Genomic DNA, 288358 nt, shown 5'->3' with positions numbered 1-288358 from the left:
TGGTGATGCAATCTGAGGCCATCCAGGATAACATTATTTTCTGCAGCTGTAAATGTGGGGTGCCTCCTGCGAGACATCATTCCTGAAAGACAACAAGAGGGGAATAAATTGCAGGACCAGATACATGGACATCCACTATGTACAGACCCTGCACAACAAAAATGAGCTGAACTGGATACTGCACTATCCACTGCTCCTTCACATGTCATACCCTGAAGTCTATTAACACAATATATGTGTGGCTATCACCAAGATAGTAACAATAATAGTTATGTCCTGTGTGCTGTGACAGCGTCTGCTGTATGTCTCTACACCCATCAATGCAGTCTACTGTGGTGTGTCCCCTATGGGCAAAGTCCTGATACTATGTCATACATCCACTGTCAGACAAATAGCTGTGTGCTATTACATCAACTATATGGGGTCAGTCCAGCAGCACCAGTGTGCCGCAATGATAGACAGCAATGTAAACCTGCTGTAGTATATCTTCCCTGTAGGCATCATACCTCTTCACTACACAGATGTTTGCAGAACGTGATCATGTGCCTCATAGATGTGGTCTTTTTGGCAGAAATATGTGGATGTCTCACAAACTGTTGGCCAATCATTGATGGTTGTAGTCAGAATACAAACAATGTTGCTGTCACATGCAAGACCCCTCAGAAAACACTTACGCTACAATAATCTCCATTAGACTATTCATAGTTTTACTTTGTATAGCCAATATGTACACTCTGTCACTGAGTTTGGGCCTGTGTCCCCCCACTAATAATGGCGATGACCTGAATTCCTGCTGTAAGGGTTTGACAGGTATGTTAGTCATAGCTCTCAAGCAATGAGGTACAAATGTCAACAAAACAGTGACCTAGCCAGAGTACATCAGGGACAGTCACGGATACCTTTACAATGTCTGAATTATTCCTGTGTGTCATTGACTAAGAGGAGGTGAATTACAGTACATCATGTGATATTACAGCTGTGTACATCCTTACTTACTGTCAATATGTCTAACTCATAATCCACTATCTTTCCTACAGGAGCCAACTATTGTTGGAGGGAGTAACAGGGTCAGAGCTGTGATTTGATTCAAAGCAGGGACAGCTGAGAGGCATGCCTGTAACTGTTGGACAGCAGGGTATCAACAACATGTCAATGCCATAGATGTACTACAGACCTACTGTTGTACTCCCTTTTCCCCATATCTCAATCTTCCCATCTGCATCCCATTATATGGGCACATGTATTACAAACCTGGTAGAGTGAAGAAATCATTTTTTAACCAGATCCTTTGCAAACAGGTTGCTAAACCATCATGTGTTTGAGTAAAGCAACATACAGACCTGTTCCTCATAGGAAGTTGATAGCCTTTTGTAGGGAATGCTCATTAACAGGTTATTGCCTGTGCACCAATCTGTGGCTCAGACTTGCTAATTGCATCCAAAACAGCTGGGTTGCACAGTTTTTCATGATATGTTTGGCCATTGCCCCATGTAAATGTGATTATCTAGTAGTTCCGTGGTAGACATTGTGGGGTGAGGTCAATAAGGAGAGAGAAACGTGAATGTCAGATGCAATATCCATCAAAATGTGCATGCTGATGCAGTAGCTGCTATGCTATTCTATCAGCTCACCATCTTTGTAGGGGCAAACTGTGAAACTGTGAAACATGTCCTTGTCACTGGACCTTTGCCCCCCCACCCTTTATGTATGGTTTTGTCTGGATCCCTTATTCCTAGGACACATAGTGGGGAGTGTGAACTCTTTGGAGGACAGCAAGGTGTACGTGTAACTGAAATAGCAGTGTCAGCTGTGTCATCACAGCAGAGCCAGGGAAAGGGTACCCTTTACAGTCCAGTCGAAGCATGTGCGTAAAGTTCATCCGTTATGTAACAGTGCCAATCACAGAGTAGTAGGTGGCATATAGGTTCATAGGTGTGTATTAGGCTAATGGCCCTGGAGCCTTTACAAGCCTAGCCCATAGGATTACTCTGGCATCATGCCACCCGACCTTAGTTCCCAGTGCTTCTGTCGAGTAAAGCCACTGTAGTGATCCCTGGGGTGAATTTTCTATTTCCCATCCACTCATCAAGATTTCTCTTGAAGAGGGCCAGTGAGGTGCTCTGCTTGACATGTACATTGGCAGTCTCTGGGTTATGAACCTGTCCCTCCAGCATGTTCTGTTGATTGTGGTAATGAGGATGAGGTCTCTGGAGCATGTGGTGCAGATGGATTGGGATTTCTTTAGATGTAGCATTTCTAATAGAGCTGGGTCATTCATGGCTTTGTAAGTCAAGCAGAGATCACATCTAAGTAGGCGATATGAGACAGAGAATAGTTGGAGTTTTTTGAGTCTGTCCATATAGGACAAATGTTTAATGCCTAGGATCCTCTTTGTGAGGTACTTTTGTGGCCTTTCCAGTTGCTGCAGGTGTTTTGTGAGTTACATGCCAAATGGGGCATTATACTCAATGATTGCTCTAATGAGTGAAGAGTAGAGGGAGACAATCACCTCTTTCTTCCTGGATGCAAAACCCTTAGTAATGAGATGTGCCGCATAGAAGAACTTTCTCACCACAATGGCAATGTGGTGGTCAAAAGAGAGGTTGCTGTCAACCTGTGTTCCCAGATTTCTTATACCACCTTCTGTGTTTAGTGAACTACCATCGATGTGGTAATTTATGGGAACTTGTTTTTTCCCAAAGGGGATGATGACACATTTTTTGGCATTGAGCTTAAGGCCATGGTTCTGACACCAGTCTTTGGTCTCAGTGAGGCCTTTCTGTAGGATGTCAACATCACTTGGGGAGTTAATAATAGCTCCCAAATTGCAATCGTCTGCAAATGTTGTCAGCCAGAGTCCCTTCATGTTGGCCTGGACTTCAGAGAAGTAGTTACAAAACAAGGGAGGACCCAGGACTGAACCCTGTGGGACTCCACTCATGACTGGTTGGCAAACTGACTTGGAGTCAGCTACTTTCACACTGTGGGTTCTACCTGTGAGACAGTTTGCAATCTACCTAGTGATATAGGGGTTGATGCCTAGCTTAGTGAGTTTTTCTATGATTCTTGAGTGGGGAATGGTATCAAAGGCCTTGGCCAGATCAAGGTAGGCTGTATTAATCACCTTGCCTTCATTCACAGCTCTGGTGACTGACTCAAAGAAGTTGACCAAGTTGAGCAGGCATAATCTACCCTTCACAAAACCAAACTGTGTGGGATCCAGAGTTTGTAGATTCCCTATATCCTTGTTTATTAGGTCAATGATGATGCGTTCCATAGCTTTGCATATCAGACTCGTCAGGCTAATGGGGCAATAGTTCCCAGGGTCTGTAGTTGTTCCTCCTTTGTGGAGATGGATGACTGTAGCAGTGTGCCATTTGGTAGGAACAAAACCTGAGGTGAGGCTGTGATTGAACAGGGCACACAGGTGAGGTGCCAGTTCACTCTCTAGTTCATGTAGAACACAGCCAGGGATATTGTCAAGTCCCATAGAAGCTATATTCTTGGCCTTGGACAGTGCTGTTTTAACCTGTGCAGCAGTAATTCAAGTACCTGACAATCTACTTGTATTGTGACTGGTCCTTTGGGAGGGAGAGGGGTAAAGTTGGCACTGAATCTGTCAGCCAGTATATTGGCAATATCTGTTGGCTCAGTATAGGAAGTACCATTGTGCAGTAGCTCAGAGCAAATCTGGGTATTGCCATGGAGATTCTTTACATAACTATAGAAGGCCTTGTGTTTTTCTTTACTATCCACTGCTATTCTGTTTTCATAGCTAGCTTTAGAGGATTTGATGAGGGATCTCAACATTTTGTTGAGGCTGATAAGGGAGTTTTTCCAGTCTTGGAACTTCACCTTATTCTGCATCAGTTTCCTCCTTCTGTTGTAGAGTTTGTTTATGGGAGGGGACCACCAGATTAGCTTCCTTTTTTTGGAGGAGAGCATTTTGGTTCTTTTAGGTATGGTACGATCCATGCTTTTGTGTACATGTTCGTACAGTGCATTGGAGTATTATTTGGCAGTCATGCAACTACTCTCCATTTGCATGGGTGCCGTGAAGCTAGCCATCTCTGTTTTTAGGAACCCAAAGTTAGCTTTGGAGAAGTTTTTCATGGTGGTTACCTTTGCGGTGGTGGGTGTGGGGTGTGGGAGGGATGTGGATTTCCAAGGTGATTAGTTTGTGGTCGGATCTAACCAGGGAGGAGTTGACTTTTGGTGTAGAGCAATGGTAGCCCATGTTAGTAATAACCAGGTCAAGGGTGTTGTTACCTCTACTGGTGGTAAGAATGAGCTGGTCCAGAGCATTGGAATTAATGAATTCTAAGAAAGGTTGGGCAAGTGTTTTTGTACATGAGTAGTTTTCCCAGTCAGTGGAGGGGTAGTTGAAGTCACCCAGTATGAGAGTGTTAGGTTGGACCCTAATATTCTCCAGGGTGCTTAGGAACATGGAGTGTGAGTCTTGGGACATAGTTGGGGATCTATAGCAGGCTACAACCTGAATCATTGTCTTACCCAATATTAGCTGCACCTGAAGTATCTCAGATGCGTTATGTTGTGTCACCAGTCTGGAGGTGCACATCCTTTATGAATATGGAAACACCACCACCTTTGGAGCTTTGGTCCATATTCTGGAGCGGAAAGATGTGGAATGAGTTATAGCCTGATAGTACAGGGGTGCTTTCTGCTGCCTTGAACCAGGTCTGTGTTATAGCACAAATGTCAGTGCCCTCCATTTTAAGGAGTGCTTTGAGTGAGTGCATTTTGAGATTTACACTTCTAGGGTTGAGCAGCATGACCCTCAGATTGCATTTGTTTGCAGCTGTTATGGTGGTAATTTTATCTTTAGAACACCACCTAAAAAGGCACTATAGGGGTGGCAAGAGCCGTGGCCAGTATCTGAAAGCCCAGAGGTGACAGATGCAGGCCATTTATGGCAATGCATTGAGGTCTGTCAATCATGTCATCCCAGGCAGACAGATACTGGATCCCCTTAGAATGACACCAGAAGCTTAGACAATTGTTGAAATAAATCATTTTCCACTTATACTGTGGTATCATTCTGGGTGATGGTAGGATGCTGCTCAGGGCTAGGGTCATACCCACCTGGGCTACATAATCCAAGAGCTCCGTCATGTCTCTTTTTATGTAGTCCAGGGAGGTATGTCTCAGGTCATTTACACCCACATGTACAATGACAGAGTCATATTTGTTCCTGTTGTTGAAGGGCCTGAGTGTGTGTGTCATGTGGTGAATCTGGTGCCTGACAGGCAACTAACTGTTACTTTCTCCTTATTCAACCTAGTGAGTGGGACATTAGTGTGCTGGGCATGCTGTTTTGCCTTAGGGGCTTTGGTTGAGTGGCACACTGTTTAGGAGAGTTATGTGTCTCATGATTAGTGTTGTGTTGTGGTGGTTGAGTGCGTTTTTGCCTTGGAGGTCTCTGCTGTTTGGGTAGATTTTTATTGAGAACCTCTGTGAAGGTGGGTGTGTGGTTTGTGTTTTATGTGAAGGCAGTGCTGGTGTGTGTGTTCTGGAGGGCTATGTGTTCCCTGTGGTGTGGTGCAAGTGCTGACCTTCTCCTCTTGACCAGCTATTCCGGTCTTGACTGGAGAGTGCATGGCTTCAAATTTGGATATATAAATGCATCTTTTGCAAGTCTGAGTGTTGGGAGGTAAGAGGAGAGGATTGTCAGTGTACATGAGGCAGTTGATACATTGCCTCAGGATGCCCAAGTTCACCAGGTTAATAGGAGAAAGCAAAGGGAACTGACCTTTAGACATGCCTGGAGGAGTGGGCATTAATAATAAGTACTGGAGCTGTTTCCTTGTAGAAAGTTTAGTGCTGGTAGCACTTTTGTGTGCTAAAATAATTGCTACAAGAAGTCTGGTAAAGTGCTAGACTAATAAGCTCGTAAAAGTGCATGAAAGGAGAGAATTAGCAGGTCTAAGGGAAAATTTGAAAAGACGGTATAGTTTGGCAATACAGATATGTGCAGTGTGTCCCTACCTACAGGCCTTTGACTTGTAAACATGGGTAGCAATTAATGCAGTAGCAGCAACCTGTGTGGGTTAAAACTGCATGACTCAGTCATTACTTGCTATGTTCACAAGAATGTAATTGATGTACAACACACTGGATTCGAACCCAGGACTGTGGGTGGAAAGAATTATACTACATGCAAAGCATTTAACAGACTGAACTACTGAGGCAATGCTGTAGCAAATGTATTTGCAAGATATATGTGCATACATGCAGTCTGTGACACATTGTCTGCATTCATCAATATGTGCATGACTTTCAAAAGCAGTTGTGCAGCAGGGTCCCAGCTGTACAGTTGTAGAGATGTACTTTGCCATTGCTGCCTTAGCAGGTGTGTTTAAATATGTTGCTGATACAAGGGAACAAGTACCTGTTATCATACCTCTCAATCTCTTAGAGCAAGAAATCTGGACAAAGCCATAAATAAAAGTGGGGCAAAGACCAAAAAACAGGGACAATCTTTAAATATTGCTCTTACAAACTTAGAATGTTGATATAATAACACTTTTTGCATTAGCATGTGTTTTCTGAAGGCTATGAAGTGTAAAACTCAAATTTTTGTTGTGATTTTGTAACCTCAATCTTTAATGACTCGCCGCTATTTTGCCAGAAAAATAAGATTTTATGAAAACTGGGCCAAAATAGGGGGCAAAACTCTGGACATTATGCAACAATTTGTACAGTTGACAGGTAGGCCTGCTATCCCAGGCCTCATACACATCCATTATTATTTATTTGGCTGTGTACTGGTGTAGTGTTTGCATCACAGTCCCAGGTACACTCCCATTATTTCTCATTATATGTACTTGCAGTCTGTCAGTGGCAATCAGTATATTTTGCTTGCAATACCTGTTTTAATTCAGAGCTGAGTGGCCTAGTGGGCTAATGCACTATGCTGTAGTTCACAGGGGCCTAAGTTTGTTGTAGGGGTGGTTATGTTGCAGATGTGCCTAACACTGTGAGAAACACATAAGATCATTAAAGCATTTTTAAGCACATTTAATCGGGTATACTCAGTGTGCAGCTTAGCTCCATGCAAACCCATGCTAAAAATTAAAAAAGAAAAGAAAAATGGGGTGATAAGACAGTGGTGAAATGGGGGACAGCAGTGGGAAAAATCATACTAAAAGGCAGGTAGGGTTGTGCAGGAAGGGTGTAGGGAAGGATCATAGCATTCCATTTCTTGTACAGCAACAGCTATGCAGTTTTTATAGACTTTGTACATTAATTTGGACCCTCAAACCCTAGAGAGAGGGGTGAGGCCAACATAAATGTATTAATTAATTAATTTAATAATTAGTTGTTCCCAGTGGATGCATGTGTGAAATGGAGAGCAATGTATGGGGTGATATTTATTTTTTTTTTGTGGGACAAGCGCCCATTTGTTTTTTTATAAAGAGAGAGTGGAATGTTGTGGGCAGGGCTGTAAGTAGATGTGAGGAGGTACGTTGGGTAGGAGAGGCTGCATTTGCAGACAGACAAGACAGCAGACAGGGGCGGTGTGTGACACATGAGGGGGTACATATCTTGGAGGGGGAGGGTGTTGTGGAATCTGAGGTACATGTACCTCAAGATGGCAGCAGTGTGACTGAGATCCCCACCCATGGGCAGTTGGCACTGCTCCTTCACTGCTCCAAAGGTGGCTGTGCTGGAGGTTGGGTGCTGGGGTCAGTAGTCCCCACAACATTGTCCAGTCTTCCCTCAATCCAGCGCAGGTGAAGTTCATAGCTTCTATGAACAATCCTGAACACCATGGCCAGTAGTTGATCCTGGGTGACAACCCCCACCTACACCCCCCCTGCCTTCAGGGGGTACAAGCCCCATTCCCTGAGGCAGTTTCACCTGAAGGTTGTGCAGGGCCAGTGGAGGGAGCACCACTGGCTTGGATCCTAGATGAGCTGGTACCCGGTGCCACAGCCAGCTGATGTAGGGTAGGTGGATCAGCAAGAACTGGTCTACCCAGATGTGCTGTGGGTATGGAGGTAAGCCAATACATATAGGTGAGTTATGAATAAAACCATTGTTAGTAATAACAGCATGCCAGAACATTGTAAATAATCCCATTATATTTCAATGCATATTATGTGAAACACACCAATAAATAACAGAATGATCAATATATTAACAGCATGCCATTAACAGTTACGGCATAAGGCCAACAGAATAGGTAATTCAACAAGATATTTTAATATGCAACCATAGTAATACATAACATTAATAAAACATATGCCCCAAAATAAAGTTTATGGAACAACATATGTTAATAGCAAACCATAACCAATATATAACAATAATAAATATATGCAGATAAAGGGTGGGAAAGTGAGAAATACAGTACATTAATAGCATCATGGTCTATATAGTTGACAACATTAATGCTATCTACTATATAGGTCTGTCCTTTCTTTACATGTAAATGTGCGCTATAGCTGCTGTAGCATGTACATACCTCTCAAACTATTCACATGTGACACTATGGGCCAAGCAGTAACACCTGGAGGTACACAACTACAAAGAATGCTTGCACATCAGGTGGACCTATATAATTACAATGATGTACTGTGGGCTGATGTACTATTACTTTGATATTAACATATAATCATGTTGATGATACATCTGTGACAGAGGGATTATGCAACAGTAATTACATTCAGTGACAGCATGACACTTAAGAGACATGCATGTGTACAGTACAGAGAGTGCACAGCTATCATGCCTTGCTTGGCAGGCATGGGGATAGAACCCAATAGCAGTGACTGCAGGGAATATTTGCTTAATATTTATTAATTGACTGCAGCAACATTTACACGACATTCCAGGCATACAGCCATACCATAAGTACGCATTTTGTTTCTTTTATTTTATTATATGTTATCATTATTGAAAATATTTCCTTTATTTTATGCATTAATAGCACATTCATGGTAATGATTTTAACTGTCTGTGACATATGAACAAACAATTATTTACACATAATATGGGCTACCTCATCCATTTACCAGTAGCCCCTGTGGAGAGAATATCTGTCATCATAACATATCTGACTCAGTAATATTTTTTAGTACATAGCACAGGATTTGAACCCTCATCTATGTGTAGCAAAATGTACTTCATACAAAGCATTTAACAAACTCAGCTACTGCTGATATCTGACTGACTGATATTTACCTAGAGCTCTCCTGGAAACAAATTATAACCTGGTACTACTACTACTACAGTGTTATAGTACACTGCACCGACAGTTGAACACACATGCATGAAAGGCAATCATGACAGAGGTACTTGGTAACTTATACATTACAAAATAAAATGCAGGTGTACACAATATATTGTTACTGGGTTGAAATATCAGCTCTTATTCTACAAGTATTGCACAACAGTTTATTACAGATATCTTCGTACATTTACTGGAATAGTTTTGAGTTATTTTTGCATAACAGTTGGCATTATGGAGCTGTAATTCCACAGTTATTGCACTACAAATGTTTTGCAGATAAATGGTAATGCTCTACTCTTTCTGTCTTATTTGACTATAGATAGCATAATACAGCTGTACCCACCACATTCACAGTGCAACCTGGCTAGGCATCCTGCATGTGCCTCAACATTGTGAGTTCTCACCTCTGCAGCTATTGGGAGAGAAACACACCATTTTGCATACCAGTTTAGCAGATACTCAAGATTAAATATTGGTGAAACACAGGTAAACATACTTATACACATGTGGAACATTGCCTGCCCAGAATTCTTGGACCCACGTGCCCAATAGAGCCCCCTTCCATCTTTTCAGGTCATCATGGTGGTGATGATACTGCTCACCTGTGCAGGAGATACCAGTTGCACTGGTGAGGTCCCTTGCCAGCTGGTCCCAGGCCTCTGCTTTGTACTCCAACCTCTAGTAACCTGCTTGCATGAGCCGGTCTTCATGGTTTTTCACAAGGACTCCAACCATGACCCTGGAATCCTCAATGCCCCACCACTGTGCCTGAAAGCACAAACCGTCTCCAATACCTGCCATTGTATCCTTCAGAGACAGAACTCTAAAGGATTATGGTGCATTCCCACCTATTGGGCTTAATATAGTCCTTTTTACCACCATTACACACCTTTGACAATTTTTAAAAATGTGGCATGTCACTTAGCACCACACAAACCAGTGCAGTTGTGCTGAGCAGTCCTTAAACTGGCAATGCTTAGCAATGCACAAACCAGCTAAGCACAGCCAAATGGTGCCAAGCAATGAAAATCAGTGTCTAAACAGAGGTTGTTTAAGCAGTGCTTATCATGGCTTAGCAAGGCTTAGCAGATGTTAACTGAGCATAGCAGATCATGATTTAAAAATAATTGCCATAATTTATATTTTGAAAATAATTGCTTAATTTACCTTTCATATATTCATACCTCGCACCTACTGTCCATAAGGTCATAACTCTATCCACTTGGCTATCTGGATACGTCGAATGCTGCTATACTTTTACGTATATCTCTGAGCCACATTTAAGCACTGCTAAACACTGCATCACACCACGCAAACCTGCTATGCAATGCTTAAACTTGACCTTTGCATCAAAAATGAAATGTATTCAGTTTCTATTTTTAGATGTCTGGCATGTGTCAATTGCTGTGCACCACACCGCACAAACTTTAAAAATAAATAAATAAATAAATAAATTGACATCATGCACTTGGACAGTGAAGGGGGTGTGTTACTAATCTGCAGACACACTTAGTGACACACTCCCTACACTGATTCAATAACTATGTTCCACAGCTCTCCCTCAGCAATGAGCCATCATTAATATGCATGGCACTATATCGAGGAGAACCACGTACATGGATACAGTAACTTCCATGTAGGCTCTACACTATGCCTACATGGAATTTATTAAATCTGGGGGGTTGTGTTTTACTTTCTTATTTATATATTTTTATTACTATATTATTTTTTTATATATTTTTGATGTAATATACTTCGTCTGCCTAATGTTTCAAAATTGCTGTAATATATGTAATTGGTGTTAGAGGAAGCATTTTATATCCAAAATATATCATTTTTAAAATATATCTAGATATTTGCTTTATTTTTGGTCCCTTACTGTTAAAATATGTGGTTTCTTGACCGTCATTGGGGATTTAAATAATGACATACATTTGACATTCAGACTTTATTTCCTTCAGAAAATTCATGTTAACACAAATCCAGTTATTTAACTTACTTTGTAATTTTTATAAGTACGGCATTTAAAATCTATTCCTATTTTTGAGCCTTTGTTCTCCCTTTATTTCAGGCTTTATCCAGATTTTTTGAGTTAAAAGAATGAGAGGTACACAAACCTCTTATCTGCTGTCGCCAGTGGTTCATCATCTCACTGCCTGTCTCCCTCTCTCTCTCTCTCTCTGTCACACACACACACACACACACACACACACACACACACACACACACACACACACACACACACACACGCACATACACACACAGTTGGACTTCAGAAAGATGCATGCTAACACAAGTCCTATTATTGAAGGAATTTTGTGATTTTTTTAAGATGAACATATTCCTGTTTTGAGCCTTTATTCCCCCTTTATTTTATGTTTTATCCAGTGAACTTGATCTAAGAGGTAAGATGTACATAGCCCTCCTCAATGCTGCTGTTGCTCGATTGCTGTCATGCTTCACTCTATCTCACTCCCACACACACATTGCTTTCAAGCACACAAGCACGCATTCAGACACACAAACAAAACATAGACACACTGAAACATAAACATACACCCACATCCTTTTCTCTGTTATAGTTTATACTCTTGTTAAGCAACAAAAGCACTGCTTAGTGAGTGTAAAATAATGGTGGCCATTATTTTTTTCAGTCTGAACTCCACGGCAGCTTGATATTCTGCTGTGAAGTGGCTGACTTGTTTTTCACTGGGCATTCCTTGTACATTAATATCCTGCTGGAGAATGTCTGTTCCACAGTCAGGGTGCTGATGTACAGTTTGCCCATTTTCTAAATGTAAATAAATAATAATTTCCCATATGTTAAGCTGGCTGGCCCATTGGACAAACAGTCCCTTTTCAAGTGTGAACTGGAGCACTTTCTGGTTAAGTGACTAACTCAAGGTCACATAATAGGCAAATGAAATCAAGCCCTGGACCACAGGAACTGCAGTTCACAGCTTTAACCCCCTTTGTCATTGTCAGACAACTGCCAGACAGTATATATTACAGAGTATTTCAAAAATATCTCCCCTTTTGAATTAAGTGCTATTATTAGAACGCAAAGAACATAAAAATCACACACAAACAAACTAATGTGGTAGCCACTATAGCCATCTCATCTACTAAGTTTGTCAATAGCAGGAATGGATGGTGTTTAATGTCTACAGTGAGCACAACTTCCCATCTAAAATGAGATGCAAATGATTGTTGTTCCACATACATATGCAGTGAGGCAGAGACTGTGACTGCCATGCGACATGCACATGTACCAGTTCTGCTCCACCTCTGTGTGCCTTGCATGCCTACAGCTGGCTATAGTAGCATTTGTAATAAACTTTAAAATGCTGTTTAGTGCAGTTAATATGCAATGCATACTGCATGATACACTGTGGGCATCTATGGGTTTATACATTTATTAAAGACCCAGTTCCATCATTTTCTAAAAAAATAAAAAATAAAAAAATAAACAGAGTACCTATACAGGTCAGTGATTATTATACATATCAATGTGTATGGTTCCAACATCCCTAACCCCATATTTTAATTTTAAACTCTTCCTCACCCTAGACATTTATATAATACTCCACTTCCATAATGCATATTGATATATCATATCCTCATAGGCATAAATATAAGAAAGGATATATGTTATGCAATGTGCATCAAATACCCTACTGACCCTAGACAAGTGGTGTGCCCCTGAAAAAGTGTTTTGTGCACTGCAGAAAGGCCTAGCATACTGATCATGCTTAGTACGATGTATATTTCACTTAGTTACCCTGAAGCTGCAGGCTATTGTCAGTATTATTGTATTCATGAATTACATTGCAGGCAGTTTTTCATGCTAGCGAGGAGACACAATATGGTCAATTAATCCCTCTGAAAATCGTCAACAATGTTTTCAACTCTGAAGAGATGCTGCAATGTAATTGGCACAGGATACCTAAATAAAAATATTGTCTGTGTTTGCCTTTCCTTTTCAGTCTTCATTCATTCATTAATCCCCAATTTCTGTGATTCGAGTTTGCAGGCGAGCTGCAGACTAACTCAGAAAGCAGCAGTCATAAAGCATAGAGTGAATTGTGGACAGTCTGCTTGTGCTAAATAGTGAGATTGTATTGCTGTTGCTGGAGTCTCCCTCTCTTCTATCTTTGCTGGTGGTTTAGACCTAGGATTACTCCAAGTAATATGACATGCTTTGCAATTAGTTGCAAGACAGAAAGGATACACAAATATAGACAGCATTGTTCATGGACATAGTTCCTTTCAACATATTTAAATACATACCCTAACAAAAGATTTTTTATTTTTTTTTGCATCAATGGATTTGCGTAAAAAATTGTATGCCCTGGAGCTGCAGTAAGCTCAGCTCCTCTTCCTGTGTCAAACATCTCTTGGTATGTTCTATGATAAGGTTCTGTTTTTGTAGCAAAGCCTGGAAGAATATGTCATATTAATTAATCATGTAGATTAGGCTTCTGAGATCCACTGGGGCCTTCTGCTGCTAGAACTTGTAGAATAGCAGTCGCTTTTTACATTTAGATCTTTGGCATAGAAGGTTTGGTCATGATAATCACCCAAAGGACCCTAGTTAACATCATGACTTGGGCACTGGAGGAGCTGGCCACAGACTGATGAGACTGAGGGACCAGTGGTGTCTCACCCATTCCAGAGGGTGGGTATTGATAGAGTTCTACCATGATCGTTGTACTGACTTCAAGGCCAGATGTGTTGCACTTTATGTGTGAAGAAGCATGACACTGTGATGGAATTTTCAAATACTTTTGCTAGAAATCATAGATGTACAAAACATAGCTTTTACATTGCATACCAGGAATTACCTTGCATTTTCTAGCCAGTTGTGCTTCTTATGAACATATATATATATATATATATATATATATATATATATATATATATATATATATATATATATATAAATGCCATAATCATTGACCAATGACAGTCAAGACCCACAGTTTTTGCTTCACTCTTCCATTGTCCTAGGATACTAGGGGTCAAAATGAAGAAATGGTCCTGTAGAAGATGTGGAGTTTGATAGTCATGGGATTGGAAGTTAAAAATGATTAAAACTAGTTAACATTTTACAGTGTACTAAAATACTGTCCTTGGAGTCTGTAGTGCCATAAAACTCCAGCCTTATCTTAGTAAATTCACACCAGTTATTGCTTGATGTCAGTCTATATTTTCTTTAGCAGTGGAATACCACTTTCAAAGTAATCTCATGATCTTTTTTGATCTTGCTATATGTGATGGTGCTATCACTGACTTTTTCCAACACCTCTGTGCCTTACTGTATCAAATTTTAGAATACCCATCTGCTGAATTAATTCCACATTTTAATATGCTGTACGTTTTTATCCCAACTGCAATGAAAAATAATAATGTAATGACTCTACAGGTCTAATTTCTATGGATGAAATCCTGCAACAAAGTCTAACTTGGAGCATACTGTAGCCTCATTGCTTATCTGATGCATGTCAATATATCTGTATATTTTAACTTTTTCAGGGTGCTTTTGTTTTTGAACACGGTAACAGGTGAAGTGCTAGTTGTGCTGCTGCTTAAGTTCATTCTCTATCTCTGAAATGAAATGGTATTCTTCTAAGCAACTGATACACCAGGTTTATAGCTGGCTTAACATCTAATGTCATGTGGTAAGTCCATAGTTTACTAGAGTGCAGTAGCTTTAGCTATACTGGTTATAGTCTAGTAAGGATATAACAACTGTCTACCTTTTAAAGCTTTCATGCTGCCTTCCACAAACCCAAACCATTAGACAGCTCAAGCTATGCTAACTAAAATATCAGGTTTGTGCACAAAGTTCTTCAGAGCTCTTTCTAGCTAGTGAAGAGGGCTACTCCTGCAGGCTTTTGAGGATTGATGTCTGGTTAGCACTGTTCCATTCCTGGGCAGATAAGTTCCCTTCAGGGGAACATGCCTTCCATTTTCCTTTTTATGACAGAAATTGTAAGTTGTACTGTAAAATAATTTTAAAGATAAGAAAAAGATTTTAATAAATGTCATGTCATTTTTAATTACTTTTAAACTGGAGTGTCATTTTGTTTTTACTTTTGTGGCAATAAGTTGTTAAAATTAATTTAAAGATATTTTTCCATAGTAATATTTATTTTATTTTACTTTTATGGGCAGAGGTAAGTGTTTAAAGTGGTTTTTACTGTGTTTCTATGTGGGAAAAAGTTCTTCTTTACAGTTTGGGAATCTCATCGACTTCTGCTGCCAGGCTTTGCCCAGGAATCACACCACATTAAATGATGTAGTTCGGCAATAAATTCGGTTAGACTCAATACACAGATCCAAAGAAGATAATAAAAATTACTGGAACCACAGCCATAACACTGGTATAAAAATGTTATTCAACGCTAGTAAAAGCACTTTTGCAGTAAAGCTTCACCAGGCATATAACGAGCAAAAAATCCACTTTATATAAATGACCATCTAGATCACATGACTTAATTAAAAACTGAAGCACCAGAGTCAATGTACTTGATTTTTTAATTCTCTTAAAAATGGCTTTAAGGTAGCAGTACAATTTAACCCAGGAGGCATATGAGCTCTTTGTCGGACAATCCATTTAAGTTCTTCAATTTCAGGTAAATTTATTATGTCACCACCTCTTATCAGTTCATGAATAATTTGTAAGATTATGAATTTAAAAGAATGTATCACATCTGTCTGAACAATGTGTTTATAAAGGGCACTTGTTATAATTTTTCTATTAATTTCTGATAAGTGGTCACCTATCCGCCCCTTAAGCTTGCAGTTTTTCATGCCCACATAATATGCCTCACATTTGTCAATGTAAATCAAGTTATGTGTATCAAAATTTCCATAGGCTTGTAGTATAAAATCTTTGCCATTAATATGATGTTTAAAAGATTTATCTGTATAAATACTAGTACAGTATACATATTTATTACATTTGAAAGTGTCTTGCTTAGTGCTATGAAAAAGTATATTATTTTTGGTTGTTCTTTAGAATATATGCTAATTATTCAAGTTAATGCATCTCTTATAGCCAAAAATAAGTCCTTCCCCTATAGTATTTCTTAACTCAGGAACATCCCTAATAGTAGGCCAGTATTTTAATAATTGCCTTAACTACCTGCGTATTCCTGTTCCCCAGGAATCAGCTATTTTGTTGGCTTCTACATGGAACAACCTACTGGTTCCTCAGTTCTTCTTTTTTTGTCTGGAATAAGGAATTACTATATAGCCTTTGCCACCACAGCAGGCTGCAAAAATGTCTCAGCTGCAGATGGATGACTCTTCTGTGGCCATTACTTTTTCTCAATTATCTTTTATCCTGGCTCTCTCTGGTGTAGGCCCTACAACATCAATGCATTGAAGCTTAGAATATACTCTGCGGCTGTTGGAGTGCCTCTGGAGAGAAATGGAGAGTCACTCTTGTTGGGAGAAAAGACAGGGGATGCCACTGTACTTAGCCAGAATGCTGTGCCTGTCTCTAGTGAGTTTTTTTCCTGGCAAAAGTGGGTCTGTTTCTAGCTTAGGGTTTACCTCAGGCTCCTGACCCTTCCAGTTTAGATGTTTCTTTTGAAAGAAAAAGAGGTTCTTCATTTTCTGAAGAAGTTCAAATGTTTGAATTATAAAATTATGTGAAGGGACAGATTCTGTTTTGTCTCCTGAAATTTCATGTTCAGATTCTGAGGAAAGTATGGCTTAGACCAGTTCCTTTGAATGATTCTGTTTCCCTGAATCTCTTTTCAAAATGAGTCTGTTGTTTTGACGGGAAAATAAGGATATTCCACAGTCACTGAAAAGGTATTATGATTTATTACAACTAGAATTTTCAGAGCCTACTTCATTTCATCCTGTTCTTTCAGCTTTGGAGGATGTTTTTGTCACAGCATGCAATTTGCCTAACGGACAGCCTGTTGTCCCCAAGAAAGCAGATAAATGTTCTAAAATTACTCAGTCTTATATGCTATTACACACTCATCACATTTAAGACCCAGTGCTGCTAAACACCTACAAATAATAATCCCTCTCCTTTTGACAAGGATGGGAAATCTTTTGATAGATTTGAGAAAATAGTATATTATTCTGTAACATTTGTTTTTAAAATTCTCACTTGTCAGGTTCATATGTTAAAATTTAAGCTTACCTCATTTGAGAATATGAGGAATATTAATCTGTTTCCTCTTCAGAGGAAAGATGTGCTATGTGTAATTTGATTGCTTCTGTGTCTCAAGTAGCTACTCACCGTTTGAAATGTGCTTCTCATTCTGCTGATGCAAGTTCCAGGGCTGCTGCTCTGGAACTGCTGTGAGGAAGCTTGCTTGGTTACATTTTCTAAACCTCTCTGAATATGTCAAAAATGAATTTTGGAATTCACCCTTGAAGAAAGATATAGTTTTGGGGTCATCTGCTAAAGAATTTTTTAAAATGTGTGATGAGAGACATACGATGATTCAAGGGATCTTCTGATTTTTCAGCCTTTCATCATGTTTTCCAAAGGGTTTAGTGCTACACCCTACAGCTTTCTTTAAAAAGCAAAATAAACAGACCCATAAAGCTGCTGGAATTCAAATATTTAAAATGAAATGGTGGGGGAGGGGGAAAAAGAAAGGAGGACCCCCCCACCCCAGCAAAGGATAACCTAGTAAGTCTGAATGACTATATACATGGCTCCCCTCTCCCTGGAAAACCCTTAATCCTTCCAGTAAGTCTGAACTTCCATTTCTGTCTTTGGCAACAATTACTTCAGACAGATGGCAGTGGGAGTGTCTCCCTCCTTTTTGAGTTATGCCCTATTTGTCAGACCAAGCTCTTCTTTTCTCTCTTGTCATTCAGCCTCTGCTGTTTCAACGGCTGATACAGCCAGTTCTTCATTCTCAGTTTGAAGAAATGTTTTATTCAATAATGTTTCCGGTGCCAAAGAAGGCAGATTCCTGGACACCAGTTCTAGACTTTTACTTTCTGAACCTGTTAGTGATTGTGCCCATATTCAAAATGTTATCCCTTCACAACTTGTTATCCCTTATTCCCATTTTAGTTTTCTTGTGACCTTCAGTTTAAAAGATGCATATCATTACATTCCTATAGATCCAGACTTCAGATGTGTCTTAATGTTTTCTGTGTCTGTATCACATTATCAGTTCCAATGGTATTCATAAAGTATCCACCTTCCTTGACAGCCCACTGCAGACTGTGAGGTACTCATATTTTTCCCTAATTTAGATAACTTGCTTATCTTAGCAGAGTTTTTTCAAAATGTCAGGACTCACTCAACTGGATAGAGGATCTCCTACATAGTCTAGGATTCCAGGAGAACTTTTGTTTTCTTCAGGTGTCTCCAGGACAAGTCAGTTCAAAGAGCTTTTCTTCTCAGGAAAATGTAGATGTATATCTAGATCTATTCCTGAATTTTTCCACTCAGACTACTGCCTCCGCCAGGGAATTTCTCTGAATATTGGGTCACATGGCTTCCATGACTCTTATGATACTTTTTGCAAGGCTCCACTTGGGAAAAATCCAATGGTACCTGAAATCTGTATGGGCTCAGCGTCAGCTTCCCCTGACCTTTTTGAATCCAGTTTTGAGGTGTGTGAAAATGAAGGTTTTGTGGTGGAGATACCAAATTTGTCAGAATCCAGGTCTTCCATTGTCCCTCTGTGCTCCAGTATGGTCAGTCACTATATCTCCCTGGACTTTGCTTGAGGACAGTATATATGGGGGAAAAAGTGCAGGGTCTTTTGAACAGAAAACACTGACCAAAAACATAAACACAAAAAGGATGATAGGAACCAGAACATATTTAGTCCTTTATTGAAGGGGACTACTGATTGTCATGATCATGTCCCAGTTACTTCAGTTGTTTGTAATGAAGTTGAGAAAGGTTCATTTCCAGTTACATATTTTATCACTAGGTTTTCTATTGACCATAGTGGTATTTTTGACATTTTAAGAAAAAATTGGACTGTACTAAGCAGTCAAATAGGGGTCATGGACAAATTAGGGATCTCACCTAATATTATTTTCTGGAGGGTTAAAACCTTTAAAGATTTGTTACAGAGCATGAATCATGAAGGAGCACAGTATGGTAAGGGTACTAAGGCTTGTGGTTTCTGTGCCCAGTGTACTTACATTTTTTCAGTGGATAAGGTAGTTATCAATGGTTTTAAGGTGAAGGCAAGAGAGAATTACTCTTGCATTACCAAGGGGGTGGTATATGCTGCACTCTGTTGTCAATGTGCCGGTTTTACATTGGAAAAACCAAGAGAAGTTTTAAAGATAGGATATATGAGCACACTTGGGACATCAGAATTCGTAATACAAATAGTGCCTTAAGCAAGCACATTTTAGAATACCCCAATCATACATTTAGATTTTTAGTAATTGACAAAGTAATACCGGACCTAAGGGGAGGTCCCTGGGAAGAAGTTCTCAATTTCAAGGAATTATGGTGGCAAATCAAACTCAATGCCACGTCCACACCAGGATTGAATGACAGTGTTAGTATCAGTAGTTATTTAAAACTACGGTCTTTTTTTGGTTAGTTTTAATTATTATTTTTTATTTAACCAAATATTTTTAAGTATACCTGGAGTATTTATTTCTATGTTTCTAATCATTCATTTTTTTGTGTGTAAGAGTTGTAGATTCTAATTGATGTAACAGTTAGAAGTTTGCACAATGTCATGTGATTTTATTTTTGTATAAATATGGCTTCATTTTGTCATGCAATTATTCTGAAGAAGTCAGGTGAGTGAGCTGACGAAAGCGCTTAATAAATCCTTCGAATTGAAGCTGGCGTGGACTGTTGCTTGTTGGTTCCATTTATTACAAAAAGGATGATGCTACTTATAAATGCCTTCAGCTCTCCCAATCATGTATAATTCCCAGGTCCTCTAAAAGTGCTTACAGACATCACCATAGTGATATTATACATAAACAAGCAAGGTGGTACCCAGATTTTACCCTCTGTGTGGACAGGGCATGATAGCCTGGGATATAGCTTTTCAGCACAATCTCACACTGTAGTCATCTTACTTACTATCAGAGCAAAACTGTGAGTCAGACAAACTAAGCAGTACTAGAACAGACCCTCAAGAATGAAAACCTGAACAATGAAATCTTCCAAAAAATTGCTCCATCTATGGAGAACACATCATATAGATCTTTTTTGCCTCCAGTCACAGCAATTAGTTCACAAAGTTCTGCTCCAGGACTCCATGCAGGAAGGCGTGGAAGACAGATGCATTTCCTTTTCCTTGGTCACTTATGTCCCTGCATGCTTTTCTACTCTTTCCATTAAAATCCAATGTCATTCTGAAGATTCAATAGGATTTTCCATATATGATTTTGGTGACTGCCTTCTGTCTCAGACAACAATTACCTTCATTTGGAAATGGCCAGGGGTAACTGCCACAAGCTTCCTCACAGACTACATCTTCTCACATAAGAAAATGAGTGTTAGATACATCTGGACCCCAAATAACTGGACCTGACTATCTGGATTATATTGTCTTAATATCTTTTATGCACCTTTTTTGTGAGGATTTGCAACAGATATTAAAGAAGGTAAGAAAACTTGAAAATAAAATACAGTGGCTATAAAACGTGTACACACCCCTGTTAAAACGCCAGGTTTTTGTGATATAAAAATTAGACCACAATAAATAATTTAAAAACATTTCCTACCTTTAATGTGATGTATAACCTGTACAATTCAATTGAAAAACAAACAAATCTGTTAGGAAGAAAAATATAAAAAATAAAAAACATACAATAAGCTGGTTGCATAAGTGTGCACACCCTTAAACTAATACATTGTTGAAGCATTTTGATTTAATTACAGCATTCAGTCTTCTTGGGTAGGAGTCTATTAGCATGGCACATCTTGACTTGGCAATATTTGCCCACTCTTCCTTGCAAAAGTGCTTCAGATCTGTTAGATTGCAATAGTATCTCTTGAGCACAGCCCTCTTAGGTCACCCCACAGGGTTATTCCAAAACTTTAATTTTCTTCGGATGAAGGCATTCTTTCATTGATTTGGATGTATGCTTGGGGTCATTGTCATGTTGAAAGGTGAACGTATTCTTTATTTTCAGCTTTCAGCAGATGCCTGAAGGTTTTGGGCCAAAAGTGACTGGTATTTAGAATTGTTCATAATTCCCTACACTTTACTAAAGTCCCAGTTCCAGCTCAAGAAAAGCATCCCCAAAGCATGATACTGCCACCACCATGCTTCACTGTGAGGATGGTGTACTTTTGATGATGTGAAGTGTTTTTGCTCCAAACATACCTTTTGGAATTGTGGCCAAAAAGTTCAACCTTGATCTCATCAGACCATAACACATTTTCCCACATGCCTTTGGGAGACTTGTATTGTTTTGCAAATTTTAGCCAGGCCTGGATGTTTTTCTGTGTAAGAAAAGGCTTCCATCTTGCAACCCTACCCCATAGTCCAAACATAAGGAGAATACGGAGATTGTTGTCACATGTAGTACGCAACCAGTACTTGCCAGAAATTCCTGCAGCTACTTCAGTGTTTCTGTAGGTCTCTTTGCAGCCTCCCTGATCAGTTTTTGTCTTGTCTTGTCATTAATTTTGGAGGGACATCCAGTTCTTTACAACTTCACTGTTGTCCCATATTTTCTCCACTTTTTGATGACTGTCTTCAAAGTTTGAAACATTAATGTGAAAATAACTTGCATTTAAAGTAACAGTGTAATGATTGTATTACCTTATTCAAACTACTTCCAGAATAATATAATTGTACAAAACAGAACAAACTAGTAGTAGAATTCATAGTCTCAAGGTTCATACCTGCACAGCAGGTATCTGTGCAGAGCGCAGCTACAACTATATGAAAATATACTAAGCGCACACCATTTGCAATGACTATGGGAATGTGATAACATGTGTATGAAATGTCCACTTTTTAAAACTGCTTAAAATAGGAATAATAATGGTTTAATTATGTGGGAATTAATATGTGAGTATGTAAAGTCTCAAATAAATTTGGATTTTTTTTTTTTAAAGTTGTAGACAAGCAAGGTAGTGCGCAAGCCATCTTAAACTAATGGCAAGCAGTTAAGGCAAGCAGTGGTTAGCAGAGCTTTTCAGAATGAATTCTAAAAAAATGTAAAGGAATTTGTGTATTGATTATAGGATTGTCCTTATGTATGCACTCTGATTAGTTGTTAGAAAGGGGTGTAAGGCGAAGATAGAAGAACTGGAAAATAGGGAGATATAACATAAGGACTACACAGAAGGAAGAGATCAAGAGGGTTATAGTTCAGGCAGTGTGAAAGGAGGGGTTCTATATTTCTAGCAAGGGACAGACCTCCTATTATTCATTTTTTATTTTTATATGAGAGGGAAGTTGAGGAAGGAAGTAGGGAAGAGGGTAAAGGAGAGAGGATTAGGGAAAGAGGAGGTGAAGAGGAGTTGCAACAATGCCTACCCAGGTTCGGAGGACCTGAAATGTTTTCATTGCTTGGTGGTCATGCTGTGGAAGAGTCTGATGATGTGTGAGCAGGGGCAGAGGCTTCAGGTGGCTCAGTGGTTGGAGCCAACTGGGGCATCAAGTCTCTTGCATGGGTTAATGGTGCCTGTCCATTGCCCACTCCACCACATCCTCAACCAGGTCCAGATGTTCATGACCTTTATGGCTTGCGAAGCTACACCCCCATCAGGATGAATGCAGGACCCCTACCTTGTGAGGATGTCTCTGGGTGGGCAAAGGGTGATCTGGAATGTTCCTTTACCTTGGAGGAACATGGCTGGGCTGTTTCTGAGATCTGCAGACGTGTGGAAAAGGAAACATAAATGTGAGTGAAAGAAAAAAAAGAAATGCAGAATAATTCATAATTAAAATAAAGAGAGATAGATGCTAAAAATACACGCAGAAGTAGAAACAATAAATTCACTCAGAATTAGGTGTTATGTCACTGTATACTTTCTTGACAATACTTACTAAGCATCTAACAAGCAGGTGTAAAATATGAAATAGTATTACATTTTTGCACTGAGAAAATATTCTGCAATACAGTACTGATAAATATTTAATAAGCAGTTGTAAAATATGAAATGGTACTATGTTTTACACTGAGAAGATATTCTGCAATATGGTAATGAAAACAGATTCATGTAAAGTCATTGAATGCAGTTTTGGTAAATGTAAAAAAATGAAACTGTTCATCGAAACCACCTTCAACAAACAACTCAACAATTTTGTTTTTGCTGAGGGGCAAGCCACCCTGCACACCCATGTGGGAGGGGACACCCCTGCATCTCCTGAACTTATATATACCAACTCTGAGGTCAAACAACGGTGGAGAAAGCATACTCCACTGTCAATAAAAGTAATGTTGGTGGACAGCACTCGCTCTTTTTGCATTCCCTGAAATTATGTTTGATATGACATGCTTCCTTGATAAACATCTAATAAGTACTTGTAAGAGATAAAATGGTACTGCATTTTACACTGAGAAAATGTTCTACAGTTTAGTGCTCATATGGATTGTGCTGGAAAGGTTATTGGTGTTACAGTATTTCTGCAAATCTGGTTTATTACTACTTACATATGAATAATTTATTAACAAATGGTAGAACACTTTAATTTTATTTGCAGAAGAATGCCTTGCTTATTCCCAAATATTTATTGATTTCATAAGCATGAGTAATGTTTGCATATTCATGAGCATCCTCAGTGAGCTTTTCACATCTTGCAGTCTGTTATAACTGATTTCTTTTCAGCTACAGAAAGAACAAAAGGGATGCATGGTTGTTTACCTGTCGGGTGTGTATGCACAGCTGTGTAAGATACTTTAATTGGATAAGATGCATTTATTGAACAGCAAAGAAGACCTTCAAACACTACACACAATTTGCTAACAATGGTAAATGATTAGCTCCAGGGAAGTTAAGGTACAGTGATGCTAGGCTCAAGCACCCCCACCAGACTAACATCATTGGTAACATCAGGCAAGGCTCTGCAACATGGTCAGTACACCCCGTTATTTCAGCTCCAGAGCGCATCAGAGTGAAGACTCACAAATAAGTGCCTTATACAGTGATGCTAGGCTCAATGCCTCCCCCTTCCAGATTCACATCACTCCTAACATCAGGCAATTCTGTGAAGAAGTTTCAGGACACCCATTTATTTTGGCTCCAGGGGCATTAGATTGAAAAATTTCAAACAAGTGCGTTAAGTAAGGACATTCCTTATGTTGTAACTGTTTAGTTAGGTACTTCCTGGATTAGTGTAGTGGAATTTAATTGTTGTTGATACCTTTTGCATTAGCATGAGTGCAGGTGCCTTCTTTCACCTTATTTTATGAATACTGAGGTGTCTCAGAAATACTTTCCATATCAGGTTCCTTCCCACTGGGACCCATTTATTTTTTACTCCTGCCGTACTGTAGCCACTTTCCTGTTTGTCTCTCAGTTGTAAGGCACAAAGAGTTACTAATGATTTCTGGCTGCTGCTTGTTCTGTCTGCCACATGTATCTCACTCCTAACTCCCTGTCTACTTTCCCTCATTTGGGCTGGCTTGTTCTATTTCCTTTAGCACCCTTATACTGTTATATTATACACTGACTGATATGATCTTCCCTGTTTTTGTGCTAATGCTTTCAACTTTTTGCTGTTCATTTTAACAGAATACTCAGTTTAGGCTACCTAATTTTCATTGCAGGAAGGTAGTACGTGATTCAGGAACATGTTGTCTTTCAGTCCCTATTGGGACACAATAGTTCTTCTTTCCCTTTGAGCTCACTCTTTGAACTTCCACTTTCTGTTTGTCATAGTTGCTCTCAGACATATGGCTGTGCCAACATATTAGGTCCAGGAAATTAAGGTAGACAATCTTGAATAGTACCATTGTTCTTATAATTTATACTTTTCAGAAAAATTGCTCTTTAAATCTTGAATAGTACCATTATAGCATTACATCTTTTCACGTTATACTATTCTCCCATCTCTCTTACATGGTTCACCCATCCTAACCAATCTTCAGGCTACAACTAGAGTTAAGCTGGATGCATGCTATAATAAGGTTGCAAAATTTGCCACCAATAAACAAACCCACAGCCACCACAAAGATCAAATATATTTTTCCCTAAGCTATATTATCTAGTATGTACTCAGTGTGTTTATTGTCATCTCTAGGAATTGCAACTTGTGAATGCTTTATCTATTGGCAGTTTTATTTTTCAACTTGATATAGCTATCCAGATATTTGCACTATGTACACATAGGTTCACACTGCATGAACTGAAGCTGAATTTTTACTTTGTTAAGATGTAATTTTTCTTCATTAGGCTTTGTAATAACTTTATTAAACTGTAACCACATCATGCCAACATGGAGCTTTTCTCCTGGGGCCTCCACTGAAAATGGGATATTATTCCAGTTAGACTGTTCCCAGTAAACAAATGTCAAACAAACAAACAAACAAACAAACAAACAAACAAACAAATAAATAAAATAAGTAACTTATTTGTATTCAGTGACATTTTTTGTTTCATATTACGATTTCTTACTTTTGTTTACTGCAGGTAAAAGCTGCTAGATGTTATAAATTATTTTTCTTTCTGGTTGAGAGTGAGGTATACCTTACAACTTTTGCATTGCTACAAATTTTACTTTAAATTTATGCGCTACAGGATGCCTTGCATATACCACCTGTGTCTTCCTATCTTAATATAATCAGAAGTACCTTTAAGGAAGAGGCTTAGTTCATGAAAACACAATTTGAACACTTCAGCATGCATTAAGTTGTATGCAGGTCATTCAGTTGCTAGTTTACCTCCAACCTGCAGTTTGTTTAGGTTGCAGTGGCTAACTGTAGTCTGCCATCTTGTATGTGCATCAAGAATTTTAGAAATAATGACTGCCTTACAAAAGTAGCACAGTAAAAATTATGCTGACCACTATATTTATTAGAAGCTCTATGCATGTCATATAAATAATCCTTTCAGTTATAAGTACTACATTTTTATAAATATATATATATCTGCTAATGATTGGCAGTTGATTTTTTATGTGCCGGCTTGCCAGGCCTAACGCACAACCTTCAACGAAAGTACGCCCATTCATGCATGTCTCCACGCAGAAGACGCTCTAGCTGAGAATCGAACCAGACAGCGTCTTACTATGAGGTGACAACGCTACCGCAACACCACCACCGCGGGTTAAGTATATATATATATATGTGTGTGTGTGTGTGTGTGTGTGTGTGTGTGTGTGTGTGTGTGTGTATGCATTCATACATCCATGTCTGGTTTCAGATGCCTGTATTTATCTAACATGATTCTATCACTAATTATACCATGACCCCCCATTAATATTCCAAAACATGCACGCTGATTGGCCAGCGTGCACGTTGTAAATCAACTTATACTAATGGAAAAGGTCCGTCGCCGGACTTTTCCATTATTATAAGTCTTTTTTTTAAAACACTGTCTCGCTATGTTAAAAGAGTTTAACATAGCGACACAGGTTTAAAAAAAGCAATGGAGATCTCCGTTGCTTTTTTTAAAGCTGTCTCGCTATGTTAAACTCCTTTAACATAGCGACACAGTGTGTAAAAAGCAATGGAGATCTTGCTTCCTCCGTTGCTTTTTTTTTTAAACCTGTCTCGCTATGTTAAATGGGTTTAACACAGCGAGACAGCTTTAAAATAAGCAACGGACATTTTAAAGCTGTCTTGCTATGTTAAACCCATTTAAAATAGCGAAACAGTAAAAAAGCAGCGGAGATCTTGCTTTCTCCGTTGCTTTTGGCCACAGCTCTGATGTACTGCGTAGGCATGTGCAGTACATCAGAACTGCCGCGGATGCCAGACAGCTGCGGAAGGGCAGCAAAGAGGCATTATACAATGCCATTATTTAAGAAAAGTAATTGTTTCTTTTCTTAAATAATGTCATAGTATAATAGCAATAACCCACTTCTGGATGTGGGTAATGCGGAATTTACCCACGGTTGTCTTTGTTCGCCCTCGGGACCAAACCACGCCAACCGTGGGTAAATCCCGCATTACCCACACCCAGGCGTGGGTTATTGCTATATTACAAACCTATGCAAATGAACAGAAAAAGGAGAAAAGTGAAAGCTCTCTCTATAGAACTATGGACTTCTCAACTAAATCTGCAAAGCTCAATTGGCTAGCTGGTCAGCCCTCCTTCTCTACAGGTCATTGTACCTGTGCTGATAAGCCCAGATTAGGAGATACCACAGGTGGTTAACCAATTCTTAACAGATGTCTTATTTTTTTCACTCAGTGCCAGTCACTGGTATAGTATGTTTATTATTTATTCATTTATTTATCATTTGTTGATCAGGTTGGTCCAGCTGGGACAGAGCCCTTTTTCAGTGGAGACCCGGGGAGAAAAGCACCACAGTTAATACAGACAATGAAGCTGACTCAGTACATAGCTAATTATACAAAATTTCCAGTAGATATATACAAAAGCAGGTTTAACATGAATAGCAACTAACCTTTGTATATCACCATGTACTGAAGGTACAGTGCAGAGTAAAAAAGAAAATATTACAGATAAAATCTACAAGGCAATGAAAAGTGGTTACAGTGTAGTTTAACGTAAGTAAGTGTTTCTAACCTTAGTCATGCAACTGTAGAATAGTTAGACATCAGTACAGATTAAACTGGTTGTGATGGGAGAAGAGGTGGTCAAATATGAAAGATTTTATAAGAGTGTAAGTTAGAGGCAGAGAGATAGGAAAGATGGCATGCAGAGTTGATATGAAGAGAGATTAGGAGGAAGGTAGGGTTACATTGATGTAGGAGAAAGATGAGAGATTAGATGGCCTAGAGAGATGGATCAGTCAGGGGAGATAGCACAGACATAGTTTATTTTCGCTTAAGTGATTTTTTTTCTGCATTTCTGAATTGGTAACCCAGCCACAAGGGATGCACAAGCCAGTGCATTTCTTTGTGCCGGTCCCAAGCCCAGATAAATGGTTGTGTCAGGAAGGGCATCTGGCATAAAACTTCACCAAATCATTCATGCGGACAGCAATAAATATTTACATACTGGATCGGTCGAGGCCCGGGTTAACAACGACCGACACCAGTACTGTTAGCCAACAGGGTGCTGGTGGAAATTGGGCTACTGTTGGCCAAAGGAGGAGAAGAGGGGGAAGGCATGGCTGAAGGCAGGAAGAGAGGAAAAAGGCTACGCCTGTGGTAGTGAGGGTCGGAACTTTGAATGTTGGCATTATGAATGGTATATGGAGAGAGCAAGCTGATGTGATGGGCAGAAGGAAGGTTGGTATATTGTGTGTACAAGAGACCAGATGGAAGGGGAGTAAGGCTAGGTATCGGATGTGGGTTCAAATTGTTTTATCATGGTGTGGATGGGAGGAGAAATGGCGTAGGAGTTATCCTGAAGTAACAGTATGCTAAGAGTGTTTTGGAGATGAAAAGAGTGTCGGATAGAGTGATGTTTATGAAGCTGGAAATTGATGGTGTAATGATGAATGTTGCTAGTGCATATGCTCCACAAGTTGGGTGTGCAATGGATGAGAATGAAACATTTTGGAGTGAGTTGGATGAAGTGGTGATGACTGTACCCAAGGGTGAGAGAGTGGTGATTGGAGCAGATTTCAATGGGCATGTTGGTGAAGGGAACAGAAGGGATGAGGAAGTGATGGGTAGGTATGGTGTTAAGCAAAGGAATGCAGAAGGTCAGATGGTAGTGGATTTTGCAAAAAGGATGGACATGGCTGTAGTGAATATATATTTTAACAAGAGGGAGGAGCATAGGGTGTCATACAAGAGTGGAGGAAAATGCACACAGATGGATTATATCTTATGTAGGAGGGACAGTTTGAAGGAGATTGTAGACTGTAAAGTGATGACTGGAAAAAGTGTAGTTAGGCAGCATAGGATGGTGGTTTGTAGGATGACGTTGGTGAACAAGAAGAGGAGGAGAAGTGTAAGGGCAGCACCAAGGATCAAATGGTGGAAATTGAAAAAGGGTAATTGTGAGGTGGAGTTTAGGGAATAGTTAAGACAGCCATTGGGTGGCAGTGAAGAGTTACCAAATAGCTGGGTAATTACAGCAGAGCTAGTAAGGGAGATGGCTAGAAAGGTGCTTGGTATGACATCTGGACAGAGGAAGGATGACAAGGAGACATGGTGGTGGAATGAGGAAGTACAGGAGAGTATACAGAGAAAGAGGTTGGTAAAGAAGAAGTGGGATTGTCAGAGAGATGAAGAAAGTAGACAGGAGTATAAGGAGATGAGGTGCATGGCAAAGAGAGAGGTAGCAAAGGCTAAGGATAAGGCATATCAAGAGTTGTATGAAAGGTCGGGCACTAAGGAGGGAGAAAAGGACCTGTACTAATTGGCTAGACAGAGGGACTGAGCTAGGAAAGATGTGCAGCAGGTAAAGGTGATAAAGGATAATGAGGGAAATATACTCACAAGCTAGGAGAGTGTGTTGAGCAGATAGAAAGAGTACTTTGAGGGGTTGATGAATGAAGAGAATGAGAGGGAGAGAAGGTTGGATGATGTGGGGATAGTGAATCATGTAGTGCAATGGATTAGCGAGGAGGAAGTAAGGATAGCTATGAAGAGAATGAAGAGGATGAAGAATGGAAAGACTGTTGGTCCAGAAGACATTCCTGTGGAAGCATGGAGGTATTTAGGTAAAATGGTAGTGGAGTTTCTAACCAGATTGTTTAATGAAATCTTGGAAATCGAGAGGATGCCTGAGGAATGAAGAAAAAAGTGTTTTGGTACCGATTTTTAAGAATAAGGGTGATGTGCAGAGCTGTAGTAACTACAGAGGGATTAAACTGATCAGTCACAGCATGAAGTTATGGGAAAGAGTAGTGGAAGCTATGTTAAGAAGGGGCGTGATGATTAGTGATCAGCAGTATGGTTTCATGCCAGGAAAGAGTACTACAGATGCGATGTATGCCCTGAGAGTGTTGATGGAGAAGTACAGAGAAGGTCAGAAGGAGTTGCACTGTGTTTTTGTAGACTTAGAGAAAGCATATGACAGGGTGCCTAGAGAGGAGTTGTGGTATTGTATGAGGAAGTTGGGAGTGTCAGAGAAGTATGTAAGAGTGGTACAGGATATATACGAGGGTAATGTGACAGCGGTGAGGTCTGGTGGGAGTGACGGATGCATTTAAGGTGGAGGTGGGATTACATCAAGGATCAGCTCTGAGCCCTTTCTTATTTGCAATGGTGATGGACAGATTGACAGACAAGATCAGACCGGAGTCCCCGTGGACTATGATGTTTGCAGATGACATTGTGATCTGTAGTAAGAGTAGGGAACAGGTGGAGGAGACCCTGGAGAGATGGAGATATGCTCTAGAGAGAAGAGGAATGAAGGTCAGCAGGAATAAGACAAAATATATGTGTGTGAATGAGAGGGAGGATAGAGGAATGGTGAATATGCAAGGAGTAGAGGTGGTGAAGGTGGATGAGTTTAAATACTTGGGAACAATAGTTCTGAGTAATGGTGAATGTGGAAGAGAGGTGAAGAAGAGAGTACAGGCAGGATGGAGTGGGTGGAGAAGAGTGTCAGGAGTGATTTGTGACAGACGAGTACCAGTAAGAGTGAAAGGGAAGGTCTGCAAGAGGTTAGTGAGACCAGCTATGTTATATGGGTTGGAGACAGTGGCATTGATAAAAAGGCAGGAGTTAGAGATGGATGTGGCAGAGTTAAAGATGTCAAGATTTGCACTGGGTGTGACAAGGGTGGACAGGATTAGGAATAAGTATATTAGAGGGTCAGCCCACGTTGGAAGGTTTGGAGATGAAGCCAGAGAAGCAAGATTACATTGGTTTGGACATGTGCTGAGGAGGGATGCTGAGTATATTGGGAAAAAGATGCTATGAATGAAGCTACCGGGTAACAGGAAAAGAGGAAGGCCCAAGATAAGGTTTATGGATGTGGTGAGAGAGGACATGCAGATGGTTGGTGTGACAGAGCAAGATGCAGAGGACAGGAAGAAATGGAAACAGATGATCTGCTGTGGTGACCCCTAATGGGAACAGCCAAAATAAGATGATGATGATTATTTCTGAATTGGTGTTTGGGTCTAATGTGTCAGATGTCAAGTGGTAGTTTATTCCAGTTTTCAGCAATGTAGCAGCTATAAAGTTTTTTTTTTCTATGTTGACCTTGGGTGGACAGGAGATGTTGTTCAGAGCTCCGGAGTGTTCTTGATGGGGTGTAGGAGGAGATAATAGGTGTGATGCTGGGACAAAAAGTGGGCTGGTATAGAATAGTATGAATTATCTGAAGCTTAGAGAGAATGTTATGGGGGAATTCTAACCAGTTCAGTTTTCTGAGTGCTAAGCAGTGATGAGAGGAGTATGGTAGTTCAGCAGCAAATGTAGCTATCTTGTTGTAAGTGGACTCTAGTTTAGAAATAAGTGAGGCCTGTAAATTGGTCAGAATTTGAGAGCTGTAGAGAAGGGTTGGTAATAGGTAGACGTGATAGAGTTGTTTCAGCTTTACTTGAGAGAAAGTTTTTGTTTTTATAAAGGAGACCAAGTTTTTGATGTTTTTTAATGTTACTTAGTACATGTAGGTCAAATTTTAGCTGGTTATCAATAATGACCCCAAATAGTTTGGTGTGGCTGTCTACTGCGATGGGTGTGTTATTGTGGGAAGTAATGGTGAAGGATTTTTTCAAGTGGGTCATTGCTTTTGGTATGAATAGTAAGAATTTGGACTTCTTTGGATTTAAGATTAGATGGTTTTGGTTGAGACAGTTTTCAGTAGACAAGAAGGAGTCCTGTGTTGTATTATGGAGTGCGGGAAGGGTATCAGCAATGCTGATGACTGTGGAGTCCTCGGCCTACTGCACTAGTGATGAGTGTGGAGTAGAGGTAGATAACTGATTAGTAAAAATATTAAACAGCAGTGGTCCTAGAATTGACCCTTGGGATACTCCCATCTGTACAGGGAATTTGGAGGAGATAGCAGAGCTCCATTTTAAAGACTGGAAACAGTTGCTGAGGTAACTAGAGAACCAGGAGATAGTGGCGGTGGATAGGTTTAATTGAGAGAGTTTTTCTAAGAAGAGGAGGATGTTTCTACAAGTACGATTTCTGCAAGAAGGAGAACACAATCTTAGTCTCCTTGTCTGACCATCTTCGATCTCTATCTCTTCACAAGTGCTGCCAGACCTCTCAACTGTCCCTATTTTGGAAGAACATTCCTATTTTCAGGTCTGCTTTACCCCTGCATTTTATAATCCTGTTTTTGGAAGTATGACCCTATTTTCAGGTCTGATTTACCATTTCACACTTTTCATTACTTTTCAAGGGTCTTTGTTCCTAATTTCAATGTCTGCGGGTAATATGTGCTTCATTGTGCATTTATTTAAGCAGAGGAATGTTTTGACTTGAATTCTACAATGTCCTTATTGTGATGTATTAAGAAGTTATGGGAGCATGACTATAAACACAGTTCTTGTGGTATTCCTTCCTTAATTACTATTTTGTAACTGCATTACATGAATGACATTAAATTGTGTCTATGGCTTTAGTTAAACTGAATGAATTTTAGGAAGTATTAAGGTGTATATTGGTGTAATGAAAGCATGTAGATTAGACTTCACTATATTCAAGCTTAAATGTTCACTTAGTGCAGATATATATCCAAATGGCCTGGCATATTTATATTTCATGGAGGTATTTGATATGCTTCTGTTCATTCCTATGTTCAGCGCCAGTGACTGCAGCTCATCCATGACTACTGACAGTTATTCAATGTCTATGAGACAACGTACACTAACACATTGTACTGTGATTCATAGAGGTCAGCTCAGCTGAGCTCCTTTGCACAAAGCACTTGTAAATGGGTCAAATTTTTCATCAATAGTTTTATACCCTCTGTATTTAACTGTACTCAGCCACGCCAGCAGCAATTGCTGTGGGAAAGCACACAATTATTAAAGTGAGCTATCAAACAGTTTAGACTTAGAAATAACTAGAAAGCTATTCAGATTCAGTTCAATGGAAAATATACTTTGAAGAATTGCATTGTTTTCACAGTAAAGTGAAATTAATATGCAGTTGTATATTGATGTCTGTGACAGGAGTGGCAATGAAAAGAGCTGTGAAGGAGAAGTGTTATTTATTAGTTGTGCATACATGCCAGAGTAATATGTACAAGACAGTTCAGGACAGACAGAGAGAACTGCACATTTGTATTCTGTGCTGATCAGATTATGAGAAATACATGCTGATTTTGGGTATGCTAGATGCCTACAATGGTGCTTTTATTTAATCATAATGCTCTGTGGGATAGTGGTGGAAAACCTTAACAGTGCATTGAAAAAATGTTTGAGTTGAAAGTCTGATTTACTTTATTAGTATGAATTCGATCTACTGTTAGACTAATGTAATACAATTAGTACAACTGTTGCTTTCATTCCTTAGGTTAATGACGGTATACTTTTGGTCTGAGCTTAAATTTCAAGTTTTTTTCCTTTATGTTGCTGCAATCATTGTTTAACAAGGGACTTTTAAGACTGCAACTGCTTTATAATACATTTCGTTTAAAAGATGTTTTAATTGCTTTGCTGCAGGGTTGATGAGTGGGTTTTATTTCTGAAAATCACTTTCACTAGGGTTACTACTGTATGTTTCATGTGACTGCATGATGCAGCAGTAGGTATCCAAAATGAGGGGAGACAACTTCAGCCTGAAGTGAAGCACATCCTCATTGGTGCTTTCAGGGCATATGGCAAGTGCCTGTTTGGCAAAGGTGGGCAAAAACAAGCCGAGCAAGCTAATGTGTAGAGCAAAGTGGTTTTGGCTATAAATGCAGTTGGAGTGAGGAACCAAACATTGACACAGTGCAGAAAACTTGCCAATGACATGGCAGGACATAACAGAGCAAAATCTAGTCAGAATGTAGTTGCCCATAGCAGAACAGGTTGGTGACCTCCTAAGCTTATCCCTTTCATACCCAGTGAGGAATATCTCCTCTCCATATGGGGAGATAATTATGACACTGACAAGGATGCCACAGGCATAATCAGAGGTGGTGTGGAGATTGTCAGGTACCCACCTCAGTAACAGCTACAGTCTTTCACTCATGAAAGTTAGTGCATGCCCCATGACAAATTCACATGCTAAAATGCACTATAGAGAGTAACTGGTTACATGTAACACATGAACATTCTTATCAAAATGTGAACTGTTCACTTCTGCTTTTCAAGAAAGTGTCTGAGTGTACATAGTAAGTGCCATCCACAACTTATTGTATAACATTCAATATTGTGTTCCAAGGTCTTAGTAATAACATCATCAATTACTCTGTCAAAAAGTCAGCAGCAGAAACAAACAGTTCCACTATACCAGAACAGCTGCAAGATGTTAACAGCAGAATGGCTGCTGCTAGTGATGATCATGATAGCATTACTGTCATATATATGACACAGCCTGAGGACAATGGCACACACTCATAAGTGCAATAGGATAACACAGCCCAGCCCACAGCAGGGGAATAACTCTTGTAGGAAGTGACACACAGTCAAACATTCAAGTAGATGAGGACATTACATTGCAGGTGGTACAGGGAGAGACCCCATGTACTTCTAAATCAATGTTTCCTCAACCACAGGAACACATTCAGGAGAATGGTTGGATCTCAGAGGTAGCTGTGTCAACTGTAACACTTGTACAATGAGATACCAGGTACAGGCACATGTCACATCTACCTCAAGAGACATAAAAAATACTGGACCTACCAGACTTAAGTAAGAATAATTTGTGAATGGGGAATAAGTTAGGTAATATATGGGCAATTGGGGACATCGGTTAAACACCAAGTGATTCCCAGGAAAATACAGGAAAAAGTTTGGGGGGACATAACACTAATAAATATTTGGTAAATATATACATATGTAAAAAATGTGTATTGAAATGTATAAAAATATATATTGTATAGGCTGAAATAAACATCATGAATATGCCACTAAATATTCAAACTTTAACCTATTGTTTACCAAATATTTACCAAATATTGATTTATATTTAACATATACATGAATTTTATTTATTGTTGGTGTGCACATTTTGTATTATGTGCAAATGAAATAGATTAGGTTGTATTAGTATATACTTGTCAACATGAATTTTTTAAATGCATTGCATTTCATTTTATGGAACGGAATGATTTTAAAGTATTGATATTTATTGGTTGATTAAATAATTGCATGCACTATGGGTGGTATAAAAGGAAGTCACAGCTTGGTAAATCTGTTTTGCATCTGTGGAAGTATAACAGAAGACGAAAACGCTATTGTGGTGTAATTGCGTTTATGCAATAAAGCTGTTGGTTGCACATTTCGCTGTGGTAAAGAAACTTACTTCCACCTCTTTTGAGTGCCAGGATTGTGTTGGTTTTGTTTACCTGTTACTTTGGGCACTCTTTCCTCCGTTTCATTTTGGTGTTACCTGTGAACCAGACTACTTATTGTGTAAAGGAAGGAAACTGATTGCAGTAGATAAGAGCATTGTTATATGAGCCATGTTCTTTGTATGTGGTCCTTGGTTTCCTTGTTCTTTTGACTGTTTATAGTGTGTTTATTATTGAGTTATGAATAAACTGGGCAGCATGAATTCTATGGGTTTAATGTTAATATTTTATGTTTATATGCTAATGTATCTTATTTTGTGCAGGCACACTTGTGTAAAATGCAGTCTGTCTGGGCTGTATCAGATTTTCTAACACAGTACAGATGAGTAAGGTTATGAGCTGTTAAATAGATGCTTTCAGTAGTATATAATCTGGTTCCTCCAGCCTTCATTTGTCTTCTATGTGACTATGCTAAGTTAATTCACCAGACAGTACTCCAGGGCTATTCCTGAAAAGGGACACGTGAGTCCAGTGGGGTATCCCAAACTATTAGCAAATGCATTACACATTTGTCTTTTGAACTCCTGCACCTTTCATATAGCCACTAATTAGCTCTTCACCACATGCTATTAGAATATGAATCCCAGCATATATTGTTTGTTTGTGTCTTTCGGCTTTTCCCGGTTAGGGTTCACCACAGCAGAACTCCAGTCCACTAATGATTGGCAGTTGATTTTTATGTACCGGCTTGCCAGGCCTGACGCACAACCTTCAACGAAGGTACGCCCATTCACACGTCTCCACACAGAAGACGCTCTAGCTGAGAATCGAACCGGACAGCGTCTTACTTTGTAGTTTAATGGACTGTCAGTTGAGTTTCAAGGGACGAGAATTTATTGTCTATCATTCTAAGTCTGTTTTCAATGTGACAGTGTTTTTGTTTTGTTTGGAAAATAGCTGTTAGTGTGTGTTTTTTTTTGGTAAAATTTAAAATAAAAGCTTTAAATAAAATCCAAATCACTGTGATAATAGGAAAAGAAAAGAAGAAAATATGTACATTAACAGGTTTGAACAGTGTTTATGGTAACTGGGAAGAGGAAGCCAAGTAAAGAGATGCTTTTATGTCTGGTAGGGGCATGATTCATTACCTTGCATAGGGTCACATTTGCCATTGAATCCAGCTCTATTTATGCTGGATGTGAATACTTCAAAAATGCAGCATAATTAGCCATTCAGGTAAATCAGACCTGTACTTTGTGATGTCAGATGGGATAGCTGGTATTGATGACAGAGAAGGCATATGGTGAGCAGAAATGAGACGTAGGTGTCCTGCAACCATGCTTGGGCTCTCCACCAAAATAGTATGTTGTACTCTGTAATATTTCTGAGTTTTGTATGACTTGCAGGTTGTTGAAAAAAAGCTGCTGCAGCATTTATATTGTCTTTAATTGTTTTGCTTTAATCAATGCACTAAAGCTGAATTAATTTGTTCATAGGTCTGAATTGTATAGTGTAATCTAAAATATGTTGCATTTTAATAATATATTTTTTGCAGTGCATTCTTTACAGCCTCTAGCAACTGCAAAGTGATTGGCATTTGTCAGGTCATCTAGTCCTCATTTCTGGAGAGAAAATCAATACCATCTGATCTTCAGCATCCATTGTGTTGTACTTGATCAATATTACTGTGATACAGTCTTCTCTACAAGATGACATTTTAAAGGATTTCAGCATTTAGATAGAAACTAGAACTTTGGCAGTTAGTGCAGAGGACTAAAGCTCTAACTTGTTAATGAGTTGCTTCCTATGGCTTGGAAGCAGAGGTTGAAGCTTTCCACCTTCATTTACCTATCGTGTGACACTGAGAAATTCACTTAAACTGGCAGTGCTTTGGAGCAGTTGGAAATTTGGGCTATGCTCTTTAATGGTCTCCAAGACTGCAGCCTAGTAACCATGAACCGGTTGTTACTGTTCGACACCCATTCCCTATTGCATAGCTTATCTAGTTCAGGGGCTGTTACAGAAATATCATCAGCACAACACTTTTCTAATGTAACATAGACAATTTATTCTTCAAGGGCAGCAAGCACTGCATTTGTGGATGAAGGACTGAAATACAAAGTTATTTCCCAAAGCAACCTCTGCAGTAGTAATAGTTCTCTTTAATGTGGGATCATTCAGATGACTTTTACTTCTCCAGAGATGGTGAATATTCACTTATATGTTATCAGGTGGTTAATATTTCTTATTACCTTATAACTACTCTCCTATTTAAGCTGTGCTAAACATGGCTGGATCTTATGATATGAGGCTAGTGATCTTTATACAGTTTCATGCAAATCATCCAAAGCTACCAACAAAGTACATGTAATTCATTTCATCATAGCAACAAGGGGTGTACAGTTAACAGAATGGCTATAGCTGCTGCTAGCAGATGTGAGGGACTTCCTGTGGATGAAAGCATATTGTGCTCTAATCATCTGGTCATTTTCAAAGAGTTTTGAATCTGGCTTTACAAGGCTTGCGTGATTGAGTGTTTGTGAATTAAGATGGACTACTGTGGCTACTGTGCATTTATATTTAAATTTGAAATATGTGACTTTGGTCATTATTATTGTTTCTTTTTGAAACATGCATTTGAGAAGGATGCAGTTAACAATGTAGCAATAAGTACTGGGTTTAGAGGATGTCTGTGGATAACAATTACTAGTCCTGCTGAGCTGATAAAGTTAAAAAGTCATTAATCTGTCTTTACAGGACTAGTTTGCATTTGTGTAGAGCAAATTGGAATACTTTATAATAAATAAATAATACTTTACTGTGGCCATTTTATCTTACTCAGATGTGTGATGTATATGCAGTCAATAAAGTGACAGTGATTGTTGAGTATTGATTTTGGTGTATTATAATAATAGTTTTTGAGTGCCCTTTATGGTTGAATGTTCTGAAATAGGTACTTTTGCCATTATTGGTTCATTCCTTTTTGTTTCACTGCTTACTGGAAAAAATGTTCAAATCTGTACATTTAAAATGCACTTTGTTATATTAAATAAGATATATCATTTAAAATAATGAAGAATGTAAATAAACAAATATGTGCATTTATGCATGGTCCTAAAATTTGTGTGTGAGGGCCATGGTTTGAAAACAGCCCAGGGCCCAAGGGAAACTTAATCCACCTCAGGCTAGATGTAGTTTCAATTAATGTAAGTTTCAAGTGAAGAGAAGTTTACTGTTGTTCATGTTAAGATTGTTTTTTAGTGTTTTTTAGTGTAAGGCTGTTTTGTTTAGCAAATGGTGATCAGTGCTTGTGCTATAAAATTTGAAATAAAAGTTTTAAATGAAGTCCACATATCTGTAATCATTGTAAAAATAAAGAAGAAAATAGTACGCATAATGACAAATTTGAACAATGTTTATGGTAATTGGATCAAGATAGCCAAGTAATTGGACAATGGAATTACTGGAGGAACTGGTCCATTACCTCCCTTAGGGACACATTTGACCATGATCCAGCTCTGATCTATAGTAAAAAAAAAATCTTCCAAGATATGATGAACTGTTTGATTTACAGTGACACCACACAGCGTAAAACCCACACAGAGCACTCCATGCATCAGTTGTACTGTATATGTTTTATAGAATGAAGGTAATACTAACCCAAATATCATGCTCCATAGTTGTGGACTAGACACTGCCTTTTGACTGTGTAGCCATATACAGCTACTTGAGCCTGCCATATGGTTTCTCACACTACTGCTGTTGATGATGGCTGGCCATCAACACTATTGTAAGTCATTAAAGGCCATATCCACAGAGCTGCAACGCCATCATGGTATAGCTCACTACCAGACTGGCAGCTGATCATTTGTGTAGAATGCAACATGTAGCAAACTTCCTGCATGCAGTAGCAGGGTCATAATGAAGGGCATCCCCAAAACCATCTAGACAACATAAATAGGCTTTCATCAGGTCAAATACTCTATGATAATCCATGTCTGGGAGAGGGTGGTGTTGTACTTTTCTTTGGCAGTTCCAGTATGGTTCTGTATAGGTGACATTAACCAAGGCTTGAGTGAGCAGCCTGTCTCACCTGGAAAACACAAGAAAAGGGAGGGAGAGACACAGCAAGTGAAGGCTTTTTTACATCCAGGCAATACATTAAGTAAGGTGTAAAGAATAATGTAATTATTGTAAAAATTTCTATAAATCAACATGGTGACCATGGGGCATCCCAACATGCAGGAAGAGGTGGTAGAGAGCACTTTTGTGCCAGATATGAGGATCATTGGCATTGCCAGGATGCTGACCTAATATGTTGGTGATGCACCCCATGCATCACAGACTATCTGGCAGTTGATGGAATTGTAACCCTTCCTGTTTTAGTACCACTCTTTCCCAAGGTCCAGCTGGGGCCTAATGGCATCATGGATGCAAACTGTTGCACCAAGCACCTCAGGGAATGTGACATTCTGTAGAAGGCACCTATGGTTCTGGCATGGTCCTGCAGTGGCACTGGAAGATAAATACACTGACCCACCTCTGCCAAGAGTAGGTCCAGGAACTGCTGAAGTATCCTCAAGGCAGAAGCCTGAGATATACTCAGTGTGCCCCTGGTCTGTCTGTAGAAGGTTCCTGTGGCAAGTACAGTGAAGGAGTATGCACACCTTAGAATCCAGAGGTAAAGGAAGGACACACATCCCCCATTTGTTGTCTGTGGGCCATACATACTCATTAAATCCATAAACTGTCACTGCCAACTCTAAATAGATCAAAGATATCTTGGTTATCCAGGTTATGTTGGGTTATTCTTTGTCTGAATCTTCTTCCTGTTGCTGCTCAGCACTACTGCGTGTGGCAGATTTTGTTCAGCCAAGGCAAGTAGCTCATACTGAGAAATAGCTAGGCTGGCAGCAAAACCAAGCATCTCTGCCAAATAAAAAGTTGATGTAAAAGGCATGTTTTCATCTTTTATAACTCCTCTGGACGTGGCACAGACGTGCCTCAGAAAACATTGTGAATCATCAAGAGGTGGGAGAAAGGCTTATTAGCATAAGAAGCTCTACATTACTTCAGTTTTAAATCTCATTATGCCTTCATTTGCATACATTCATTGAAAGCTACCATGCGTAAGTGCAACTGCACTATATTAAGTGCATTGAGGCTGTACTTGCACATGACCTGCACATATTGAAGAGTTACTGAAACAATGAACACTTACCTAGGACAGAATTTAACACATAATGCATGATATATAAATGCTAAGACATTAAATGAAACACTTTGAAATGTTGAAATATATTTAAAATGACTAATTAAAGAAATATGAGGTACCAGTAAAAAATGCGTTACATTATTAAAAGTAGCTTATTTTGCTACATTGAAGTCCAGAAAAATATATAATGTTATGTGACCTTTCTATGTGAATGCTATTGAACAGACAAGAAACAAATATATTTTCTAAGATTTATACTCTAGATCACAATGATAATAATTAAGTTTCAAGTGTCATTTTTTTTTTCTTTAGTGCTAGAGGAAATAGTTTCCTATTAATGTCTCTCTGCTCGTCTGCTTAAGTTTGTATGACTCCATTCGATTTCATTCTGAAGACTGACAATCTTTTTAGTTTTAACAAAGGAAAGAACACTTTCTAAGGAATCAAAATCTCTTGTACCTTCAGCTAGAAAGATTCTTATTCATCCTTTAAATAAGATATGATTCTTAATACCATATTTCATCAGGGACTTTAGCAGATGTAAAATTACCTTCCTTTTTTACATTACCTTCTGAGAATCTTAGTTATCAAAACTGTTACAAGAACTATCAATTTTCAACAAAGAACTTCACCATTCAGTTCTAATCACAACTTCTTTTTCCAAACATGATATAAAATTAACTATTATAGACTTGGAATGGGGCTCTCTTCTTTACTGGTTGCATTGTAGGGGATCTATGTGCTTTCTCAATGATGTAGGTCAAACCCACTTGAAAATTTAAAACTTTTTAAATCCAGATGATGAGACGTTATCCATGCTGTCTTAGTCACACATAAAGTTCTTAAATTATTTCTTCTTTCTTGCTTTTCATAACCATCCACCATTTCTAGTAACCAATTATTTTTTTACAGTAACAACTCAGTTGGCCAGATTCATTAACAGCCTCATGAAGTACATGTTATTTAACCAATCCATCATGGTGGAGGTATTCGGGAAGTTATAAAGCAATTGTATGCACTTAGTGTAGGCTTTTGTCATGAGCACCAAAACTCTTTGGAATACAGCCAAAATTGCATTTAGGAAAAAATAAAACATGTTAGAGGTTGCCGCTGCTATTATTATGCTGTATGTGCAACAAGCTTTAAATTAGAGTGCTGCTGCTGCCAGACCTCAGGCAAGAAGAAGGGTGTTTAGACCTTGTTTCACTTATGGACTGTATGAAACAGAAACTATTGAGAGATACAGGGTGGACAGGGAAACACCGGAGAAAATATGTAACTTCTGCTGCCTCCATCTCAGGCACCAGGAAATCACGAAGAACCCATTTCAGTGAAAACAATGGTATGTCCAGAATTATATATACTAGCAGCTGGCACTTTCCAGAGACCCACATGGGATACATTAAGGGTGTCACAAGCATCAGCCTCTATAATGTTATATCAGATTTTAAATGCAATACTACTATATGCAAGGGAGCAGATTTGTTTCTCACAAACCCCACAGGACAGAACAATAACCATGCAGGACTCCTGTGCAGTAGCACACATTACTGAAGTGTTGGGGGCTGTAAATTGCACACACATAGAAATAAAGGCCCCACCTGGGAAACAGGGAATAAGGTACATCAACAGAAAAAGTTTCCACTCAATAAACTCTCAGGTTGTCTTTAATGCCCAAGGGATCATTTACAATGTCTGTGCAGTTAACCTATACAGTTTCCAAGACTCACACATATGACACACTTGTGAGCTGTACATCAGGTTTACTAGGGGTGACATTCCTCAAGGCCATCTAGTTGGGGATGCATGTTATGCACCAGAGCCCTGGCTCGTAACACCCATGAGAAACCTACACAACCCCACTGAGCAAGGATACAGTGAGGTCCATGCTCAAACTAGGAATATCATTGAACATGTGTTTGGATTGCTGAAATCAAGGTTCCATTGTTTAGACACATCAGGAGGTGCATTGCCGCATGATATAAGCACCTCTGCTGAAATAATTAAAGTCTGTGCCATGTTACACAATATAATGCTCAGGAAACAACTTCAGCAAGGACAGTTAGGGGCTGGACCACAATTTCAAAGACCACAGGCAAGGCCAGCAGCAGCAGTGACAGCAAATCAGGCTAACAGACGTAGGTGTGCACAGTATGCCCTGGATCTGGTTAAGAAGCAAAGGATAGCACACACACTTACTACCTAGCTCAAAGCCTAAGATCCCACACACACATACAAATAAGAAAATTGATACCTTTCAAACAGCACAACCTTTATTTAACCATGTAATGGCTGTGTTCTGATGGCAACAAACAGGGACATCCCCATAGACACAGTTTATACCTGCACTTACAAGATAAGTGCGAAACCTGTAACAATAAACAAATATGTAACAGAACTGATTACTCTCATGTGGTAATATGCAATATGACCCTATGCAGAGCATTTCTCTAAGATTCACAGTTATGTCAGTAATATCTTCTCTGTCAAACTTTTGATATATTCACTTATGTATCATAAACAATACTCTGCATCAAGTATTTTAATTGACCGTCATCTATAAAATATGGATCAGGTCAATCATACCCTCATTTGCACATGTATACCAAGAAGCAACACTGCAGTGACTAATTCCATTGCTGTTATAACATTACTAACTGAAATACAATGAGGTTCAGCAATTATAGAAGCAATCATTCACAAATGAGTATGAACAAGAAATCAACAGCTTTTCTGTGAAGAGGCAAATATTAGCTATCCACTGTGTGCATCAGACATATATGCAACTCTAAGTCACAAAGACATGTGCAATGGGCAGGAGACAGCCATCATCATTTGCACAGGGTGGGCGGGGAGGGTTAGGAGGTAAAGGCTGACACCATAGAAGTGATTGTGTGCAATTAAGAAGCACATGCATCTCCCAGTGTAGTGTTCAAAGCCTGCAACAAGAGATGTATAGCACTCAACAGCGCTGTTTAGACAGTTTGCTTGTGTGTGAAGTGGTATGGGCAAGTACAAAATGTTTTTTCTATGTGTGTGTTCTGCATGAACACAATCAAGCATTGTGCTACCACTACATCTTGGCAGCTTGGACGGATGTGAGCTGTGCACAGTAAAGTACTCATTTCAGTATCATCACCCCAGCAATGAGAACCACCTCACCAAGGAATTGCACTGCTACTTCCACTGCCCTGTCAAGGAGTCGATGTCTGTTAGATGAGCCCTCCTTATGACTCTGCCCAGGGCCACGACTCTGTGGCCTACCACATCTAGATGTGGACACTACAATCACTGATGGAGCAGTGAATGTAGTGTCACTGAAGGAGCAGGATCTTGAACAGCCACATCTACTAACACTAGAAGCTGTCCACCTTGCCAAAACAGATATTCCATCACACACACAGCCAGATCCAGTGGGTCATATCATGTCTAAGGATTTGCCCACACTGTCCAGGGAGTCACTCACATCTGAATACATTATGTTTAGTTGTTGAACTATTTCTTCTGAGGCCCTGATGGAACATATCTGTGCCTCCACTATGGGCCTACACATATGTCTAGTGTCACCTAATGACACACCAGCATCAGGAGGGGAGTGGACAGCAGACCTCCTTTGAGCACCTCTACCAACACTCCTGTGTGGCACCATAGCCTCACAATGGCTACCAGGAGAAGCAACTGGCTCTGCAACCAGAGTAACCACACTAGCCTTATCAACTGTGTCACCCTCAACTTGTCCCATGTCAAAGGTCTCTGTGTCATGACTATGCATAGGCATACTGGCTGATTCTTAAATAATGGCAGGGAATCCGGGGGTCACAACCTCAATGTCAAAATGACCCTCTGCATTCCCAGACTGCGCTTCTTCATCACCACCATCATCAGAGGCTACAGATACTTCAACATCAGGTGGTAGGAGTTCCACAGTGTCACTCTCAGGATCACTAATGATAGCAATCAATAAATACAGCAAACAAAAACATGGAGAATAAAATTTGATCACATATTTTTCTTGTATGACAGGTGTGTTAAAACGTTTAAGAGATGCTGAAGAAACACAAACATTACTCTAATATAGACGTGAATCTACCTTATATACAGTAGTACTAATAACCATATGTATACTTACCATGAGCAGGTCGGCTGGCAGCCTGCACTCTAGAAATGCCTGTATGTGAGGAATGGAAAAGAAAAAATTCTGTTGAGTATCACAATGCAAATGAAACAAGAAAAGAGAAAAATCCATTCAGAAGTGCAGATTAAAAATGTTCTCATACAAAAATTGGATTCTCTCCCATCCCCAAAGCAAACTCATCTATTTCTGTATATGACTGTAGTCTAACTCACAGTTGTCACTCTCTCTCTCTCTCTTTATATATATATCTATATATATATATATATATATATATATATATATATATATATATATATATATATATATATATATATATATATATATATATATATATATATATATATATATATATATATACGAAATAGACTATATATATATATATATATATATATATATATATATATATATATATATATATATATATATATATATATATATATATATATATATATCAAACAGACATCTTAGCTATATGCATATAAAGCTATAACAATGACACTTGCATTTTTTATACCTGGAAGATCTGCTTGTGACACTGTAAGTCTGTCATCCACATCTACTCCAACATTAAGATTTCTGGTGGAACCCTATGCTGAGCTATCTGAATCTATGACAGTGGATGGAACTCATGTTTCTTTTAGTGGTGGTTTGGTAGCAGGACCAGTCCCCAGGCCACCTGTTCCCAGGCAATTGCAGTGGCCCCATGGTAGGCAGAGGTTATCATGTTACTTGCCCAGCATTATATCTGGGAGTAAGTTCTCCCATGCCCTTCAACAACATTAATATTATTTACGAACTGCTGCCATATCCTGTCTTGGGTAGATTGGTCTCCCCTACTTCTCCATAACAGAAAATCTCCATGGTGACTTAAGGCCTGGATAATGCCTTCATTTTCTGCATCACTATATGATGGCTCACATGGTACAGATGTCTTCTTTGGTGCCATATCCCTGTATAAGATGAAACAGAAAACAGACACACATAATTACATTTAAAATATACAGACAGGATGGTTGAAAATGCATGTATCCAACATGTGCATAAACAACTGAAACATGTTAATTGCTTACTATGACTACACCTAAGTTAGGACCCCCCCCAAAAAAAAGATCTTTAAAAAATCAAATATCAACACCAATCTATAACATTTTTGTAATGGAGATAGCACAGGTTTAACTGTGTAACACTTTCCAACATTAACAATAACAAGTAGAATTAAAGCAATAGAAATGTAACACAAACACAAAACTATTATGATTGCCATATCCACTGCTGATAGAGATCAGTTAGGTAGAAATTCACAACCAGAACACATTTTTCTACTTCTGTTAACACAAGTAAAAACACCAGATTTTCTTATCTCCAACAACTATACAAACATCAAATGACATACAAACTAAAAAAATTGTCATGTAGCATTCAGTAGCATACTTTTAGTAATAAAGGCATTGCTATACCAAAAGAAAAGGATAAAAGAAAAAAATGCTAGATAATAAAACTGCTTTTCATTGGTCTCAGCAATTCACCTTTTTGTGTTAAACTAAAAGCATTAAGAAATAGCAGCATACCTTGACAGTAAATACTGCAGAAAATGAATAATTAACCCAAAGTTGTGTTTTTCTAGCAGTATTGAGCTCTATGGTGCAAAACAGTCTCCCCAGTATGATACAAGGGCATTAGCTCCATGATTACCTTTCTATAGTACAGGGTAAGCCCTGTGAGCAATGTGAGAATGCAAATGAGGTGGGAAATCATTAACATGCATGAATACCACAAACTGCACTAAGTATAGGGAATGTAAACATAGTGTAAAGCTACTCTATTACATGCACATGCCCTAGCAATACAAGAATGAGAATTGAAAAATGTTCTCTGTTAATGGTTTGTAGGTGTCTGATTACTCTGACTGCAGAATCAATCAGGTTTCACAGTCTCCTCTCTTTGATGTACACTTATTGAGGGTGTGTCAGGGAAAAGAGATCTATCAAAAAGTCTGAAAGTTCATTACGTGATTTAGGAGAGTGACAGTCTTAACATGCCCCTTTGTAAGAAATGTTGTTCATATTAAAAGGAAATATTTAAGTATTGATAAACACAGCATCTGATAATAAAACAGAAATATACTTGCTATTATGAAAGCATAGATAATGAAATGAGGCGCTACACAGAAAGAAAAGGATACACTTGCAGTGTTTGCAGTCATTGATTAATATTGTGTGAGTACATGGATATGCCAACTGGTTGCAATGTCTCAATCATCCAGACATCCACTTCCAAATGTGAGAGGACAACTTTCATAACTCTTTCTGTTGCAGTTTCAATGTGACTTGATACAATGTCACATTATCACTATGTCTAAGCTCTTTTTCTCCTTGGTAATATATGTTGTTGTCTGTGGCAACTCTGGGAAATACTGTTAAATGATTGCTTTCAATACCCTTGTTTTAGGGTTCAAATCTATACAGGTCCCTGTTGCAAGATAATACATTTGCTTAAATATGTGGAATGTACATTTAAAGTATTTGATCTACATTTATTTGTTCTCTTTTTTTCTTCTATCATTTGTGCAACATTTGGCATTGCGCATCATTGACTTGCAGCCTTAAATAGCACTGAACTGCATTTCACTGCCCAGTGTGAAAACTTATTTGGACTGCCATCAATAGTGCAATGAAGACCAGAATTGTTGCAATTTCCACAGCAGTCTGAACAGTACCTACTGAATAAATTAAAATTGTCACACTCCTATCTCTGTGGCATGATAAGTAAAGGTATTGATCTTAGAGGAATAGTACAGGCGATGGAGAGATTGAAATCTGTTCCTCATGCACTCATTTTGTTATATGAATGTGTTGATGTGAGAACCTCAAGTAATTGTTTATTCTGTATTTGTGTTGCTTCTAAACTGTTTGCACTTTAAAAGTTAGTTTTTGTTTAATTAGGTTAACTGAAACTAACCAACCAACTAGCTGTTTAATTAGGTTAACTGAAACATTTCCTCTGTGTAATTATCTTTTGGCTAGTGGGGGCTGGTTCTTTTGTGTTCTTGTAAAAAAAAAAAAAAGAAGCTGTTCTGGTTTTTAAGCCCTAACTTTGCTAGGGTTTCTGTCTTTTACACACAGTGCAGACTGGAGAAGTTGTTGACTGCAACTGAGCTCAAAATATAAGTATCTTGATTTTTTTTTGATTATTTTTACAGATTACTGTTTTTAAAATTTAATATATATAAAGCACTTTGTCTATTCAGTATCTTCACAAATCCTTATCTATTTAAAAACTTTAATTTGTCTCTCTAGTGCTTGCTGTCTGTAGGCTATTTTGTCCCACCCTCCCTCCCTGTTGGTGTCTTGCTGTTATACTTGGTGGCTTTGCAGTTGCCCGCCCCTACTGTGACACACCTCCCAGTCTAGTGTCATTAGCTCATTCTGCCTAATACAGAGAGAACATTTGATAAGGCCTTCTGTTCCTCCTTTTTCCCTTTCAAAAAGTAAAACAAAACTTTTTTTTTTTTCTTTCGCCTGAACCTTCTTGTGTTCTGACTGTACTTCTCAAACATTTTGGAAACATACAGTATATTTCAGAGCACTTGTTATAACTGGATTTGCTATAACTGATTTAAGTATTTTTTTCTGGCTTTTTGATTAGTTACTGCTTAGCGACTGCATTTTTGCCTGTTTATACAGCTCTGCATTCTATTTAAACTGTTTTTGTGTTGATTAACTGTTTTGCACTTGTAAAAAGTTATTTGTTGCTTAATTTTACCTGTAGGCTAACAAACTCAAGTGCGCTAGCCGTTTAAAAGCATTTATAGCATTTGCTGTCTGTTTTTCCTCTGTTTTCTGCAAAAAAGACAAAAACAAAAAAGCAAAAAATCTTGTTTTCCCGCCTTACTGAACTAGAATAGTCCAGTCTTCAGAGTTTGCTGATCTCTGGGCTTTGTCTTGGTTCCTGTGCTATTCCATATCCTTATTTGGATAAAAGGAAGCTTCTTTGTTCACCAGTGGGAGTGGGGAGCACTGAGCAGCCTATTTGTCCCTAGAGGAGTGGTACCAGCCAGAAACTTGTAGTCTATTGGCCATTTCAGGTCAATTCCTAGCTCTTTTCAACCCCCTGCTATAAAGCCCACTTTAGCATGCTTTTTCACTTGTATTCAACTCAGCACAGCTCCTCGTGGTATCCTGCAGAGTTCTACAAGCAGCATAGAGCAAAAGAGTGACTTTTTCCTGATTTAAGTATTTTTTTCTGGCTTTTTGACTATTTACTGCTTAGCGACTGCATTTTCGCCTGTTTATACAGCTCTGCATTCTATTTAAACTGTTTTTGTGTTGATTAACTGTTTTGCACTTTTAAAAAGTTATTTGTTGCTTAATTTTACCTGTAGGCTAACACACTCAAGTGCGCTAGCCGTTTAAAAGCATTTATAGCATTTACTGTCTGTTTTTCCTCTGTTTTCTGCAAAAAAAAAAAACAAAAAAAAAAAAAAAAAAAAAAAAAAATCTTGTTTTCCCACCTTACTGAACTAGAATAGTCCAGTCTTCAGAGTTTGCTGATCTCTGGGCTTTGTCTTGGTTCCTGTGCTATTCCATATCCTTATTTGGATAAAAGGAAGCGTCTTTGTTCACCAGTGGGAGTGGGGAGCACTGAGCAGCCTATTTGTCCTTAGAGGAGTGGTTCCAGCCAGAAACTTGTAGTCTATTGGCCATTTTGGGTCAATTCCTAGCTCTTTTCAGCCCCCTGTAATAAAGTCTCGCTTAGCGCGCTTTTTTTCGCTTGTATTCAACTCAGCACCGCGCCTTGTGGTGTCCTGCAGAGTTCTACAAGCAGCAGAGAAAAGAGTGACTTTTTCCTGATTTAAGTATTTTTTTCTGGCTTTTTGATTATTTACTGCTTAGCGACTGCATTTTTGCCTGTTTATACAGCTCTGCATTCTATTTAAACAGTTTTTGTGTTGATTAACTGTTTTGCACCTTTAAAAAGTTATTTGTTGCTTAATTTTACCTGTAGGCTAACACACTCAAGTGCGCTAACCGTTTAAAAGCATTTATAGCATTTACTGTCTGTTTTTCCTCTGTTTTCTGCAAAAAAAAAAAAAAAAAAAAAATCTTGTTTTCCCGCCTTACTGAACTAGAATAGTCCAGTCTTCAGAGTTTGCTGATCTCTGGGCTTTGGCTTGGTTCCTGTAACTGTTCCATATCCTTATTTGGATAAAGGGAAGCTTCTTTGTTCACCAGTGGGAGTGGGGAGCACTGAGCAGCCTATTTGTCCCTAGAGCAGTGGTTCCAGCCAGAAACTTGCAGTCTATTGGCCATTTTGGGTCAATTCCTAGCTCTTTTCAACCCCCTGCTATAAAGCCCGCTTTAGCGCGCTTTTGCGTGATTTAGCGAGTTGCCCATAGAGCACCATCGGGCAGCGCCGGTTAAACAAGGTTAAACTATTTCTGGCTCCGTAAAGTCTGCTCTTCAATTTTTCCCTTAGAACTTCTCTACTTGCAATCTAAACAGTCTATTCTCTATCTCAAAAGCTCAGCACTTGCTCCTAAAGCATTTTTATATAGATAAAGTACTTATATACTAAACAAAGTACTATATTAGCCTAGAATCCCCTTGAGTACCCATTTCCCTATAGGTCCCTTCTGACTTAGTTACACAGCAAACTTTTTCACTTTTTCTAGCATGTCAAAGGGTCAGTTGCTAGCGTCCTCTCCTGTTCATCTGGTGAATCTGGGCATCTTGAGGCAATGTTACAATTGCCTCATGTACACAGACAACCGACTCCTTCTCCCACAAAACACAAATACATGTGAGAGATGCAACTATATAGCCAAACTGGAGGCTGAGCTCTCTCAACTCAGGAATGGCAAGACCAGACAGGAGGAGAAGGAAACCACGCACACCACAAACCCAGTTTCACATAGAACTATCACAACTGCAAAACAAACACATAAACACACAAAGACATACTGGAGGCACTGATCAAAAATCTACCAAAACTACAGAGGCCTCCAAAGCAGACACCCAAGCAACTGCCACCTCAAGACATAAGACATGCAACACATAGCTCTCAAAGTCAGTGTGCTAAACAGTCACAGCCCTTAAGGCCAAACACAATGCCAGACACACTTGTTATAGGTGACTCCATAGTCAGACACACTGATGTCCCACTCACCAGACTGAACAAGGAAAAGATCACAGTAAGCTGCCTGTCGGGTGCTAGAATTCGCCACATAACACAAGTACTCAGGTCACTCCACAGCAAGTACAAGTATGACTCAGTCATTGTCCATGCCGGTGTGAACGACCTGAGGCACCTCCCTGGACTACATGAAAAGAGACATAGAGGAGCTCTCAGATTATGTAGCCCAGGCCGGTATGACCCTGACCCTGAGCAGTATCCTACCCTCACCAAGAATGATGCCACAATACAGAGACAAAATGATCAGCTTTAATAATTGGCTTAATTACTGGTGTCATTCTGAGGGGATCCAATGTCTGTCTGCCTGGGATGACATGCGTGACAAGCCACGCTGCTTCGCAAGGGACGGCTTGCACCTGTCACCCCTGGGCTTCCGGATATTGTCAAAGGCTCTTGCCACCCCCATAGTGCCTTTTTTAGGCAAGGCTCAAATGATAAACCTACCGCCCTAGAAAACAAAAATGGAAAAAAACTAAGGGTAATACTGCTCAATGCCAGAAGTCTAAACCTCAAGATGCACGCCCTCAAAGCCCTCCTCAGTATGGAGAACATCGATGTCTGTGCTGTAACTGAAACCTGGTTCAAGGCTCCTGAGAGCACCCCAGCACTATCAGGTTATACCTCATATCATGCGTTCCGGCCCCAAAATCCGGACCAAACCACAAAAGGAGGGGCAGTATCCATATTCATAAAGGATACCCACACCTCCAGGTTAGTGGCAATGCACAAAGCATCGGAGACCATCCAGGTGCAATTAACCATAGGTAAAACTGCCCTACAGTTTATAGCATGCTAAAGACCACCCTCTCAAACTCAGGAAACCCACACAGCCTTCCTGAAGACACTGGAGAGTATGAATGTCTCTCCAAACACCATCATATTGGGTGACTTCAACTACCCAAACATAGACTGGGAACATTACTCAAGCCCCAACACCCTAGCCCAAAGGTTCCTGGAGTTCATAAACTCAAATTCTATGGAACAACTAGTCACCATTCCCACAAGAGAAGAAAATATACTAGACCTGATCATCACAAACATGGGGACAATATGCTCCACACTGGAAGTATATCCCTCATTGGTGAGATCAGATCATAAATTAATCTCACTGGAGATCCACATCCCGAACCCAACCCCAGCAAAAAAGACCACAGTGAAGAACTTCTCAAAAGCAAACTTCACACTTCTTAAGACTGGAGTGGTATCCTTCAAGGCCCCCGAGCCAGTGGAAACCACAACCCACGCTGCTGAAACCCTTACAAATGCCTTCTACGAGCACCTCCAGGAATGTATGGATCAAGCAATCCCTAATAAAATCACGACCCTTTCCACCAAAGGCAGGCGCCCGGTCTGGTGGACCCCAGCCATAAACAAACTCTACAACAAGAGGAGAAAGCTACTACATGACAGAGCAAAATCCCTAAAAGGGAAGGCATCTCTGATCAATACTAGCAAAAAAACTACAATCACTCGTAAAATCATCCAAGGCCAACTTTGAGAGAAAAATCGCTAAAGACACAAAAGACAATCATAAGGCCTTCTTTAGCTATGTTAGAAACCTGGGTGGAAACTCCCAGATATGCTCAGAATTAGTTCAAAATGATACAAAAATCACTGAACCCACAGACATTGCCAACATACTGGCAGACAGGTTCAGTGCAAATTTCTCCCCTCCCTCCCCCCCAAAAGGAGAAATATCTATCCCACCAGAGTCTAGCCTCCCAAACATCTCAGATGCCCAGGTGAGAGGTGCTCTCTCTAAAGCAAAAAACACAGCATCAATGGGACCGGACGGTGTCCCCAGCTGTGTGCTACATGAACTCAATGAGGAACTAAACCCACACATAAGGCTGCTGTTTAATCTTAGCCTTACTACAGGATATGTACCCAAAGAATGGCGTATGGCAACTGTGGTCCCAATCCACAAAGTCGGTGCTTCTACGGACCCTGGAAATTACCGCCCCAAAAGCTTGACGAGCCTTGTCTGCAAAGCTATGGAGAGGATCATAATGGAACTCATAAATAAAGACATTGGGGACCTACAGACACTGGATCCTACCCAATTTGGCTTTGTCAAGGGCAGATCCTGCCTCTTGAACTTGGTCGACTTTTTCAAAACAGTCACTAAGGCCATTGATGAGGGTAAGGCAGTTCGCCTACCTTGACCTAGCAAAAGCGTTCGACACAATACCCCACTCGGGCATCATAGAAAAGCTAACCAGCTTAGATGTAAACCCATATGTCACAAGATGGGTTGCAAACTGGCTCAAGGACAGAGCCCACAGGGTTAGAGTTGCTGGTGCCATGTCAGACTCTAAGCCGGTCACGAGCAGTCAGTCATGGGCCCCCTCATGTTCGGCATTTATTTTTCTGAAATGCAGGCAAACATAAGGGCATTGTGGCTGACAAAATTTGCAGATGACCGCAAACTGGGCACCATAATTGACACTCCATCAGACACAGGCATCCTCCAGAGAGGTCTCATAGAAATGGATAACTGGTGCCAGAGCCATGGCCTTACGCTAAATGCCAAAAAATGTATAGTCATACCCTTTGGGAAAAACAAGGTAACCCTTAATTACCACATAGGTGGTAATCCATTAAACATGGGAGAAGTTATTAGGGACCTGGGGACCCAAGTTGACAGTAACCTCTCTTTTGACACTCACATTGCCAAAGTGGTTAGGAAGACCTTCTACATTGCCCACCTGATCATGAAGGGATTCACATCCAGATCAGGAGAGGTCATTGTACCCCTGTACTCTTCACTTATCAGACCAATGATTGAGTACAACGCCCCATTCGGAATGTACCTTACCCGACACCTGCAGCAGTTGGAAAGACCCCAAAAGTTCCTCACCAAAAGGATAAAGGCTCAAACATATGTCATCGCTGCCCGACTGAAGAAACTCCAGCTCTATTCAGTCGCATACCGTCTGCTCAGAGGTGATCTGTGCCTGACATACAAGGCCATGTCCAACCTGGAATTAATGGATATGCTCCACCTCAAAAAATCCAAATCCACCAGAGCCACGAGAGCAAGAGACTTAAACCTCAACACAGATATAAATAGGACGTGCTGGAGGGACAGATTCATCACCCAGAGACTCCCTACACTATGGAACAGAATCCCAGTCCATGTGAGGCAGAGCCCTCACTGACTCTGTTCAAGAGAAATCTTGACGAGTGGATGGAAGATCGTAGGTTTACCCCGGGAATCATCTCTGTGTCACTGCTGGACAGAGGCACAGCAAACTAATGGGTATAGTATTCTCATCCTAAGGGGTGGTGAAAGCCACACACACTCTGGCTAGGCTTATAAATGCCCTAGGGCAGATAGCCTAGTATGAACCTATGAACCTATGAACCTATAAATTTAACTGTTAGGCTAACACACTCAAGTGCGCTAGCCGTTTTAAAGCACTTACTGTTTGTTACTGTATCTTTTTCTTCTGTCTCTGAAAAAAAGAAAAAAAAATCCTTGTTTTCCCACCTTACTGAACTAGAATAGTCCAGTCTTCAGATTTTGCTGATCTCTGGGCTTTGTCATAGTTCCTGTGCTATCCATATCCTTATTTGGAAAAGAGGAAGCTTTTTTGTTCACCAGTGGGAGTGGGGAGCACTGAGCAACCTATTTGTCCCTAGAGGAGTGGTTCCAGCCCAGCAACTTGTAGTTTATTGGCCATTTTGGGTCAATTCCTAGCTCTTTTCAACCCCCTGCTATAAAGCCCGCTTTTGCACGCTTTTGTGCTTGTATACGACTCAGCACAGCTCCTCGTGGTGTCCTGCAGAGTTCTACAAGCAGCAGAGAGTGAAAGAGTGACTTTCCTTGATTTATAAGTATTTTTTCTGGCTTACTTTTTGACTACTGCATCTCGACTGCATTTCACCCAAAAACCCTAGAAATCACCTCTGCATATTGTTTATACTGTATTTGTGTTGCTTCTAAACTGTTTGTACTTTAAAAGTTAGTTTTGGTTTAATTTAACTGTTAGGCTAACACACTTAAGTGTGCTAGCCGTTTTGAAGCATTTACTGTTTGTTACTGTATCTTTTTCTTCTGTCTCTGAAAAAAAGATGCCAGATACACTTGTAATAGGTGACTCCATAGTCAGACACAGTGACGTCCCGCTCACCAGACTGAACAAGGAAAAGGTTACAATAAGCTGCCTGTCGGGCGCTAGAATCCGCCACATAACACAAGCACTCAGGTCACTCCAAAGCAAGCACAAATATGACTCAGTCATTGTCCATGCCGGTGTGAATGACCTGAGTCATACCTCCCTGGACTACATGAAAAGAGACATAGAGGAGCTCTCTGATTATGTAGCCCAGGCCGGTATGACCCTGACCCTGAACAGCATCTTACCCTCACCAAGAATGATGCCACAGTACAAAGACAAAATGATCAGCTTTAACAATTGGCTTAATTACTGGTGTCATTCTAAGGGGATCCATTGTCTGTCTGCTTGGGATGACATGCTTGAGAAGCCACACTGCTTCACAAGGGATGGCTTGCACCTGTCACCCCTGGGCTTCCGGATATTGGCCAAGGCTCTTGCCACCCCCATAGTGCCTTTTTTAGGCAAGGCTCAAAAGACAAACCCACCTCCCTAGAAAACACAAGTGAAAAAAAACTAAGGGTAATGCTGCTCAATGCCAGAAGTCTAAACCTCAAGATGCACACTCTCGAAACCCTCCTCAGTATGGAGAACATCGATGTCTGTGCAGTGATTGAAACCTGGTTCAAGGCTCCTGAGAGCACCCCAGCACTACCAGGTTTTACCTCATATCACGCTTTCCGGCCCCAAAACTTGGACCGAACCACAAAAGGAGGGGGAGTATCCATATTCATCAAAGATACCCACACCTCCAGGTTGGTGGCAATGCATGAAGCATTGGAGACCATCCAGGTGCAACTAACCATAGGCATAACTGCTCTACAGTTTGTAGCATGCTACAGACCACCCTCTCAAACTCAGGAACTCCACTCAGCCTTCCTGAAGACACTGGAGAGTATGAATGTCTCTCCAAATACCATCATATTGGGAGACTTCAACTACCCAAACATAGACTGGGAACATTACTCAAGCCCCAACACCCTAGCCCAAAGGTTCCTAGAATTCATAAACTCAAATGCGATGGAACAACTAATCACCACTCCCACAAGAGGAGATAATATACTAGACCTGATCATCACAAACATGGGGACAAAATGCTCCACACCAGAAGTATACCCCTCATTGGTGAGATCAGACCATAAATTAATCTCACTGGAAATCCACATCCCACCCCCACCCCCTGCACAAAAGACCACAGTGAAGAACTTCTCAAAAGCCGACTTTACACTTCTTAAGACTGAAGTGGTATCCTTCAAGGCCCCTGGGCCAATGGAAACCACAACCCACACCGCTGAATCCTTTATAAATGCCTTCTACGGGCACCTTCAAGAATGCATGGATCATGCAATCCCTAATAAAATCAAGACCCATTCCCCCAAAGGCAGGCGCCCTGTCTGGTGGACCCCAGCCATTAACAAACTTTACAACAGGAGGAGGATGCTACTACATGACAGAGTAAAATCCCTAAAAGGGAAGGCATCTCTGATCAGTACTAGCAAAATACTACAATCACTCATAAAATCATCCAAGGCCAACTTTGAGAGAAAAATCGCAAAAGACACAAAAGACAATCACAAGGCCTTCTTTAGCTATATTAGAAACCTGGGTGGAAACTCCCAGATATGCTCAGAGTTAGTCCAAAATGACACAAAATACACTGAACCCACAGACATTGCCAACATTCTGGCAGACAGGTTCAGTGCAAATTTCTCCGCCCCCTCCCCCCCAAAAGGAGAAATATCTATCCCAGCAGAGTGTAGCCTCCCTAACATCACAGATGCCCAGGTGAGAGCCACCCTCGCCAAAGCTAAAAACACAGCATCAATGGGACCGGACGGTGTCCCGGGCTGCGTGTTACATGAACTCCAAGAGGAACTAAACCCGCACATAAGGCTGCTGTTTAATCTTAGCCTTACTAAAGGATACGTACCCAAAGAGTGGCATACAGCAACAGTGGTCCCACTCCACAAAGGCGGTGCTTCTACGGACCCTGGAAATTACTGCCCCATAAGCTTGATGAGCCTGGACTGCAAAACTATGGAAAGGATCATTATGGAACTCATAAACAAAGACATTGGGGACCTACAGACATTGGATCCTACCCAATTTGGCTTTGTCAAGGGCAGATCCTGCCTTTTGAACTTGGTCGACTTTTTTGAAACAGTCACTAAGGCCATTGATGAGGGTAAGGCAGTTCACACAGCCTACCTTGACCTTACAAAAGCCTTCAACACAATACCCCACTCAGGCATCATAGACAAACTCACCAGCTTAAATGTAAACCCATATGTCACAAGATGGGTTGCAAACTGGCTCAAGGACAGAACCCACAAGGTCAGAATTGCTGGAGCCATGTCAGACTCTAAGCCAGTCACAAGCGGTGTCCCACAGGGCTCAGTCCTGGGACCCCTCTTGTTCTGCATTTATTTTTCAAAGGTGAAAGCAAACATAGGAGGATTGTGGCTGACAAAGTTCGCAGATGACTGCAAACATGGTGCCATAATTGATACTCCAGTGGACACAAGCATCCTTCAGAAAGGCCTCATAGAAACGGATAATTGGTGCCAGAGCCATGGCCTTAAACTGAACGACAAAAAATGTATAGTCATACCCTTTGGGAAAAACAAGATACCCACAAATTACCACATAGGTGGTAATCCGTTAAGTATGGAAGAGGTAATCAGGGACCTAGGGACCCAAGTTGACAGTAACCTCTCATTTGACACTCACTTTGCCAAGGTGGTTAGGAAGACCTTCTATATTGCCCACCTTATCATGAAGGGATTCACATCTAGATCAAGAGAGGTCATTGTGCCCCTGTACTCTTCTCTTATCAGGCCCATGATTGAGTACAATGCCCCATTTGGGATGTATCTTACCCAACACCTGCAGCAGTTGGAAAGACCCCAAAAGTTCCTCACCAAGAGGATAAAGGGTCTCAAACATATGTCATATGCTGCTCGGGTGAAGAAACTCCAGCTCTATTCAGTCGCATACTGCCTACTCAGAGGTGATCTATGCCTGATGTACAAGGCCATGTCCAATCCGGAATCAATGGACATGCTCCACCTCAGAAAATCGAAATCCATCAGAGCCACGAGAGCAAGAGATTTGAACCTCAACAGAGAAATAAATAGGACATGCTGGAGGGACAGATTCATACACAGAGGCTCCCTACACTCTGGAACAGAATCCCAGTCCATGTTAGGCAGAGCCCCTCACTAACTCTCTTCAAGAGAAATCTTGACGAGTGGATGGGAGATCGTAGGTTTACCCCGGGGGTCATCTCTGTGTCACTACTAGACAGAAGCACAGTAAACTAAACCCTAAATGGGCATAGTATTCTCATCTCACGGGGTGGCGAAAGCCACACACACTCTGGCTAGGCTTATAAATGCCCTAGGGCAGATAGCCTAGTACGAACCTATGAACCTATGAACCTATAATGTCAGTACTGATTAAAAGTGACATACAGATAAGCCATATGAAATTATGCAAATATTAGTTTTGTGTGCTGAGCTATGAAAACATTTCTGCTGATCCCTGTGGCCTTCTCCATTTCCATGGCATTAGCTAAAGTCCTGATATTGTAATATATGTGATAATATTGATGTGTTAATGAGATGTGAGTTAGCTGACTGTATCACTGCAATGCAGTGATCAGTGCTACATATAGAGTGTAATTAATTTCATTTGTCTTCAAGTTATTGCTTAAAAGTTGTTTGAATGCTTCTGATAAATATTAACTTCTGTATTTGCCCTCTGCTTGTCAATTTGAAAGTCACTTTCACGTCTTAAGGGAAAAAGTGAAAAATTTTGTTTAGGCTGCCATAGGTATAGCAAACCAACCTGGCAGTATTGCTTGGGCATCACACTCTGGATAGTACTCAGGGGAGGAAATACACCTGGCAAGTAACATTTTGTGTGCACAAGGTGTAATTGTACTCAAAGCTGGATCCAGCACAAGGCAACCTAGGCAGCAGCCTAGGACCTGTTTTGGCTAGGGGAGGTGATAACAAATAAAAATTTCTTGTCTAAGTAGCATAATCTGAAAGGCATTCATAAACACCACAGGGTATTAGGACCTTGTGGAAGTCTTTCTGAAGGAACACAGGAGGGTTTTAGGATCTTGCAGGAGACTTACTGCAAGAAAAGCAGGCCCCAAAAAGATCAGCATTAGGACATTGTCCTAATGTAAACCATGGAAGATTTTGAAAACAGAAGCCAGGTGTCTTTGAGATTGAAATAGATACTGAATAGCGGATCAGCATGGAAGACTGCCAAAGGTTTAGCTAGCAACAGAAGCCAAGAGAAGCTTATGGATATGCTGTCCATGGGAGCAGCTATGTAAGGACTGAAGTGACACAAAAACAGAAAGTGCAGACTTGAGCAACAGCTATGTGCATGTGTGTCTTTGTGTGTTTATAATGCCTAGTTAAGGATGGCAGGTTGGTTAATTAACTTAGACTCAATACCTGTACCTTGATTACAAGAGACAAGAGCTTCAATCCTCTACACCAACTAACAAACTACTCAAGGAATTGTGAGTTTCAGTGCATTGTGAGTTGCAATGCATCTTCAAGGTATTGTAAGTTTCAGTGCATCTTCATGGAATTGTGATTTCCAAGGGAAGATAAGTTTACTGTCATGCTAAATCTTTCAATGTGCAACTATTTTGTTTACAAATCAGTGTTTGTACTATAGGGAGAGACAGCTATATTATACATTAACACAACTCAACTTCCAAAAATAAAAAAAAATGTCCTTATCACGATGTGTGCCTTTATTAAATTTTACATCACTAAAAATTGGAATGTCACATCTCCAATTATATGGGAAGGCTTTAGCAACCTTGCTATTAAATATATCTCATCTCACAAACCAGTTTATACAAAAACAAAAAAAGAAACACTATTATCAGAATTATTGGGGTTACTTACTAGATGTAATTCTTAACAAAGAAAGATAATCTGTTTACTGACATGATAAGACAAATTTATATTATGCAATAACTGCATTATAATCAGTTTTTAGTTTTTCTTTTTTTTTCTCTTCTTTTCCTTTTTTTATATATCTAATTGTATTCCCTAATTATATTAAGTATAAGTGGTTGAATTTCTATATTTATGTTCTTCATAAAATATGTCTCTTATACTATCCCTCACTTTCTTAAGTGATGTTAAAAACTTTTTGATGATGTAGTGACTTCTCTTGTATATAGTGTATATATATTTCTTGTGCTATTAGTATTTTGAATGTTTCCTTTTTGTACGTACTGTTTGTTTTGTGTGTTTGATTGGCTGTATTGCTGTTAATATCTGAAAATTCAAATAAAGAGATTTTGGAAAAAAAACAGTATTACTAGCACTGCCTTGCCTTTGGTGCAGAAGGCTGAGTGTTCTACTCCCACACTATGTAGATATATTGCTGATGCTGTGGTGCACTTTAAGGGAAGGTAGGGTTACTGGACTGTTAAGTGTGTCCTCCTTTGGGTGAGATGCCTAATAACTTTGAAACTGTTGTCAGTTTGCCAGCCATTCCCTATTGCAATATTACCAGCTTACCATTTTTTATGTAATACAGGTAATTTATTCATCAAGGGCAGCAGGCACTGAATTTGTAAATGAACACTAAAACATAAAGTTGTTTGCCAGCAGAAACCTCTTTATTAGTTACACATCTCTTTAATGTGGAATTATTCAGATGGCATTTACTTCTGCAGAGATGGTGCAGATTGACTGATACTGGTGGATCATGGCAGATTTTGAGTGTCCTTTTATGGTTGAAATGATTTTAAATGGGCAGTTGTGTCACTATTGGTTCATAACTTTGTTTCATTGCTTACTGGAAAAAAATTTTCAAAACTACACATATAAAACTTACTAACAAGTGATGTATTATACAAGGAATATAATTTTGTCAGAAAGGTGAATCAAAGAACACACGTATATATGCATGGTCCTAAAAATGTGTGCCAGGTACCTATGGTTTTCTTTGAATGTGGGTTTCAATGCTATTTCAATGAATGTGAGTTTCAAGGCAGGGACATTTGCTGTTTATGCTAGGTATGTATCCATTATGAGACTGTATTGTTTTGTTTTGGAAATAGCTATCAGTGATTGTGTTACAACATTTGAAACAAAAGTTATAAACTAAATGCAAATATGTATAATCATTGGAGAACCGAAGAAAATAGTATACACACTGACAGGTTTGAACAGTGTTTTTGATAACTGGGGAAGAAATGGACAAATAATTAGACACTGAATGGCCGGGAGGGGGGCTGCTATGAGGGGTGATCCATTACCCTGCCTAAGGCCACGTGAACATGATCCAACTCAAAGTGCAGTGAGCTTAAAGATAATTTGCATCTGATGCACAGTTCAAATCCCTCTAAGTGATAATTTTACAGCCTGCTGTCTGTGTACATATTTAATCACATTTTGTGAAAACACTGTGCTGTTTAAAAAGCAACTGTTGTCACTATTGCTAACAGAAGACGGTCATTAGAATTTTTCAGTTGAATGTAATTCTTGCTGTGATTATTGCTACCTATACCCATTTATTGCATTTAATTTATTTTCTGTTTTTGTTTTCCTCAATCATGTATTTACTTCTAATGTATTTCCCATTTGCTCTACACTCAGCAGCAAGCAATTAAGGTTCATTATCTAAGGAAAAAAGTGAAAATTTGGTGTAGTCTGTCCTAGGTAGAACAAAAATGTGCGGCATTTTTGTACAGCCCTCTGCAACATGAATAGCACCAACGTCATAAAATGTACCTAGCATATGTCAAATTCTGTGGTACAAGATATAACTGAAGTGAACTGAGAGAAATAAGGTACATTAAGCATTGTCCAAATCCTGTTTAGAGATCACATTGTGATTATTCACAATACACACTTTTTTTGTCATTTTAATTTCCATTTGCCCTTCTCTTGGTAACACACAAAGGCAGTTTGCTACCTAAGGAAAAAGTGAACATTTTATTTTAGGCTGCCTTAGGTAGAGCAAATATGCCTGGCAGCATTGCACAGCCCTCCCAACATGGATAGTGCTTACTTCATAAAGTGTACTTGACAGATGTCAAATTCTGTGGTACAAGGTATAACCAAAGTGAATTGTGGGAAATAAGGCTCATGAAGCATTGTCTGAATCCTGTTTAGAGATTTGCAGTTCTTCAGAATATGTACTTTTTTAAGTCATTTCAATTTGCATTTACTGTCTGATTGGCAGAGTATAAGCATGGTTCTCTACCTAAGAAAAAAGTGAAAAATGTAGTTTAGACTGCCTTAGGTAGAACAATTATGCCTGACATCATTGTGAAACCCTCCTCAACATGGATAGTAGTTACTTCATAAAATGCATGTGCCAGATGTCAAATTCTGTGATATGAGATGTTACTGAAGTGAACTGAGAGAAATAAGGCACATGAAGCATTGTTCAAATCATGCTCAGAGATCACATTGCAATTATTCACAATTTTCTTTTTTTTTTTGTCTTTTTAATTTGTATTTGCTTTCTGCTTGGCAGAACACAGACAAAGCTTACTACCTAAGGAAAAAAGTGAAATATTTAGCTTAGGCTACCTTAGGTAGTGAAAATATGCCTGGCAATGGTGTGTTTTCCTTAGGACTCTGTAAAATACTGAGTAAAAAAATTCCAGCTGCCATATGAATATCTCTGTTGCACAAGGTGTAAGTGCAGTGACTGTAGATAATGAGTACAGCTGATTAAGGGTTCAAATCCAGCAACTATATCCTTTATACAAAGGGTGTAAGAAGTCCATTTCTCACAACATTTTGCTGAGGACTGTAATACTAAAGAAAAATGACAGTATTAAAGTTGTTTTTGCAAGCAATTTATCAGTAATCCTTGCATAATTATACTTCTCTATTTGACATATATAATTATTATAATAATTAATGTATAATTAATGTTTCACATATAAACTTAAGCTAATGCATGGATCTTGCCATACCCAATAGAACCAAGATGCTCTCCTCCAGAAAAAGGAAGCCATTCTGGAGATCCCCTGCCATAAACAAACTCTACAACAGAAGGAGGAAATTGATGCAGAATAAGGTGAAGTCCCAAGACTGGAAAAACTCCCTTATCAGCCTCAACATAAAGTTGAGATCCCTCATCAAATCATCTAAATCTAGTTATGAAAACAGAATTGCAGCAGATAGCAAAGACAACCACAAAGCCTTCTGTAGTTATGTAAAGAATCTCCACGGCAATACCCAGATATGCTCTGAGCTACTGCACAATGGTAACTCCTATACCAAGCCAACAGATATTGCCAATATATTGGCTGACAGATTCAGTGCCAACTTTACCCCTCCCCCCGAAGGACGACTCACAATACCAGTAGATTGCCAGGCACCTGGTATTACTGCTGCACAGGTTAAAATAGCACTGTCCAAGGCCAAGAATACAGCTTCTGTGGGACCTGACAATATCCCTGGCTGTGTTCTACAAGAACTACAGAGTGAACTGGCACCTCACCTGTGTGCCCTGTTCAATCACAGCCTCACCTCAGCCTTTGTCCCTACCGAATGGCACACTGCTACAGTCATCCCTCTCCACAGTGGAGGAGCAACTACAGACCCTGGGAACTATTGCCCCATTAGCCTGACCAGTCTGATATGCAAAGCTATGAATGCATCATCATGGACCTAATAAACAAAGATATAGGGAATCTCCAAACTCTGGATCCCACACAGTTTGGTTTTGTGAAGGGTAGATCATGCCTACTCAACATGGTCAACTTCTTTGAGTCAGCCACCAGAGCTGTGGATTAAGGCAAGGTGGTTCATACAGCCTACCTTGATCTGGGCAAGATCTTTGATACCATTCCCCACTCAGGAATCATAGAAAAACTCACTAAGCTAGGCATCAACCCCTATATCACTAGGTGGGTAGCAAACTGGCTCACAGGTAGAACTCACAGTGTAAAAGTAGCTGACTCCAAGTTCGACCAGTCACGAGTGGAGTCCCACAGGGTTCCATCCTGGGTCCTCCCCTGTTTGTATCGACTTCTCTGAAGTTCAGGCCAACATGAGGGGACTCTGGCTGACAAATTTCACAAATGATTGCAAGTTGGGAGCTATTATTAACTCCCCAAGTGATATTGACATCCTACAGAAAGGCTTCACTGAGACCAATGACTGGTGTCAGAACCATGGCCTTAAGCTCAATGCTAAAAAAGTGTTGTCATCCCCTTTGGGAAAAACCCGGTTTCCGTGAGTTACCACATCGATGGTAGTCCACTGAACACAGAAGGCATTAATAGAGATCTGGGAACACAAGTTGAAAGCAACCTCTCTTTTGACCACCACATTGCCAATGTGGTCAGAGAGCCCTTCTATGTGGCACATCTCATCACTAAGGGTTTTGCATCCAGGAAGAAAAAAGGTCATTATCTCCCTCTACTATTCCCTTATTAGGCCAATCATTGAGTACAATGCCCCATTTGGTATGTACCTCACTAAACACCTGCAACAACTGGAGAGGCTGCAAAAATATCTCACAAAGAGGATCCTAGGCCTTAAACATTTGTCCTATATGGACAGACTCAAAAAACTTCAACTATTCTCTCTGTCATATCGCCCAATTAGAGGTGATCTCTGCTTGACTTACAAAACCATGTCTGACCCAGCTCTGTTAGAAATGATACATCTAAAGAAATCCCAATCCCTCTGCACCACATGCTCCAGAGACCTCAACATCATTATCAAAATCAACAGAACATGCTGGAGGGACAGTTTCATAACCCAGAGATTGCCCATGCTATGGAATAGTCTTTCCATACATGTCAAGCAGAGCACCTCACTGGTCCTCTTCAAAAGAAATCTTGATGAGTGGATGGGAAATAGAAAATTCACCCCATGGATCACTCCAGTGTTTCTACTTGACAGAGGCACTGGGAACGAAGGTCGGGTGGCATGATGCCAGGGTAATCCTATGGGCTAGGCTTGTAAAGTTTCCAGGGCCATTAGCCTAGTACACACCTATAAACCTATGAACCTATGTGTGTCCAATTTTCTAGACATGACGATAATATTTAATATAAAATTCACTTGCATATGTATGACGGACACAGTACTTTTCTTATAATCATCATGATTCACCACATATCCCAACTATGTGTTTAGGACAGTTAAGTCTTGTGAAGTTATTTATGAAACATAAACCAGTCTGTATTAATCAACACATTCAATTGCATCCATCTGAAATATATTTACAAACAGAAATACTGATTTTTACATGTAAATGTATTCCCAGAAATAATTAAAGCCACACATACAGTCCTCGCTGAAATGTATCTCTATTCATTCTGAAATTACTCTATGTCTACTTTCCATACTGGGAAAGTAGCTTTCCTGTGGTATTGTCAGTTAATAAAGTAAGTTTCAAATTTTGCATGCTTTACCCATGGGTTTGATGCCCAGCTGGTACAATAATATTTTAACATTGTGTAATCTCCAACATCAACATATGTCACAATTTATCATCGCTGCCATTAAGCATTTCATTGTTGAATCTTAGAAGCTGTGTCAATTGGTTGAGCATCACAAATAGCAAAGCTCAGTGCCATGTGGCATACCTCTACCTCTACATGATGTATGTAGTGCCAGTGTATCTGCCAAGGAATCCATCTGCTTTCAGTTTTGCAAATGCAGTTGGCAAGGATGTCCATCTTTACACAATGCCACTAACATATGAGATCTGCATTGTGTGCCAATTCTGACATATTTTGTTAACTTTGACTTTTGCATTCATGGCTGACAAGGGGGAACATGGTGCTAAATTTAGGGCAAACTAGTGGGGTGCTAAGGACTCCAGGTTATCTGTGGCACTCCTTGTAAAGCACTACAGCTGTAGTCTGCTGCGGGGGGGGGGGGTTATATCAGGTCTCAGTATAAGGCTGAGGCTTGAAATAGCTTAACCAAGGTTGTCCCCAATGTGACAGGCATTCCTCCCAATGGGGAACAATGCTGTCACCACTCTAGTGACCTTAAGAAGCTCAAGCAGCACCTCCTAAGCCAATGGGAGGCTGAATTCAGGACGAGGAATAACCCCCAGTTGTGTAAGTATACTAAACTATAATCTGTCTACCATATGCACTTTTTCATTATGCTTTCATATATATATTTATTTTTTTTTGTAAGGTACAGCTGCAGAGGAGATAACTGCACACCATGAGGTACACCAGGAGAGATTAGTTCACCTCAGAGAGACACAGAGTAAGTATGGTGCATATTCAAGCCATAGTGTTATTTTCATTCTTGCAAGCATTTTGAGCAGGGATTCTCCAACCTTCATCTCAAGCATGCAGGTCTTCCCCAATAACTCTTGTTGCTTGCATCAGGCAATGAGAACACCAGCTTAACTGTGTGATTCAATACCCAGAAGCAGCAATTGCTTTTTATTACTGGATAAGTATTTATAAAATATTAATAGCAATATGTCAGGAAGAAGTAACTATGGTAATTGCAATTATTACATTAGAATGCATATTTGCTATCCATCATACCTTTTAATCATATATGGATGTGTCAGGGGTGTAAAATATGAAATTATCATAGTTTTTTTATTTATTACCAAACCAAACTTATGTAAAAAGAATACAGTATTGCGACATGCCATGTATCTAATTATCACCTTTGTTTGTTTCCCCCAACTTTTCTCTCTCTGTTTTTTTTTTTTCATTTTTTTATTATTATTATTTTTTGGTGGGGGTTATAATTTATTTACAGTCTGCTGTTTGCTTATTTTATTACAGAAAAATTAGTGATCAACAGCAGAGAGGGGTAAATTGACCATTATGGTTTGGCTTGTCATACATCTACAGATAGTCACACAGATACTTGGCACTTCAGGGTCACAACCTATCAGTGTTGCCTCCACAACCCCTGCCCTACCTATTCCAAGTGCATCAGACAGCATTTCCCACCTGCTGGTGCAGTGGTACCCTCCAAGAGCAGTAGTACTAGAGGTGGAGATTTTTGTCATCCAGCAGGAACTGAAAGGGGCTGGTGGAGGATATAACGGAGAGAGGCATTAGTGTGTGTATTGGCAGGAATGAAAAGGTCCTGTACCACATTCCAAAGATAATGCCACATCTGACACTGACCCAGGGAACTGCTGCAGGAGACAGTGATGACAGTTCTGAGGATGAAGACTAGATTCTCTCTGTTCTCAAGCTGTATGTGGGTAAACCTCCAATGTCTCCTTCCTGTCTCCCATCATGGTGTTCCCCAGTCTTTTGTCTGTCTTGCATGTGCTGTATGTCTGACAATGCTTCCTAACTTACCCTCCCTCCCTTACCATGTAATTCCTAAACACGTTTCCCAGCATTCCTCTCCCCTCAAAAAAAAAAAAAATGCCCCATGCATAGCTCTCCACTTCATCTATGTGTCAGCTTGACACAACTGATTTGATCCAGTTGGCCATATAACATTAGTCTGTTGTTGTGACTTTTCACTGGTGTGGTCACTCTGCAGAGTCATTTAATTGCGTGTACAATTATACATTTATGTTATGAAGACATGCATAACTACGGTGCTCTCACACAACCCTCCTGCAAATTCCTGTACTCCTATATTCTTTTCCCAGTTTGTTACCATGTGCTTGCCATCCGTATTTTCTCCATTGCCCTATCCACCTTTTTTACACATGCTTAATTTGGTCAAAAATAGATTCGGACACAACACATATGGCCAGAAATGCCCCTTAGAAAAGCTTTCACTTTATATTCTTAGCATTTGGGCAGAGTTTGGAGTAGTGCAGCAATGCTGAGTGACACTGAATGCTGTTTAACTTCGTATTGAAAAGCTGAAAATTTATATTTAATTTGCAGTGCTCTGGTTACATATGGATTTGCTTAAATCCACTGTGCCATGGTAATGCAGATTAAAGGCAGTACTCTGATACAGTTAATGGACCAGTTATTAGGCTGCTGGATATATTAAAGTAAGAGTTCCTAAAGGATGTGTTGATATAATTACCCTGTTTGTAGAACATATGTTTTTCCATAGTGTCATGGGTTCACTTATAGCTGCATGTCACTTTACTACTTCATGACAGTTTGTATTCCTATCTATTACCTGCAAATGTCTGTATTTCTATCCATATACAACATTTCCATGCATAACATTGGAATATTGCAGCAAGATATCATTTTCAAAAACAGTGCAGCCCCAACAGGGAGACTTTTTAAGTAAACATTATTCTGGCTAGTTACTTATGTTTATTGTACTCTCCTACCACTTATTTTTACCTATAACAAACACTTATTGAACTGAGCATGACAGATTAATGATGATTTAATAATTCAGACTAAAATATTATAGAGATGTACCTACATGTCCCACAAATCATGCTGTTGCCGTTCCTCTCTGCATCTGTGCCCCTCTCTCTCTCTCTCTTTCTCTCTCTCTCTCTCTCTCTGTTCACCTCCTCTGCAAGTATGTTTTCTCTATGCTTCAGGACTGTTATTTTAAAGTTATGAAATAATTCCTTTGTGGTGTGAAGAGCTAATGCTCAAATGTATAGAAATACTTTTGTATAATTTCAAGGGTGCTAATCCGGCTATTACCTAAGTGTTATTGACTGTTTTTGTTATATTACTTAATGTGTAACTGTTGGCTACATATTGTTATGAGATACCATTATCCTTCTTCAGTGATATTTTAGTTTGTCCCTCCCTCATGTCACCCTGTTGATGTATCTTCTCCTTTTGTATCATTAATCTTCTACCTCAGCATTTGACACCAGACAAAAAATGCAACTAAGGTGCAATGAAAGTGCACAGCTTAGAGTAACATCTTGTGATTTTTCTTGCATTTATCTACATTACTCTGTCTTTATTCACACCACTGTGCTAAGCTATGTTCAGTCAGTTGAACATACGTTTCAACAAACTGAAGATTTAGATGTACAGATTATAGTGGTCAACAGGGTAATGAAGATGAATACATTCATTCATGTTTACTGAAATGTGTTGTCACATATTAACTATCAGAAGTATGACTTTGACATCTAAGTTCAACACTTTTAAGTTATGATTACGCATACATTAACATTTTGCCATCAGCAGAGCAATTCAGCTTAGCATCACTGCACTCAGAGTAAAATAAAAATGAGAAAATCAAATAATATAGTTGTATGTTGCACAACATTTGTATGTCTGCTTTAATTTTGCTAATAGGTGATTTTGACTACAGAATTATGTCAACTCAATTCATTTGTTTAATATATGTCTGCTCTACAGTCTTTACATTTGTACTGTGGCACAAGCTTGGATAACCTATTCTCACATAATCCATCACTGTCATTCTCCAGTGCACGGTATTATATATGACTTGCATGTTTGCCTTTCCAATACATATAGTGACACTATGAGACAATACAAGTGTGCAGTCATTCTGACATGAAGTCACAGGAATGTTTGATTGATAATCCAGTGGTGTACAACAGTCAATGTGCATGTTATCCAACAATGTGGAACATGTCAGTGTTCCTCACAGTAACACAATATGCATTAAGGACAGTCTATCTATTTCAGTAAGACGTATGCCATTACATAGTGATGTTACATTGCCAGTGCATACATATGCACTTACTGGACAACCTCTGATACCATCTCTTCGAAACAATGCATTTTACAACTGTTCTAATACCCTATTTCATATTAGTAATGTCAGTATTTGCCTGTGTTGCTTGTGACTAATACAGTGCTTTCTAGATTGTGTAACTAGACAGGTAGAAGGATTGATACCCAGCATATAAGACTTTATGCTGTATCTACTTCCCTGAAAAGATTACTTTTAATTGTTCATGCTACTCCCTTATCCCATTTTTGGATGAAAAATCCTCTATGAAATACACTGATGAGGTTATCCTGACAAAGGTGCATTCTTCCCTCCCCTTAAGAGTCAGACTTTTCCTGTGGTGCTTGCAACTAACACAATGTTCTCTAGCTTGTCTAACTGGAAAGGAAGGAGGTTTGATGCCCAACATGGAATACGTGTGTGTGTGTGTGTGTGTGTGTGTGTGTGTGTGTGTGTGTGTGTGTGTGTGTGTGCGTGTGTGTGCGTGTGTGTGTGTGTGTATGTGTTTGTTTGTCTGTGTATATATATATATATATATATATATATATATATATATATATTACATATATATATATTATATATATACGTGTGTGTGTGTGTGTGTGTGTGTGTGCGCCTGTCTATCTGTGTGTGAGTGTGACACAGTGTATAACAATTGTTGCTGTATCCAGTTCTCTGAAAAGGTTACATTAAATTGTTCATACTGCTTTCCTATTCTGGTTTTGGATGAAACATTCTCTGTGAAACACACTGATGAGGTAATCCTGAAAAAAGTGCACTCTTATCTCCTAAAGAGTCAAATGCCTTTTTCTGTGCTTGCAACTAATGCAGTGATCTCTACATTATGTAACAGGATAGGTAGTAGGTTTAATGCCCATGTGTGTGTGTGTGTGTGTGTGTGTGTGTGTGTGTGTGTGTGTGTGTGTGTGCGTGCGTGCGTGTATGTGTTAACACTTTGTGCTGTAACAACTTCCTTTGAGAAAATTGCATTCAGTTGTTTACACTGCTCCCTTATCTAACATTTGGATAATACACCATCTGTGAAACACAATGATGAGGTCATCCTGACAAAATTGCATGCTTTCCCCTTAAGAATCAGACTTCTCCAGTGGCATTTACAACTAATACAGTGTTTTTTAGATGGTGTAATTAGATAGGTGACACCGTTGTCTACAGTGTGGTCCCCATGGGTTGACTTTAATCCCTGTCAGAAATGCAGTCACTGTAAGTCAAACCAATTTTTCTCATTTTTAGATAATGTTCTCTTATCCAATATATGAAAAACAAGTTTTGATATATCACAAAGAAAATTATACCTATTTAAAAATAATATATTTGAGTTTAATAAATTATACAGACATTCATTCTGTATAATTTATTAAACAGAACACTAGGCAAAGTGAAAAATGAAATATTGTTTAACGGACCCTTGTTTATTAATGGGACCATAGTAAAAACTGAAGAGCAAACACATTTAAAAAAAGAAGTTATGTCTTACCATAACGTTCCATCTGTGTTGTAGATCTTTGTTCATTCATTACAAATAGGACCTCGGTTCCATCCGTGGAACCAATATGGCATTTCCAAGCTAGCGCCAGCCAAAAACTCTCAGCTAAGACCTACCCATAATGCCCATCTCCTAGTTACTCCAGATCGAGTTTGCCCACCCTTAGATAATAGATGTAGTAATAGAAAAAATAGCAGGAGGCTCTGTCTGACCAAATACCCTAACCAGGAGTTCCTAAAGTCCACCAGGAGTCCAGGCAGGGGGAAGGAGGATGGGAAGTAATGAATGAACAAAGATCTACAACACAGATAAAACATTATGGTAAGACATAACGTCTTTATCTGATGTTGTAAATCTTTATTCATTCATTACAAATAGGACCGAGTCCCCAGCTACTTGAGTCCTGGGTGGCCCTAAGGAAGAATATTCCTGAGCAACATAGAACTAAAACATGCTTATCCCCTGGAGGCCAAATCCAATTTGTAATGAGATATAAAAGTATGAGGTCTTGCCCAAGTGGCTGCTGCGCAGATATCATCCATAGAGGCTCTGGAATGAAATGTATAGAAGTAGCCATAGATCTGGTAGAATGAGCCTTTATTCTGGAAGGTAAGGATAGCTTATTCTGTTGGTAGATAAAGGTAATTTTATTTATTTATTTATTTACATTTGTTGACCATGAGTGTCCAACTGGACAAAGGTCCATTTTTAGCGGAGGCCCGGGAAAAAAAGCTCCACAGTTAAAATATACAAACAGTAGTTACATTGGATTTACATAGCAATTAATTTGATCAGCATAGCAATTAACAATTACAAACATAGTAACAGATGAAGAACATAGTACATCAGTAGACAACTAGAAACTTTATCATCAGCGAAGTACATAACAGACATTAATAATTGTTACAATAAGAAGTTCCTGCTGTACAATAAGTAGTTAGGCTTATGTTATGATGATGTTTCTAAGCCAGGAGGATAAAGTCACTTTGGAAACAGGTTTACCCAATCTGGGTCCTACAAAGGCCACAAACAATTGATCTGTTTTCCTGAAAGATTTACTCCTGTCCAAATAACAATGAAGCTGCCGATGCACATCAAGGGTGTGCAAAAGGTACTCCCCTCTGTTAGAATGCTGAGGGAGGAAAACCAGCAGGTCAATAGATTGGTTAATGGAAAAGCCAGAAATGACCTATGGCAAGAAAGAAGGATCAGTACAAAGGGACACCCTATCTGTGTGGAAGATCAAGTAAGAACTCTTGACACTCAAATCCTGCAGCTCAGATACTCTTCCCGCTGAGGTAAGTGCTACTAGAAGTAAGGTTTTCCATGACAAACATTTAAAATCACATGAAGCAAAAGGCTCGAAAGGAGGACCTATGAGAGACTGAAGTACCAAAGTCAAGTCCCAGGGTTCTAAGGGAGGCTTGACTGGAGGCTTAACATGTAATACTCCTTTCAAAAAGGTCTTGCATAGGCAATGTGACATAATTGAAGAATTATCAAGACCATTATGAAAATTGGCGATAGCTGCTAAATGTACAGTGATCGTCGAAGCTGTGGCTCCTGCATGCAAAAGAGTAGTCAGATATTGTAGGTTTTTTTGAACAGGCATAGAGAAAGGGTCTAAGTTCTGATTTTTGGCCCAAATAGAGAACCAGGTCCATTTACTAGAATAAACTTTCCAAGTGGAAAGTTTGTGTGAAGCCAGAAGAATTTCACCAACGGGAGATGGCAGTCATTGGAAGTGAAGGAACCAAGCTGTGAGCTTGAGACTGTGCAAGTTCAGATGAATCAGTCCCTGAGGATGAAATAACAGGTCTTGGGAATCATGGACTGTGAATTAGATGAGGCCATAGAAATGGCAGCCAGACTTGACAGGGCCAGTCGGAGGCAATGAGGATCACTTTGCTTCTCAACAACCTCTGAGCTTTCTGGAGAAATTTTGGAATGAGGGGAAATGGGGTAAAGGGGTACAGAAGACCCGATGGCCAATCGTGCATTAGAATGTCCCTCGGTGGTTCCCTCTGAGGGGGGGATCAGGGAAAAGTAGCTTCTGCATTTGTAGTTTAGGGGGAGAAGCAAACAGGTTGAAGCAAGGCTTGCCCCAGCACTGGAAGATCTGATCCACTGTTACAGGGTTGAAGGACCACTTATGAGGCATCAGGATGTTCCTGCTCAGATTGCCCGCATTAAGGTTGGAACTCCCAGGAATGTGTGTTGCTATAAGGAAGCGGTTGGAAGCTATCGCCCAGTGCCAAATCCTCATGACTTCCCGACACAGGGGGTAAGGCCTGGTTCTGCCTTGCTTGTTGATATACCAGATGACTGACATGTTGTCTGACTGAATTGGTCCCAGAGGGTGGGGATGCATGCAATGCTTGCAATGCTAAGAGAGCTGCCCTCAGTTTCAGGACATTTTGCAAATTAGCATCCATGGAGGACCAGGTGCCTTGGACAGTCTTTCCCTGGAAATCCCCCCCCTCCCCCACCCTAACAGAGAAGCATCTGTGGTCCCCATGGCCATGGGCTGTGGAAGACAGAATGGTCGACACCAAAGATTTGTTTCTGGGTTCATCCACTATAACATTTTTTCCTTGCAACTGTTTGAAAGACGTATCATGTGGTCGAGTGGGTAAATTAGCAATGACCATTGTACGTAAAGGAGTCACTGTAGGATTCTCATGTGAAGTCTCGCCAGTGGTACCATGGGGCCTAAGTGTTGCAGTACAAGGTGAGTTAGTACATAGGTCTAAAGAAGAAGGTCTTGTATTTAGTGTGTTATTTCTGAAAGCCTGTGAGGGGGGAGAGAAGTTTGACAGGATGTTGTGTCGAAGACCGCTCCAATGAATTCAAGTGTCTTCATTGGGGACATTTGAGATTTGTCCTTGTTGATTGTAATCTCCAAGCTGAGAGCGAGACCTTGAGTGTAAGAAGATTCCTGGTCAGAGCGGTAAAGAGCCAATCGTCTAGATAAGGAAACACCTGAGATCCTTGTAGTCAAAAATGAGCTATGACAACTGCCATACATTTGGTGAACACTCGAGGGGCTGTCGAGAGACCAAATGGCAGTGCCCTCAGCTGGTAGGGATTGGCTCCCAGCTGAGAGTGGAGAAACCTCCAGGAAAGGTGATCCATCTTTATGCAATAGTATGCATCCTGGAGGTCTATAGAGCACATCCAGTTATCCATCCCTAGGAAGGGAAAAAGGAACTGTATCGTGACCATCCAGAATTTTTGATGTTTGATAAATTTGTTCAATAGGCTGATATCCAGGATTGGTCTCCAGTCCCCTGTCTTTTTTTTGTACTAAAAAGAACCTCAAGTAAAACCTGGATTCTGTCTGGTCTGGTGGGACTGGTTGGATGACTCTTTTCCTTAGCAGCTTTTCTATCTCTAAGGCTGCTAATTCCCTCTGATTGGGTGGTACATCGGGGTTTATTTGATAGGTCTGGAAGCTAAATCAAATGGTATTTGGTAGCCTCTGGATATTATTCTCTGCACCCAAACATCATTAGTAATAAGATGCCAGACTGGTAGATGCAGAGAAAAATGACCCCCGACTGCTTCCAGAGGAAAGCATTTGGGCTGCTGCTCAGGAGCACTGGTAGGGTGTGCTGGAGAAAGAATCTCTAGCACCCTGAATACGCAGACCTCCCTCTACCCCGAAAGGGATGTCTTCCATATGAGTTGCTCCCTTTGCCCTGGGGGGCTTGTTCACCACGAGTGTCATGAAAAGGTCCTTGGGATTTCTTGAACCACATTTTTCCACCCTTCTGGTTCCTAGAGTTGGACTTCTGGGGGTTGGAAAGGCATATGCCCACAGCAGACAGGGTCTTTCCATCTTTCTCACTACGTGTAAGTGCGTCTCATACTTTGGGTCCAAAAAGTGCAGATTCGTCAAAAGGTGCATTGACGAAGGAAGATTTAAAGGGGTCTGTGAAGTCACACAACTGCATCCAAGCATTACGTCTCATGACAACGCCTAATGCGGCAGCGTGAGCTGCCCCCTCAATGGTGTAAGATATCAAATGTATCAAGGAGTTCGAAATGGATTCAAGTATAGCTAGCTGCAAGGTGACAGCATCACGCACCTCATCAGACAGTACCCCACCAAACAGGAAGACATTTTGGAAATTAGGTCTCTTTGGAGGTGAGTAAAGTGTGGCAGATAGTTCAATGACCGAATGACAAATGTCTCTGTTTGGAGTATGTACAGTGGAACTATCTTCTGCCAGTTCCCTCTTGGTGGCCACTGCCATGACCATAGAATCAACTGTCAGCTGCTAGGACCAGTGGGGCTGGTCTTCAGGTGTAGATAAAATTTTTGTCTGGCCTCCGAGGGACAAGTTCTACATTGTCCAGGGCCTTCCAGGCATGCTGCATAATGGTTTTAACAAGGTCATCTGCTGGTGGGGTCACCCAGGAAGTAGATGGCCAGGCACAGAAGGCCTACAGGAACACTGATTCCTCAGAAGAAGAGTTATAGGACTTCTGGTCTCCTCACTGCTTGAGGATTTCGAGAATGTCTCTGAATGAGATGTCATCTGGAGGAGACCGTGGGGACCCTTCCCCCTCATCCCAATCAGTATATTCAGTGATAGGTTGCTCCAGTGAATCGAGATGCTTCCTCTTGTACCATTTCTCCCAGGGTGGCTCCCCAGTGGGATCTTCTGAGCTGTACTCAGGAGAAGGTGTTCCCTTCAAAGAGGGTTCTTGTGACTCTCGTGCCCGGGGTCCTGAAATAGAGGGATGGAAGAGGTGCATGCTAGGGGAGGGTTCTGATACTGAGTCATTGGTGCTGACTGCGAGTCCATTACCTGTACAGCAGGCCCACCTGAGGAGGGATGGGAGTCCGGAACAGGGAGGAACAACCTCGGAACCGGGGTCACACCTTGCCATGAGGAGCCCACCTCCAGGTGAGGAATTCTGAGAGAACTAGAAGCTTTCGGAGCCATGGACATATATGGCGCCAGTGATAAAATAGGTGCTGGGCTAGGTACCAAGGTACAGATGGTCCATGCACTGCTTCAGGAGAGCATCGGTTCCACCAGAGCTGATGCAGCAAGGGTGGACGGTGCTGACAGGGATAACATTGCTATTGGAGCTAAGACAGTACGCACCTGAGTGGAAGTGTCTTGTCCTTGGCAGGTATTTCGTTTTGGAGCTGATGGAGCCAAAGAAACTGTCGGCACTGTGGCTGGGGATGGTGCCAAAGCAGGTACAGTCATCAGAGCCAATGTCAGATCCAAGGATGGTACTGACGTCAGTGGTGCCGTGGTCGGAGCTGAAATAGGAGTGAATATCATGGATGACACCGAGGGAGAAGACACAGAGCCTAGGGCCAAAGAGGTCTGCACCAAGGGTGCCAGCAAAGCACAGAGCCAAATTGGTTCTGTAAATGACAGAGATGCAGGAACTGAGTGACTCCATTTGTCCTTATGTGTTTTGGTCTTTGGAGAGGGTGAGACCTCCGACCCAGATAGAGCCTCTGAAAAAGGTGCCTTGAGTAATCCATTTTTCCTCCTTATGTTTTTTGGTCTTTGAAGGGGGTGAAACCTCCAACCCAGATAGACCCTCCAAAAAAGGTGCCTTGAGTAATCCGTTTTTCCTTATTTTTTTGGTCTTTGGAGGGGATGAGACCTCCGACCCAGATAGAGCAAACATTTTAAGATAAGTTTATTATTATGTTCTGCTAGTGTACAATTACTAAAACTAGCACAAATGTCACAGTCAGCTCTAATATGATCCACACCCAAACAGTAGACACAATCAAGCATGTGTATCTGAGTTAGGCATCTTCCTTCCACACTTGTCACACTGTTTAAACTCAAACTTAGCTTTGTCTGGTATAATAAGGCAAGAAGGCTATCCTATGGAATAAACAAAATAAGGGAGAGAATACCAGAGATGGTATTTAAAAACTTCCACAAGTGTAAGGAAGGGCCTGTCAAAGGCAGAAGAGAGGGACATTACCAAAAATGGTAAAATTTAAATTATCAAGGAAAAGGGTAGGGAATAGAACTAGGTTATAGACGACAGTGAGAAAAGGCTAGCTTGACTAAAAAGTAAACAATTTTGAAGAAAAACTGTCTTAAAAATATTTTCTGCTTAGCTTTGAGAGAAATGGCTAGCACGTCTGACTATGAATGTGGAAAACGAGATCTGGAGTAACTAGGAGAGGGACATTATGGGTAGGTCTTTGCTGAGAGTTTTTGGCTGGCACGAGATTGGAAACGGCCGTATTGGTTCCGAGGACGGAACCGAGGTCCTATCGGTTTCAAGTACGGAACCGAGGTCCTATTTGTAATGAATGAACAAAGATTTACAACATCAGATTATAAGTTCCAGAATTCAGAGCATAATTGTTCTTAGCAACAAGCAGTGCAACAGGTTTTGTCCATTCTGTAGCTAGCATTTGGAAAAAAACACCAATGTGAGAACATAAGGCGTGACTGCTCTTTAATATTCATAACATGTGCCATTGGCTGACTAAATAAGGTAGTACAAATCAGTAACGAGATCAAAGCTTTTGTCAAAATGGCAATCAACTATTCCAATATAAATTTACATAAGCAGTCTGTCAGGAGATGAAGTGATTGTAATGCAGTTAAATGTTATACATTATACTTATTAAGCACTTTGTATGTACCATTAACAATGCCAAATATTTATGTAACTTAACAGTAAATGAATTTCTTTTAAGCTAATCATGGATTTGGAAACAGAATTAGTAGATTTGTTGGAATCAAAGACCAGTGAAAAAGAGAAGGTAAGACTCAATATACAGCTGAAAGAAGTGAAAAGGTAAATGATTAGTATTTTGATACTTCAGTGGAGTAACGGTACATAACAGCATTAGTATTGACAGATTTTACTTTCGGTTACCCATGATTTAGCTTAGAACTTCTTTATTTTATTTATTTATTCAATTTCATAACTGGAGTAGATCACTGATTCAAATGGACCTATTTCAGTATCAGCTCAGAAAATATACATGACAGTAGACAAGCAAGTTAGCAAGAAGTTTTATAAATTCAAACAAAATGTTATGTGAAGATTGCAATGAATTCATAACAGTAATAATAATAATAATAATAATAATAATAATAATAATAAAGTATGCAGTACAAGGAACAATAGGAAGGGATGGTTAGAGTAAGGAGGGAAGAAGAAGAAGTAGAGTTAAATAGTGAAGGATAGAGCACAAAGTGTAAAAGATTGCAAAAGTAAGGTAAGGGCTCCCAGTAATTAACTATATACAATGCAAAAAAATGTCACATTTTACTGTACGGAAATATGTGAGTTTGACAAAGGTGTCTGAGGTGAAGAAGAGAGTGCGGGGTTAGGCAATGTGTCCAGAGGGAAAGCATTTGCAAATCAACTGGAACTTGAGATGACCTTTAAGCTGAACATAAAGTGATGATTACAATGTGAGGTCTTTAAAAATAGTAGGGAGACTTTTCCAGAGTCTGGAGCCTAGGATGGAGAAAGCATAGTTAGTGCAATGAAGTCTTGGTCGAGGACATTGAAGATGTAGACCAGAGTGGTTAAGACTTCTAAGAATGTAATCGGGGGGGGGGGGTCATCTGAAGAGGAAGGAGACAGGAGAAGAACAGGAGTATACTTTGAGGAGTTTGTAGAGTTGGGAGCCAAGCAGCAGGTTTTCATATTTTCAAACAGGTTGATAATGGTTTTATAAAACATGATACAATGATACACATTTCTCGGGAAAAGGGCAATGAAATGGTAGATTGTGTGGCTTATAGTTTTAATGGTGGAAGAATTTTTCTTGGCTGCTGCTGCAATCAGTGGAAGCCCATATTCAGGCCAGCTAGAAGAATGCCTTTGCCTATGGCATTCCTGGTTGGGCTGGTGAAAAAGAGAAAAGACTTATAGGACTCAAAGAGGAGGGAATGAAGGAAGCAATTTTCTTCTGTAGTTGTCCTAGTTGAAGGTTCACTGCAGGATTAAGCCATGTACCAAGGTATCTGAAGGAAATGTCTTTATCAATGGAGTTGTCAAGATGGTCTTGGATATGAAGTGACATTTAGGGGAAGTACCAAACAGTGTTGCTTTAAACCCAGCCACTGGGGATGCACAAGCCAGTGCATTTCTTTGTGCCGGTTCCAAGCCCAGATAAATGGGGAGGGTTGTGTCAGGAAGGGCATCCGGCGTAAAACTTCGCCAAAACATTTCATGCAGTCACCAAGAAAAATGTTTATACCGGATCAGTCGAGGCCCGGGTTAACAATGACCACCACCAGTACTGTTAGCCTACAGGGTGCTGGCAGAAATTGGGCTACTGTTGGCCGAAGGAGGAGAAGAGGCGGAAGACATGGCCGAAGGCAGGAGGAGAGGAGAAAGGCTAGGACTGTAGTAGTGAGGGTCGGAACTTTGAATGTTGGCAGTATGACTGGTATAGGGAGAGAGCTAGCTGATATGATGGACAGAAGGAAGGTTGGTATATTGTGTGTGCAAGAGACCAGATGGAAGGGGAGTAAGGCTAGGTGTATTGGAGGTGGGTTCAAATTGTTTTATCATGGTGTGGATGGGAGGAGAAATGGTGTAGGAGTTATTCTGAAGAAAACGTATGCTGAGAGTGTTTTGGAGGTGAAAAGAGTGTCGGATAGAGTGATGTTTATAAAGCTGGAAATTGATGGTGTAATGATGAATGTTGTTAGTGCGTATGCTCCACAAGTTGGGTGTGCAATGGATGAGAAAGAAACATTTTGGAGTGAATTGGATGAAGTGGTGATGTCTGTACCCAAGGGTGAGAGAGTGGTGATTGGAGCAGATTTCAATGGGCATGTTGGTGAAGGGAACAAAGGGGATGATGAAGTGATGTGTAGGTATGGTGTTAAACAAAGGAATGCAGAAGGTCAGATGGTAGTGGACTTTGTGAAAAGGATGGACATGGCTGTGGTGAATACGTATTTTAACAACAGGGAGGAGCATAGGGTGACATACAAGAGTGGAGGAAGATGCACACAGGTGGATTATATCTTATGTATGAGGGCCAGTTTGAAGGAGATTGGAGACTGTAAAGTGGTGACTGGAGAAAGTGTCATTAGGCAGCATAGGATAGTGGTTTATAGGATGACGTTGGTTATCAAGAAGAGGAGGAGGAGTGTGAGGGCAGCACCAAGGATCAAGTGGTGGAAATTGAAAAGGGTAATTGTGAGGTGGAGTTCAGGGATGAGTTAAGGCAGGCACTGGGTGGCAGTGAGGAGTTACCAAATAGCTGGGTAACTACAGCAGAGCCAGTAAGGGAGATGGCTAGGAAGGTGCTTGGTATCACATCTGGACAGAGAAAGGACAACAAGGAGACATGGTGGTGGAATGAGGAAGTACAGGAGAGTATACAGAGAAAGAAGTTGGCAAAGAAGAAGTGGGATTGTCAGAGAGATGAAGAAAGTAGACATGAGTATAAGGAGATGGGGTGCATGGCAAAGAGAGAGGTGGCGAAGGCTAAGGATAAGGCATGTGAAGAGTTGTATGAAAGGTTGGACACTAAGGAGGGAGAAAAGGACCTGTACCGATTGGCTAGACAGAGGGACAGAGCTAGGAAAGATGTGCAGCAGATAAATGTGATAAAGGATAATGAGGGAAATGTACTCACAAGTGAGGAGAGTGTGTTGAGGAGATGGAAAGAGTACTTTGAGGGGTTGATGAATGAAGAGAATGAGAGGGAGAGAAGGTTGGATGATGTAGGGATAGTGAATCATGAAGTACAATGGATTAGCAAGGAGGAAGTAAGGATAGCTATGAAGAGAATGAAGAATGGAAAGGCTGTTGGCCCAGATGACATACCTGTGGAAGCATGGAGGTGTTTAGGTGAAATGGCAGTGGAGTTTTTAACCAGTTTGTTTAATGAAATCTTGGAAAGTGAGAGGATGCCTGAGGAATGGAGAAAAAGTGTTTTGGTACCGATTTTTAAGAATAAGGGTGATGTGCATAGCTGTAGTAACTACAGAGGGATAAAATTGATCAGTCACAGCATGAAGTTATGGAAAAGAGTAGTGGAAGCAAGGTTAAGAAGAGACGTGATGATTAGTGATCAGCAGTATGGTTTCATGCCAGGAAAGAGCACTACAGATGCGATCTTTGCTCTGAGAGTGTTGATGGAGAAGTACAGAGAATGTCGGAAGGAGTTGCATTATGTTTTTGTAGACTTAGAGAAAGCATATGACAGGGTGCCTAGAAAGGAGTTGTAGTATTGTATGAGGAAGTCAGGAGTGTCAGAAAAGTATGTAAGAGTGTTACAGGATATGTACGAGGGTAGTGTGACAGTGGTGAGGTCTGCGGTGGGAGTGACAGATGTGTTTAAGGTGGAGGTGGAGTTATCAAGGATCAGCTCTGAGCCCTTTCTTATTTGCAATGGTGATGGACAGGTTGACAGACAAGATCAGACAGGAGTCCCCGTGGACTATGATGTTTGCAGATGACATTGTGACCTGTAGTGAGAGTAGGGAACAGGTGGAGGAGACCCTGGAGAGATGGAGATATGCTCTAGAGAAGAGGAATGAAGGTCAGCAGGACTAAGACAGAATATATGTGTGTGAATGAGAGGGAGGATAGAGGAATGGTGAGGATGCAAGGAGTAGAGGTGGAAAAGGTGGATGAGTTTAAATACTTGGGGTCAATAGTTCAGAGTAACGGTGAGTGTGGAAGAGAGGTGAAGAACAGATTACAGGCAGGATGGAGTGGGTGGAGAAGAGTGTCAGGAGTGATTTGTGACAGACGAGTACCTGTAAGAGTGAAAGTGAAGGTCTACAAGAGGGTAGTGAGACCAGCTATGTTATATGGGTTGGAGACAGTAGCACTGACAAAAAGGCAGGAGTTTGAGCTGGATGTGTCAGAATTAAAGATGTTAAGATTTGCAGTGGGTGTGAAGAGGGTGGACAGGATTAGGAATAAGTATATTAGAGGGTCAGCCTAGGTTGGAAGGTTTGGAGACAAAGCCAGAGAGGCACGATTACATTGGTTTGGACATGTGCTGAGGAGGGATGCTGAGTATATTGGGAAAAAGATGCTAAGGATGAAGCTACCAGGTAACAGGAAAAGAGGAAGGCCTAAGATAAGGTTTATGGATGTGGTGAGAGAGGACATGCAGGTGGTTGGTGTGACAGAGCAAGATGCAGAGGACAGGAAGAAATGGAAACAGGTGATCTGCTGTGGCGACCCCTAATGGGAATCAGCTGAAAGAAGATGATGATGACCAAACAGTGTTGCTTTAGTTTTGGAAGTATTCAACATTAGCTTTTTATTATTAAGCCATTTGATAAGAGAAAGGAAGACAGCTTGTAATTATATATATAGATATATTTATCTAATTGGGTTCTCTTCAGAAGCTCGAAATACTGAAATCTTGAATTTCAGTATCTCTAGCCCCAAGAAGCTGAATCCACAGAATACCGAAAGTTCAGAAGCGCAAAATTCAAAACCTCGAATACCGGAGGTTTTGAATTTCATGCTTCTAAACTTTCGCTGTGGTCATGTATTCAGGTAAGTGTGTGTGTGTGTGTGTGTGTGTGTGTGTGTGTGTGTGTGTGTGTGTGTGTGTGTGTGTGTGTGTGTGTGTGTGTGTTAAGGGGTTTAGGTAGGGGCTGTGGTGTGTGTCAGTGTGTTTTGTTGCTGTGATGTGTGTGTGCGAGGAGAATGTAGCTTGTGTGGTGGTGTTTTTTGTGTGTTTGTATGTAGTGTGACCTTGGAGTGAGAATATTTAAGTAGGGGGGGTGCAGGGGGCCTTTCATGTAGTAGACAGATTATGTGTGTTGTGTGGAGAATGGTGTGTTTGTGTGTGTGTGCGTCTGTGTGTGTGTGTGTGTGTGTGTGTGTGTGTGTGTGTGTGTGTGTGTGTGTGTGTGTGTGTGTGTGTGTGTGTGTGTGTGTGTAGTAGTACCGCGGTATTCTAGGTTTTGAATTTCGCGGTTTTCAGTTTTCGTTGTTCTGTGAATTCGGCTTCATGAGGCTCGAGATACTGAAACTTGCTGTTAAATAGGGAGAAGGTCACATATCCTGTTACAGAATGGCTTAGCACAAATTACCACTAGTTATACTGCAGCCACCGTGTCTTTTACTTTCTTTTGACAGCAACAAAAAATGCACATACTTGGATACTAATATGTTCATACTGCCAATGTAGGAAGCCCTTTGTAGTGTTCAGATAGTTGTTAAGCCTCTATAACAAAGTGCTACTTTAAATCTGACAGTAACGTCTGTTATTAGTTTCTGTTCTTTTTTGTTTGTTTCTGTTAAATAGCTCACCTTCTTACATTGCAGGATCATCGTTAAGAAGAAATGCTCATTTGGTTTCCAAATCTCTTAAAATTAGGAATTAGTGCAGTTATTGGCATAAAGTGGTTGCATCAATGACCTATTAACAGCAATGTTGAACTTCCAGTCCTAATGCAGCTAAGGAACATGGCATTACCAAAATGGGAGGTAGAGGAATAGATACTGTAATTACTTTATGCCTAGTTATTAATATTTGATGCATATTAATATTTTCATTAATAACTTTAGATTTAGGCATACCACTTGGTATTGAAAGGTATTCAATTCATGATTACATAACAGCAGATGAAATTATGAACTGCCACCCAGACTAAGATTTGCACAGCTTGAGGGGTTGTTGATATTTGGATAATTTGACTAAATAAATATGTAAATGTGCATATGACATGTTGGTGTATTTCTGTTACAGTATGGATTACTACGTGCCTAATCAGTACTGACTCGTATGGTTGGCTGGGAGGAAAAATTACATTGCAGTTACTTGTATGAAGTGGTGTCTACATTGCATATGTGTATTTGCATTGATGAATGTAATAAAGTTATCATGTATTGCTATAACTAGAAAAAATGTGCACATCAAAGGGTCAATCAATGCATAGCTAATAAAGTGTCCATATAAACAGAAGATAGGAATATAGACTGTTATTAAATTATGCCCAGTTATGACCTTGTTCTGTCATTTAATATTTGAAGCAGTAAATTGAAACTGATGCATGTTATGTGCTATTGCAGGGTGTCAAAATTAGGTTTACATAAAGGCAGAGAAACAATGCAACACTACAGAGTTGCAGAGATAACATTTGCTGACATAGTTATTCCCATTAGGATAGTAGCTTCTTTTCAGAGGAAACCCAAGGAGATATTGATACTGACTTAGGGAAATTTGATGAGGGCACTGAGAGCTTCTCTTACTGTTTTTGTGTAGGTGCGGCTAAAGGCTCCTGCAGGAAGCCAGGGAGGATGGAGAATGGGAAAGATCTGCAGGCGTATACACAGAGAAAGTAGATAGGGAAAGTTTGAAAATGGCGATTCTACAAATGATACTTCTCTTATGGATATTACAAATATCGTATAGATGGATTTCCAACAATCTGTAATTATTGTTCTTTAGAGATGTGGTTGGGACAATGTCATTTTGCAGAAAATGATAGGTGAAAAAGAGCCAAGTGATGAACTGGCTTTATCTTGGTCAGATACAGTAGAGAAATGCTTTTCTGGTAAAATAGCTGATAGACAGCAAACAGATGCAGTGACTGCTAATGAAGAGGTGGAACTTTCTTTGGGTGCACAATGAGATTCAGGAAGTTGCTGCAAGCGGCAATGAGGAAGTCATGTTACAGAGAGACAAAAATCTTGGAGAAACTGACAATTAACAAAAAAACATATGCAGGTGCTGCTGACAGAAGGAATGGCTATAATGCAGCACAGTGTAAGTAGAGAAAGATGATAACTTTTATTGAGAATTCAGAATAGAAATAGAAATTCAATTAATGGGTATGGTGTTTGTGATTCACTATTAATTTCACTGGACCTTTTTTATCATAGATGTAATGGCTCTGATTTATTTAGGATTTGAGGCCTTTTATGAAATAACATTTGAGACTTTTGCATGAGCAGAAAAGTTTTTGACTTTGACAAAAAAAAATTATTTTGTGAGCCATAGAAAAGTCACTTAGCCATTGTAAATATTGTTTTGCTCAGAAAAATGTGGGGTACAATTCAAAACTGCAGATATGACCGAGCAAGAGCTAAGGAAGTATCACAGACACTGTTTTCATTATCAGTCTTGACATTTCTTTCCAATAGGGCTCATTAACACAATATGCCGACAACTGCACTCTTACACACTCTTCTTATAACCTAATCCTTCTCCAGCAATTCACAGAAGATGCTTTCAGTTCAACAGAAAAATGACTTAGTAATGCCCAACATTTCTTTAGTCCTAGAAGGGAAAACTACTCATATTCTTTCTGAAATCACATATCTAAGACAGAACTATATTCAAAATCACCTCCCTGAACTAGGATGAAACTGAAATAAGCTCACATAGCAAATTATTAGGAGTGACCATAAATGACAACCTAAAATTTGATCCACACACTTATAACAACATTAAAAAAAACATCAAAAGCTAGACATGTTATATAGCTCAAACAATTTTTTCACTAATTCCACCACAATAGCTCTTGTTACCATTTCCTTTTTTTCTATATGGTGCACCAATGAAGATACTTAGGACAAAGCTATTTTAATAAAATTTGCATCTAACAAAACCTATCGAATCCATAATTATTTCACACTCAAACTACTAAACTGGAATGAACTACTCCACCATCAGACGTATACCAGCAACTCATAACCAGTAGCATAATACATCAGCCTTTAGCTTGTCCTGTTTGCTCATCTTGCAGCACTACCCTCCATAACTATCACCTTAATGGACATTTTGATCCAATACTGAAAAAAAACTCCTCTTTATCAGCAAAGCTCAACAATCTGCTGGAAATGCCCTGAACTCTGATTTTGTAGCTAAGACTTGGAACTTGCTCCCAACCATACATAGGTCAGTGGACAACCTCCAGACCTTTAAATCAGTATTAAGACAATTTCTAGATAGCTCATGGCCTTATTCTTCTATCTCTCCTGGTTAAAAACTCCACTATATTTCATATTCCCTCTCTTGTCTCCCAACCAATACCTCTTACATTTATTAGCACTTCTCATGATATAAATCCTATGTTCACTCCATTTTTTCTGCCTGACTCTGTCATACTTTTCATTACATTCACACTATCAAGTTTCCTTCTACCCTGTCCTTATAACCTTTCCTCCTTTTAACTGTTTCAACCTACCTCTTTTAAATAACCTTATCTTACATATATGCACGGTTTCAATATATTATAACTATTCTCATATCCAGCATCATATTCTTCATAAAAATTAACATTCAAACTGACTTTCTATTTTACATTCACAAATATTTGCTGTTTGTTTACATTGCTGCCATTCAATCTGATGTTAAGTGTATTTGTAATATGACCACCCAATATTCATGTTGTGACTTTTATACCTGAATTTAATCTGCTACAATGAGTGTACCCCTTACCAAAGTTCAGCTTCTCAATGTGTATATACCTCATTACTATTTTGTATGTATATATATATATATATATATATATATATATATATATATATATATATATATATATATATATATATGTAATACTTATTTTTCATGCATCTGTTAATACATTTCTCTGAAACTTCACTTAACTTTAAAGGAGGTTTTCTCCACCAAAAAAAGGACAATTACGCCCAGTCAGACTTCCCCAGTAAACACATACATAATAAATTAAATGGGAGACTGTTTTTGAAACTAAAAAAAAATGTTATTATGGTAAATGGAAAGGAAGAGATGGTAAAATATTAGGTACAACCTGAAACATGTTTTTTGTGATGTGAATTTGGAAGAGCAGGAAAGATTGAGCAATACTATAGGAAACAGGGTGAAGAAAATAAGGTGCTTATACAGCAAAAGAAAGATGCAAAGAAAGGGAAGGAATAATTTTAATATTATTGCAGTGCATGTTAACAGCATAAAGAGTGAACTAAGACATTGTAATGGGGTTGTTATAAAATGTTTAGAAGACAAACTACATTTTTAGATAAAGTACAAAAAGACCAGATGGAAACGTTTTACAGAAAAGAACGTGTGTAGAGTTTTAGAAAGGGGCTTTGTTCAGTCAAATTTAAGAGTCAGCAGGTGAAGCTTTTAGATTTTACAGTAGTTGTAAACAGTAGATGTGAGCTTTATTATGTCAGTTTTGGAGAGAAGATGTACAGGATAATTGTGGTATATGCACAGACAAATATTATAAAGAGGGCAGGAATGTTTGAGGAAACAAAGAAATAGTTAATTAAAATGGATATAATAATGTTAGGGGACTTTAACTGCAGTATGAGAAAATGTGTTGGGAAATGAAATTAGAATGTGAAAATGTCTATGAATATGATAAAATATGAAAAATATATTTAGGGGAGGAAGGAATATACACATAGAGAAGAGGACATTCAAAGACAGAAATAGATTATATTATTTTGTCAGAGGGTTTAAAAGAAATATGAATGTAGGAAAGAAGAAGATGTATTTTCTGGCTATAGTTGAGGTAGGGGTTAATGAACAGCAAATTAGAGAAGGTAAGATCATAAAGAAACCCATGGGAAATGTGTAATACAGAGGAGTTTAATAAGGTAATGGAAGACTTACTGAAGAATCACAGGTCTATGAGGCCTTTTTGTAAATCATGGTCATTTTGTGGATAGTACAAAAAAAGAAATACAAAACGGAGTATATGATGACAGAAAGTAGTTTTTGGAGGAAGAAAAAAGATGTGTATGCAAGTAGAATGAATGGTTATGAAGAACCTTTATGTACGCAGGCAAACAAGTCTTACAGAAGAAGAGGTGCTTGCAGAATAAAAACTGGGAAAATAAAAGGTATGGTAGAAGCAAGATTTCTTCTAAGAGAAAAGGAAGGAAATGATACTATTTTTGGTAAGAAAATCAAGGCAGATGAAGAAAAGATGCTGGATCAGATGGTTAAAAGACATTATGACCAAGGAAGGATTATAAGAATTATAGGTGAGTATGTGAGGGGAAATTATGTGATACAAAAGTGAGTGATAAAGAGAAAAATGAAATGAAGGATTAGAAAGTTTAATAAGACATCAAAGACTGAGGCAGAGGAAAAGATAAACAAATTTGGGTAGTATATCCAGGCCAGAAGGGCTAAGTTACAGATTTTATGGAAGTATGGGGGGATGAGCAAAATGTAGTAGCAGAAGTTATGAATGAGTGGTAAGAGCAGGGAATAAGAGAAAGAAATGTGTATAAGGTAACAATAAGTTTTATTAAAAAGGATGGGGAGAAAACATAAGAAAGTGAGGTTGTTGGCATTATGTAATGCAGATAGTAAGTTTCTTTTGTGAAAATATTACAAAAGAGATTAGGGAAAGTAATAGGGTTGGAGCTGTTTGAAAGAAATTATGGGGTAAAGATAAGACAGGTAATAGATACATTGGTTATAATAAAATAAGTAATTGCATTCTGAGAGAAGAAAGTGAGTGATAGTTGACTGTGATGTAGAAAGAGCAATTGATTGTATAGTGCATGACAGTATTTTGGAAATTATTCAAGAACATGGACTGGGGTTGTTGCAAAACTTGTTGCTTTTGATATATAATAATAGGAGGAATAAAGTAATGGTTAATGAATGAAATAGTGAGATGGTATATATTAAGAAGGAAGTAAAGGATGAGCACCCCATGAGTGGAGTTTTATTTTCATGAATGTGAATCAATCATATTAAGATGCACAGAAAGGGTTGAGATGGCAGAATGGAAAATATTTAATAGCGTGAGAATTTCAGTATTCATGGCATATGCGCATGATTTGATTATAAATGCTGAGAATAATGTATGGTTAATGAAGTGATTTATATAGCTGAGAAAGATTTAAGTAAATAGTATTAGTGTTGAGCAAAGAAAAAATGTAAAAGATTTTGAGATGCTGTAAAAGCTAGGGGTATTTTGTCAGAGTATGAGATTAAGTATAATGAAGAGTAAGTTTGGGAAAACAGATCTAGTAGAGGGATGACAGAAGGAAATATCAGAAGAGGTAAGGAGATGGCAAATATGTCTGGATCATTCCACATGTCATTTACAAAAAGAAAAAACAAGTATGTTGCATACATATATGATGGGGAAACCAGGATAGATATGAGGGTTGTGTGCATTTCCATGATATCTAGAAAAAAAATATTGTTTTGGGTATTATTTGGAGCTCAAGGTTGAATCCTAGTAAAAGAGAGGTGTCGTGTTGTAAAAAAATGAAGAATGATATATTTAATGAATCCGACTGCACATTTAGTTTCAATATATTTATATTGGATACTGTGTAGGATGGCATGAAGCATGAAATAAAGTAGGAAAGATGATGCAGGAGAAATGCAAAGAAGATTTTGGTTTCAACATATGCATGCTGATATATAGTTTCAAGTCCCATCATTTCCAGTTCTGACAATAACAGCACAGTGGTGCAGTGGTTAATGTTGTTGCCTCACAGCAAGAGGTTCTCTGGTTCAATTTTTGGCTGAGGTGCCTCCCTGCATTTATGGGGGTTTCCTCTGAGTTCTCCAGTTTCCTCTCACATTCCAAAGACGTGTCTGGGGCATTTCTCCCTGGGCCTCAGTTGAAAATTGGCTCTGTCCTAGTTGGACTTTCCCAGTGAACAAATGGTAAATAAATAAACTTATCTATTTTACCTTCACCATTATTTTTCCACAACATGAAAGCAGACTTAGGGTCTGTATGACTCTGGGTTTGTCATACTTTCCTTTCCCCTAAAGACAGATTTAATAAGTGCAAGTCTCCAATCTTGAGGAATCTCCCTACATTTGTATGACCTAGTAAATAATAAATATAATTATACTGTAAGTTCTTCCTGAAGTGCTATCAGGTCATTATTACTAATTTCTTCTCCTCCCTGTGCTTTGTTTGGATACAATGTGCATTGTTCTTTTTCCATATACTGTAATTTGAATTCAGTAGCTGAGGTTACCTGGTTGTCACTGGGATAACTTATCATCCCCTTTGTGATGCCAAACTGTTTTGCATAAAATTTCATAACTATAAGTATAATCTGTTGTGCCTGACAATAAATTTTAGAATCTATACACAGTTTTGTACATCTTTACCCCACATTTTATGCATCTATAAAATGATTTTCTGTTATGCTCAATATCTTTATATACATTTTCTTCAAACTTTTCTTTATCTTGTCTCACATTATGCTTAATTTGTTTGACCAGCATTTTTATTTCAGTTTTCAAAGTTATGGTTCGACATATTTTCCATTTCTTATATTTTTTGTCTCTCACCTTAATCAGGTATCTTGCTCTTATGGAAATGTATCTTCCCTGATGTTGTATGCCTAGATCCTGATCTTAAACATTTTTTTGCATGCAAACAATTTCTCTTTCAAAGCTTTCCACATTTCTTCTGCAGTTCTTCCACTGAACACATCATTGCGGTTAGTTTTATATAGTGACTGTTTTGCTTTCATATAATCTGTAAAAATCTTCTGAGCTTTGGTTTAGAATTCATTTTGACAGAATGATCTAGCAACAAATTAACATTTATAACCCCATGATCACTGCACATCAATGGTGATAAAACTTGACATGAAGTAACAGTAATTTGTTTAGCAACATAAACATTATTTAGTATGTTCTGTTCCCTAGTAGTGTTTTTTTAATCTGAAGCAATTGTTGTTCTTTAACATACGTTGTGAATAATTTCCTTACTAATGTTGTTCAATCAATACTATTCCAGTCTGTTTTTTGGTAAATTTAAGCCCCTAGCTACAATTATTCTTCCCTGCTGTGTTTCATGCAAGAAATGTATGAATTCCTCTAGGTCATCAGCATTTGACTTTGGTGGTCTATGCACTCCAACAATTGTTATATGTTCCATGGTTGTCTTTATTGTCACAGTTACACAGTCTATAGTATTGGTGTTATCATTGAGCATGTAGTAATCACCGGTCTCATAAATGTCTTTAATCCTTATCATAACACCTCCATCTGAGTTTTTGTTAGAATGTCTGTTACAGTAAAAACATTTATACCCTGACAGAACTGGTTTCCAGTCATTGTTCTATATTCCACAAACAATAACAACATCAATCTTGGAGGAACGTAGAAAATATTCCAATAAAAAACATTATTATTAATGCTGTTAGCATTAATAGCCATCAGAGGTGCATCAGATGTTGCTATCTGTGAACTGTTAAAATTTTGACCTGGCAAAAATCTTGTGTTGGTTTGTCAAATATTGCAAAATGTATGCTACAAAAATAATTTTCCTTGATCTTGAAAAAAGCATGCCATCCTGTCTGAACACAAATAAGCCCCAACTTGGATGCTCTACATATTTCCATTTTTTTTCATGTAGGTATTTACCTAAAAAGTCTTTTTGTTCACAGTGACTCGACTTTCCTTTCTATATGTGATTTTTGAAAAATACACCCTAATACTGGTGCAAGCTATGCTATACAAGAGGGCTTTAAGTTTGCTACTGTCAGTGAGTTCTTGCAGATGAGATAGTTTGTATCGACATGAATAAAAATGGATACATACTTTCGTACATTAAGTCCTTCTAAAGCTTGTCTCACAGACTCTATTTTTGCTCCTGGCAAGCATAGTATTATTCGATGTTCATTATCTTCTTTGAAAATGTAAGTGTCAGTTCCTCTAATAATTGCATCTCTAATTACAAGAACAGAATAACTGTAAACACAACAAACTGATAAAAAGCAAAGGAAAGGAGCTCCAGTAACTGTAGCACCTCACGTTATTAAAACATCTTCAGCGCTTTCCTCCTAGGTACAATGGACATCTTCAGGATACTCATCCCATAAAACGTCACCATTTTATAGCACTAAAAATCCACATGACTTAAACAATTAAAACTTAATTGTCAAAATTTAAATAAACATGACATGAGAAAATAAACACAAGCACTTGTAACAGTATTTATTTACATTTGTTTACCGGGAAAGTCCAACTGGGCCAGAAGCCCATTTTCAGCAGAGGCCTGGGGAGAAAAGCTCCACAGAAATACAAGCAATATACAATAATTAGATAATACAACAGTATACATACAGTAAGATGCAGAATACATATCTTCTAGTTAGTCTATACAAAGTAGTATTCCATACAGTTTCTAGTAGATAAAGGTTCAGAAAGAAAAACATGAGCATTTCAGTGAAGATCACTGTGAGAAAAAATAAAGTTAGTAGTGTGTACATATTAAATAATAGTTATGACCAAATGACATTTCCTTGGTATATATTTATTTTTGAGTAGTAATAAACACTGAGGAGAGGGAGAAAATAAGATAAGAAGTGGACAGTGTGTTGAGAGAGTTACAGATATCTTGTCAGTCAGGTTTGGCACAGGAGCAATGCCAGATCTTGGATTTCAAATAGTAGTTGTTTAAAACTGGTAGATTCAGGTGTGTTTTGGAGGGTGTGGGGTAGAGACTTCCATAATTTGGCTATATGATTTGAAAATAAGGCTTCACTGTGAGTGTTGTGAGAAAGTTTTCTGTCTGCAGATCTTAGACTTCGAAGGCATGAGTAGGGAACAAGTTACTTGAGGGATGGGCAACTGTCTGGATGGAAGATGATATTGTGTGTGAATTTAAGTTGGTAGAGATGAAGAAGGTTAAGTAGCTTGAGCCAATTTAATTTATGTAGAGCAATACAATGGTGGGTTTGGTAGGGAAGGTTGGCTGCAAAACAAGCTATTTTTGTTGTAGCAAGTTTCCAATTTGGTTAAGTCTGATTTTTTTTTAAGTTTGTAAAGAGGGGGTAATATAAGTATAAAGTAAGCATAAGTATAAAAAATATACAAAAGAATGATTAGAATGGCTAGAGTTTGTCTGTCTAAAACCAATCCCTTTCTAACAGCAAACATTGAAAATAAAAGGTAAAACAACAAAATATAAATCAAAGTAAATGTTCTTGTCTACAAGCTATCCCTTCCTTCCTACAAACAGTGATAAACAGTGTTAAGAAATTAAATATAAGTACAGATAAAACTTCTCTTACCAGGCAGCTCCACAGTCAATCACAAACCAAGACAGGATTGCTTAGTAGAGCTGTAGATTGTCCTCTCTGCTGTCTGTCTCAATTTGTAGATGACTAGGTCCTTTGGGATGGTTAGAGTTTGCCTAAAGCCTATCCCTTTCTAACAACTAACAATAAAAATTAAAGTAAAAGCAAAAAAATATATATAAAGCAAATAAAATCTTGCCTACAAGCTAGCCCTTCCATCCTACAAACAACGGTAAAAAATACAATATAAATTCCAATAAAAACTGCTCTTACCAAGCTGCTGTGCAGTCAACCACATACCAATGCAGGATTGTTTAGATAAGCTCTGGATTCATACAGAAATTGTGGAAGTTAATTTGTAAAACTCACACTCTCTGCTTATATTTGAAGCATACTTCAGTGAGGCATATTCCCCTCATTACAATTTTAATGACCTGGGGTCTGTTATTGACTCCACCACTGGAGGAGCCATCTGGAGGGTGGCAGAAGACTGAAGAGTCTGAGCCTTTTGCTTATGCCATGTTGAAAGGAGAGGGGCACGTTTCTGGGAATGCATTTTACATTTAAGTCCCTTAGTGGAGACAAGACAGTCAGTAGTGGGACTTCCCTCAAGTATGTTAGGCACACATGTATATAAAATTATATATATATATATATATATATATATATATATTTTTTTTTTTAGATAGATACACACACACACACACAAACGCACACACACACACAAACGCGCACACACACACGCACACATACGCATAGCTCTGATTATATTGGCTGACTTCTGCTTAAGTCAACAGCTTTTTTGCCTGCTTAATTTGTTCATCAAGAAAATTTAAATTTGTGCAAGATCACTATAATACTAGAGTTGGGGACTCTTCCCTGGTTTTGTGTGTTGTCAGAGTTGACATATATAAGTAGCAGGGAATGGGGGAGATACTGAGGGTTTACCCCTCTGCACAAAACAATGCTTTTATTTGCATGCTCTTTGATAATATCTCAGAGCATGTGGATTGGCATTTCGATGCATTTTTTTTTGTCAGTCAGATGTGTGTCGATCTACTGAATTTTAGTTTAACTTCTGTAGATACATATATTTATACACATGCATGCACATGTACACATACAATATATATTCTTCAAATGAGCAAAGCAGTATGGCTGAACATATCATGCCATGGGGAAGTTACCACACTCATATTTCGTCAGCAAGATCAGAAGGCTGTGAATTCTAGTCCCCATACCAGGTGATTGGGTTAATGTTTTCCTGAAATATACTACAAGAGAGTTCTGCATTACTTAGGTGTCATCTTTTGAATGAAATATTAAACTGAGATCCTTGATTTGGTGATAGCTCAGGTGGATTTAAAAAAGTACCACTAGACTTACTACAAAAAGTAATGGTTATGTCATACTACCATTTTAATTAACTGCAATTTTTTTGTATTGTATTTCCTCACAGTTGCCTGCTGACCATCAGTCATCCCAGCTAGGGGAGCTGACATACAGGCAGCTATCGGGGGTTTTGTGACTAGGTCCCTACTAACCCTTCCCCCGCTGGATGATAGGGATAGATATGGGATAGATCATTGTAGGGGTGTCTGTGCCATACTGTTGTAGGTACTTGATGTGTGTATGGAGGGATTCCACACTCAAGTGTTACCATCACTGGCCATTATTATCATACATGCCTCTATGTGCAGTGGAGTAATTTGGATGATGGACCACAATTTTTCTTCCTCACAGCATTAGAAAGATGACATAAGCAGTTCACATCCCCCTCTCCTACCTGGCTGTTTCTGTTCTTCAGTGGCTAGTTGAAGTCAGATTGTTTTATTGGTAGGGTTTCATCACTATATGTCTAACAGAAAACACCAAATACCAGAAACTTAAGTAACAAACCTCTTCTCCATAGAAATCAAAGGAACCTACATGAAAGCAACATTGAATCCTTGAAGTGACTCAGCAAACTCAACCATAACTTTCGTTTAATATTACATTCAAAATTCTATGCTGAAGGACCTGGCCTCAGAACACTCCTGGGCAGCCTTTATTTACATAATAACACACATACTTTGTTGGGCATTATTGCTTGTGTAAATACAGAATAATGTCATATAAATTGAACTGAACTCTTGGCATGTGATTGGTCACCCCTATAAAACCTACCTCTAGATGAAGCAGTACAATACTTTAATTCAAAATTCTTAGCTATTTTAGACTACCACGCCCTGACATGTACAATTAGAGCCAAGACTAAACCAGCCCTATGGCTCTCAAAAACTACCAAACAAAAAATCCTCTTTAGAAACACATTGTGGGCAAATTGGCATTCAACTAAAAACCCTGTTTATCAATTAAAGTTTAGACAGCTTAGAAATGAAACAAAAAAGCCATATTGTTAGACAAAAAGAATTTTTACTTTGAGCTCCAACAAATGCACCAAAATAAACCGCAAAGATTCTGGTCAGGCATCAATAAACTCTTACACCCTAGTCATTCAGTCACACCCATCCCTTTAGGCTGTGATCACAATAAACCTGCTCAAATGACCAATTCCTTTAACACTTTTTTCACAGAGACTATTCAATCTCTTGCTAATCTCCTGATACATCATCAACCACCTCCATCACTAATGCACCCCCTTCATTTCACTTTCAACCTGTTACTACATCCCTTGTCTATACCCTCTTACATAACCTTAAATGTACCACCCTCTCTGCAGACCTATTACCTGCAAAATACCTGCAAAAAGCTGTAAAAGCCATATCCTTCCCAGTTTCCATCCTGATTAACAGAACTATTACAGAAGGAAATATCCCATCAATCTGGAAAATCTCTCACATTATCCCCTTGCATAAGGGAGGCAACTCCAATGAATTATCAAATTATAGACCTATAGCCATATTGTCACCACTGGCTAAGATCATGGAGAAATGCATTCATAAACAGCTGTTAAACCACCTAATAGAAAACAATTTACTAGCCAACTGCCAACATGGTTTTAGACCATTTCATAGCACCACCTCTGCTCTTTTATCTTTCACAGATTGTATTAACAAGAATCATAACAACGATACATTATCCTCAGCCCTCTTTATTGATCTTTCAAAAGCCTTAGATATGGTTAACTACCACTTACTCATTAATATACTCAAAAACCTGTCTCTAGACACACTGGCTAGACACACTGACTATACAATGGTTCCAATCATACTTAGACAACAGGCAGCAGGCTGTCCAATGGGAGAACAACCTATCCTCCCACCTCCCAATTGCCCTTGGGGTCCCTCAGTGCTCCATATTAGGCCCGCTCCTATTCTCCATTTTTATAAACGACCTATACTCTGTTGTACCTCAAGCTACTTGTATCCAATATGCAGGCAATTCCATGCTAATATGCTCTGCCACCTCACCATCTGTCCTACAGTCCATAACCCAAAATGTGTTTAACATAGTCGAAAAATGGCTGCTACATCAATGCCTCATTCTGAATCCCAAAAAAACAAAACTGCTACTATTCACTCCCACATGTCATGCCTCCCCACTTAATTTTACTGTCACATCAAGCAATAGCCTTATTATATCTCCTGATTGTACTACTAAACTTCTTGAGGTTCTTATTGACAACAACCTTACCTTTGATTCCCATATTAATAGTACTATAAAAACAGTCAACAAAAAACTAGGATCCCTATATAGGATTAAATCCTTTTTGTCACCACTAGCCAGGACCACCATTGCCCATACCCACTTAATCTCTACCCTCCTCTATGCCTCACCTATATATACAAAACTATGTAAAAACAACATCAACAAGCTAGCAATATCCTATAATAATATTGCTAGATTTGCAACTGGATCTGCCTTCAGAGCCCACCATTGTGATAATCTTAAACAGTTATGATGGCTAGAACTGCAAAATATAATACTATTTAATCAATTAACAGTTCCCACAAGATCCTGTACCAACCTACTAACACAGCAATACTTACTAACCTAATCACCCCCTATAACTACCTCAAGACCCTATGCTCCGCAAATAAACTACTTGTACTAATAGGTAACGCTAACAACTTGGCTGGTGACTCCTTGTTTGCCAACACAGTTGGAAAAATCTGGAACTCCCTCCCAAAAGACCTAACCACCATTGTCTCTACAGCATTATTTAAAAGCAAATTGAAGCCATACCTTAAATCACAGTGGTTATGCCCTTGTTCTAACCATGACTAACTACCCCTAATTTCTCAAAGCATTTATTGCCATTATTGTACAAACTAGTTACTTTTCTGTTAACTACTAAGAGACGGTATAACATAGCTACTTTTTTTTCAGTCAACTAAAATGAAAGTATTCTTTTATACTAAATTGTTAGCAAAATATTTGCATGGCTAACCATAGCTGAAATGTACCATGATTCTGTTTACAGAAATGTAACAAAATGTAATGTATAGGATGATTATCTGTACATTTAACTGTATTTGTAAATGTCTCATATTATATATGATAGTGTGTTTTTTTGTTTGTTGGAGCTTTTCTCCCCAGGTCTCCACTGAAAATGGACATATATCCAGTTGAACTAGCCCGGTCAACAAATGTAAAATAAAATAAAATACAATTGTTTAATTACTTCTTCCTATTCATGATATCGAGGAAACCAAAAAGGTATCTTATTGTTATCTTTTATTTCTTGAGTGAGCCTTGTTAGCATTGTGTTACCCTTTACAAACAATCATTCATATGAGAAGATCCACAGAAAAATTTTGCACATAATGTGCCATTCCTTTATCTAACAACTTGGCCAAACTGACTCTCCCTGAACATCAGGGTGCATGCCCAAGGGTGATTTGTTTCTCACTGGACAAAACTCACATGGGAAAGGTAAGTTCATTTTACTTAAACACCAACTTTCTTCAGCCAAAGAGGAGCATGGCCAATCATTTTTTTTTAAAGTTTTCTGATAACATTAATTTTGCAGCATTTCTACTCAGCTCAATAAAAATATAGCCAGAATATCATGCCCCTAAGAACAGCTTTGAATAACAAAGAAGAAATGATAGTACAAAGAATCACAAAATGCATGAAGAGAGCTAGGTGTACTGTATTCTGACTACTGTCAGTGAATAAAAAAACACTCCCCCGGATTTACGAAGCCCTTTATAGTGTGCAGGAATAGTTTAAGAGCTATTATCAGCAATATGGCCGACGTGCGATCCAGGAACGAACTCCCGGGATGTGCATGTGAGCTCTTAGGCCCATGTATGCAAATTACCCTCATTTGCAGGTAAAAAAAATGCAAATGAGGGTAATTTGTGATCTAAGAAGCATGCAGTTGTCAGTGCAGGACGAGTGCAGTCTGCAGAAATGTACTCAGTTAGTAACCGAGTATGTTTCTGCAAACTACAAAATGGAGCTATGACAGCACCAAATAAAGGCTGCATATCATTGATGAAGCATGCCAATGGCCAAGTAGAAGGCCATTGGCATTGCAAAATGTGTAAAAAATAAAAAAACTTTTATTTTGTCGCCGATCTTGCCTGTTTAAGCATAGAGCAGAGGCGCGCTAACGGGATGGGGGAAAATAATAAAACAAACCTAAAATAAGCGGTCTAACTAAAAGCAGTATTCAGCCATGCAAGTCAATGGCAGGCATAAGACAACCTGGCCAGTGAGTAATGGTTGCTAAGGGGGGAGGCTCAGTGTGGGACATGTAACTATGTACTAGCAGGCAATCCTATGCAAATGAGGGGAAGGATAGTGAATCCCAGATTTCCCCAGGGTGTGAGGCAGGCACAAGTGTGTAAGAGTAGAAATAGCTGGGTGCAAGACTAGGAGATAGGTGACATCATGGGTGTGTGTGCCAGGAATACTGTAAGTGGATTGGAGTCCTGTGGCTTGGGACTGCTCCTAGCTTAGCACACCTAAGCTAGAGGTGTGGCCAACCTGCCTAACACTCCTGACAAAGTGTAAGCAGGTGTGCATGCTGCGCACCGGGTTTCACAGGAAGAAAAAGGAAGTTAAACCAAGAAATAGCAGCTCTGTGCACATTTGAGCACTCTGCGCGCCACGCACACAGGCTCAGACAGGGAAGCAATGGGAAGGGAAAACAGCAGTAGGAAGGTAATCAAGGAGAACTAGCTGAACTGACAGGTGAAATGTATCAGACACAGCCAATCACACAGGCAGCAGCCCAGCCCAGCCCAGTGCACCACTATAAACTATGCAAACACCTTTCCCCCTTGTTATTCCCAATAACTCTGCACCACTGGTGTATACAAATGGGGAAATTTTAGAAAACGAAAGCAAGAGAAATAATGCTAGGGGCTGCTTTTGCTATCATAAACCAGCATGTGCAAGAGGCTGAGGGTGGTGAGGATGTGCGTGCTGCCGAGCAACCCAGAGTGAGGAGACAGAGAAGAGTGTACAGACCCAGGGTAGCCTACCAAGGGCTACATGAGCTGGAGATAGTGGAGCGCTATAGGGTGGACAGGGACCTCCTACAGCAGATTGTTGAGCTGTGCCGGCCACGCCTCACACACAGAACTAACAGAGGGGAACCCATCCCAGTGGATACCAAGGTATGTGTAGGCCTACGTATACTAGCTAGAGGTACCTTCCAAAAGCCAACTGGGGATATGATGGGGATATCACAGGCATCTGCATCCAGGGTGCTCCACTAGTTCCTGGATGCCATGTCAGCACATGTCGGTGAGCACGTATACCTCCCCATCACCCATTAGGCATTGGCCAGCAATATGTGTTTTTTCCATCAAATAGCAGAATACCTCTAGAAAGTGGATGCAATAGACTGCATGCACATACACATCAAAGCACCACCCGATGAGCAGGGTAGGGTCGACTCAACCGCAAAGGCTTCCCCTCCATCAACTGCCAGGTCGTGTGCCATGCCCAGGGTATAATAATGAATGTGTGTGCTGTCTGCCCTGAAGGTTACCATGATTCCCACATCTGGCATCTGATGCAGCTGTACCATAGATTTGCCAATGGGGAAATCCCACATGGCCACCTAGTGGAGGTTGCTGGATACGCACTGCAGCCATGGTTGATGACACCCATCAGAAATGCACATGCACCCGAACAAGAACTCCATAATGAGGCACACGCACAAACACAAATCATAATAGAGTGTGTGTTTGGGATGCTGAAGTCACGGTTCCAGTGTTTGGACACATCTGGTGGAGCCTTGCAGTACTCACCAACTACATGTACCCAAATTGTCCTTGTATGTGCCATGCTACACAATATGATCCTGCGGAAACAGCTGCAGTAGGAACAGCATGGGGCTGGGCCACACAGCCCCCCACCATTGCCAAGGCCTGCACAGGCACAGAGTGACTCAGAGGAGGAACAACCTGAGCCTGCCCCAGTAAGCAGAAGGAGGCATGCCCAGTATGCCCTGGCCCTGGCAAAGAGGCAACATATAGCACATGCACTGACACAGTAGGGACCCAGGGAATGTCACCTCTCTCCAACTAGCACATACAGTAAAAGGGATGCCAAACATGACACTACCTGTGCTCAACCATGTATAGGGAGTGTACTCTGTGCATCCGACCTAGGCAGCCCTGCAGCACCACCCTCAATATTGGGGCACCAACAAGGTAAGTGGCTCACACATGCCAGTTGGGGGGGCACATACACAACAACTGTTACAGTCAGCAGGATAGGTGTAGACAAACACAAACAAATGCTGCACTATGGCCTCTGAATGAGCCCTATGTGTAACCCCCCCCCCAGGCCTACACAGACAGACTACAGCAGGCCAGGCAGTTGGATGGAAGATGTGAAGGCAAGGAAGTCTGAAACCAATATGTAGGCAATGAAAGCCAGGATCTGTAGTACACTAGTATGCCTCTAGCCAGCACGATAGGCAAGACTACAGACTGAAATGGAGTACCTGACATACCAGTACAGTCCTAGCAAATGTGTAGAAGTGTCAGGTGTGCCCCCCATCCTACGTACACTAATAGTAACAGTCAGGTGTGCCAGCCCCACTCCTGTGTAGAAATGTAGAAACAATCAGGTGCTCCCCCCGCTATGCAGAAATGTAGCAACAGTACAAGCCAAATGACTGATGGATACCCTGCAGACACAGCATGCTACCTGTCAGTGTAAAACACACAGGTCAGCACTGCAGTACAAAAAACCTGGACATGCTCCACACATGCAATACAGATGGTCATACTGGGCATGCTCACACACATAGAGGAATGAAGGCAATGTCAGTCAACAACATACTGAAAGGTCATACTGGGCATGCCCACACACTTAAATACATGAAGGCCATGTCTGCAAACACCAGTGGACCAGACATATTTGGCAGTTGCAATTCTTAGTGCAGACACATGTCAGTATGCACCACTCCTGCATTGCACACACAGTGGATAGCAATACAGACATATATGTAAGGACACCACACTATAATAAGCCAAAGGTAGATGGACATTGATGTGTGGAAGAGGGTCACTGTAACAAGGACCCATCTGGGAGTGTCTCACCCAGCACACAGCCAAAGGCCCACATCCTCATGAGGTGCAGATGCACTCACTGCAGATACTAGCCATCAGCATCTGTCAGCATGACAGACTATGTGGTGCTCGTGCCAGCTGTGTAACATGACTGTACAAGGAAGTATACATGTACCTGTGAAATATGACCCCATGTGTGCCCGCATGTGGTATGTCAACCCCTACATGAATGGGTTATGGCCCATGCACACACTGCCCATCCCATAGTACTAGTATGACAAGCCTGCTGAGATCATCCAATTTGAAATACACCTTTGTGAGCGCTGTAGCTCAGGAATCACCATGGCACGTCCCATAACCACGTACTGCTGTAGTGATAAACCAGTTAGGTAGTAGTTCAAACCCCACACTTCGCACCTGTGCGAGTGTGTTTGTGTGTGTGTTTGTCTGTCTCTAACTGTGTAGAGAGCAATACCTTTTAGGATAATCAAGCCCCGTACAATTCATATACTGAACTTTGGCAAGGCTGCTGATGTTACTCACCTAGGAATACACCTCTGGGAAAATCATAGCCCAGTAATCTCCGTAGCGTGTCCTGTAACTGTGTACTGGTGTGGTGTGATAAAGTAATTAAGCAGGTGTTCTAATCCCAGACCTGGCATGTGTGTGTGTGTGTGTGTGTGTGTGTGTGTGTGTGTGTGTGTGTGTGTGTGTGTGTGTGTGTCTGACTGAGTAGAGAGCAATGCTTTCTAGGTTATTCACACTCCGTATAGTTCATATAATCAACTTTGGCAGGGATGCTGATGTCACTCACCTAGAAATACACCTCTGGGAAAGTCAAAGCTCAGTAATCTCTGTAGTGTGTCCTGTAACTGCATACTGCTGTAATGTGATAAAGTAGTTAGATAGGTGTTCCAACCCCAGACCTGGCAATTGTGTGCTTGTGTGTGAATCTGTGTGTGTGTGTCTGACTGAGTAGAAAGCAATGCTTTTTAGGCTACTCACACTCTGTACAGTTCATATACTCATCTTTGGCAGGGCTGCTGATGTCACTCACCTAGAAATACACCTCTGGGAAAGTCAAAGCCCAGTAATCACTGTAGCATGTCCTGTAGCTGCGTACTGCTGTAGTATAAAGTAGTTAGGTAAGTGTTCTAACCCCAGACCTGGCAGCTATGTGTGTTAGTATGTGAATCTGTGTGTGTCTGACTGAGTAGAGAGCAATGCTTTTTAGGCTACTCACACTCTGGCATGCCTGCTGATGTCACTCATCTAGAAATACACCTCTGAGAATGTCACACCTCGTAATCTCCATAGCATGTCTTCTAACTCCATAGTGATGTAGTGTAATAACGTAGGTAGGTATGTGTTCAAACCCCAGACCTGGAAACTCTGTGTGTGAATCTGACTGAGTAGAGAGCAATGCTTTATAGGCTGCACACACTCTGTACAATTCATATACTCACCTTTGGCAAGCCTGCTGATGTCACTGACTTAGAAATACACCCCTGGGAATGTCACACCCAGTAATCTCCATAGCATGTCCTGTAACTGCGTAGTATGATAAAGTAGTTAGGTAGGTGTTTTAACCCCTGACCTAACAACTGTGTATGTGTTTTAGTGTGTGCATCTGTGTGTGTGTGTGTGTGTGTGTGTGTGTGTGTGTGTGTGTGTGTGTGTGTGTGTGTGTGTGTGTGTGTGTCTGACTGTGTAGAGAGCAATGCTTTTTAGGCTACACACACTCCGTACACTTCATATACCCAACCTTGGCAAGGCTGCTGATGTCATTCAGCTAGACATACACCTCTGGGAAGTGTTTAGCCCAGTAATCTCCCTAGCCCATCCTGTAATCGTGTACTGCTCTAGTGTGATTTAGAACAGTGGTATGGTTCCATAACCACCCATGGCAGTCCTGGATGTTTTGTGAGTGTTTCAATGTGTATGTATGGAGCAATGCATTATAGGCTACTCACTCAGAGTATATTTCAAATGCCCTACTGTGGCACTCCTGCTGATGCCATCCATTGTGAAATGCAACTTTGGGGAAACAGTTCTTCTGTAATCTCTGTGGTGCGTCCTATAACAGCCCCATGCTGTAGTGTGATATAGACCTCGGTCAGGGTTTCTATACCCACACATGTCAGTTGTGGATGTTTTGTGTGTGTCTCACTGTCTGTGTAGGGTACAATGCGTTTTAGGCTAGTCACTCGCTGTACAGTTGAAATGCCCTACTTTGGTACCCCTGCTGATGTCATACATTGTAAAATACACCTTTGGGGAAGACATACGCCAGTAATGTCTGTGGCGAGTACTATAACTGCATAGTGCTGTAGTGTGATAAACTAGTTAGGTAGGGGTTCTACTCCCAGACATGACAGGTGTGCATGTGTACATGTAACACGTATCCTGTGTAGAGGTGGCTGTAAGTGTGTGACACCTTTGGCCAATGTGGTGGGGGTTTTCCTCAGTTATTTTATGGTGGCCCTACTATATATCACCATGTCAACCATACAGGGATAATACCAGATGTAAATTAGCTGAGAGGCAGGTGTGCAAAGCCATACCCAGACATGTGACATCAAGGCCAGCCAATCACAGTTAGCAACCCCACTATTACCCAGAGCACACACACACATGCCTAGGAAACAGCCAATATGTAGGTAGTATACTGCATATTGGCCACTGATAGTAACTCTGCAGTGATAGCAGTGGGCTACAGAGGGCATGTCTCCCTGGCCATCTATCCAATAGGTACATGCAGATAGTGCACCTCCACCATGTTCCCAAATGGACACCTGCAGCACCCGTGGAACCTTCATATGCAACTCCCAATGGACATACCATGCCTGATAACATGCCCTGTATGGACCGATGAAACTGACATCAGGGAATGTTGTTAGCATGCTATCAATGTAGGTGCAGGGTAAACCTGCTGCCCATTACCAGTTCCTGCCACAGGTGGGCAAGACTGGCACATCCAATGATAATCTGTGTTCACAACATGGCCAGACACCCCAGGTACAGTTCCACATGTCACTGTACATCCATGTGGGAGGTGTGCACATCCCAGACACCATCCATGTCATGGAGTAAGGAACATATACATGGCAAGTGATGCACAGCATTGGGCACACACAATTGTCATGCAGGTGACTGGATGGGGGATGCAATACCCACCTGTGTGGGCAGATGCAGAAACCACAGGCCTGAGGCACAATGCAGACCATTGTCATGTGGCCTGATGCCAAGGTATACCCATCCCCTACCCTTGTACAGCCTGCTGGCACAGTTGACCACCACACACCCATGCATGTCAGGACTGGCACCCTGTGTGTTCGTGTGTGTGCTGTATGGTGCATCTGACCACATCCACACTCACTACAACCCCCCAGGGCATAATGAAGCATGCTGTTTGATGTCTGACACCTCATCATACTCTATGCCCATATGACCTCCGTATGACCCGTGTGGTGCATGTGATACCTGCGCATCGATCTGTTGTGGCAATCATATTAGTGATGAGTTGCACTCCTGGCCCTGCCAAGTGTGTCAGTGTGTGTGTGTCCCTGTGTGAGTGCGCCTGTGTTGATGCTGGCAACTGTTCATGCAGACAGACACGTGTACATCACCTACCGTATATCTACTGTATCCCCGTTGCAGATATCACTCATCATCACAGATATGCTCTGAGTGCTCCACAGCAGGTAACCCATGTGACACAACCAATAACTGCATCAAACTGTGATAGCACTACATAGTTGTCGGTGCTTTGATACCCTGTGCTGGTAGGCTTGTGACACAAACACGCTTCTGTTTTACTCCACCACCCCTCCCTGACATGTATTTGCCTCCGTCTACCTCCCCCACTCCCTCTCCGGTGGATTTGGAGACCCACACCTGCTATGCTTAGGCAGCAGCATGTGTAATGTAAGAGATGCTCATGATCAGCTGATGGCCTCTGCATGAATTGCAGCCCTCCCCTAGCTGATTGCACATGGAACGGCTGTGGTAACAGGCCCATAGCCAACTGCATGGAAACACACTCCAATACCTAGGAACAACATGGTGGTGTTGGCCCTTTACAGTCACTGTGAGCAGGAACTTGATCTGTTGTTTGGCAAACAGCATCTCAGATGGAGTGGGGATTTACCTCTAACAACATACACTGTGGAAAGAGGGCAACAAACAGGAGGGGGATGTGCCTGACCTGACAACAGACTGTAAGTGTTGCTATACTGCATGTGGAGTACTGTTAGTTTAACAGTGTTTGTCTGGATATGCCTGTCATACATGTCGCAATACCTGCCATGTCGGTCCCATGTATATGAGGGGTCCCCATCTGCAGGGTCATCCGCAGACTGGGCAGTGTTGCGCCTTTGCTTTCATGTGTCAGCTACAGGTCACCTATCTGTGGAATGCAGAAGGTAGTGTGAGGATAGCAGGCAGTAGATGGTGACAGCTGGGAGAGTTACCGACTTCACATCCCTCATAGAACATATGGTGCAACAAACCCTGTTACAACAGTATATGTATGAGGGTATAACAGTGACATATCAATATTGGCCCTGTGTTTTTGCCTCCAGCCACAACTCTGTCAACCTTTGTACATATGTCATGCAGTACGGGGTGCATATGTTCCATACTCCATAGTCATTGACAGCATATCTGATAACAAGCCAGTGATATATCAGACTGTTATACATGTTATGTATAGTAGGAGTTATAATTGAGGACATAGCCTGGCCATTATGTGGTTGTGTGTACAGTAATGAGGTATGTATAAGTCTGGTAATTGTTGACAATGTGTGTATAGGGAATATGTACCTTGGCCTGTGTAGAGACTGTTATAGATGTCATTGTTCCAGGTCCTGTCCTATCTGATGTTACATGCTGCTCCACTGTATGTCACCCTAACAGCTTGCATGTTTGTAGGGGCGAACACACACATGTCCCATACCACAGACAGGCATCGGACCACACTGTCTAGTGGCCCTGTATATGTAGGTGTGTTGTGTGAGTGGCTCATATGAGGATGGTGTAGGTCAGATAGTCCATATACTGTGATAGTACGCTAGCTTACATATGTGACTGTGGCTGTGTTCACATTGGTTGTGGTTATGCACTTTCACACAGGTGTCTGTTACTCTGTGATATGACATGCCTGTACAGCCTGCTATCTATGCAGGTACATGTGTATCCCCACATGGGAGATGTAGCCCAGTGTTGAGTCAGTCTGCCTGCAGCTAGCACTGTACTTTGTTACATGCCTAGCACATGACTGTACTTATTCAGTGAGATGACATGTCCAGATACTTGCCAGATGTACTTCTACCAGGCCACCATGACAGTCATGTATGTCAGACAAAGCAGTGGGATGCTGTTCAGATGTATGTCACTAACTAGTGGGTAGTATGTGGCCATGGCACCTCTGTACCAGCAGTTATTATGTGTCAGGACAGACAGGGGTATATGAATGAGTAATCTATGGGGGCAAATGTTTACCAGTATTTACATGTGATACCCATCTACATGGCTGTTAACATCCACATTGACAGGCCTGGTCCACATGTCTTGCATGAAGGGGTTCTGTGTATACCCCTGGACTGACCAGCATGTGTCAGATTGTCCACATATATTGGGTGTATCGCAGCTGTAGTCCACAGGGGCATTACTGTGCTAGCAGTGGTACTGTACTATGATGAACTTAGGGTGTCTGTCAGTAGCCAATGGTGCACATGTCCACAGCAAATGTGGCCTCCCACACACACCATGTCTGTGAAGACACTCCCTATTACAGTAGCAATAGTCTACAAATATACCTGCAATACATACATGACATCCCCTTGCACTGAGAGGTTGGGACTATTGGGGCTGAGGTAGGGCTCCACCCCATGTGCAAGACATATGGCAAACATATATGTACATATCATTATACATATATCCATATAGATATGTACACATTTACATAACTTGCTTACTGTATGACAACAGTTGTACAAATATGTGCCTGTATTCCAGGCTCTGTCTTCCATCTACATCCCTGGCTTAGCACCGGTGACATGCTGTCAGGGTTTGTTATGTAGTGGGCTGTGTGTATGTCATGCTGTCATTCCTGCCATCCCTCCACTGCTGTCGTGTCCTCCACACATACTGGGGGGTTGGGGCAATATATGTGTGAGCTCCACATACACAATACATGTGTGCCCTAATGCACTGTGGAGGGCAGTGCACGTAACCATGATATATGGCCCAGTAGTAGTGAGTGTAGGGGGTGCACCATGACTAACCTAGGCTGTAACAACATGTGTGGGTATCTGGGGAAAGCTGCCTTAAGGTATCTGGATGTACATTACCATACAGTCCACCATGGGTAAATGCAGGCCTACTAGCACCTATGATACAGACTGTTCTGTTTGTCTGTGTGATTGTGATGGTGTCAGTTATGCCTTGTTATGTAACAGATACATCCCATTGTGTCAACTGGGGTCTGTACCCCCTAGAGATTGTGTACAGAGTGTAAATAGAGGCTGCTGACCTATACATCTGCATTACATACTGTTGATTGTCTGGTGTGCTGTGGGCCAGTCTGTCATTACTATTGTACTACTAGAAGGCCTCGGCCTGGACAGCAACATGTGTCAACCTTACCAGACTACTGTCTCAGTATAACTGTTTCACAGTTGCATTACACTGTTCATATGGATGTCAGTGTCTAAACAGCTATATGACATGGCATATACAACTGTCATAGTACACAAATATAGCTGTCACAATCATTTATGGGCACCTTTGTGTGGTGTTATACCCTTTGATATCTCTGTGGGTATGTGTTGCAGGCTATGAATGTCATTCGTATGGGTGGCTCATACAGTCTCCAGTTGTTAAGGTGGTGACTGTAGGAATACTGAATGCTCAAGTTGTATGCATGTACTACATATGTACCGTACTGTACATATCTGTGTGTGTGTGTGTGTGTACTTACACACATATATATATATATATATATATATATATATATATATATATATATATATATATATGCCTGTATCTGCATATATCTGTCTGTGTATATGTATCCTAGGGATGGCCATGTCGTATGCGGTCCTGGTTATGGGATCTGCAACACTTGTTACTGTATTACAGGGGGGATGTGCTTGGCTGGGGGGTATACCTATTTGTACCAGACATATATTGTGTGGGGCCTCTCAATGCCATTAACATTGCATGAGGACATATATGAGTTTGTTATATCCCCATTGTTATCACCAGATGTCTGCCCATATACACCTATATATTACATGTATATATCTTCTGACATATACATGACCTGCTGTATATATTTACACATGTAGATGTAGACATATATATCCATAGATGTAGGCATTTGCATGTGTATATGTTCATATATATTTATATATGTATATATATCCCTATATATATATCTACATATATCTATATGCTGTACCTGTTTAAACATTAATATATTTACTCACGCACATACATCTATATGTTGCAATACATTCCCTGTGCTGTTGAATGACTGGGCTGGATGATATGTTTGTGGAAACATCAGAGTTATGTACATCTGCAATGGTTTAGTGGGAAATCACTTTGTGTATGGTGTGCAGTATCCTGGGTGCTAGCCTTGCGAAGGCAGTTTATTCTGTGGCTGGCCAGAACACTCCCACTTACTTCCACACTAACCTCTTTAAAATGAATGGAAATAAGGGTTGCTAGGACAGTGGTAAAAAAGGGGCACAAAGAGGATAAGACAGTAGGAGACATAGCTGGGCAAGTGCAGAAAGGGTGTAGGAAAGGTCCATAGCTGCCCATTTCTGCTACAGCAACATCTGTGCATAAACACTGCAGTTGGAGGTAGATGTGGACCCTCAAATCCCTGGGAGAAGGGTGAGGACAACATAAATGCATTGTGATGCCACTTAGACCGGATTACATGTGTCCAGTGGACACGTGTGCGGAATGGACAGCCATGTATGGGGTGAGATTGTTTTGTGGAAACATATTGCCCTTCCATTTTCTTTTCAGGTGGGAGTGGGATGTTGGGAAGGGGCTGTGAGTATATTTGGGGAGGGAGGATGGGAAGGTTGCCAGACATGACACACAAGACACATACAGGGGCAGTGTATGACACATGTGGGAGGTGAACACCTTGATGGGGAGGGGTTTTGGGATATCAGAAGCCCACAAGCCCCCTAGTGGTAACAGTGGGACTGAGGTTACCACCCATGGGCGGTCACCATGGTGTCATACTCTTGTGAAATATGACTGCAGACCATCCTCCTGATGACACATGTACACCTGCAACACAAATGGATATCATTATGGAGATAACAATCACTGTTACTGACAGCTGAAATGCATCATAGCTGCATGGCTACACTACCTGACACGTATGCATTACACATTACCCCTGACAACAACTCACACTGCAGTATATTACAGCACTCTATAACAATCACCGTGTGCAACAGAACCATGTTAGCCTTTCCCTGCATCAGTGTTATGGTTGACAGGGAAGTGGCACAGGTATCATCATATGCACAGGGTGTATTGCTGGTTTGCCAGAGGCTGAGGCTCGTCCATACATGTGTCACTGTGAGTGTGGGTGAGGGGTTTTGTTCAATGATCGGGGTATGGTGATGTGGTGTGTGTAGTTATGGGGTCACCCTAGGTGTGGTTGCATAGTGTGTGGGTGGCTGCCCTATACAAGTGTTGCTGGACAGCTGCAGACTATACCTGGCAGGGTGTGCAGTTCAGTGCCTCTGGCCATGGACATGCTGACTGTGCCTGCCAGGGGTTCCATGGGCACGTGCAGGTACATACCTCAAGGTGCTACTCTTCCCTGATGATGACAGGTGTCCACTGGAACCATGTCCTGCCTGGGACTGGTCAGGGCCACATGCACGAGGCCTACTGTGGTGTGGTGTGGACAGCACCCCCAGTAGTGTGCTGGGGCTAGTATTGTCACTACGGAAGTGAATGTGGTTTTAAGATTTTAAGGCTGATGGTGACATTTTCCAAATTGAAAGTGGATGCTTTGTTAAAAGATGCTAAAAAATTGGACGATGCTATTAGGAGCGATTTGTTGTTTGAATTTAACAAAGAAAGTTATGAACATAGTTTTTATCGTATAGAAAGGAAATGTGAAGAAATATATGGTAGGAAAAAAAGAAAACTAGAGAGGGATTTTAAACAATATAGTGATAACAAGGCCTATGTGTTTGAAGGAAAATTTTTTAGAAACACTTTATACAAACCACCTGACCCTATAGCAACTGAGGATATGACCCAACCTAGTAATTTAGAAAAAGTTGTTACGAATGGACAGATTGTTGTTGATGTTTTGAATCACCATCCGACTACTCCTGTTTTTAATATCCCCACATCCAACCCCACCACTTCAGATGTAGGTAAGGATATGGTTGGGTCCACTGATCCGAGGGAGGGGGGGAGAAGGAGAGATGAACGAACAGGATTTTTCTGGGGGGAAAGGAAAAGTAAGCAACCAGGTGAAAACAGAAAAGAAAGGAAAAGTGTAGTTGTTGATTTTGACAAAAAAATAAAGGGAAAAATAGTTGTAGACCCTGACAAGGTGACACACTCTTAAAACGGTTTTAAAATTTTCAATTTAAGTGGTATTGAAATTAAAGAAGAACATTTTCACCTTTTTGAAAAAGGCTTTAAATTTGTTCCAACAGTAAGATTTGATGTATGTGACATCCTTATTGAATTAAAACTATTTACTAGGAAATTAAATTTTGCATTAATGTTTGACCAAGCAGAAGGACATGATATAACTATTTTTAAAAAGGCTAGTATTTTCAACCCTCCTTTCCATCCGGCCTTGCAGGTATTTGAGGAAATATGTGCATCGGATTTATATGCTTTGAGTGTTGATAAAAACATTAAGAGAAAGTATTCGTTTAAAACAAACTTAACTATGAGGGAGAAACAAACTTAGGATGATTTAACAGCTGATAGGTAAATTTGAATCATGAAACCCGACAAGGGGAGTGGCATGGTTTTAGTTAACACCTTTGACTATTCCAGTAAAAATTTGAGTATTTTGGGTGATATTAATGTGTATATTCTGATATCTATGAATTAAATTAACATTTCATACAGAAAAATAGATTTAGCCATTGAAGAATTTATTATTTATAATAGGATAAATGAAAAGATTGGTACTATGTTGACCATTAAAAAAACAAGAAAAAAGACTCAGCACAGCTCCTCGTGGTGTCCTGCAGAGTTCTACAAGCAGCAGGGAGTGAAAGAGTGACTTTCCTGGATTTTTAAGTATTTTTTTCTGGCTTTCGCTTTAATTACGGCATCTCGATTGCATTTCGCCTAAAAAACAGCTCTGCATATTGTTTTTACTGTACCTGTGTAGATTTTAAACTGTTAGCACTTTAAAAAGTTATTTTTGTTTAATTTAACTGTTAGGCTAACACACTCAAGTGCGCTTGCCGTTTTATAGCATTTACTGTTTGCTACTGTATCTTTTTCTTCTGTCTCTGTAAAAAGAAAAAAAAAAATATCCTTGTTTTCCCGCTTTTCTGAACTAGAATAGTCCAGTCTTCAGATTTTGCTGATCTCTGGGCTTTGTCTTAGTTCCTGTGCTATCCATATCCTTATTTGGATAAGAGGAAGCTTCTTTGTTCACCAGTGGGAGTGGGGAGCACTGAGCAACCTATTTGTCCCTAGAGGAGTGGTTCCAGCCCAGCAACTTGTAGTTTATTGGCCATTTTGGGTCAATTCCTGGCTCTTTTCAACCCCCTGCTATAAAGCCCGTTTTTACATGCTTTTTCACTTGTAAAAGACTCAGCACAGCTCCTCGTGGTGTCCTGCAGAGTTCTACAAGCAGCAGGGAGTGAAAGAGTGACTTTCCTGGATTTTTAAGTATTTTTTTCTGGCTTTCGCTTTAATTATGGCATCTCGATTGCATTTCGCATAAAGAACAGCTCTGCATATTGTTTTTACTGTACCTGTGTAGATTTTAAACTGTTAGCACTTTAAAAAGTTATTTTTGTTTAATTTAACTGTTAGGCTAACACACTCAAGTGCGCTAGCCGTTTTATAGCATTTACTGTTTGCTACTGTATCTTTTTCTTCTGTCTCTGTAAAAAAAGAAAAAAAAAAAAAAATATCCTTGTTTTCCCACTTTTCTGAACTAGAATAGTCCAGTCTTCAGATTTTGCTGATCTCTGGGCTTTGTCTTAGTTCCTGTGCTATCCATATCCTTATTTGGATAAGAGGAAGCTTCTTTGTTCACCAGTGGGAGTGGGGAGCACTGAGCAACCTATTTGTCCCTAGAGGAGTGGTTCCAGCCCAGCAACTTGTAGTTTATTGGCCATTTTGGGTCAATTCCTGGCTCTTTTCAACCCCCTGCTATAAAGCCAGTTTTTGCGCGCTTTAGCGCGCTTTTGCGTGATTTAGCGCAAAGTTGCTCATAGAGCAGCATCGGGCAGTGCCGGTTAATCAAGTTTAAACTATTTCTGGCTCCGTAAAGTCTGCTCTTCAATTTTTCCCTTAGAGCTGCTCTACTTGCAATCTAAACAGCCTATACTCTATCTGAAAAGCTCAGCACTTGCTCCTAAAGCATTTTTTATACAGGTAAAGCACTCTTAAACAAAAGAAAGTACTTCATTCACCTAAATTCCCTTGAGTACCCATTTCCCTATAGGACCCTTCTGACTCAGTTACACAGCAATCTTTTTCACTATTTCTAGCATGTCGAAGGGTCAGTTGCTGGCGTCCTCTCCTGTTCAGCTGGTGAAGCTGGGAATCTTGAGGCAATGTTACAATTGCCTCATGTACACTGAACAACCCTCTCCTCCTCTCAACAAATACAAATATATGCGAGAGATGCAACTATATAGCCAAACTGGAGGCTGAGCTCTCTCAATTCAGTACTGGCAAGACCAGTCAGGAGGAGAAGGTAACCACACACACCACAAACCCAGTCTCACATAGAACTATCACAACTGCAAACCAAACACATAAACACACAAAAACATACTGGAGGCGCTGATTAAAAATCTACCAAAACAACAGAGGCCTCCAAAGCAGACACCCAAGCAACTGCCACCTCAAGACATAGCACATGCAACACATAGTTCACAAAGTCAATGTGCTAAACAGTCACAGCCCTTAAGGCCAAACAACATGCCAGACACACTTGTAATAGGTGACTCCATAGTCAGACACACTGACGTCCCGCTCACCAGACTGAACAAGGAAAAGGTCACAGTAAGCTGCCTGTCGGGAGCTAGAATCTGCCACATAACACAAGCACTCAGGTCACTCCACAGCAAGTACAAATATGACTCAGTCATTGTACATGCCGGTGTGAACGACCTGAGACGTACCTCCTGGACTACATGAAAAGAGACATAGAGGAGCTCTCTGATTATGTAGCCCAGGCCGGTATGACCCTGACCCTGAGCAGCATCTTACCCTCACCAAGAATGATGCCACAGTACAAAGACAAAATGATCAGTTTTAACAATTGGCTTAATTACTGGTGTCATTCTAAGGGGATCAATGTCTGTCTGCTTGGGATGACATGCTTGACAAGCCACGCTGCTCAGGGATGGCTTGCACCTGTCACCTGTCACCCTGGGCTTCGGATATTGGCCAAGGCTCTTGCCACCCCATAGTGCCTTTTTAGGCAAGGCTCAAATGACAAACCTACCTCCTAGAAAACACAAGTGGAAAAAACTAAGGGTAATGCTGCTCAATGCCAGAAGTCTAAACCTCAAGATGCACGCCCTCGAAGCCCTCCTCAGTATGGAGAACATCGATGTCTGTGCAGTGATTGAAACCTGGTTCAAGGCTCCTGAGAGCACCCCAGCACTATCAGGTTTTACCTCATATCATGCTTTCCAGCCCCAAAACTTGGACCGAACCACAAAAGGAGGGGGAGTATCCATATTCATCAAAGATACCCACACCTCCAGGTTAGTGGCAACACACAAAACATCGGAGACCATCCAGGTGCAACTAACCATAGGCAAAACTGCCTTACAGTTTGTAGCATGCCACAGGCCACCCTCTCAAACTCAGGAACCCCACACAGCCTTCCTGAAGACACTGGAGAGTATGAATGTCTCTCCAAATACCATCATATTGGGAAACTTTAACTACCCGAATATAGACTGGGAACATTACTCAAGCCCCGACACCCTAGCCCAAAGGTTCCTAGAATTCATAAACTCAAATGCGATGGAACAACTAGTGACCATTCCCACAAGAGGAGACAATATACTAGACCTGATCATCACAAACATGGGGACAAAATGCTCCACACCGGAAGTATATCCCTCTTTGGTAAGATCAGACCATAAATTAATCTCACTGGAAATCCACATCCCGCCCCCACCCCTGCACAAAGACCACAGTGAAGAACTTCTCAAAAGCCAACTTCACACTTCTTAAGACTGAAGTGGTATCCTTCAAGGCCCCTGGGCCAGTGGAAACCACAACCCACACTGCTGAATCCTTTACAAATGCCTTCTATCGGCACCTTCAAGAATGCATGGATCATGCAATCCCAAATAAAACCAAGACCCATTCCCCCAAAGGCAGGCGCCCGGTCTGGTTGACCCCAGCCATAAACAAACTTTACAACAGGAGGAGGAAGCTACTACATGACAGAACAAAATCCCTAAAAGGGAAGGCATCTCTGATCAGTACTAGCAAAAAACTACGATCACTAATAAAATCATCCAAGGCCAACTTTGAGAGAAAAATTGCAAAAGACACAAAAGACAATCACAAGGCCTTCTTTAGCTATGTTAGAAACCTGGGTGGAAACTCCCAGATATGCTCAGAGTTAGTCCAAAATGACACAAAATACACTGAACCCACTGACATTGCCAACATTCTGGCAGACAGGTTCAGTGCAAATTTCTCCTCCCCCTCCCCCCAAAAGGAGGAATAACCATCCCAGCAGAGTGTAGCTTCCCTAACATCTCAGATGCCCAGGTCAGAGCCGCTCTCTCTAAAGCTAAAAACACAGCATCAATGGGACCGGACGGTGTCCCAGGCTGTGTGCTACATGAACTCCAAGAGGAACTAAACCCACATACAAGGCTGCTGTTTAATCTTAGCCTTACTACAGGATACGTACCCAAAGAGTGGCGTACGGCAACAGTGGTCCCACTTCACAAAGGCAGTGCTTCTACGGACCCTGGAAATTACTGCCCCATAAGCTTGACGAGCCTGGTCTGCAAAGCTATGGAGAGGATCATTATGGAACTCATAAACAAAGACATTGGGGACCTACAGACATTGGATCCTACCCAATTTGGCTTTGTCAAGGGCAGATCCTGCCTTTTGAACTTGGTCGACTTTTTTGAAACAGTCACAAAGGCCATTGATGAGTGTAAGGCAGTTCACACAGCCTACCTTGACCTTGCAAAAGCCTTTGACACAATACCCCAATCGGGCATCATAGACAAACTCACCAGCTTAAATGTAAACCCATATGTCACAAGATGGGTTGCAAACTGGCTCAAGGACAGAACCCACAGGGTCAGAGTTGCTGGAGCTATGTCAGACTCTAAGCCAGTCACAAGCGGTGTCCCACAGTGCTCAGTCCTGGGACCCCTCTTGTTTGGCATTTATTTTTCCGAGGTACAGGCAAACATAGGAGGATTGTGGCTGACAAAGTTCGCAGATGACTGCAAACTGGGCGCCATAATTGATACTCCAGCAGACACAAACATCCTTCAGAGAGGCCTCATAGAAACGGATAATTGGTGCCAGAGCCATGGCCTTAAGCTGAACGCCAAAAAATGTATAGTCATACCCTTTGGGAAAAACAAGGTACCAAAATTACCACATAGGTGGTAATCCATTAAGTACAGAAGAGGTAATCAGGGACCTAGGGACCCAGGTTGACAGTAACCTCTCATTTGACACTCACATTGCCAAAGTGGTTAGGAAGACCTTCTATATTGCCCACCTTATCATGAAGGGTTTCACATCTAGATCAAGAGAGGTCATTGTGCCCTGTACTCTTCTCTTATCAGGCCAATGATTGAGTACAATGCCCCATTTGGGATGTATCTCACCCGACACCTGCAGCAGTTGGAAAGACCCCAAAAGTTCCTCACCAAGAGGATAAAGGGTCTTAAACATATGTCATATGCTGCCCTACTGAAAAAACTCCAGCTCTATTCAGTCGCATACCGCCTACTCAGAGGTGATCTGTGCCTGACGTACAAGGCCATGTCCAATCCGGAATTAATGGACATGCTCCACCTCAGAAAATCCAAATCCATCAGAGCCACGAGAGCAAGAGACTTAAACCTCAGCACAGAAATAAATAGGACGTGCTGGAGGGACAGATTCATAACCCAGAGGCTCCCTACACTCTGGAACAGAATCCCTATCCATGTCAGGCAGAGCTCCTCACTAACTCTATTCAAGAGAAATCTTGACAAGTGGATGGGAGATCGTAGGTTTACCTTGGGGGTCATCTCTGTGTCACTACTAGACAGAGGCACAGTAAACTAAACCCTAAATGGGCATAGTATTCTCATCCTAAGGGGTGGTGAAAGCCACACACACTCTGGCTAGGCTTATAAATGCCCTAGGGCAGATAGCATAGTATGAACCTATGAAGCTATGAACCTAAGATTAGCCACCTTCTTTGGTATCCCAAAGGTTCATAAAAGCACTACTGACCCACCATACAGGCCAATTGTTTCAGGAAAAGGGTCTAAGACATATGCTATTGCATCTTTTTTAGACCATACACTTAAGCACATCCCTAATGAATATGAACATATGTTAAAGGACTCGTGGGATTTTTTACGTAGTTTAATTTTGCAACCATACGAAGGTGAAGTATATTTTCTGACCATTGATGTGGTCGATTTGTTTACGTGCATTCCAATGGACGAGGGTTTAGACTTTTTCTGGTTATTACTGAAAGAAAAAAAGTCTACCTTGAGCTTTGACATTGATTTGTTGGTAGAACTTATGAGGATGGTTTTGGAAAACAACTTTGTGTATTTTGAGGGAGAAACCTTCAAAAAGGTTAGAGGGGTAGCTATTGGGGCAGCGTGTGCCCCCATTTATGCTAACCTAGTTCTCCTACAATGCGAACTACAGCATGTGTTCCCTTCTGAATTTTGGAAAAATACAAAGTTGTACTGACGTTTCCTGGATGATTTATTTATCATTTGGGAAGGATCTGTGAATACCATCCTTGATTTTCTTGAATTTTTGAACTCCACTACTGACTTCCTAAAATTTACATTTAAATTTGACCACTGTGGGATTGATTACTTGGACGTGAGGTTAGATAAAACTAATGGGGGATTGAAGTCAAAAATCCATAGAAAGAACACCTTTAGTAACTCTTACCTTCCTTACACAAGTGACCACCTTTGGAAACAAAAAAGGAGTAATGTAAAGGGCCAAATAGTGAGAGCGGCCAGAATGACTTCAGAGTGGAGTGACTTTTTAGCAGAAATAGAATTCATTTCTGACCTATTTTGTTCAAAGGGTTACACTGACTGGTTAATAAAGCAAGTATCAGAAGAAATTATAAAAGGATGGGGTACTAGGTACCTCCCCATTTCGGGGAAAACATTGGAGACTACAACAGTTGATGTAGCTACTGGTGAACAAGCCTTTAAAAGGGCTTTAGTTTTACAACACAGTAATATAACTAGGGATGTTAAGGACCTAGTCCAGAGGAACTGGAAGATGTTAAAACATAATAAAGATATAGTACACAAAGTTGGTGAGGAGCCAAACTTTATTTTTAAAACAGGAACAAATTTGAAAAAGCTTTTTGAAAGTAACAATTCTATATAGGAATTTAACCCCCCCAGATAAGGGGACAAGTAGGTGTGGTAGGTGTGGGTGCTGTAAATACATTTGGATGAAGTACCCATTACCTTAAAAAACTATGGTAATAGTAAGATTTATTTTAAGAAGGGCAATTGTTTCACTAAAGGTATTGTGTACTTAGCTCTGTGTAGGGATTGCCCAAGTTTCTATGTAGGGAAATCAGAGAGGGCATTGAATAAACGTATCTATAAGCACCTATATAGTATTAGAAAAGGAAACACAAACAACGCACTAAGTAAACATTTACAAATAGAGCCTAAACACACAGGCTTTCATTTTGGAATTCTTGAACAAGTGCCAATAGACCCTAAGGGGGGAGACTGGGAGAATTGGTTATGTTGTAGGGAGACCTACTGGCAATTAAGATTAAATGCCACCCATCCCCCAGGACTAAACGACTACATTTCTATTAAGCCTTATTTAATAAAAAAGGCAGAGAAGTTATAATAACAAAAATAGAGAGACTATAAATAATGTCATATGTAGTTTGTACTTCATATGTATTTTATTTGTTTTTCTGAACAACTTAAATGTACATCAAGTTATACAACCTCTAGGTTTTGTTTTTATATTTACTATTTTTTAAAGATGCTACATATTATTTTGAATATTTTTAAGAATTAACAATTATTCATTTATTTTCATTTATTATTTTTATTTATTTTTTCAGTTACGTGGCAGGATCGTATTAGGTTACTTTGTGGTTAACAAAATGAAAGCTTTAGAATATTGAGGTGTGTGCTTTCACTTTAAATTATGTGAAAACTTTTTTTTTTTTTTTTTTGGCGCCTTTTTGAATTTAGGTATTTAAAGGTGGCTAATTGACATACTTATTGTTTTTACACTTGAAAAAGCCCTACAAATGAGTTAGGGTGAAAGCGCTTGTGATATTTGGTTCAATAAACAGTTTTGGACACTCACTCCTGTTTGCTGTTATGACCATTTCTTTTGGACATATAGGTGCAGTGTCGGCCTCTGACAACCCCACCTGTGTCTCACCAGTTCCATCATCATCATCATCGGTGTCTGTACGGCTGACCCACCTCACCAGCTGTGGGGGAAACAAGCACACACGTTAAGACCAATACAGCATTGCATAACAATTCGCACACTCACACACACACACACACACACACACACACACACACACACACACACACACACACACACACACACACACACACACACACACACACCCACACACAAACACACACATGCACACACACACACACACGCACACGTGCGCGCACACACTCACACAGTCTCACACACACACAGTCACACAGACACAGACACAAAGACACAGACACACATGTACACCCATAAACACTGACAATCCACCTTACTACGCCCCTTACCCTGGGTATACTGACAGTCCCACATTCAGTTACAGATGTTCCCTATCCTGCATGGCACTTGCTAGCATACACTCATTCATACTACCCATTAACATATCAGACCTCTCCATGCTTACACGTGTGATCACAACACATGACCTGTTACTCCATAACCTCCCTGACTTTGGTGGAGTAGGTAGTACATGGCCTCACTGCTGTCATCCAGTAATACCCTGTGTATGTCCAGTCATGGTGTACATGGCCCCTAAATGGTTGGGGCTGCTACATTCACTACATATGTCACACACCAGAGCCCCATACTACTGTTTTTATCAGTCCATGCCCCATCTACTGCACAATCAACCCATCATGAGGACAACAGTAATACCTGGATACACTCACTGAAGTGGTCTGGTAATTCCCCATTGCATTAGTAGTGCTACATATGTGGGTAGCAGGTTATCCATCTACTGCCGGCATTCTGATGTGTATACCTGGTATGTACTTTCCCTCTCAATGCATGTTCTGTGCTACAGACATTGTTATGCTATCAGCTGTCCTGTGTTCACATATCGGACATGCTGTCCTGGTGTCTCATGTGTCACTACATCTACAGCACAATCCCAAGGAGAAGTACTGCCATGTGATCAATCCCATTATCGCCTGTACATACATGGACACCCACACAAACAGACACACATGTACACACACATCAGACATGCATCGACCACACTCCACCAGATTGCACTTACACACACATTCAACACCCCCCCACACACACACCTACGTGTGGGATTGCACACCTTTTGTACACACAGCCCTCCCATTACCCTTCTGTCAGCATGAATTACATCTGGTGCTCAATAGCATGCAGTGCAACCAAAGTGACCTCATCACAGCAGCAGTATACATGTGTGTGATGAATGGGCTGTGTTGGTAGGTGATGGCTCTTCCCCTTGTCAACACTGCACCCATGTATGAAGTGTTACTGTCGACCTGATCTGCACCCTGCCTTGTACTGTGCACCATACCACACAGGTGTACAAACCATTGCTGCTTATGTAGTACTGTGTCTGTTATGTCAGCTCCAATGCTCACAGCCCCTGTGTGTTACAGCACCTCATACCTGGGATGATATGTGAATGGATATATTTTGTGAATGCCTGATGTCTGCTTTACAGATCACAACATCAGCAGTGCATGTATGACCAGTACAGGACTATTACACTGACACCCACCATACCTTACCATGTCTGTGGGGGTTAACTTACACATGTCCCAGAACTCTGCATGGTTGCAAGGTCTACTCATGTGCACATTCCCTTGGAGTGCACACACTGCTGTCACTATTGCTGTGAGGCCAGGGTTACGTCTGCCACAGTTACATAACCTGATTGTGTGCAGTTACAGCCATGGGGGTGGTGTTTCACACATGTCCCTACTGTAGGCTCTGTGTCCTGCCATACTCCCCATCCTTGTGGGCACATTGCACAATGACAGGATGTTAGGTATCTTGCATGTGTTTCTTGCACCCTTACAATACCCCAGCATGGTCACTACTGTGATGCAGTGCATTTCACAACAACAAAACATGAACACGTACAGCATGCAGTATGGGAAAGTGTGTTAGATGTGTGCATGGAATATCCCATAGCCATTACATACACAGTGTCTTGTCATGCATGAACATGAACCATACTCACCGGCTACAGGCTGCTGCTGTGGTGGTATCCTGGAGGGACCTACATAAGAGTGTGAGAATGTTGTTGTCAGTGGCCAGAGCTGTGGCATTCGTAAAGGGTGAGTGCAGCATTATGTTACATCTACAGTAGGGGTCCACAATACTAAAGCTTATGCACGTCTGTTTATTACTACTACTCAGCAACAGACTATGTATATGACATCTCAGATTTGCATGATGTACCTGCACAGATGCAGATGCATACACACGAGTAGTGTACTGATGTGCTCTTGGGCCTTACTTGCACACTCCTCAGGCAGTGTGTTGGTGGCACCCACCTCCACAATGCACCCTGCCAGTTGTTGGTGCTGCAGGTGGGCAGGTGCCACAAGGCTCCTGAGTAGCTCCTCCACACAGGTGAGGAGTGGATGGATGTCTTGTCCCCCCCTTGTTTTGAGGTGGTCTCCCTGTACAGCAGCAGCACACCGACATACATGGTGAAGCAGGTTGCTGCAATGATGCCAGACCTGCTCATAGCTGTGGTTATGCAGTTTGACATCATTGACCCTGTGGACTAGTTCGTTCCACAGGGCGGTCCTTTCCTGCTAGTCTTGGGCTGTCTGTCTGAACAGCTGGTCATAGTGCTGCACCAAATGAGATACTATCACCTTGGTCTCTGCAGCAGTGTAGGCTGGAAGACGGATATGGGGCGTCCTCCCTGGAAGACATAAAGATGGAAACAGGTCAGTGCAACCATACAGCAGGGTTACCATAGTTCTTAATACACATCTGTGTCTCCCCTCACCATATCAGCTTCAACAAACCGTTCATAGAATGCAATTGGTATATCAGCTGCTTACCTACCATTGGGATATATGTTGTATTATACCAAGCTTTGTGCTATGTGTTTGTGCAATGCTCTGTGCTATGTGTTTGTAGCCATGCTCCCTGTGGGGACACTAACTCTACTGGCCTGTTGCAGACTATTTCACCTGCATGCCATTGTCAGTGCCACTATATATATATATATATATATATATATATATATATATATATATATATACATATACATATATATATATATATATATATATATATATATATATATATATATATATATATGTCTACGTATATGTGTAGATATATCTTGTGGGTGTTTATATACCTACATCTATATGACTGTCTGTATATCTGTAGACATACCTGTCTAATTATGTATCACACAGATAATTATCTCTATGTGGAGTGCATACAGACATCTGGTCCACATTCTGTAACTGTTTTTCATTCACAGCTGCACTGTTCTGCCTTACTGCAATACAGCCAGGTGTCACATATGAACACAGACTAACATTAGGGTGGTATATGTGGTGAGATATTGCTGATAAGCCTACTATACACCTATGGCATTTGTGCATGCTGCATTAGACATTAACATGACTATCCTTCGTGTGATGTGCTCTGACACCCATGTGTCTATCATGACGGCAGTACTTTCACCACCAGCTATTGCCCACACTAACATACCAAACACACATATTATGGCTTAATTTTTTGTTATTCCTTGCTGATCTGAAACAGTTGGCGGGTATATCCCACTGCCTACAGGGACAGACAGTATTGTCCAAAGCAGTTGTTCAGCAGAACTTCATTATAGGGACAACTACAGATGGCTCAAATCAACATTCCACATCATATTTCCTATTATTCTATACCACATACTACTTTCAATTACATACATATATGTTTTACTTTCCTGTCTTTTTTTTTTCCTGGCAGCTGTGACTGCCTGTTGTTTACAGTTTACATTTTATACTTCTTTTTGCTGTGTGTGTGTGTTTCTCTGTCTCTGTCTCTCTCTCTCTCTCTCCACTAGAGTGATTGAGCTGGTTTGAATGGATTGCAGCATGGCTTTTGTAAGTGATGCACACGATCACATGATGGGCTCTGCACCAATCAGTGTGCAACAGTTGCTAACTGCATGCAGCCTGCTGTGTAGTTATTCAGATAACCACTGTCATGGCAACCCAGTACTATAAAATACTGACCCATGTAGGCATTGCCCTTTAACCTTTCCAGTATGGAGGACAACCTTCCTGTATGTGGGCAGCAGTGTTAGTGACAGCAGTTTGCAATACCTGTTACAGCAGGAATTGCAGATGCCAATTACACATTCGTATGGGGTTCCAGACCTACAAACAGCGTGAGTAGTGTTCATATGTGCATTGTATGTTGCTGGTCTTGCAGTGTTTGTGAGTACATAGTTGTTTAGGATGGAAAGCAGTCTGTCTGCATAGCTCTCAACTGTGGGCCTATCCACATGATGGCCAGTGGATTGTGTGGTTGGTTTGATCTGTGCACTACACACGTCTTGCCCTACATATATCACTGGCAGTCTGTCTTTTGCATGCTGTCAGTACATAGATACATCCATTTATGTTTCTGATGTCATATTCCTGCATAAGAGTATGTTGCAACAAATCCTGTAACACCAGCAATATCCAGAATGTGTAACAGCAATATTGCAAGTATGGCCCTGTGTGCCATCCTCTGGCCTCCACATATATGGCAGGCTTTGTCCTGCTGTGATACAGATAGGGGTTGTTGGGTAATGGACCATCATTATTTACTGCTAGCCTTCCTGCTACCATCCCAGTCATATAGTGGAATCCCACAAAATATATTGGTCAGCGGCTACACATGTGACTGATACACTGACATTACCACAATTATTACATTCGCCCCTAGGGCTTGACTACAGGGTGTAATTGGAGGCTGCTGCAATGCATCAGTAATTGTTGATTGTTACCTATCTTGAAGGCAAATCCTTTGTCTACTGTTGTACTGACTAAAGGCCTAGGCCTGGACAGCATAGTATGTTATATATTCACATTGCTTGCATCTACTGTTTTGTGTGGGCCTTGCATTCATCACTGATTACATATGTCAGACCTCATGTGCTGTAAGTAATGGCATACATTATTGTATAGTACACAAATAAAGGTTGTCTGTGTATGCATACCTGTGTGTCGTGCCATGTCTTTTGAACTGTGAGTGGGTATATGTTTGATGTAAGTTTTCTCATTTGTGGGACAGGTTGCCACACTGCACATTAAACAGGTACCAGTTACAGGGCTTGTGGCTGAGTGATATACTTTCCACCCAGTAATTCCACACTACTCCTACATATGTATGGCTATTAATACCTATTGTCTGTGTATATGTATATGTACATATATATATATATATATATATATATATATATATATATATATATATATATATGGGTCTACTACTAATTACCGACACGACGATTCCCCGACAGAAAACTCACCGACGCCAGATGACCGACAACACACAAACCCGACAACGCAAAACACCGAACACCATTACACGAACACCATTACACCGACACACGGGCGTAAACAACAGCGACACTACATAGCATACACACTAGCCCTGACCCAAACCCTAACCCTAAGGTCCGACACTATCGCACACTTCACCTACCTGCACTAACCCTAACTCACTTAACCCACCCTAGCCCAAACTCCGACACTAACGCACATCACCTACCTGCACCTAACCTAACTCACTTAACCCACCCCTAGCCCAAGCTCCGACACTAACGCACACATCACCTACCTGCACCTAACCTAACTCACTTAACCCACCAGCCCAAGCTCCGACACTAACGCACACATCACCTACCTGCACCCTAACCTAACTCACTTAACCCACCCCTAGCCCAAGCTCCGACACTAACGTACACTTCACCTACCTGCACTAACCTAACTCACTTAACCCGTCCTAAACTACAGTCCCTCACTAGCACACACTTACCTTACCCGAACCATACCTCCGACACGAACACACACTCACCTTTCCCACAGCCTAACCCGACATCCCACAATCTCGAGCACTTACCTGACCGCTCCTAACTCCGTCACCATCACACTTGCGGCGTCGCGATCGCACATTCCTTGTCGGTCTTTCCGCTGTCGGCAAATCACCCTGTCGGTACACTTACCTGTCGGTCATCTGGCGTCGGTGAGTTTTCTGTCGGGAAATCGTTCGGGCATTAGTAGACCCATATATATATATATATATATATATATATATATATATATATATATAGATATATATATCTATATCTATCTATATATATATATATATATATATATATATATCTATATATATATATATATATATATATATATATATATATATATATATATGTATATATATGATATATCTATATAGGTGTATAGGTAGGTACTAGGCTATCGGCCCAAGAGCCTACATAAGCCTAGCCAGCAAGGTTCCATGGCTTACACCACCCAAGAAAGTTATTTTCCTGTGCCACTGTCGAGCAGAGACACAGAAGTGATCCCCGGGGTGTATTCCCTATTTCCCATCCACTCATCAAGATTTTTCTTGAAGAGTGCTAATGAAGAACTTTGCTTGACATAGATGGGTAGCTTGTTCCAGAGTGTAGGAAGTCTCTGGGACAGGAATCTATCTCTCCAGCGTGTCCTGTTTATTGTGGTGACAAGGTTTAGGTCCCCAGAGCGTGTAGCTCAGAGGGATTGGGATTTCTTTAGGTGTAGCATGTCCAACAGCTCTGGGTTTGACATAGCTTTATATGTTAGGCAGAGATCACCTCAGAGTAGGTGATAAGCTACGGAGTAAAGCTGGAGTTTTTTGAGGTGGTCAGTGTAGGTCATTTGTTTGAGGCCAGTAATCCTCTTTGTGAGGTACTTCTGTGGCCTTTCCATTTGCTGCAGATGTCGTGTGAGGTACATTCCAAAAGGGCATTGTACTCTATAATGGGTCTAATGAGTGTCGAGTAGAGGGGAACAATGACCTCTTTTTTCCTGGATGAGAACCCTTTTATGATGAGGTGTGCCATGTAGAAGGACTTCCTGACTACTGTGGTGATGTGACTATCAAAGGAGAGACTACTGTCCACCTGGGTCCCAAGGTCTCTTATCATGCTTTCGGTGTTAAGTAGATTGCTGCCTATGTGGTAGTTCATGGGTACAGAGTTTTTACCAAAGGGGCTGACACTGCACTTTTTGGCATTGAGCTTGAGGCCATGACTCTGGTACCAGGCATCTGTCTCAGTGAGGCCATTCTATAGGATGTCCACATCATTTGGGGACTTGACTATGGCTCCTAGTTTGTAGTCATCTGTGAAATACATTAGCCAGAGGCCTTCTGTGTTAGCCTGTTCTTCAGAGAAGTAGATACCAAACAGGAGAGGTCCCAGGACGGAACCCTGTGGTACTCCACTTGTCACTGCTTTGAGGTCAGATTTGGAGTCTGCAACTTTTACAGTGTGGGTTCTGTCAGTGAGCCAGTTGGCAATCCGTCTTGTGACAAAGGGATTTATACCTAGTTTAGTGAGTTTAGCTATAATTCCAGAATGGGGGATGATGTCAAAAGCCTTGGCGAGGTCAAGATAGGCTGTGTGAACCACCTTACCCTCATCCACGGCTTTGGTGACTGCCTCAAAGAAGTTGGCCAGGTTCAGGAGGCATGATCTGCCATTCACAAACCCGAACTGGGTGGGATCCAGAGTTTGGAGATTACCGATGTCTTTGTTTATGTGTTCCATGATGATACGTTCCATGGCCTTGCAGACCAGGCTCATCAGGCTTATAGGTTGATAGTTCCCGGGATCAGTGGTGGCTCCCCCTTTGTGGAGTGGGATAACTGTTGCTGTGCACCATTCAGTGGGCACAAAGCCTTTTGCAAGGCTATTATTGAACATGGTGCTTAAGTGGGGAGCCAGTTTGTTCTGAAGTTCGTGTAAAATGCAGCCTGAGATGTTGTCTGGTCCCATGGATAATGTGTTTTTGGCTTTAGAGAGTGCAGCTTTTACTTGCATAGTTGTGATTACAGGGACTCTGCATTCTTCCTGTATAGATATGGGCCCTCTACAGGGTGAGAGGGGGGTAAAGTTTGCACTGATCCTATCTGCCAGGATGTTGGCAATATCAGTTGCTTCTGTAATTTTCATGCCTTTGTGTTGTAACTCAGAGCAGATCTGAGTGCTGCCATCTAGATTCTTGACATAGCTATAGAATGCTTTGTGGTTCTCCTTGGATTTAGTGGTGATTTTGTTTTCATAGCTAGCTTTGAAGGATCTTATAAGGGATCTCAGCTTCTTACTGAGGCTGACCAGGGAGCTCCTCCACTCATGGGATTTTATTCTCTTTTGCAACAGTTTCTTCCTTCTGTTGTACAGTTTGTTTATGGCAGGGGACCACCAGATTGGCTTCCTTTTTTTGGAGGATAGCATCTTGGTTCTGCTTGGGATAGCACGATCAATGCACTCATGTAAGTGCTTATAGAGTGCATTTGTGTAGGATTCAGCAGTTGTAACTGTATTGCCCATCTGTATGGGTGTCATGACCTTCACCACTTCTGTCTTAAGAAGCATGAAGTTGGCTTTGGAGAAATTTTTTACTGTGGTTTCCTTAATGGGGGGTGGGGACGGGATGTGGATATCAAGGGTAATAAGCTTATGCGTGGATCGGACCAACGAGGAGTTGACTTCAGGTGTGGAACATGGGTCACTCATGTTGGTAATGACTAGGTCTAGGATGTTGTTGCCCCTGGTGGGGGTGTGCATAAGATTATCTAGGGCATTGGAGTTTATGAATTCCAGAAAGCGCTGAGCTAAGGAGTTGGTACACAAGTAGTTTTCCCAGTTAATTTGAAGTCACCCATTATTAGGGTGTTTGGTTGAACCCTAATATTTTCCAGTACATCAAGAAAAGAGGAGTGGGAATCCTGGAGCATGGTGTGGGATCGGTAGCAAGCTGCAATTTGGATTGCAGTTTTGCCCAGAGTTAGTTGTACTTGGATAACCTCGGATGCATTATGCTGAGCAACTAGCCTGGAGGTGTGAATATCCTTAATGAATATGGACACACCTCTGCCTTTGGTGTTTCGGTACAGGTTGCATGGCTGAAAAGTGTGGTATGAGTTATCGCCTGATAGTGCAGGGGTGCTCTCTGGAGCCTTGAACCAGGTCTCAGTCACTGCACAGATATCGATGTTCTCCATTTTAAGGAGTGCCTTGAGTGAGTGCATTTTGAGATTTAGACTTCTAGCATTGAGTAGCATTACCCTCAGTTTTTGTTTGCCTGTTCCTGTCATAGTGGTGAATTTGTTATTTGAACCCTGCCTAAAAAAGGCACTATATGGGCAGCAAGAGCCTTAGCCAGTATCCAGAATCCCAGGGGTGACAGGTGCAGGCCATCTGTGGCAAAGCATCGTGGTCTGTCGACCATGTCATCCCAAGCACACAGATACTGGATCCCCTTAGAATGACACCAGAAGCTTAGCCAATTTCTGAAGTCAATCATGTTGTCCTTGTACTGCGGTATCATTCTGGGCGATGGCAGAATGCTACTCAGGGCTAGGGTCATACCTGCCTGGGCTACAAGATCGGAGAGCTCTTCCATGTCTCTTTTCATGTAGTCCAGGGAGGTACGTCTCAGGTCATTCACACCAACATAGGCAATGACAGATTCATATTTGTACTTGTTGTGGAGTGACCTGAGTGCATGGGTTATGTAGCAGATCCTGGCACCTGACAGGCAGCTGACAGTAACCTTCTCCTTGTTTAGCCTGGTGAATGGGACATCAGTGTGCCTGACTATAGAGTCACTTATGACTTGTGTGTTGGGTACGTTGTTTTGACTTATTGGCTGTTGTTGAGTGGCACACTGAGTGTGTGGGCTATGTTTCATTTGGGTTGTGTTGAGGGATGGAGGTTGCTTACGTTTCTACTTTGGAGGTCTCTGTTGCTTAGACAGATTATTATTGAGAGCCTCCATGGATGTTTTTGTTACTATGTGTGGATTTTGGTGGTGTAGATTTATTGAGACTATATGATTAGTGTGGTGTGGTGCAAATGTTTACCTTCTCCTCATGACTGTCAAGTTCAGTCTTGGTTGGAGAGAGCTTTACCTCCAGTTGGCTAGATAAGTGCATCTCTCACAGGTTGTAGTGTTGGGTGGTAGGAGGAGAGGGTTGTCTGTGTACATGAGGCAATTTCTACATTGCCTCAAGATGCCCAGATTCATCAGATAGACAGGAGAGAACACTGGGAGCTGACCCTTGGACATGCCTGAATAAAAACTATTTTCCTCTAGATAAGTGAGGAAAGTGAGTACAAGAGCTGTTTTTCTCTAAGCAAGTGAGAAAAGCAAGTACAAAAACTGTTTTCCTCTAGGTAATGAGGAAGATTGAATGCTATAGTAATTAGTAGCTTATTTAGTGCTTATAAGTTCTGAACAAGTGCTGAGCATGAATAAGCAAATTTAAGTGCTAAAAGTAAGAATCTGTATCTACACTAGACGAGTTACAGGACATAAACAAGTGAAAATACAGGTTTTCAAATCAGAAAGTTGAGAGAGATGGAAGATTTCCCAAATGGCCAATAACTACAATTTCTGGGCCAGCACCACTCCTTATGTGGTAGACAGGTTACCTAGTGCTTACCACTCCCACTGATAAGCTAGAAGGCTTCCCTCCAACACAAAAAGGCTTGGGGGGCTCAGAAGCTTACATACAGTCCTGGATACAGCAAATCTGTATCTGGAACACTAGTTACAGGAAAGGTAGGAAACAGGCTTACAGTTTTTTTTTTTTTTTGTAGAGAAAAGTAGCAAAAACAGTAGTAAAAACAATTCACATGCAGTGCAAGCTGGCACACTTGAGTATGCAATATTAGACTGAACACAGTTTAAAAAATGCAATTAAATAAAAAAGGACTAAAAGCAAGTGCAGAAAGAGTTTATTAGGTAGAATGGCAAAGAGATGGGACTGGGGGAGTTTCCCAGATCAAATCTACAGTGGGGCGGGCAACTGCAAAAGCCACCAAATTTAAACTACAAACCAAAAATAGTGAGAGAGGGTAGGTGGGACCTAACAGTTTCAACAGAGATCTAAGCAACAACTAACAGCACAAACTTTAAAACCAAAAAAATATACTCATCTCTTTATATTTGCTGATCAGTCCCTCAGAACAGTGAGGCAACAGTTTCAACAGAGATCTAAGCAACAATTAACAAACTCTATAACCAAAAAATATATACTCAGCTCTGTATAAGGCAGTCTCTCAGAACATAGATATATATGGACATATATTTGTATATACCTGAACATATTTGTCAATGTAGAGATGCGTGTGCATATCTGAACCATTGTGATGTGTAACCCTTCCACATTGTACATTCCCTACGTTAGACTGACTTTTCTGCATGTTATGCTACAGATATCGCCCTGACATGTACAGGTGAATTGGCTTACTGTGAAAGCATTGTGGCTGTGTCGTGTAGGGTCCTGTAGCCAAAATATGCATGTGCTCGGTATTGGATTGCACGGCATATCCGTTAGGGCTGCAGGGGGGTAACAGAGCACTAATTACCAGGTATCCCTTATTTGAGCCCCCACCCACATTAACAGTGCATATGGTATGTTATGTTGTAGTGAGTGGTTCAGGTGTTTGTTCCCATGCAGTAATGCTATACACAGTTCTATTGGTAACTATATTTATATACATCTATAGATATATTTATATGTATATATATATATATATATATATATATATATATATATATATATATATATATATATATATATATATATATATATATATATATATATATATATATATATATATATATATATATAAATATATATATATATATATATATACACACATATTGCTGTCTATCTGCCTACATTTCCAGACATATATCTGTTCATATGTCCATGTATATTCGGATTATATTTTTGGCCTGTACCTCATTCTGTTGGCAATTGACATGGATGATCACAGGACTGTAGTCAGTAACTCGTGCCAACACTTTTTTGTTTCAGACTTCATCTCCTTCAAGATATGTGTTCTAATACATATCACTGTGTGACTAGCAACATTTTAGGTGTCTTAGAGCAGTATTTGCCATGTATCCATACTTGTACCCACATTTTGGCACACTTTGTTTAGAATTCTTGCATTAAGTGGTTGTGTGGTATGATATTAGAACATTTCCTGTACTGTTGACTGCTTGTGCTGGATGATATGTTTGTAAAAACATGAGGTTATGTATATCTGGCATGGTTTAGTGTTTGATCACTTTGTGTATGGAGTGCAGGGTCCTGGATTTGAGCCTTGGAGTAGCATTACAATTTGTTGCTGGGCAGAACAAGGGACGTTGGCTATAGATGGATTAAGGCACTTTTATGCAGTTGTCAACAGGTTTGCATGGGTCTGCATGATGGTAAGCACTGCTAACCTACACTTATAGTTTTGTACAGCTTCTGATTTCTCAACCTGTGTAGACATAGCTTACCCCCGCGCAAGCCCGAGCAAACATGCTTACTGCTGCTTAAAGGTGCTGACTGCTGCTTATCCCGCACTAATTTATTTGACATAAAAGCAAAAGGGGTTGATAGGAAAGTGGTGACAAACAGGGCACAAAGAAGAAAAGATAGTAGGGACAATAGCTAGGCAGGTGCAGGAAGGTTATGGGAAAGGTCCATAGCTGCCCATTTCTTCTACAGCAACAGCTGTGCATATACAGTATATTTGCAGGTACATTTGGACCCTCAAACTCCTGGGGGAGGGGTGAGGACAGCATATATTCATTGTGATGCCAACTAGACCAGATTACATGTTTCCAGTGGACACGTGCAAGATTGACAACTATGTTTGGGCAGTGATTTTGTTGTGGGAACAGATTGCCCTTGTTTTATTTTTCAGGTGAGAGTGGGATGTTGTGGAGGGGTAGTAGGTATATTTGGGGAGGGAGGTTGGGTAGGTAAACAGACAAGACACATAAGATGCATACAGGGCCGGTATATGACACGTGGGGGGTAAACACCTTGTACATGGAGGGGTGTGTGGAAGTCACAAGCCCATGAGCCCCAACTGGAAACAGTGGGACTGATGTCCCCACCCATGGCCAGTTACCACTTCACCTTCACGGCCTCAAAGGTGGCTGTGCTGGGGGTTATGTAGGAGGGGCAGGCTCATCCTCTAATAGTGCCACTTGGCCCTCAAGCTGGCGTAGCCACTCTCAATATTCCAGATTGAGCTCCCTACGCACCATGGCCCGGACCTGTTGACTGGTGACAGGTTCTGGGGTCGAGCCCCATCCCCTGCAGCAGTTCCTCCTGAAGGTGGTGCAGTGCCCACAGAGGTGGAGGTCCCAGGCTGGGCCCCAGATGTGCTGGTGCCCAGTGCTATGGCCAACTGGGGTGGGGCAGGTGGGTCAGCTGGGACCGGCCTTCCCAAACAAGCTGTGTTGTCACCGGTTTATGGCAGATATGATTTAGTAACAGTCAACAGCATTCAGGATTAGGTATAACAGCATGCATAGGTATTCCCATTAACCTGACATGCTGGATGTAACACAGTTGCAGAGCAAGCAGTACACATGCATATATGGAGCAACAGCGGCCATTACAAGAGCATGCAGTTGTCATTGATGGCAACAGGCTACCATTATGGGTGTATTATAACATGGCACATGCAAAGCAACAAATGTGAATATGTATAACCCATTAGGACATATGTCCCAACAAATGTTTGGAGTGTACACATACCAGTTGAGGAGTGTCATTGGGCTATTTCACACATATGGTAGGGGTCAGAGAGTGTTCAATTAACAACTGACATATCCTTGTAGTTTCACAACATTCCTAGTCACTGCAGTGATATTTCCCTCACAAGTATTATTACACTACCCAATGGCCTTATATTGTACACTGGTATGTTTATAGATTATTATATATGTGACCTGTGTCTTACATACAGCCGTGACAAGATGCAGGTGTTGATGCAACATATGTTGAGTATTGCTGTCATACACTTTGAGGAAGGTGCTACAGTGACGGGTTTGTCTTTTCTACACATTCTTTGACTATGTACACGCTTGACTTGCTGTTATATGTCATTAACAGCTGCCTACATTTCTGGGTTCCTCACACTGCTTTTTCAAGGGGACCGGGTACAAGGCTGGTGATATGGGCCATTTATCTGTACATGCTGGACAGACTGGAACAGTCGTGGGGTATGACTATGCATACAACTGTCTATCTGAACACTCTAGCCAATTCTGTACAGTTGTTGGATGTAATTATAAATAAAGCTTTCTAGCTGAACATTGTAACAAAATCCATGCAGTTGTGGGGTACAATTATGTATATAGCTTACTAGAACTCCCAGGATTCAAACCCCTGCTGTGTGTGACAACAAAATTGTAGTTAACATCATAGTACACTGTGCCATCAGGGAATTGATGTGAGGCTTTCTACTGTCTTCTATCTATGTCTCCCTCACTTGTACAATATGACTGACCTCTTGGCACTTTCAACATTGTTATACAGATCTTCATACACATTTTATCTGCATACCACAGCATGGGTAACACTGCTTAATACAGCAGTACTATTTATAGTATGTAACAGTTCAACTACATATGACAGAAGAGTACTTGGAAGCACTCCAGGGGTTATACCATTATTCACAGAATATTAAACATGTATTCCTACTGGTATGACACTTTCTAATGCTCTTATATGTATTTGTTACGACAGTACATGCAGAGGAATACTAACCTGCCTCACAACACAGCCTTTGCAACCTAGCATCATGGGCTTGCTGTTTCACAGCCCACTCATCTGCAGATGTCGGAGGTATACAGTGATATGTAGCCATACCTATCCATAGTATACACAAGCTAGTCAATTCTTAACTACTTAGTGTAATGGGTAGTTACTCAGTACTGGGGCAATTAGCCATCTGCCGAGACTGCTGGATCCACTGTTCCAGTACATCCCCCCTTCGCCACTTCAGGTCAGCATGGTGATGCCTGACCTGCTCACCAGCCCGGGGGATACCTGTGGCACTGGTGAGGTCATGGACAAGACTGTCCCAGGCCTCCATTTTATACTGCAAGCCCTGGTACTAGCCCTGCAGTGGTCTCTCCTCATGGTGTTGTACCAGCAGCCATACCATGTGTTAAGACTCCTGGATGCACCAGCGCTGCACTCTAACATGAGTGCCTTCACCCACACCAGCCATTCTGCCTACAGTAGGAAGCTACCACCATTTATGGACTCTATTCCCACCTGTGTGGTTTATATACAGCCATTTACCTGCACTTTCCCATGATTGGCCGGGTTTGAAGAGACTAGGCTAGGGGCACACCTGCTTACCTAAGGTTGGCAGTGCTTATAGGGATATACCAGTAGGCATCAAAAACAAAATCAAAAACAACGGAAAGGCACGAAGTAGCAAGCAGCAAGTAGCAAACAACGACCACGTATACCAGTAGGCAGATTGGATTGGCTTCCCTACACATTGCTTACTCTTACTAAGTTGAGCTGTGCTGTGGTTAGCATTGCTTAATAGGTAATTTGCACTATATTTGCCCTTTGACAGTAATATATTCTTCATTACAGGTTTTGTGTGTCTGGTATCCGGGATTCATGTGTACATACACTGTATAGGGACCTGGAGACTTCTACACTTTATTACAATAACACCTCACATCTATGCTTACTGCAGTAGTCCAGTTCACATATTTGTAACCACGAATAATAGAAGAAACAGTGCAAAAACAAACCAGGAAACACTTAAAGCACTGTTGAAATGAGATGCCCAACACCGGTCAGCCACAGAATAAATCCAAAGTTTAATAAATGCGATAACCATCCAAAATACATGTAACGTTAAACGCTTATTGAAACAACACATTTTTCATCTAAAACTCAGACTTCATCAGACATCAATAAAACAATCTGTTAATTAATTAATCATCAATATTTATAGATACATGTTATTTCAAATGGCCCAATCAGGAACCAAAATCATGAATAATTAATCATGGACTCTAAAAATGAACACTTCGTATTAAATGAAACATATAACTTATTTGGTAGATGATCAACAAAAATTATTACATATCGAAAGTCATGAAGTGAATGATTATAACTTCATATCAAATTTATTACATCCATAACTCAACACTCAAATGTATATATGTAGGAATACTTCCATATCTATAATAACACTCCCCTCTAGTGGTCTTGGACCAAAATGACAAGTCACAACAAAACATTCACTGCATATCTAAAATATATTTCTATAAATATATATATATATATATATATATATATATTGTAATAAATGTATAAATAAAATATGATGTAATAAAATCATACCCAATATCAACCTTAAATATTGTTAATAAAATATATATATAACATTTTATATATAAAATTTATATGAATTCATAAGTATAAATATGAGTATAAATACTGTGTATTTCATAGATCAATTGAAATAAATAAACATAAATATAAATATAAATATATTAAGCATATATAAATATGCTATATTTGATTTATATATCATAAATATAATTGCAAAATACTAAAAAATCTTAAAAAACTAACTGCAATCAGCCCAGCCTAATATCTCACTTTATTATAATCTAGCAGCCCTCATTTTGAGGACAGGGGCAAGTGAAATATAATCTTTAAGCCCTGGAAATCTATTGGCTTCCATGACAATTTGCCAATACAATTCTCTATATTCGATCCTGGTTTCCCAAGGACCACCCCTCTCATCCTGCTGTACTTCCTCAATAACAAAAAACTTGTATTTAGCTAATGGACAGGAAGTGGCATGCTTATATAATGCATTAGTGATTTTTTTTATTTTTAATATCATTCATATGCTAGTATATTCTTCTCCTAATTTTTCTCTCTGTTTTCCCTATATAAAAACTAGAGCAAATCTCACATATAGCAATATATATCACACCAAAGGAATCACAATTACTGAAAGTTTTACCAATAATTTCCCTACCTCTAGATTCAATATAGACCTGATTGGTATTTGCCATCAAGGGGCATTGGGAACACATTTTACAAGAAAAAGTCCCTGGCACCTTATTTACCCTTTTATTGACCCTATAATGTGTGGACAACCAATCCTTAACATTCCGTCCTTTCCTAAAAATGATCTTTGGTGTTCCATTCTCTTTACAACCAAGATCAGTAATTCTGGCAAATTGATCCCATTCTTTATAGAAGACTTTCTGAATAGCTGTTGCATCCCCACTAAAATCCATTATAAAAGCATTATTGAATGTCTCCTTTTTATACTGAATTGTGTTGTTGGAACCTGTCCCATCTTGTGATTCTATATTGTTTAGTTTATTAGATTCCTTTCCTAAAATCGGTTGAAATCTATCTTTCCTACTTCTAGTTACTTCTTCATATATATTGGAGCAAAGTTCTAAAGGATAACCCTTTTCTAAAAACATCTGAGTCAAAAAATTACACTCCTCAGCAAAATCAAAATCATCCAATGCCATCCTGGAAATTCTCACAAATTGCCCCTTCACTATCCTTTTTTTCTGATGGGCGGGATGTTCGCTACTGAAATGTAGGTAGCTATTGGAAAAAGTGTTTTTCCTATACACCTTAGAGTTAAAACAATCCATTTCCTTAATCAATGTAATATCTAAATAATTCATTTCTTTAAAACTGATTACATGGGTAAATTTTAGAAATTCTGTAGTACTGTTAATGTAATTTATAAACTCATTCAATTTTTCATAACTATCTTTCCATAAAATAACTATATCATCTAAAAATCGCTTGTATAAATGCCAACAATCATTATATATACTATTATAAATAAATTTTACTTCCCAAGTGTTTAAAACCATATTAGCAAAAATTGGGGCACACCTTGCCCCCATTGCTACCCCACTGATTTGTTGAAAATATTCGCCTTGAAAAAATATGTAATTATGTTTTAGCACAATTTCCATTAATACCAAACATAAATATACCTCATCATCTTTCAATTCTCCTGAATATCTGATAGCTTCTTCGAACCATTCAAGTCCAATACTATGAGGAATGGACCCAAAAAGGTCCACAACATCTATAGTTACAAAAATTATATCACTTTGAAACATATGACTTTTGACGTTATACAAAAAGTCCCAAGAATCTTTTAAGAAAGATGTCCCTTCCATCATTAATGGTTTTAATTTTACATCAATATATCTGGCTAATGGGGAAATAACCGACCCTTCAGCAGCAACAATAGGACGCAAAGGTGGATCTATCAGATCCTTATGGACTTTAGGAATACCAAAAATGGAAGGAATTTTAGGTCTATTAACATGCAAAAACTCAAATAATTCTTTATCTATAAATCCTTCCAAAAATAAATCATATAACATACTATATATTCTCCTGTAACCTATATTAATCTCATTTTTGGAGAGATTATTATATTTACTTCCATCAAGTAGTATGTGTAACATTTTGGCCTCATAGTTTATATTATCCATTAATACTATCCCCCCACCCTTATCAGGTTTCATAACTCTTAAATTCACATTATCCCTTAAATCTTGTAACAGTAAATATTCTTCAGGTGACAGATTAGGGGCAAATTTGTTTTTCTTAATTGCCTTCCTAAATTCTCCTTCAACAATATTCTCAAAATTCTTTAGTTGACTATGGATAGGGGGATTCCAAATGCTCCTCCTTTTCAATTTTTCATGAACCCCATCATCTAATGTTCTATTTTCACAAATCAATTCTAAATTAATTTTCCTTAAAAACATCTTAAAATCTATTATCAATCTACTGATATCACACTTGGTTCTGGGTACAAAGTTCAAACCTTTAGAGAAAAGGCTAAAATATATGTTGGTTATATCCAATTCAGTGTAATTATAAATGTTGAAATTTTTGTATTCCTCACACGTACAAACCACAGTCTTTGCGTTACTGGAATTAAAATTCCCATAATTTTCATAATTTTCATAAAAGGTGGGACCATCCACCGTTCACATATTTCTGTTATGTAGCAAGGTAGACCACCTCACACTGTACATAGATTCAGTTCACATCTTTTTGATTTACCTGTGGTGAGGATTAGTTTGCTGATACCTCATGCATCTGTATTGCTATGATGGTTTAGTGGGTGACTGCTATGACTGTAGTATACAGGGTCCTTAGTTTGAGCCTTGCAGAGGCAGTTTATTTTGCTGCTGGGCAGGACAGGCGGGTTTGAGCAGGTTTGTGCGACGGTAAGCAATGCTAAACTCTGGTTACAGTTTCTTGAACCTGTTTGCTTCTACTTTGCTTAATCCCCCACACAGGCATACTCCCGCTGGCTGCCACATTCCCCCGCCCTACTTCATGTACATGTAGGTTTTATACATGCTTAAGTCAGGTGTACATGTCAGGTATGACTGTTCACGAAGGTCAGTGTAAGGTTAAGTGGAATTCCGGTTTAGCATTTCTGGTTAGGCTACACTCGGATATTCTGGGTAGGTTTACATATGCCATACCTGTGTTGTAGAGTAGATGTGAATAGTGGAGGTGTAGGTGGGTAGGTGGAGGGGAGTCATTTTAACTATATATTAGGCCATTTGACTGATTGATGGGGGTGCGGTAGTGCAGGTTCACAGGGTGTTGGGATATGTATGCAAAGCAGGAAAGGAGGTGTCAGTGTCAGTAGTTGGTGTAGGGGTCTGGAGTATTGGGTGGTGGCTGACTTCACCAGGTGGTGATCCAAGTGTCCTTGGGTTTTCCTTTCATATGTTTTTACATGTGTAGTCTGGGACAGCTGCAGTAATACTCCTGGGTTAGGGGTTCCAGATTCTGCCAATATAGTTGTGGGGAGGGTGTCACCTACTTGTGACTGTGGACATTACTACAAATGCAACAGGGGTTGAAAGGTATCTGGTGTTACTGGGCCACACAGAGGGGCTTATAGTAGGGGACGTGTCCAGGGATGTGCAGGACAGCTGACGGAAAGGTCCACAGCTGGGCATTTCTTCTACAGCAATAGCTGTGTATATACCCTGCATTTGGGGTAGGTCTGGACAATCACACTCCTGGGTGGGGGTGAGGACAGCAACATAGCTCTCACCCGATTGGAGAAAACCTCAACAGAATCAGGGACAACTCCTCACATTATCAGGGACAATCAGGGACATTTTCTATATATTTGTAGTATTAACCTGAAATATTTGCAGAATAAGAGAATGTGGATTTATATAGGATTTCTGATGTGAAACATCTATAACTCTGTATTACTATCATTATTTATTAAGGGCAATTCACCACCTTTTCTTCAGCACTCACTAGCTTTCAGGGGGATTGAGAGGGACAAACCTAATATTGGAGGGTATAGCAGGGACAGTTGTGAGGTCTGGACAGCAATACTACCTTGTGATGCCAATTAGTCTAGTTTACATGCCTACAGTGGGGTGTTGCAACCAAGTGTTCTTTGGTGAAATTTAGTGGGTTTGCAACAACACATCTGGTTATACCATCTTTTGCCATGTAAACTTGACTTTGCTGCAGTGGGACTCATACCAGGCGTGGCTGCTCGATGGGCGTCGGCTCTGCCGAATGCGCACTATTGCTTACATCCCTGGGGCGGTCCACATAGAACCACTCCAGCCAACACCTGCACAGCTAGGCCCATAATTACATACCCAAAGTTCCCATACTGCACAGCCACTTCGGCACTCTTCCTTACATCCGGGTGCAGGTCGGGTCTGGCCACACCAGTACACACTACCCACTCCCCACTTCTCAGGACCCATCACATATGTTGTCTCGCCCCATGGATCATCAGGCTTCCCCTACCTTGTAGACCGGGTACATGCGTGGTCTGTCGTTGGACATTGGTGTAATGGCTGGAAACCCAAAAATCATTGAATTTTTGGGTGTCCTACAAGGGGCATTCATATCTTTGTTTCAAGATTAGACTTGGTGGGTCTCTACCACTGGTAGTATCCTGCCTGTAGTCTGGGAAGCAGTGGTGTGTTTACTTGTATCGTGTGTTTGTATGTTTGACTGGTCTAACTGGGGGTGTTGATGCTATGTGTTACACGTTTGTTGATTGGACCCCTCACCCCAATTGGCACGGCCTGTGAACATATGTAATTCGTAACTGCTGTATCATATCCTAGCTATATATATGTGTATATTTACACACACACACACACACACACACATATATATATATATATATATATATATATATATATATATATCTACATATATATATATATATATATATATATATATATATATATATATATATATATATATATTTATATATTGCTGTATATATATATGTCTAACGACATATGGATGTATGGGTGTCTGCATATGTATATATCTATATGTTGGTATTTATATGTATTCTGTCTCTGTATGTATACATTTGTACTATGGAGAGGAAGAGTTATATCTCCATGTAGCTATGGGTAGATATACACACACATACCTCAACATATATATATCTACATCTGGTTATTCAGTTCTTTTCTATGTAAAATAGACTTTGCTGCAGTGGGACTCATAGCGGGTGTAGCTGCCCTTTGGGTGGCACCTCTGCCCAATGAACACTATTGCTTACATCCCTGGGGCTGTCCGTATGGACCCACACCAGCAAACACCTGCATGTCTAGACCCATAATTAGCTACCCATAGTTCCCCCACCCGCATCTCCTCTACAGCACTCATCCTTACTCTGGGTGCGGGTCAGTTCTAAACATGCCACTACACACTGCCCACTCTCCACTTCACGGGACCCATCTCGTACGTTGTCTCGACCCATGGGTCATCAGGTTTTCCCATCCTTGTATTCCATGTATGTACACAGCCTGCCTTGATAAGTCATCGCATGGGCTTCCTCCCATAATATAACAATTTTTGGGGTGTCCCACAAGGGACACTCCTGTCTCTGTTCCAAGATTAGATTTCATGGGTCCACTGTGTCCTCCCCTGGTTGTATCCTGCCTGTGGTCTGGGGAGCAGTGGACTGTTTACATTGTTTGTGGGTTTGTTTGTATGGTTCCTCTGTCCGGCTGGGGTTGGGGAGGTCATGCTATGTGTTACAAGTTTCTTGCTTGGGCTCCTCACCTCCACTGGCATAGCCTGTGAACATATGTCATTCTTGGGTGCTGTATCTTATCATAGGTATATATCTGTGTATATCTACACACACACACACACACACACACACACACACACACACACACACATATATATATATATATATATATATATATATATATATATATATGTATATGTCTGCATACACACACAGACACACATATATATATATATATATATATATATATATATATATATATACACACACACATATTGCTGTATATATATCTAACGACATGTGGATGTATGGATGTCTGCATATGTATATCTGTATTTGTGGGTATTTATTTATATGTTTATCTATGTATGTATACATTTGTACTACAGAGAGGAGAGGTATATATATATATCTATATAGTTATGGGTATTCATATGGACACATATACCTCTAATTCTTCAGCTACATATCCGGTAATGTTGACTGGTATTGCTGGGTACTGTGTTTTGTGTGCATACTGGCCAACCTTGTGTGCCATGTATGCTTTGCGATACCTGCAACTGACTCTGTTAATGTGCACAGACCCACTCGTGACACCAGCCATTTGATACGGTGTGCTTAAGGCACTTTCAAGCAGATGTGAGCGGGTTTGCACAGAGGTTAGCACTGCTGACTTCCGGTCACAGTGTGTTACATGCAGGTTGCATCTCCTTTGCTTGAACTGTGTAGGCAGTACTTCACCACGCCCATACGCACTTGCACATGCTTACCATTGCTTACATTTGCTTACTTCTACTTATCTGTGCTTAGGCCTGCTTATTGCTGACTTATTCATTCTGGTACTGACTGTTTACATGTGCATTTCATGCAGTACTCCAGTTCACATTTAATTGTTATTTGGTAGGTTCTACAACAATAAAATGTACATAATTGTTCGTATACAGATTACACTTGGAAAATGGTATGTGGTGCAGTGGGACTCAAGCCAGGAATGCCTCCTCCTTAGGCGGATTCTCTGACCACTACACTATTGCTGTGCTCCTTCATTTGCTGTACCTTCCTTGTTATCCTCTTCAGCCTTTCATGCTGCTTTACCCGTAGCTATGCGATGGGCAGACCCGTGCACCTACGGTTAGCTGTACTCAGAGTTTTAAAAACATTACTACAAGAGTTTCTTCATGTTTTTTTTCAGTGTACTGTTGCCGTTGAACACATGGGGACTGTTGGCGGAGATATACTGACACGTATGTGTGGTCTCGCTCTTTTATATACACATTCTTCTGTTCTACTTTGCAGGGGAGTGATTATTCTGAGAGCTCTGCTCTCAGCCATGCCCCCTGCACTTGTCCACTCTCCGTGTAGCATGAGGTGTTCAGGCAGTGCGCCTTTCTTAATATGCATGGCGCGCTGCCGTCCTCTTCTTAAACTGGCTCTTCCATGCAGGACTAGAGTAGTCCTGCACAGAGGATTAGTGAATCTGGGGGACTGTATTTCTTGGTATCAGGTTCGCTCAACAGCCACTGAGAGAACAAACAAACACAGCTGCCAAAACAGTTTGATGTGAAGAATGAGAAGGAATGATTTTCTGAAGTTACCCAATATACATAAAGAAGGACATAAGTAACACTTAATCAGAAACACTTTCTTTTTATGTCATGCATGACTTCCCAAAATTTCCAGCAATTATCTCCCATTCTGGAGAGAAATATCTCATTTTTGAGGCAGGCCACCCAGGAAGCCACAATGGAAATACAGTGCATTGAATGCTGTTGGATCAGAACTAATCAAAGCAATTTACAAACTCCCCTCTTTGAAATAGGTAGCCTAGGGACTCCATCACATTAGTAGAAAGACCCAATGACTAACAAATGTTTTAATAACATAACTAACAAATTAATTCTGTTTACTGAGGCAGAGACAAGGATCAAATCCTATATTTAACCAATTTATCGAGGAAAATGAACTTCCATAAAGCTACAGTGGTATGCAGAACACATTGGACCATTGCAAAGACTCAAAATAAAGTAAATAAAAAAGATAAAAAAGGAATATCTGAAAATTCCTGTTTCATATCCTATACAAGTGGAATAGAGTTGCACAGCCATCCTGCTGTTTTATCAAGATTTGGACTGGACCCTGTCATTCACATACACATACTGGAAAAATACAATAAAATGTATGAAGCCCCTTAAAATGCAGAAACAAATACACAGATTGTTTATACTGAATGCATTAAATAAATCTAGGGGTGCAACAATCTGTGAAACACCTTGGGAGAGAATAAACAGAAAATCCAACCAAACTGAAAGTAAGGCATAGTAGAGTTGGTTCTTCCCAGAAAACTAGTATAAATAGATAAGTTGTACAGAACACCCTGGCATTTTTGTATTATGATCTCACCTTGTAGTTTGAAGTTATAACTTTGGCAGGGTAAAGAAGGCATCTTCCCCAAGTGTAAGCTCTTAATGGGATGGTAGGAAGGTGCCACTGGGGTGAAGGTGTACTCTGGAATTCATTTATAATGTTGCAAGCATATTCAGGCTTCTTAAATGGGTGGCGATATGGTTATTCATATTTTCAGTGAAGCTCAGTACATGGTAACACAGTAGCTCTAGCAATATGCTTGCTACAGCTGTAACTAGCATCTTGCTACATTTACAGAAGCACAGAAGACTTGTTGCTTTTGTCCTAAACACAGAAGGCCATTTTTTGTTCCTCGGTGTTGGTTTAGGTGGGGCAGAACACTTAGAAAGGATGCAAGCCATACAAATATACAGTTTTCCAGCAAGTCTCGGTAAAGAGTTTGTCGCTGAGTGAAGCCATTTGTCCCTCTGATTTCCCCATAGTTAAACTGGGGAGGTGGCATCCCTTCCCTTCCCCAACCCTTATCTCTATTCTTTACCTATTCAATTAAACCAACTAGCAGAGCTCCAGCCATTTTATACACTGCTCTCAGGAGAGGAAGGAGTCCCCTGAGCTTATTGAGTTTGCACACATCTGAAGCAATATGGGATTCAGCCCTTAAAATGCATATCTAAGTTATATCTAAATCTGATAGCTCCCCACACATTTGTAACAGCCATGACCCCTCATGAGAATTAGCTCACTGAACATATTTTTGACACAGACATAATCAAACACAGGAGAGGGAGACAGTGTAGCAGTGACTACATGAATATCTGAGGTACAAAACAAAGAAATGAATTAAAGTGCTGAAAATGTTCTTCCAGTAGGTAAAATATTACAAGGTGCTCATTGGGTAAATATGAGGAATACAAATCAGTCATTTATGTAACTTACCAGCAAAAGCAATTATCTCCCACAGCAGAAGAAACAGACATTCCTGAAGTTCATTGGTAAAATTACACATGAGCAAAATAAGGAAGTCCTACCTTCCTGTGACTGACATTTGTATAAATATATAAAAAATCAAACAGACCTACTGGAACCCTAACTCTAGCCTGCAAAACCCTACCAGGAAACATATTTCTATATTTCAAAAGAATCTACTCAGGGGAAAACAAAATTATCACCCTATGCAGTTTTCCTTATCATGGGACCAAACACGGACAAACCAATGTGTATTTTCTGTACCAGTCTAAAATACCAAGACCATCACAGCATCAGTCCTTTACAGCAAGAGAAAAAACTCTGATATCACTTCCAAGCCATATAGTTCTACCGCCACATCAGATACAATCAGATCTGTTTTGAATAAGGATATCCCCAGGCAGGATAACTTAGTAGAGTTATATTTCTGGCGTGAATAGTGATTAAAATTGTGGACACAAACATTGCTGAGATGGAAGTATCTCATCTTTACGGCAGTGAACAGATACAGCAAAACTGGTATCACAGTTGAGATTATACATATGCACATATTCTGCAATAAGAAGAAGAATCCAATTAAATCAATAGTGTCTACTCTAGAGTAGACACTGAAATACTGAACAGGCCCAACAGTGAGCAGGAATTTATTGGTCAGTAATTCACCACACTAGTTAAGGCTTATGCAAGGGTTCATTTCTCTTTTTCCTGCTTTTAAGATTTGTGATGCATTGGGAAAGTAACAGTTGTCTGGGTGGGACATAATTTGGATTAATTAAGTAAATTTACCTTTTTCTCACAGAACTTAAAGTTTTGTATGTGGGCTTAACTGGGTATGCATTATTAAGATGAGGAAAGGTTCTTGTGCTTTGCCCCATTTTTGTTGTTTTTTTTCAGTTCTCTGAATAGTATTGCTAGATCTAGTTAACATGGATTTGGCTTTCATTGAGTGTTCAGTGTTGCCTACAATAAAAACAAGGGTAGATTTAAAAAAAATAATAAATACATTCTAAAATTTAAACACAAGTTATGCTGAAATAGCCCTAAAGCACCATCTTAACAAATCACAATGCACTTTGAAAAAGGATTGTTTAAACTGAATAGCTAAAGGTCTATGTTGAGAAATAACACAGACAAATGTAGAACCTTACTTCACATGGTACAGGTTTATTATCTTCTGAATCCTAATGCTTAATATTCAGAGTTTTTGGATGGAATTTCTTGATATCAAACAAAATTGGTTTGACACTAAACAAAAATTACCTTTCTTTGCTAAAATTAAAACTAAATACTGGAATTCAAAAAAAAAGAAAAAAAGAAACAAAGTAGTAGGCAGCCATAAGTGAGAAAGTATAAAACATGAATAAATGCTGGGTAGGGACAATTCAGACAAACAGTACAACTGAGCTAGACAGTGAATGATCATATAATGAGATGAAAATGAGCAAAATTACTAAAATGAAGGTCATAACAAATGCAAATGAGGGTAAGCAATATGGTAGCACAAATTAGAATCACATACATATATGGAACAAGATGTGACTACCAAAGTCACTGCTCTTAAGTAAAACCATGGCATTCTGAGAAGACACCCCAAAATTATATCAGGAGGAGCCATTGCTTTAACTGATATGTATATGCATGAGGTTGTTCTGGGATCAGGTAGACATCTGTGGTGCCTACAAGTCATCCAACCATGCCTAATGTGACTTCCATTACATGCCACAAAAAAAGTGAACCTCTACCATGTCAACAGAGGTGCCATGCAACAACCGGTAGAGATGTGTCACCCTCATATTCACTGGCTACTGGGACCTTGCAGTGACCACTGTGGAATATGGTGGGACTATCTCATGTATCTGCGCCAAGAATTCAATACTAGTTTCATGATGCAATACTATGGCATGTGGAGGAACAAAACCATGCTGACATTTTATGGAATAGCCTTACTGAGGTAGTAGAAGTCACCGAGAGCACCCACATTGACATTTAGGCCCTGGCTGGAGAACATGGATGATGTATGCTAACTATAAGAGATTGTACTCTCTCAACTGCCAGGTAGTCTGCAATGCATAGGGTATAACATACAATGTGTCAGTGTTCCACTTAGGTAGTGGTAATGATTCCCACACGTGTCAATTATAATGATGATTTGTGCAGGATGATTTTCCCCAGAGTCATTTTATTGGAGATGACAAATGTGCCCTGAGGATATGGATCATAACACTGAAAAGCAAGCCACAGACCATGGCGGGTAATGCACAGAATCACAGTCCTTTCACACACCAAAAACATCGTCCAATGTGTGTTTGGATTGATGAAAGTCAGCTTTTGCTGCTCTGTTATGACCTGCAGTACAACACAAAAACATGCAGAAGACTATTTGCATTCAGTGGGATTTTATATAGACCATGTATGCAAACAAATATACAAATATAGCAGAGGATTCACATTCAGGAAGAAGAAATCTCAAGAGTCAACAGTGGAAGATGTGCCTGTTAAGGAGCCTAAGCAGATGCCAATCACTGCAGATTACCATGCAATGAAGAGATTGGCACTGTATGCAGAGCCAGATCATAGTCAAATGAGGCCCTAAGGGCGATGGACCAACCTCCGGTCATTCTTATTCCCCATTAATTGTCTGTCTCTCCCCAGTTACCATAAACCCCGTTTAGACATGCCGGATTGCATTCTATTTTTCCTTACTTTCACAATGATTATAGAGATGTGAATTTAATTTGAAATGTTTAATTCATATTGTATAGTACAAACAGTGATGGCCATTTGCTAAACAAAGCAAAACAGTCTCTCACTGTAAACAGACTTAGTATGAGCAACAGTAAATTTCTCTTACCTTGAAACTCACATTCATTAAAACTCACATTCATTAAAAATGCATCTAGCTGGCAGTGGATTGTGTACCTTTGGCCCTGGGCTGTTTTCAAACCATGGGCTCACAGCACTCATTTTTAGTACTATGCATAAATATATGTGTTCTTTGATTCACCTTCCTGATTTATTTAAATTATATTTCTTGTTAATACAGCAACATTGTTAAAGTGTGTTTTAAATTTGCAGTTTTGAACATTTTTCCAGAAAGAAAATATATGCAGCAATAATGACAAAAGTACCAATTTTAGAACATCTCAACCATAAAAGGCCACTCAAACTGCAGTCATTATAATCCACCAATATCCATATTCAGTCATTAAGACTACCTTACTGACTGTGTACACATTACATGTCTGATTGTGATAAAAATGGCCACAGTAAGCATTCTAATTTGCTTTACACAGATGCACACTAGTCTTGCAAAAACAGACTAACGACTTTTTAACTTTATCAGTTCAGCAAGGTCAGTCATTTTTTTATCCATAGACATCCTACAAACTCAGCAAATATAGCTATATTGCTGACTGCATCATTTTCAGATGTATGTGTCAAACAAATTAATAATATTAATGACAAAAGTTACACATTTCAAATTTGTTTCTCACAAACAGTAGCCAAAGTATTCCATCTTAACACACACACACACACACACACACACACACACACACACACACACACACACACACACACACACACACACACACACACACACACACACACACACACACACACACACACACACACTCTAGTCCTGCAAAGGCAGATTAAAGACCGTTTAAAATGATTAGATAACAACGGCATAAGGTTCTTTCATCCACTTAGAGTCCTCCATCCCCACCAGTAGTTATAGCCACTCTGTTGACCGTGTTCATATCTTATTGTTATGGAGAAATAAATTACATGTACTTTATTGGTAGCTTTTGATGAACTACATTAAATTGTATAAAGATCACCATCATCAAAGAATAAGTTCTAGCCATGTGCAATACATGTTAAACAGAAGAATATTTATGAGAGCATAAGAAATATTAACTACCTCATAGCATATCCTAAATCAACATACAAAATCTCTGGAGATGTAAAAGTCATCTGAATAAATTCCACATTAAATGAGCTATTACTAATGCAGAGGTTGCTGCTAGCAAAGAATTCTGCATCTCATTTTGTCATCTACAAATACATTGCCTGCTGCTCTTGAAGAATGACTTGCCTTTGTTACAATAGAAAATTGGTGTGTTAATGACAGTACTGTAACATTTCCTGAATTAGATCAGCTATAAAATAGGGAATGGCTGGCAAATGATGACAACAGGTTCATAGTTATTAGGCATGCAGTTCTAGAGACCATTAAGAAGCACAGCACAAATTCCCAACTGCTTCAGATAACTGCCTAGCTAAATCAATAGCTCGGCGTCACTCACTAGGTTAAACGAAGGTGGAATGATTCAAACCCTGCAGCCTTCTTTCTAGAGGCAGCTCATTAACATGTAAGAGCTTTGGTCCACTAAACTACCTCCTAGACTAACAGCTACTATGTGTTGAAATCCTTTACAAGCCAAACTTGTAGAGAAGACTGCATCATAATAATATACGACTATGTAATGTATTCATAGTTACAGTATTAACATTAAATTCATAGACTTCATGATGTTTACTTTATTCGCAGCTAAATAATAAACACATCATCAACATTAAACAGAAAAAGGAAACCAAAGATCATATCCAAAGTACAGGGCTCATATGATGATGTTTCTATTTACTACAATCGATTTCCTACCTTTACACCTTAAGTACTTACCAGTCTTGCAGTCCAGCGGACTCGTGAGGAGCCTAACCCAAATTTTCAGTTGCCTCAGAGCACTGTCTCTTAAAATGACCTGCTCATGAATACGGCATAAACACAAGACAAAATCAGAAATGTTGTGAAAAACTGAAAACAGATAAGAGCAGACTACTTTAAATTGCTTAAACTGTTAACAAAGTAACATGTTTTGCATCCACATGTATTTTATGAACCATAAAATTATGAAACTATGACTCATGCTGACAGACTGTTTCTCCTGTGACTTACAAAAAAAAAACACTTAAAGGAGGCCTGGCAGTACACCATAACTGGGCCATATCACTCATTCAAACACAACCTCCTGTGTCCACTGCTGATATTAATCTGTTGCTGCCAAAATCCTGTAATCTCCCTCTCTTTGGAAATCAAATCTTTTGTGCTGGAAGAAATCCTGAGAGGTGCAGTTCAAATGTTCCTTGCACTGATGTCTTCTTCCTCCCTAGATATATGTCATACATGCTGACTTTTTCTAAGCTAGGACAGTAGTGTTTTTTAAAGGTAATACTTTTTAAAAGTTTAGACAGAGCATTAGCTAAGATGGATGTTTAAAAAAAAAGATAAAGCCAGACCAAGCCTGCTGGAAATCACCTGGCCCCAGACAGCTGCCTAGGTTGCCTTATGTTAGAGCTGGCTTTGACTGTTGGCTATGGCACTAGGTAAAAGGGAGCATCTAGTTGACAACTATGGTCCAAATTAGACATAACATAAAAATAACAATGACACATGCAATACTTCAAACAAACTATGCTCTGTCATGCATGGACTAGCCACGCTGCATCAAACACAGACTATGTTGATAATAGAACACTCACAGCAGATCACTCTTTTCATTTTATGCATAGGTTGGCAGGGTCACAATAACAGGTGTCAGCAACAGACATTGTGTATATCTGTGTGGGGGTGGGCTACTGCTGTGTGTGAGTGGATGTGTCTCTTGGTCTGTTAACTGGGATGAAGTGGGCAGGAAGGGGGTTCCGTTTTCAGGTTCAATGTATCTGAACATGTGTGTGGTACTGATAGGTGTGTGTGTGTGTGTGTGTGTGTGTGTGTGTGTGTGTGTGTGTGTGTGTGTGTGTGTGTGTGTGTGTGCGTGTGTGTGTGAGTATGCCTGAACACATCCTGCAGATATTGTACTGGGTTCTGACAAACAGATCTGGGTCACACTCAGGTATTATATGTGCCAAATGTGTGAGTGTGTGCATCCCTGTCAATGTGAGTGTCCTCTCAAAGTATTGCCAGAAGAATGATACATAGCATAGAAAGAGGATGGAGTACTTCTTGAGTATAAATGGAATGATATGCTACAGGTGGTCTTGATATGACCGCCCCATTCATGTCTGCATCCTCTACATCCATCAGTGCCTTCAGCACTGGTTAGAAGTGTGGAAGTGATAGCATGGTAAGAAGACTGAATCCTTGGCTTCCCAAGGTGGGATTTCCCACCAAAAGTGAAAGAGGACCAGCCAGGAAAATAGTGATGTTCATGATGTGTGTTTGTACATGGGCATGTACATCATACAAACTCCCTATGCCAGCTTTTAAAAATGCTGCATAAATTGGACAGGCCTTCTTAGATGTCATTACACCAATCAACTTTGCCATGGCTGCAGTGATATCCACCTGTTCCTGTATGAAGGTCTGGTATGTACACTGTGTGGAAGTCATGGAGATACTTATCTCAGATGGAGGCATACCCTTGGAGTTACCAGCCACCAATAAGTCAACTCTAACTGCCCTCTCCACACTCAAGGGAGCTGCCAGTAACCAAGGATGTCTATATTACAGGGGAAGAGGCTGAACACTGTGTATGCATCATCCAACTCCTTCCTGTCCTTCCATGGTATCCTGGAACAGAAAGGTAAGTTAGCATTGGCACAGGAGCTAGGTCCAAGGAAGGTTGAGAAAATATGCACATAACATTACCTATGACTAACATTACTATCACTACCCCAGTTAGGCTGGGATGTGGCAGTCCTCATCATCAAGCAATGATACATCCACAACACCAGGCAAGCCAATATCCATACTGGAGGACTCTGACACTAAAGCATTCGTAAAAGCTCATAAATATACCTAAGTATATTTATGCAGTCCACTCAAGAATCCACAGCTTAGTGATTCTATAGCCATACAGACTGATATTGTTTCTGTTGTCCTGACATGCCTGTAACAAAAATATCCATTCTCTTAAGTTGTCTGGGTCTTGACTCAGGCAGTTTTTGTTTGTTATGATATACGTGTTGGATATTACCCACATGAGATATCAGTAGATGTTCAGTAAAGTTCCATGTGCAGGTCGAGTCCTCCTCTGAACATGAGATGCATGTCACACTCCAGACAGAGATGACATGAACTCATCTATTTCAGTTAAAGGTGACTGTCAGTGGACTGCTACCTATTGCCTTTAACTTCTCTGCCAGATGGTCTGCCTTTTTATTTAGATGAAGAATTTTGTTGGTGACCCTACATTTTACTTAATGATGGCTTTGACTGTGGCCCCTGATTGCATTCAACTGCTGAAGAAGGTCCCATTTGACATCCTCCTGAAAGGCACATCCTTTTCTAATGATTAGTAGCATCCATCAACCAGGTTTGTAGATGTACTGAAAGAAAATGTCAGTCTGTCACTAGGACAACTTCTTCTTTCTCTTCTCTCTTTCTCAGGAAGATGTACCCATAAATGTAAAGATATGAATGTGTAAACTGGTGGCAAGTTATATCCCTCCCACCCCACATTGTAGCACCATACAACAAAGTCCAGTGTTACAATGGACTTATTTAATTTTCTCTCTATCCCAAAAAGAAGCACAAACCACATATTCAGCTGCTTGCTGTTCAGTGTCAGTCAATATGATATAGTTCTATGTGCCATCATGAAACACAGCAAATGGAATCATTAGCCTGCAAAGAAAACTCTGATAAAACACAATGATTTCTGGAGCATGTCACATGTTTTGTGTGTCTAGGTTAAACGACTGTACACTGTACATATACATCCTGCACCAAACTTTGGGTTGGGTAAAATTGTGTTTTGCTGTAGGCTGTATGCCTCAGTTAGTGTTGTAATGGTAAAGGCTACAAAAATGCACTTGGCTGCCTTCATAGGTCACCCACCATGCCAGCATCATGTATAGCAAACAAGAGCAAAAGTATGCCTGCTGCATTATCATCCGCCACTGATGGACCCCTGTCCTCAGTATATGGCACAGTTATTATATTTATCGTGGTCTCTCTGGTGTGGCTGTAGGTGGTTCTAGGATTTATGGCATTGATTTGTTGGTTGATATTAATTACATGACAAGGGGGTCTTTATTTAAATAGAAGAAGCAATGCTGTTAAAGACAAACTGAAAAAAAGTAGTCCAAAATTATATTTTTGTATGTGGCCATTCCAGGATTTACACATTTTTGCAGGTTTATTTTTGGATGCGTTATCTTCAGTTCTGTGTACAAAGGGGGCTGATGAAGTTGCATGCCCCATTTGTGTGAATTTTATAAAGCTTGAACTACATATTCTGTCATCCAGGTTGTATCTCAAATATGATAATGTATCACACTGCTTAAACTGAAAGGGCAGCTTATCGCAGAGAAGGGGAGAGAAACTGCATAATGAATTTCTCTCTCTCTCTCTCTCTCTCCATCACATTCTAGCTATATATTGGTGAAGGTTACTTCACTGTTGCTGGTGTTTTGGAAGCTATTAGAATTGTCAAGATATAGGATATCAAAGACAGTGGGGTCTCTAATAACCAAGTTAGCAAGCCACAGCTTGCCCCTCAAGAAAAGGACAGTGCTTCTACCCTGCCTTTATAGCTCAGTGTCTTTAAGTCTGAAATTTTCTTGTGAGCTTCTGGACCTTCTCTTCTTGTTTAATATTTTGAGGTTGGTACATCCAAAAGGAGGCATTGTACTCTATAGTTGGTCTAATCAGTGCTGAATATAAGGGAACAATGACATATTTAAATTTAGATGATATAGCCATCATAGTGTTTTCTGACCATAGTTACTATATATTTATCAAAGCAGATGGAGCTGCCAGCAGTTACCAGCGTCCATGACTACATTTATGTTTAGTAGAGGAGTATTGTCTATACTATACATTGAGAGAAAGGGTTATTTGCATTGAAATGATTGTACACTTTTTAGCATTTCATTTGAGCCAGTTTTCAGTACATAAGGTAATAACTATGATTACTTCTTTCTAAAGGATACAGGCATCACAAGGGGTCTAGACAATAACATCCAGCTTGCAGTCATTTGCAAACTTAATTGCCAGAGATTCTGGATCTAAGTTTGGAAATCAGAGAAGTAAATGCCAAAAAAGGGTACTAATATAATAAAGCCAAGCAATTCTGCTGGTTTAAGTCATACATTCAAATGAGGCACCTGCAACAAGAACTCTGTGAGTTCTGTTCTTCAGCCAGGTTTACTATCCGTATTACTACATAAGTGATTATATTTAACACTTTCAGCTTCTGTAGAGTGCCTTCATGGGGTATAATATCAAATGTATTGACTAGGTGACGATATGCTACAACAGCATGAGTGCTGTCAGCAGCCTTTGTGCCTCTCTCAAGGAAGTTAGCTATATTTAATAGGCAGAAGTTAAACTCCTGAATGTCTAGCCTAAGGAGATTGTTGATATCATAATTAATGAGATCAGTTATGATTAATTCATTAGCGTTGCCAATAAATCTCATGGGGCTGATAATTCTATAATCCCTGGGGTCTGGGCTTTGTCCACCAATGAGGACAGGCATCATCATTGTGATGCACCATAATCCAAGAACTAATCTTCTGGCTAAGCTTGGGTTACACAGTTTGAGGAGAAGTTTGGCAAAGGCATGTTTGCTCCTATTTATTAAATGTCCAGGTATGCTGCCAGGTCCAGTGAAGACAGTACTTTTGGTCTTTGATAGCATCTTCAGAACATGTTCTAAGGTGATAATAGATGTAATTGATTCTGGGATATGCAGAGCCACTTTGTTAATATATTGACAATGTCTTTTGGGCTGGAGTAGGTGTTCCCATTTAGGATAAGTTTGAGCATTGCTAGGTATTGTTCCTTACATTTTTGACATAGCTAAAGAAAGATTTGTAGTGACAGTTTAGCTTCAGAAGCTGCAGGTACATGTAGATTATCACTCTTGTCATTTCCATTGTAGAGTCCTTAATTTACCCAGTCGTGTGCAAGTTACTGTAGAATTATAGGACATTTCTATAAACATATTTCTATTCTTTGTGCTTAACATTATACATACATGGTGAAACAACCAGTTGAATATCATAGTACATTTCCTACTATACTTAGACTATGTGTTTTCTTTTTTAAAAGCACCAACTGTGTATCATAATCTACTGTTACTATGTCCATGTATAATTTCCCATTATTATTTACTTCTTTAATGTTGATGTATGTTGCCTTACCTGTTTTGGACCTGGTCATTGCTGAAAAGGGTCTTAAGACTAGCCTACCTACCTAATTAACAAATTAAAATAAATAAATAAATAAATAAAATAAAGCTAGCCCATGTTCACAGGTTGTTTTACTGGTCATAATATTATGTTTCAGTTCCCTTTGAAAATATTGTTGCTATGAGGAGTTTTACATCTACTGTATAATTTAATGTTTGCCTTCTCTTGCCATAAAGTTTAATCTGATGTTGTAAATCTTTGTTTATTCATTACCATTAGGACTTCAGTTCCGTCCTCGGAACCGATACAGCCGTTTCCAAGCTCATGCCAGCCAAAAACTCTCAGCTAAGATCTACCCATAATGCCCCTCTTCTAGTTACTCCAGATCTCATTTGCTGCGTTCCTCATCAAACGTGCTAGCCATCTCTCTCAAAGCTAAGTGGAAAATTGTAATTTTTAATATAGTTTTTCCTCAAAATTTCTCATTTTTTAGTCAATTTAACTTTTTCTCACTGCTGCCTATAACCTACCTCTATTCCCTACCATTTATCTTGTTAATCAATTTTCTACCATTGTTGGTACTGTCCCTCTCTCCTGCCTTTGGTATGCCCTTCCTTACCACTTGTGGTATTTTTTAATCTGATGAAGACGAAAACGTAAGGGGAAGTGTTTTTATCAGCATTTATGTTATTTGTGGATGTGTGTTCCTTTTGCTGTGTTTGAACATTAAATTACTTGTGTGTTGGAACTGCTGGACTCCGGTGCCTAATTTTGGATAACTTGAGCACTAATCCAGACCATCTTTTTTTGGAGAGAGTTCCCCTGCACCCTAGTGGCAGGAGTGTGCAGTTAGAACTTGTCTGATCGAAGACTGCTGGAACGGGGCTCAGTTTTTAGCTTTTTATTGGCTAATTTGTTTAAATCAGTTTGCTCATTTGCTACTGTTATATTAAAAAAAATACACTTTCTGCATCGCTGCTTAGCTAGGGTTAAACTATTCCTAGCGCCATAAAGTCTCCTCTTCAAATTTTCCCTTAGAACTAGCTAGTTTTAGCACTCAAATCTGTTTCTTTGAGCTCAGCACTTGTTCAGAACTCAATGTAAGCACTAAATAAGCTACAAATTACTACAGCACTCAACTTTCCTCACTTATCTAGAGGAAAACAGTTTTTAGTACTTAATAAATAAGCACCAATCCAGGCATGTCTAAAGGTCATCTCCTGGTGTTTTCTCCTGTCTACCTGATGAGTGTGGGTATCTTGGGGCAATGCAGCAATTGCCTCATGTACACAGACAACCCTCTCCTCCTACCACCCAATACTACAACCTGTGAGAGATGCACTTATATAGCCAAACTGGAAGCAAAGCTCTCTTCACCCAAGAATGGACTAGACAGTCAAGAGGAGAAGGTAAACACTTGCACACCATACTCATCACATAGTCCATCAAAACCTTCACCACCAAAACACACACATGGCAACACAAAACACACACCTACATTCACGGAGGCTCTCAATAAAAATTTACTCAAGCAACAGAAACCTCCAAAGCAGAAACGCATGCAACCTCCACCCCCCAACACAACCCAAATGACACATAGCCCACAAACTCAGTGTGCCACTCAACCACAGCCCATAAGGCATAACAACGTACCCAACACTCTAGTCATAGGTGAGACTATAGTCAGGCACGCTGATATTCCACTCACCAGGCTAAACAAGGATAAAGTCACTGTCAGCTGCCTGTCTGGTGCCAGGATCTGCCACATAATGCATGCACTCAGGTTACCCAACTACAAGTACAAATATGAGTCTGTCATTGTCCATGTTGGTGTGAATGACCTGAGACATACCTCCCTGGACTACATGAAAAGAGACATGGAGGAGCTCTCTAATCTTGTAACCAAGGCAGGTATGACCCTAGCCTTGAGTAGCATCCTGCCATCACCCAGAATGATACCACAGTACAAGGACAAAATGAATGACTTCAGCAATTGGCTAAGCTTCTGGTGTCATTCTAAGGGGATCCAGTATCTCTCTGCCTGGGATGACATGATCGACAGACCATGATGCTTTGCCAGAGATGGCCTGCACCTGTCGCCCTTGGGATTCCTGATACTGGCTAAGCTCTTGCCATCCCTATAGTGCCTTTTTTAGGCAAGGTTTAAATGACACATTCACCACTGTAACAGGTACAAGTAAGCAAAATCTGAGGGTAATGCTACTCAATGCTAGAAGTCTAAACTTCAAAATGCATTCACTCGAGGCACTCCTTAAAATGGAGAACATCGACATCTGTGCAGTGACAGGGACCTGGTTCAAGGCTCCAGAGAGCACCCCTGCATTACCAGGCTATAATTCATACCACACCTTTCGGCCACCTAACCTGGACCGAAACACTAAAGATGGAGGCATGTCCATATTCATTAAGGATATCCACACCTCCAGGCTAGTTGCTCAGCATAATGCATCTGAGATAATCCAAATGCAACTAACTCTGGGCAAGACCACAATCCAAATTGTAACTTGCTACAGATCCCCCACCATGCCCCAGGATTCCCACTCCTCATTTCTTGATACACTGGAAAATATTAGGGTACAACCCAACACCCTAATAATGGGTGATTTCAACTACCCCACCATTAACTGCGAAAACTACTCATGTACAAACTCTTTTGCTCAATGTTTTCTGGAATTAATAAATTACATTGCCTTGGATCAACTTACCCACACCCACACCAGGGGCAGCAATATCCTAGACCTGGTCATTACCAACATGGGCAACTGATGTTTCACACCAGAGGTCAATTCCTCATTGGTCAGATCCGACCACAAGCCAATCAGTCTGGACCTCCACATTCCTCCCCCCACCTCCCATTAGGGAAACCACTGTAAAAAATTTCTCCAAAGCCAACTTCACACTTCTTAAGACAGAAGTGGCAAACTTCACGACACCCATGCAGACAGACAATAGAGGTGCGACTGCTGAATCATACACAAAAGCACTTTATAAGCACTTGCACGAGTTCATAGATCATGCTATCCCTAACAGAACCAATATGCTATCCTCTAAAAAAAGGAAGCCAATCTGGTAGTCCCCTTCCATAAACAAACTCTATAACAGAAGAAAGAAACTGTTGCAAAAAAGAGGAAAATCCCATGACTGGAAGAACTCCCTGGTCAGCCTCAGTAAGAAGCTGAGATCCCTCATAAAATCCTCCAAAGCTAGTTATGAAAACAAAATCGCCACTAATTCTAAAGACAACCACAAAGCATTCTATAGCTATGTTAAGAATCTCAATGGCAACACTCAGATCTGCTCTGAGTTACAGCACAATGGCACTAAATATACAGAACCAACTGATATTGCCAACATACTGGCAGATAGGTTCAGTGCTAACTTTCCCCCCTCACCCCCTAAAGGGCCCATCTCTATACCGGAAGAATGCAAAGTTCCTATAATCACTGCTGCACAAGTAAAAACCACACTCTCCAAAGCCAAGAACACAGCATCCATGGGACCTGACAATATCCCAGACTGCGTTCTACATGAACTACAGAATGAACTGGCACCCCACCTAAGCACCATGTTCAATCATAGCCTCACCTCAGGCTTTGTGCCCACTGAATGGCACACAGCGATGGTTATCCCACTCCACAAAGGGGGAGCCACCATGGACCCTGGGAACTATCACCCCATTAGCCTATGAGCCTGGTCTGCAAGGCCACGGAAAGTATCATCATGGAACTTATAAACAAAGACATTGGTAATCTCCAAACTCTGGACCCCACCTAATTCAGGTTTGTAAAAGGCAGATCATGTCTCCTAAACCTGATTGATTTCTTTGAAGCAGTCACCAAAGCCGTAGACAAGGGTAAGGTGGTTTACACAGCCTATCTAGATCTCGCCAAGGCTTTTGACATCATCCCCCACTCTGGAATTATAAACTCACAAAACTAGGTATAAATCCCTATGTCACAAGATGGGTTGCCAACTGGCTCACTGACAGAACTCACACTGTGAAAGTAGCAGACTCCAAATCCAACTTCAGACCAGTGACAAGTGGAGTACCACAGGGTTCAGTCCTGGGTCCTCTCCTGTTTGGTACCTACTTTTCTGAACTACAGGCTAACACAGAAGGTCTTTGGCTAACGAAGTTCGCAAATGACTGAAAACTAGGAGCCATAATTGAAACTCCTAACGATGTGGACATCCTACAAAAGGGCCTCACTGAGACAGTTGCATGGTGTCAAAGCCATAGCCTCAAGCTCAAAGCCAAAAAATGCATTGTCATCCCCTTTGGTAAAAACTCTGTACCCATGAGCTACCACATAGGTGGTAGTCTACTTAACACTGAAAGTGTGATAAGAGACCTTGAGACACAGGTGGACAGTAGTCTCTCCTTTGATAATCACATCACCACAGTAGTCAGGAAATCCTTCTACGTGGCACACCTCATCACAAAAGGTTTCTCATCCAGAAAAAAAGAGGTCATTTTCCCCCTCTACTCATCACTCATTAGACCTGTTATAGAGTACAACACCTCTTTTGGTATGTATCTCACAAGACATCTACAACAACTGGAAAGGCCACAGAAATACCTCACAAAGAGGATTACTGGCCTCAAACACATGCCCTACGCAGACCGTCTCTAAAACCTCCAGCTTTACTCCATCGCATATCGTCTACTCAGAGGCGATCTCTGCCTAACATACAAAGCTATGTCAAACCCAGAGCTTAAAGAAATCCCAATCCCACTGAGCTACACACTCTAGGGTCCTAAACCTTGTTACAATAAACCGAACATGCTGGAGGGATAGATTCCTGTCCCAGAGACTTCCCATACTACTACCTATCTATATCAAACAAAGCTCTTCATTAGCACTCTTCAAGAAAAAGATTGATGATTGGATGGGAAATAGAAAATACACCCTGGAGATCACCTCTGTGGCTCTGCTCGACAGGAGCACAGGAAAATAATTTTCTTGGGTGGCAAAAGCCAGGGTACCTTTTTGGCTAGGCTTCTATAGGCCTTAGGGCCAATAGCCTAGTACCTACCTATGAACCTATGAACCTATGAGTGTCAAGAGACCTTACTTGATCTTCCACATGGATAGGGTGTCCCTTCATACTGACCCTTCTTTCTTGCCCACGGTCATTTCTGAATTTTCAATTAACCGAACTATTGACCTGCTGGTTTTCTTCCCTCAGCATTCTAATAGAGGAGAGTACCTTTTGCACACCCTTGATGTGCATCAGCAGCTTCATTGTTATTTGGACAGGACTAAATCTTTCAGGAAAATGTTTGTGGCTTTTGCAGGCCCCAGATTGGGTAAACCTGTTTCCAAAGTGACTTTATCCTCCTAGCTTAAAAACATCATTACCTTTATCTGCCAACAGAATAAGCTATCCTTACCTTCAAAAATAAAGGCTCATTCTACCAGATCTATGGCTACTTCTGTAGCATTTCATTCCAGAGCCTCTATGGATGATATCAGTGCAGCAGCCACTTGGGCAAGACCTCATACCTTTATATCTCATTACAAATTGGATTTGGTCTCCAGGGGACGAGCATCCTTTGGTTCTATGGTGCTCAGGAATATCCTTCCTTAGGACCACCCAGGACTCAAGTAGCTGGGGACTTGGTCCTAATGGTAATGAATAAACAAAGATTTACAACATCAGATAAAGAAGTTATGTCTTACCATTACGTTCCATCTGTGTTGTTTGTTCATTCATTACTTCCCGCCCTCCTTCCCCCTGCCTGGACTCCTGGTGGACATTAGGAACTCCTAGTTAGGGTATTTGCTCAGACAGAGCCTTCCACTATTTTTCTATTACTACCTCTATTATATAGAGGTGGGCAAACTTGAGCTGGAGTATCAAGGAGAGGGGCATTGTGGGTAGACTTAGCCGAGTGTTTTTGGCTGGCCCGAACTTGGAAACGGCCGTATCAGTTCCGAGGATGGAACCAAAGTCCTAATGGTAATGAATGAACAAAGATCTACAACATAGATGGAACGTTATGGTAAGACATAACTTATTCTTTTGAAGAACAACTAAGGTGATTTGTTTTTAAATTTCCTGTTGAATTTTGCTCTGGTTTGGATTGCTAATTCTATGCATCTGTATAACTGAGCTTATAACTTCTTTATGAAGCTGGCTGCTGTGTTAGCATTCAAGCCTGTGCTATTGGTGAATTTTGAGATTTTGTCATATAATTATATGAGGTTTGCCCACCTGAAGTTCTTAAATTCAGCAATGCTGGTTTCAGGTGCTTTTGGAGATTATGAAATCAAATTTCACAAGTTTATTGTCTGACTTAATTGGCAAAGGAGGGACCAGATGTAGTAATTCAAAGACAGACAGTATAATTTTAGAGGTGCATGGTGTCTTCATTTATGTGGGTCTGAGGGGAAAACAGCATTTCATTTTAAAGCCATTATGTCAGTGTGCTATTTTGGCACAGTTTCTACTTCTAAATGGCATGCATTTAATATACATTGTCTTAATAAACTGACAAGTATTTGTTTTTTATAACATGTGTTACAAGAATGAGGCATGTAATTCACAGACTATGTGTCAGAATGTGGGAGGGTCCTATGTGAATAACATCATAGCAAGGGTTGTTGGGGGAATGGCTTAAACACTCATGCAGAAGAGAAATTGACTTCCAGTGAGTATTTGCAAAAGTTTATATATTTTCATACCTGATCATAATGCTGCAACCTGTTATGTAAATATAGTTTTAGCCCAGAAAGAAGGACTGCAAATAATGGTATATGTGGAAATTAGTTAAGCAGATGTACGCCAGGATTCAATAAACTCCACGAAGGCTTTGCGCAGAGCCCACATACAGTCTACCTGCTATCATGATGGTGCTCATCTCATGTCATCGCGCAATGCATATTAATGAGACGTAGTACATCTAAGCAAAGTTCATGGCTTGCAGCAGTGTTGGTGGCCGCAAATCCTTGCAAGCAAATGTGAATAACAATTCCATGTAAGTCAAAGCACCAATGGTCTGTGAATTTGCATGAAATGCCACAATGACTACCAGGGCTACACAGATAGCACTGATTCTGTACAACATGCCTCCACAAAAGCCAGCATAATGCAAGAATATGTAGATACCTCTCAACCTCTTAGAGCAAGAAATCTGGACAAACCCATAAATAAGAATGAAACAAAGGCCCAGAAATAGGGACAAGTTTTAAATATTGCTTTTCCAAACTTAAAAAGTTGATAGAATAACAGGTTTTGCATTAGCATGCATTTTTATAAAGGATATGAAGTCTGAAACTTAAATGTCTGTCATTATTTTCTAATTACAATCAGTAATGATTTACCACTAATTTGCCAGAAAACCACAAGTATATGAAAAATGGACCAAAAATATGAGGCCAAAATCTGGACATTCTGCAAAAATCTGTTCAGTTGAGAGATATGATACATAAACAGAAATAGTGACATAAAATGTTGCATAGACATGTGTTAGAATGAAGCACAAACATACATGTCATCCCCTTTCAGCAAGACCAAAGGCATACATAATGGTGGACAATGACCCATAAAATATGTACATATATGTAATATTGCAGTTCCACACCTAAATTATGCATTAGCATTAACTGTCTGAATAGCATATACGTACACGTGGATTTGAATCCAGCACCATCTGATCCAAAAAAGGAACGGACCAAAGCATTAATAGATGCTGCTACAGAGTCAGCTAAGTAGCACATGTATTTTATACAATTAACAGTAATTGCTACAGATTAGCATTGCATACCATCGCAAAGCAATGAATGACACTTGTATATAAATGTATGTCAATGCATCATAGACACATGTAAAAGAACTACATATACCTGTATTAGAACCCAGTACCATCTACCCCAAACAACAAGGAATATATCAATGCATTAACCATTAATACGTGCTGCCAGTTTTGCAGTACATGTATTTCATATCATTAATCATAACTGTCACAGTTTAGCAAGGAATTCCTACTGTTCTTCCCCCTACTAGCTCCCCATGTCACCACTGTTCTATGTTCCCCATTTATAGCCTCTAAAGCATTATTGTGTGATGGTGTGCATTGCACACCAACTTGCAGCAAAGATGTTAAAAAAGCAGAAAAAAATAATAGATATAGCTGTATTCGGACCTAGTACCATTTGGCACAAAAGAAGAATGTATCACTGCATTAAGTGCATTACTACCTGCTGCCACAGAGTCAGTTAAGTAGCAGGTGCATGCAACCGCAATTAAGTCTGCCATTTGCTATTCAGTCTCTAAAATATGCCTGCTACTTAACTGAGTCTGTGGTGCCACCTGTTAATGCATTGATCCATTTCTTTTTGGGGCCATATGGTACTGGGTTCTAATACAAGTGTATGTAACACTTTCAAATGCTTTTACATTTGCTCTGCTTAACATTGTGCAAATGTGGTGCTTGAAGGTGTGCAATGCTGAGCACCATGTTTGTGTGATGGTAAGCACTGCACATTTTCAAACAGTGTGGGCACTCCCAGTATATGCAATAACTGCAACTGGTGGAAAAACAAAATTCTACATTGGTCTTGATACATGGTAAGCATGACAGGCATGCATAGAGAGTGAGATTTTGTGCTCAAAGACGGGGTGTCCAAGAGTCCAAAGTGTTTGTTGGACCATATGAAGGAACATGGGCCCATGCTATTGCAGAGGGACTTTTCTGGCTCACAGTACAAGTCAGTGGCATGGAATAGTTTCACCCTGGGTGTGACCAGTGCTAGTGGTATCCCCCCACACTGGATAGCAATGTAGACACAACTACAATGACCTCCAGGGGAGGAAGAGGAATACCTTTGAATGTTGGATCAAGGAATGCAGGACCAGAGACAATAAAGATGTCTAAGTATGAAATACAGAGACTACGTTTAAGATTTAAAAGCTGATTATAGTCAGGACTGATATTCATAATGGCATTCTATTCTGTTCTATTTTTTCCACAACTGCCACAGAGAAAGAACTGAATGTGAGAAACCATCCCACTGGATTGGCCTGGATGATAGAAGCATGTGGTATGTATGCATCAGAACAGTACTGTTATTGTAGCTTTAAAAGTTAAAGACAGTTTTAATTGGTATTTTATACAGTTGATTCAAACTGAGCATGCATATCTCAACTGTAAAAGCAAGTATACATGCATTAGTCAGTAGCACAAAGCAGCAGTTCCATATCCTAAAATAAAAGCGAACATGCATCTCTCAACTGTAAAAGGAAACTATGCATGCATTAGTGTTTAGGCCAAAACAGCAGTACAGTATTAAAGAGTAGTCAGAGGTTGTGGATTCAAAAACCACACTTCCCAACTATACAATACTGTTAAGTTTTCCTCAGTATTGCAATGTAACCACAGGCCTCTATACTGGTGGCACAAATGGCCTGCTGTAATCTGTAATCAGTATAATTGGAACACACATGTCTGCAATATATGCACACAAATAAAAGGATTGCATACTGCAATCTTTAGTATATTGTGCATCTGTTATGAGGTGGGTAGTCTTAAAAGTAAAAAAAAAATATTTGTTAGGAGTTGGTAGTCTTAAACATAAAGGTAGTAGAATAGAGTCAAATAATTTTATCAGTGCATTGTATTTACATACTAATGTTATCCCTTTTTTTCTCTCACCCCAGCCCTTATCTTCTCTTTTTTCATTTTTTCCTCCACAGCACAGTGGGGTAAGCCTGGCCCACAGGATCCTCCTGCCCCCACTCCACCGACTACAGCACTGAGGCACAGTACATCTATAACACAATCTGGTAGCACCCCCTCTTGTGCCCCTGCACTACCTGACCCTACAGGTAGTTCTGACCTGCAGGATAGACCAGTAGTTCCCTATGGGAGCAGTGGTTGAGGTGGTGATTTTATCACCCATGTTGAACTACCAGGTTTGGTGCATAGGATTGTACACCACACTGTTGGTGCATGCCCACACCAGATGGAGCATCTGCTCTCCATTACTGTACAGAATAACAGGAGAAGACACAGATGTCAGGCACTGCAGTCATCGGCGCAGCGAGGTGACAGTAATGACAGTTCAGTGAGTGAGGACTCGATTCTCACTGTCACCCAACTTGACATCCATAGGTTCTCAATGTCCCCATCCTCAACCATGGTACTGACCAGCATCTTGTGTCCTTCAATATCCTTGTGTTTTGTCTTGTATGTCCTGTCTGTCTGTGATTGCTGCCTCACCTACTCAGTCTAGCTGACCCAGACATACCTATGTCCCTTTCCCAGCATTCCTGTCTCTCTCCCTTAAAAAAATGGGAACCTATCCCAAGAAAAAAAAAACTTCTCATACATATCTCTCCATTTTGAACACATGTCTTCTTGACACACTTGATTTGGTCCAATTGGCTATACAACATCATAGGAAGTTCATAGGATCATAGGAAGTTATTAGGCTATTGGCCCTGAGGCCCTTATAAGCCTAGCCAAGAGTTTAGTCCATGTTTAGACAAATCAGCACCTGATACCCCTGTCCAGCAGTGACACTGGTGGAATCCCAGGGATATAGTTTCTATTTCCCATACAGTTATCCAGGTTGCGCTTAAAAAGGGGTAAGGAGGTACTCTGCTTGACATGGAGAGGCAGTCTATTCCACAGATCGGGGAGTCTCTGGGACACAAACCTGTCCCACCAACAAGTCCTATTGATGTCACAGACCAGGTTGAGGCCATGCATATGGGTTACTCGAGTGGAGCTTGACTTGCGTATATGCAGCAGAAGGCAGGGTCTGAAATCACCTTGTATGCCAGACAGAGGTTATCTCTTAGGAGTCTGTATGAAACTGAGTAGAGAGATAGAGCTTTTAGCCTATCTGTGTATGGTAGATTTTTGAGGCCCTGGATTCTCCTGATGAGGAACCTTTGTTGCCTCACCAACTGATGCATGTGCTTTGCGAGGTACATGCCAAATGGGGTATTGCACTCAGTAATGGGTCTTATAAGGGAAGAATACAGAGATGTTATGACCTCCTTGTCCCTGGATGAGATACCCTTACTTATGAGGTGGGCAATGTAGAAAGCTTTCCATCCAAATGAAGCAACATGGTGGTCAAAAGACAGGTTCCTATCAATCTGGGTGCCCAAATCCCTCACAACTGATTGTGTGCTTAGGATGTTGTTATTAATGTGATAATTTGTGGGGACGTCACTCTCCCCAAAGGGTATGATGATGCATTTTTTGTATTCAGCTTGAGGCCATGTTTCTGGCACCAGTCAATTGTTTGGGTGAGACCCTCTTGGAGGATGTTCACATCACTAGGGGAATTGATGGCAGCACCCAGCTTGCAGTCATCTGCAAAAGTAGTCAGCCATAGCCCACTGGTTTTGGCCTGCACCTCAGAAACATATATCTCAAATAACAGATGCCCCAAGACCGAACCCTAGGGTATGTCACTCGATATGAGTCTACTGCTTGAGGTGGGTTCCCATATTTTGACTATGTGGGTTCTATCAATGAGCCAGTCAGCTACCCATCTGGTAACATACGGATTGATGCCTAGTTGAGAGAGTTTATCTACTATGCCTGAATGGGGAATAGTGTTGAAGGCTTTGGCCAGGTAAAGGTAGGTGGTGTGCACTGTCTTCTACTCATCCATGGTTTTGGTGACTGTCTCAAAAAAGTTGACCAAATTTAACAGACGTGATCTTCCCTTGATGAAGTCAAACTGTGTGGGGTCGAGTGTTTGGAGGTTTCCAATGTCCTTGTCAATGAGGTCCATGATAATTTGTTCCATGGCCTTGCAGATCAGGTTAGTTAGGCTGATGGATCTATAATTTCCTGGATCAATGGACACTACAAGTTTGTGTAAAGCGATAACAGTGGCTGTCCTCCACTCAGCTGGGATAAAGCCAGTACTCGGGCTTTGGTTGAATAGGATGCCTAATGGTGCTGCAAGTTCCTGCTTGAGTTCATGTAGGATGCAGCCTAAGATGTTATTGGGTCCCATGAAGGCTGTATTGTTTGCCTTTGAGAGATCAGATATGACCTGATCCCTAGATATAAGGGGAGGGGGGCAGATACTGGCAATGTCCTGATTTACTGATGGGGGAGGCAGAGTAGTGAAATTTTCAATAAATCTGTCAGCCAGCAAGTTTGCTATAGCTATGGCATTTGTATATGTGGTATCCTTGACCACCAGTTCTGAACAGATGTGGGTGCTACCTTTGAGGTTACGACATATGTGAAGAAGGTCTTATGATTGCCTCTAGTAGATGTGGCCAATTTGGACTTGAAGTTTGCTTTGGTGGATTTCACTAGTGCTCTTATTTGCTTGTTTAGGCTAAGGAGAGATTGCTTCCAATTGGGCACCTGCTCCTTCTTGGTTTTGGACAGCAATTTTTTTTCTTTTGTTATAGAGTTTATTTATTGCAGATGTCCACCAGACAGGTTTACTCTTCCTTGTGGAGGATGATTTAGTTCTGTCAGGTATTTCTGATTCCATGCAGCTATTTAAATCATGGTTGGGGTAAGGGTGGGGACATCAAGTACCCATGGACATCAAACTGGGTGACAGTGTGAATCAAGTCTTCACACACTGGACTGTCATCACTGTCACCTCACTATGCCAGTGGCTGCAGTGCCTGATGTCTACATCTCCTACTTGTGTTATTAAGTACAATGATGGAGAGCAGCAGCTCCATCTGGTGTAGGAATGCACCAACAGTGAAACATACAATCCTACACACCAACCCTGGTAGTTTTTCATGGGGGATAAAATCACCATCTCTACCACTGCTTCCATTGGGAACCACTGGCCTATCCTATGGAGCAGAACTGCATGAGGGGCCAGGTAGTGCAGGAGCTGCAGAGGGGTTGCTGCCAGACTGCATTCCAGACTTTCTGGGCCTTGGTACTGTAGTCTGTGGATTGGGGACAGGATGATACTGTAGGTTAAGCCTATCCCACTGTGCTGTAGAAAAAAAAATAGAAGATAAGGGTTAGGGTGAGAGAAAAAAGGAATAACATCAGTAACTTCATATGTGACATACAATGCATTGATATATTTATTTCACGCTATTCTGTTAACTTTACCTTTAAGACTTCCAACTCCTAACAGCTAACATTTTTGCTTTTAAGACTACTCAGCTCATACTAGATACACACCATACTACGGACTGCAGCAAGCAATCCTTGATGTTGCATATATTGCACATATGTGTTTTCCGATTATGCATATTTCAGTTTACAGCAGGCCATTTGTGCCACTGGTATAGAGGTTTGAATTTACTTTAAATATTGATGACAAATTAACAGTAATGTATAGCTGGTAAGTGTGGTATGTGAACCCATGACCTCTGACTGATGTCTAATTCTGTACTGTTGGTTTGGACTACAGACTAATGCACGCATAGCTTGTTCTTGCAGTTGAGAGATGCCTGCTTATTTTTATATTAAAATATTGAACTGCTGGTTTGTGCTACACAGTAATGCATGCATACTTGCTTTTACAGTTGAGATATGCATGCTCACGTTGATACAACTGTATAAGATATCCCAAAAAACTTTCTTAAACTTTTAATGCTACAGTAACAGCACTGTTCAGCAGCATACATACCACATGCTTCTCTTATCTGGGCCAATTTAGTGGCATTGGTTCCCAACATCAGTTGTCTCTCTGTGGCAGCTGTGGAAAAAACAGAACAGAATACCATTATGAATACCAGTCCTGACTATATTCAGCCTTTTGCTCTTACAAGTAGTCTCTGTAGTTGATACTTACACATCTGTGGGGTGTCTCCAGTCCTGCATTCCTCGATCCAGCATTCAAGGGTATCCCTCTTCCTCCTCCAGAGTTCATTGTAGTGGTGTCTACATTACTCACCAATGGTGGAGATACCAGTAGTACTGGTCACAATTCAGGCAAGACTATCCCAAGCCTCTGACTTGTACTCTGATTCAGAATAGTCCCTCTGCAATAGCCAGGGCCCATGTTCCTTCACTAGGAGCTCAACAAACACTTTGGACTCCTGGACACCCCATCTTTGAGCACAAAAACTCACTCCTTATCTACAAACACCTGCCATGCCTATCACATATCAAGACCAATATAAAATGATGGTTACCCACCAAGTGCAGTTATCGCACTTACTGGAAGTGCACACACTGTTTGAAAATGTTGCATGATGCTTACCATCACAGAAACACTGTGCTTAATAGTGTGTAATGGTAAGCACAGTGCAATATTGGCAAGCAATGCAATTTCAGGCTTATTAGATGTGCAGGCCTTTGTGTATGTGTTTTAGGCAAAAGTGAAGGCCGTGTCAGTCCACATAGCAAGAATATACTGACAGGAATATAGAACATGGTATATTTTCTATTTTTGACTGTCTGCTTCCTGAGTGGTCCATGTTTTCTGGTTCTAGTGTTTGTGCTACACAGCACATTGCACAAACAGTTGCAAAATCATGTAAATGAAGAAAACTGAGGAAAGGGAAAAGAAAATGCTGTACTGCCATAGGATCCTAAGATCTGAATATCTTGGCATGGCCTGTGATGGGCACCATACGTTTGGACTGGGAAATCCTGTGAGAGACTTGTTAGAAAGTAACCATACACATTCACTTCACAATCCTCACAAGATCATATGTCTATCTCTGAAATGGTTTGACAAATGTGGCCATGCCATCAATACACTTTGAAGTAATGCATACAGATAACAATGTAAAAGTCTGAGCTTCTAATTATTGTTAAATGCATTTCAGCATATGCAGTATATAGGTAATAAACTGATACCATACCTTTTGATATTCAGTACACCTCTATACAGATATCCTGAAGAAAATGCTTTTCTCACTGTTCCAAACATATAAAACTCTCCTCAATGTCAGTTTTCCTAGCTACAGGGTTGCCTTTTTATATGGTGTAGATTATTAATGGATTGCAGCTGATGGTTATTTAAGAGGGGGAAATCACAACACTGCAGGCTGCGTTACTTCCAGTGGATGTGTCAGTTTAGAGCCAAAAAGTGTCTCTGGAGAGATCACAGGACTTTCTCATCATCATAACAGAGGCTTCAAACCATGCCATGATTTATATGGATAGATTAAAAGCTATGTCACTGTAATCTAACTGATATAGGATGAGATCATGTCTCCCTGGTGTGCAGACCACTGTCTGAAAATGCAGCATTGGGATTACTGCATATACAAAACTATCATATAACTGTTGACATCAGTAGAGTCTGTTAAGGTCAGAATAAGTCTCACACATGCTGGTATAAAATGCTTTCAGTAATGTTGAGCAACAGCTCACAGACGCACACACACACACACACACACACACACACACACACACACACACACACACACACACACACACACACACACAGTTGAGTGCAGTGAGACTAGAGCCCCTACCTATCTAACGACACAGGATAAAGAACACAGTACTTTACACAAGTGCCACAGATCAAGTCCAACTTGGAGTATGCCAGACAAGACTTTATAGTTGATACATCAGCAGTGTCTGTTAAAGACAGGATAAGTACCCACATGCTGGTGTAAAATGCTCTTGGCAATGTCAAGCAACAGCTCACAGGGACATGCACACACAGTTGACTGCAGTGAGAATAGAACCCCTATTTATCTACATACACAGACTACAGAACACAGTGCTTAATGCAAGCTCCATGGTACAGGTCTGATTGATACAGCAGTGCAGGTGAACTTATTGTAGATGACATCAGAAAGCCATGTGGGAGGCAACAAGTTGGGAAGGTTGTATGGAATGGATGTATAGGCTTGTGCAAGTATCAAAATACTGGCAATCCATGTAGTTAGAGAAGTAACTGTAAAATACCACATTTACTCTGCTGACTAGATGTACACAGTTGGCTGCAGTGAGAACAGAACCCCTACCTATATAAATACTCAGACTACAGAACTCAGTACTTTATGCAATCAACACAGCACATCTCTGACATTTACATGGCTGCTGGTCAGCTTAGAGTGGATGACATCAGCAGTGCATTTTGGATAGAATGAGTTGGGAGGCCTGCATGAAATTAATCTGTAGGCATGTGCAAGTATCAAAATACTGTTAATTTATGGGAATGGAATGGTAACTGCAGGATACACACTTCTGTTCTAGCTAGACACACACACACACATACACACACACACACACACACACACACACACACACACACACACACACACACACACACACACACACACACACTTAATTGCAGTGAGAACAGAATTCCTACCTAAGTACGCCTACTACAGAACACAGTATTTTATGTAAGCACCATGGCACAAGTCTGACTTTTACAAGACTGCAGGTGAACTTGTAATAGATGACATCAGCAGACCATGTGGGAGACAAAATATTGTGAGACCTGTATAGGTTCATGACTTCATATGTACATAGGAGGTATTTGCCTAATGGCCCTACTGTGTTTTGAAGTCTAGCTGTGTAAAAACACATGTACCCATACTGAGCATAGTTAGATGGTCATTGTTAGCAGAGCGATTTTGTAAGCAGTACCAAGTGGTCCTGTCCATGAGAAACATAGGTGCCACCCCTGAGGTAACTTTACAATCACCCAACCAGTAGTCAAGGGTGTGCTTGAAGAGGGTCACTGAGGACCACTGATTCACATGCAGTGGGAGCCTATTACAGAGGAGGGTGAGTTGTTGTAGGATATATCTATCTTCCCAGCATGTTCTGTTTATGTCACAGGCTAGGAGAACCCTGGGCCCAGTTTTTCTTGTCCCATTTGATTTGCAGAGGTGCAGTATTTCCAGTAGGGCAGGGAATGGGACTGCTCTGTTCGGCAAGTATAGGTTACCTCTCAGTAGCCTGCATGATACTGAGTACACTACCAGGTCTTTCAGTCTTTCCATGTATGTCATGTTTGGAAGCCCTGTAGTCTCCCAGGCAGAACCCTGTGTTTTCTCCATCTGCTACAGATGTCTGGTAAGGTACAGACAGAAGGCAGCATTGTACTCAATTAGTGGTCTGATAAGGATACAGTACAGCAGAGGTATGACCACTCTAGTCTTGGATGTTATGTCAATATGTATGATGTGTGCAATGCAGAATGTGTGTGGCACCACAATGGACACATAGTGATGAAAGTGTAGATTACGATCAACACATGTTCCCAAGTCTCACAACACTGTGAGCTTATAGGGATGCTATGTATATCATAATTAGCGAGGGTACTTCATTATCAAAGTGGGCAACAAGCCATTGTACGCTTTAAGGTTCAGTACATGGGTTTGGCACCAATCATTTGTGTGTGGTAGCTCCTTCCATAATATTTTACCATCTTTGGGGGACTCTATATTAATGCATCCAGTTATCAGTCATCTGCAAACTTGGAAAAGCACAGGCAATCTACCATTGCATGCACTTCAGGAAAGTAGTTTGCAAACATTTGAGGGCCCAGTGCAGATCCTTGTAGTATTATAATTTTAATTGGCTACTGGTAGAGGTGCAATCCCCAACTTTGAGAGTATGTGTTATGTCATTGAGCAAGTTGACGGTGCCTACACTACTGTGTGTCTTAATTCCCACATGGAAGATCTTCACTAGGAGACATGACTGGAAGATAGTATCAAAAGTCTTGGATAAGTCAACATAGGTGGTATGTCCTGTTATCCCTCATCCAGATCTGTGGGATCAGTAACCATGAAGTCCACAAGGTTCAGTAAGCAAGATGTACCCTTGACAAAAATAATAATGGGTAGATTTAGGTGTGTTGAAGGCCACCTATGTCCCTGTGGATACGGTCCATGCTGATTCCTTCACTAGCCTTGGAGATAAGTGTTTTTAGGCATATGGGTCAATAACTGTAGTTGTGCATGTTACCAGGTCAATATGCATTGCATACCATACAACATTTGGTATTACATTTTGTCCTGTGGTTGATATATGTGTGGAAAAAGTACTGAGACATGAGGGTTGCAGTGCTTGGGGGGGGGGGTGGCAACAGATGGATGTATTGTAAATATGTGCCATATTGCTAGATAGGGCTGTCAGTTTGTAATGCATACACATGCAATTTCATGTCATACATAGGAAATGAACAGCAAACTGCAGCAATATAGCATAATGTAAACATTTCCATAGAGCGGTGTGCAGTGGGTTTGCGCGATGGTTAGCAAAGTGCATACACATACATGATACACATGTTTGTGCATGGGTAAGCAGTGTACAAATGCAAGCAGCATTACTAATGTCTGATGGTTAGCATTGAGTATCTAACATATACCTGCTGGTTATCAGTACCACATTTGCATGATGGTAAGCAGAGAGCAACAGTGGCAAGCAATACATTTTCGGGGCTATGGCATGTACAGGCAGTGAAGTATGTGTTCTTGGCAAAAGTGAAGGCCATGCTGGTCCAGATAGCAGGAATACATTTACAAGGCTATAGTACGAAAAAAAAAACAAACAGTGGGTAATGAAAATTGTAAAAGCACCAAGCACAGATTCTGATAAAATAAAAGAAGTTATTTCCCTGGAGACCTCAGTCTTAGTTTCAGTCCTCTCTTTTTCAGTTCTTCATAAAGACTAGAGAGGCAAAGTGAGTTTACAATGTGAAAATCTGTGACATACGTACATATTTTTCAAAGGAAGGGGTGGAGTTACACATGTGGTCGATCGGTCCATGATGGGGGCAGAGGTATGTCTAAGGTAATTCACACCTACATGAACTAAGACTGAGTCTTAATGGTTCCTGTGATGCAGTGACTTGAGTGTGTGCATAACGTGGCAGATTCTGGCTCCTGATAAGCAAATGACCATTATTTTCTCTTTGTCCAGTTGGGAATGTGGGGCATCAGTATATTGCACAATGGAGATGGGTTGCCTAACTGGATTTTTAGTTGATGCTTCATTGGGTGTTGGTTACTTTTGTTGAGTGCTTTTTGGTTTGCTGAGGATAATTCTTTGCAGGTGGAGTATGTGTGGGCGGTCTTTGGAATTTGGGGGATTGCATTTAAGTGCATCAGCATAAGTTGATCCATGTGTGAGGTGCACACTATGTATGATGGGTGTAATGTGTGGTTTCTGACAACATAACTTTTATTCTGTGTGCTTGTATGAAAGAGCTTTGCCTCCAGTAACATTGTGTATATACATCTCTCACATACTGTATCTGTTTTTTTAAGGATTAAATGTTTGTCAGTGAACATGAGACAATTGCTACATTGTCTTAAGATTGCCAAGTCTATTAAACTGGCTGTAGAGAAACTGGGAAGGTGCATATCCATGATGTCAGGTCCATTATTAGGTGAGCTACAAGGTCTGATGCAACAGGGATTAAAATGGGACAACTAAAAGTGATATGGGGACTAGGAACTAGACCAAGCAATATAATATTAAATTTAAGGGGCAGTGATCCTCAATGCGCAAACTAGCTGCTCTGTGGTTCTTATTGTACAAAGAAGTTTTTCTACAATCACTGAGTTACTGGGTATAGTTTCAAAGGTAGTTTTACAGGAAAATTTTGCCTTTTAGGTGTCTTCTACTATACCCGTCACTGCTATCTGTTGCTGAGCAATGAACAGCTCTGCACAAAAATTCCAAATTTATACTGGCACTAAAAACAGAATAAAGACTAATAATCCCAATGACCAATAAACCACTACACTCAGAGTCCTTTCTGTTTGTTTCACAACTCAGACAGACCTGACTGTGCTACCTACTGCCACTAAGTGAATAAACTCAGTCCTCTTAATGTAAAAATACACAAAAATGTGCAATGCTATCTCAGTATTTAAACAAGTAGCTAGTTACAGCTAATAAGATTGTTTAAGGCAAAGTAAACTAACAGCAAGTAGAAATGAGGCACTACAAGTCTACAGCAATGCCAAACATTCTAAAATGTGGAAAGATCAGGAAATAATTCAATGAATCACCAGTTATTCACTAAATAAATTCAAGACAAGTGCAAGCTCTTGAAATAAGTATTTAGTTATGACTGGATGGCACTAGATGCAACATGTATCATCTAAGGCATTAAAGTTTCCCATGATTAATTATTTAGAGGATCTATAAACTAAGAAGATGGAGAGATACAAGAACTCTTTCAGAGATGCTCCAAGTAAACATGGTAGATGGTGCACAATAAGGAATCTCCAATTCTCTTCTACCTCTGAAACATATTCAAATGAATTAGATTCTCTACCTCAAGCATTGCCGGTTCCAGACTAGATGCAGAATTCATAATCAGTTTTTCATCAAATTGCCCTTGCATATGGTAAACCAAAAACCAGGTAGAGCACAGAAACCAAGGCAATTCCTCATCCAACCAGGCTTCATCGATAAATACCAGGTTGACCAAATGAACCAACTGAGATACAGTATATAACTTGCCCAAGCTTGATCCTGCATTACATAACATAGCTCTAACAAGGTCTACTTAATGGCTGGAGATAGCAATATTGTGCCTGATTTAGTTGTACAAGGCAGGGAGGTCCTCACCCCTGTGGTGTTATGACTATCTAACCCTAATTCCCATGTATAAGACCCTATCAAGCCGTGCAAGAAGGGAACTCTATCTTGCTCTATCATTATGACTCCTCACCACCCTGAGTCTTCTATGCTTATGGGGTAGAAGATGATCTGTGGACAAGTAGCCAAAACAGTGAAGGGCAAGTAGGAGGAGCTCTTGTGATAGAAAAGACCCACAGGGATGATAAAAAGGCACAAGATCTGACAGAAATAGTAGATATCTTACCAGATCTTTAAAATGTGTTGTAAAATACTTTTATCAAAGAAGTATAAAATACTACTAAAATAATGAATTATTAAAAAATACTGAAACACATAAGGTAATTAATGGTAGGAAAAATGCTGGCTATATAAAACAAAGAAAAAAGGAACTACTGACAGTAATAAATGCATACTTTAAGAAATTGTGCAGACAAATTACATCAGTAAAAAAATTAGCATTCAGTATAATCTGAGAATGAACATTGTCTCAGCTGACAATGAAAAATGCAAACATACTCCACCCCCACCCCCCACAATCACACACATACTTCACTGGATTCAACAGCCTGAAAAAATTACGAAGGTTTGGAATCACTTAAAATCAACAGGAGCAGTAGACCAGCCACACTGTAGTCTGGGTCAATACCAAAGTTATCAAACAATTCCTAGAACCACTGTTCAGAAATTCAGAAACAGTCTTACAGCACAGAACTGCATAACTTCTTCAGTTGTGCAAACTGACTGTAAGCTAATAAGAGAAATAGAAAAGTTCCAAAAGCATCCACAACAGTGATCTCCTGACTAAAAATGAAAACCTCAAGGCTGATATAGGAGTAACCAGTACAATTCAAATATTAAGGTAATTATTAAACTTTAAACACTAAAATATTAGCACATTCATGCACTGAACATTAAAACACTAAAACAATAGATGTCTCATTAAATAAAGGACCCAAGCTAAAAATAAGCTCAGAGCTGTGCCAAAAGAGCTACATAATATACAGGCACACCTTCATGCATGATGGCTAAATTACTTAGGGATTCATTGACTCCTCATAGCTTGCAGTCATCTGCAAACTTAGTCAATCAGAGCCCTTTTTTGTTGGATTTTACTTCAGAAATGTAGATGCCAAACAGGAGATCCCAGCTCAGAGCCCTATCAGACTCCAGTGGTGACTGGTCTCTTCGTGGAGGTAACTTCCCCTATTTTGCTTATCTGCAGCCTATCTGTGAGCCAGTTGGCAATCAAGCAGGTGACATAGGAGTTTATTCCCAGTTTGTTTTGCATTTCTTCTATGCTTGAGTGGGGAAATGAGTCAAAAGCTCTGGCCAGGTTGAGATATACAGGGTTTACCATTTTGTCTTCATCTATTGTTTTGGTGACCTTTACAAAAAAATCCACCAAGTTGAGGTAAGCATGACAGGCAAATCATTTTCCAGTTGAGTATGGATCGACAATGGATATCTGAGTATGTTTAATACTGAGTTTTTCAATCATATCAGATAGAAAACATGTACCAAACCTAGTTTTCCACCAGTCTTTTGCAATTAGTGGCTCTTTATCATTATATAATGGGAAAATTTGACCTCTTATGGAAGTATAGTATACTCTAACTGAGAGGTCAAAGTCAGTAACCCAGATCAATTTCGGTAGCCACAATAAAAGACAGATTGTAAATAAAAATAATGTCTTCCATGTTGTTAATCACAGGAAGCACTGAAATAAATGTAGACCGGTTATATTTAATAATATTCTCCTTCAGGTAAATATGCTTCCATAATATTCAAACATAAATGTATTATTTTAATTAAAAAACCTTATCCTGCATAGTAAAACCTGTCAGTTCACCTTACTTACTGATTCCACTTTTAGAATAGACAAAACTTTAGGTAATTAATGAGGATACTGCAAATATCTTCCAATTTCATTGACGAGGATTTGTGTTTCTTAAATCCATCTCTTTGACTCATGTCAGTGCAGACAGATTAAACACGAAAAGATATGCAGTATGTATTAATACCTTCACCATGTGATTAAACAATGTCCCCACATTGCCCACTCCTTGCTGTGGTGTAGTATTCATATATCCCATACTCTTTTTGTTAAAAAACATGAAGCATCATTGCTTTAAAAGTATGCATTTTAAGAAGGTAAGTGGACTGGTAAGGCAGGGCCTTTTCAGCCACAATCCAGAAACAATGACAATTAAAAAACAAGCTAAGCAAATTAAAAAGGTACTACTGAAAAAATAAGATTATAGTTTTTGGAATGAAGAGCAAGCCAATGCCAAGTCAGTGTTACAGAATGATTTCAGCCAGGCCTAGAATAAAACAATCAAACAGGTAATTATTTTCCTTGGTACCAATAAAGAGATAGCCAAAGTTGATATAAACCAGCTGGAAAACATTTAAAAAATATTCATAAAAATATTTTGTATTACAGCTATAGACAAAGCTTAGAAATGTGATAGGGAAAATTTTTTTCTATATATATTTTTTTCTAATAATTTAAATATGTTGTACAGAAATTTTTGTTGTCGTTTTTGAGTTGCATCTTGATATACAGATATTTCTGTTGTTATGTTATGCTGTATTAAGCTCTTTACTAGACTTGATCTATGTTTTGTTTCATATTCACATATTAACATATTTACAATAAGACAACCACAAAGAACAAGATAAGGCAACACAAATTGGGATAGGATGTGAGTCAGAAGGAATGTCATATTTCCAACTGGAAAGTCAAAAACTGTTATTACAGTCTGTAAAGGTTTAAATAAAATACACATTTTTGTAGGTGAGTATTAAAAATATATTTTCTGCATCATATGTCTGCATGGGTTCCCTATATAATTTTGAAATACTGAAATCATGAATTTCAGTATTTCAAAATTATAATAGCAAAGCCTTGAAATCCCGGAACACCAGAAGTGCGAAATTTAAAATCCTGAATTACAGAGATTTTGAATTAGTGCTTCTGGTGTTGCGGTGTGTGAATGATAAGATGTGAGTTTGGGTATGTATGTATGTGTATGTGTGTTGGTTAGTGGCTTTAGTGTATGTCAGTGTATGTTGTGACTGTGATGTGTGTGTGCGAGGGAGTGTAAAATGTGTGGGTGTGAGTTACCTTTGTGTGTTTGATTGTGCAATCTCGGAGTTAGTATATATATATATATATATATATATATATATATATATATATATATATATATATATATATATAAGTGGGGGGTGGGTGGTGCAGGGGGGCTTGCCCCCCTGCTTATCTGTAGTGTAGGTTTTATATTTGGTTGGGGGGAAGTTGTGTGTATGTGTTTGGGTGTGCTGTGTCTGTAGTGTACTGTTGGGATTTTGAATTTTGTGGTTGTAGGGTTTCAGTATTTGGAGTGTTCGGCTATGTAATTTCAAAATACTGAAATTTGTGATTTCAGTATTTCAGGATTACATAGTGAATCCATCAAAATATACTAAGGCCATTAACACAAATGTCCAATACTTCCCAAATTTCGGGTAAGATCATTTAGATTCTATACCTTTTAATTTACAAAACCTTTCTCTCAATTAGTAAGCCATATACCTTAACATCTGATATAAAATATCCCAGTTAAAGTTATTCATAATATGCACAGTATGAACTGTAGTGGTCAATATGTAATTCCATGATTAGACCATAATTTGGTTACAGTACTGTGATTATCGATGGACCAATCACCCCAGTGCTTGCTATAATCAATATATTGGACTACTGCATAATTTTTAACCACTTCATCAAATTATTTCTGAAGCAAACAATTAAGATATACTCAGACCATAAATTATGAACTTTATTATCTTCAGTCAAAAGACAGAGGTCTGTCTCTAGGGGAAATAACATTTTAAAAAACATGACTAACTTATTTTAAAATGCATATAATTACTATAAGCAGTGGTATTTTGATGCAGAATAATGGTCAATACATTTATTTTAACTTCTTACGAGGAAATAATTTATCTGACATATTTCATAGCTATGTGAAAGGCCTGCTAACATATCTCCAATAAATTCCAATTATAAAAAAATCAAACATAAAATGCAAAAATTGCATGTGCACAAACTACGCTGCATTATTTGTGCTTTTAATAATCATTTAATACTAATTGTTTAATTTAAACCATACTTCTTATCAGGTGCTTATGTCAAATGTCATCTTACTTGTTTCCATTCCAATAAATTATTAAAATCAACACCACATATTTTAATGGATTGCTTTTTATTACATGAAGATTTAAATATTTTTCATTCGATTGAGTCTGCAAGTCCTCCCTGTAGTCATGTGGGTTTCCTTCGGGTGCTCTGGTTTCCTCCCACATCCCCAAAGACATGCTGCAAGTGGATTGGACACGCTAAAATTGGCCCTAGGCGTGAGTGCATGCATGTGTGTGCCTTCTGTCGCCAGGCTGGCAACTCGACACCGTAAAAACTCCACTGCCAATCATGAGCGGACAAGGTGATCCACTGTGGCGACCCCTAACCAGGAAAAGCTGAAAGAGAGAGAGAGAAAGAGAATTTTTAATTCATCTGATCTGTCACATGACTGTTTACTCATACAATATAGTTCCAATGAGGAATCCAAAAAGGCACACAATAAATAACACCATCAATCAATCAGTTAAGGCAAATTTTCCTATCAAAAATTGATTATGACGATAAGGTACGGGTGTATAAAAATGATTTCTTTATAATGTGACCATCATCAGAACCATCCTTCAGAACTTGTTAAGAGAATTAGAGAGGGGCTCATACTCTGACATTAAGGTACATTTTAATCTTGTTAGTCTACAGAAATATGTGGAATTGAACTTAACTCCATGGGGCCTTAGGGCTTTTAATTTTATTTCTGTTTCCATTGATGTTAATAATGATGAGGCATTAAAACTTTAAAAATGCTATGTGGGAGCTTCACTTCAGTGTGCATTGGAGTGGGTCCACATCTTGATTGAATGTGATACCATCAAACAAAGTGCAATTGATGCAAATATATGTAACCTACAACACAATTAAAGTTGAAACTTGTGTAATCTTGGTTTCAAATAAAATGTAGGAACTACAATTAACTATTAAGAAGTTTGAAATTGAACTGGTTAAACATAAGGAAAAGAAATAGGAAAAGGAATATCAAGATTATTTTCACAATCTAGTGCTTTTTTGGAAAGGACAACAGTCAACTAATTAGCCATGAGGTAATAGATTAAGTGGTCAAAATCCAAGATCAGTCACATCAGCTGCACTATCAAAGCAAACTGCTTTGCAGAGTTCAGCACATAATGTTCCTGCTGTAATGAGTATGTCACTTTCTGTAATCTAAATGGTTTTAACGACTCTCCAGTTAGGAATAGTAATAATGAGAGAACAGACGTGCTGGAATGATAATGCACGTTGCCATAATCTACCATGAGATAACAGTCATTTTTGTCAATTTGGTGATAAAAGAAGATAAGAATGGCAGGGGCAAAGAGGAGGGGAATTCCCCCTGAATAAGAGAAACTGGAGGTAAAAAGGTCTCCTCTTGCTTCTGATCTACTTACTTGTATTGAACTATCATATATCTGAATGTCAAAATGTCTAATTATCTTCGGCTACTTATAGTTACAGTCTTGTGAATATTTCAAGTTATCCTTTCTCTTTGAATAACTTAGAAGTTTTGAATTTTGGACTTAAGTTTGTACCCATGGTGGTTCCTCAAATGTATAGAAGCCAAATCAATTGTTTAAAATCATGTAGGAAGTTAACATTTGTTATATCATTTTGCTCATGTTAGAACCACTGATGGAAGTTTGAATTGTGTGTCAGTTGCTGAGTCTAGTTTGGAATCTATTGAATCTTTTCATTCTTGCTGTGATAAGAGTTTTGAGGAAAATGCATATTTGTAGTTTGATACTAGTACTATTTCTGGTACTAGCAATTTTATTCTCTCATGTTAATGATTCTATCAAAGCTTTTTCTGTGTCAGTATACAATGAATTAAATTATATGTTTTCTTGTTTTTCTGCTTATTGATAATGTAATAAATATAATCTAAGCAAGGAACAGTGCCCAGCACTTAAAAATATTTCAAGAAATTCAAAATTTAGTCAGTAAATAGTTAGATGAAGGAAAGAAGATTGTGGTAATGAATATTAATAATTATTATCAAATGTGTTTTGATCATTTAAATGATACAGCTATTCATGAATGAACACATTTTGAAAAAATATAAGAACATGATTGATTCTTTTCATTTATTAAATAATGGCAAAAGCCTGTCTATGTTTCTCAGATATAGATAAAAGTGTTTAATGATCAGGCTAAACTAGCTACGTTTTATTGCCCATCTAAAATTCATAAATCTCCGCGATAGAACTATAGTTTCCAGTAAAAGTATTATATTTTATAACTTGGGTAAAGTTATTAGTGTAACTGTCAGATTCAATAAACCATACATGGTAATGCACTGTTTGGCATGCTAAGTACAGCATAAGCGGGTCCATATTAAATTATCAAAGATGCATTACGGTGAATGCCTCTTCATCGACACTAAAAGAGCAAACCGCAAATTACACCAATGGCTGAATCAGCGATTTTTTTCCTAGGGAAAAAAAATCACTGATCCAGCCAGAAATGAAATACCACTAAGAATAACTCAAAGTGGGTACTTTGCCCCCACTCCCCCCAATGTGGGGGATTTTGCACCCCCACACACTTATAACTAAATATACCAAATCCAAGATCTCACTACAGTGGGGAAAGGGGCAAATGTATGCTGAAGGCCAAGTGATTTTTTCCCCCGAGGAAAAAATTACTGATTTGACCATTCACTTAATTTGCGGTTCACTCTTTTAGTGTAAATGAAGAGGCATTCACTATAATGCCTCTTCAATAATATGATATAGAAATGCATAAGCTGCTGAAATGTGTGCTAATCAACCAATCCAAGATAGAAGAGCTATTCAACAAGCTATAAAGGAACCATGTAGACTCAGTGCTGGTTTTCAGTGTGAATTCCAAAACCTATTGCAATACAGCCATGGAAAGAGTCTACACAGAAACAATGTTAGGGGCTACTGTTGTTTTAATTCATGTGTATGTGCAACAGGCTGAAGTCTATGCTGCTGCTGCTGCTGCTGCTAATAGACCACAGCCAAGAATGAGAAGAGTTTTCAGACCCCATTTATCTTATCATAATCTGCATGACATGGACATTGTAGAGTGCTAGAGGATGGACAGAGGCACACTACAGGAACTCTGCAACCTTTATCTTCCTCAACTCAGAGTCTGGGGAAACAGAGGGGAATCCATACCATTGGAGACAAAGGTATATGTAGCACCTAGAATGTTAGCTATAGGAGCCTTTCAAAGACCAACAGGGGACATGCTGGGGGTATTACAGGCATTAGCATCCAGGATCCTCCATCAGTTCCTGAATACTTTTAACTAGACTCCCACAACTCCTAGCCTATCATGATCTTGTGTTGTCTCACTAATTTTTAGTGAGCTTAACCTTCCTTAGGATTTTTTCTCATGTAAATAAGTATATACTGTGGAATGATCAAACACCTTCATATAGTATCACAACCTATGTGTTAAATAACACTAGAAAATCCATCCTTGTTTGCTGTTCTTCTATACTCTCTCTATTGATCTCTAGTGTTTTTCTTTCTTAGGTTTTTGTGAGACCTTAGTATCTCTTATCATAAATTACTAGGTGTATCTAATTTTGTAATATTTTATAAAGATTTGTACTAGACCATTTCTAATACAAATGTATTAGTCTTATTCATCTATTCTTAGATAAATTTTTCCTTTTTCCTACTGAAATATAAAATATATAATCTTAGGCTTGTACTATAATTGTTAAAACTTATGTACCAAATTATACTGTTATTGTCTTTGTCTTGACCTTTTATGTTGTTGTAATTTGTGGAGCTTTTCTCCCCGGGCCTCCACTGAAAATGGACATATATCCAGCTGGACTAGCCCGGTCAACAAATGTAAAATAAAATAAAATAAATAAAAAATACTATTCTCCAACATGCCAGTGACCACATATATTTTCCTCATACTATTGAGGATAGGGCCACAAATATGCAGGAAGTCTACCATGTAGCACTCTACCCTGAAGTAATGGGTACCATAGATTGTACACATATAGAAATTAAGGTATCACCCAGGGAACAGGGAAGGCTTTACATCAATAGGAAAAGCTTCCACTCTATTAACTGCCAAGCCATGTGTAACACCAAGGGAATCATCTTGAACATGTGTGCTGGCAACCCAGGCAGTTTCCATGACTCACATATCTAGCACACCTCCCAAATGTGTCAGATGTTCAGTAGGGGGGATATCCCATAGAGTCATTTACTGGGGGATGCAGGCTATTCACTGGATCCGTGGCTGATGCCAGGTTTGGTGCATACAGTTGCGCACTGCACCATTGGTGTACTCCTACACCAGATGAAAATGCTGCTCTCCCTCATGGTACATAGGAGGATAAGATATCAAGCACTCCAGCACCCAGTGGAGTAAGGGGACAGTGATGACAGTCATGTGGATGAAAACTAGATTCTCACTATCTCCGTGTTTGGAGGGCATGAGCTTCTGTTATCCCCTCTCTCACCCCAATCATGGTGACCCCAACCTTCTGTGTCCCTCACTGTCCTTGTGTCTTGTCTTGTTTGCCTTGCTTATTTGCATTTGCTTCCTCAACTACCCAACTTAGCTGACCCAGAAATACCAGTGTACCTTACCCAACATTCCTCTCGTACTGAATTAAAGAAGGGGCGCCTGTCCCAAAAAAAAAAAAAAATCATACCATACATAACTTTCCATTTAGCACATGTGTCTTCTTAGCACACTTGATTTGGTCCAGTGGGCTATACCACATGATTGTGTTGTTGTCATCCCACTTTGTGGAGGTGACAGTCCAAATTCAGCTAATATTCTGAACACATTTTCAGTTTACACTGTTATAGAAATGGATAACTATGGTTCTTTCCTACCTCTGTTCTGCAGATTCCTGTATTTCTTTCCCTTTGTTCCTCACCCTGCCTGCTCCCCATTTCATCACTTTCCTATCTACCCCATTTTAACACCTATAATCTAGTCAAAAAACAGAATCACACACAACACACATAAATACCAAAAACAGCAGTGCAGCCTCTTCACTTTGTGGCCTCTGTGTTTGTGCAGAGTTGGGAAACAAGCAACAATGCCAAGCAACAGTGAACGGTTATTCTGTGGTGCAATTTACCTTGGCACAAAGCTGCTTAAATATGCTGCACTACAGTTAAGTAACAAAAGTTGAATGTAGCATAACAATAATTTCATTGCTTTATCACTATTTACTTAAATAGTAACAAATGATGAATGTAGCATAACAATAATTTCATTGCATTTTCACTACTTATTTAAAATCATATGATCACAGAATCATAGGCAGTTACTAGGCTATTGGCCCTAAGGTCCCTACAAGCCTAGCCATGTTATACCCTTGTTCCCTTATGGACCAAAATATATAGTCTATGTCTGTATACAAATCTAAGATCAGCACCAGCTGTCCCTGTTTAAGAGGGACATAGGTGAATCCACTGGTTTAAATTTATGGTTTCCCATCTAATTGTCCAGGGTACACTTAATTAGGGTCATTGAGGACCTCTGTTTTATATGAATTGGCAGTTTTTACAGAGGAGTGGCAACCGCTGGGAGACATATCTGTCTCTCCACCATGTCATGTTAATATTGCAGGCTAGGTTAAGATCCCTAGAGTGAGTGAATCTTGTCCCACTGGATTTGTGGATGTGCAGCAGTTCCATCAAGGCAGAGTCTGATACTGTTCTGTAGGTCAGGCACAAGTCACCTCTAAGCAGTCTATACGATACTGAGTAAAATGATAGGGCCTTCAGTCTGTCCATGTAGGTCATGTGTTATAGGCCCTAAATTTTTTGGTGAGAAACATCTGAGGTCTCTTCAGTTGCTGCAGATTTCTGGTGAAGTGCATACAGAAGGGCGCATTGTGCTCTATTATTGGTTTGATGAGAACCGAGTACAGGGGAGTTATAAACTCCTTAGCTTTGGATGCTATGCCCGTGCTTATGAAGTGTGCAATGTATCTAGCCTTGCTTATTACTGTGGACACCTGATGATCAAAATTAAGGCTGCTGTCAACTTATGTTCCTAAATCTCTCAACACTGGGTTTGAACTTAGGGGGATATTATTAATGCTATTATTATTAAGGGTTTCTCTTTTGCTGAAGGGGATGATAATGATTTTTTTTGCATTTAGTTTAAGTCCATGGTGCAGACTCCAATCTTTTGTCTGGGTAGGCCATTTTTTAGTATGTTGACATCTTTGGGAATTCAATGATAGCACCCAGTTTGCAGTCATCAACAAACTTAGTAAGCCATAGGCCATCTATTTTCACCTGGATTTCTGAAAAATAGATACAAAACAGTAGGGAGTCCAACACAGATCCCTGTAGAACACTACTAATAACAGGTCTGCTAGTAGAGTTGGCATCACCAATTTTCACTGCATGTGTTCTGTTTGTGAGCCAGCTGGCAACCCATCTAGTGATGTAAGGGTTAATCCCCAGCTGGCTGAGTTTCTCAGTAATGCCTGAGTGAGGGAATGTGTCAAAGGCCTTGGCTAGGTCGAGATAGGCAGTGTGAACAGTTTTGCCTTCAACCAGGACCTTGGTGACATTCTCAAAGAAGTCCACCAGGTTTAGCAGGCAAGATCTGCCCTTAACAAAGCCAAACTGGGTTGTGTCAAGAGTTTGAAGGTCACCTATATCCTTGTTGATAAGATCTATGATGATTCTCTCCATGGCCTTGCAGATAAGGCTGGTTCCGAGGATTAGTTGAGAGACTCCATTTGTACAGGAGGATTATGGTTGCTGTTTTTCACTCAGCTGGGACAAAGCCAGTGCTTAGACTGAGACCGAAGAGAGTGCTCAGTGATTCCACTAACTCCTGTTTTAGACTATTTAGTAAGCAGCCTGGGATGTTGTCTGGTTCCATAGAGGTTGTGTTTTTGGCCTTGGAGAGTGTGGCTATGATCTGTTCTCTGAAGATACTAGGCAGAGGACTGGTGACAGGTACTTTATAGGGTATGATTGGTGGGGGTAGGGGGATAACGTTTTCGCCAAACCTGTCTGCTAGCCAGTTGATGATGTTCTCAGGTTCAGTATAAGTAGTACCATCCATAGCTAGTTTGGCAGAAAGCTGTGCCTTACATTTTCGATTTTGGACATAACTAAAGAATGCTTTATGATTTACCTTAACTAGGGATGCTAATTTTGTTTCGTAATTAGCTTTGGAGGACCTTACAAGATGTGTAATCTGCTTGTTTATGCTTTGGAGGGAGTTCTTCCTTTGCTGGGACTGTTCCCTCTTTTTCTCAGCAGTTTTTTTCTCTTATTGTATAATATATTTATGCTGGATGCCCACCAGGGTGGCTTATTTTTTCATAAGGATCTTGATTTGATGTGGTCTCTTACAGCTGAGCTTATACATTTATATAGATGTTTATACAGGTCATTTGTGTACACCTCAGTATAGGGGTCATTGCTATCGTTGTTGGCAGGGGGTCAGAAATTACTGATGTCATTGCTCAGTAAGCTATAGTTTGCTTTGGAGAAACATTTTAACCTTTTTTCTCCTGAGGGTGGGTCAGGCATGATCGTTATGTTGAACAAGGGTGATTTATGATCAGAATTTACTAGGGAGGGTTCTACACTTGGGATGGTGCAGCAATCCCCCATGTTAGTGAGCACTATGTCAAGGATGTTAGAACCCCTTTTGGGGGTAGTGACTGTCTGCTCCAGAGCATTTGTATTAACAAAGTCCAGGAACCTTTGGGTGAGCCAATTTGTGCCCATGTATATTACCCAATTGATGGAAGGATACTTAAAGTCATCCAGGACCAGGGTACTTGGCTGTACTGAGAGTGACTTAAGTAGGTCCAGGTAGGCTGTGTGGTTTTCATGGTTCATGGTGGGGGACCTATAGCTAACAATGACATGGACAAGGGTCTTTCCTACAGTTAGTAGAACTTGGAATAACTCTTGGGAGTTGTACTGTTTAACCAGTCTAGATGTTTATATGTCTTTAATGAAGATGAATACTCCTCCTCCCTTGTTTTTTTCATGTTCATTGTGTGGTCTGAATATGTGGATGGCATTGTAGCCCTTCGTGGCTGAGGTACTCTCTGAGGCTTTGAACCATGTCCCTGTGACTGTGCAGATATCAGCATCTTCTAGGGTGAGAAGTGCTTCAAGTGAGTGCAGTTTCTGATTTTGACTGCTAGCATTAAGCTGCATTTGTTTCTGGAAGATATTTTTTACATCAGGAATTTTATTCTTATAACATTGCCTAAAAAAGGCACTATGGGAAGGCAGGCACCTTTTTTAGCAACCTAAAGCCTAGAGGCAACAGGTAAAGACCATCTCTGACAAAGCAGCGTTGTCTGTTGACTATATTATCCCAGGCTGTCAGATACTGGATCCCCCTGGATTGACACCAAAAGCTAAGCCAATTGTTGAAGTCAATCATTTTTTGTTTGCATTGTGGCATCATCCTGGGTGAGGGAAGAATGCTGCTTAGGGATAGGGACATACTTGCCTGGGGCACATAATCTGAAAGGTCCATCACGTTTCTCTTCCAGTGAAGTACATCTCAAATCATTCACTCTGACATGGACTATGACAGAGTCTTAACAGCACTTGGTGTTGAGAGACTTGAGTGCGTGTGTGATTTGGTGGATCCTGGTCCCAGACAGGCAGCTGATTGTGACCTTCTACTTGTCCAGCCTAGTGAGGAAGACATCTTTGTGTTTCACTATGGAGTTGCCTATGACCAAGACAGTTGGTTTAAATAAGTTTTGCCTTAGGGGCTAATTGGGTGAGACACTGATGCATGTGTTATTATGTGTAGTGGGTGCTGTTGGCACAGTATTGTATGCAGAAGGTTTGCACTTGGGAGGTCTTTACTCTTTTGGTATATTTTTAGTGAGTACCTCCGCATATGTGGGTTTATGTGCTGTGTGCTTGGTATGTGAGGGAGGTGGAGTGTGGGTGCTGACAACCTACTTGGCATTTGGTCTGCTGTTACGTGAGAGAGAAAGAGCACTGATTCCAGATTCATAGTGTTGATACAGCTTTCCATATTGTATTTGTATGTTTTAAGAATAGTAGGTTGTATGTCTAAGGCAATTGCTACATTGTCTCAGGATGCCCACGTCAATCAGGCTGGCTGGAGAAATGAGTAATAATGTAATGATATGTCAATGTAATAAGTGGTGGAGGGTGGGCTAGATGGATTATGTTCCATTGTAGAATTAGCAAAATAAGCTAATCTATGGGAGGTTTAGGGGAAACCTGCACTGGCACCTCAAATATAGTGCATTTGGGTTGCTGTCTGGCAGCAGTATGCAACTGTGCTATGTGCTGAGAAGCAGAGAAGCTTATGAGGGTTCCCTAGCAGTTATCTCGGGAAAATTTGACTTTTTAAGTATTTGCGTCTATACACAGCAGTGCTAACCCCTGTTGTGTGGTGTGCAGCTATGCGCAAATGCTATGTATAAATATTAGCTAAGTAAAACAGTTTTCATACAATCCAACCAATAGGAAAGCTCAATACTGAGCTTTGTTCCAGCAATCCCTAATTCAGATGGGTCATTGACTACACTCTTCTGCCACAAGGGTGTAGGAGGGCCTTCTTAATGTAAGATGTCTAGCTTTAGTGCTCAGAAAATCCCAGACAGTCTAGATGCAGCAGGTCTGAATCTAGCCTATGCTATAAATTGTTCAAGTATTGTAAATAGGTAGTGCAGAAAACACAGTCACAAACAAAAAAACAGTATAAAGTAGGTGGCTAAACAGTTGCAAACAGTTTAAAAGTGTAAAGAAGTTTATAAAAATACTTATTTTTCGGTAGACTTCATAGGATGCATTGGATTTCATTCAGATTGACATCAGATATCTTGCTAAGGAGGACAAACTCTGAGCAACTGTGGAAAACTTAGCACAAACCCCAGCAAATGCTGTGTTTAAGTATCAGCTAAGTAAAATACTTTGAAAACAATCCAACCAATAGAAAAGCCCAAGACTGAGCCTTGTTCCAACAATCTCCAACTCATATGGGTCCTTGAATACACTCTTCTGCCACAAGGGTGCAGGAAGGCACTCTTAATGTAAGATGGCTGGCTTTAGTGCTCTTAAAATGCCAAACAGTCTAGATTCATCAAGTCTGAATCTAGACGATGCTATAAATTACCCAAGTACTGTAAATAGGCAGTGAAGAAAACACAGTTACAAACAATATAAACAATTTAAAATAGACAGCAAAACAGCTGTACACAGTATTACATACACATGAATTTGAACCCAGTATAATCTGGGCCCAAAAATAAATGTGTCAATTCATTTACACCTGCAGCTACAGAGTCAGCTAAGCAGCAGGTCTGCTTCATGCACTCAATACTTACTCTCAAAATTTTAGCAATGAGCCTCACATTTGTGCGCTGCTTACCTAAGCTCAAACAGGAAAAGCAGTAGAAATGTCTATCCTGCATGCACAACCCCACTGCTGGTTGTTGCACTATGCAAACTAAATATTAGCATGTATTAGCTCTGTTTACTGTTCATTTTGTCTTCATGCCATGAAATTACATGTGGTAATATAATAAAATGAAGGCTCTATTTAAGAATATGCAGCCATACGTTACTCCCCCCTCCCATGCACTGCAACCCTGGTCTTTCAGTACTTGTTCACAAATATATCAACTACACTACATAAATTAATGAGAAATGTAATGTGATATATCATGCACATCTTTTGAATGATTAATACACATTCAGATTTTCAAATAATTGTAGTTAATCGGACACGTTTGCTTGTAGTTTGTAAAGCTGTCCCGTAAACTATACCTGCACATTTGAATACAACCACCAAATACTACTCATTGCACACTCATCAATCTAGTAACATACAGAATTTGAACAATCTTGACAGTTGCACATGCATACTCATCCATTTCCTGCAGGGCTCCTAACATCTTCTCTGCAATATCCATTGCTGATGTCATCCACCATACATTGTCCTGCAGCCTTGTAAGAGTTGACTTATGTAATAGTGTTTGCTTAAAGTACTGTGTTCTCTAGTCTATGTACTTATATAGGTAGAGGTTCTGTTCTCACTGCAGTTAACTGGTATGTGTGTGTGTGTGTGTGTGTGTGTGTGTGTGTGTGTGTGTGTGTGTGTGTGTGTGTGTGTGTGTGTGTGTGTGTGTATCTGTCTGCCTGTGCCCTTGCTTGACATTACAGAGTGCATTTTACACTAGCATGTGGGACACTGCTATTAGCATTTTCTCCTCACCAGACTCTGCTGATGCCATCCACTATAAAGTGTTGTCTGACACTTTCCAAGTCAGACTTGAGCTGTGGATCTTGTCGTAATACAAAATTTTTTAGTTGGTATATGTAGATAGATAAGGCTGTTCTGTTCTCACTGCAGTCAGCTAGGGTGTGTGCGTGTGTGTGTTTGTGCCCTTTATTGACATTACAAAGTGCATTTTACTCCAGCATGTTAAACACTGCTATTAGCATTTTCTCCTCTCCAGAGTTTGCTGATGTCATCCACTATAGCTAATTTGTGGATGTGCAGTATACCCACCAGGGCAGTATCAGAGACTGGCCTGGAGGCCAGGCACAAGTCACCTCATCCTATATGATACAGAGTACAGTAACAGGACTTTTAGTCTATCCACATACATCATGGCATGGTTTGTAGACCCTGTATTTTCTTGGTGAGAAACCCCTGTGGTCCCTCCAGCTGCTACAGATGTCTGGTGAGGTACATGTAAAAGAGAGCATTATAGTATATTAATGTTTTAATGGGGTTCAAGTACAGTGCTGTTATATAGTCATCAGATCTGAATATGATGGCCGGACTTATGAGGTGCACACCATAGCCTTTCTGTACCACTGTGGACAATTGGTGGACGAAGCTCAGATTGCTATCTATATGTGTTCCCAGGTCTTGCACCACTGGTTTCTGGCAAAAGGGGAGTGTTGTCAATGTTGTAATTAGCTGGGGATTCTACTTTGTAGAAGGCCAAAATAAACGCATATTTTTGCATTTCTTTGTAGACTCTGTGGCTCTGGCACCAATCATTTATCTGTGTTAGTCCTTCCTATAGTATGTTATTATCATAGGTGGACTCAATGATTGCAGCCAATGTGCAAAACTCAGCAAACTTGGCAAGCCAAAGGCCATATACTTTAGCCTAGACTGTCGAGAAATACATTACAAACAGTAAAGGGCCAAGCACAGATCATTGCTGTACACCAATGGTGACAGCTATCTCTACTGGTAGAGGTTGATTCACTTTTCACAGTATGTGTTCTGTCAGTGAGCCAGTTGGTTAACCATCTAGTGACATAAGGCTTAATCCCCAGCTAGGGAGTTTCTTAATGTTACCTGAATGGGGGATTGTGTCAAAACTCTAGGCAAGATCAAGATAGGCAGTATACACTGTCTTACCTTCATCCAGGCCTATCACACAGAATCAATGGGCTGTGACAACATCACAGATTGCCTATAGCATGACTCAGCACATACACCTTCCTGACACAGTTGAATACACACTTCAACACACTGTCCACATTGACTATGTTCCAGTAGAAGGGTGTACTTCAACATGCATCCATGTGAGGTGGGGGGAACAGCACCTGATGCATGGATATATAGACACATCCTGACTTTCCTCATCTGTGAGGTAAACAAATATATCATCATGGACGTTTTCTAAATGGGCACTAGTAATATCCCAGCTGTGTGCAACAGACCTGTGTGAGGTGTTAATGTTACATCATGTCTGTTACATCTGATAGATGCCCTGAAAGAGGTCATTAAGGGCATGCATGATGACACCACTATCATCCTGTGGAACTTGACTAGGTCAAGGCATCTGATACTAATCCACACTGAGGTATTCATGCAACACTGTCAGATGTGGTCATAAACACCTATATCACCAAGGGGGGAGACTAGTGGATCACATATGTGGCATCTAAATATGTTGAAATATGTAAAGTGACCTACATGTCAGGTCCAGTGATCAGGTCCATATATTGGAGCTGTCTGCTAGGGCCTTTTCTGTCCATTATTTAAGTCTTAGACATCATGAATGACATACACATCCTGTGTCCAAAAAGCTGTCAGAAGGACTACAGATTGTGGGCAATTATTGACTCTAGCTGTGTGATTAGTATAATACAGACAGTATCAACACACACTACAGATTGTTGCCACAGCCATGACAATACATGCGATGAAACAAAAACATGGGGGGATTTGTTACATTATGAAAACAAATTCAAACTCCAAGGATAACATAGACATCACACCCTATAAGCAGACCAACTGGCATGTGACCTTTGTCCTTAGGTAGATGGAATGTGGAATGTCCTCCAGCATGTGGCCACAGTATGTAACACAACTACTGAGTATGTGAAGGACATCCAAATCAAAGGCCATCATACCTCCATTGTTCACAGCCTACATCACACCAATAACTGAGTACAATGCGCCCTTCTTCATGTATCTCCTTACACATCTTCTAGTGATGTTTAACTGAAGTGTGCCACCTTTGCCACAGTGAGTTGTCACCCATATTATTGGACATATCTAGATATTCTTTTTGTTGCATAAAGATTGCTGTCTGATGGTACAGAACACCCATCAAGGTGTTACACCAGATGCATGGGTGATACCTGTTATGGTGATGCACACAGTACATACATATCGGTTTGATGAAATTGATGGCATTGGTTACATTCATGACAATCTGGATTGTGCTATATGTATCTGCCATGCACACCAGTCAACTAGCCTATAATGGTCATAATGTCACATACATGTATAGCAGTGTCCCTCCTAACACCTCCAGCAGATGTTATATTGTCAGGACAGTGTACTTGATTACCCTCATATATTGCTGACATGTCCTAATAGTTGTACAAGTATGTTTATGCAAAACCATCTATGATCACTCAGAATCACATATGTTGTGTCACAGACATGGGTTACTGGTGGTATTATTCTGATATTGTCCATGATTGTGCATGCTTTTACTGTTGTCCATGAGTCTGTAACTGTATCCCACTTGTTGAAGATCTGTGCTGATATTACACTCATATTCTGATAAATCAGTTTGCACAGCCTTACCATATGCATCCTACCCCAGTTGTTTATAACACCCCTGATGGATGTGCTCTGCATTGTTCATGTCAGGATGCTTATCTCACAAAGACATCTTCTCCATTGTTATGTCACCTTGTGTGCCAGTCATGTAATATACATTTTCAATCTGCAGTCCACACTGTACCATACTGATATGTGATTAGTGTACCTACTACAACTGTCTTCCATTGACATGCCCTCCTATGGTGTACATTAGGATGTTTCACCCATCCTCTTTCCTTATGTTCATTCCTACAATTCATCTTTGTGTCCCTATTCAATACACACACTTTCCTTGACTGTTTATTTTAAATGGGAGTCCATATATCCTTACAGATCATTTACACAACTTTTGTACAGAATGCCTGGTTGGGAGGGTGGCCTAATGGTTAAGGTGTTTGCCTTACAAACACAAGGTGCAGGGTTTGAGTCTCACAAGGGATAACTGGCTAGGCTTAAAATGGCTCACAAGGGCAGTTAGCTTAGTACTAACCTATGAACCTATGAGTCTGGAATCGGATTTCACAATACTCTGCAGTGCATACACTGTCCTGTCCTGTGTTTGGACCATATTCATTACTGTATGCTAAACCCTGGTAATCATTGTGGCATTCTGTGTAATCCCACTAACCTAGTTTGCTCTGAGGTAAACAGGATTGCTATCCATGTTGCTTTACATGATTTCCTGGTGCATGGCATGAATATGTAATTAGTGCTGCTGCTCACCATGCAAACATGTAAACTCCATGTAGACTTCGAGCGAAGACTACACTGAGATTATTGAATCCCAGCATAAGTTTCAATAAAGATGTTCAGAAGTTACCCTTTTATATTAAATATACTACTCAATTGTTAGAAACATTATCTAGATTGAAGTGGTAAAATAATATGTCTTAGCTGACTGTGGATGAGGTCAGTTTATATACCAATTTAGAACACAGATTTGGTGTTGAAGCTATTATTTATCATTTGGATAACACACCCAACACTTTATATTTAGTTGAATTACTACAGTTTTTGTCTTTCAAATATTTTTTAATGTTTGATGTCAAAATTTTCAGACAAATGACAGATACAGTGTTGGGAACCTTTTTGCCCCTGAATACGCTTGCTTATTTATGGGTTTATTTGAGAAGGAATATATTTATTACAGTACTTTTTTTACTCAACATGCATTATGTTGTTTTCCATTTATTTATGACTTAATTTTTATTTATAAGGGGGATCCCACTGTTGTTCATGATTTCATTCAAGAAGTTAAAAATAATCAAATTGGCTTGGTTTTCACATGTAATAATCATTTGTCAGTAATAAATAATCTGGATGTTACTCTGATAGGAAAACCAAATGATGTTATAAATACAAGAATTTTTATAAAGCTTAATAGTACCCTGGATTATTTATTTGGCTGCAGTTTTCATCCAGACCATCTTATTTCTTCTTTGCCAAGGAAAAATTTCTTAGGGATAGGAGGTTATGTTCTGAGAAGAGTGACTTTTTTGAATCTCACAAGTAGTTTAAGATGTTTGTTGATAAGCGTTATGATATGGATGAAGTCATTTTGGCATGCCGGCAAATGGTTAAGACAACTAGAGATTATTTACTGACCGTTGCCTCAAGAAAGAATTTTAGTTGTTTTAACTCTTTTAATAGATTAATATTAAACAAAATAAAAGATGAATAATATGTGTTTTACAGTACAATTTGTTGTCTAATGAAATTGTATCTATTATGAAAAATCAGTGGAATAGTTTAATTAATGATCCAGTGGTTAATAAACTTCTGTTTATAATGCCCCTCATTTTATTTTATAGGGGAAATAATACAGAAACTTATCTTAAATGGCATCATTTTGGGTTAGCTACACAATATGTTAACAATGAATTAATCCACAGAGGCTCCTACCCCTATTGTAAGTGTAGTATTTGTTCTTTAGTTTGTTAGGCATTTGATAAGATCAACAATATACAATTTGATGCTAACAGTACATATAGTTGAATTAGTACTGCAGTAGTTAATTCTGTTAAATGTGCTTATCATTTATTTTATACAGGGGAAAGCAAACAAGCATTTTTACTAGAATTAAAGAGCACATTAGAAATACACATAACAATGTCAGAGAAATTCCATTGGCAATCCACTATAAGGAATATCATAAAGATGATTTGTACAATATGAACATTACTGTTTTGAAGCAAATATTTTCAATTATTAATGATAAAATATACATCAAGAAAAGGTTATCTTAAAAAGAAACTTTTTATACTTAAATTTAGTTCATTGGTATCTTATGGTCTTAATCAAGTTTGTAATTATAAAACTTTGTTTAATTGATTGATTGATGGCGTTGTTTACTGAGTATATATATTTTTTGTTTGTTTTGTGTTTTTTTGTCCTCCCTGGTAGACTTAACAGTCAAGGTGCCAGGAGAATAAATGCATTCTGTCTTGAAATGTGCTGTTTTTCTTTTCTTTTATGTAGCTAGTTGTTTTTATTCATAGTTCTGATGGAGTTCTTGTTTTTAATAATAAAAAACAAAAGCACTAAACTGTCATTAAAGTTCAGTCTTCCATCTTTTATCAACAGTGTTTCTTTATCAGTGGTATTTTTTGACATTACACTTGTTCGTTTCACTTGCCTGTTTTGGACTTACATATTTCATAGTAAATTTCAACCATGTGTGTGCCAGAAACATACAAACTTTTCCTGTCCCTGGTACTTTGCAATATCACTGTTAGCCCACAATACAAAGGAAAGATATTGCTGGCTAGAATTATGTAGGTTCAAGTTTCACCACCAAATGCGCTTCTGTTTAATGATCTACCACAGAAATGCCATTTTACTCTATGACATAGGCTGAGCATAACCATAGAGTCACCCGTTCATGCACATGGGAAATGATTGCAATTACTTTACAGGAGATTTCATAGTTGTTGAATAAACTGCTGTAGGAGAGGTGTACAGAGAGAAAAGAATACAGTGATAGTTTGTTAGGCAGGATGTTAGTAGCAGTAGAAAGAGCCATGATGCTTGGTGAAGCATTTGATATTTTGTTGGGTACAGAGAAGAGGAAAACATGAGGTGTAGTAATTATATAATAATGGGAAAGGAAATGGAAGTATACCAATGACATTTGAAGGCAGTTAAAGATATAAAGAATAGAATATAACTAAGTACACTAGTAATGAAAATTAGGTGCAGAGTTTCATAGGTTAATAGGATGTGACTAGGCTATCAGCCCTAGGGTCTTTATAAGCCTAGCCATGTTATACCCTTGTTCCCTTATTGACCAAGTTGTATGGTCTATATTTGCAGTGTACTTCTGTAATGGGCACTGACTGCCCTTATCCAAGAGGGATATAGGTGACACCCCCGGGGTAAATTTACAGTCTTCCATCAAGTTGTATAAATTACAAATGCCCGGAGTAAATTTATGGTCTCCCATCCAGTTGTTTAAGTTCCAAATGGGTTAAACTGTTACTTGGAATTACAGCCACTTGATACTTCAAAATGACTGTCATCAAGTTTGATTCTATCTGCCTCTACAGGTTTCATAATTTTTATAAGGTCTGTAAAGTAGTGCATGTGATAGTATGAAGAGTAGGTGAAACAGATGTAAATCTCTGTGGATGAGAGGGATGAGAGACTGTCAGTGATTATTTGTGAGGCTGTTAAGTTGCTGCAAATGGGAGGAGTGAGGGGTCTTGTGATAGGCTGGAATTTTGATAGGAATGAAAGGCCCAGTATAAAGGAAGTGATGTAAGGGTTTGGGGGGAATGGGGGTAGAGTGAGGTGTGAAGTGATTCCAAGCATAGTGAAGTGAAGTGAAGCAAGATCAAACTGAGTCCTACAGGAAAACAGTCAGGAATAGTAAAAGGTAAGTAAAAATGTATTAATAGACATATGTGAATTAATTTCTATCTATGCGTGCACTGTGATGATGTTCCTGACTCATCTGCTAGGTCATAGGAGGACCCCAATTCAGACAGCTTTTCTCCTGTCATCTGCTAGATGCAAAGAAATTCATGCTTTCAGTGCACAGAACATTACTTCATCTGGGAATGCCTAGGAGAAGCTTTTTTACGATATAGGTTCAACTATCACCTCTGAAAGAGCTTCTGACATATGATATGAGAAGTCAGTAACATGAAGTCTGAAATTACCTTAATCCAGACCTCAGCTACTGTGTTGTAGGCAAAGATCTTTGGGTGCAATGTGATCAGTGCAATGTGATCAGTGCTCTTCATAGGTTCATAGGTTCATAGGTTCATAGGTTCATAGGTTCATGCTAGGCTATCTGCCCTAGGGCATTTATAAGCCTAGCCAGAATGTGTTTGGCTTTCGCCACCCATTTTAAATTTATTTTGCTATGCCCTTTTTCGAGGTTAGTATACTGTGCCTCTGTCTAACAGTGACACAGAAGTGATACCCGGGGTAAACCTACGATCTCCCATCCACTCATCAAGATTCCTCTTGAAGAGAGTCAATGAGGGACTCTGCCTAACCTGGACTGGGATTTTATTCCAGAGTGAAGGGAGCCTCTGGGTTATGAATCTGTCCCTCCAGCATGTCCTATTTATTTCAGTGCTGAGGTTCAAGTCTCTCGAGCACGTAGCTCGATGGGATTTGGATTTTCTGAGGTGCAGCATGTCCATTAATTCCGGGTTGGACATGGCTTTATACGTCAGGCACAGATCGCCTCTGAACAGGCGGTATGCCACTGAGTAGAGCTGGAGTTTCTTTAACCGGGCAGCATATGGCATCTGTTTGAGCCCTTTGATCCTCTTGGTGAGGTACTTTTGGGTTTTTTCCAGTTACTGCAGGTGTCTGGTAAGGTACATCCCAAAAGGGGCATTGTACTCAATTATGGGCCTGATGAAGGATGAGTAAAGAGGCACGATGACCTCCCCTGATCTAGATGTGAATCCCTTCATGATTAGGTGGGCTATATAAAATGTTTTTCTAACCACTTTGGCCACGTGGTTGTCAAATGAGAGATTGCTATCAACTTGGGTCCCCAGGTCCCTAATTACTTCTTCTGTACTTAATGGATTACCACCTATGTGGTAATTTGTGGGCACTTTGTTTTTGCCAAAGGGGATGACTATACACTTTTTGGCATTTAGCTTGAGGCCATGGCTCTGACACCAGTTGTCTGTTTCTATGAGGCCCTTTTGGGGGATGCTTGTGTCTGCTGGAGAGTCGATTATGGAGCCCAGTTTGCAGTCATCTGTGAACTTGGTCAGCCACAGTCCTTCCGTGTTGGCCTGTACCTCCGAGAAATATATACCGAACAAGAGAGGTCCCAGGACTGAGCCTTGTGGGGCACCACTTGTAACTGGTTTGGAGTCTGACATGGCTCCAGCAATTCTAACCATGTGGGTTCTGTCCTTGAGCCAGTTTGCAATCCATCTAGTGACATAGGGGTTTATATTTAAGCTGGTGAGCTTATCTATAATGCCCGAGTGGGGTATTGTAGCGAAGGCTTTTGCGAGGTCCAGGTAGGCTGTGTGGACCACCTTCCCCTCATCAATGGCCTTGGTGACTGTTTCAAAGAAATCAACCAGGTTTAAGAGGCAGGGTCTGCCCTTAACAAAGCCGAACTGGGTAGGATCCAGTGTTTGTAGGTCCCCAATATCTTTATTTATGAGGTCCATGATGATCCTTTCCATAGCTTGGCAGACCAAGCTAGTCAGGCTTATGGGACGATAGTTTCCAGGATCCGTTGAGGCACCACCTTTATGGAGAGGGACCACTGTTGCTGTACACCACTCATTGGGCACATACCCTGTAGTAAGGCTGAGATTGAACAGTAGTTTTATGTTTGGGTTTAGCTCTTCCTGGAGTTCATGTAGGACGCAGCCTGGGACACCGTCTGGTCCCATTGATGCTGTGTTTTTTGCTTTGGAGAGGGCGGCTCTTACCTGAGCATCTGAGATGTCGGGGGGCAGCACTCTGCTGGGATAGATATTTGCCCTTTGGTGGGAGGGGTGGAGAAGTTTGTGCTGAACCTGTCAGCTAGGATGTTGGCAATGTCTGTGGGTTCGTGTATTTTTGTCATTTTGGACTAATTCTGAGCATATCTGGGAATTACCATCCAGTTTCCTAACATAACTAAAGAAATCCTTGTGATTATCCTTAGTGTCCTGTGCAATTTTTCTCTCTAAGCTGGCCTTAGACAATTTTATGAGTGCCCGTAGTTTTTGCTAATACTGATCAGTGATGCCTTCGCTTTTGGGATTTTGCTCTATCATTTAGTAGCCTCCTCCTTCTATTGTATAGTTTGTTTATGGCTGGGGTCCACCAGACAGGACGCCTGCCTTTGGAGGATTGAGTCTTGGTTTTATTTGGGATCGCATGATCGATGCATTCCTGAAGGTGTTCATAGAATGCGTTTATAAAGGATTCTGCAGTCTGGGCCGTATTTTCCACAGGCCCGGGGGCTTTGAAGGATTCCACCTCAGTTTTGAGGAGTGTGAAATTTGCTTTAGAGAAGTTTTTCACTGTCGTTTTCTGGGCAGGGGGTGGGGTCGGCATGTGAATATCCAGTGAGATTAGTTTATGGTCTGATCTTACCAGTGAGGGATACACTTCTGGTCTGGAGCATAGAGTCCCCATGTTGGTGATGATCAGGTCCAGTATGTTTTCTCCTCTTGTGGGAGTGGTAACAAGTTGTTCCATAGCATTTGAGTTTATAAATTCTAGGAACCTTTGGGCTAGGATGTTGGAGCTAGAGTAATGCTCCCAGTCTATGTTTGGGTATTTGAAGTCGCCCATTATAATGGTGTTTGGAGAGACCTTCAAATTTTCCAGTGTTCTCAGGAAGGCCGAGTGGGGTTCCTGGGTTTGGGAGGGTGGTCTGTAGCAGGCTATAAACTGGAAGGCAGTTTTACCCAGTGTTAGTTGCACATGGATAGTCTCTGATGCTTCGTGCTTTGCCACCAACCTGGAGGTGTGGGTATCTTTGATGAATATCGATACTCCCCCTCCTTTTGTGGTTCGGTCCAAGTTTTGGGGCCGAAAAGCATGGTATGAGGTATAACCTGGTAGTGCTGGGGTGCTCTCGGGAGCCCTGAACCAGGTTTCTGTTACTGCACAGATATCGATGTTCTCCATGCTAAGGAGAGTTTTGAGTGTGTGCATCTTGAGGTTTAGACTTCTGGCATTGAGTAGCATTACTCTTAGTTTCTTATACCTTGTGATACCTATGGAGGTGGGTTTGTCTTTTGAGCCTTGCCTAAAAAAGGCACTATGGGGGTAGCAAGAGCCTTTGCCAATATCAGAAAGCCCAGGGGTGACAGGTGCAAGCCGTCCCTAGCGAAGCATCGTGGCTTGTCGAGCATATCATCCCAAGCTGACAGGCATTGGATCCCCTTTGAATGACACCAGTACTTAAGCCAATTGTTGAAATTGATCATTTTGTCTTCATATTGTGGCATCATTCTTGGTGAGGGTAAGATGCTACTCAAGGTCAGGGTCATACCGGCCTGGGCTACATGCTCAGAGAGCTCCTTTATGTCTCTTTTCATGTAGTCCAGGGAGGTACGTTTCAGGTCATTCACACCAGCATGGACAATGACTGAGTCATATTTGTACTTGCCTTGGAGTGACCTGAGTGCTTGTGTTATGTGGCGGATCCTAGCGCCCGACAGGCTGCTGACCGTGACCCTCTCCTTGTTCAGCCTGGTGAGCGGGACATCAGTGTGCCTGACGATAGAGTCACCTATTACAAGTGTATCAGGTGTGTTGTTTAGTCTTAAGGGCTGTGACTGTTTGGCACACTGGCTTTGTGAGATATGTGTTGCACGTGACACTAACATTGGAATGTGTTGGTGTTCCTCATTATTGCAGTCATAATTTTTAAACAGACCAAAGTAGTTTGTGCTCCACTTATAGAAGAAACACATTTTCTAATATCATTAGACAAGTTTATATATAAGGATCCTAGAAAAAGAACTCTAATTGATATCAAAATTCTCATTCAGGAGGAGAAATACAAAGTTCATCCTGATTGTAGAATACAGGATCAGCAATTTGTCCTTTTACAGATATTTGCATGATTACAGAAATCAGCAAGATTATGTCTAAATCTACTTTATGGAGACCCGATGAAAGCACATGGTCATGCACACTGGAATGTCTTATGGCAGCTGCTATAACATAATGGGTCTATATTACATGATAGAACAGTCAAATCTTTGAACACATAATAATCAACCCCTAAATATCGAACCATCCGAATGTCAAACGGTTCAATGGAGATCTCCGTACAGTATGGACAGGAACGTTTTCCATTGTCTGCACTGTAGTGTGATCTCTGAGTTGGTATATTTAAGTAGCAGGGGGTGTGGGGTGCAGGGGGGGCTTAGAGAATTTTAATGGTTTGTTTGGGTTTTTTTTTTTTTTTGCCGTTTGACATTACGGCGTTTCGATATTTCGGGGGCGATTATTACATGTTCGTACATTTGACTGTTTGATCACGTAATATAGACCCTAACATAACAGTGTTGATTGACTACTACTGAATGCCATTGTGTGCCTTTATTCATTATATGAAGTCACAGATGTCAAGGTTGGTTGTAGAATTCTACTTAGAGGTAAAACTTGTCTCCTCTACTGTTTATGATTTTCATGGGCAGACTGCAAAGGCAGAGAGTAGGTTTGAAGAGTAGTCACTCTGGGTTCAGGAGAATTGCAACATTGTTTTTTTTTTAAAAAAGTTTATTAGTCAACCAAAACACTTCTAATAAAACAGTCAGTCCAGTAACAGATAAAATGAAATTCATTATAACACATCACCCTAGACATTGTACAAAAAGAAACAAAATAAATTAACACAAAGTTGTTCAAGCAATAAAAAAAAAAAAGAAAATTAGATCAGTAATTCTTAAATGCTTCTGCATTATTTTCCTTTTTGTAATGATCTTCAAGTTTGTATTCATATACACACAGGGAAGAAACAATATCATGAGGGCCCACTTTTCACCTTTTAAAAATAATAGCTGCAAAAACTAAAACCATAAATTTTACCCAGATCTATTCCACTTTAGTCAGAATTACTGATAGGTCACTAAGTCCCAGGTCTCTGCAGAGGGGATAAGCTTTCTCACAGTGCTCATTCAAGGGCCACCAACACCTTTGACCATATTTGAGCTGAGTCTAAAGCATATGCAAATACAGTAAACTCTCAGTTAAATGGAACTCAAGCAACTGGCACTCTCAAACAACCGGCAAAAAAATTGAAGAAATACAGTGCAGTATGAACAATTAAATTTTCATTTGTTACACTTTCTACCCCCCCCCCCCCGGCCATGCTTTTAATTACTGTATTTCAATATTAAAATCATATCAATACAGTGTTTATGATATGGTATGGTATGGTATAGTATAGGGTACAGTATTAGTCAGGCCTATTTTAAATAGTAATTCTCAAACAACCAAAAACTACAGTAATTCAGCATCTACCAATCCTCATGGGTGCTGGTTAACTGAAAGTTTACTGTAATCAGCATCAGTGATTGCACATCTCTAGCAGGCTGCTTCTCCTTTGAATCCTATATATGTTAAAGGGACAATGTGCTAGCATTGTATTATTTATATAGAGTGAAAGCTATGATCAGCACCTGAGAAAATCCTTCCAGTAGGTTAAAATATAGCCCCCATTGATAGTCATCTAAATTTATTGCCATTAAGCATAAATTCCCATTTATAGGTTCATGGGTTCATAGGACAATACTAGGCTATTGGACCAGAGGCCCTTATAAGCCTAGCCAAGAATTTTGCCCATGTTCACACAAAGTCAGCACCTGTTTCCCCTGTCCAGCAGGGACACAGGTGGGATCCCAGAGGTGTATTTTCTGTTTGCCATCCAGTCATCCAAGTTCCTCTTAAAGAAGGCTAGTGGAGTACTCTGCTTGACATGGAGAGGGAGACTCTTCCACAGATGGGGTGTTTTTTGCCACACAAATCTATCCTGTCAACAAGTTCTATTAATGTCACAGACCAAGTTGAGGCCTTGGATGTGGGTTGCATAACTGGAGTTTGACTTACAGATATGCAGCAACTCCATCAAGGCTGGGTCTGACATGGCCTTGTATGCCAGACACAGGTCACCTCTTAGCAGTCTATACAAGACTGAGTAGAGGGGCAGGACTTTTAACCTATCTGTATAGGATAGGTGTTTGAGACCCTGGATTTTCATGGTCAGGAACCTCTGTGGTCACTCCAGCTGCTGCATGTGCTTAGCAAGGTACATGCTGAAGGGGCCATTGTACTCGATAATGGGTCTGATAAGGGAGGAGTACAGAGGTGTTATGACCTCCTTATCCCTGTATGAAATACCCTTACTTATGAGGTGGGTCATGTAGAAAGTCTTCTGTACAACAGAGGCAACTTGGTGGTCAAAAGTCAGGTTGCTATCAACCTGGGTGCTCAAGTCCCTCATGACTGATTGCATGCTTAGTACATTGTTATTAATGTGATAATTAATGGGGACACCATTTTCCCCAAAGGGGATAATGATGCATTTGTTAGCATCCAGTTAGAGGCCATTCTTCTGGCAGCAGTCATTAGTTTGGATTAGACCCTCTTGGAGGATGTTCACATCACTAGGGGAATTTAAGAGAGTGCCCTGCTTTCAGTCATTTGTAAACTTGGTCAGCCACAGACAACTGGTTTTGGCTTGCACCTTAGAAAAGTATATCCCAAACAGTTGAGGCCCCAAGACTGATCCTTGGGGTACACTGCTTATTATGGGTCTACTACTAGAGGCAGTTAGCTAACCATCTGGTAACATATGGGTTGATGCCTAGCTGGGAGAGTTTATCTATTATGCCCGAGTGGGGAATAGTGTTGAAGGCTTTGGCTAGGTTAAGGTAGGCGGTGTACACCATCTTCCCCTTATCCATGGCTTTGGTGACTATTTCGAAGAAGTCGACCAGGTTTAGCAGGCATGATCTCCCTTTGACAAAACCAAACTGTGTGGGGTCAAGAATTTGGAGATTGCCAATTGCCTTGTCTATAAGGTCCATGATAATACATTCCGTGGCCTTGCAGATAAGGCTGGTTAGGCTGATGGGCCTATAATTGCCTGGATCAGTGGGCACTCTACCTTTGTGTAGAGGGATAACAGTGGCTGTACTCCATTCAGCTGGGATGAAGCTGGTGATCAGGCTTTGGTTGAATAGGGTGCCTAGTGGTGCTGAGAGCTCATGCCTGAGTTCATGTAGGATGCAGCTAGGGATGTTGTCAGGTCCCATGGAGGCAGTATTTTTTGCCTTTAAGAGGGCATTAAAGACCTACTCCCTGGTGATGAGAGGAGAGGTCAGGTGCTGTGGATGTCCTGGTGTACTGATGGGGGGGGGGGGGGGTGAAGTTTTCACTGAATCTGTCTGCCAGTAGGTTGGCTATATAAAGCATTTCTGTATGTGGTGTCCTTGACCACCAGTTCAGAACAGATTTAGATGTTGCCTTTGAGACTGAAGTTGTATGTGAACAAGGCTTTGTGATTGTCCTTAGTGGATGTGGCCAATTTAGACTCAAAGTAAGCCTTAGAGGATTTCATCAGTGATGTTATTTGTTTGTTCAGACAAAGGAGAGATTGCTTCCAACATGGCACCTGCACCTTTTTAGTCCTGGTCAGGAATTTCTTTCCTTTTATTTTAGAGTTTGTTTATTGCTGCTGTCCACCAGACAGGTTTACTCTTCCTTGAGGAAGATGGTTTGGTCCTGCAGGTACTGCTGAGTCCATCCAGCAATGTAGGTACTCGTATAGTTTTTCCTAGTGTAGTCTTGGACATTAGTGCTAGTTCCAACTGAAGGGATGGTGTCTGTGAAACTGATTATACCTGCTCTCAGTACATTGTAGTCAGCTTTGGAAATTTTTTTTTGTTTGATCCTGACAAGGGGGGTCAGGGGAGATGGTGACTTCAAAAGTGCTTAATTTATTGTCAGATCTTTGCAAGGAGGATTCTACAGTGGCTGCTCATGTTGGTTAGCACCAAGTCCAGGATATTTTCACCTCTCATGGGGGTGTCAACCAACTGATCCAATGCATTGGCATTGACAAAGTCGTGGAATCTCCGGGTTTTCGTGTTTGGGCTATAATAGATCTTCCACTCTATGGTTGGTTAGTTAAAGTCATCCAAGATCAGGGTAGGGGGTTGAATCTTGATGGATTAAAGTAAGTTTGGATAGGTGGAGTGAGCGTCCTGAGTCATGGTTGGGAGTCTATTGTTAGTTATGATTTCAGTGGGTGTTTTGTCAACAGTTAACTGTATTTGGAGCATCTCCTGTGCGTCATACTGTCTGACAAGCCTGGAGGTGCGTATGTCTTTGATAAATATTGAAACTCCACCTCCTTTGACTTTGTAGCCCTCCATTTGGGGTCTGAAAGTATGGTAGTGTGAGTAACCTGGTAAGGCTGGGGAGCTCTCCGCAGGTTTGAACCAGGTTTCTGTGACTGCATAAATGTCAGCATCCTCCAGGGCAAGGAATGCTTGCAATGAGTGCAGTTTCACGCTAAGACTGTGAGCGCTTAGCAGCACAACCTTTATATTTTATTTAGAAGAATATTTCACGTTGGTAATTTTGTGCTCATTTCTTTTTGGGGGGAGTCAGGAGCCTTTACCAGTAGCCTGAAGCCCAGGGCAGACAGATGAAGGTGATCTCTGGTAAAGCATCGTGGTTTGTCAATCATGTCTTCCCAAGCCTTCAGATACTGGGTCTCCTTGTAATGACACCAGAAACTAAGCCATTTATTAAAGTTAATCATTTTCTATTTGTATTGCGTCATCGTTCTGGGTGACAGTAAGATGCTGCTTACATACCTGGCTGGGACACATATTCAGTGAGCTCAGTCATGTCTCGCTTCATATAGTCCATAGAGGTACATCTCAAGTCATTCACACCAACATGGACTATGACAGACTCATAACAGTAAAACCACCAATGACCAGCAAAGACGATAGTGAACACAATATAGTAAAGATTATTTTATTGTTGCTCCAAAACCATGTTCCAGACCGGTTTCGGCTATTCAGCCTTTGTCAATGGATTTTTTTTTTTTTTTTTTTTTTTTTTGTATCCATTGACAAAGGCTGAATAGCTGAAACCGGTCTGGAACATGGTTTTGGAGCGACAATAAAATAATCTTTACTATATCGTGTTCACTATCGTTTTTGCTGGTCGTTGGTGGTTTTACGTTGTTGGTTTGACCCTGCACGCCATCCTTGTGGAGCACATTGTTTGTTGTAGACTCATAACAGTACCTGTTGTTAAGAGACTTGAGTGCGTGTGTGATATGGCAGATTCTAACACCTGACAAGCAACTTACCGTGACTTTCTCCTTGTCTAGCCTGTTGAGAGGCACATCTGTGTGTCTCACAATAGAGTCTCCTGTGACTAGTATGTTGTGTTTGTGGCTGGGCCTTAGAGGCTGTGAGACACAGACATGTGTGCTATGTGTGGTGCTTGGTGCTGTGGGCTGTGATGTATGTGTGTGTGTGTGTGTGTGTGTGTGTGTGTGTGCGCGTGTGTGTGTGTGTGTGTGTGTGTGTGTGTGTGTGTGTGTGTGTGTGTGTGTGTGTGTGTGTGCGTGTGTATGTATCTTTGCTTTGGAGGTCTCTTTTGTTTATGTATGTTTTTGTTGAGAAACTCTGCATATGTAGAAGTGTTTTGTACAGGTGTGGGTGGTGTTAGAGGTGTGGTGTTTATAATGTTTGCACAGATGACCTTCTCAGTGTCAGATGTACTGGGCTTGTGCTTGAGAAAGCAAGGATTCTAGGTTCTTAATGTAATTGCATTTCTCACATATTGTGTTCCTAGGTGATAGTAGTAGAGAGTTGTTAGTGTATAGGTTTGAGTAGGGCTGGATAAAATCAATACAGTAGTGCAAAGGAAGGCCTCACTTACACAAGAGTGCTGGTAAGGGAAAAATGCAGCTGGGATACCTCGCAAAGGGTTAAAACAGTGCAGCGGCAGTGCATGATGTGCAAACAAGCACAAACCCGCACAAACGTGGGGTTTAAGTACCACAAAAATGAAAATATAGTAGAAACACTGGAATTGACCAATCAACCCTTGTCCCTTAGCTCTTAGCTAAACACCCTATGCCAGAACAGTTCTAGCCAGTTCACTTGCTCCCATTAAGTGCAGGCAGGTCCCAGCCAACACAAGATGGTGTAGCAGGAAACACAGGAATCACACAAACAGATCTGGATGCAGCAAAACCTGTAACCAGACTATGCTAAAGATATTTAAACTGTTTAGGTTGATTTAACACAGGAGAACAGATGCACACTTAAATATAATATTAGCAAACAAGAGCAAACTGATTTAAACAAATTAACCAATTAACCAATAAAAAAGCTCAAAACTGAACTCTGTTCCAGCAACCTTCAATCAGGCAAGTTCTAACTGCACACTCCTGCCACAAGGGGGCAGGGGAATCCCCTCCAACAAAAGATGGCCTGGTATAGTGCTCAAATTGTACAAACATTGCTAGATTCAGCAGGTCTAAATCTAGTCTATGCTAAACCAATTTCAGAAAGAAACAGTAAAAATAAGCAGGCACAATAAGCCTTCAACCAGCAATCCCCAGCTCAGAATGGCAGAATATATCCTCTCCTCCCACAACAGTGTAGACCACACACCTTCTGAATGTAAAATAACTGGCTTGAAGCGTAAATGCTTAAACCAGAACTAGGGCATGTTTAGAATAACAGACACACTAAGCCTTCAACCAGAAATTTCTAACTTAGAAGGATGTAAGCTACCTCATCTGATGCAAGAGTGTAGACCACAAAACTTCCTAATGTAAAACAACTGGCCTGAAGCCCAATGCTTAAACCAAAAGGCTTAGAATAACAGTTACAATTTAATCAGGCTACTAACAAGCAGTCATAAATGCAGCAGAATAAATGCAATTGAATACTTTTAAGAACAACCAGCAAAAGCAAAATAAAGCAATAAAGTAGGAAGAAACACAAATACCAGAAAAAGCAGATGAGTAAAGTGCAAATTTTTGTTAGGTTAAGTGGGAAGGGAGGAAACAAGATAATTAAAGTTTGAGAAACTAGGGGGGTCGGCCTTCCCAAATGATCTCTCTGTACTAAGTAGAATGAGCTGATGAGATGGAACTGGAAGGAGTGTCCAAAATGAGATGTATAGTATGGGTCAGCAAGTCAAAAGCCACCAATTTTAAGAATACAACAAGAATTTGGCAGGTGGGAAATGGAGCCAGAGATCAGCAATATTTAAAGCAAGAAGGCCAAACAAAAACTTCAGCTAAATAGAAATATTTCTAAATAAAAGAGCAATGCTGTTTTTCAGCTGCCCCACTAATTACCTGATGTTATTCACGTTTTGCAAAGGAATTATTTGCTAACTTTTTTAACTGACCCTAGCCAAGAACTCTTAAAACTCAAATGGAACAGAAAACTTAAAACAAATGTAATACTAGAATAAGATACAAAATAGAAGTGCTCAAACATTAAATCAAGAGCTTCAATTCAAAATAAAATGCAGCCAGAGATCAGCAATATTCAGAGTAAGCAGGCCAAATAAACAGTTCAGCTAAATAGAGATATTTCTATATAAAAGAGCAATGCTGCTTCTCAGCTCCCCCCACCAATTTACCTTTTACATGTCTGAAAATGTGGTTGTGCTTCCTAAGTAAGGCTTCATAGCTTCATATCAATAAGGTATCATGTCCCTTAATAAGCTATGGTCCTTCTAAAACTTTGTGACCCATTTATCTAACCCTCCTCTTATTTCATATGTCTCTTTTCTAATTCTGCCAAGTGCTAAGGATCTGAGTAGTAAATACTAATAGAACTGAAGAACGCAATGTGTTCCATTGTCCACACAATGTCCAAAATAAATAAAAGTGTCCTGTAGGCCTTCCACTATTGGACTGCACATTTCTTGTTTTTAGAAGAGATTGTACTCATGGCTTCAAATCACTTTAATCTTCAATGTGCACTGAAGCCATTCACTGATGAATGTTAAATATGTGGGATAAAATCATCATATCTGAATCAGTGATCACAATACTCTCTTAGAAATGAGCGGCTAGCACTCTGCAGATGAAAGGAAGGGGAATAGCACTCTGCAGATGAAAGGAAGGGGAACAGATAACTCAAGGGAATAAGGTTAAGTACCTTGGGGTCTTATTCATAAGGTGATGGATATAGAGATTGACAAAGCATGTGTGTATAGCAGCAATAGTAAAGCAGGCATTGTCAACCACTCTATAAAGTAGTAGGTTAAAGCCCTAGCTAATGCCCAAATGTCTTGGGTTCAGTTACCAGCTATGGAACTGGATTAGTTGATGAGGTGATAGTGCAATGTCTGATTGCTTCTCTCTCTCTCTCTCTCTCTCTCTCTCTCTCTCTCTCTCTCACACATTGGGGGTGGTTAGGCACACATGCCTAAGGTATATACTTTATGATAGAATCTTCAGTGGAGACTAAAGATGCTATGGAAGTGCATTCTTCAAGAGAGGGAAAGCATAGTGGAAATTGGTGACAGACCCTCACTAAGGTTCATTGCTTGCCAAATCCTTCAGCACTTGTGGGCATGTGCAATAGAGGAAAGTGAGATACATACCTAAATATTCCCTGATGGCTGCCTGGATGATGGCCCCACCACAACTAACTCTCGACCAATTAGGGAATGGATGGTTGAAGTCATAGTGATCTGCCCCATGATCAGCAGGTGATTTGTAAACCAAGAAGGACTTTAAGCATTCTAACAGACTTTACTAATAACTCATAGAACAAAGCTCTTAGTTTACAGGTCTGTGTCCCCAACATCACCTGTGGTGATGAGTTTTGAATAGTGTCCTAAAGGATCAGCTCTAGGATATATGCAGTGGAAATTAGGTCATTTTATGAGATTGCTGGACTCACTATCTTTTGCTGCTCCTCCATGCTGAAAGGAACCAGCTGAGATATTCAAACCAATGACAGGACTGAGTGAATACTTCTCTTAGACTATTACCTGGGGATTTTACACAGCAAGATTTAGACCATTGTTGAGGTGTAAGAAGTAAGAAGTACAGCCTTCCCTGCTCAAGATCTACTGCTAGGACCCTCATTAGTACAAGCAGTTTAGAAAATATATGAACAGGTAGATATAGCTCCATATGTGAACCCTGAATGATTGCTTTCAAGAAAGCATTAACAAGCATATGTATTTTTCTATCTAAAGCTCAGTAATGGGCAATAATTCCCCCGATGCATTTTATCTTATTGTAAGCCATTCAACTACTACATTTTCAGACATAAGCCTTAGACATATCTTTAGTAACAACACAGTTAAAAGATAAAAGGAAAAAAAATAACATAATACAGACATCAAAAATGACAAAAAGGACATATTGTATATACAGCTTCACACCATGTAACCATTCATGTATCTCTAATTCCAGTCATGGCCCAACCACCAAAGCTAATCCTAATGCTGTCCTTTATCCCAAACATAATTCAATTATAGATGTAAAACTAACCCTAAGTATAACATTATCCAAATCTTTAAATCTAATCTTAACCCTAACAGTAACCAATACCTCAGTACTAAACCCAACACTAGATTGACTAATAAATGCAAAAACTAGAGCTAACACATTTAAAAAAATGGAATTTCATTGAAGACATAATTTAATTACATAACATTGCTTTCAAATGCATTATTTGTGCCAATAAAATTCAAACAAAAGAATTTAATAAAAGGTTATTATGCAAATGTGCCCAGAGAAGTATCCTGATTCTGTTATACATGAATAGACAAAATTATATCAAGGTTCTAAACATGCATATTGAAAATGAACTATTAACTTGCCTTAATTCTGCAGAACTGCCAGTATAAGGCATAGTAAATATTTGAAACAGTCCACAAAATTCACCACATAACATTTACTCGGGTTTGCATTAGTACTAAAGCTGTGTATCTCTGCATTAATTAATGAAATACTTCTCTCATCAGGACTGCATGTAGCAGAATGAAGTGACAGGCACATGCCAGCTAGTCACACCACTATGCAGACAATGTAACCCTGATTCACTAAACAGGCTACTCACAATTAAATAGTCATTGCCACAGCCTTCATATATGCCTGATACCTGTGTAGAATGAGATTACGTCAGGTGTTCAGAATGAAACCAGACTGATGTTTGTTTTTATAGACTGATGCAACAATTTAATATTATGGTGGAGTGTAGGCCAAATGACCATCACATGTATACTGTTCTAGAGTGTGTTGTGCCATATTGGTCTTTGGTGATATCAAAAGCTTAAAGCAACATAAAATACAAGGCAATATCACCTTATATTTACATTAAGTGACATGACTATATATATGCATATAAGAATTTTAATATGGCACAAAGATGTTAACAAATTGCCCCCAATATGTATATGATATACTATACAACACACATACAGTTTACCTTTTAATACATTTGCCTGTACTCAACAGAAGTACAAATGCTGGATAGTTTGGTATATTACTTCACAGACTCATGCATATCATTGGATATTGCTGCTCTGCCAACCCACAGTAAATAATGGGTGATGCCAAACATTTTTATATGATACAGAGTTATGATCATCTGTGTAAATGATTAATTTTTATATTTTTGGGGTTGGCACTTAATCTGAGCATGTCAAGCTTTATGAGCACCAGTGCAAAATGGTAAATCAGGCACATGTTCTGGATACACCAGGGTACATGTGCTAGGAGAGACTCTGGGGCAAAGCAGCTATTTATATATGTGGGGAAAAAGAAAACCTGAATGATGAAAAAACAAATGCTGATGGCTTATTCTCCAAACATTTGGAAGCTAGTGATGTTTTCATCTGTATTCACACATTGCCAAACACACTGGCCACATTTTCATTTTTAGACATATGGAAAGTAGCAACCCTACCTATAATGTACTAAATTGTCTGCAATTATATAACTCTATAGAAATGTCCAGATGTGTAGTATATCTTGAAACCTAATTTACTTTCTATCAACTTGTATTTTTATAGTATTCCTCATGTCACTTACATTGTTTTTGGACTATAATATATTTGCATTGTACTGTATATAGAGCTTTTCTCCCAGGGCCTCTGATGAAAACAGGTTCTGTAGACCCAGGTGGACCACCCTGGTAAACAAATTTCAAATAAATAAAGAAAGAAAGAATACTAATTTGATTTTAACTAACACAAATGTAGATGCAAAGTATGAATACTGTGGGGTCAAGGCATCTGCCTAAGCAACATACTAACTAAATTGCGTATACTTTCTCCTAGCAAATGTGTCATAAGGTGGACTCTTCCTTGTCATTAAGTGTCACAAAAGTCTAATAATTAATAACAACATCAGACTACTTCATCTTAATCATCTTTTTCATGTTCATAACCCATTGTATAGAATGTCACCTAGTGGCCGTTATCCTTTGTAAATTTTCAGGCATAATGTTACACAATAGTATGACAGGTTAATGTTAGTGGATGTTAGCTTTTTCACAGTGCTGTAGAAAGATATGCACTTTTGCTCCCACACATTGTATTAATGGCATAACATTTTGTCATTTGTGTTCTAACAAGTAAAGACAAAGGTATTTGATAATAATCTGACTTACTGAAATGTATGTGTTGTCAATACAGTGATGTTCTATCAAATACAGTCAGTAGCATTTTGTCCTTCCTTTATTAGTACTTTGAAACAGCAACATCAGGGAATAGTGGGGGCTTGCAAGCATTTCCAGCCAATGTTATCAATTTACTTTCAGTATATGTCCCATAGTGATCTATCACTAATTAACAGCTGCATTGTTTGTATGCGGAAATAAAAGCTCAGGCTGAAGCAGTAGAAACAAAAGCATCAGAAAGGGAGACACAGAGAGAGAGGGTTTGTGTTCTTTTCTGTCTGCCTTATTGCTTTTGGAATTGAATATTTGTAACAGTAAGTCAGGGCTAAAATGCCACAGGATCTGAAGATATACCATATGGTGTGTGAGACTTTGGCTCATACAGACATGCTAAGTATAATTTCAGTTTGCATGTGCAGACATAAGTCTGTCATTATCCAGTCTTTTTTACAGCAGTTTATCCCCCAGTTCTAATGTATGGGTATAAATGGCTCAAGGAATTGTCACTAAGAATGATCCATCTTGATTCAAGTCTTTGAGTTACAGTGTGAAGCTTGAATATTATGAGCTCATTTCTCATTAACACTTCTTAAAGTGTTTTAGAATAATAGATTCCACAACAGATTCCATTGATTAACCAGGGTTATAGCCTAGGTTATTACTCTGCTATGCATTATAATAAGGAATAACATGTCTTTGTCTGGTTTTCTTGCACCTTGTGGTATATCAATACAAACGCAACGTGTTTTCATTCCATTTCCATGGTCATTTTGCACTACCTAGTGGTGGACAGATTTCTATTGCTCCAGCACTTTCTCTGTCATAGCAAAGGCTGAATTCCATATAGTACAACCATGAAATGTTGGTTGTTCCAGTAATTACTACAGTACACCACAGGGCAAAGTCCATGCATTGCACTATTTCCGTTTATTCATATCATTATTGCAATCATTGTTTTTGAGAAGGATTCCATTATCTAGCTGAGTATATGGCAATAAATGCATAAAATAGATATAGAGGTTCTGAAGAATCAAACTTTGCACAATTTTTTTGTGAAAACAGTTGGCCTTTCACCAAGAAATCAAGATTCATGAGTAAAACATATGGCCGTGGGTGTGTTTTCAGTCAATGTGCTTTAAATGGTTTGCAAATTATTGTCTTCTACAGACCCTCAAAAGCTGCAAGGTTTTAACATTTCCAATGCTGAACAAGCAAAGATTGCTCTTGGAGAAACCTAGGATAAATATTTAACACATTTCTCAAGCTTTCTGAAGAATGTTCAGCTTGGTGATACTTTATAAATCAATTTTTGAAGGTTAGTAGTTTCTACATTTTTACAGTCTCCAGTGTAATGGCTTTAACTTACTAATCTTCCCACATAAAGTGTATGACCTAGTGCCACTATTACAAAATAAAAGTGTTATCAATTACCATATTATCAGTCATAGATCTCTACCCCTTAAAGCAAGAAATCATGACAAAGCTACGCATAAAATTGAGAGAAATACCCCAAAAGGGGGATAATTTTTAAATATTGCTCTTACAAACTTAGAAATTTGATAGAATAACAGGTTTTGCATTGGCATGAATTTTTTGACAGGTAAGAAGACTGAAACCTCAAAGGTCTGTCATTATTTTCCAACTTCAGTCTTTAATGATTTGCCACTGATTTGCCAGAAAACCACGATTTTGTGAAGAATGAAGCAAAAATCTGGACATTCTGCAAACATTTGTACAGTTGAGAGGTAATATCAGTCTGTTTGTTTCCTGTAAAGTCAAAGGATAAAACTCTTCTTTCTCTATTTATTTCAATGACTTCACTCATTGGTAGCAGCTTTTCCCAAATATTCCTGTTAGCTAGCTAATCACTGTCCAGTCTGATATCAATAAGCCCTTCCAGATTGTTCACGTCTTCCTGATATTTTAAATAGCTGTAGAATATGTGATTGACTGCTGAATGAGAAAATATGGACATTGGTAAAAAATAGTCATAATCATAGTACAAATGTACAACTCAAAACAATATTGTAAGATCCTTGATAAGGATATGAATATCACATCCTATTTTATAGAAGCAGTTTTCAATATGTTTTTGATTGCCATGATGCAATGAAGTTTAATGCTGACAAGCATGGGCGAGCACATTTTGCATTATAAACTGAAATCCACTTCTGTCAGCCAGTCAGTTAAAGCATCATGAGCAGGAAAGGCCATACCTTTTTGATGCTTATAAATTAACTTTAAGCTGCAGACACTTACATTTGTATTTTAATCATTCTATATCATTTTTAAATATTTTTGCTATAGCTGATGAACGAGAATCATACAGTCAAGTTAATATACACAAAATACTTGCACTTGTGCTTCAGTGGACTTAATCAAATAATATTGGGTGTTACAGTGAAGTAACTGACCACTTAAGGTATTCTGAGGTCCAGTGCTGTGGATGGAGCCCCTCCCCACCCTTGGAATCTCCATTATTTTTCTGCAATGTTAACTCTGGAGACCACAATTGTATATAGAAAGACAGCTACATCTGGATATGCTTTTGGTACATTTTTGTAATAATAGTAATTTATAAATAAATGTTATGCATGGGATTTAATGGAAATGACTGCATCCTTCGCAATCCTTCTAATGTAGGTAGTACTCAATAAACAAAGAATTACAAATGTTTAGTTGCCTTTGTAGTGCCATTCTCCCTCCGTTGCTTGTTTTACAGAAGCATAAACCCACATTCTTTCAATATCTCTCTCTCTTACACACACACACAGACACACACACACACACACACACACACACACACACACACACACACACACACACCTACCTACATAGACTACATACAAAAACAGACAGGCATACACAGACAATCATAGCAGAAACACACAAACACAGACAGAACAAACATACACACCCAACAAGTAAGCACACACTAGCATACACATAGACATACACAGACACCGATGCGCGCGCGCGCACACAGATGCACACAGATGCACACCTGTGCACAAACAACAAAAATACATGTACACAGACACACACACACACACACACACACACACACACACACACACACACACACACACACACACACACACACACACACACACACAAACATGGACAAATAGACAGACACATGGAAGTACTGAAAATAGTTGGTATTTCAGTGTTTCTGGCTAAAAAGAGGTAATATGCAAAGCATTTATGAGATATGTGGACCGTGTCACTGCTTAATGAGGAGACAGCACTAAGAAGAACATGTGAGCCTCTCTTTCACACCATAAACTATGCAAATTGCTCTTTTATCATAATGAAAACAGCTGGTCTCAAGAGTTGAGTTATCAAGTAAAAAAAGCAGGTATCAGAATTACATTTGTCTATCCTTGTGGTGCCTTGATTTCATGCCATGGGTAGGTCTTCTCAATTTTTACTCTGAGCTATCCCTGGTATTAAGTTATCCCTTTGGATCTTTCAGTGACCAGTGTGCATTGGTTATTTTAGAAGCCCATTTTCTATCAGGTCGAGGAAAAGGATGCTGTTTATAATGAACACCAGCAGCAACCTGAGTACCAGTCCAAAGGACATCAGCAGGTTATGATAAGAGCTTCTTGGTGAAGAAATCCCCATAGAAGCTGTACTTCTGCGTGCACAATCTATAGGGAAAGCAGATGAAGAGCTCACCATAGACAAAGTATAAACATGTTCCACAGGAAATGAAGTCAGGGAAAGCAGCAGGCAAAGATGAAGCCACGACCAATATGCTGAAGATATTGCGTATATTAGGTAAGGACTGGTTCTTCAGGGTACTCAATATAGGATGGAGAGAGAGAGAGAGAGAGAGAGAGAGAGAGAGGCATATCCCAAATGACTGGAGAATATGCATTCTATTGCAGTTGTACAAAAACAACAAAAACAAAGGTTATATGACTTTAGGGTTTGTAAAAAAATTACTTGTAAGAATCCTAAAAGCTGGGAGCATTCCCTGCAAAATTTGGACTGGAGGAGTTTTAAGACCTTTTCCTGTGTTGCCAAGGTACTTTCAAGTTTCTCCTCAGACATTCACCGACTGTGAAGCAGCACTTTAAGGAAATCATAGACAGAGAAGCTGATGAAGTGTCTTCATCATTCGTGCTGTTATGGCAGCACATATGATGAAGTGTCTTTATCATATGTGTTGTCATGACTAGAGGATATTTGCTCCATGAGGTACCTCTGCAGACCCTGGGTCATATATCTCAGATTGCCAACAAAGACAGGTACATGACTTTGGATAAAGTTTTCAGACTGGATGCCCTTCTGCAGATATCTGTAGCTGAAGCTCCTGATTGGAGAATATGCATTCTATTGCCGTTGTACAAAAACAAAGGGTATATTCACAATTGTGAAACATATAGAAGTATCAGACTCCTGCCACACTGCATGAAAATATGAGAATTGAAAGTAAGATGGGAGAAGAGGAATTTAGATTCCATTTAGTATGCAGCACAGCTGACCTGATGTTTGCAGTTACTAGAGGAGAAGCTGCAGATGCGGAACTCTAAGTGGTGATTACCAAACTTGGTGAAAGCATACGACAATGTCACATAAAAGATGATTTGGACAGTAATTGAATGGTTTAAAGTTCTGGAAACATTGATATAATTAGTGTAGGCTATGTACGAGTGCCAAATTATAAGTACAAACAGTGTTCAGTCTCCCAGATAGGCTCCCATTTTGAGTAGGTTCATATCAGGGTTCAGCTCTTCAGCACTACATCAGCAAACAGGTGGAAAGGAACAGATTTCCAAGGCTACTGTATGCAGAAGATGAAGCATTACAAGAAGACAAGGTCAGGAATGAAAACATAAGGATAACAGGAGTTAATCTTGTACATACAAGACAGTGTTCATGACAGCAAATGGGGTAATCAGAAAAAAATAATGGATCAGATTAACATATTCAAGTATCTGAGAGGTGTTGCTGAGAAGACTGGGAGTCTGACTGAGGAAGTCAAAGTTAAAATTAGAGCTGCTATAGTCAGCAAGTACAAGGTTTAAGGGAGAGATAGTGTTTCACCAAAGAATACCAAAGAAGCAGAAAAGTGAAGTGCATAAAACAGTGGTGTGAGTAGTGATTCTTAATGGCACAGGAATCTGGACAGTAAAGGCAAAACAGCAGAGAAAGCTTGAGGTGTTAGACAGGGGTCCAGGAAAGAAAATATTGTGGGAAGAAATAGCCAGGGAATTGTTATGGCTAGGCTTGTATAGGCCCTAGGGCCGATAGCCTAGTACCAACCTATGAACCTATGAAGTACCTGGGATGGGTGGTAGGACACCCACTGTGGGACAGAGAAAGAAATGAAAACATCAGAGCAGAAGCTAAAGTAGCTCCAGATGCAGAGAAGGTAAATGAAAACAGATTACTCTGGCAAGGTCACATACATTAAAATGAAAGATGATGTAATAAAGCAATTTTGGTGAGATAGGAAAAGGCAAGAGGAGATGAGTTCATGCAGCCAAGGCATGCATGGAGAGAGTGAATGACAGGCAGGAATTACTGCCAGAGAATGTAGGATACTGGTAATTAGTCAAGAGGGCTAGAGACAGTTAATGCAGCACCGTGATTTTATATAGAAATGAGATAATGGGGTTGTTGATGAAGATGATGGTGAAGGGAAGAATTTTCTAATGCATATTAATAAGCTGTCATATTACTGGTCACTACAGAAACTGTTAGAACGTGTCAGAAGCTCTGATTCTTGAGACATGGACCATTGTGTTTTATTTATTTTTTTTATAGGCCAGACTTCACTGTCTTTATTGCAAGTCTAGGCAAAAATTCAGGCTAGTTTGTGTATTGTAAAAGTGGGCAAGTGGGAATTTTAAAGCTAGACAATCATGGATATTTACAAAAGCTACACTAGAAAGGCATTTGGCATTCTCAAATAGCTGCAGTACTTGCATTCATACTAAACTGTCATTGTTCAAAGGTGCATATTTAAAAAGTAGCTAGCTGTGCACTCAGGCTCATCAACCTGCAAAAAAGGGACACCGTTTTCCTCACTACTAAATTAAAAAGAAGTTATAAAGACACCTTCCCTCTGCTAACTAACCTGTATGGCAGTAAAATGTTTAACAGAACAACTTAGGCAAGATCCTTCAGTCTGAGCTTCTAGACTAAATGTTTTCTTTAGCATTCATTTTAATTTAGAATCAACAGATGTATTTTGTTCAGTGGTGATGACACTTCCTTAGCATGCCAGTCATTCCAGTCTTTAACTTCAACAAATCTGTAGTGTATAGAGCACCATCAGTTAAAATAAAATCTTGTTCAGTTCTACTCTAGCTGGAGACTCAGTCATAACAGGATTTTTACAAAGTGTTTAACAACTGTTAAGTACCCCCTAAGTACTTCTAGAATCAGGTCTGGCAGTAATCACTAAGAGCTGAGAGTGCTGGTCAGCAAGTGAGAGTGCAGAACTTAAAACAGCTTCATTTCAAATCCATTTCTGCCTGCTGTCTAGAGTATTACAGTCAGTCCAAAAGGATTTATGTATGAACTATTCCCTTTCATACAAAATACATACGCACGACGTTCCCCCTGTCTGTTTTGCAGCACTTGCCAACTGCTTTACCAGCTTTGAAAACCAACACAACACTTTTCATTTTTTTATTTCTTTTTTGGCTGTGACTGGTAGTACATGGAACAAATAAAGCTCCATGCACTACAAAGAATTCCAATTGGGTCTCACCGCTCATAAATGTGTTGTTATGTGTTCTCAACATGGATGCCAAGATTCACCTCTTGAGCTTTCCTTTTGAGGTGAAATTACTAGCATTGAAGTTGAGAAGACATAATAACATGGTTATGATCAGAGACAGATCATAATCCCCTGTGAGTCTCATACGGTCTGGTGGTCTACTTGACCACTTTTAAACAGATAAATGAAAGATAGCAGACTACTAATAAGAAACATACACATGCATCCATTGTTACAGACACAAGAACCAAATATTAAACATACGCTTTTTTCACAGTAACGTAAAGTACATGGTATGAAATTATATCACTTTTGTGTGCAGTTACATTCTTTATGTTAAAGCTGTTTAAGGCATCATAACAGTGCACATCAGCTTTTTTCTATTAAACGCTATAGATTAACCACGGGTGTGAAACCAAGCACATTTTGTTTCAACTGCTACTTTTTCAAAAAGAAATATAGCAGGGTCTTACTTTAAACGCCAGAGACTGACAGCAAAGGGTTTCCTACTGATAAGAAAATAATAGGTTTTATTTCTTCACTAAATGCCTGTGTTTCTTTCTTTTTCTTCATTAGTGGACTGCTCTGATCCTGATGTGATGCTTGATTACAACTCTGTATCCCATTCATCCTTGTCCTGATTTCTTTTTTTTTACCGTTATCTAAATCTTCAGCCTGTTTGTAGCTCAGGTAGCTCTGATTTCTTCTTTTTACCCCTTAGCTACATCTTCAAATTATATATAGTCCAGGAAACCCTCTTAACCTGCATTTAACTTACATATAACATTTCAGTAAGGCTGCATTACTGTATAACAATTTTAAACACATTTTAGTGCATTAGTGATTAGTATTTATGTTTTATAAAATTCCAGAAGCAGGAAATATTTTTGCTGAAATGAATCTGATCATTCTAGCTTACATTAGCAAAAACATTGTTTTGCCTATAGTCTAATGCTTTGCTTTATAAATTTAATTGTATTTTACTGATGCTACTGCTTTAATTACTTCACTTCATTGGTTAATAATCTAATATGTGACATAAAAGTAAAATTCTCAAAATCCAAACATTCTATCAATAATGTATTACTTCAGTAGCAGGACACTGCATTTCTGTTTACAACCATTAGAGCAGGTCTTTGCATGTTATTTAATCTTTATTCCTAATTCATCACTCTAGTTCATCTGGTCTAGCCTGGATAATGCTTCTATAGGTCAGAAAGGTTTCCACATGGTAAATCATTGCTGGACAGTGCAGTGGTTTGCATTGCTGCCTCACAGCAAGTGGTTTTCCAGTTCGATTCTCAGCTGGGATGCCTTCTGTGCAGAGTCTGCATGTCCTCCCTGCATTTGCATGGGTTTTCTCCTGGTACTCTAGTTTCCTTCCATGTTACAAAAACATGCCTCTGGAGGGTTTCTCCCTGGGCTTCTGCTAAAAATTGGCTTGCTCCAGTCAGACTTTCCCAGTAAACAAATGTAAAATAGATAAATTTATACTACCCCAATGCACTCCTATTCAACTTAAGAAATGCTTATTAAGCTAGTTACCAGCCAACATTAGATGTGGTTAGTGAAAGAACTTTGTTTCAATTAATCAAAGCAGAAAATATCATTGAAAGTTCTGAATATATATGTTTCTATTGCCAAAGTAAGCGTTTTATTTATAGAATTAACATTAGACCTCCAGTTTTTTTATGCAATAAAAGATAAATAAATCAATTACCCATATTAAAAAGTTAAGGAATAAACACATTTCTGAAGTTTACTGGGCCATTTTCCAAACCTAGATCTAAGACTAAATCTTATTGTTATTTAGACAGTCAGGGTACAGGACAGAACATTCTCTGTGTATTTTTATATTTCTTTGCAAAACATGAAGCAGCTGCAAGTATTACAAGAGTGAAGAGTTTTTAATGTAAAAAATAAAAAATAAAAAATGCAGTCATGGTGGGAGTCATAAAAACTGGGAAGTCCCCCTTCTCCTTATGTGGCAGTAATTTCACTGTAAATTATATTAAGTAAATCTCCTACATGGGTTGATGGTGGAAGTTTGCCAACCTCAATAAAATCAAACTTTACATTCTACATTGATTTCATTTCTGAGCTACAGCCTTGAACACACACACTCACACACACACACACACACACACACTGAGACATCTTTCTATCTATCTAGCTATCTATCTATTTATCTATCGGGTTCCTATTAAATCAGCGAATGCTTAGAATAGTGAACGCTGTTTAATCGACCCTCTTTAGTTGAAATGATGAAATCCCAAAAGCACAGAACTGTGATTTTTTTTCCCAGTGGGAAAAAAAAATCACTGGGCTGTTTTCGAGACTTTGCCATTTCCTCCACTGTAGTGCGATCTTAGAGTTGGTATATTTAAGTATGGCGGGTGTGGGGGGCACAGCCCCACTCATTGAGGGTTATGCGAGGCCAAGCCCCCACTTTATTTTGTGGGTTTTTTTTTTTTTTTATACAAAGTAGCGTTTTTTTCCCTGGGAAAAAATCGCTGTTCTGTGTGTTCTGCATTTTGATGTTTCAACATATTAGGGTCAATTATACAACTGCCCCCCATTAATATTCAAAAATGTGCCCGCTGATTGGTCAGCGTGCACGTTGTATATCAGAGTTATAGTAATGGAAAAAAGTCCAGTCGCCCGGACTTTTTCCATTACTATAGCTCTTTTTTCACACTGTTTCGCTATGTTAAATGAGTTTAACATAGCGAAACAGCTTTAAAAAAAGCAGTGGAGATTCTCTGTTGCTTTTTTAAGGCTGTATCGCTATGTTAAACTCCTTTAACATAGCGAGACAGTTTGTAAAAAGCAACGGAGATCTTGCTTTCTCCATTGCTTTTGCCCACAGTTCTGATGTACTGTGTAGGCATACGCATGCGCAGTACATCAGAAATGCCGCAGAATACCAGACAGCTGCGGAAGGGCAGGAAGGAGGCATTATACAATGCCATTATTTAAGAAAAGTAATTATTTTTTTTCTTAAATAATGCCATTGTATAATAGCAATAACCCACTTCTGGGTGTGGGTAATACTGGATTTACCCACGGTTGGCTTTGTTTGGCCACTCGGGCTACACCCTCGTGACCAAACCATGCCAGCTGTGGGTAAATCCAGCATTACCCACACCCAGGCGTGGGTTATTGCTATATTATACAGCGTTCACTATTTTAAGCTTTCGCTTAAAGACCATATATATATATATATATATATATATATATATATATATATGTGTGTGTGTGTGTGTGTGTGTGTGTGTGTGTATATATATATATATATATATATATATATATATTATATAAATATATATGTGTATGTATGTGTGTGCATTTATGCATGCATATGTGTGCATACTTATATATTTATATATAGAGGGAGAGAGAAAGAGGGAAATAGACAGAGGGAGTGAGAGACTCATTCTACATAACAGTAAGCCTCAACACACAACTGCTGAATTTCATTAAAAAAAAAAAAAAACTCTTGACCTCAATCAATCCCATGCCAACAAAAACAAAAAAGCCACCCTTAGTTCTTTTCTTCATAGAACCCTAATACTGGCACAGCCCCCTAAAAAAACACGTGGCCCCACATTCTACTAAACTTCTTCACAGTCTTCATTTTGCATTAAAATACAGATTAGATACTTCCTTCTTCGCTCATATAGTCTTCTTCACTAAATTTCCTTATTCAGTAAATTGAGGAATATCACATATATCAGTGGTTTCAGTGTCTCAGTGGCATGAACATATTAGACTTTAGTAGTCTGAAAATCAGTCATAGCATGTCTCATGTCTGTTTAAACTAATAAGCAAATGACTCACTGTTGGCCTGTGACTCCTATCTGAAACCAAGGTTTCACTCATGTCTGAATCAACAATATTTCTTAAACTATAAATTACCTCTTCCAAAGAATTATCCTGTTTATTTTATCAAAAATATATTTTATATGATTTTGCAGTATTTGTTTCTGGATATTAATCTGCAGAACATGGAAGTGTAAGTTGAATTTTCATGAAAAAATAATACAAAATGGGATTCACGGTAAGGTTTGGGAGGTCATCCCTCCTGTACCTTTTGTTATGGGAATTTTTAAGTTTGGCATTTCATTCTGGGGAAAGAAAATTTCCCCCCATGCAGAGTACATTCCTTTCTTGTTTTTTTGTGTTTTTCACTCAGTTGTTCACCTGATAAATATACTCCTGCAAGTCTATTGAAAAGGCACGCTACTTGTGTATTTTTGACATGGACCACATGATACCATGGTGCTTTTTCCACTGTGTCATCCATCTTCCTATATTTCAGATAAATCTGAAAGGATCATGGCTAGAATTTTCTGCCGTCCTCTGTGGAATAATGACTACAGTTACACCTCCTCAGAATGAAAACATATCTCTGCAGATCTGCTATCACTGCAGCTTTATGACCAAGTGAAACGCATGCTTCCATGCTATTATTTTTCAAGACAAATTTTGCAGAACTTCTAGAAGTGCATTTAAGAGGATGAATTAGTTTAACATTTTTCTATCATGTAGGAAGTAATGCGATTTGGTGTTTTTAATCTTTTGAACTCCTTTTTCACTTCTGTTCAAACCTATAGGATAGTGGTGAACAGCAAAGGTTTTTAATTGGTTTACCATGAATAATCACCTCTTGTTTACTTGACATACCATTATTCAGCCACCAAACATTTAAAATCTTTGGAAGCCACTATTCAAAACAGTGGCAATCACAAGGTCACAAAACTCAAACATAGTGTTTTGGATGGGGTTTTGCACTCACTTCCTGACAAACATCAGGCACTCTCCCAGTCAATTGTCATATTTGTTCCCTATATACCAGTATGAGATCCAACTAAGATGGACCATTATTTAGACAGTCATCACATCTTCTTGCAGTATCCCCACTCCACATGCACAGTAACATGCCAGGTATGCGGCATGTACTTAGCACCAATGTGGGAGTGTCTCCTAGTTTAGTAAGTGAAGTAAATGGATAAGAGTGCCCTGCCCTCTTTGATGCCAGCACTCTTACAGGGTCTTTGGTCTCCACCAGATATTCGTCCATGGGAAAGTGCTCCATGGACATTCATTTTCACACCTTCACTCCAATGAGAGGTGAGCCAACATACCCAGGCACTCACCTCCTCCTTCATGCAGGTACCAACAAGTGTCCATGTCATTTATTGAAAGGTCATCAGTGTCACAGTCATAACATTGAAGAGTGCAAATTTTCCCTTTTCCTGCTGTTGTGCAATCTTGGAATTTATATAAATACACACACACACACACACACACACACACACACACACACACACACACATACCCGCACACACACACACACACACACACACACACACACACACACACACACACACACACACACGCACACACACACAAACACACACACACACACACACATACATACACACACACACACATATGTATTGTATTTTACATATGTGATCAGCAGGAGGTATGGGAATACAAGGAAATCTGGCCCCTGGAAAAAAACAGGTTTTTGTTTGTGGCAGTTATATGCAAGTCTTTTTATATGAACTTTAGGATCACAGAAACTCAAAGAAGTGTGAGCAATGTTAAAAACAAAATATCTTCTCATTCTTCTTCGAGTTTAACTGTCATTACAAGATGCTGATCATAACACTCTGAGGATCAATCAGCTGGCTGATGCAAACAGACGGTCAGTAGGTTTTCCTTTTTAATATTCTCATGCTGTGTCAGGTGCTGAAAATGTCTTTCTCCTAGACAGTTGCATGTTATGATATTACAGTCACATAGAGCACATGGAGACTTATGCTATGGACATACCTGTGCTGTTCTGAGGTAGAAGAGCTTTGATTCAGCTCTTGAGTTGGGTAACTCCCATGCAGCAATTTCACAGTGATGGTAAACCTCAAATATCAAGAGCTATCATGTTTATTTAACATGTGTGATCAACAACCTTTCCATTTTGGAAAATAACATTTTACAGCCAATTCCTTGACTCTGTGCAATCAGCTAACCAGTTTTGACAGGGATTTCCCCCTTTAAAGGTTGAATGAAGCTTGTATCAGTACCAAACAGAAAGACATCCACAAAGGACAGTCCCAAGATGAAAAAGACTATATTTACTCCTTTTATATAAATGAATGCAGAAAAAGATCACATACACACACACACACACACACACACACACATATATATACATATATATATATATATATATATATATATATATATATATATATATATATATATATATATCTATAGGTCTACTTTAAATTACTGAAATACCATAACATTGACTTAAAGAACATTGAGATGAAAACAACAAAACTTTATATTACCAAACGTTCATATCACTGTAATTTTTCACCACAAAAGAGGCAGTTGGCCAACATGGTGAAGTTTGCCCTTTTCTCCACTGTAGTTTGATATCAGGGTTGGTATATTTAGTTAGGAGGGGGTGTGTTGGGCCTTGTTTTTTTTTTTTTTTGTACTGTTGGCCAAGTGTTTACTTATGTGGTGAAAAATTACAGTGATGTCAACATTCGGTAATGTAAAGTTTTGTCGTTTTCATCTCGATATTCCGTATGTATGTACACATATTTGTTTTGGTGTCTACATGCCATCTAGATGTCTTAAAACTTTTGAACATACTGTAAATTAATACATTGGATTTACTGTTTATCAACAGCATCACACTACAATTACACTGTTTTATTGTTACTTGCATATTATTGTACTTGTGTCTGTTTTATATGTCTAGTCAGTTTTTGGCCAAAGACCGAGACTAAAATTGGTCAGAATTTATGAGTGCTCTGCCCCAGTAAACAGATAAATAAATAAATAAACACGATTGCCCCTTGACACAATTAACCCATTCAAGGCATTGGGAGTAGTACCATCATCCACAGGGGATCATGATCATAAATTTCTCCTTACTCTTGCCTGTACAGTTCATGACAGGATTATGCAGTTGACCTTAGCAAATGGAGTCTTTAAACTTCTGTGACTAAATTATCTCTCAGAAGGCCTTGTTACCCCACCACTCAAACCATATGCCTATAAATGATTTATTGTTTTCCCTGGGGATTCTAATATGGAGTGTGTACCATGAACACATGTACCTAAACTTTCCTCAATAGAAAGCCAGGCAGGCACTAATTCATTACACCTCACCCTCCTCCACCAGCTCCTACTAAGCACAGACTGCTGAATGATGTTTGGATTTCTATAACATAGCACATACTCTATGATACATAGAATTTAGGAGCGGTTTGTCATGGGAAAAGATGATTATTTTTATAGGATTGCAGCTGCACAGTTACAGCACCATTTTGTTACTGAGTATTGGTTTAAGGTATTTTAGGCATGATATGCCAGAGTGTACTAGGGAGATAAGTTCAGTGTTTTGCTACCACTGTAGAGTTGGCAAGATCCCCATGGTGCTTTACTGAATACAGTGATTTTGTCAAGAGTTATGGGTATGACCAGATGGTGTGAGTAAATCTGTTACTGCAGAGTTAGAGACTGTTTGCTATAAAAGCATCAGATTTATAAGAATATATGATGGGGATAAAGCGATTGAATTCTATACAGGATCATTTCCAAAGTGAAATGCTGGGTGTATTAGGGAGACCTGTTACATACTTGACAATGTTATATGACTTTTAATTGCAATGGTAAAGTGAAAAGAAGACTGGTCATGATGGGTTAGCTATTGAGGAGGCCGGGCAGTATACATAGTCTTATGACAATCACCCATAAATGGTTTAGCCTGATATGAAATCCAAAGCTTTTAAATCGTCTTGTGATCTCTTATATGAAGCCCTTTAGCTCATTATATATTGTGATCCCTAACAGTTTTACTGAACTTAGATTTTCTGGTAAGGTGGCATCTGTTGGCTGCAATTTAAAATTGGAAGGTTCCTGTTGTTCAGTTGACAACACATGGAGGTTGCAGTGGGCCTTGGCCCTTTGAAAAAAAAAAACACAAAGATTTACTTCCAAGGTTCAACAAAACTTGTTTTGCTCCTTTTCTCGCAATCATTAAGCTCTCTTTGTAATTGCTTGTCAATCAATCCACATGTATTTACATTGGAAGATAACACAAGTTTAGTTTTGTTAACATTCAAATAAAGCCAGGAAGTGTAAGTCCTATAACGAGTCTGAGTGAATCACTTTAAAGTCAACTGGTTAATGTGTCTAATGTAGAAGATTATTAGAGAAGGTTAGAGCCATCTGCTTACTGTATTATAATTTTAGTTTAAAATGTAACATAATGACATATTATCACAAATAAAGTGAATAGCAGTTGTCATAACACTCACTCATTTGGGACTGCATCATTGACTGGCATATCAAGCAATTTAGCTTTGTTCTCTCTAGAGAAATGCATATGGTCACTTAGTTTGTGAACAAGGTTGTGTGTTGAAAGGTCATGTCATTCTGTTTGAGGCAGGACGTTATCTAACCATGGATAGTGATTCTGAAAGGATTTAACAGGTCTAAGAAGCTAGTGCAACTAATTACTTGAGTTGATATGGATCCTAACAAATCCTTAAACTTGACCACAGCCAATTTTTTGCTTGGATTGAAAGCAATGTTGAGTGTAGCTATACGTTTATCTATAGGTAGAGTATGAATCATATGTAGATGCAGCACTCAAGAGTTTGGCCAAGTGGAGAGAGTAGAGCAATCGGTTTATAATCTAATAAATCTAATTTTGATCCATCATTATGAAGATGAACTGTAATTGATGACTTTGTATATTAAGGACTTAAGACTCCTTTATGGAATGATTTGCAAATGAGGATAGTGGATAGTGAATGAAGTCAGGTGCACTCTTCAGATGTTCAGAGCGAGATTACTAGATTGTAATTAAATGAATTTTAGTCCAGCAATCTTAGTCTCATGGACCTGAGTCCACAAACAGACCTCAAATTAGCCTAATTATAGATGAGGGGAAGCTACTACTCTACTTTACTAGCTAAGATGCCTGCATTTCATTTTATCTTAGAGATTGTGGACCTTGTCTGAGTTTGCTGTTCTCATACAGCACCAGTGGTTATTTATATCTGAGACTGCTTAGTCTGGTGATGAGCCTTTGAATTAATGAGAATAGCAATGGGATAAATTAAGATTGCATGGTAAGAGGAAATTGTAGAGGGTTTAGAATGGCATCCAATTGATTTGGAGTATCCTGCTCTGTTGAGTAACTTTTGCTAAGGTTGTCTGCAATTTATTCACCTCTCAAAAGGCTGAGCTGGGCTATTTTGTCTGTATTCAAAAGCCTTGAGAAACACTTTCTAAATCATGTGGTTTGTTGTGTAAGGGTTTGTCAGCTTCGAAAGAGCCTTTTTTTTACAATTGTTGAAGAGTATCTTGACTTTATTTTTAAAAATCTTTTTATGCATTGTCTAGATATGTTTACTTAATTTTAATGAAATTATTTCTATCCATAATCCTGCTTGAACTTAAGAGCCTTTATCTCACATGTAATCCACTGAAGAGTCTTTGTCTTTTTTTTCTTTTCTTTGCAATATATGTTAAAACGGGTATAATGTAAATTCAAAATGAAGTGTTAAAGTTGTAAATGGGCCAAATCAAGGTATAAATACTTTTACTGGACTGAATATACTTGTCTAAATATTTGGTGGAAATTGTATCCTCAAAGATAGTGGAGTTAATGCACAGGGATTAATGCAGTGCCAGAAAACAAGCAAGGAGAAATGATCACATATTGAATGACAAATGAAGTCTGTCAGATAGTATTATCAGGAAGAGATACAAATATCCAGCTATGGCTGTTTTAATGTTTGTTTGCTTTTCTACTTCTGGTTTGACTATTGACGAGTTCTATCGCATTGAATGGGTATATGGATAAGTGGGAGAAACTGTCATTTCCTCCTGTCAATTCAAAATTAAATTTCTCTGCAATTATCATCTCATTTTTAAAGTTTGTGGCCATTCTTGATACAGTTTATTCTGATATTAGTGTTAGAACATCATGTGGAATGGGACTACATAGACATTGCTTTTATCTTTATCAGTGTTGATGTTTTTTTATAACAGACCTTTTGTGACAAGTCCTAGGTAGATACCGAGTACTGTCAAAACAATCTATGACATTTGCATAAACGATGATACCTATCCATCATGCTTTTGTGCTCTATCTTGCATGAATGAGACATCCACAGGGAGAATTCATAATCCTTTAACTGGCATTTGAGCCATGTAACTTGGATAACTGACTTTTGCATGTAAAGATCAGGCTACATATTGAGAGAGACTTATTACAAATTCTTCAAGCAACAACATGGGTAATTTTGGATATGTGTGATTCTTTTCAGACTGAGTCATTCTGATCTTGAAGGGTTTGGTTTTCAAAAACTACACCAGATTGACTATGGACATCACCACTTTGACTTAGAATGTGATGCAGCACTGAACAAAGATATTTGTACTCTGTCCAGAGGTAATAAAAGTGAAACTGCCTGGCAACTGCCATTTTTCTATTATAATGTTTGTTTTTTTTTTGGCTATTGTTATTATTTTTTATAATATTTGAGTGTAAAAGAGGTTGTGAGTAGTTTTATTGGGTAATAATTAAACTTATCCTGGAATTCATGAACAATCACGTGGGCTTTGAGTGAAGCCTACACGGTGTTTACATCTTACAGATATAAACAGCAGAGCTAATCCCATATGCACGCTACTCATCATGCTAACATGAATATGAGCATGGTTCCATGGCCAGCAACACTGTTGTTGGCCAGGAAACTGTGTCAAACAGCACAAGTGCACACAGTAAACAAACAGGCTTGTCTATGGGCAAACCTGTTAAGCATGCTCACGCAGACAGCACAAAGAGCTACATAAGGGAAATAATGCATGCTGTACACAGGCAGGGAAAGTATACTGAGTGTACTGTGCATATAAATAAAATATATGAATACAGAAATAAGTAAGAGGGGATGTGAAATGGTAAGACTGACTACAATAGATGGCTTACCAGACAGGAAAAGTATACCGAGGACAATGTGCACAGAAATCAAGTAGATGTATACAGAAAGATGTAAGAGGGGAGGGTAAATGTTCAAATTCTGGTACAATGATTGATGTGAATGTGCTTATGTCACAAAGACAAATTTGTAATATTAAAATTCTTCAGTACATATGACACAACAAATAATGGTGGTCACAATTCCTAAACAAATGTGTTTAAGTAAAAGCAGACATGATATTATAGGATGTGACAGTTACACAAATTAAAATTTTAAACAAGGGAAATTACATAAGATAATGAATGTTATTGACATGCTGAGTTGAGTTGGCAGTTCACAATGACAGTACATACATATCTGCAAAGAGTGAATTTTGTCAATATAACATGTTTTTTGAAAAATAGGAATTGCTTAGAAGCCACAGTCTCCTTTTGCAAGAATCAAACCATGCCATCAGTGTTAACACTGACCTGAGTATTAATGGTGTACACCACAGAAATAACCTATGTATGAGGAGGATCATCCTTGAAGGGAATTATGCACCTCAATATTCTTATAATTATGCACCCCGTATGTAGGTGTTTGTGGTGTTACAAATGTGGGAGCAGAGTGCAATGTACATAATATCCTTGTGTAAGGCACTCCTGACTGACACAGTTATTATGCTGACAAATGTGAACAAATTCAAACCCCACATCACAAAGTAATGTAGTCCTCAGAGCTGTGTATTGTCACCATCTGGCATCAGAGATAGCAATGAACATTGTGACAAAAAATGAAATTAATGTGTGAATTAATAAAGGATCCCTGAGAATGAAAGTCATATCAACATGTCAAACTGATGGCAATTAAATGAGTATGCTCATGTGCACATAGTTGTGCAGTTCTATATCAATGTTCCTTTGTCAAGGGCAGCTTCTCTGTATTTCAGTACACATACCACCCAAGAACTGGAGCACACTGCATGTTCCAAGCCAGCACTCTCACCATTACATGTGCAGAACAAATATGTGCTTTCAGGAAAACCGAAGACATTCACATGTGTTCCTGTAACATATTAAGTGATAAGACTGATAATGTAATGGTTGTTGTGTGAAGTCAGTACATTCAAACAATATGAATACCTGTGCTAGAACTGAATATCAAGCTGTGCAACTCCTCCAAATAACAAGATAGCTATTGATTATAGTGGAACTGTTATCACAGCTGTTATATTCCACCTATGTGAAGTCATTCAATCAGCTGTACTTTATAAGCCTATACATTTTATCTGCTAAAATTGATGGGCGAGACCTCTGCCACACTAGCCATACAAAGTATAAGTGGTGTGGATGGCTTTCCTGTGGAACAGTTATGGACACAAATGCTTACAGTGTTAGTTTGGAACGCTTGCCTAAACGTTGATAAAATCAACACTTGTGTGGGATCAGTGAATGTGCCATGGTATAAGTGCATTGCCAATTGTCATTTGTGGTTATGTTAAAGCATTACATCATGTGTATGAATCAAGTAATATGTGCACTGTGAATTACTTCGAAAGATTATTGCAGTATGTCAGACAACATTGCCTTTTGCCAGATATACCCAAACACACTTGTAACCCCCTGATGTTGTCTCTTTGATGGTAGAACAACAATTGTGTGCAATGTGGAAACAATACTGTATTAGAACACATGCCTTACATAGGCAAAAACATACATTACATTGTTTTGTGAACTCAGTCCTGAGATGTGTCACACTACAACTGTGATAGAAAGATAATGTATTCAAATGATACTCATCAGTCTTCAATACAGCCTTTCCAAAGAAAATGTAGAATAAATTATTGTAACAGAAAAGAGCTTCTACACATAAATATAGCACATGTGAGTGACAACACTGTAAACAACATGTACTCGGACTGTAAACAGTGACTTTGGGATTTGAACTGTATAGCTAACATCACAAGCTAATGAAGGTTTGCTGAAACAAAAGTGCAAATACAAATTTATTTGAAGACTTTGACATGGCACATTTCAAGGTATGACATCACAATTGTATATTACCTTCATATTTCTGCTAAAAAGTAGTTTCACAGCACAAGCACACTATACAGGTATACATGATATATGTATCTGCAGCATGTTCTGCACAGTAAGAGGAAGAAACACACACTCATGAATGACATCATTCATGTATTCAAACTCCTACCTGTTCTCTACAAACGAGTGTATTATACACACACACCACAAGAAAAATCTCATTGAACGCAAACCAAACTGCACCTGAGAAAGGATGACATAAGCTATGTCCTGCAAAGGAGACGTGTGTGCAAAAATGACTTATACAGCTATGAGCAATTCTAAATGTAATGACTACTAAGAGGTGTGAGATAGTCAGGAATTTATTTGCATTGACATAGGCACAATCAGGAGAGTCTCACTGCTGTATTTGAACCCTCTACCTATCGAGTGGTACAATTTATCAGTGTTATTCGATGCATGCGAGAAAGGAGAGGTTTGACTTTAGTGGTGTGAAAGGGCATTAATGAAATGATGACAGTATGTGTTTGTGGACAGACTGAAAAGGGGATGTGTGTTTGACCTAATAATATAAATGCTTCTCACGAGTTTGAGTCAGATGATCACACCTGTTGATTTAAACCTTCAGTGATGCAATTGATACACCATCACAAAGACAAGTTGATTGTTGTGAGATTAGAACTTTCTCTCCCTAGCTAGCTTTGCAATATAGAGAACACAGTACTTACCACAAGTTCCAATGCAGAAGTCTGACTTTCATAGTGTGAGAGTACATGTTATAGAGGATGACATCGGTGTGGTGTTGCAGAGAATATGATGTTGGCAGAAGGGTCTGATATTGATGTGGACTCACCCTGCAGTGTCAAACTAGCTCCAAGCTACTACTTTATTATGGACAGAAAAAGTCAAGGTCATATCTACACAACTCCAAATACATACACAAGTTGACTGCTGTGAGAATAAATCCCACTACCTGTTTAGCTCTCTAGTCTAGACAGCACAGTACGTATTGCAAGTGCCAATGCAGAAGTCTGACTTGACAGTGTGAGAGTGCACTTTATAGAGAATTACATCAGTGTAGTGTTGCAGAGAAGAACATGTTCGCAGAAGGGTCTGACATTGATGTGAACTCACCTTGCAATGTAAAATTAACTCCAAGCTACTACTGTATGGGAGGAAAGCAGTAGCTAAGGTCATATTTGCACAACTCCATACATTGAAGTTAACTGCTGTGATATTAGAACACCCTACTTATATAGCTATGCAATCTAAAGAATACAGTATTTAATGCAGACACTTCTACAGAACTCTGACTGTCATAGTGTGCGAGTGTACTTTATATAGCATGATGTCACTGTGGCTTTGCACAGAAGATAATGTTGGTGGAAGAGTCTGATATTAATGTGGATTCATCCAGCAGTGTAAAATTAACTCCAAGCTACTACTTTATTAATGAGTGGTACTGATAATAGCAATGGTTTGTGTTTATGCATGGTGAATGTGGACTTTCAATACCAAGAAATACTTAAATGTTCCAATGCTAGAGGGATAATACTGTTGCTTTCTGTGCATCAAGTCTGTATCTGGTTGTATATCATTTGTGTCACTGCTGCAGTGCAGAGCCAAGTGTCAGAATGAAGTGGTCTATTAACCATATAGTCCACTGCATTTCACATGAGTACATTACACAGTTTCAATATATTTAAACAAGATCATCCAGCAGCAATAATTATTTTTATTCCAAATGACTTCATAAAGTGCAATACTGAGAAATGTATTTGTGAGGATGTTGACAAAGTGTTAGCACATGCCTGTGCAGACTTTGATGTGTTGATCTCAGACTGTGAAGTATCAGTGTTCAGTGGTGTTCAGTGGTGCTCTCTGGTAATCTTTGCACAAATAAATATCTAGAGGAAACTTTGTGATTCTGATTACATTTACAACAGATTCCCCCGGATTCACGAATCCTCCATGTAAGACTTACTAAGTCTTCCTCGGAGGCTGCAGTTGAACAGTATGATGTCAGCGTGCCATGAATATTCATGAGGGCACGCTGACTCAACCGTAAGTCTTACACGGACCGTGTAGGAAAGGAGGGGGCGTGTCCGTCTGCTGAGCAGTCTAAATGTCCACGCCCCTGCAAGGTTTGGAAAAGTAAAATGAAATTACACAAGAGCGAGTCCGCTCAAATGTCCTTGCACCCAACACCACACTCCTTGACATTGTAAACCCCCATCACAGTTATAAAAAGTAAAACATTAATTTTATTTTTTTTAAATTCCCAAAATAGCTGCCTGTATTTGCGCGTGTGTGCATGGGTGTGCCCATTGCTTAACTGTAGTTAGCAATTCCGACATGGAAGAGCATAAGAAAGAATGTTTATGCAAATCACACGCAATAGCTTAATGGTAGAGCGTTCACATAAAGAAGAGACATTCACGGTTCAAGTCCCACCACTCCCCTTCTTATTTATGTTTTAAATCAGTATATGGAATAATACCTGACAAATATGATTAAAATATTAGTAAAAAGCAGTGAAATGGCCAATGCATCAGTGAACAAAATATATATTTTTAAAGGATCCTGATATATAATTGCTTGCAGTTAAGCAGCGCTTTACCCAGCGCAATAGAGTTGCCCATAGTTTAATAGCGCTTTACCCAGCGCAATAGAGTTGCCCAAAGTGTAAGAGAGCTTTACCCAGCAGAATAGAGGTGCCGATAGCAAAATAGCGCTTTAACCAGCGCAATGTGTTTGCACAGACGTGCGCACCGCGCCAACCAGGGCACCGTAGAGTACCGTGGAGCAATGTAGTTCAAAGTTGCTTAAATGCAGCCACACCCCCTAGCCTGTCTGGACAGTATGAAAATAAAATGAATAACAAGGTTCAAACCCAGGAATCTGTGCATCATAATCAAGTACAGAACCACTAAGCCATGACAACTTAGGAGAAATAGCCACTGTTAACATACATATACTTAGTAATGGTAGATTAACCATTACTAAGCAGGTCTGCAGTCAGCTGAGAATTTTCAAAAACAGCCAATCACAAAAAAGTGTGGGAAATGTGGCACATTTAAACCCCATAGGCAGGAATACTTGCCATAACTGATTGTAGCTCACATCTGCAGTTAGAATGGCTGGTGCTGGAGAGGGTACACACTTCCGAGCGCAATGTTGGGGCATCGAGGAGTTGAAAAACATGGTTTGGCTCCTTGTCCACCGTCATGAGTCAAGACTCCTGCAGGGCCAGTTCCAAGGAATAGAGTACAAGGCAGAGGCTTGGAACCGGTTAGCTCATGACCTCACCAGTGTCACAAGCATTCCTCGGACTGGTGAGCAGGTCCATCACCACCATGCAGACCTGAAGAGATGGAAGCAGGACCGCCTGACCCAATGGATACAGGAGGCCCGTGGGATGCAGGATGCCCCACAACTGAGTAGGTAGCCATGGAATGCAGTATGTAAGAATTGATAATTGATTCTGTATAATGGATAGGTATGTCTCAATATCCCTTTATTTATTTTACAGCTGCAGGTGACCGTGCTGCGAATCAGCAAGCCTATGCAGATAGGCTGCTAAGGCTGTGCCACCAGGCAGGTTAGTGATTATTCTGCATGTATTGTTATATAAAATAGGGGAGAGAGCATGAAATAAAGTGTTGTAGTCCAATAATACAGCCATAAAATGGCCTAAGTCCTCTGCATGTACTGTCAGATAAAAAAGTCAGAGAGCCAGAAAAAGAGTGTAGTAACCCATTAAGAAAGGTAACATATGTCCGGAATAATATCTCTGCAGGTGCTGTCATATAAAATAAGTGAATGAGCCTGAAAAAGAGTGTTCTAACCTATTAATAAAGGTATAATATGTCTTGAATATGTCTTCCATATGCACCGTTATAATAAATAAAGGAGTGAGCCTGTGGAAAAGTGTGTAATGTCATTAATAAAGGTCTAAAACCCAGAGTGTGTCTGTGTCACTTAGTTTGAAATGTTGTTGTACCCTTGCATTATACAAATAGCACTGTTTTAAAAAGTGCTGGCCTCAGTTCCACTGTTACCATCTGTGGGCTCATGGGCTTGCGATTTCCAAACATCCGACCCCTTCAATTGTGTTCACCCACTCCATGTGTCATACAACGCCCCTGTATGCGTCTTGTCTGTCTTGTCTGTTTACCTCCCCAACCTTCCTCCCCGAACATACCTACTTCCTCTACCTCACTTTCCACTCTCACCTGAAAAAAAAAAAAAAAGGGCAATCTGTACCCACAAAAAATTATGCCCCATACATAGCTGCCCATTTCGCACACATGTCCATTGGACATGTAAACTGATAATTCTAACTAGCAGTACAACATACTTTGTTGTCCTCACCCCTCTCTCAGGGGTGGGTGGTTTCAAATTTCACTCCAAATTTATTGCATATGCACAGCTGTTGCTGGTAAAGAAATGGGCAGCTATGGACCTTCCCTACACCCGTCCTGCACATCCCGAGCTTGTTTACCTACTGTCTGTCCCTCTTTGTGCCCCCTTTTTCACCACTTTCCTATCTCCCCATTTTCTTTTCTTTAAAAGAAATTAGCGCGGGGGTTAGCGGGAGTAAGCACTTTTAAGCAGTAGTAAGCGGGTTTAAGCAAGTGTGTGCATGTGTGCACTTAGCTAAGCGTCGCTAAGAGTCATGCAAACCCACTTACAACTGCTTAAAAGTGCCTTAGTCACTCTATGGAAGGGCCCTTGTTCTGCCCAGCAGCAAAAGAAAAGACCTCTGCCAGTCTCAAACCCCAGACCATTGACAAAATAGACTGCATGAATTACCACTAAGCCACAGCAGACATGCAACTACCTTGGTGCTGAAATAAATATATCATGCATTACAATGAGGGAATGTAAATGGAAATTAGGAATGGTATAACACAAATCCTGTTCTGTGGGTCTTTACCAGCAGTTGTTGTGGTATTGCATGACATGACTGTGAAAAGAGAACCAGCCATCCAAGCAGGGAATAATGTTACAGTAGCACCTTACAAACACCACACAGTATCAGACCAGGATAAATACTGGCAAAGTTGAATATGGCAGGGGCCAGACACCCCAACTGTGACTGCTTTACAGGGATGTCTCTGGTTTGTAAACAAATGTTAGCTGTGCCCCACTAAATCATTATGGAAAGTACTAACTTTAGGCAGACAAGTGTGGAATCACACGTAATGAATAATGTCAATAGGTGAGAGTAGACACTGCTTGCACGTCAGAAAAGGTGTAGGTATACATATGCTCTGATTCCCAAGAAAGTCTCAAGTGCAATATGTCTGTAATATATTGCAGGTGTAACTCACGTATATGTACCTTTCACTGAGGCCGTTCAAATATATACCTGAGAGTACCTTAGGCCTGGCCAAGGCAGAAACACACAGGCATATCAGCATTACTGCTGTTACACACTCTGCAAATAGCTTTGGAAGGAGTTCCACAAGCATGCCCTTATGTAGGAGTACAACACAGAAATATCACAGGATGTAGCCATGTACTGCTAGCAACCAACTGTGACAATGCCAATGTGCCAGTGCTGAAAAGACTGTTGTGGTGCACAGACAAAGTATAATAGGCTAACCTCCAGCTACCATCTGGATATGTCCACAGGTGGGAGCTATGCAGACAGACTACTTGCCTTGATAGACTAACAGGTACACAGCAACCCTGTATGTTCAGCAAGATAAACCTCACATGATAATAAAAAATGCTCTTTGCAGTTCTGCACCCCTACCCAAAGGTACAACACACCTGTGTATTCAGGCAAAAACCAGGGTGTAGGTAGGCATACTCAGTACTGAAATATGTCCAGTTGTGTTGAGCTGCCTGTGCTAATGTCAACACAAACAAACCACAAACTGTTCAGAAGTGAGTAACGTAATAATTACAGTATAGCAGTTCACAAACACTGCATGTGCCACAGGAATACAGTGCAATAACCACATTTGTATGGCAGTTAAATGTCTAATTCAGAAAGAAAGTACATACTCCCATGTATCCTGAGTTAGCATTTGGAGGGGTGAGTACATGTCTACACTGAGAAGTGTGTACTGGAAGCAGCAACATTCAGGTTTGAGTACAACATGCATATCACTGGCTACAACCCTAGCTTCAGATAAGAGACATATACCAACCTTCTGACTGACACAACGGTGTCCAGAGCAAACAAGCATGGGCCCCACATTGGAAAGCTGAAAGGGCTGCACCTACCTAACCTAGCATTTTATAGCAGTGGGCTGCAATCACAGTGAGTAATGCAATCACCACACAGCAGGCTGCATGCAATTACTGAATGGTAGGCAGCAACTGGTGCAGAGGCTGTCACATGCACAAGTGCAGATACCTAGAAAAGCAGGCTGTACCTGCTGTCCACACATGCAATAATATCATTGCAGGTACAGGGAGATAGAGAGTGAGAGCGAGAGAGAGACACAGACAAAGACACAGACAACAGAGAGTGAAACAGAGACAGAAACAGAAACAGAGGGAGAAAACCCAAAACAAACAACCAAACAAAAAAACCTACAAAACTGTAACAGATGGAGCAGGGAAATACAAAGGCAAGGTATGTAACTCATATGTATGTGTTGGCATGTAGTAGATGTTCCTGAAGAGTACTCTACACACTGCAAATCATCCATGTGTGGCAGCAGTACATATCTATCTGTATCTGCACATGTGCATAGGGCAAGGGACATATTACAACTGTTAGTGAAGGGTGGACAGATATCTGTTGTTGAAGGTTGTTATGTGCATATGTCTATGTAGGTTGTAGTGTGTGGCATAGAAAACAGCATGCAGTGCCTATATATGTCATGTGCTGGTTAAACGCTGTGGGACTGATTTGTCAGATCTGCTGTGTTACAGCCAGTGAGGCCTGCTAAAGCTACATGGGCTGAAGACACCCACATGCATTCTGCACACCACTGTGCAATATAATCACATAACTGTACATCCCACAACTGTCGCATAAGTGATATCACCACCATGAAAGGTGGACTGTACATGTGCCTATATGTACATCTATGTGTACAGCAATGTATGTGTACATGTATGTGTATCGATATGTATGTATGTATGTATATATAGATATATATATATATATATATATATATATATATATATATATATATATATATATATATACATATATATATATATATATATACATATATAGAGAGAGTGAGAGACATGGGGCCATATGTACTGCAACAGGTGTGTGGTGACCAAGGCATGGACTGTAGACAAGTGTTGATACTGCAGTGCCATTCCTCCTTTCCAAAACACTGTACCCATTAACTATCACATAGGTAAAGATCTACCCAACACCGAAGGTGTGATAAGGGAACATGGGACACAGATGGAGAGTAGCCACCTCTTTGATAAAGACAGTGCCACACTAGACCTATAATCTGTCTGTGTGGTATGTGTCATGACAACAGGTATGTTATCTAGGGAAATATAGGTCAGTGTTCCCCTCTACTCATCACAATGCCCTGTGTGGTATGTACCTCACATGACAACTACAGCAGGTGGAAAGGCCACAGACATACCTTACAAAGGGTAATACTGGCCTCAAACAGATGCCCTATGCAGACTGACTCATAAAACCACATCTAGACTGTATTGCATACCGGCCACACAGAGGTATGTCACACCCATAGCTGGATGACAACCACCATGGCAACATATCACAATCCCTCCGGGATACACGCTGTAGGGCCCTAAACCTCGTTAGCTCACTAAACAGCACATGCTGGAGGGATAGGTTCCTATCTCAGAGATATGCCATACACTGGAATAGACCACCTAGCAATAGCAAACAAGTCTCCTCATTAGCAGTTGTCATAAATACCCCTGATGATTGTTTGGGAGATTGGTAATACACCCCAGGAACCCCCTCTGTGGTTCTGGTTGGCAGGGGCAAGTGAAATCAAAGTACATGTGTGTCAAAGGCCAGGGTAGCTTATGGCTAGGGTGCTGTAGGCCCTAGGGCCAATAGCATATTACCTACCTATGACACTATGCACTCACAGATGTACTCAATGCAATACCTGCTATGTGAGGTTGAATAAGTGTAACGCTGAATGTGTGCAAGGTCTGTAAAGGTGTGATAGGTTAGTGTGAAGTTGTATTTGACATGGTAGTGTCTATCCTAGCTGTGACGCCAGCAAAAGATGTGTATTGTACTGTTAGGCAGACATAGTAGTATGGCATACGATGTGACGTAGTTCCTTGTTATTGACCGTGTTGTCTCATTGTAGGCTAAAGCAATACATGTATGCTTAGTGAGTGGTACTGCTGGTGAATCCAACTCCCATATGAACTGTAGTACTACCTGAAGTTGTAGGCCTAAACAGCACAGTATGGTGTGTGTTCACATTGCTTGGAAACACTGTCTTGTGTGTTTCCTGTAGTCTGCACAGAGGACAAAACTCAGGCATAAGGGTTTGTAAGTAGTGGCACACAGTACTGTATGGTACACAGGTAATGCTCATATGTGTTGGCATACAGTGGTGCGTTGTATGTTTGTCTGATGTGTGTGTAATTATGCCTGTACCATGGCTGCAATCATATGTGTGTTACAGGGTATACGTGTGTATCCAGCAACATATTTACTCTGTTACAGCAGTATGCCACCTATAGCAACAACTGTACACATATGTTAGGCAGAGCTATGGCATCAATGACTAGGATGGTTGACTGGTACTACTATAACTGTACTTTACATTCATTGCAATGGATGACATCTCTGTTTGTGCATTGGCGTGATATATACCCCTGTGTTGAAGTTGTGCATTGTGTCACAAACAGTGTGCCGGGTACTGTTGTATAGTGGTGTGATATATAGAGTGTGCAAGGTACTGTTAGTCAGTTGTGGCCTGAGAACCAATAAGTGGTACTGAACGTGTGTAACCTCTGGCAGACAAATGGATGGTATATATGTCAGTAAAGTGATATCTGTGGTTAAAGGTGTAAAGTGTGCCACAGGACTCGCTCACACATATTGTTCATATCTTTTTCAGCCAGATGGCCCACCAACGCAACCCGTCGTACACAGCAGCGGAGGAAGATGAGATTTTGCAAAGCCTGGTGCAGCAGTACACAATGCTGTTTTCCCGAAGCAGCCAGCACCAGCAGGAGTGGACTGCACTGTGGCAGGATCTTGTTCATCGGGTAAATAACATAGGCATGCATAACCGGACATATGAGCAGGTATGCCATCACTGCAGTGAATTATTTAGACATGTCCGGCGGCATGCGTCTGATATCCAAAGATAACAGCTTGCCACAGGTGGTGGGGTGGCCATTCATCCCCCCCTCACCAGAGTGGAGGAGCTGCTCCTAAGTGTGATGGCTCCTGGACAACAGCAGTAACAACCTCTGACATGTGTTATCATGGAGGCCGGAGCCACCCAGCATGTTCACATGGAGCGAGCAGGTAACATGCCCTATCTGTAGACTACAGATAACTGTATTGTTAGATTATGTCTACATGAGATGTGTGCTGTGTGTTTAGCAGTTGTGCTGCCTAGTGTTGTGCAATACTGATATTTGGAATATTATCTCTACACCTGTGACTGTTGACTGTTGTTCTACTGTATTTTAGCATACCCACATAAGCAATGCCACAGTTGTGGCCACTGACAAACTCTCTCATATTCTCGTAGGTCCCTCTGGTGTGACAGCAGGGCAGACGATCCATGCTGGTGAGTGTGGTATAACTGCAATGTTGGTAAGAAACGTGCATGTCATAGGTGAGGTGTAGGCCATAGGCATGCATAACCGGACATATGAGCAGGTATGCCATCACTGCAGTGAATTAATTAGATATGTCTGGTGGCATGCGTCTGATATCCAAAGATAACAGCTTGCCACAGGTGGTGGGGTGGCCATTCATCCCCCCCTCACCAGAGTGGAGGAGCTGCTCCTAAGTGTGGTGGCTCCTGGACAACAGCAGTAACAACCTCTGACATGTGTTATCATGGAGGCCGGAGCCACCCAGCATGTTCACATGGAGCAAGCAGGTAACATGCCCTATCTGTAGACTACAGTTAACTGTATTGTTAGATTATGTCTACATGAGATGTGTGCTGTGTGTTTAGCAGTTGTGCTGCCTAGTGTTGTGCAATACTGATATTTGGAATATTATCTCTACACCTGTGACTGTTGACTGTTGTTCTACTGTATTTTAGCATATCCACTGTAGCAATGCCACAGTTGTGGCCACTGACAAACTCTCTCATATTCTCGTAGGTCCCTCTGGTGTGACAGCAGGGCAGACGATCCATGCTGGTGAGTGTGGTATAACTGCAATGTTGGTAAGAAACGTGCATGTCATAGGTGAGGTGTAGGCCATGTACACGTAATACACCTACGCATAATGCATGCTGTGCATGTTTGCTGTAAGACGTTGCACAGCTCAGTAATGTCAATAGCTGCCTCAATGACATGCAATACACAGAGCATCAGACACAGTTGTGGCAACACCGTACTGCACATTGGATAGGCATAGTTGCTACAGCTGTACACAACATAACACGTTTATCATACGCAGTACACAACAACATGCTACATATGGCATTACCACACACTTGCTGTAAGGTCACACTTCAGTATCCCACATGTCATCCACACACACATGATGTACCTCGGGGGTAGAGGCCTATCATGGGACTGTGCAACACTCTTCAACACATAACACAGTCATGTCAGGCAATGCTTCCTATTGGGCACCTCACACACCCATGTACAAAGTGGCTGTGTAATTGTGAATGTAGCCACGGCACTGCAGTTCAGGTACAGCATGCTGGGCGGTGGTCTGTCACACATTAGTAGCCAAGAATGACCACAAGATGCATGATGATGATGGCACATGGTACAACACTCCATCCAGTTACAGTGACCACAGTACTACACATAACAGTCATTGCTTTGCACCTCAATGTTGTGTGTGTGCAAACATATGCACCTATACACAATATGCATAGCATGTTGTGTGTGTGCTTACATATGCCAATATACACAATATGCACAGCAGTCGCCATCTGTACAAAGTGTCACATATATGTCCTGGAATGCTATTGGGTGTATAGGTCACATGACACACATTGGGTATGTGTGGTGTTTAATGTTGCAGTCGTGTAGCATGCCATGTCATGGCTGGCACCGACATATCTGCAATATGTCCCACACTCACCATAACCACTGTACAATGGCCATGTTGAGCATTGGGATTCCTTCACGTCTACATGCACCACTCATCCCATGTGTGTACATAGCATGCATGTGCAACACCTGTGCCCACTATTATCTGCTATGGACACAGACACTGTAATCACACATGGCAATCTATGTGTCACACAGATAACACATGCAGCCATGGTATGTATACCTGTGAGTGATGGTGCACAGGACATTGCAGAGCTGATAATACATGCACAGCAATGTTGTGTCCATGTACACATTGTGTTCCATGGTGTAGCCAATCACTGAACAACTACACACATGCATCAAAGCCATGTATAATGTCATTAAATAGGGCCGTCTGCACTTGCACTGCATGGTCTTGAGTAACACATATTCTGCTTGCTGACACGTGTGAGGTGACTGTTTGCCTTGTGATACTGTCACCCACCTTCACCCACTATTGAGTATGTGTTGGATTGCTGGTGTGTGTGTGTGTATGTGCTGTAGTGAGGAGTGTATTTGTGTGCATGTGTGCATGTGTTCATGTGTTCATGTGTGCATGTGTGCATGTGTCCATGTGTACTAACATCATGTACAGATTGTAAAGTGTGTTTCCTGTCTTCCTCTCACAGGTGCTGAGTTTGGGGTGGCTGAAAGCAGCAGGGAACCTGAAGTCACTGCCACTAATAGTGGAGATGATGAGACATGTATTCTGGCACAGGAAAGTTTGACAGGTCTGTCGTTGATCCGCCAATCGACAATAAACAACGTTCAACCCCATCTACGCGCACAGTCATACTGCCAATACATCCCTCATCACCAATGGCCTTAGCCTAGGGACAGCATACAGTTGGCATTGACCAGGAGAGTGTGTTACCCATGGCAATTGAATCCCCTCACAACAGCTATAGCTGGATTCCTGGAATGGTACCACATAGGCGTATGTCCAGGGGTTCTTGGGGGAGCACCACTGGTCGTATTGCCCCTGGCAGACATGCCCCCAGAGGTATTACAACCTCCAGTATGTTCTGGTCTATAATGCAGGCACAGGCACGTATGGAATGGTACACCAGACAGGGACTAAGGGCGCAGAGGGCCCATTACACTGCTATCAATGACAGCATCCGTGACCTTGCCTGTGCTATCCGGAATTACACCGAGGTCATTGATAGACATTGGGGGGAGACATTAGATGCTCTCCACAATGTGTTTTCCATTAGCCAGGACCGTGCTGGACGGTTGAGACATCGACACGGACCCATGCCAGCAACAGCAACAGCTGGCAGTCATCGTGGATGGCAGACAGATCACAGCCGCTCCCGTAGTGGTAGTACCAGCCCCAATACTGCCTGTAGCACCCCTGCCAGCCACAGGTACCGTGTCTGTGGCCAGAAACAGTGATCTGTACAGCCTAGCAGGTACAGGCTGTGGCTGTCCCACAACCTCCAGTATATGGCAGCCACATGGTGGAGCTGTGTGCATGCAGACACACATACATTAACCAAACAACTAGGGCTCACACATACACACACACATTACATCAACATTGGCCAATGCTGTACTGTTGTCCCTTACACACACACACACACACACACACACACACACACACACACACACACACACACACATACACACACAGACATGTTGATTGGATGGGTCAATGTCGGGCTCTGGCAAACCAACAACACACCCTGGGCATATGATGACACCTGTGCCACCTCCTCACATCTGTAACATTGATGCAGGAGCAGGCTAACATGGTTCTGATGCACAGGGTGACATTATAGCAGTGTAGCAATATTAGCAAGTTGTCAACAGGAAAGTGTAATGATATCCTTGTAGGTATATCTGAACAGACATTATGCATCACAGCTCTGATTGTCAATGTAGCATTGTTTGCACCAGTGTTAGGTCTGATTATGTATTGTCCACACATGTGCCACTTGTCTGAAGTGTACAGTGTTGCCAGCATGTGTTAGTGAGTGGACAGTACATGTGTGATGAGTGCATTATAGAATAGCAGGTGTACATCTGTGAACATGGTGGGTGCACACTGTCTGCATGTACGTGCATAGTGGACACATGGGACATGTGACATACCCTGTTGTACTGTCCCACATTGTTAACATCTCATAGTATCTTTCAATGACCAGTATGCATTCTACTACAGATATATACTAACATGGGTACACATGTGTGTATGACATGGGTTGACACTATGCTGTGGGTGATACTGTTAATATCTGTCAATGATTTGCAGTATGGTAGTATACACAACCTCAACAGCATGACTATAACCAATCATTAAATGATGTCCTGACAAATGACACACAGTTGTAGGGAACTCAGTAACAGTTGGATCCTTCTGGTACTATACTATAATAGTAACCAGTGGTATTGACCACCACTCATTCCTGGGACCACATCTGTTTGGCATATAGCCCTCTTAGGTACATGCAAACACACTAGGGATATGTCCATCCACATCTGGAAATGCATGCATTGGCCTACAATGCATTCTCTGGATGGAACGCATATCCTACACAAGGGTATCATACAGACAGATACCTATTGTCCAATACATGCTATATAGCAGTAAGCCGACAATGGCATAGTCATCCACATTTACTATACATACTATCCCGACAGTACCCCATAGGTAGTAGCCCTCAACATGTATGTTGGGTACCAATGTGTACATACAGCCACGTGTTATGTCATCTGTCCCTTGGTATCCACATATCCATAGGTATTGTGGAGTCCCTCTGTGTGTCACATAAGACATTAGGGGCCTGAATGCATATCCACAGGGCTGTTGTACACCTATAATGACTGTCCATTATTGCCAGTCATTGTTTTGTATGAACATGTCTGACATATACCCCAGGCATGTACCCTCACTCACAGTACTCTATAGTAAATGTCATGGGTGTGTGTGGCACAGATGACCTTGGCCACAGATCACTACAGTGGCCGGGCTTGTCACATACATACATATGTGACCTATGATCTGAGAAGCAGCAGCACAATCTGTCAAAGGAAACAAATGTATTCATGTAGTATGCAGGCTTCACACCTATGTACTGATTGAGGTCACATGTACACATATTTATTTGCCACGCAGATACCTGATGTGTGCAATGCACATACTGTTTTAATCATGATATGTCATACCATAGTAAAAGCAAAACCCACACGGCATTGACCAACTGTGTTACACACACTCAGCAATTGCAGGATTCAAACCCCTACCTAACTATGTTATGATAACAAAGAGATATGCACTAACATGGTGCACTATATGCTTCGCTGGATGGTTTTTCTTCTCCTGCTATATTTGTAGGATGCTGTCATCATCAGAATTTCCAAAGAGGAATGTACCTCTTTTAATGTGTTTTCCCAGTCTCCAAAAGGGCACTCCTCTCATAGGAAATCACCCCCCCCCACCCACACATCCAAACTATCAGCATTTGCAAGATTCAAACTCCTACCTATGTTATGATACTAGAGAAATACGCATTAACACAGCATGCTATATGCTGTATTGGGTGGTTTTTGTTCTCCTGCTATATTTGTAGGATGCTGTCATCATCAGACTTTCCAAAGAGGAATGCACCTCTTTTAATGTGTTTTCCCAGTCTCCAAAAAGGGCACTCTTTTCATAGGAAATCACACACACCCCCAAACACACACTGTCAGCAATTGCAGGATTCAAACCCCTACCTAACTATGTTATGATACTAGAGAGATATGCATTAACAAGTCGCACCATATGCTTTACTGGGTGGTTTCTCTTCTCCAGCTATATATGTAGGATGGTGACATCATCAGACTTTCCAAAGAGGAATGTACCTCTTTTAATGTGTTTTCCCAGTCTCCAAAAAGGGCACTCTTCTCAAAGGAAATCACACACATACGCACCCCGCCCGACACACACACCATCAGCATTTACAGAATTCAAACCCCTACCTAACTATGTCATAATACTAGAGAGATACACATTAACACGGTGCACTATATGCTTTACTAGGTGGTTTCTCTTCTCCTGCTATATTTGTAGGATGTTGACATCATCAGACTTTCCAAAGAGGAATGTACCTCTTTTAATGTGTTTTCCCAGTCTCCAAAAACGGCACTCTTCTCATAGGAAATCACATACGTACACCCCCCCCACCCCCAAACACACACTGTCAGCATTTGCAGGATTCAAACCCCTATCTCATTATGTTATGATACGAGAGACATACGCATTAACATGGCACACTATATGCTTTCCTGGGCGTTTTCATTTCTCCTGCTATATTTGTAGGATGCTGACATCATCAGACTGGACATGGTAATGTGTGTACACTTTGTTTTATGCAATCCCAGGAATGAGCCATGTGGGTCGGCAGGTGTCAACAGCTTGACAGGACCCCATAATTCTTACCTTGTATGATCTATCTGTGGACACATTGACATTCCTTCATATGTCAAAACATATTTATGCACAGATTGTTGGTTTTGTGGATACGACATGTGTCTGGGATGTTGATAAAGGGCTATTCAAAGTCTATGTGGGACATGTGTAGCTCTGTTCAGTGATGTATGTCCTGGGTGGCTACCTTGCAAACAGTCTAGCATGTTTGGGAACTATGATCTGCACATGAACATACCACAGTTGGTAGGGTTGTGTGTTTGTCAGCTTCCAATAGCTCTGTTTATGACTTCAACCATGATGGACTCCATGGCCTTGCAGATCAGACTTCATAGGCTTACTGGACTATACTTCCCATGGTGTGTTGTGCACCAGCACTTGTGGGGAGTGCCATATGTTGCTGTAACACATTCAATGGTTCCAGATCCTGTGGAGAGGGTGAGGCTCAACAGACTGTTCAGGTGCAGTGTCTGTTTGTTCTGTAGTTCATGCATGACACATATTGGGAAACAATGTCATCCAATTTCTGCCATGCTTTTGGCTTTGGGGGGAGCTGTTCAGACATTCTACATGTGATATCTCCTGGTATGATGACATGGACTATCGTCAGTGGGAGGTGGGTATGTGTATATGGGCCTGTCTGACAGGATGTCGGCATTGTCAGTCAGGTGCATTTGGCCCTGACTCAGGACATATATGAGTGTACATTGCTATTTATGACATAGCTGAAGGAGGTGTCCTGATTCAGTCTGGACTCCTTCTCAGCTACTCTTTACAAAACACCAACAGACCTGAGCACTAATCCCTGTTATACTCTTATACACTCTTAACACCCTGCTGATCCTTTGTGATCAGGCTACGGAGTATGTCATCATAATATCCTGGCATGTCCAGGGGTCAGTTTCGTGTGTACTCTCCTGTCCAGCTAGTGAATATTGTGGTTTTGACACAATGTCACATCTGCCTCATGTACACAGACAACCCTCTCCTCCTCCCAACAAACTCAGATATATGTGAGAGATGCAACAATATTGACATACAGGAGGCTGAGCTGTCTCGACCCATGACTGGCATAGTCTATCAGGTGGTGAAGGTAACCACACACACCACATATCAGTCTCACATAAACCTATAGCGACAGCAATCAAACCACATTATCACACATAAGCATACTCGGAGGCTCTACATAAACTCTGCCTATGCAGCAGAGACCTACAAAGCAGACACACAAACAACTGCTACCCCACTACAATACCCACATATCACATAGTTCACAATGTCAGTGTTCCACACAGTCACTGCCTTTTGGGCTAAACAACACACATAATACACTTGTAATAGGTGACACTTATTGTCAGACACACTGACGTCCCACTCACCAGGCCAAACAAGGGAATAGTCACTTTGAGCTGTCTCTCGGGTGCCAGAATCCGCAACATAACACATGCACTCAGGTCACTCCAAAGCAAGTACAGGACTGGCTCCATCATTGTCCATGCTGGTGCATACAACCTCAGACGTTCCTCCCTGGACCACATGACATGATACATAGAGGAACTCTCTGATCATGTAGCCCAGGCCAGTATGACCCTGACCTTGTCTAGCATCTTACACTCACCAAGTATGATGTCATAGTATACCAACAAACTGATCACGTTTAACAGTTGGCTAACATATTGGTGTCATTCAAAGGGGATACAGTGTCTGTCAGCCTGGGGTGACATGCTCGACATGCCACATAGCTTCCCTATGGACAGCTTGCACCTGTCACCCTTGGACTTTCGAATACTGGCTAAGGCACTTGCTACCACCATACTGCCTTTTTTAAGCGGGGCTCAAAAGACAAACCCACCTCCATAGACATTACAGAGTACATGACACTGAGGGTAATGCTGCTCAACACCAGATGTGTTACCCTCAAAATGTGCCCACTCAGGAATCTCCTCAGCATGGACAATAGCGATATCTGTGCACTAACAGATACCTGGTTCAGGGTCCCAAATGCACACCAGCACTACCAGGTTATATTTCATACCATGCTTTCTGACCACAAAACTTGGAATGGCCAACACAAATAGGGGGAGTATCCATATACATCACGGATACACATACCTCCAGGTTGGTAGCACTGCACAAAGCATCACAGACCATACATATGCACCTAACATTGTGCAAATCTGCCTTTTGGTTTGTTGCCTGCTACAGACCACTCTCCCAAACTCAGGAACCACACTCGGCTTTCCTGGGAACATTGGACAATATGAAAGTCTCCCCAAACACCATTATATTGGGTGACTTCAAATACCCACACATTGACTGAGGATAGTACTCAGGCCCCAACACCCTCACCCAACAGTTGCTACTATTTGTAAACTCATATGCTATGGCACACCCGGTCACCACACCCACAAGAGGGTACAACATATTGGACATGATCATCACCAACATGGGGACTCTATGTTCCACACCTGAGATATACCCCTCATTGGTAAGGTCAGAACATACATTTATCTCACTGGACATCCATATCCCATCCCCACACCCATCTTGGGTAATCTTGGTGAACTTTTCAAAAGCAAATGTCACACTTCTCCAAACCAAGGTGGTATCCTTCAGAGACCCTGGGACAGTGGTAAGTATGGCTCAGACTGCTGAATCCTTTACATACACATTCTATGGACACCTAGTGGACTGCATGGATCGTGCTATCCCAAATAACAACTGGACTCACTCCTCCAATGGCAGGGGACCTGTCTGGTAGACCCCGGCCATTAATAAGCTATACAACAAAAGGAGGATGCTACTACATGATAGAGCACAATCCCAGACAAGGAAGGCATCTGTGATCTGTACTAGCAGACAGCTACAATCACTCATTTATTTATGTCAGGCCCACTTCTATCGGACAATTGCACCAGACACGTAGGACACTCACAAGGCCTTCTTCAGTTAATTCAGGTACCTGGGTGGACACTCACTGATATGCTGTGAGTTACTGCATACTGACTAAACATACCCTGAACCCACAGACATTGCCAACATCCTGGCAAACAGGTTCAGTGCAGATGTCTCCCCCCATCCCCCCTAAGGAGCTACTGTCCATCCCAACAGAGTGTCACCTCCCTGACATCACAAATAAACAGGTGAGTGCTGCCCTCCCCACAGCGGACAACACAGCATCAATGGGACCAGACGGTGTCCCGGCCTGCTTCTTACACGGGCTTCATGACATACGTAACCCTCACATTATGTCACTGTTCAATATCAGAGTTACTGCAGGATATGTACCCACGGAATGGCGTACAGCGATAGTGGTCCCGCTCCACAGAGTTGCTGCCACAAAGGACCACAGACAATATCGGCCTATAAGGCTAACTAGCCTGTTCTGCACAGCTATGGAGCGTATTGTAATGGGACTCATGCACATAGACATTGGGAACCTACAGACACTGGGTCCTACACATTTCAGCATTGTTGTGGGCAGATCTTGCCTCTTGGACCTGTTCGTATTCTTTAAACAGTTACCAGATCCATCAGTGTAGGGACGGTTGTCCACACAGCCTGCCTGGACCTTGAACAACCCTTCCACACAATACCCCACTCGGCCATTATGCATAGGCTCACCGGCGTCGATATCGACACATATCTCACACGATGGATTGCTACCTGGATCAGGGATAGCACCCACTTGCTCAGTATTGCAGGTGCCATGTCTGACTATACACCTGTTACACATGGCATCCCACAAGGCTCAGTCTTGGGACCTCTCTTGTTCAGTATATATTTGTGTGACGTACAGGCTAACACAGGAGGAATATGGCTGACCATGTTTGCAGATGACTGCAAACTGGGTGCCATAATCAACTCTCCAGCTGGCACATGCATACTCAAACAGGGTCTCACAGAGATAGGATGACTGGTGCCTGAGCCATGGCCTACAGCTAAATGCCATTAGTTGCATAGTCATCCCCTTTGGGAATAACAACATGCCCACACATTACCACATAGGTAGTAATCCATTACATACGGTAGTAGTTGTTAGGGGTTTGGGGACAAGACTTGTTTGTACACTCGCCTTTGACAATCATGTTGCCAAAGTGGTTAGACAGAACTTCTATATAGCCCACCTTATCCCATATGGCTTCACATGTTGATCGTGAGGTTATTGTGCCCCTATACTCATCATGACCATGCTTGGTTACAATGCCACATTTGGGATGTACCTTACCCAGCACCTGCAGCAACTGTAATGGCCACAAATGTTCCTCAACAAGCAGATGTAGGGACTCACATGGATGCCCTGCACAGTTCAGATACAGTAACTCCAGCTCTACTCATTCGCTTACCACCTACTCGGATGTGTTGTGTGCCTGTAGTTTAAGGAAATATCCAACCCAGAATTAATGGACATGCTCCACCTCAGGATATCCAACTGCCTTGGAGCTACACACTCCAGGGACATATACCTCAGCACAGATGTTAATAGGACATGCTGGAGGGACACATTCTTATCCCAGAGGCTCCACTCACTCTGGATTGTAATCCCAGTTTCGCATGGGCAGAGCCACCCACTGACCACCTACAAGAGACATCTTGACAAGTGGATGGGTGATCGTATGTTTACCCATGGGATATCTTCTGGGTCCCTGCTAGACAGAGGCACAATATACTAAATGTAAATGGGCTATCTTGTGTGACCTACTATTCACAGGCCCAGTATTCTACTTTGACAGGGTTGCGAAAGCCAAACACACTCTGGCTAGGCTTGTACATTCCCTAGGGCAGATAGCCTAGTATCAACCTCTGAACCTACGATAATGTTCAGGATGCACAATGTTTATTGCTGATACTGTTTGCAGGTTTTATCGTCTTTGCTTTCCCACTTTCTATGAACAACTTAGGTATCTGCAGAACATATTTGATTATGACAGGGTTCCACTATATTATATATGTGTCTGTTGTCATATAACTGTGTGCACAGGGCAGATTGCTGGATAGTGAGAGGTTCCTGGGTTAACACATGCAACTGCCTGATATGTGTGGCCCACTGCTGTACTCCGACATGGCCTAAGTGTGTGAGCATGCCCAGTTCAGACTGTGAGTGTTCTGTTGCCTGACATTTGTCTCATTTATTCAAGTGTGTGAGCATGCCCAGTGTGACCTTTCAGTATGTTGCTGTCTGAGGTCCACTACATTTGTTGATGTATGTGTACATGTCCAATATTAACATTTCTACTGTGTGTGTTGAAAGCCAGGTTCTATTCTTACTGCGGGACTCACCTTTGTGTCATAACTCGACAGGGATTATGCTGTGCCTGCAGGGTTTCCATGGAATACTTTGCATAGACTTATCAACATTTCTTCATGTAGGCTGACCACTGTAATACTGTCATGGTTTAGTGGTTCAGTATTATGACTATAGTGCACAGTATCCTGGGTTTGAGTCCCATCACTGCTTTATATTTTCATACTGAGCAGACCAGACTGCTTAAGGGCCAGTAGAGCAAATATGAGCATGCTGGCTTTTGTTCAGCTATACCCTACTTAGACCCAGCTTGTCCAACATTGCTCAATATTAACCAACATTGCTGGACGTTGGCCAATATTACTCAACATTGACCACAGTTGTGCTAGTTGGTGTGTGCGATTTTCTTTACATATACTACATGGTGGTAAATGCTGTTTAGCACTGCTTTATATTGCTTAACACATAGCAATCATGCCTCAGGTGGTGCTGCAGGGCTGGCTATGTCGGATGCACATACTACACTCCCTATACACGTTTGAAAGCAGGTAGTGTCAACTTAGGCATCCATTTTACTATATGTGTGAGTCAGAGAGAGGTATCATTACCAGAGTTCCTACTGAGCCAGTGTATGTGTTATGCGTTGCCTCTTTGCCAAGGCCAAAGCATACTGGGCACGCCTCCTTCTGCCTACTGGGGCAGGCTCAGGTTGTTCCTCCTCCAAGTCACGCTCTGCCTGTGATGGCCTTGGCAATGGTGGGGCACTGTTTGGCCCAGGCCTATGCTGGTCCTGCTGCAGCTGTTTTCGCAGGATCATATTATGTAGCATAGCACATACCATGACAATTTGGGTACATGTAGTAGGTGAGTACTGCAAGGCTCCACCAGATGTGTCCAGGCACCGGAAACGTGACTTGAGCAGCCCAAACATGCTCAATTACATTTCGTGTTTCTGCGTCTGCCTCATTATGGCGTTCCTGTTCAGGTGTGTGTGCGTTTCTGATGAGTGTCATCAGCCATGGCTCCAGTGCATAGCCAGCATCCCCCACTAGGTGACCATGCGGGATGTCCCCGTTGGCAAATGTCTGGTACAGCTGCGTCAGATGCCAGATATGGGAATCATGGTAGCTTCCAGGGTAGCCAGTACATACATTCAGTATTATGCCCTGGGCATCACACATGGCCTGGAAGTTGATGGAGGGGAAGCCTTTCCGGTTGAAGTAGACCCTACCCCACTCACCGGCTGGTGCTTTGATGTGTATGTGAGTGCAGTCTATTGCACCCACTACCTCAGGGTATTCCACTATTTGCTGGAAGAGACACATATTGCTGGCCAATACCTCACGGGAATTGGGGAAATATACATGATCACCGACATGTGCTGACATGGCATCCAGGAATTGGTGCAGTACCCTGGATGCTGATACCTGTGACATCCCCATCATATCACCAGTTGGTCTCTGGAAGGTACCTGTTGCTAATATTCTTAGGCCAGCACATACCTTGGTTTCCACTGGGATGGATTCCTCTCTGTTGGTTCTGTGTGTGAGGTGTGGCCTGTACAGCTCAACAATTTGCTGCAAGAGGTCTCTGTCCACTCTATAGCGCTCCACTATCTCCAGCTCATGTAGCCCCTGGTAGGTTACTCTGGGCCTGTACACTCTTCTCCATCTCCTCACTGTGGGTTGTCCAGCAGCATTTGCATTATCACCACCCTCAGCATGTTGCATATGTCGCCTTATAACAGCAATGGCAGCCCCTAACATCTTTTGTCTCAGTAAAGCTTTTTCAGTTTTCACTTCTATTAGCTTACTGCAGTGTTGCAGTGTCTCTTGAGAGAAACATAATGGACTGTTGTTTGCAGAGTTTTAAGTGCTGGGCTGGGTTGGGCTATTGTACTGCCTGTGTAATTGCCTGATTCTGATTGTTTTCATCTGCTAGCTCTGCTAGTACTCCCTAGTAACTTCCTACTATTTGGTGTGCTTCCTTTTTCCTTTCTGTTTCCTCAGGGGGGAGCGCTGCGCACACAAGCGCAAACACGCGCACATCAGCTAACACGCACGCACACATGCTTACACACACTAAAACTTGCTTATTCTTGTTAAAACGTGCGCACACTGGTGCAAAAGTGCTTACAACTGTTTACACAGCCTTACATATGCTTACTCTGGCTTACACGTGCGCACACACGCTTACACGCATGCACACTGTCTTACTTGGGTTTACTGGCGCGCACACACGCGCATTCACGCTCAGCAAGAAACTTTGGTGTTATCCACGGCATACACCTTCAATTTCTTTACTTTACCTAGCCTACCTGTTGACACACCTCTTTCAATGATATGTAAATGTCAGCTGACACATGCCACTCTGCTCCAATGAGCTTCACTCTTTCATACATACCCCCCCCTCATGAAGTCACCTGTCTTCTACTCTGTTACTCCCCTTATCCTACTCCTACACTCCACTGACTGTGCTCATTTGCTATGTAAACTTGCAATTCACTATCCTAACCCTTATTTGCATAGGATTGCCTACTAATGCTTGGTTACATCTCTTAGACTGAACTTCCCCCCTTAGCAACCTCTACTCGGTGGCCATGTTGTCTTCAGCCTGCCATTCACTTGCATTGTAAATTCATATCAGCAATAAAATCCACATTTGTGGGTCTTAATTATTGATTTTCTGGGTTTTAGGGTGCAGCACGTTTGCGAGGCGCTGCGCTACACTTAAACCCCAGAGATCGGGATGAAAAAAAAAAGTTATTTTATTTTTATTTTGCATCACTTCACATTGCCAATGGCTGTATTTTTGGCCATTGACATGCTTCCTCCTGTAAATGCATCCTTTTTTGGAGCTGTCACAGCTCTGTTTTGCTATTTGCAGAACCGTACTCAGCTGTCAACTGAGTACATTCCTGCAAATAACACTACTCCTACTCGGACAAGTTCGGGTTTCCTGGATCGCAAATTTACCTCATTTGCAGAGCTTTCACCTGCAAATGAGGTAATTTGTATATCCAAACCCTGTCCGTGTAGGACAAGTTTTGAGATCTCTGTTGCACGGCCCTACCAGCTGTTCCTGGATCGCTCAGCGGACATGTTGGCTGCATGGAGTCTTACTCTACTCTTAGACTCCGTGCAAGCCTTCGTGAATCTGGCCCATTGTTTTTATCTTCACACATTGCATACGTATGCTTCATGTCTTTTGTTTTACCTTCCAATGTTAGCTCCAAAGCTCAAATGAGAAATGAAATGTGCTTGTTTTCCCCATTTGTGTGAAGGTACACTCTGGACAGTAATTAGTGGAGAAAATCCACCTGTCAACCTAGCTTTATCTGTGGCACAAGGTATAAACTCTTAAAGCTAAATAAAAAGGTAGAGTTGAAGAAGGTTCAACTCCAGTTTGCAGATGATTTTACAGAGCGTCAGAATGTGATTATTATATTAACTTTTCATCAGAACATTAAGAATCCCTAAGAATGACTATTATAAATATGTTGCCTGGCAAATGTGTGTAATAGCTGTTGAAATAGTCTTTTACAACTACAACATATAAGATATGCTTCAAGGGAAATCACAAGTTAACTGGGCGTACAATGATGTGTAAAGCAAACACTCACTGCATTACGCAATAATACCTGAAATGCCATTTAGCATGACATACTACAGTTGCTTGTTGCCAGATCTCAAGCAACTGCTGAGCACTGTAACTGATAAAACAGAAGGGGTTTAGAGAGATACATACGCAACTCATTAACATGAATGACAAAACTGGCAGCATGAATTTCACTTCATGCTGGATATGAACTGTTGAAAAGACGAAAAATGAAGTTTACAGACTTGATCATTATCTCTAGACCCCCACCAAGAAAATCCTACTTCTCACATATCAAAATCACATGTTTAAAGGGACAATGATACTTTATTTAGTCAATGGAAGATGTAGGTTTTATTCTTCAGTATTAATCAGTCATGCTCAGCATCAGCAAGTGATGGCTGTGGGGATGAAGAAGCTGTAGCACAAGCAGAAACTGATGATGATGTGTATATTTATTTTACATTTGTTCACAGGGAAAGTCCAACTGGACACATGTCCTTTTTCAGCAAAGACCCTGGGCTCGAGTTTAATAATTCTTCATTATGGGCATGGATGTGTTTGCAAATTTTTTTTTGTAGCAGTATTCAAAATCTGATCATGAGAGGTTCTTACTGGGTAAAAATTAAGATTTATGTCATTAAGCATATCATAGATGTATCACATCACAGTAAGAAATAATGTGACATACACCTGGACTTGAACTCTTGATGTTGTGGTCAAAAAGCTATCTTCAAACAAGTGATTTTACCAACATTGCACAGAGAAAGTTTCACTTTTTTACAGTGGTCAAAGAATTGTTAGAGTAGCTGTTGTAAAATATTGCCTTTATTATGCCTTTACTCTGTTTTCCAATAGCACAGCATGTTTAAGTACCTTTGCACAAGGAAAACTAGACTACAATCGGTGTGGGCAACAACTGACCACGTTTTGCAATAGGAGATGAATAACCATTCACTGTCACTCAGTATTGGTGCATTATGCCAATCTTTGTGCAAATGCTGAGAGAGAAAAAGTGAATGCTTTCCTATGGGCCATTTCTGGCTGTGTATGTATTATGTGAGTCTATTTTATGACCAGATTAAACATATTAAAAAAAAATATATGTCGATAGGAAAATGGTGAAATGGGGGGAAGCAAAGGTGAGGACACTTGGAAAGAACAGAGGAATTTGTAGAAAGTTAGTGGGAGAGAGCCATGGATATCCATGTCATCACAAAATATAGTAAATGTAGATGTGTAGCCAGAGTTTCCTGATTTTGGGCTGCCACCACACCAAGGGTAAGTGACAACAACAGAATAATGTTGTAAAGCCAACTGTACCAAAACAAGTGTGTCAAGAAGACACACAGGTGAAGTGGAGACCTGCATAAGGATCGTTGTTTACTTTTTTTCTTTCAAAAGGAGAAGAATGTTGGGGAAGGTGCTTAGGAATGTGGGGGTCAGATAGGAAGGTCAGGGGAGAAAGCAGGTTCAGACACACAGGACAAACAAGACAGACATGAATGGTGATAGACACAAAAGATTGGGGGACACCACAATTAGAGATATGTAGGGCATCACAGGCACACCCACATCAAGCCTGAGAATAGTGAGAATCTAGTCCTCAACCTCAGAACTGTCATCACTGACTGCTATATACTGTATAGTCAGGCACAATGATGTCCCACTCACCAGGCTGAACAAGGAGAAAATTACAGTCAGCTGCCTGTTGGGTGCCAGGTTCCACCACATAACGCATGCACTCAAGTCACTCCACAACAATTACAAATACGACTCTGTCATTGTCCATGTTGGAGTGAATGACTTGAGATGTACCCCCCTGGACTACATGAAAAAAAGCATGGAAGAGCTCTTGGATCATGTGGCCCAGGCAGGTATGACCCTAGCCCTGAGTAGCATACTGCCTTCACCCAGAATGATACCACAGTATAAGGACAAAATGATTGACTTCAACAATTAGCAAAGCTTCTGGTGTCATTCAAAGGGGATCCAGTATCTGTCTGCCTGGGATGACATGATCGACAGACCACTGTGCTTTGCCAGAGATGGTCTGCACCTGTCACCCCTGGAATTCAGGTTACTGGCCAAGGCTCTTGCCACCCCTATAGTGCCTTTTTTAGGCAAAGTTCAAAGGACAAAACCACCACTGTAACAGGTACAGGCATGCAAAATCTGAAGGTAATGCTACTCAATGCTAGAAGTCTAAACCTCAAAATGCACTCTCTCGAGGTACTCCTAAAAATGGAGAACATTGATATCTGTGCAGTAACTGAGACCTGGTCCAAGGCTACAGAGAGCACCCCTGCAATACCTGGCTACAATTCTTACCACACTTTATGGCCACCAAATCAGGACCAAAACACTAAAGGTGGAGGAGTGTCCATATTCACCAAGGATATTCACATCACCAGGCTAGTTGCCCAATGCAGTGTGTTTGAAATTCTCCAGATGCAACTAACACTAGGTAAGACTGCAATCCAAATTGTAGCTTGCTACAGATCCCCCACCATGCACCAAGATTCTCACTACACATTTCTAAACATACTGGAAAATATTACGATACAACCAAACTCACTAATACTAGGTGATTTCAACTACCCTGCCATTAACTGAGAAAACTACTCATGTACCAACACCTTTGCCCAACGGTTCTTGGAATTCATAAATTCCACTGCCCTGGATCAACTAATCCATAGTCCCACCAGCGGCTCTAATATCCTAGACTTGTTCATTACCAACATGAGAAATCGATGCTCCACACCTATGGTCAACCCCTCGTTGGTCAGGTCTGACCATAAGCTAATCACCCTTGACATCCACATCCACATCCCACCCCCCAGTAAGGAAAACTCTGAAAAAAACTTCTCCAAAGCCAACTTCATGATACTCAAGTCGGAAGTGATAAACTTCATGACACCCATGCAGATGGGAACTGAAAATTTGACTGCTGAATCCTACACTAAGGCACTGTATGAGCACATCCACTCGTGCAGAATCTTGCCATCCCAAATAGAACCAAGACGCTCTCATCTAAATAAAGGAAGCCAGTCTGGTGGTCCCCTGCCATAAACAAACTTTACAACAAAAGGAAGAAACTGTTGCAGAAAAGAGGAAAATCCCAGGATGCAAAAAAGTCCCTTACCAGCCTCAGTAAGAAGCTGAGATCCCTCATAAAATTCTCCAAAGCTACTTATGAAAATAAAATTGACAAAGATTCCAAAGACAACTACAAGACATTCTATAGCTATGTGAAGAGTCTAAATAGCAATGCTCAGAACTGCTCTGAGCTACAACAGAATGGCATTAAATATGCTGATTCCAAGGATATTGCCAGTATCCTGGCAGATCGATTCAGTGCCAACTTCACCCGCTTCTCACCCCCTAAAGGGCCCATCTCAATAGTGAGAGATTGCCAAATTCTGGTAATAACGGCCACACAGGTAAAAACTACACTCTCCAAAGCTAAGGATATAGCATGCATGGGACCAGACGACATCCTGGGCTGTGTACTATATAAACTACAAAATGAACTGGTACCTCATCTAAGAGTCATGTTTAATCATAGCCTCACCTCAGGCTTCATGCCTACTGAGTGTCGCACAGCTACAGTTATCCCACTCCACAAGGGGGGATCCATCTTGGATCCCGGGAACTACCACCCTATCAGTCGGATGAGCCTGATCTGCAAGGCCATGGAACGTATTATCATGGAACTTATAAACAAAGACATTGGCAACCTTCAAACACTGGACCCCACCCAATTTAGGTTCATGAAATCTGATCTTGTCTCCTGAACCTGATTGACTTCTTTGAATCAGTCTCCAGAGCCGTGGACGAGGGCAAGGAGGTCCACACAGCCTATCTGGACCTCGCCAAGGTCTTCGACACCTTCCCCCACTCTGGAATCATAGATAAACTTACTAAGCTGGGCATTAATCCCTACATCACTCGATGGGTTGCCAACTGGCTTACTGACAGAACCCACACTGTAAAAGTAGCCAACTCCAAATCCATCTCCAGACAAGTGACAAGTGGAGTACCTCAGGGTTCATTCCTGGGACCTCTCTTGTTTGGCATCTACTTCTCTGAAGTACAGGCCAAAACTAAGGGACTCTGACTAACAAAGTTCACAGATGACTGCAAACTGAGAGCCATTATTGAATCCCCAAATGATGTGGAAATTCTACAAAAGGGCCTTACAAAACCAGATGCTTGGTGCAAGAGCCATGGGCTCATGCTCAATGCCAAGAAATGTATAGTTATCCCCTTTGGGAAAAAAACATGTAGACATGAATTAGCACATAGGTGGCAGTACACTAAACACTGAAAGTGTGATAAGAGACTTAGGGACACAAGTGGACAGTGGTCTCACCTTTGATAACCACATCACTGCAACAGTCAGGAAATCCTTCTATGTGGCACACCTCATTACTAAGGGCTTTTCATCCAGAAAAAAGGAGGTCATTGTCCCACTGTACTCCTTCCTCATTAGACCTATTATAGAATACAACACCCTGTTTGGTATGTACCTCTTAAGACACAACTAAAAAGGCCGCAGAAATACCTCACTAAGAGAATCACAAGCCTAAAGCAGATGCCCTAGGCTGACCATCTAAAAAAAACTCCAGCTATACTATGTAACATATCGTCTACTCAGAGGCGATCTCTGCTTAACATACAATGCCATGTCAAACCCAGAGCTGTTGGACATGCTACACTTAAAGAAATCTCAATCCCTCAGCGCCACATGCTCCAGGGATCTAAACTTTGTCATCACAATGAACAAAACATGCTGGAGGGATAGGTTCCTGACCCAGAGACTCCCCAGACTCTGGAATAGACTGCCCATACATGTCAACCCTCCATCACCATACTTCAAAAGGAACCTTGCCGATTGGATGGGAGATAGGAAATTCACCACGGGGATCATGCCAGTTGCCCTGCTAGACAGGGGTCAAGGGAAGTAAATATTGTGGGAAGAAATAACCAGGGAATTGTTAAGGTTGGGCTTGTATAGGCTCTAGGGCCGATAGCTGAGTACCATCATATGAACCTATATCAGTGTCCTGTGAAGTGCTTGATGTGGCATTGTCTTGGCATCATTTTGGCAATGTGATGAAGCACCTATTTGACATGGCTGATTTGGACTCCTAGGCCCATTTCCATAATACCCTCCACCAACCCTGTCAGCTCTTTTTGGGGGTCAAAATCACCACCTCCACAAATAGTGCTCCTGGAGCATACCAGTGCACTAACTGCTGGGGCAGAGGTACCTGGATGTCGATGGGGCAGGTAGGGCAGGGGTTGTGGAGGCAGCGTTGACAACTTAGAGTGCTGAAATGCTGGATGTATGTGCTGCAACCTCTGGAGGGATAGAAGGTTGATCACAGTGGTTGCTCTACTTCTCTGTGCTGCATGTCAGGTATTGTGAGCAGAAATATATGACAACAGAACATTTGTAAGATATATTAAATGTCTCCCTTTCAAAAATAAAGAGAAAAATAAATTGAGAGAGAAGAGGTGGGATGAGACAAAAAAGAAAGAGAATTAGATCCGTGGCATATCACATGACTGTATAATTTCAGAAAATAAACAGTTATGATTATGCATTCTATACACTTTTGCCACATCCAAGTATGATGGGAAGGTCTTATTCTGTTGCCCCATTAATAAATTACACTGTTCTGATATAAGAAATAAAACTATTTATTACAGTACTGCCATATTGCATACAACTACAATAGTTATTAGGCTTACAGTAAGACCTGATGGATACATACCCCATTCCTCTCTTAGGTGAGTTAACCTCTCTTGGTGCACCTCACATTTTGCTGCAATGTCTTCAGCAGCTGTATAAAACAGAAGACAAGAACAGACATGAAAGGATATTGAATAATAGTCTTGACTGTTTACTGTATTCTGTACCATTTAATAAAGATAGGTCAGTATACTTACACAACTGTGGGATGTCAGCAGTCCTAAACTCATCCTTCCATCAGCTAAGGAGGTCCTTCTTGCGCTGTTTCATGTCACTATAGTGGTGACGACAACTCTCTCCAGTGTGTGGGGTGTCAGTTGCACTGGAGACAGCCTTGCCTACTCTGTTCCAAGCCTCAGTCTTATCCTGAGACCCAGTATAGTCCCTCTGCAGCAACATATGGCTATAGTACTTCACGAGGAGTGCCGCAAATATCTTGGACTCCTCAGCAGCCCACCTCTGTGCTCTGCATTCAGTGCCATCATTTTCTGCACCAAACATGCCTGCAGAACTCAAACAGCAACTATAAGTCTAAATCGTACCTCTCAACCTCTTAACACAACAAATCTGAACAAAGCTAAAAATAATGGGGGAATGAAGGCTCAAAAATAGAGACTGATTTTAATTATTGATCTTCTAAACATAGAAAGTTGACAGAATAATAGGTGTTGTATGCATTTTCTGAAAGATAGGAAGACTGAAACTCAAATGTCTGTCATTATTTAGTGACTTCAGACCTCAGTTATGTGCCAGAACCCCACAAATTTTATGAGGAACAGACCATAAAATATGAGGCAAAAATCTGGACATTCTGAAAAAATCTGGACAGTTGAAAGGTATGGTCAAAATTGGTGCTAAATTCCAATCTTTCTAACAACTAGTGCACAGACACGTACAATCATATTGACTGCATTTTCAAGATGGTAAGTCCAAACAGGCATTTATAAGCAAAGTGGAAAAAATTCTATCAAACAACAATGAAGGTGTGAAACATGGCAGTGAGATTTGCCATGTGTAATTCTGCACATATTCACACTTTTTCAGATGGTCAACACTGACAGCTTCAGTGGCTTGGCTTGTTATTCTTGGTGTTTTGGAGGTTAAATAGGATGACTAGGTGCATAGCTATCTGGAATTACACACTGTAAAAGTTAGTTGACCACTGTGCAAATGAAACCTAAGAAAGAAATAATACATAAAATTCATGCAAGGTGCTGATTTGTCAGTGCTACAGGATAACACCTTTTCAGTCATGTTCATTACAGACAAACTACATTCAGTATGAATGGAGTTATACTTCAGATAGAACTGTATGTATGTGAGTTTAAGAAGTCATGTGAAATGCATTCCCATGAAAGAGGCATTATTACTGTCTGTGTCTGTCAGATGAATAAACTTTCATTAGCTGATTAATACAGGTTTGGGTATAATACATGTATACTTTACTACACATACTGCCCTAAACACATAGTTGGTCTATCTGAGGAGAGAAGATCATTTTCACTTATGTGCTCTGCACATTTTATATATATCTATATATATATATATATATATATATATATATATATATATATATATATATATATATATATATATATACTGTATATATAGTGCATTTTTAATTCATTATCATAATTTTCCTGCTTTAGCAATTACACATACCTTCAACTGTGTTTCATAAGTACATTAATGAGATATACTAGAAAGACATGCGTAGAATGGCCGTGCCTTCGTTGAAGGTTGGGTGTCGAGCTGACACCTCGGCACCCGTAAAAAAATCTACTGCCAATCATTAGCGGACCGGAGTTCCACTGTGGCGACTCCTAACCGGGAAAAGCTGAAAGAAGAACTAGTTTAAAAAATGTACTTATGAAAGCATTGAGACATTTCTTGAGATAAACATAATTATGATAGCCATTTCTATATAGTGTTACCTTCCTGTTATTAAAAACTGCATTGTGACACCCTTTTTAAAAATGTGTTATTTGAATTTTAACCCTGATCACCTGTGTGATATTTCTAAAGTCAGTGGACTTATACTTTGTGCCACAGAGATGCTAGTTGAATGGGTGGATTTTTTTTTCACTAAGTACTGTCCAGAGGGCTGAGGGCTGCACATCGCCACTAAGCCTGTTTGCGCTACAGAAGACTACCCAAATAACTTTTTTCACTTTTTTCTTTAAGCAGGTAAGTTTGATTGTGTGCTGCTCAAATGTACAAAGCAGGAAATAGAATTAAAAACATATAAAGTTATGATGAAACTGATATCTACTTCTGGAATAATCATTTCTGCAGTCCCTTCACAGTGTATTGATTTAAACCCAAAGAAACTGTACTAAGGAGCTAAGGTCATTGCATTTACAGCTTCTGCCAGAGACACAGGTATACAACATGTACACATCACTCACTCATTAGAAATACCTTGCATCTGTGCCAAACATGTTTGCTTTAATGAAGATTACAGAAATGACATTGTTCAGTTTCCTTCAATTGTGTGCCCTATTTGTATTCAGCTAAGCAGTGCTGACATTATACAAGCAAAAGAACATATGTAACAATGTATACTCCATGGAACAAATCAGAAGATGCATTTTCATATCTGCTGCAAACATTCCAAGCAGCATGTGGCTTCAAACCCTGCATACTCTTTCCTGTTTCTTTAACATCATTTAATTTAACCTGTGTGCTACAATGATACTTGGATACACTGTAGAATTTTTTCTCTTACTACTGCTCAGAGAGGTGTAGCAAAGTGTGCATTTGCAAATGTGAAATGCGCTACTGATAGCAAGACCAGTTAATTGTTTTAGTCTGTACCTTGGCCAGTGGACTCTCGTTCACTTCTTCATAACACTGCCACTCAAGAGTGTGCTTTCCCAAAATGCACACAAATAAGGAACACAATAAAAAAATCATAGACAGCTGTCAGTAGTAAAAAATATAGGGTAATAATTATGAAAAGGCAGGATTGTGTAGTTTCCTAGATCTGTGTGTGGTATAACCTGATCATAAGCTTAGGAAAGGTGCATTAACTCTGTCAAACAGCACACTATCTGGAATTGAACCATCAGCTCAGTGTACTAACAATATATACTCAGTTGTGTTTCTTATCCCTCTTTGCCAAAAATAAAGGACTAGAAAATGTTACTTTCTCATTTGCTTGAACATGTATAGATCAATGTCATATTGACCAATTCTTTACACTAATAATAGTCCACATCATTGTAATGTCAGGATAACAACACTGCCAGCTACTTCTTCACTCTATTTTCTGAACTTCTTTTCCTCCTCTTAGCTTAACTACAGAAATGCAATGTCATGGCCATTTAGTTGTATCTTTGTTTTAATGTGTAACATAGCTGATCAGTATTTCAGATATATTTTAAGCAGAGGATGTACAGTGTGCTTTTAGCACAAGGATGCCAGTGTTGTTAAGGTTGCTCTCATAGCTCTCTCAAGGTGCTTGCACATTTTATTCTAAGTCTACTGTACATGATACAAATACTTCAGAGAGAACAGTCACTTCAGTATTGCTTGTTGCTGTAGTCAGAGCAATCAGACATAGTTGCAAGCCATTAGCAGCTAACAATTATTGTTGCTCCTCCCTAAAGTCCTAAGGCATATGCATGCAATCATGTAACTACCTACAACATGTTTGCATCCCCTACACCAAGTATTTTTTTTTGGTAGTCAGGAATTCTAATAATTTCACACCTTATTTCTATCTTCACTGTGCTCAAAGGTATGAATCTGCACTATAGAAAGGTAATGGTGTAGCTATGGAAGTGGAAGGAGGGGAGACTAATTGGATACTGACAGAGCATTACTACTAGTTACATGGAGGAGATTCTTGTACAAATGACTGCACTATTTCTTAAGTTATATTTGTCCTTTACACAGACTGATTACATGTTCATATTTTGAATGTACTTTAATATGCGATGGAAAAAAGGTTTATGTGATGTATGCAGTTTTAAAATTTCACTGCTGCTATACTACACATATGACAGTTCTTGCTGTGCTGTCCATATTACTATGGTTACTTCACAGTATTGTACTTTCATTTGCTATTACATGACTGTCTCAACTGTGTGGGTGACTTGTTGGATAGGATAATTGACACAATAGATCAGGCAGTATTTGTGATGGTACATCTGCTGTGGGAAGGCCGGCATTCACGTGTCTTTGGTGTCACCCTTGGCCTAATGCATTCCCCACCACCCTGTATGAATGTTGATGACTGTGCCGTGGACTTTTTTAATTTTTGTTTCACTTAGGGTTGTCTATATGCACAGAGTGGATAGGTATGATAGTATGCATGTTATCTTCTTACTCATTTGTTTGTATACCAAAGGTCCCACATTTAGCTTGACTTTACTGCAGTTATGAGACTTGTGATTTGGGGCTGCCACTTTCTGCACACAGACATTACATGGGTAAATAATATTTGCAGACATTGGATGGCACCACGTTTAATATTTGTATGTGCTTAAGATTTTGTGTGCATTCTTTCACTGCTGAATGTGTGTGTGCGTGTGTGTGTGTGTGTGTGTGTGTGTGTGTGTGTGTGTGTGTGTGTGTGTGTGTGTGTGTGTGTGCTGTGCCACTTAGTTGCTGGGTGTGTTCCCTGACCTTTGAGTCTTAGTTGATGAGTGTGCATGCTATCCTTTGCCTCTAAGCCAGGGCAAGGGCACCGGGCATATTCTGATCACTACCTCTCCAGCTGAATATTCTCCATCAGAATCCTTGTTTGTATGTGAGGGAGGTGCAGCCTCTTTCTGTGGTGTGTGGTCCTGCCTCTTGCTTGCCCTCTCTCTAGATGATATTGTGCAACATGTGAAAATTTCTGCACCGGTGCCTGGGTTGTACTGCAGGGCACCTCAGATGTGTCCACATAGCAGAACAATGACTTCAGTATGCCAAACACATGGTCTATGATGTTTCTAGTTTGATTGCAGGCATTGTTGTATCTTTTTCCTGTGGTTGTGTGTACATTTCTAATGGGTGTGATGGTCCATGGTTCCACTGTATAACCTGCATCACCCAGAAGATGGTCTTGTGGAACATCATCCCTAGCAAACCTTGGGTACAGGTGAAAGGTATGCCAAATGTGTGAGTCATGGTAATCGCCTTGGCTGTCTGCTCACGCATTCATTGAGGGTGATCCCTTGGGCATTACAGACATCCTGGTAGTTGGCTGAGTGGAACCCATTCCTGTTGATGTATGTCCTTCCCTGTTCACCAGGTGAGGCTTTTATTTATATGTGAGTGCAGTCTATGGCCCCCTACAACTTCAAGGAAGTATGCTACAGCATAAAATTCATCCACTGTTCTTGATCTCTCCTGTGGTATGTGTGAAAATAAATGTACTCCCTTGCATGTTATAGCATAGCATTTAAATATTGGGGAAGTATTCTGGAAGATGATGCTTGTGGCAACCGTAATATATTTGCTGTGGGTCTCTGCAATGTACCAGTAGCTAATATCCTTAAAGCTACGCATACCTTCATTTCCACTGGTATAGTTTCTTCTCAATTTCCCCTGAGTTTGAGGTTGAGGAGGCAGAAGTTGCAGAGTTCCTGTAGTGTTTCCCTGTCCACCCTGTATTGCTCTACTATTGCAATATTATGCAATCCATGATATGTTAAATGGGATCAGAAAACCCTTCTCCTTAGATAAGGTCTATCAGCAGCAGCATAGATTTGAGCCTATTGTACTCACCCATGCAAGAGAGCTACAGCAGCCCCTAACATTTCCTTTATTTCTATGTGTGATGGTGGCTGTATTCCAATAGGTTTTGGTGTTCATGGAAAAAGGGCTGCATCATCTATACACAGTTGCTTTATACTTTCCTGAATGGCTCTGCCATCTTAGACTAGTTCATTATCATGCAATTCAGTGAATTATCCTTTCATTTCCATACTCTGCTGTTTACCTTGGTTTGGTGGCTCTACAGAATGTGTTGAGCTGTTTGATGAATACAAAATGGCATGCTATCAGCACAATGAGCAAATGATAGAGCACAAAAATTAGATGACCATAAATCCAGTCCTTTAAGTTTCTAGGCTGTATAGCTAATATAAAGACAAGAAAGTAAGACTATCTACAGAGATTTGTGCAGGTTGTTAGATACATAGGTTGTTTCTAACTATTATCAGATGATATAATGTCTCAGACTTTCATAGGCAGTATGAGGTACTTCAGGAAATATACACTGATGAAGTAATATCATAAATGTTGGTGAGATAGAGAAAGGTAAGATTCCAGTAAACATCCATATAAAGACATATTGTACCAGAGGAAAGCAGAGGTGATAATCTGTCAGGGTGACAGGGGCAGTATCACATTTTCACTGGCAATGTCAAGGGGACAGTGATCGTGTGACACATGCTGAGTGTTGACATGTAGTTACACAGGGTGCTCCATGCAGTGTTTGGTATGTGTACAATATCACAGTGCTAGCTTCCTCACTCATTGACCCTAGACTTTGTACTGCTGTACTTTCTGTGCACATGGGAATAGTTGATGCATTGCCATCAGTCTCACATAGTGCTGTACCATTCATTACAATGGATCACTTCTCAGCTCCAACATCAATTTCAGATGCTTCAATGTTCATTGCTGTTATATGTGACAGATGCATGCAATACACAGCTGTGTGTAGGGAATCCACTCATAATAGTGTATTGTTTGCATCTCTATGGCTGATACCTATGTCAGCCAGGGATGCTCTGGTCAAGTGTATAGCATTTGACAAAGTGAGCTCCCACACATCTTTGGATGCATACCCATTAGGATTTGAAAGTGCAGACTTCCCTTCAAGGTGTTCTATCAAATGCTTGTGTGCTATGTCTTTCTGTGTTGCACCCAGTAAGTACACAGCTCAGTGACAACACTGATGGCATGGGTTTGATTATTGGAGGTGTGGATTGCAGCGTATGTGTTATGCAAACCTCTCAACTGGCCAGGATTGCCCCTAATTTCAACTCCTGGTTTAATACTGTCCTCTTAACCCTTCCAAAAAGTGGAAATTTTTGGGTAAAGGGTGGTGAACTACCCTTATAGCATACTGACAATCATTACAGTTGTACAGTTCTTTTCCTGCATGTATAATAAGTTACATTCACATATTCTTTCAATTCCATTAATTGCCATAACATTTTGAGTGTTACTGATTATGCAGTTTCCGTCCACATTTGTCCAGGAGTCTGTTGCTATGTGTCCATGATTGGTTGAGAGGTATGCTGACATGTCAGTCATATTCAAGCAAGTAATTTTTCAGATCTTCACACTATGCACATACCCTGTTAGATATTTTGTCTTTGCTAAATGTCCTGTCCAGTGAGCATGTCAGTGATGTTTATATCACAACCGTTCATCTCCATTGACATGTAACCTTGTGTGGCTGTCACATATATACTATCATGTGTGATGATATAATATACTCACACAGGAGGTGTAGACAGCAATATATACCATGCTATCTACATATGTGCTTATTGTAAAGCTACTGACTTGTCTTGGAAGTGTACGTACATTGACGTTTGCTATCTTGGAGACATTGTCACATTTACCACGCCTTCCTCCTCTTTATTGCTATCATTCATGTCTGTGTCCATTTTCATCAGCACACTTTCCATGCCTAGTGTATATTTCATTGTATTTGCATTGCTGCCCCGCCTCCATTATTTCATTCTGTAAATAATTGTTGTAGTGTACTGTTTTACTACTGCTATTATTGCAATATTTTCACCCCCGGTAGTCATTGTGGCTGTCCATGCAATCTCACTGAGTAGGTTTACTCATAAACAAACTTGAGTGCTTCTTGTTTCTGTGCCTGTGCTGCTCTGCATGGTGTCCTAGTGGCTGCACTGTTGCTGGCCATGAAACTGTCAATGTATAAGAATGACTACTAGCAGCACTACTATCATTCACTAACATAGTTAACCACCACAGAAACAAGGGTCTATTTGTTTCTTCCATATTCTTAGACCTATCAAAAGCCTTTGACATGATAAACCACAGTATGCTTCTTGATACCCTATCCATCCTAAATATAAGTCCCGCCTGTATATCATGGTTCAACAGCTATATATCAGCCCGTTAGCAAGCAGTCCTATGGCGGGACCAATTGTCCCCCCATTACCAGTAACCATAGGAGTCCCTCAAGGATCCATCCTTGGCCCATTGCTGTTCTCTCTATTTACTAATCAGATCTCTTCATCCTCTCCCACTGCCTCAATAGTACAATATGCAGATGACACCACCCTCATGTGTGCTGCCCCTACCCTTAGTGAATTGTAAACCCTTACCCAAAATAAATTCACCCTAGCCAAAACTTGGTTCACTAACATCAAACTACTTCTTAATCCCCCCCCCCCCCCCAAAACAAAGAGTTATTTTTAGCCCTGGCAGAGCTCCTCCCCTAAATAATGATTTCACCATTAACGCCAAAGAAAACATTCAAATCAGTCCAACCACACGCACTAAACTGCTAGGCATAGAAATAGACAATAACCTGAGGTTCAACTTCCACGTAGCACAAACCATTAAGAAAGTTAATAAAAAACTTGGTCTCCTCTACAGGAACAAACAGTTTATGACAAAACGCACCAAAGTAACCATCGCAACCAACTCATCTTCTATCCACCCTCCTCTATGCCTCTACCATCTTCACCAATCTCCACCAAACTGATCTAAATAAAATGGAATCTTGCTGCAACAAGATTGCCAAGTTTGCTACTGAAGTGTCATATAGGTCTCACCGCTGTCTATCCCTTAAGCAACTCAACTGGCTTGAGTTGCCTCATATACTTCTACTCAATCAACTCTCTATAGCACACAAACTCTACTACCTTACTGAGATAACCCCAGCACTTCAGCACCTAATTCAGCCCCACATTCCCTTTAGAGCCTTAAGATCTAGTAACCAGAACCTCATAGCTGTCATCAAACATAAAAACGAAGCTGGTAAGTCCCTCTTTGCCAACACCATTGCCAAAACCTGGAACACACTGTCAAGCCAAATAACTTATACCACCTCCTTTAGTCAATTAAAAAAACTCATGAAAACCCACTATCTAACTAACTGGCTATGCTCATGCCACTCACCAGGCTAATCTATACCAAGAGAATTTGTCAGGGTACAGCTATGCATAAACAGTTTCTCCCCTGAAAGCTTCCAAACCAGTGTACATTTACCTTACAAAACTTATAACTGCAAAAAAAAAAATGTACTGCTGATTGTGTACTGTAAGAAATGTTAATCACTAGCATGATGTCCTGTTATGTATATATATGCTATATGTATGTCTGTTAATCACTAGCATGTTGTCCTGATGTGTATATATGCCATATGTATGTATGTTCTACTTCTTTTTACTCTCATGTAATGTATTGTAATGTGGAGCTTTTCTTCTTGGGCCTCCACTGAAAATTGACCTGTGTCCAGTCAGACTTTCCTGGTAAATAAATGCAAAAGAAACCTTCTTCTTTCAGCTCTTCCCAGTTAGGGGTCACCACAGCAGATTACCTGTCTGCTCATAATTGGCAGTGGAGTTTTTACAGTGTCGAGTTGCCAGCCTGGCACCCAACCTTCCACAGAAGGCACACACTCATGTCTAGGGCCAATTTGGAGTGTCCAATCCACCTACAGCATATCTTTGGAAGGAAACCGGAGTACCCAGAGGAAAGCCATGCAACCACAGGGAGGACATGCAGACTCTGCACAGAAGGTGCCCTAGTCGAGGATTTAACCAGAGAACCTCATGCTGTGAGGTGGCAACGCTAACTGCTGCACCACCGTGGCCACCCAAACAAATGTAAAATAAATAAAATAAAAATAAATAAATATGCGACTAACGCTGCTGCTCATCACAGTAACATGTAAACTTCATGTATGCTTCTCACAAATCCTGCACAGAGTTTATTGAATTCCCAGGTATGTTACAGGCAATGCAGTTTAGTAGTGAAATTATTAAACTCACTTCAAAAAAGTTAAAATTCTAATTGTGATGCAATATGAAAATGTTCCTATTACTTAAATATTAAAAGACAAAATGGGGAAAGATGTAATGTGAATGACCCACAATACTAGATAAACCATTCAGAATCATACTTTTCTAATCAAAATGTACCCATGTTAATATAAAACATTGCAAAAATATATAGAAGGTACATTGACTCAATAACTTCCAATTTAGATGACTGCATTGAACATTTTTAATTCAGTGTTGCTATATATTGACAAAGTAGATCATTTTTAGGTCACAGATAAATTATTGTAGTAGATGTGGATTAAAATTACTCTTAATTCATCTAATTAACCAAACCCTCTGATCACTGAAGGACATGAACATCCACTCATGGATATGTTCAACTACTAGAAGACTATTCTTCTTTTTCCATTATAGGTAATACAGAAATAAATGTATGGCACGATAGGCTCAACAATATACTCCCAAATCCAAGAAAGGGCAAATTAATGAATAAGCAGCATATCTCTGCTACAGATCACGACTGATCACATTCCTTTCATAAGCAAGGGGTCATTTGGAGAACTGCTGACTTTAGCACTCATCATTACACCAGTTTATCACTAATGGAATGCATGTCTTGCAAAAGACCACATGTCATTGATTTTCAAAAATATATATTCATAGGTTATAGATTCAAAAGTAAGTACTAGGTAAGCTGCTCTTGCAGGTTATTTTAAGTCCAGACAGTTTCCGTTTTGATGTTCAAATCAGCCTATCCCTAGTCCTTAAGTAACATTAATTTGCAATTTATATGGAAAGGAAGTGTTTTCTGGGACTACCACAGTGCCACACTCAGGGCCTTCTTTTATTGATCTACTAATTTTCAAATTTCCTTCTTACTTTTTGTATTTTTTTCTGGTTAATTTTTTCTGGTTAATTATTTCTAAATTTTATAGCTTTTTAAGGTGCATACTGTTTACCTCTTTTCACCACCAATTTGAAGATCATGGCTGGTTATTTTAGACCAATAATACCTCCATTAACACAGTAGGATTACAGGCAGCCTGACAGGTACCCATGATCATAGCCATCAGCCATCTCTATCTCCCCAGTGGATTGGCTAATACAAGATTTGCCTCCTCCCCAGTCTTGACCATCCCCACTTCTAATCAACTTGGCTTAACTCATGCCCACCAAAATGGAGTGGAGCACAAATTAGCTGGCATTTTTGGCAGGCTTGGGCTATCAGTTTGCCACTCCTCTTCCATTCCAGCCACACCTCCATTTATTTCTACTCCCAATGTACTTTCTTCTACCAGTTTTCATAATACTTTTGTGGCTTTTTGCCACACTGATGTCACTGATCAGCCTCATTGGTTAAGGGACCCACTCCCCCTCAATCTAATTGGCCAAGCACAACCACAGCTTTTTAGTCCTACTCATTTCTTCCTCCTACCACCCCACAGGCTAACACACAATATGTACAGCCGTTGATTGACTTATTGTCCATATCCAATTAAACTCCTCATTTCAACACATTGGACCAATGAGATTATTTTGTTATCCCCTCTAATGATTGAAGCCTCAAATCCAGTCCCATCAAATCTCATGGTTGCAGACCTCCAAACTATTATGGTCCAATTAAATAACCAAGAACTTTGAATTAACCAATAACACCTTATACTTGTATAAAGTTCTATTTTATGACATCTATTGTGACTTTTTGACAATGAATACTGTAATAAATGAAGTATAAAAGCACTGTATACCATTATAGAAACAGAAAGCATAACAAAGCACTCATCTGCCTTGCTGAATTTTAATTAATTAAAAAACATATTTTACTTGAAGATAATCTCATAAGGGCTCTATTTTAATTTAATTCTTTCTTTTATCTACTCATTATAGTACAACTCTTCAACAAGAAAATGGTTTATATTTTAACTTTTAAATTCTATGGTTTTGATTGAGGGCATATAGACTGGATCCCTCTGATTGGCAAGCTTGCCACCGGTCTTCTCCGTTATCACACTTTTTATCATTTCAACAGGTCTCTAGTAGGCACATATTCACAGAGAAACTGCACCTGGGTGTAGTTATTTAGTGCACTTTGTTAAATTGGAAGAATAATTCTGGGAATTACTCTTCTTACTTTTGGTCAAAATTTTCTTCCTTTTAATGTAAAGCTTGTTGATATTATCATTCCTTCATGTGCATTTTTTTTTCTGGGTTATGTCCGGCACTTTTTTCTACAGGGTATAGCTACATCCATGTACCTGTTCATATGCTAATATAGTGTGGTGGTGTTCATTTTTACATATTCAATGGAGTTAACAGGGTTTGCTGAAAATTTGAAGCTTGACAATCTATCAATTATGAGTAGCTAGTTTGTCTTAGAGAAACTTCTAAAGGTAACTTTGGTGAATGAGATCTATGGTTTCAGTTTTATTTCAAAGGAGACAGCTTTATGGTCATTCATAATAAGTGATGAAGACATGCAAGGCATGGTGAAAGATGCCTACATACTAGTAAGGATAAGATCCAAGATGTTACTCTCCCCAAGTGGGGACCGTGACTAATTGTTCCATGGCATTTGTATTAACAAAGTCCAAGGCATTGTGGCTTTCTTAGTCTTAGAATGAGTTCTATCACACTCTAATATATGGTACTGGAGATTTCTGATGGTTATTTGGACAAGAAGAAGCTCTAGTGTATCATGCTACTTTACCAGCCTTGATGAGAGTCTCTTCTGAATGAAGACTGAGACACTTCAACCTTTTTTCTGCTCCTGCACAGTATCTCATCTAAACATGTGGAAGGCATTACAGCACTGCACAGCTGAACTGCTCTTGGCTGTTTTAAAGCATGTCACTACACAGACGTCAATGTCCTCCAGGGTGAGAATGGCTTGTAGGGGGTAGAGTTTCTTGTTTAGGCTCCTAGCACTGATCAGTTGCACCTTCATATTTTTCTTTGCTTGTTTCATTATGTTCTTAAAAGATGAACTGAATGCCCAGGCTTTTACCAGTTACATGACTTCCAAGATGTGGAAATCTGCTTTAGGTTGATGATCATTGTGGTTATAGTATTCATTAAGTCAAATGTTGTTGTGTTTGCAGTATAAGCTAATATGTTAATGTTCTTTCAAAATGATGTCTTACAATGACTATGTCGGTAATTTTCTAAACAAAATTTAAAAAAGATTCTAAAGCAACAATTTTATGCATAGACCAGTGAATTTTACTGACAGAATACAAACTCATGCCTTATACTGCTTTTGTGTTTATGAGAATGTAATGTAATAGTTCCTTAAAATCTTCTTGAATTGCCATATTTAAATTAAACCTGCTTAGTGCCATCTTTTTTCATTCAAAAATGATACATGTGGTGGATTTAAAATGTAAGCTATTTTTATTTATGCCCATATTTATCCACTTTTGTTTGCTTCACAACTGCTCTTCATTTTGGATATTCTTTTCAAACAGCCTGTCAAGCAATAGTGCTAAAACAGTTTTTTATGTTCTCAGGTATAGAGAATATGGCAAATTTTGTGGTGCATTGTTAATGTTTGCAGAACAGTGACCGATTAAGCTTGCATCATCATTGCAAAGTATGATTTGTGGCAATAATTTACACTGTTTTCTCTGCTGACTGAAATTCAGCAGCAACTGGGATCATTTATTTTTGGTTATTTTGTGTCAATTTTGCTGGCCTACAAGTCCATATAGCTGATTTCATGATTTGGGAATGAAAAGCATGCATGAGAAAGATGAAAAAAGATGCTTGTTTGCCATCATTTGGTGTCTGGCAGCATGTTTATTGTAGCATTCCTTTATTAATGATGGTTCTTTTGTTTTTCAAGCTTCATATTGCTGAAGACAATGGTGCACTGTCTTGTGAGTTTTATGCACTTTGGTAACACTGTCGATTGCACCACACTAATAGTTGTGGTTTACACTGTGATAAAGTAGGTCAAACATCATAATAGAAAAATTTGGAAAGTACAACAACGTCCATTCTGTTAGCTTTTTTTAAGATGTCTCAGAATCAGTTTTAGCAAAGTCCAAACCGCCATGCTGATTTGTAACAGCTAAAGAACCCATTAATGTTCATGAGAACCTGACAATCACAACCATCAAATGAAGCAAAATCTATAAACCAGCAAATTTAGAAATTTTGGAGTCTGTCTTACCACGTGCATTTATCTAACTAGTCATGTCAATAGAATGTCAGCTGTTCTGAGTAAACCAGTTACTATAGGCCTTTTAACTTTCTAAGAAAGATCACTTTCTTCATTGAATGGGAGTACAAGTTCCAGCAAATGAATACAAACTTCCATTAACTGCTATTAATTATGTTATCAATACAGAAAGCTTCAAAGCTCCATTGAAAATTTCCCATAAGACAGTGTAAAATTGTGGAAAAAAAAAAGTATCTGTTATCCTAAGCAACAATGAGCAGCACTCATAGGATATACATTCACTATCAAAATGGTCACCAATAGACATTGTCCATCCCTGGCTATGACCTTAACTTAGAGAACATACCATAGGTCTCCACACACAGATTCTACCATTCAGCACTCACTCAGCATTGCCAATATACATTCAGAAGAAAGATTAAAATATTTCCATATTTGATTCCAAGCAATGAAAAACTTTCCCAATACATCAGAACCCTTACTGCCCTTTACAATTCTAGCCTTTACAAACATATACAAAAAGAAGCAAGATACCTATGCAAAATATGGATTATAGAAGCTACCACATCAAGTCAAATACCCCTCTTTTTAATCTTTTTTTGTCTGAGAAGATAGTTATGCATCTCAGGATCATTTTGTATGACATTTGCTACTTTAAATTAGCTCATTCTGCTTTATGTGACTTTTACTGGAAATTACCACTACATGATAGGTTATAGTGCTTCATTAATGTGTACTAATCTTTATTTACAGGTGACCTCTAAAGGTACAATGAAATTATTTATTACTGCTGAGTACTAATGATAAATTATTTATTGCTCCTTATTTGCTATTGCTATTGTCTTTTCTGTAGTTCCACTGCTTTATTACTGCTTTCCTTGTTTCCTACTTGTTTATAACTAGGTCATGACTGTAAAAGGACACCTGTGGTCTATTTGCCAAATAACCTTAATATATAAACATAAAAATCAAAATGTATGTGAGCACAAGCATAATTAGTGCATTATAACTGAGTGATGACAATGACATAAATGGATGCCATACAGCTGACATGCTTCAGTTAAACTTAATGTAGCATCATAGAACTGCCCAGCCACATTTACATTTGATTAAGTTTTTGTATTGCTTGCATCATATCTGAATGACTGGAGTACTTGCCCAAATTGCCAAAATTTGCCATTTTAAACATATTAAGGATTTGTAAAAGTGCACTTTTTTTCAAAAAAATGTGCACACTTCCTGTTACTTGATACAGTTTACTGTTGTGTGTGCTAATGTTAGTTAAGAAATTACTGTTTTTAAAATAAATCAAGAATATTGAGTAATCTTGGTAGAGAAGTGTAAACTATACACAGATGTGGTACCAGTCATCAAAAGGGATGTATTTTCTTCCAAACAAGGAAGGGCACTGTTTCTAAATATCCACAAAAGAATTAATGAAAGAAGTAAGATATCTATACTTAAATGTAAGAAGCTGGGCATATGCAACAGTTTCAAGTAAAGCACATGTGAATATGTCCCCTGAACATTTCTTAGTATTAAATATCCAATAATGGAAAAAAAAATTGTAGTAATCAATGTGCTGGCTATGAAGAAAAACATCCACGAGTCTAACATGAAATTCATACAAAATCAGTGACAGAAAAATCCAGATGACCAAATTATCAAGTAAAATTATATGCTTAAAAGAATAATTATATGCACACAATAAAGACACAAAGGTGTGTAGCCCATATTGTTTTATTTAGTTTTATTTGTGAGAAATTGAATACAGGAAACTGAAACGCATTTAAATATTAAGTAATAATATAATAAAGATAAAAGAAAAGTCAGTAGCAGCATCCCTTTGTTATACCTTGGGAGAACATTAATATTGTAAGACATTTTTCCTCCAGTTGAATTATCATACCTTTTCCACAAGAACCTAGTAATCACATCAACATGTGAAGATATGGATGGTCACAGTGGGTCGCTGATGAAAATGTGACTGTCACTAAAACTGATTAGTTCATTATGATGCGTGTTGTTTCATCTTCTTATTGTTACATTTTCATAGCCTTATTCCTTCTAGCCCATTTTGTGTTGTTGCTCTGGAGATGAACTGTCATGTATCATCTAAAAGAAAAAAAAAATGCATTTATTGAATGTTCCCTTTATTGGTTGAAGGAACATTTAAAATGATATAAAGTTCCAAGCAATCACTGTATTATACAGCAATGAAAAAAAAATCTCTACTAATCAACTGGTAGAGACACTGAAAAACTAAACAAAAGCAAGGAAACATTTTATTTATTTCCCAAAAAGGGGCATCAGATTTGTAAATATAGATCTGAAATGCAATTAACAGCTGGGTGGTTAATTAATAATTAATGCTAACATGTAAGTCTGGAATCATAAAGTTACAAATGAAAGACACGACTACTTATGGTACAACTCTTACTTCCCCGAGCACTGTAAGTAACTATCTGACAAAAAGGATGTCACTACTCTTAAAGCAATATCTTCCATACTCTTGTCTTTTAAATAATATCTGTATTAACACTAAAAAAATTGACAGATGTTTTCTTCTGGCATTAGAAATACACATGTAATAGTTTGTATACATGTATGAAAGCTCAGTGAAAATGAAACATAGAAACACAACATTACATGACAATTTGGTTTAGGGCCTACAAAGACAAATCAGTCCATGTTATAATGTTTTTAAAAAGTCAGTCTTATCAATAGATCACCGCTTTGTTGTGACATATTTATATTATACAAGCACACACTTAATCAGTGATTAGAACATTTGTAAGCAAGTTAAAAATGGAAAGAATAAGGAAAAATATGAAATTAACTTGATAAGCCCTTACAGATTTTAATATATGGACGTTGCGCTGAAATCAACTAACAAATACTTACCACATAGCAGTTCTTAAACCTGTAGACCGAATATGTTGTACAAGTCTCAAGGTAAGAAGACACATTTCCAAGGCTGAACATAGAAAGTCATCATATGCTTGGAATAGTGTCATGCATCCAACAGTACTTCCAGTTCTAATATAGGAATGCTGGGTAGTTCCATAACATTGGTAAGACTATTTTTCCACACAAATAGAGCCAAAGAAATTAGGTCACAGAATTCCAGTTATACAGATTTCTTGTTTCTTCTAAAATTTATTTCTCCTTCTCTAATGTTTTAATTATCTCTTTATTAATTTTCTGTTCCTTCAGTGGATAATGTCCTAATTATCAAATGAGAAGTTTGTATGTGGATGGTAGTAATCTTTAAATGGAATGAATAAACTGATGTGCATGTGTATTTAAATATTTACAGATAGTACAGTTTAACAATCAGCTTAACGATACCATGCAAGATGAATGTTAGATGGCATATGCTTACTTCTTAACTGGAAAAAGTATAAGAGATAAAAATACTTTTCCAGTAAAGTATGTATTCATAGGTCAGTATGCACAAACGTCTGAAGGAAAAGCATGCTTTGTATAATTTCTTCATCAGCAGCTACACTTTTGTGTGGCTAAAAGATTTATAATTATAAAGCTAGCTAAGACATTTGTAAATAATATTTTTGAGGTGGTGATATGCAAATTATTAGTTATTCATTTACAGAAGCTAACTACTGTAGAACATAAACAAAAACAAACTCCACACAAACTCAAAAAAATGTACTAAACTTAGTAAAACCACAGAAAACACCACGCTGGACACAAAGTTGAGATAAGATGAGCGCTCTGGATGTGTATTTAACCATTTATTTCCTCTGTATTTTATCTGAAGAAGTTTATCCATTTTGTATAAATGAAAGCGCTCATCTTATCTCAACTTTGTGTCCAGCGTGGTGTTTTCTGTGGTTTTACTGCGTTATAAACAAAACAAAGGTAGTAATGCTGAATAAGGGACATAAGCCGGAGAATAGAATAAAGAAAAGCCCATAGCGAAAACACTTGAAGTACAAGAAACAGTACATCATCTCTGCCTGTCTCGCTCTCTCTCAATATGTGTGTGTGTGTTTATGTTTGTGTATGTTTGCGTGCGTATGAGTGTGTGTGTGTGTGTGTGTGTGTGTGTGTGTGTGTGTGTGTGTGTGTGTGTGTGTGTGTGTGTGTGTGTGTGTGTGTGTGTGCAGTTTTAGTAGAGAAATCTTTGGAAAATGATAAGTCAAATTATGTAAAATGATAAGAGAACAGAAGGTCAGGAGGTTCTATGAGTAAAAACTGTGGTTGGAGGGGATTCTAAGGAGATGTATAGACATTTAAAGACTAGAGTAGGTTCTGTTATATACTGGTGCAATGACAACTGTCTTGCCCTACTGATGGCATATAGTTATATAAATATTAGGTGACACACCGTGAGGGACTGTGATCCTACATGACAATCTTCAGTCTTTAAACCCAGCACAACTTATTCAAAGGTCAAAGTGTTGGCTTAATTGGAAAAATGGATTCTATTCTTCCTGTGTGGAGCTTTGACATATTACCTCAAAAAACATTAATTTTTGAACTATAAGCTTTATTGTAATATTCAACCATTCCTCAATGCCACCTCCCTCTTAGCAACACTTCAAGTGTACAATACAAAGACTGATGCATAAAAAAGAAAACAATTCTCATAAAAGTGCAGTTATACTATGTTTATATCATCACTCTCCCTTACATAGTAGTTCTATTTTAACGGTGGCAACTTTTTATATGGAATACCAATTTGCCTGTTCCATGACACTGGTGGATATCTAGCCTGCTTTTGTACTGAAATGAGGAAAAGCTGTTTTGATTACAATTATTTATAAAAGAATGTTAATTAAAGGGTGAGTTATATCTGTTATTCTGTTTGCAAGTATTTTGAAAACCTAATTTTTATACATTGGTAATAATGAAATGGTCTATGTTAAAACAGATATTCTCAGATTTATTAGGATGGAGTAGGACAATTATAATTAAGTGAGTGGCTCAAGGAGGTACTAAACAATTTTAACACAGTGTGAAAGCAGGCTTTGTTGGCACAGTCCTACAGCAGTTAGCATTGTTACATCAAAACACTTCATTATTCTGTTTGGTTTTCAGTTCATTTCTCAGTTGTGGAGCCTTCTACGTACTACCTCCAGAGCTTCCCTGAATCTGCATGCATATTCACTTAGTGTACGAGTTTCCTAAATTCCAGCTGATACAGGTAAGCACAGTGAGTGTATGTATGCATGCATGTGTGTGTGTGTGTGTGTGTGTGTGTGTGTGTGTGTGTGTGTGTGTGCATATGTATATAAGTGAGTGTGTGTGTGTGTGTGTGTGTGTGTGTGTGTGTGTGTGTGTGTGTGTGTGTGTGTGTGTGTGTGTGTGTGTGTGTGTGTGTGTGTGTGTGTGTGTGTGTGTGTGTGTGTGTAAGTGTATGTATGTGCATATGTATATAAGTGAGTGTGTGTGTGTGTGTGTGTGTGTGTGTGTGTGTGTGTGTGTGTGTGTGTGCATGTGTGTGCATGTGCGTATGTTTGTGTATGTATGTGCATGTGTGTGCATATGTGAATGCATATAAGTGAATGTATGTGTGTGTGTTTGTGTGTGTGTGTGTGTGTGTGTGTGTGTGTGTGTGTGTGTGTGTGTGTGTGTGTGTGTGTGTGTGTGTGTGTGTGTGTGTGTGTCTGTGTGCGCATGTGCATTTGTTTGCATGGGCATATGTGTGTGTGTGTGTGTGTGTGTGTGTGTGTGTGTGTGTGTGTGTGTGTGTGTGTGTGTGTGTGTGTGTGTTTGTTTGTGTGATCCACAAACAGATGGCATCCAACATAGGATTCCTTCATAGATGTATGTCTATTGAGTACTTAGAAAGGCCCCTGCTCTGCCACAACCAAAAATTGAAATAAGAGGGTTATCAATGAATGAATTACTGAATAAAAGGTTTTCAGCAAAAAATGCAGCTGATCTTTGAGTGCAACACACAGATCAATAGATAATTCATCAGGGCTGGAAATGTTCCCCATGGGACTTTGACTTCTTGCCAGCTTAGCATCCTCCGTTTGAATGTATTTGCCAGATTTATCTGTTTGGCGATCCTAAAAAGTCAGAACAACATAATTATTTAAATTCTCTTCAGTTATATTTACACTAGATATATGATGTCTGCAGATAAATTTTGATAACTGATAACTTTAGATCTTTACATTGAACCATTGGAAGCATTTAATCACTGAATACGCCTCTATCCTGCATGTGCTTAGATCGCTTGCAATGACTTTACCAGGCATTTCAACTTGTGTCCCTGCAGTAGCAACATGTTTTTGAATGAGGAATTAGCGGGCATGAAATACTGATTACTCTTTTGTTACTAGCTAGTTTGTACATCTCTAGGCTTTCTTTCTCTACTTCTTCCAACTCCTTACTATACTTAATTTTCTTCATCTTTTTTAACATTACACAACTTTTGTACTCTGACTAGATTTGTGGCTTATTAGCCTTTTTAGGTAACTGGACTGACCTATCATCAAACTGATGACCACACAGTCTGGATCTTTAAGGGTAGTAGGATCTAATCCCTAAATGGGAATCAGTCTGGCTATATGATTTTCCTATATACTGTGGTCAGATAGGGAAGAAGTAGTTCTAGTTAAACATCTATCCTACTATATTGTCTAAATGTATAATAAATTAAGCAATCTCTATTAAAATGTAATGCTTTCAAAGTATCTAACAAGAATATCTATGACATTTATTAATAAAAAGCTTAAGGCTGTTTGTATGCATTTTATAGTTCATAGGTAAGTACTAGACTAGCTTCTCCTGTGAGCCAATTTAAGCCTACCCAACTTCCCTTTTGATGCTTGTATCAACCTATCCTGTTTAGTGTTTGACTGGACTTACTCATGCCAAGATCACTAATTATATATTATCCCTAATCAGAGAATAGCTGGGATTATACCTCAGATAATTTGAGGGGACCCATGCATGGGATAAATCATTTGGGAGCTACCTCTGTCTATTAGTAGCACAGGGGACAGACCTGGGTTTACTTTTCTGTTTCCCATCCATAGATTTAAGTTGCACTTGAATATGGATAGGGAAGAGTTTTATTTTATGTGGATGGGGAATTTGTTCCTAAACAGAGGTATCCTCCACAAGGTATACCTGTCCCTCAAAGTCATTCCATTAATGCTGCAGTAAAGTATACCTTCCTGGACAGAGTATTTCTGATTACATTTGCTGATGCATATTAAATCTATCAGTAATGGGCCAGAGGATGTCTTGTATGCCAGACACAGGTCACCTGTTATCAGTGAGTAGGATACAGAGTTTAGTAACAGGGCATTGACTCAGTTGATATAGGACATATTATTTACACATTGTATCCTTTAGTAAGTTATCTCTGTGGGCATTCCAATTGTCCCTATAAAGCAGAATGGAATGGCAATTGTCACTGTCTCTAAATATATGCATACTTGTTCTGCACAGTTAATTTTAATAGGGTTTCACAATGTACAGTGATAAAATCATTTACATTCACTGTAAGTCAGCCTCCAAAATGTCACTTGCAAAGGGAAAAATAGCCTATCTCAGACAGCCTGTGTTACACCTTTGTCTTTTTTGAGCTATTTAATGTTAACTGAACACCAGTTTTGTTTCAGAACATCACACCTGTTTGAATTCTGTTAGTCATACTTTGAGGTGAGTAATAAACATATTTCACTGGTGCTCAGTGTATCCTACTCCATGCTATGAACACTTTACTTAAGTAACTTTGTGTAAGTAACCCACCATATTCTTCAGTGCTGCAATACCCCTATCCTAAATCATATAGACATGTACACAACTAAGTGACACACACTTAATGAAAGAGTACCATGAAATAGGAAGCACTTATCACATCTCTACATTGTGATGGTTCCTTGTCTAATGGGAACCAAATGCATGGTCTACTGTTAGGTCATGATCTCAAGTAGGTTTGGCAACAAACACACAGGAAAACCACCACCTGGCAAATAATGTGGAACACAACAACAATGTACTTAAAAGAAGTCGGACAAAGTGTATCCCTTTCCATAAAACATTCTTGCAATCACTAGGGACTAACAAAGCACCTCAACGTAGGCTAATGAACTAGTAACCATGCCAGCAAACACTGTAAACTAACAGCCACCCACCAAGTGTAATGCATCATACAAACACAAATTCTACAGCCCCAACACACACACACACACACACACACACACACACACACACACACACACACACACACACACACACACACACACACACACAAGGTCTGCCAACACTCACAAACACAGATTCAAACATCCATACCTCTCAATCATCCTGAATTCATTGGAAGAACCTATTTTTAGAACTAAATAGAGAAGCAGCCTGGCCTCCTAATTTGTGTGATTGTGGATCCGAGATTTTCAGTAAAGCAATATCTGTTCTGACTATATACATCTCAACCAAATTACCATTGCTTTACTACAGCTAATTTGTATACTACTAGCTGGCCATATCCTCCTTTTCTAGTTTCATGCCTGCTTAACATGTGACAGTGGACCTGAGATGCATGCTCTCTCTTAAGTCCATGTAATCTGCATATTAAGCACAGAAGAAATAAAGAAAGAGCTTTTCACCTTTAAGAGTGGAGAGAGGACTGACTTGCTGCAGGTAAAGGACATTTTGATGACTAGAATGCCAAAGCCTGGGGAAGGAAGAGTCATAGAGAGCAGCCATGGTGAATTCTTGCTGGTGGGAGCTGCAGTTACTGATTGCTGCAATGGTGTCTTCTGGAGGAGACAGCATACCCTAAGCTTTGCAGCAACTAAATAATAAGAGATAATTGAATTTCAAACTTCATATCTTTCAGAAAGTGTACTAGCACCATTCTAAGTATATAAGTAGAACATTATCAGTTAAATCATTAGAACTGTCCAGATCAGGTTTGAAGACTACATTCAGATCATCAACAATAGACATTTAAAGTTTGTTAATACTTTGTAAAGATATATGCTTAAACAGCTTTTGAAACAAAAACTAGGTCTATATTTAGAATACAATCATAGACATATATTTGTCTAAGTACACCATGCCCCTTCCCCAGACACAATGACTACATCAAATCTGACTTAGCTATCTTCTTCATTGTAATAAGAACAATAAAACATCAATATATAATTGTGATATTAATAAATGGTAACAATGAGCATATCCATAAAACCAGTAATCAAGAACTGATAGAATGAACATAACTTAGCTCACCAACTACTTTACAACTATGCGACTTACTAGGGGTTTATCGACAACACTCACTCAGAACCGCCAAAAAGCAGCACACCACAAACACTACTTAAAATTCCACAGAGCAGTGTTACCACATTCCACTCACTCACTCATTCACATCTCAAAAGCCACTCCCCCCCCCAGAAGGTGAATGGAGATAAAGGTAGATTCAACTTGTGAGAACAATGTCCTCCCCCTGCTGCCTTCAAGTTAAATAAGGACAGGAGAAAGGGATTAATGTAAAGCCTGTGCCAGAAGAACTTACTACACCCCCACCCCAGCCTTAAATATCCCTTGCAAACCCCATCCCCCAACCTACCACACATCCTATTCCAGTAACCAATCCCAATTATCCCATCTTATCATTCCAACCTCCACACCATACATCTTACTCACTACATCTAGGCTAACTTAAAGGGACAACTCTTACCAGGTGTCACTAGACAAAAATGTCTGCCATAGAAAAATCAACTTTTTCTACGAACACCCTGCCTTTTTCTCCAGATACATGACCACACCAAAATTGCCCTCTCGATCAATTTTATTGTAATAATACTAAAACATCAACAATTAACCAAAATATTGAAAATAAATAACCATGAGCATAACCATAAAACCAATAATCAGGAAATAGTAACCAGCGTATACCATCAGTGGCTACATTACAACTACAGACCATACTAGGTGCATGCCGCAACTCATCTACTGAGAACCACCAATACACAAAGTATCTCAAACACTGAGAAATTCCATAGAATAGCTTTAGCACCTTTGCTCGCTCACATATGTCTCAAATGCTCACCCCTCCAGGAAAGGGAATGGGGATATTGGCAGATTTAACTTTCAAAGACACCATTCTAACCAGCCCTCCAGGCTGCTTCACTGCAGCATGTTCCTCATTATCTTTTCTGCCCATAAAACTAGATCTGAAAGTTTGCAGCAATGGCTTTAAGTAGTAATGACATATGGATGCCAAAACTTTCCTACTCTGTGTTGCTAGGATGCACATCACGTTCCAACCCTACATTGCTAGGATGCACATCATCATTCTTGTACCACACTGGTTCTTATTCCTAAATCCCAGTACTACAGAACCAATAGCTGCTGCCTCTGCAGGTATCTTATAATTTATGAAATGCCTCACAGTCTCAATTTCCAAGATCTTCACCACCCCTTTGTAAATTAATCATGATTGCCGCACAATGTTTACAACCAGAAAATGTTTTAACAACTTTAACAAAAA

This window comes from Protopterus annectens, chromosome 6.part0 (assembly GCF_019279795.1).
Source record: "Protopterus annectens isolate FY-2018-M chromosome 6.part0, PAN1.0, whole genome shotgun sequence".
NCBI lineage: Eukaryota > Metazoa > Chordata > Ceratodontiformes > Protopteridae > Protopterus > Protopterus annectens.
This window is presented reverse-complemented; position numbering follows the sequence as displayed.